The 239,436-nt window shown below is 37.0% G+C and overlaps 14 protein-coding genes across 37 annotated transcripts; 3 read left to right on the forward strand and 11 right to left on the reverse strand.

Annotated features, from left to right (window-relative positions):
• Nucleotides 1-1,118: 1,118 nt before the first annotated feature.
• LOC306887031 (sodium channel regulatory subunit beta-1-like) lies at nt 1,119-14,448 on the forward strand (the record flags this gene model as incomplete). The annotated part of the gene is made up of 5 exons (XM_079444493.1): nt 1,119-1,170; nt 9,410-9,576; nt 11,369-11,606; nt 12,972-13,113; nt 14,382-14,448. The coding sequence occupies 5 exons, from the start codon at nt 1,119-1,121 to the stop codon at nt 14,446-14,448; spliced, it is 666 nt and encodes a 221-aa protein (XP_079300619.1).
• Nucleotides 14,449-17,509: 3,061 nt separating this feature from the next.
• On the reverse strand, nt 17,510-44,858 carry LOC306887254 (protein Aster-A-like). Of its 2 annotated transcripts, none has more exons than XM_079444863.1 (19): nt 44,261-44,858; nt 34,192-34,390; nt 33,318-33,338; nt 33,142-33,226; nt 32,918-33,021; nt 30,612-30,707; nt 30,394-30,474; nt 29,396-29,514; nt 26,784-27,045; nt 25,994-26,156; nt 25,680-25,823; nt 24,929-25,050; nt 23,750-23,892; nt 23,559-23,662; nt 23,253-23,483; nt 22,159-22,249; nt 21,118-21,225; nt 20,901-21,021; nt 17,510-19,359 (listed from the first exon to the last, which is right to left on the reverse strand). In XM_079444863.1, the coding sequence occupies exons 1-19, from the start codon at nt 44,368-44,370 to the stop codon at nt 19,258-19,260; spliced, it is 2,406 nt and encodes an 801-aa protein (XP_079300989.1). In that variant the 5' UTR covers nt 44,371-44,858; the 3' UTR covers nt 17,510-19,257. The 2 variants fall into 2 exon arrangements, with proteins under 2 accessions (XP_079300989.1, XP_079300990.1); XM_079444864.1 differs by lacking the exon at nt 44,261-44,858 and adding an exon at nt 37,322-37,622.
• A 5,228-nt stretch (nt 44,859-50,086) lies between these two features.
• On the forward strand, nt 50,087-52,585 carry LOC306887608 (sodium channel regulatory subunit beta-1-like). The gene is made up of 4 exons (XM_079445476.1): nt 50,087-50,247; nt 50,828-51,065; nt 51,153-51,312; nt 51,434-52,585. Exons 1-4 carry the CDS (start codon nt 50,119-50,121, stop codon nt 51,477-51,479), a joined length of 573 nt encoding a protein of 190 aa, XP_079301602.1. The 5' UTR covers nt 50,087-50,118; the 3' UTR covers nt 51,480-52,585.
• LOC306887607 (apoptosis-associated speck-like protein containing a CARD) lies at nt 52,111-54,528 on the reverse strand. 5 transcript variants are annotated; one of them, XM_079445471.1, is made up of 6 exons: nt 54,076-54,528; nt 53,501-53,545; nt 53,354-53,377; nt 53,207-53,230; nt 53,054-53,077; nt 52,111-52,883 (listed from the first exon to the last, which is right to left on the reverse strand). In XM_079445471.1, the coding sequence occupies exons 1-6, from the start codon at nt 54,344-54,346 to the stop codon at nt 52,624-52,626; spliced, it is 648 nt and encodes a 215-aa protein (XP_079301597.1). In that variant the 5' UTR covers nt 54,347-54,528; the 3' UTR covers nt 52,111-52,623. The 5 variants fall into 5 exon arrangements, with proteins under 5 accessions (XP_079301597.1, XP_079301598.1, XP_079301599.1 ...); XM_079445472.1 differs by having other exon boundaries at nt 52,332-52,883; nt 53,054-53,074; nt 54,076-54,455; XM_079445473.1 differs by having other exon boundaries at nt 52,347-52,883; nt 53,501-53,542; nt 54,076-54,419.
• Nucleotides 54,529-60,989: 6,461 nt separating this feature from the next.
• On the reverse strand, nt 60,990-66,427 carry LOC306887609 (caspase a-like). 3 transcript variants are annotated; one of them, XM_079445478.1, is made up of 8 exons: nt 66,040-66,427; nt 65,666-65,756; nt 64,413-64,573; nt 64,091-64,267; nt 63,690-63,927; nt 63,445-63,555; nt 63,065-63,174; nt 62,586-62,930 (listed from the first exon to the last, which is right to left on the reverse strand). In XM_079445478.1, exons 1-8 carry the CDS (start codon nt 66,076-66,078, stop codon nt 62,823-62,825), a joined length of 1,035 nt encoding a protein of 344 aa, XP_079301604.1. In that variant the 5' UTR covers nt 66,079-66,427; the 3' UTR covers nt 62,586-62,822. The 3 variants fall into 3 exon arrangements, 2 of the variants coding, with proteins under 2 accessions (XP_079301603.1, XP_079301604.1); XM_079445477.1 differs by lacking the exon at nt 65,666-65,756 and having other exon boundaries at nt 60,990-62,930; XR_013785690.1 differs by lacking the exon at nt 65,666-65,756 and having other exon boundaries at nt 61,002-62,930; nt 63,065-63,351.
• On the reverse strand, nt 66,422-70,245 carry LOC306887610 (uncharacterized protein). 4 transcript variants are annotated; one of them, XM_079445479.1, is made up of 8 exons: nt 70,165-70,245; nt 69,855-69,938; nt 69,089-69,199; nt 68,895-68,984; nt 68,597-68,794; nt 67,966-68,205; nt 67,413-67,531; nt 66,422-67,249 (listed from the first exon to the last, which is right to left on the reverse strand). In XM_079445479.1, exons 2-8 carry the CDS (start codon nt 69,934-69,936, stop codon nt 66,974-66,976), a joined length of 1,116 nt encoding a protein of 371 aa, XP_079301605.1. In that variant the 5' UTR covers nt 69,937-69,938; nt 70,165-70,245; the 3' UTR covers nt 66,422-66,973. The 4 variants fall into 4 exon arrangements, with proteins under 4 accessions (XP_079301605.1, XP_079301608.1, XP_079301607.1 ...); XM_079445482.1 differs by having other exon boundaries at nt 66,428-67,249; nt 68,895-68,969; nt 69,089-69,166; nt 70,165-70,243; XM_079445481.1 differs by having other exon boundaries at nt 66,428-67,249; nt 69,089-69,166; nt 70,165-70,243.
• Nucleotides 70,246-72,482: 2,237 nt separating this feature from the next.
• LOC306887308 (retroviral integration site protein Fli-1 homolog) lies at nt 72,483-90,630 on the forward strand. 6 transcript variants are annotated; one of them, XM_079444945.1, is made up of 10 exons: nt 72,483-72,694; nt 78,826-79,031; nt 79,691-79,860; nt 86,844-87,047; nt 87,250-87,321; nt 88,413-88,481; nt 88,591-88,653; nt 88,747-88,794; nt 89,529-89,612; nt 89,747-90,630. In XM_079444945.1, exons 1-10 carry the CDS (start codon nt 72,677-72,679, stop codon nt 90,268-90,270), a joined length of 1,458 nt encoding a protein of 485 aa, XP_079301071.1. In that variant the 5' UTR covers nt 72,483-72,676; the 3' UTR covers nt 90,271-90,630. The 6 variants fall into 6 exon arrangements, with proteins under 6 accessions (XP_079301071.1, XP_079301073.1, XP_079301074.1 ...); XM_079444948.1 differs by lacking the exon at nt 72,483-72,694 and adding an exon at nt 72,756-72,945; XM_079444944.1 differs by lacking the exon at nt 72,483-72,694 and adding an exon at nt 72,847-73,200.
• On the reverse strand, nt 90,610-94,875 carry zp3d.2 (zona pellucida glycoprotein 3d tandem duplicate 2). The gene is made up of 8 exons (XM_079444950.1): nt 94,243-94,875; nt 93,603-93,718; nt 92,980-93,083; nt 92,724-92,898; nt 91,725-91,836; nt 91,481-91,569; nt 91,332-91,405; nt 90,610-91,108 (listed from the first exon to the last, which is right to left on the reverse strand). Exons 1-8 carry the CDS (start codon nt 94,744-94,746, stop codon nt 90,867-90,869), a joined length of 1,416 nt encoding a protein of 471 aa, XP_079301076.1. The 5' UTR covers nt 94,747-94,875; the 3' UTR covers nt 90,610-90,866.
• A 1,413-nt stretch (nt 94,876-96,288) lies between these two features.
• On the reverse strand, nt 96,289-100,188 carry zp3d.1 (zona pellucida glycoprotein 3d tandem duplicate 1). Its single transcript, XM_079444271.1, has 8 exons — nt 99,540-100,188; nt 98,519-98,634; nt 98,346-98,449; nt 98,073-98,247; nt 97,870-97,981; nt 97,254-97,342; nt 97,090-97,160; nt 96,289-97,009 (listed from the first exon to the last, which is right to left on the reverse strand). Exons 1-8 carry the CDS (start codon nt 100,092-100,094, stop codon nt 96,348-96,350), a joined length of 1,884 nt encoding a protein of 627 aa, XP_079300397.1. The 5' UTR covers nt 100,095-100,188; the 3' UTR covers nt 96,289-96,347.
• A 2,200-nt stretch (nt 100,189-102,388) lies between these two features.
• Nucleotides 102,389-144,980, reverse strand: dyrk1b (dual-specificity tyrosine-(Y)-phosphorylation regulated kinase 1B). 4 transcript variants are annotated; one of them, XM_079445632.1, is made up of 11 exons: nt 144,248-144,980; nt 113,858-114,003; nt 112,861-112,980; nt 112,553-112,741; nt 111,949-112,096; nt 111,387-111,673; nt 110,824-110,970; nt 109,521-109,661; nt 106,633-106,936; nt 105,687-105,790; nt 102,389-105,604 (listed from the first exon to the last, which is right to left on the reverse strand). In XM_079445632.1, exons 2-11 carry the CDS (start codon nt 113,918-113,920, stop codon nt 104,852-104,854), a joined length of 2,256 nt encoding a protein of 751 aa, XP_079301758.1. In that variant the 5' UTR covers nt 113,921-114,003; nt 144,248-144,980; the 3' UTR covers nt 102,389-104,851. The 4 variants fall into 4 exon arrangements, with proteins under 4 accessions (XP_079301758.1, XP_079301757.1, XP_079301756.1 ...); XM_079445631.1 differs by having other exon boundaries at nt 109,500-109,661; XM_079445630.1 differs by lacking the exon at nt 144,248-144,980 and adding an exon at nt 122,306-122,580.
• A 3,047-nt stretch (nt 144,981-148,027) lies between these two features.
• Nucleotides 148,028-157,566, reverse strand: LOC306886825 (tRNA (carboxymethyluridine(34)-5-O)-methyltransferase ALKBH8-like). Of its 2 annotated transcripts, XM_079444152.1 has the most exons (12): nt 157,425-157,564; nt 155,960-156,194; nt 155,743-155,874; nt 153,352-153,447; nt 152,756-152,860; nt 152,608-152,678; nt 152,208-152,314; nt 151,807-151,958; nt 150,357-150,613; nt 150,050-150,199; nt 148,532-148,859; nt 148,204-148,427 (listed from the first exon to the last, which is right to left on the reverse strand). In XM_079444152.1, the coding sequence occupies exons 1-12, from the start codon at nt 157,557-157,559 to the stop codon at nt 148,384-148,386; spliced, it is 1,812 nt and encodes a 603-aa protein (XP_079300278.1). In that variant the 5' UTR covers nt 157,560-157,564; the 3' UTR covers nt 148,204-148,383. The 2 variants fall into 2 exon arrangements, with proteins under 2 accessions (XP_079300277.1, XP_079300278.1); XM_079444151.1 differs by having other exon boundaries at nt 148,028-148,859; nt 157,425-157,566.
• A 483-nt stretch (nt 157,567-158,049) lies between these two features.
• Nucleotides 158,050-163,242, reverse strand: fbl (fibrillarin). Its single transcript, XM_079444176.1, has 9 exons — nt 163,107-163,242; nt 162,075-162,221; nt 160,532-160,663; nt 160,359-160,453; nt 160,096-160,266; nt 159,459-159,591; nt 159,260-159,372; nt 159,023-159,168; nt 158,050-158,855 (listed from the first exon to the last, which is right to left on the reverse strand). The coding sequence occupies exons 1-9, from the start codon at nt 163,114-163,116 to the stop codon at nt 158,831-158,833; spliced, it is 972 nt and encodes a 323-aa protein (XP_079300302.1). The 5' UTR covers nt 163,117-163,242; the 3' UTR covers nt 158,050-158,830.
• A 3,201-nt stretch (nt 163,243-166,443) lies between these two features.
• LOC306886844 (G protein-activated inward rectifier potassium channel 4-like) lies at nt 166,444-178,497 on the reverse strand (the record flags this gene model as incomplete). Its single annotated transcript, XM_079444175.1, has 3 exons — nt 166,444-166,787; nt 176,787-177,663; nt 178,426-178,497. 3 exons carry the CDS (start codon nt 178,495-178,497, stop codon nt 166,444-166,446), a joined length of 1,293 nt encoding a protein of 430 aa, XP_079300301.1.
• A 33,790-nt stretch (nt 178,498-212,287) lies between these two features.
• Nucleotides 212,288-234,461, reverse strand: LOC306887902 (protoporphyrinogen oxidase-like). 5 transcript variants are annotated; one of them, XM_079445923.1, is made up of 13 exons: nt 234,377-234,461; nt 233,619-233,738; nt 231,139-231,273; nt 229,729-229,844; nt 229,517-229,649; nt 229,212-229,356; nt 228,335-228,528; nt 228,176-228,239; nt 227,777-227,895; nt 227,446-227,559; nt 226,090-226,239; nt 214,833-214,875; nt 212,288-214,740 (listed from the first exon to the last, which is right to left on the reverse strand). In XM_079445923.1, exons 2-13 carry the CDS (start codon nt 233,703-233,705, stop codon nt 214,607-214,609), a joined length of 1,434 nt encoding a protein of 477 aa, XP_079302049.1. In that variant the 5' UTR covers nt 233,706-233,738; nt 234,377-234,461; the 3' UTR covers nt 212,288-214,606. The 5 variants fall into 5 exon arrangements, with proteins under 5 accessions (XP_079302049.1, XP_079302052.1, XP_079302051.1 ...); XM_079445926.1 differs by having other exon boundaries at nt 213,274-214,740; nt 233,619-233,727; nt 234,377-234,450; XM_079445925.1 differs by having other exon boundaries at nt 213,279-214,740; nt 233,619-233,748.
• Between the last annotated feature and the right edge of the window lie 4,975 nt (nt 234,462-239,436).

The following is a 239,436-nucleotide window of genomic DNA, read 5'->3' on the forward strand; positions in this document are numbered from 1 at the left end:
TAAACACTCGCTGCATATGTTAGCAACTTCATATGCATTTATTTAAATGAAACAAAGACAGAAACATTAAATCCAGTAATTAAGTTCATCATATGGGTAGCCTGCTAAATCTACAGTTGTTATTTTATGTGCAATGCAATGCAAAATTCCTCAAAGCATACATTTAGCATGCAATTCCTCTTCTTAATTGGCTATAAGCCTGTAACTTTGAGTTGAAATTGATTCTGAGAGACACATCTTCACGTTGACACCCTAACAAAAGCAATAACTCACAAAAAAACATATAGCAATAAATATCATTTAAAGTAGAAGGGAATGTATGTTTGCATGAAGCCAAAGAAACATAATCATTAAAATTCATTTTACATTTCCAACTCACTGTGGAAAACATTGCGTCACTTGAAATAGTTGTTTTTTTCTCAGGTTAAATCAACCAACCAATGTTTAACATAAATGTATAGCACAAAATCCTTAGTTAATGTCACTTGTCTTCCATTATCTGCATAAATTTCTCATTCTAAACTAATCACAAACCTCAGCTCAAAGTCTTCCACTGTCAAAAAACAAGAAACCGTTTAGTGAATATATCACTATATATATTTAAGAAATCAGATTAGATACTAATCAAAGTATTTTATCACTAAAAAGTGTATTAATATCCATTATTAAGAATGCACTTGCTAACATATAAATAGGTTAAGAAGAACAGTTACTGACTGAAACTTGAGTCTGGCATCTCAGCTCTTTTTACTTTCGTGGAGTAACTGAATACTCTGTGCCGGGACTTATTGAAGCGATCACTTGCACAGAGGGCGTCACATCTCTGATACTCCCTCACTGGACTCCTTTGCTCCTCATCACAACACTCATCTCCCACCAGACTAGAAGGACAGGAGGAAACATCATCAGGGTCTGAACTAAAAGTGAAGCCCACCATCATCAAGCTCATCTGTTCACAGATCCAGAAGACGTCTTTCCATCACAGAGCTCCTGTCTAGCTGTGTACTATTGTCCGAGACCTCCTGCTCTTCAGTTTGAGCCTGTGTTTTGTGTGCGTGTGTTTGTGTGTGTGAAAGACAGAGACACGACTCCGAAAGCGACGCCTATCATCTGTGAAGATGTCTGCACTGCGGCTTCAGTGGGTCCCGGTGCTGTTGTGTTTAACACACGGTGAGTGTCTTAAGCGCACCATGGAGCATTTGAGACACATTTCAAGCCTCACAGCCTTTATCTCTGTCTGTCTGTGTCAATCAGGCCATGACAATGCTGCAGATACCTGTATAGCAGAAATCAACTCGAGATAAATTGTGTTTTGGATAGATAGATAGATACAAATGTATATACATATTTATGATATATAAAAATCGGTGTGGTCCAGACAGTAATATAGCTCTTGCCAAAAGCTTGGTTGCTTCTGTAACAAGCTGTTATTATCTTCTAGTTGGTTGTGAATGCTTTGTTTTGTTTGGGATTTGTAGTGGGTGTCCAAAATATGTGGCTGTCAGCGCTCATGCATAGCCTGAATATCTTTCATCTGTGACTGTAAGAAGGCCAGTGATGGAAATAAATTGCTCTCTGGGGAACAGGTGTTGTCAGTTATGCCTCAGCGTTAGATGTCCTAGTTTACGCAGTGGGGATTTCTATCTCCCCTCATGTCGTGTGTTGGGACGCCCGTTATGAGGATATCTGTATTTCCTGTAATAGTGGCAGGTTATATAAACCACCAGCTATCAGCTGCTTAAATGTTGCACCTGTTTTCCGATGCAAGTCTTTATTTTGTATGCTAATTCTCCATAAGTACTGCAATCAAATGATACACACTTTGTAGAGGTACGAATCTGTTTGCTAAGAAACATGTACATTTCATCTGTTTGCATGATGAGCTGTGCTTTATTGTACTAATTTATTAATTTAGATTAATATTTAAAACATTAAGCAGACCCCTATATCCAAAGCAGCTCACAAAGGCGATCAAGCATATTTTATGCTAATAATAGTTGCATTCATGGTTGCATTGATAATATCAAATATGTAATATTCCTTCATATTTTCTTAATACATGATGTTAAATATGCCCTAAAGAAGGAGTAAAAAATGTTGGAGCAGAAGGTTAAAATGAGAAAATGTGAAAGCTCAAAAGGAGAACTGTTACACAACTCTACTTGTGTAACACCTTTTTGGTACAGTAAGTCATCTCTCAGGATCACTTTAAGGAACCGAGATGAAAGAGAGATGTGAGCAGATGGACAGAATGATAAACCATGTGTGAGAGAATGAGAGCGTGAGAGACAGAAATAAAGTCACCTGTGGTTGCTTGTGATCAGCTTGTATTATACAGTCTAAGAATGGCCAAACTACAGTATCTGAATAGAACTGTCAAACGATTAGGGCCGGTGTAAATTGTTTCTGGAATTTAACGGCAGTGTCACCATATAATGGCATCAAACTTATTACAGCTTCATTCCCCCTTGAGCATCCTGAGGTTAAATGGCTTTCAAGGGCACAACAGTGATGGCTTAGCATGACCTTCTGCCTGCCATCGCTGAGCCTTAAAGAAACAGTCAACCCAAAATGTAAAATTTAGTCGTTATTGTTATGAAGAATATTTCTAAGGGCTATTGAGGGACCATGCCTGTCAAGCTCCAAAAGGACAGAAAACACACACACAAAAAAAGCACAATAAAAACAAAAAAACAAAAACATTGCTGTTGTATAGACTAATATGTAGGATTTTATACACATGGCTTTATTATAAAGCTCAGACAGAAAAAAATACTAATAAATACACCATAACCTTTGGCTTGTTCCTTACAATTCCATTTCTCTTGGCCCCCTTCCTGATTTTTTTTTTTCTGCATGTTTGTCACACTTTAATGTTTCAGATCAAACAAATTTAAATATTAATCAAAGATAACACAAGTAAACACAACATGCAGTTTTTGAATGAAGTTTTTTATTATGAAGGGAAAACAAAATCCAAACCCACATGGCCCTGTGTGAAAAAGTGCTTGCCCCCTAAACCTAATAACTGGTTGGGCCACCCTTAGCAGCAACAACTGCAATCAAGCGTTTGCGATAACTTACAATGAGTCTGTTACAGCGCTGTGGAGGAATTTTGGCCCTCTCATCCTGGCAGAATTGTTGTAATTCAGCCACATTGGAGGGTTTTCGAGCATGAACCACCTTTTTAAGGTCATGCCACAGCATCTCAATAGGATTCAGGTCAGGACTTTGACTACGCCACTCCAAAGTCTTCATTTTATTTTTCTTCAGCCATTCAGAGGTGGATTTGCTGGTGTGTTTTGGATCATTGTCCTGCTGAAGAACCCAAGTTCGCTTCAGCTTGAGGTCACGAACAGATGGCCGGACATTGTCCTTCAGGATTGTTTGGTAGACAGCTGAATTCATGGATCCATTTATCACAGCAAGTCTTCCAGGTCCTGAAGCAGCAAAACAGCCCCAGACCATCACACTACCACCACCATATTTTACTGTTGGTATGATGTTCTTTTTCTGAAATGCTGTGTCACTTTTACGCCAGCTGTAATGGGACACAGACCTTATATATTATATTATATTATAAAATAATAATAAATGTATATTAATATTAAATATATATATATATATATATATATATATATATATATATATATATATATATATATATATATATACACACACATACATACATTTAATATACATTTATTATTATTTTTTAAAGAAATTAAAATTAATACTTTTACTCAGCAAGCATACATTAAATTAATCAAAAGTGACTTTAAAATTGTAAATAATTAATTAATTAAAATAATTAATATATTGCATTAACAATTATATTTTTTGTTCTAAGATTTCTTTTATTTATACAAAACAGCATAAACCTTTAATATAGGTAATTTATTGTTTATGAATTTATTTTTATATATTTTATATTTTTATATTTATATTGTTTTTAATTGACATAATTGCTACAAAATTTCTATTTCAAATAAATGCTGTTCTTTTGAACTTTCTATTCATTAAAAATCTATAACAAATATTAAACAGCACAACTGTATTCAACATTAATAATAATAAGAAATCATTCTTATAGGATCGTGTCACTGAAAACTGGAGTAATGCCTGCCAAAAATTCAGCTTTGCCATCACAGGAATAAATTACATTGAAAATGATATTTAAAATAGAAAACAGGTATTTTGAATATTAATAATATTTTACAATATCACTATTTTTACTGTATTTAATTAAATAAATGCAGCCTTGGTGAGCATAAGAGACTTTTGAATAACAGTGTATCACTTACATTATTAGAGTTGGTAAAGTGCCCGTGCACTTTAGCAACCTCACAAAGATGATGTCCATTTACTGACTTAGAGCAATTTATAGAGTATAGAGCATTGCTATCATCGACAAAGACGAGTAGTGCAGTCGCACAGTGGATATCTTATGCTGCAGTGGATTCCATTATTTAGTGTTGTACTGTGTTACAGTATCTGCTTGGTTTAAATGAAGACTAATAGAAATCAGGACCTGACATTATCACAGTCTTCTTGTGCTGCTCACACTGTGTGAGTCTCCACCAATCTCAGCAGACACCTGCTGTGATAACAGTTTCACCGACTGTTTAACAGCTGTATCATATCCTGCTCTAAACACTGTACTCCAGGAGCGCCATTAGACTGGATTGGTGATGGACGATGCTGTGGATGTTAATGTATGTTTGTTTGGTGTGGGCATGTTACTGGACGCTGATGATTAGCTGGCAGCGAGAGTTCAGTAGTTCTGAAGGAAACATGGAGTGAAGCTGTGGGAGCTGGATGCAGTTAAGAAATATTGGCAGAAATAGTCCTGATTGAAATACATAGAGCATGCAATGTTTTAGTCCTACAATATGATTTCTCATTGAACTGCATTACAAATTGAAGAAAAAACATGCAACATTTCAATAGTGGCGGATATCACCACTATGTTGTTATGGGTGGTTGCCAGAGCTTTGTGTTTAACTAATAGCTTATGTAGTTTTTAATAAGGACACACAACATTAATACCATACTTGCCCATATTTTTTTCATGTTGGATATTGAGTTGTTGAAAAGTTGGTTTTCCCTATTTTTACATTTAGATTACTTTGCCATCATCTAACACTCTCTTAAAGTTAAGTTTGACAATAGTCACTAATAATTTAATACAGACAAATGTCAAATTGAACAAATATCATATGTTATTTATAAAAGAATATATATTTATTATATTCAAACAAAACTATATATTATTTTAATACAGGTTATTTATTATTTAATAATTATTTCTTTTAAATGAAAATCCAAATGGACAAACTCCCTAAACTTAAAATAAATTAAAATATTTAAAATAAACACACATACATACATTTTTTATTGTATTTAGACAAAATAATATAGAATTATATTATAGGTCATTTTTAATTAAATTTAATATTTATCATACCAGCATTTTCATTTTAATATCAGTGGATTCCAATGAACAAACCACCTAACTTAAGCATGACAAATAGTGCTTCTAAGGCAAAAACATATGATTTAAAATGGCAAATGTGTTTTAATATATCATTTAATATATCTTGCTGATCAAGCAATCTATAATGGATACTGGCCAACTGTCAAGACAGCGCCGCTGAGCATTAGCAGACAGGATGGCTGTTTTGCTGATTAGACCTATTCGAACAGCCTAGAAAGGCTGGGGGGGCAGAAGGAAGATGGCTATTAATCATTTAACAGAGGTTAAAAACAGAGGCCCAGAAACAGGCAAACCAATGAGGAGCGAGTCTTTGTATTCTAAGCAGATTTTCAACAGAATCCAGCGCTGTCATACTCGCTCAGAAAGCAGTGACGCAGGTTTTATGCACACATGGGTCTGGCAGTGAAGTGCATGTGAGAAAAGGTGTGTCTGAATGCAGCGTGTGCCGTGTTGGAAAGCGGATGAGATGGTGGGGGAGGGCGCAGAGAACGTGAATGCTAAATCTGAGCAAGGGCACACAAGGACATAATGTATGAAGGACATCTCTCGCTGGTGAAATATTTAAAGCTCACACCAGTTAAATTGAGAAGCTGAGGAAATGGCAATTGCATGAGGAAAAGAGAAATTGTAGCGCAGCCCACCCGTCATCCCAGTTTCAAAAATGGATGTGAAAAAAACAGTTTCTTAGAACTTAAAAAGAACAGGGTTTGTCTTTAGATCTGGTCGCCTGGGGAAATATCACAACCGTTTGCCATTTACCCTTGACCAGTGGGTCTCCAACAGAATCGCTCGTTGTGGATTCATTTTAGAGATTAAAGACCGGAGTGGATAGAGATGCGAATGTAGATTCAACAGGACGATTGTTAGACCACAGTGACAAAAATACTGGCCAACTTGATATCACATATTTGGCGATGTATCAAATAGCCCTTGTTTCTATGGAAAGTCTCCACCCTGGAGCTCAGTGTTTGTCACAGATCTTTGCCATTTCCCATGAGGCCAGGCTGTATATGTTACTGCTATACAGTTTGAGAATGCTGGCTGGCATGGAAACGTTGTCCTCGGCTGCTTGTTTTCAAGCCTGAATCAGTTTTCAAAAGGGTTTTTCTTTTCTATCTTTGTATGTCTCATTGCACCACAGTAGAGCAAACATCACCAAGGTCATAGGTTCAATTTCCAGGAAATACATGAACTGATTAAATGTTTTCTTGAATGCAATGCAAGCTGCTTTGGGTAAAAGCATTTGTGAAATTGGTCACATTTTCGTCCAAAAACGTTAAAAAGCAGTTGTTAAAAGCGCTTAATTCAACTCTTTAATGTATTAATTCAGTCCTGGGATTAAGCAGCCGTTGTGCAGTCTAATCTGGAATAAATTGCATAATGTAATCTCTGTAAAAAAGGTTTATGTAACGATCCTGCCGCCGCAGTGACATTGACAGAAGTGTAGACAGGAATTTTTGACAGGTCTAAGCTCAGCTTATTGTGAATATACTGGCCCTCCTTTGCTTTTAAAGGGCAATGTCTCCTTCCAGCCCACTCTTTATAGTGTCCTTTGATGTATCTGCTTATTTCGATTCCTAAAAATCACCAGCTGTTTGTTGCTGTCATCTAAAGTTAACATGAAATCAAAATTCACCATTTATCTGTTTTGTCTCAAAATCCAATCAAAAATGATGCAAAGTCCTCATTCTACATTTTTTCTTTTCCATTACACTCAGATGTGCGTCAAAAGAAAGAAAACTTTGAAGTTAATCGTTAAAAAACGTTATATGCCCAGCTAACTGGGAACGTTCTCAGAACTTTGGCTCATGTTCCAGCAAGGTTCTCTCAAAGTTATGAACAAACATTCCTTTAGAGACATTAATTGAATGTTATCTGGTCTTTAATAACATTCTCAAAAAATTAGCACAAAAACATTATTTATACATTGTTTTTTTTCTGAAACATTTAAATTGGATTCATTTAACATTTTTTTAACGTTACTACTTGTCTTAGAATGCCCAGAGAACATTCAAAACTAACATTCTCATAATGTTTGCAATAAGATTAGTTCCTCACTGTTTTCTCTAGCAGCTGCATAGGCAAGAATACATGTTTTTTAAACATTTAAAGGATTAGTTTACTTCCAGAATAAAAATGTCCTTATAATTTACTCACCACGTCACCCAAGATGTCTTTCTTCCGTCAAAAAGAAATTCTAGGATTTTTCTCCATATAGTGGACTTCAGTGGGAGCCAATGGGTTGAAGGTCCAAAATGCAGTTTTAAAGCACTCTACACAATCCCAGCCGAGGAATAAGGGTCTTATCTAGCGGAACAATCTGCCATTTTTGGCAAGACAAGCATCTGTGGTTAAAAAGTATATGAATTCTTAATTTTATTTAAAGAAAATTACTGATTGTTTTGCTAGATAAGACCCTTATTCCTCAGCTGGGATCATGTAGAGCACTTTGAAGCTGCATTGAAACAGCAATTTGGACCTTCAACCCATTGGGTCCCTGTTGAAGTCCACTATATGGAGAACAATCCTGGAATTATTTCCTTTCGACCGAAGAAAGAAAGACATGAACATCTTGGGTGACATTGGGGTGAGTACATTATAATGATTTTTTTATTCTGGAAGCGAACTAATCCTTTAAAAAATAAGGATATATTTTCATTAAAAAGAGGGCATTTTTAAAACTTTATGGGAATATTTGCAAAACGTTCTTAGAATATATTTTTGTTAGCTGGTTGGAATCTTTAGCAAATCTCAAAATTGAAATCCATTGTCATAATGTAAATTACAAAGGTGTGATTGTAATTTTTAGTGTTTAACAAAAAGTATCAAATTTAGATTTCAGCCATTTATTGATTTGCTTGTTTTAGGAGTATGTCAGCATGTTTATACCCTACCCTTTCTTCTCAAACTGTAGTGTTTCTATGATGATAATTGCCTTTCCTTCCCAGTCTGCCCTTCTTTTTCCTCTCTGCAGCCAATCAGAGGCCAATAAATCAATTATCTGTCAATGATAATCAGTGATGTGATGGATGTAACACTGAAAACGTTTAACTCTCTGTCTCCCTCTTTCTCTCTCGTATGCTTCCTCTCTTGTCTTCCAGTTGATGTAGCACTAATTTTTACTCTTTCTCTCCTTCCTCTTTTCCTCTCAGCCATCAAAAGCCAATTGTAAATGTTGTTTTCCTGAGTATTACAGTAAAGAAATGCCCATAAAAAAAATATGTAAACAGTAGAACGTCCTGCGGGACGACTCTAGTTAATAATGTAAATCTGTAGCTGTGATTGATGTGTGTGCAATGTTTCCTGTCCCTCATCTCATTGCGCATATAAAAATACTTCTCCAGAGGTCAGAATTGCAAAAAGATCTTTGGTTGAGAGCGATGCAGATGTCTCTGTGGAAACTGCAGGGTGAAGTGTGAGAGAGAGAGATACTTGGAATATCAGGTGTGTTATTTTTTGCTAGTGTTTGCGACTTCCTGGCATATATAGAGACTTGCATCTATATATGAAAATAGATTAATGACTCGAAAAAGGATCACAGCTCACCACTAACCATTTATTTCCCCTCAAAGCTCTTTTTCTGCTAGGACAAAAAAAAACAAAAAACTGGCAAATACTGTGCTCTGAGCTCACAGTTAATTCGGACTATTTTAATGCACAGTTTTCATGAGTGGAAATAAAACTTGCAAGAAAACGCTATGCCTTGAACTAAAAAAGCCAGCATGCATAATTCCCCAAAAATGGGAACGCATGCTAAAAAATAAATAAATGAAAAAATGAAGGAGATTTTGACGCAGTAATGCCTGTCAGTTCTAAACAAAAATGTGGGCATCAGTACGACTTAATAGAGTGTTTTATGAAGTCAAGCAGCTGTGCCTGTTTCTGTCACTGAATGTTTTGTTCTTCCTGTAGCTTGGCTCTGCCATGGGGCTTGTGTGGAAGTGGACTCCGACACGGAGGCAGTGATGGGGAAAGGCTTCAAATTGGGCTGTATCTCTTGCAAGATGAGAGGGGAAGTACCGGCCTCTGCCACAGTGGACTGGTGGTTCATGGCCAAAGGCGAGAGTGAATTTGCACATGTGAGTATGAGACCAAAGACCAACCATTACAGTTAGACTTCACATTACTGAAGTCAAGCTGCACATGATGCATTACCTCAATTAATGTGCAGTTGCTTTTTCAAATTTTTATAGTACAGTACTATACTATAGTACAGCTGCATGCCTGCGTGAAATGCTCAAAACAATCAATGCACCTTAATTATTTTCATGGTTAAAAAAACAACAACATCATCTAAACCCCAAGGCAGATCTTAAAATGTTGCATTTTTAATGCAAAGCCAGGGTCATGCATTTTTTATGACTGTCTTTGTGGTCAGAAGTGAATTACTGCACATCATTTTCAGCAAGGAACATTCCCGAGCAGAGTCTGTGGACAATTTACAAGGAAGGCAGATTAAGTTCTTTGCCATTACAACAACTAGCTGCGACTTAAAAACTACAGTGCCAACAAATATGAATTACACACATGCATTTTTCAGTGTTATGCCATAGTCATTTGTGAGAGACAAATTACTAGATTTATATTTGTTATGCGATAATGAATGAGCATGAGAAACATTACATGCATGAGGAATATATTATATACACTTTATAATATTTTTGAATATTTAATATTTACAGTTCCATTAAAAATGTGAGATTATTGGAATATTAAAATAATAAAAGGGTGAAAGTACACACATCTGAAAATATCTTAGCCAGGTGCAAGATCAAAGGGTATCATCAAAAAGTAGAAAAAAGCAGCTTTTTTCCACTTTTTTCTGTTTGCCTGATGAAGATCTTTGGACCGAAACGTTGCTATTTTAAAAATGTTTGAATAAAGGGAATAACAGTGTGCAGATCTTTTTTTCCACTTTTTCCATATTAAAATAATGTAATGTCCTGCAGTTTTCAGGGTTTCTGCACATTTTAACCAATTCATTTCCATGGCCTTTCTAGAATACTGGATAAAGATTTATAAAATCATTTCATAGAGAAATATATATTTATTATATGTTTTAGTGTCCTATAGAAATGTTGATCTTTCTGTTGTTTTGTAAATATTTGTGGAATTTTTCTAGCAACTTATTGTTTGAATTTATTTATTTAAATTATTATTAATCATATAAGCAAATTTATTTCAGTGTAAGACCACCATCTAATATGAACTCTTTTAGAACAGACCAAAACTAAAAATTTTTATTAAATTTTTGTATTATGTTAATATACTGTTTTTATGATTTTTGTATTTTACTCTTTACATGACTTTGAAAAACTAAAATTGGAAATGACATTATATTTACAGCTTTTCCATGACTGTTAAAGGGATAGTTTACCCAAAATGCAAATTCTGTCATCATTTAATTCATCAAGTTGTTCTAAACCTGTGCGAGTTTCTTTATTCTGTTGAACACAAAAGAAGATATTTTGAAGAATGTAAAGCAAACAGCTGAAAAACAGTAGCCTTTGACTTCCATAGCATTTTTGTTCCATACTGTTTGGTTACCAGCATTCTTCAAAATGTCTTCTTTTGTGTTCCACAGAAGAAAGAAACTCGTACAGGTTTGGAACAACTTAAGGGTGAGTAAATGATGGCAGAATTTCAGTCGTCTCTTTAACCTGATAGTGCTCTTCTGTAGACAGAGGGCAGTGTAGAGCAAAACACAGACAATAACAAGTCAACCACTGACCTTGTGTCTTTATAACAGCGATTTTTAGCGACACGAAATACTGGAGAATTTAAAAAATGGCTGTTTTGGGTGCTGAATAAATGCTGTGTCCTTCACAGCAGTCTCGCAAGCTAATAAGAGCTCTTCTTTCTTACAATTAGATCTACAGTTATGCAGAAATGACAGGCTACATAATGGATGACCGCTTCAATGACCGCCTGGCCTGGAACGGCAGTAAAAAAACAGATGATGTGCAGGACGGCTCAATTTTCATCCTTAACGTCACCTTCAACGATACCGGCACCTATCGATGTTTCTTCGAACGCATTCTTGTCTTCCCCAATTACGAGTACCACACCAATGCCAGCAAGTTTATCAACATCAACGTAGTAGGCAAAGGTATGTTCATTAAAACAGACAGTGGGAATAAGGAAATTTACATAAAATGAAGCAAATGCAAACAGAGACAAATCAAAATAAAGAAGTGTCAACATCATTGGCCTGACAATATCCTCAATCCAACCTTGAAAGGAACTCAAGGGTGTGTCCATAAAGAAAGATGAGTCAACACTGAATAGAAATGGCTTTGAAATGTCAAAAACAAGGACACTGTCTTTGCCTTTACACAGCCCTGAAAGCAAAGTGTTGTCATGGCAGCAGCATCAAGGCTTTCATCATCATTGGTGTCAGTTGCGATTTTCTAGGCCGATATGAACTATACTCTCATTCCAGCGTAATAATAAAGGAGCTTTGCTGCCGTACCATGGGTGCAGCAGGCGCAATGATATTAAGCAGGGCCTGAAAATAACAACGACTATAGAAATAAAAAAAAATTTTTTTTTGTGAATGTCCTAATTGAGGTACAGGATGTGAAAATTTCAGATAAGTGTTCATGTTATATATTTTGGTTGCATTTGGGAGTTAAAATAGCATTTAAATAGGTATATAATATCATAATATCGATATACTCCTGAATCGAATCTAATTGGAATAGTATCGTAGAGTCTTTTGAGGTATCGCTGGGTCTGAGTATTGTGACGAACCATCCGATTTACCTAGCTGGGGACTATTTTCATTTTAGTATATAACTAACACTGGTAGTGCAAGGAGAGCAGGTTCTAATTGAAGCCTGTTCACACAAATACAAATAAAAAGGTCATTGTGACTTTTTTTTTTCTTGTAAAAATTTTGTATCACAATTTTAGTAAACAGGCTTCTATAAGGTTCAAATCCCATTCTAATGAACGATTTTAGACTGAGTTTGATAGCCAGTCATCACAAGGCAAGGCATTGATGTATTATTTTGTGTTTAGGGGGAAGTATGTGCAGAGTATTTTGGACAAACACTTTCCACCATTAATAATAATTGCATAATAAACAGCCAAATTATCAAATTGTAATTTTCTGTTGTTGATGCACTCAAAATCAGCTTCTGAGGAATCTGAGGGGTCACATGTCTGCTTTGATGATTCTGCTGACAACATGTCTGTCCACTTGGACACAAGTCATCATGTCATATTTGCTGACGGTGATAAATCAGTCAGACGCATCTTTACTTCCTGTCAGAGGCCCACATCAGCACTGATGTCACTACTGATCATTATGAGAGTTTGTGTCATAGTACTGTAATCTGCACAAATACTTCTATCATTGATCAAAATTCAAAGAGTAATCAGATAAGGTGCTATGGAGTATATGAAAGTCATAAAAGAGCCTAATATAGATTTCTGAACTGAATTTAAATTTGTTCTCACTCACCCCTAGCTACACGAGGCATGGCGTCCATCTTATCCGAGATCATGATGTACGTGTCCATCATCGGGCTGCAGTTGTGGCTGCTGGTGGAGATGGTCTACTGTTACAGGAAGATCGCAGCAGCTGGAGAGGAAGCACTGAGAGAGAGCGAGTGAGTGACGTCTTCACATTTGCCTTTTCCAATGCCTCATTAAGGACCCATAGGGATATCCTATTAAAACAGGAAATTTGGGATTAAACATATTAAAGGGCGTATTTCTGTACCACCATAAACAGATGTGAAAATCTATTTAGTTTATATGGTAAAATTTTATTTTGTGAATTGGAGTGCAATAGCATGTACACTTAAAAATATAGGTTCTTTATTTAACCTTTAACATCCATGGGACATTTCAATACCACAAAACATTCCTTAGTGGAGAAAGGTTCTTTAGTACCTTTATTTTTAAAAGAATAGTTCACCCAGAAATTAAAACTTGTGACCCTGGACCACAAAACCAGTCTTAAGTCGCTGGGGTATATTTGTAGCAATAGCCAAAAATACATAGTTTGGGTCAAAATTACAGAATTTTTTTAATGCCAAAAAACATTAGGATATTAAGTAAAGATCATGTTCCATGAAGATATTTTGTAAATTTCCTACTGTAAATATATCAAAACTTAATTTTTGATTAGTAATATGCATTGCTAAGAACTTCATTTGGACAACTTTAAAGGTGATTTTCTCTGCATTTTGATTTTTTTTTTTGCACCCTCAGATTCCAGATTTTCAAATAGTTGCATCTCGGCCAAATATTGTCTGATCATAACAAACCATACATCAATGGAAAGCTTATTTATTCAGTTTTCAGATGATGTATAAATCTAAATTTTGAAAAATTGACCCTTATGACTGGTTTTATGGTCCAGGGTCACATTTGCTGAAAATTTAACCATCATCAGGCCATACAAGATGAAGATGTAGATTTTATTTCTTCATCTGAGAAAGAAGCATTACATCGCTTGCTCACCAATGAATCCTCTGCAGTGAATGGGTGCCGTCAGAATGAGAATCCAAACATCTGATAAATACATCACAACAATCCACAAATAATCCAAGTGACTCCAGTCCATCAATTAACACTTTGTGAAGTGGAAAGCCGGTTTCAAAGCTAACAAACATGCAGTGAAAACTTTAAAACATCAATTTTATGAATGACAAAATATATAAAAAACGACCCCTACAATAAAAATTTTTTTTTTTACATTTCCACCCCTTAGTTTTCACTGCTTTTCTTCCTTCAAAACTATATTTCCCTTAATCCCAAACTGATCTATATTTTTCTGCAAGCTGCTGTGCTCAAAACCTTTCAAGCTCTTGTTGCTGTTCTTTTCTTCATTACCTTTTCTGTCCCTTCTGCCCTCCTTCCGTTCTCTTAGGGCGGAATATTTAGCTATAACCTCGGAGAGCAAAGATAATTGTGCAGGTGTAACGGTGGCAGAATAACACAGGTGGGTTAGTTAAATGTACCTGTGATGGTCACATCTGGACTTTTCTGTATTCCAAGTCAGTTAAACAATTTGCCTTTTGTTTCATTTCAGGTCCAAAAAAAGTCTCAATCTAAAAGCTTGATGCTCCGTCCAACACGGCCTCCTCCATCACCCTCACCGGCTCTCTGTGAAACCGCAGGGCTGCTGTTTGACCTTTGAGTACAACTGTGACAGAACCGCCATTCAAAACCATCAGGGAAACACACAGTCACACATTACATCAAAAGGATAACGAATGAATGATGCATTCATTGGTTCAAGCATGAATCTATAACACTGAACATGACTTGTACATACGTTTTTTAGCTTTTAACACCTCTTTGCTTTTTCCACATAACTTTACATGCAATAAAAATGAGTCACCACAGTATATCTACTGAGCCAGAGGACATCAAAAAGATTATAAAGTGTATAAAAAAAAAAAAAAAAAAAAAAAAAATCACTGGCATATTTAACTGAGCCAGAGACAAAAAAAAAATAAAAAAAGGACTTTCAAATGGAATGATATATGTGAAAACATATTTATACCATTATTTAAAGCTCAAACATATTAAGAAATAGAAAAAATAATAAAATAAAAATGTATATATTTGGGGTGTAACAGAACTGTAGGCTGGTTTGTTCAGTAAAGTATTATTAAGAGCAATTTTACGTCAAAAAAAAATTGAAGTACATACCGAACCGTCTTATTTGTGTACCGTTACACCTCTAATATATATATAGAGAAATCATAACATCTCATGTTTGGCTGCTATAGGGACATCATGTGATTAGCATTACATAGCTAATGCCAACGCACATTTACAAGAGCTTCCTATCAGAAAACTGCACCTGTCACGTACAGGGGATTTGAACCACAACTAACCTAACCACTGCTAAGATAACCACAAACTTTAAAAATTCTCACTGGTATGTAGTAATTCACTTAAATTGCCATTACATCACGACCATCACCCTGTATTAATCTTTAATATGCCTTGGTATTAAGATTTTTACACTATAAAGCAGACATTGTGAGTAGCATAAAGCTATATCATTCACTTAAAAGAAACTAATGAATGTCACGTATATGTTAATATCATAGATGTCAGGAAAGTGCATTGTTGTGTAAGATCCATATCCGAATTCAGCTACCGAAACTAATGTGATAAATATATTATTAACAATGTGCCGTTGAGGATCTGTGCTATTAATCATTCTCATGTTGGCCTCACAATTCCTCCTCTTTTCTTTTTGTCTTTGCTGACAAGATAATCAAGGGCTGCATGAAATGGATTGAGAATGACTCAAGAGTTGAAAGTGTGCCTCCTGTAGGAACGAGGTTTATGCCGCTGGCTCCTCATGCATGATGATGATTTCAAAAGAAAACGGAACGAGAAAGCAGGATTTAATTGTTTTTGTTCACAAGTGCAGTAAAGAAGCTTCCAGTCTCTCCTCTCCCTCTATAGTAGCCAATTTCTGGTAGTGACTTACAGAGGGCAGCACAACACTGCCAAAGTCTCACTGCCTTTATGCATGAATGAACGTTCTTGAGACTTCCCAGCTCTGGTTTTCTTACTTTTATATCTTTCAATCGGTGGTTGTTAAGTTGGTGGATTTCTACTGCATGATTTTAAATACGCTTTCATGAATACCGTCAGAAACACAGCCACAGTTGTAACGCCGGATCCGTTTCATCCTCGACTGAGCAAAACTAACTCCACAGCTGCTTTTAGTGCTGTGATTACTAAAGATACTAGATGGTATTGTACTAACACTTGGATGTCACAGAATATCATCTTTATCTGAGAATGTCTGCACCTCTGTAAAGTATATCAACACGACGACTTTACAGCCTCAACAATTCCAAGATGCATTTCATGTTGAAGTAAAAATATTGCTTGCCAAATAAATTATGGACAAGATAGATACAATAAAATACATTTACAAATACAGCTGTTTTTCTGCATCTTTTCTCTCTTGACCTTCATGCAAGATCATTACTCCAGTCTTTAGTGTCACATGATCCTTCGGAAATCATTCTAATATGCTGATTTGCTGGTGTTATAAAAATGTAATAAAATAAAGTATACTTTTATTTAGCAAGGACTAATTAAATTGGTCAAAAGTGACCGTACAGATTTCTATTTCTAGTTCAATGGATTTTAAGAATCCTTTAAAAAAATGATCATGGTTTAAAAACTGTTTTCAACATTAATGAGAATAATTAGTAAAAAATTAACACCAACAGCAATTGATGATAAATGAACATACAAAATCATAATCATACCAACTTCCTCACTGCTCAGGAAGTATTAAAGGGATAGTTCACCCAAAAATGAAAATTTGATGTTTATCTGCTTACCCCCAGGGCAAGATTTAGTGACTTTGTTTCTTCAGTAGAACACAAACCGTTGCAGTCTGTCAGTCATATAATGGCAGTCAATGGGACCCACGGCTTTGAGAGACAAAAAAACTTACACAGACAAAACCAAATTAAACCCTGCGGCTCGTGACGATACATTTAGGTCTTAAGACACGAAACAATCGGTCTGTGCAAGAAACTGAACAGTATTTATATCATTTTTTACCTCTGATCCACCGCAAAGTCCAACTGTCCTGAGCGCGTTCACAACATCCGGCGTGATGCGTCAACGGGCTCTGGCATAGTAGACGCATATGCGGAAGCAGTCTAAACAATGAGTGACTCAATGAGAGTTTCTTGCACAGACCAATTGTTTCGTGTTTAAAGACCTCTATGTATCGTCACGAGCCGCAGGGTTTAATTTGGTTTTGTCTGTGTATGTTTTTTTTTGTCTCTCAAAGCCGTGGGTCCCATTGACTGCCATTATATGACTGACAGACTGCAACGGTTTGAGTTAAAAATCTTCGTTTGTGTTCTACTGAAGAAACAAGTCACCTAAATCTTGGATGCCCTGGGGGTAAGCAGATAAACATCAAATTTAAATTTTTGGGTGAACTATCCCTTTAACCTGTGAAAAAAGGAAATTATCCAATCAGTAATAAACACACAATTTTACAATTTTTTGGCATTTTTTATTACACATTTGTGACCGTCACAAGTCATCTTTACAATCGTGTCTATACAATACATCCCACCTTCACTCTCTCCCTCCCTGACCCGAATAAATAGCACACACTTTTGTCACTCAGAGCAAGGGCTTTGCACAGCAGCGCCCGCAGACAGACAGACAGACACACACACACACACACACACACACACTCTGATAACACGCTCAGAGAAGGGAGAGATCACTGAGGCTGAAGGGCACGACAGAGTGAGACGACACATACAGGGACAGAAATTAAATGGCTGGACAGGGGACATCAGTAACAGACAGTCCAAATGAAACAAAGGACCAAAAAAATCCAACTCGCAGCCTCTAGGTGAATCTCACCAAGAACACGCACATCACATTTCCCATTAAAACCAATACTTTTTTTGCATTGTGACATTCTTTTGATTTCAATTCCCATACCTGAGGATAATTAATATATTATTTATACCATCTGACGGTATTTGTTTTACAGTTTCTAAATTATGCTTAATGTAAGCTAATTGTCTGCACAGGATGATTTTCATTATTGCATTAGAGTAGTAAAAATTTAAATAAAAATTATGAGCGGTGCTTTATTGTCATAAAAATGCCACAATACAAAAAAGAATTGAGGTGAAAGAGACATGTGTGAGAGACTGTGTGAGACTGACCTACAGTGTTAAGCGAAATGACAATGGTCCTGAGCTTGAGTTCTGGTTGGTCTCAAACGTCCAGCCTGAGGAACGACTGAAGTTCTTCAATCTGTGTGCACGTCAGCTGCTCAAGCTAATAGTAACCCTGAACAGTTCAAGTTTGATTCCAGTGAAACTCCACAAGTTTCTTGACACCTCAACTACACAACACAGCTCCTTTCACCCCTAAGTCATAAATACACAGGGATTTAAAACAAAAATGATAACTAAAACATTAGGGAGAAAGAAGAAATGGTTAAAATTGTAAAACAATCTTCACTCTGGTACTCTACCCTAAGTAAAAGTTTGACTTTTTACTTTTTGCATTCTGTCTTATAGATTAACTTTTAATTGTCCATTACAATTTTTCCACATGATTATTGCTAATATGGGAATTCATATTCCTACCACTCGTTCCACCCATTTCTACATTGGTCCTTGTTTTAGCAGAAACACAATGACGTTAGACTGTAATTCAAGTCTATTAAATAAATACTGCAATGGTCTGACACACTTTAAACGACTTTCAGTAACAGCACTGAAATCAGCAAAACAGTAACGCAAGAGAAAACTGAAATTTCTCTCCCATGAAGAAATAAAAATAACATTTGTGAAATTGAGAGGTCTCTTGGAGGCTGATTTCAGACATTTCCCTCTTTGAAATCTTTAGCGCATGCCTCCCAAGCTCTTTTTTGAAAGGTCCATGATGAAATTCACGCAGTACGGACCAAACGGCTCAAGATGCAGCACAGCTGTAAGTCACAGACGCTCCCGTAAATGTGTGTTATTGCTTCAGACCCAGAGTTCATAGTTTTCCGATTGATAAAAGAGTTGAATGTGTTTTATACAGCTAGTATAAAGTCCTGTAGCTGCTGCTGGGACACAAGGGTGATCTAGAAGATACTCACATCAATCCCAACATTAATGTCATTGAGTTGAGCACCGTCTCCCGTCCATGATTTGGCCCCTCGTGGACGGCTATGTTACGGGGTCCACAGTCTGTAAACGGTAGGGTGAGGGGGTTACCATATGCTCTCACTGATCCATCAGTGTTTCTGGTTCTGGTTCTGATTCAGACTCCTGCTGCGCCTCAGGTGTGATCATTCCTCTGTGGAGCTTCTCCAGAGACTGTTTCATCTACATGAGAGAGGACACGCCGCATTAAAAACAAGATAAAATCAAATCAATCATACCCTTTTTGTTTTCATAATAAATTAGTTTTGTCTTATTTGTACAAGATTTATCATAAAGAAACCCTTGCTGAAAGATATGAAAGCCAATATCCTAAGTCTAAGCTGATTGGTTGCTCCTGCCTGGTCATACAGGTCTGTTTTTGACAGGGGGTTTTGGCACTTTTCAGAGAGACAAACTGGCCTCCCGACTAAACCAGCTGATGACCAGCTTGGCCAGACTAGAAAACCATCTTAAACAAGTTTAAAAGTCCAGCAAATCAGCTTAAGTCTGGTTTATGCTTTTTTCAAGAGGAACTAGAGATTGTTTTTATGATATTCAATTAAAATGTAATATCTTTCTCTCTGTTACAAGCATGAAGTCAATAAACCTAATATTCTAAGTTGATTATAATACATGAAATTCTGAAATAGTATAAAACATATTATAATATTTTAATCAGAATATATTTATGCCACAGAAGCAATTGGATTTTTACAGTTCATTAAATAAATTCAAATATATCTCAACATTCTTCTTGAAATTAAAAAAGAAAGCATTTTCTTTGAAAATGGATATTTATGAATGTTAAATTGCAAGGAATAGTAAGAAAATTATTATAAATTTAACATGAGTCCCCAAAAACACAATTATGGATAAAAATTATTTGGATAATAATAATTAGAAAAGTAATTTCAAAACAATATTATTAATCTGTCATTATTTTTTTTATCAAGCGTATTAATTTAATGGGTAACAATCATGAATAATACTAAAAGAAACTTCAACATGGTTGGGCAGAAGAAATTTCTGTCAAAGAAGCCTCAATTGTTTTCATTCTGTCACTAAATTTTTCATTCCAAAGACAAATTAATCCTTTTATTTTTTACCTCTGAAATGTATTTTACTTCATGCAATAACAGCTCAAATCTGAATAAACTCAAATCACTCCCAACATTATTTCCTGCTTAATATTCCGTTTCATTTGGAAATATGCTAAAACTGTCACGTTACTCTGAAATGCTTTATTCTGATTGGTCAATCTTAGCATTCTGCAGTCAAATATTTGTATTTTCGACTCAAAAAACTTTGCTAGTTTGATGTTTCTCATCACTCGACGCTCTCTGTTGTCTAAAACAATACAGCAATTTCAACTTAAATCAATATAGCCATGAACAAAAATGACCAAAACTATCAAAATCAATTTTGTGTTGTCTTTAACTCCTAAAAAGTACCCAATACTGAGAAACATTGTAAAAGTGTTGGTGTGCTGGTCATGTTATCTATTCTGGTCATGTTTTCTAGTCATGTTGTTCTGATTCAATACAGAATTATAGAAAAAGCATGTGCTTCCAACTCAAAATGGACACAATCTCATGAAAAAGTAATAAAAAGACTAAATATTCACAGACTGATTGACAGACAGTTATTACTTCTAATTTGTTTTCAGCAAATGCAGCGTTTCAACTGCCTGATGAAGACATCTCAAGTTCAGCTCAAGCACACACCTGATCCAGAAGTGTGACAGAAGACTGTAGGATCTGCTGCCATTTGTTCATCTGGGCCTGGTGGAACTGCCTCTGGAGCTGCAGGACCTGCGCCCACTCTCCAGCTGTCTGCGGCAGAGGACTGCGCAGAGAAACAGTACAGAATGAGCATGCTGAAAAGCAGCATGTGTGTGTGTGTGTGTGTGTGTGTGTGTGGAGCCACTCAGTTTTACCATACCTGTCAGTTAACGAGTACGAGTGCCAGGTCTCCAGCGTGTGTGCGGCCCGTTCCAGCGCCCAGAGTTTGTAGAAGAGCATCATGTTCAGAGCCACCAGAACAACCAGACTGAAGGAAGAACAGAGAGGAGATTTCAATATAGAGATCTGTACTTGATGGTGCAATATCAATGATGAAAAAGTGTGTGCACGTTTTTCTTGAAGCTCAAAGACAGAGGCTCTACCTGACACAGATCCTATATGCAGGAGGAAGCGAGGAAAGCAAGAGGAGAGAGAGAAAGAGGATCGGCAAGGACATTAGTATGCAAAATAAGGGAGAAACAGAAAAAGTGACACTCCTTATATGTTGGTGTTATTTTAAACGGGATGCAATGTTACTATGCACAGAAGTATGTAGTTCACTTGTATTTATATTTATTATTTCTAATATCATATACTCAGCCTCATGTCGCATTGATTTTTTTCTTCAGTGGAACCTAAAAGATGAGATTTTGTAGCATGTCTCTTCGTATAATGAAAGTGGATGGGGACTGGAGATGTTAAGCTCTAAAAGGTAGTCTATATAACTTGGATGCTATATTCCAATTTTTCTGAAACTGTATGATAGCTTTCTGTGAGAAACAATATTGATTTTAAGTTGATATTTGCTCAATTTACTGAAAAAAATAAAATAAAATGTACCAGTCCCCATCTGCTTTCATTGTACAGAAAAACTTATCTTTTCGTAACACACAGAAGAAAAAAACCTGTACAGGTTTCAAATGACATGAGGACCAGTAAAAGATGACAATTTTTTTTTTGTGACCTTAAAAATAAACATTATCGAAACGTGTTATCCAATGAGGCAGTCATTATGGTAGGCTCTGCTCTTCAGATATCAGAAAAAGAAGCCACCACTGTAGTGATGACAACCTGGCGGTCTCAGACTGAATCTTGTTCATCTTGTGAGTCTGACCAGATGACACAGCGGTTTGTATTAACGCTGATATTACAAATGCACACAGAGTAATATTTACAGACTGCCAAAGGTGAAAACACTCACATGAAGCTCACAATGAGTAGGATGGTGGAGATGCTATTGTTGTTATTGCCGGCTCCACGCCACCTCTCCCCTAATTTGACATACTGAGCACCTGAAAAACAGGAAAATGACTCATTAGCAGGCACATGATCAGATAAGGACAAAAACAGAAAGAAAGCCTGAATTATATATTTTACCAAATTCTATAATTATTGAACACTTCAAAAACTTGTTACTATTGCAGTATGATCAATGTACTATAAAATTTGTTTTATTCCTTTACTTTATCAAAATTATTTAATAATATTAATAATCATATTTTTATTGTTTATTTTATAGGAAAACAAAGTTAATTAAGTTAAATTACAATCGTAATATTTATGGCTAAATAAATATTATTTAATAATCATTTAAAAAGGAGAATCTAAATTAATATTCAAAATATTAGTTTTACTTTATTAAATTATATAATTATTAATTATAAATCATTAAAAGACATACTATTACCGCAATAACTAATGTACTATAAAATAAAAGAGTAACAATAATAATAATAATAATTTATTTTATAGAACAACAGTTAAATTATGATACTACTATTTATGTTCTTCATATTACTAAGATATAATTTTTTTGTCAGATTTACACAGATCACGTAGGTCATACTTCTCAGGTCGAATAATACATATGTTTATTCAAGTAAAAGCATGACATTATTATTGTTATTATATATTTAAATAAAAAAAAATTTTATTACGTTTTTAAATTATATTACAAATCAAAGATACATTACTATTGCATACTGTACACCAAAATAATAATAATAATAATATAATTTATTTTACAGAGCAACAGTAAAATTACAATGCTAAAACTGATGGCTGTCTTAATTTCTTTTTTCCTCAGATTTATGTCATTCACGTGGGTCATACTTCTAAAGTCTTCTAAGGTCAGAAATGACAGAAATCTGCATAAATATGGAAAAATCACATCCCTGATTAGTTCAGTCAAAGCAATTCTGCATTCCGCCATTAGATGTCAACACATTCCACATGGTCGCTTAAATCAGACTTGATGAATTCAGTTCTGGTGCTCCCCTGCATCGACTGACTCACCAGCTTCCCTCCTTTCGTGCTCGTCTCCAATTCCTCGGTCGCCCCGCTCCCCGCCTCCTCCTCCCGCTCCGTCCCTTTCTCTCTCCCGCTCTCCTGCTCGTCTGGGACAGTTGCGTTTGCGTCTGCGCAGGCCGGGGGGAGTCTTGGCGGAGTCCGCGGAAGGCACTTCCCCGGTGCTCACTACAGAAACTTCCGACTGTAACAGCGTTTCCAGCTTACACACCTCCATCTCTGACGAGGAACATGGGATCGTTTTTAGCAACAAGGTCACAGTCAAGGTTTGCACTGAGACGAAAAACTACTCACCCATGTGTCTGTAATACTCTTCAATGCCGCTCCAAGTGTTCTTCTCTATCAGAGCTTTCACAAGACTCCACGGCTGCTTCCTGTAGCAGATATCAGACGAGACCCTGCAGACACACACACAATGGCTCCCTCAGTGGTGTTTGCATTTGAAGTATAACAATACGTGCATAACAATGGTCAGGAAGTTCTACCTGAGGCGGCTCTTGTGCTTGTTGACAGAGGTGAGGCAGTATCTGTGTACAGTGTAGAAGTAGTCCTGGTAGGGGATGCCTGAGGTTATGACCTCCGAGTCCACCACGTAACACTCCCCCCGGGTGCTGCTCTTATGGAGAGTCTGCGCAGCATTACAAAAATACACAAAACCATCATTAAAGAAGTTCGGAGTTCAGTACAAGCTTTATTAACAGCATGTTTGATATTCTGTTGATTATCAGAAAAAAAATCATTTATAATTTGTAAAAACAAAAATTGTTTAACATTAATGCACATATTAAGGAAGTCTTTGGCATTTGGGAATATGAAAAAGCAGAAACATGTAGCCTGTTTTTAAGCACTTTATGTTTATATGTATTATTTGAGCTGTAAAGGCAGATAAACTGTCATTTTAGTGGTGGAACTGCTGTTCTAGGTGGACGAACTTCTAGTTATACTTAAACCGTGTAAATAGGTTAACATTAACTCATATTAACTAGAGCTGAATGTTTAATCAAAATAAAAACGAAAGCACGATATGGCTTAGTGTGATTATCAAATCACCAACAGAGGCCGTGATTTAATAAAAAAAAGAGAGAAGATTTAAGGGCTCTCTGCCCTTTTCTACTATATTAAAAAACTTAGTGGTTTAATGTTTGAAAAAGAAGAAATTAAAGCAGCCAATCTCCAGTTGCACTGTTACATAACAACAACAATAATATTTTTCCTATTTTTTTTAGTGAAATAGTATTGAATGTATGAAGGATCAGGGATAACATTTTACTTATTAATTTTTGTGGCTGTGTTCTTCCAAATGTGATGCATTTATTATGTGTTATCAGAGAGGACAGTTCACCAAAAAAAATTAATGATCACCAGCACATCATTCCAAACCTTTATAACTTACTTCAGTGGGACACATAAACAGTTTGTACATGCAATGAAAGTCACTGTGGTCCAAAACTAAACAAAAACAAAAACAACAAAAAAATCTTCCTCCTTTTCTGTTTTCCAAAAAAAAAAAAAAGAAAAGAAATGCACACAGGTTTAGGACAACATGATGGTGAGTAAACAATGACAAAACTCTAATTTTACCATGAACAATCACTTTAATAAGAATGAAGGTGATTGAGGAACAGCTGAGATAAAAACAAAGCAAAAGATCTGTATGGACCCACCTGTGTTTCCACCACAGGAGCAGTTTTTGGGCCCAGCGGGTTGTTGATGGCGATGGTGTAACTCAAAACTCTACTGCTGTTCCCACTGCTGCTGTCCTGCTGCCACTCGTGCACAGAGAGATCTGAACCAATGACACACGAGAGAGAGAGAGCAGAAAGAGGAAAAGAACAGTTAGAGGACGGGGAAAAATAAGGGTGGATGATTACAGTCAGAGCACTTGCAGGGGCACAGGGAAAGGGGCAATTATCCATGCAGATAACAAAGACAAAGAGCTCAACATGAGAAAATAAACACTTCTCACACTGTGCTATCCACGCTACCATTCCTTGATCTCCCATGAATATTTTCAACATTTATTTGCTGTACAAAGCAGATAAAGTTACCAAGGAAAAAAAAGAATGAGGCTATGATATTTTATACTAAAGAACACAGCGAAACCAAATAGTCGAGTTCTCATTATCCGCCCAAAAGCCCCTATAGGACACCCAGCACGAAAAGAGCAAAAGGGAGGGGGAAAGAGGAAAGAGGACACGTGGGATCTGAAAGCTGCAGGAAAAGGCAATAACAACAGCAGAAAACAGCCATGCATAGAACAGTCAGCAACAATGATTCAGTCAATGATTAAATGCACTCCAGTCCACTAGGGGCAGTATTTTAATAAGTATGCTGAGGGGAATAAAAAAGTAAAATGCAACAATGTAGGAGTAGCAAACTCAAGTTACAAAACGGCAATTTTAAACCTGAACTGACCGGTGAAGTGACGCTGTGAGAAGAGGTGCTGTATGAAGTGAGTGTCTGAGAACAGAAGGTCGTGGAGCTTGTCCACGCTCATGCGAACAACTGTGTTGATATGCAGTCGGCCGCTGAGATCCGCACAGAAAGACTCCACCTCGCCTGTGGAGATTAAACGTGACTCCTTATCAAGGACATAGCTATTTGACACATATTTACCTACTCTAAAGAAAGAGTGGTTTCAAATCTCTAAAATCTTTTTGTTTTAAATTAAGGTTAATTAAGGTCAGGCAGTTTGCTGTGGGAAACAAGAAGGATATACAAGCACTCACTCTCTTCCTGAGTGTCAGAGGAATTGCTGGGGTCAGTTGGGAGCTCTTCATCATTGGTGATATCCAGTGACGAGAGGGTAACTAGGCTGTGTGGGACAGTGGGAGGAGACTGAAGTGACTGATTGGCAGATTCTGACTGGCTGTCCGCGCCTTCTTCCACGACCTATAAAAAGAATAAACACTCTCAAACTAGTGTTATCGTTAAAATGTCTAAATCACATAAAATGATTACAACAAACTATATAAAATAAAAGCTATTCAAATATTAGTAAAAATAAAAAGCTATTATAAAATATCAATAAATACTATATAATAGTACATAAATAAAATAAAAAAAAACACATTAAAGTCATAGACATACAAACAATACATCACAATAAAACATACATAATGCCATTTAAAAAGGATAAAAGACTAAAATACATGACCAGGAGTGTAAAATATTTGCTCTGATAATGTTTCAGTTTCATTATGATTATTCACTAAATTTTGATTGTTATTTACAAACAGATTCACTAATAAATCATTAAGACTGACTTGTATTCAGATTAATTCAAAAGAACTGATTCAAAAGAATAATTTTCATTGCAATCATACATCACAATGACTTGCAAGCAAGTTTTACTCTGTACACAAGTAGCATATTTCTAAAATAATTTATGTCAGAAAATAACCCAATAAATCAGGGTTTATAATGGTTTCTGCAACCTTTTGGTCTATGAATCTTCCATTGTAATGTTCTTTTAGCATAACCACTCTGGCAGGTATTTCACAGGTATTTCACGCTTACGGTTGAGGACGGGGCAGCTCCAGTGTTTGTGGTGGGTAGCAATGAGCTCTGGGAGCTGGTTGGACTGGGCTCAGGTTCGATGCTGGCCCGAGTAGATGGAACCTCCACAGGCTGGCAGGAAGAGGAAGAGGAGGATGGAGGTGAAGATCCTGAAGCGCAGGGAAGAACTGAGGCAGATGAGGGTGGAGAGGAGCCCACCGGAGCCACCGGCACTGAACCCAGATCCAGCAGGTCAGTGACGGAGACCGGCTCCTCACCTGGCCTACAAGACAGAAACAGACAGATGTAAGTGTCAGGGTTGTCATAAGCCCTTTTCCACCGAAATTACCTGGAACAATTTGTCCCAGGAACTTTTTTTCCCCCAGACCCCCAGAGTCTAGTGACGTAGGTCTGCACGCGTTTCTCAATACCAAGTACGCAAATTTCTGACTTGCATCCTTAGTAGTTTGGACTTTGCGAGTTCGAATCGGGAGCGTGAGGCCGCGGACGGAACGACGCAAGTCCGGTAAATAATCAGTGTACTTGATAACGTCAGTCAGCTAGCCTTGTTTACTGCAATTTTCCTTACAATAAGACGAAATATGATATCAAACACCACTGCCTCTTTTCGTTTTCATTTAAACACATTAATAGCCTCAGAAATGTAGTTCAGGGAACGTACATATTACAATGAAACGAAATATTATATCAAGCACTATTTCTTCTTTTCATTTTAACATATTAATAGAATAAAGACCAAAGATTACCTGTTAGATTTACCCAAAACGAATTATAGCTTAAGTTTAACTACAGAGACATCAGCGGCAAATGTCAGAAGGACTAGCCGAGTTGAGGCTGCTCTCGTTGGGAAACATGAGCACTGAGCACCTGCTGATCGTGTGGAGCTCACGTCTCTGAAATCGGCGAAGCACATTTTCAAATAGGCACTGTCTTTATTAATAAACCGCAGATTTGAGTTTCAAACAACTACATTCTCGCCTGAAATACTTTTAAAATTACATTTCATGACACAGTAACAGTAATATTTAAAAATTATGCAACTATATGGTGGTTGAAATACAATGCTGTGTAAACTAACTAAACCAATCAGCATGCTCAGTGCCCTAGTCCCGCACCCGAAAGTACTACCTTTGAAAAAGTACTACCTCACGAGCAGGGACTTTCTGAGGGGCAAATTTTTACCCGGAACTTTATTTAGATCCTGGTTCCTGCGGTGGAAATACACCAAGTACCGGCCCAAAGTCCCTAGTTCCTGGGGAAAGTTCCTGTGGTGGAAACGGGGCTATAGTCTAATGTACAGAACTCAGAACTCCCTGACCAAAGCAGCAAAAACGCTGACATATCAACAATGTTTACATATCAACCATTCAGTATTTATAAACTTGGCAGCAATGACAACAAATTATGCAGTAAACAAAGAAACTTATATAAGCCTGAAGATGCAGTAGCATAAACTGTATCTTCTAAATTTAATGCCAAGGATCAACAAGGAGGAGGAAAATTATCATGCAAAATGTAAAACTAAAATGCTTTCCTACTGGTATTCTAAGTGGACTTTTGAGGGAAATATTAAAATGAGATCATGCCCTTTTGAACTAAATTTTTTTATAAAATATACATAGAGACAGGTATACATTCAGCAAATTGAAATACTTGAAATGCAATACTTGAAATATAAAATACATGACAATCTTAAGCTAAAAAATAAAATGAATATAGCTAGATGGATAAGTACAGGGTACACTGAATATACACCTTCTGTCTCTCCTTGTGTTCTTAAGGTGCCATAGAATGGAAAACTGTATTTACTTTGGCATAGTTGAATAATAAGAGTTCTGTACATGGAAATGACATACAGTGAGTCTCAAACACCATTCTTTCCTCCCTCTTATGTAAATCTTGTGCGTGCAGAAGATTTTAAGATAAGATAAAGATATCGCTGATCCTAAACTGCAACGTCCTACTTTATTAACTTCTAAAGTGTCAAAAAAAAAGACAAGTCCAAAAACGAGTCCACCATCGGCTCACAGCGATCATGTTCATACCACGGATGCTAAAAATTCTTGCAAAATCTCTCAAAATCTGTACCTTCATCTGATACAGGCTCAAACATAAAAGGTTGGTTGCCTAATCTCTCCATCGTTCACTCTGGACAGTAGAGATCTGGTTGCTGTGTGAGCTACTGAAATGAGCCACGCTGTGAAACAGCCAATCAGAGCAGAGCTCAACATTATTATTCATGACCCTTCCAAATAAGGTAATAACAGACCATTTCATTTAGGGAGAAATCCTAGGGTTGTAAATGGACATGTAAAACTGTTTCTGGAGAATTTTTGCCCTTACCTAAGTCACATACCTTCTATGTAGATATCAGAGAACAATTTAAAATATTGTATCAATGCATTCTATGGCATCTTTAGGTAAATTTAAAAAAATACATAAAAAAAAATTATATTCTAATAGTGTATATAATATAGCCTATTTGAGCTCAAACCTAAAAATAAATAAAAAAATAGATACAGGTGCACTGTAAGCTTCTGTCTGTTCTTGTGTTCTAAGGTAAATTTAATAAATAAAATATCATAAACAGATTCCTCTCAGTGTGGACTCACAGCAGGCCGTTCATATGTTCAGCAGTAGGGGAGACGTAGTCATCATCTTCACTAGTGAGCCCCAGCTCAGTGCCGTAACACTGGTGAACGATGTGCCATAGCTCTTTAGGAGACAGAGTCTGTGAAGGAGAAACAGAAGAAACAGAAACCTCAGTGTGGGGCACTTCCAGGCTAAAGACTGCTTTAACTCCATTTCTGTGAGGCAGCAGAGGAAGTGATACAGCATTTATAACTTTAAAGTACCATTTTATGACATCAATTATTTTGTTAAGGCTATTAGTTATCAGCGCAATAAGGTCAAAAAATGCGTAACAAAATTGGTTGAAATAGAACACTGTAAAAAATATATATTTTAATTTTAACACACTACAAATTCTACAGTAAAAAAAAAAACTTTTAATTAAATGTTTTCTAACTTTTAAAGACTTTTAATTAATAATATTTAAGTACTATTAAATGTAAAAAAAACTGTAAAACATATAGGTTGCTTTGTAAAGATGTTTATATTTTTGCTGTATTTTTAGAGAATTATTCCTTCTGTAAAAACGACAGGATTTATTTATTAGTTATTTTCACTTCATTTTAATTGCAGATTGACAACATTCCCACTGACTTTGTTCAGCGTTTCATCCAAGTTCACTGCAATGCAACTATATTTTTAAAATATTTTTTTACTAAAACCACAAGAAAACGATTTAACAAAAGTAGCAGTTGTTTGCTGCAACAATATAAGCCGCAGTAGCTTTATATTAGTGTTCAGTTCTAACAGACAAGCTTGCAGAAGATGCAGTATCTGTGCATTGCAATGCATCTGTAGTCACCACCTGCATTTTGCCAAGTGCTAATTATTATGGACAATTGCCAAGCGATGTTGTTTGCCTGCCAAATGAAATTGCCTACACACCAACAAACATACAACACCGATTCTGACAGAAGACTTCAGATGGTTGTGTCTTTTATACAGATAAAATACGCACTGTCAATAGTGCGATTCTCACCTTATCCATCAGTGCATTCTGCCATAGTCTGAAGATCATCATGTAGCTGCGATCTCTTGCCCCAAATGACGTAAAGAAGTGCTGACGAATGCAAAACCGGATTTTAATCCAAGGCAGAGTATTTATTGTCTTGATTTAGGAGGTTCAAAATGCAGCTACCAAAAGAATTCCATTAATGGTAATTTTAGCATGCATATCCGATGTCTGCAGTGCGGTACCTTCTCGTGTTCAGTGCTAATTTGGATGGCATTGGGGATGAGCTTGGCCGTCTTCTCCTTGGTCAGACTGGTCACATCTTTCAGCAGTATGGTTATCTGGTGATATATAGAGATAGAAAGAATATGAAGGATTTATAAATAACGGACCACAGTAAAGGTTGCACAAATTAACATCTATGAACTACCATGAAAATGTTTTCGGTCAGTAAGAAATTAATACTTTTATTCAGCAATGGGTGTATTAAATTGATCAAAAAAAGATATTTCAATCATTTGTTACAATTTCGATTTCAAAAACATGCTGTTCTTTTGAACTTTTAAATCAAAGAATCCTGAAATAAAGAAAAAGAAAAGTACACAACTGTTTTCAACATTGATGACAATAAAAACATTTCTTGAGCAGATTTATGAGCATATTAGAAGGATTTCTTGAGTAATGGCTGCTGAAAATTCACAGGAATAAATTATATTTAAAAAAATATTAAATAGAAGTTATGCAGTAAAACTGTAATAATATTTCACAATATTACTGTTTTTACTGTATTTTTTAATAAATAAATGCCTTGGTGAGCTTAAGAGACTTTCAAAAAAAAAAAAAAATTAATTTAACTTTCCCAAATAAAATAAAGACGATAAATGTCAATCAAAAACATTTTCAATACACAAATATCAGCGAATATCAAGGAAAGAGTTTTATTTGACTATTTACAAGGTATCTGCAGAAATCTTAAAAATCTATTTAAGGCAATTTGGAAAATTCTTACTTATACCATTTAATGTATGTAATCCTGTCTAAGGCCTTAAAAACTCTTCAATTTAGTTATCAAATTTAAGGACCCGTGGGAGCAATGTTCCCTCTAATTTTTTTTCTTGCTGAGCAAAACCTTTCTCTATTGGCCGGACATTTCGGGCACCAATTTAATTTTTTTATATACTGTATTTTTTGGGACCAGTGGTATTTAAAAAAAAAAAAAAAAAAAGTTAAAAAGAACAGCGTTTAGTGTTTTCTTTCATTTTTAAAGATACTTATTCAGAAAGTTAAACTTTATTCAGCAAGGATGTGTTAAATGGATAAAATTGATAGTAAAGACTTGTTAGAAAATATTTATATTTTGAATAAATTCTGTTCTTTTAAACTTTTCATTAATCAAAGAATCAAAGAAAAACGTAACAGGTTCCAAAAAAATATTAAGCAGCACAACAGTTTCAACACTGATAATAAATCAGCATATTAGAATGATTTCTGAAGGATCATGGGTCACTGAAGACTGGAGTAATGATGCTGAAAATCCAGCTTTGATCACAGGAATAAATGCTATTTTAAAGTATAGGTATTAAAATAGGAAACCAATATTAGAAATTGCAATAATATTTCACTATATCACTGTTTTTTCTGTATTTTTGAAATGAATATAGCCTTGATGAGCAAGAGACTCAAAGTCAAAAACTCAAAAACAAGGTCAATTATTTATCAGGTTTATAATATAACCCTAAGATAATATATTATCAAAACAAACTATTTAAATTGATAGAACAGAATATAATAGAGTACAAACAGAAGCAAAACTTAAGCTGAGATCTGTTAAATATATAAAAAAACGTGAACATATGAATTCTTCTATAGCTGTCTAAACATCGTTATGAAGTACAGTTTGTACAATACACTTGTGTGTGACTGTACATGTTTCAGAGTTTTGTTACCGTTCTTTGCCCATCCTCCACTATTTCACTTAATCAAGGAACTCTTCTTTAATACATGAGGACGTTTTATTTCACATGTCATTGCGCTTGCGTTGTCTCTTGTGTTGAGCGCACCGCAACCATTGAAGTTTTCAGTTTCTACAGTGACTCATTTGGTGCATATCGTTCTCTTTCTATGAAACCTGTAAACCGCATTCACCGGCTCTAACTCTGTCGTGACATCAGCTCTATAGCGGTTTGCCCGAGCATTGCTATTCTTTCCCTTTTACTGGCGGCATTCAATTAAATGGCTTCCCAACTCATTTTTTGTGTGCGCGAGGCACATTATTTCTTTTGAGCGGCCGCGGTGGAAGAAGAGCACAGTCGCACGCGTGCTCAGCTTAGAGGGAACATTGCATGGGAGCCCTGTATTTAAGGTAGCCCGTCGAGCAGGGCAGTGATACATTTTGGTAGCCTGACTGGAAAACACAATAGCCCAGGGATGTCGGGCTAGCGATTTTGCGAGCCCTGCACCTAATAAATTATGAAATTCATTGCTGATTATTGTCAATATTGATCATTATCGATTAGTTGTTGCAGCAAAAGTCAATGTTTTCAGTAATTACCGTAGTCTCCCATCGGAAGATATTACTATAGAAGCAGAGCCAGTTCTCTGAAAGGTAGAGACGGCCCTGGAGCAGAATGTCCCTCTGCAGTGCACATGAGTAGTCTAAATAGAAAACAACATAAAATGAACACAACCAGAAGCCATGTGATCATCACACGGTGCTGCACTTAAAATTTCACTCATTATATTCACTGGCTTTACTCGTGAAGTAGTGACACTCACCCACTATGAGACGCTCTGTATCAGGCAGCTTTTTAAAGAGTTTACGGAAGTCTTCATTCCTCTGTTTGTATGTAGGGCTGAGAACCTGTACATCAGAGAGAGATGTGAGCGGAATAAAACAGCACTGTCAGCAAAAGCACTGAGGTGTGAACTTCCCAAGACCCCAGGATACTTACATTATACCAGCTCTGCATTTTCTGAAACAAAGAGGAGAGGATACAATGAATTACTACATAAACATGTCAACAAAACAATCAAAAATTGGTCCCATTTACTTTCGTAATACACATTCTTGGTATTGTGCAGAATTAATTAATTAAATAATTAACAGATTATTTAACCAGTGAATGCTGCCTGGTTTCAGGACTTTGACTACAAACTTGACTGAAAATATGCAATGTAGATTTTATGCCCAGTCAATCCCTGATGTACACTACTGGTCAAACCTAAAACTTTTGGAATCTTGAGTTTTTCGTGTTTTTGAGAAAAGTATCTTATGCTCACCAAGACTGCATTTAGTTGTTCAAAATACAGAACATAATTATAATATTGTGAAATATTATTACAATTCATGAAATAAAACTAATATAATAATTTATAAAATAACATTTCTATTGAAATATTTAAAAAAATCGATTTATGCCTGTGATGGCAAAGCTGAATTTTGAGCAACAAAACTCCTGTCTTCAGTGTCACTTGATCCTTCAAAAATCATTCTAATATTGCTTCTCAAGAAACATTTCCATTATTACCAATGCTGAAAACAGTTGTGCTGCTTAATATTTCTTAATATTCAGCTTTGCCATCACAGGAATAAATTACTAATTAAAATGTATTCAAATAGAAATAGTTTTTGTAATAATATTTCAGAATATTGCACCATATTATCTTTCATAACAATTTCTAAATAAATGTTTGCAACACTAGCATTCCTCCTGCCTTATTCATTCAGAAAAGAACAGCAACATAGTGCTCAGTATATGGGTGGAAGAGCAAGCGCTTGTCATATCAGACATTTAGATGATATTCAGACATTTGAACGTGGCTTACCTTGGCATTGCGGGAGAAGTGTCGGGCCGTGAGTGGGTAGGAGGAGGTGGATGAGGAGGGAATAGGAGGCAGGGGGCTCTCTGAACCTCCAGCACTTCTGTCCCCGCCCGTCTCCCCTTCGCTGGCTCTGCCTCCCAGCACACGGCGGCGCAGGGAGGGCGAGCTGCCGGGAGTACTGCGCGGAGAATTACTGGCTGTACTGCAGGCGGAGAAGAAGTAAGGTCAGAGAGGAGGCACAGACAGTCATCTGGCATTTCAGCACTGTGCTTCAACCGCCCTTAAAGGCCAACTGGGTCATGCACAAGGAAACGGCAGAAAGGACAAGATTTATCCACTATTTACCAAATAGCATGTATTGATTACAACTAACTGATTCTGGCTTACAACAAACAGTATGCAAGTTAAGTAGCAACTCTAGTTTCTAAGAGATTTTTAAACACAATCAAGCTGATATTCTGAAGAATTTCAGCTAGCATACTTATGAACAAACCGAAAGAACATCCAGGATGGGTCCTATATTAAGAGTTCAGGTCTGAGCCCAAGGATAAAGAGTGTATTTATATGAATAACAATCGTTTCCATAGTAGCGTTCCATTCCTGTTCCAGTAAAAAGGTGACAACACAGATAGAGGCTTCTGTACACAAACACAAAGCCTTATCTGTTCACCAGCATTTGATCAGTCTGATGAGACATTTAAATACCAGACATATGAGACCTGTTTCGTCAAAGGAGTGCTGATAGTGGCTTTAAGGCATGTGAAATCAATTCTTAATACCAGTTGTTCTTACTATGGTTGGATGATACAGCAAAAACAGATAAAAACTATATAGTTATATATATATATATATATATATATATATATATAGTATGAAATGACTCAAATGGATTGTTTGTCCATGTCATCATATGGATTCACAATGTTTAAGAACAAAAACAGTATTTAAAAATAATCAAGCTATATTTTACACTAAATGGCCATTAAATACCAGGAAAAATAATGATGCATCATTCACATGCATCAATATAACAATATATACTACTAAACAGCAATGCTTACCAACAGATATTTTACAAAAATATATGAAAACTGGCTGCCGTCTTTAAAAGGGAGCCTCAAAACAACAAAGGATCACAAAACTAATGATTTTAACATTTAGAGAATGTGATCAAGGTCAAATAACAAGCATTAAATTGTAAAGAATATATTGTGTATATTTAATAATTCCCCCAATAATACTTGCTACAACATAAGAGAGAATGCAAACCATCAAAGGCTACAACATCAATGGAAATCAACTAATGTCAGAACTACATTTGAAATATCAAAAAAATATTCTGCCTTTACCATGAGTTTTCCTGTATGTAATGCATTTGAGTGGATGAGTTCAGTCAGTTCAAACTGAATGTTCAGTGCAAGAAAGTTTTTGAAACTATCCTGCAAAATACCATAAAAATACATTAACGGACAGTCACACTTCAGGACATCGATTAGACACACCTGCTGGAAGATGAGAAGATGAAGAGTCACAGAAAACAATGGCGTAACAACCAACAACAGACCCTTACTAAAAATATCATTGTGGCATTTTGCAAGGAGGTAACCAAATACCCAGATTTGGGAGGGACCGAACGTAAAATTTAGAAATCCCAAATTGAAAAACCTATACTGATCAAGCATTAATATAAATATTGTGTCACAGAAATGATAATGAAAAGATACCTCTTGCTAGATAAATAATCAGAGTTTAATTCTACTTCTCTTCCGCTACACTTGATCAAATCATCAATAAGGTCTTACTGATTACTGTACTTTATCTTTAACAACTTTGGCCTCTGCCTGTTCATATCTGCTTGGATCCCAGTCTCACGTTGTCTTGGTAACAGAGGGAATGAGGGAGGGGGGCAAATATCGGAGTCTCCAAGGTAACACAGCAAGATCATGAGAACACACTTCTCACTTAACTTGTTGGTCTGGTGGCTTCAAATGTGAAATATAAGCAACCAAAAGGAATGAGCAAGTATAGTCGCTTTATGTGCCAGCAAATCCAGTCACACAGATCCTAGCAAAAGCGAAAGAGCAGTAAAACAGCATGCAATCCCAATAATATCCTAACAATAGCCAGAATAAATGCCACTCATTGGCTTTCTGACCTAATGTTTAAGAGTAACAACTTTTTAACAGTAAGACTCATTTCAAAGCAAATTACTGATGGAAAAATCAATTTAAGTTAACTGGTTCTTTCGTTTTGATGAACCGATTCAAAAAACGATTCAGTGATTCTATTGCGTCATTACTTAATCATAAATGTTATTTATTGACAGCCACTTCGTTTCTTAGGCGTGTGTTGATAACATTGTCATTTAATCAAATAAATCAGATTGATTACATTTCATCAGAACATTGAATTTGTTAATAAGTCATTGTTGGTATATTATTTAAATCCGCGCTTTACTCCAAATGCTCTTTCTATCTACTCACTCATCGATTCTCGACACATCACGAATCGGATATGTGTTCTTAGCTCAATGAATCAGTTGTTGTTGACTCGAGAACCGTTTGGGACGATTCAGTTAATATTGTGAACAAATCGTTCGGTCCGATTTGATGGACCGGTTCGAACGATTCATTCAAAAGATACGACTCAAACGAATCGGACATCGCTACAGCAAATGCCAACAGAATGAATGGGCGGTCTAATGCTGAAGCTAAAAAAATACTAATGCCGCGTGCTTCCGATGCTGACATCTACACTGCGTAAAACAATGCAAATGTGCAAAAAATGCATGCATTTTTGTAATTTAAATAAAGTAAAGGCATAACGAAGATGGGATCTGCATGCAGAACGTGCACAAAGTAAAAATACAGCACGGCGCCAATCTAAACCTCAGTGCTGAACGTGCATGTGCACACCGGGACAGATCACACACACAGAATGTCGATTTCATCAGTGCGGTTTAGGGATGCAATCGCAGTTGCACGCGTGTTAACGATTTAACAACCCACTACTGCACTGTGATGCAAGAACAACCGATAAAAGTGAACGGTTAAACAACATTAGCATACGCTTTTGTAGAAACAACATCAATATGCATGCATTGCATAAAATAACTAACCCATTTGCTACTTACTCGAACATGTCATTGGGTGTTTTCTCAGTTCAATGCGTGATGCCCACGTTTATTTTACTGTAGCCTCTCAATATGGCACTGTGCCGACACAACAGACGGTACGGTACATTCAGATTAACTAGCCGAATGCATTGAAGACACTGCGTCCTCTGTTCATCCGCAGCCCGTTCTAGTCCAACAGAACGCGATCGTTCAACATCACCATCCCAAAAGAGGTACCGGACCCCCTGTAAAACGTAACGACCACAGAGGTCTCCACCATGAGCGCTCCAGCTATCCTACAGCAACCTACACACTGGGTAAGAGAGGGAGGGGGAGGAGAAAAGAGGATGTACTGTGTGGAGGAGGGAATCAACACCGTTTGAGGCAGTGGCCCTCTCTTTACCACCCAGACCATAGGGGGTTATCCTTAGAGTTGATGTGAAAGCACTGGAGTCAGTAAAACTTGATTGAAATGCTTTGCTGATGGACTGAGCGCCTGGAGCTGGTAAGGAAACAAAGTTATTCAAATTAAGGGAATCAATCTCAGTATCAAAAACTGGAAACCTGGCTTCCCAGTCCCAGTTTGCATAGAGACAGTACAGTCCATAATAATCCTCAGAGGTCCGGCCATCTCCATAATCTGTTTTCCTGGGAGAGGCTGCCATAATCTCAGTAAGAAGGGTGACGGGAGGCCAAGACATATAGATAAACAAATACAGATTTGCATGTCAAAAAAACGCCAAGTTAGGATCCTAAATCATATGCAGCCATTATGGCAATTGATAAAAGTAAATAAATAAATGTAAAATGTACCAATTTTGCTCTAAACATCGTTATTAATATTTTAAAAAGGGTTGCGGCAATGGGGTCAGATTGAAAACATAATGCCGTATTTTCTGAAATATAAATTGTCTTTTTTTACATTTACATTTTACATTTACATTTATTAATTTAGCTGACGCTTTTATCCAAAGCGACTTACAATTGCTATATATGTCAGAGGTCACACGCCTCTGGAGCAACTAGGGGTTAAGTGTCTTGGTCAGGGACACATTGGTGTCTCACAGTGGATTCGAACCCGGGTCTCTCACACCAAAGGCATGTGTCTTATCCACTGCGCCATCACCACCACCATTTTTAATCATCTGAAATGTGCTGCGTCTCATTCCAAATAATATTCCAATACACTGGTAGTTTCAGTAAATTTAAAATGATTTGTTGTGAATGAGGGGAATTAAATCATACTGATTTTATATTATTTATGAATATAGTAAAAAAAAAAAAAAAAAAGATTGTAATAATGCAATTTTGACCCAGTGCAATTTATATTTAGATGCAACTTATTTTCTGGAAAATACAGTACATTACAGATGCAAGTCAATTATGTACAACAAGTGTTTTGTTAACCTCAGGAAATGGGGCGATCAATGTCACTCTACCTTTTACTTCTGAGGTTTTAGTGGCATTGATCAAACACAGAAAATGCTCTTCCTGTGCAATAATCCACTAGGATTGAGGTTTTGAAGCTCAAAGCAAGTCAATCTATTTTTGCAATCACATGTATCTGTAGGGAACAGAACTTAAAATGTGTGCGATCTGAGAAATGCAGCACTAATCAAGTCTCCTAAAAGGATCTCAAGTTTATATATTGACATATGGCACACAGGACCACAAGTACATCATGGTCAAAAAGGCCAAAGCACCCCAAAGAGGCTTAGACAAATGAAATCTTCAGACTTAAGAAGCAACTGATGTAAACAGGGTGAACTACAGGCAAAGTGCATGGGTTGAACAGAGGTTTAAACAGGCAATTATAATCCTCTATTCATGCTATATTAGGAGGTGATAGATAAAATTAAACAATTATAATATAGTTAATGTCATTCACATTACATTGGAGCCTGGAACTGGGCTCTTGCCATTCAGATGCTGTGCAAACTTGCATGTCAGGAAATTGCATTGATTTTGGACAGATAAACAACCTACAGATGCTGCTAAACAAACAAGGCCCATTCTACAGTCAGCAAAAACGATTAATGCAAGTGAGCAATAAACAGGCTTTACCCTTTTGAACTTTAGATTACACAGATCCGTCTACAAATAAAGGAAGGATGGATTCATCAGATGTAAATGATTCATACTGTAATACTCATTCGTGCATGTCTCTAAATCATTTCAAGGGTGATAATTCATAGCCATAAAAATGCATTTTGTTTGTTTTCAGACTAACAAGGATTGTGTTCAGAGCTGCTGCCTAATTGCAAGGTTTAAGGTTCTAGTAAGCTAATAAATAAATAAGCACTTGCTAAACAGTATCCAAAACTTTGTAAAACATCAGAATAGGCTAGTCTTTGAAATGGCTGAGCAACAAAACAGAAAGAACTAAGTCAAGCCGGTTGATAGATGAGAAGGACAAGGGCACAGCTGTTCATGTGGCGTGCATAAAACACCTTTCGCTCTCTAAGCTAGTCTTTTCACTGGCTGACAGTCTTCACTGCAGCATCAAAACAGCGGCTTCTAATTGGGCAGCAGTGACATCACCAGAAAAGGCGTAACACTCCCACTGGGTAATAGTGATGTCAAGTGTACGAGAGCCAGACGGCTCAGTTACAGCCCCGCCTCCATCTCTCCACTGCCAAGAGCACTCGTTCTCTGTGGTCTCTTTCTGTCACTCTATCATCTTTCTTGTTACTTAATGAAAAGGACTCAATAAACCTCACCTAATTACAGTGTTTCAGGACTCACTGTTTAATTTGGTCCCTGGAAATATTTCTGGACAAATTCACTGTAATTATAACAAGCAATAAAGCACAGTGTTTATATGCATGTATGTACTGTTACAGCAAGAGTTGGGCCATATTTCTAGTGTAGATTGAATAAAGCCAGTTTACTAGGGAACACTTGCATTTTCATTTACTTTGAAAGAATGTTCTGCATCATTTCAAAAACATCATCAATTTGTGGCATTACTGGTGGTTTTATCTTTATATAATATTAAATAAATACTATTAAACACACACACACACACATATATATATATATATATATATATATATATATATATATATGGTCACACATATGTATGTGTGTGGTGTGTTCAAGGATACAAAAACAGTTATTTTTAAACACTTAATTAAATTACCTGTATAATACTTCATACTTAAATAATTACTTATTTACTTGCACTGTGTGTGTGCCTTACTGTTACCATGTTTCTTACCATCTTTATAAATGCAACTAAGGAACAAGTCAAACCTATTTCCTGTGGTAAACGACAAATACTGTTGATAGAGCTTAACTGCATTGCACTCTGAACAAATTCTGAATTTGACTCTGAAGGGAAGTGAAACAAACACTTCTTTAAATCAAGAAATGAAAAATTAAATTAAATTAAATATTAAAAAAATACACAACATGCCAACGAAGAAAAATAAGATAACTTAATCTGTGGAAAAGATAATGCTAATAAGCATGGGTCTTAAAACCAAAAACATCTCATGCCTAACCAGAGTGTTTCTCCACCTCTTCTCACTGCACCTGCAGGAATAGCTCTCTGAGCATCTAGCATGGATGCACTTAAAAAAAAAAAAAAATACGCAGCATAAGGAAGTGCTGCAGACTGCACAAGCAAGAGGGGGAACACACTGACCTGCAGCTGTCACAATCTGAGTCCTTGCTGAGAAGGCTACGGATAGACCAGCGAGAGCGCCTGCCTGGTGAGGAGCTCCGTGACCATGAGTGGGATGGTGGTAGGAGAAGCACAGAAGGGCTGCCCTGCTCTTCCTCTTCTACATTAGAAACCATTGGAGGCGATGGAGATGCATGTGAGGGGCTTTGGCTCCTATCTCGCTTCCTTTGCACGTTATACCAACGGTTCTTTGATATGTCCTCTTGAGGCACTTTGGCTCTTCTCTTCTCCCGGTTTCGGCTGCGAGTGTGGTACCGGTGTGGCCGTGGGCTTGGGGAGCAGGACCACGACTCCGTATCGGACGACGGTGGGAGAACATTGAGGATTGGAATGGAAATGGGCTCAGCTATGGTGATTTCAGGAGGTGGTGTCACAGCCATATTCTACAGACTTTCGTATATTACCTAGAACCTCTCTGCATCAGGATTGTCCAAGACTGACAGTTTCATTGAGGGAAGTTTCATCACACGCAATCATGTGTTGAGAAATGCCAGATATTTCCTACTCTCTAATCTTCTACATGTGGTCTGGAAATTCCACTAGACTCCAAAATAAATATTCCATTATGGCAATACAATCTGATGACATTTGGAAAAGTCTGCATCCATTACAACTCACTGTCCTGAAAGGTTCCTTCACAGCTGTACAGCGTATATACTGCATAAACCCCTGCAGCAGGAACTCAAAAATGGGGTGGAGCCATCACTGAAATACAATTTACATAAAAGTGTGAAGCCATCTCTTGTGCAGGTCATTTTCAAAGGAAAGAAAAAGCCAGCATTTGAGCAGTCGAATTTGCTTGCAAATGTCAAATCCATCTTCTTCCTGTTTCTCTGCTGCTACTAAAGGCTTCCTTCAAAAAAGTCTCTGCCCCTTTTCTTCTACAAGCAGAGTTCACAAAAATGCAGTTTTGCAATCCATCTCATCATGATGATTCGCACATCAGGTATGATAAGATCATGTTGCTGAAGAGGGGAAAAACTGTATTTGTTTTTAACTTATTCAAGCCACAGACTAAAAAAAAAAGGTTACTTGAGCTCCTTTATATTGTAACCAAAACATACCTTTACAGATCAGTTATTTAATATTATGGTTTTTCAGGGATGTGCATACAGTATTACCATCATTTAACACTAATTTTTAACAGTGAGTCACAGTTTTATTTTAACAAAATGGCCAAATGTGGAAGAGATTCAAAACGAAATGCATATATATTTAGGAAATGTAAATAACAACTTATATCTACTGTATATGTACACTAACATTCAAACGTTTGAGGTTGGTAAGATTTTAGGATGTTTTTGAAAGAAGTTTCTCATGCTCACCAAGGCTGCATTATTGCTTGGTCAAAAATCCAAAAGAAAATTATTATTATGAAATCATTCTAATATGCTGATGTGGTGTTAATGAAACATTTGTTATTAACCAAAGAAAAAAAACTGTTAAAGCTGTTGAGCTGCTTTGTATTTTTGTGGAAACCGTGATTCTTTGATGAACAAAGTTCAAAAAGTTCATTTATTAAAAAAAAGAAATGTTTTGTGACATGAAATGTCTTGAAAAAAATTCTTACTGACCTCAAACTTTCAATGGTCATTGGGTTGCACCCCTAATATATTTCCACATAATTATAAAAAAAATTATAAGAAAATGTAAGAGCTGAAAAATGTTCCTACTAAATGAACAGTCTTGTTGGACAATATCCTCCCAGATTCTTATGGTATTACTCCTCTAAATGAGATCATGACTGACAAAGCAGATTCAGAGCAACACAAACATAAAATCATCCAACAACAACAACCTGCATACCCGGCTAAGTGGTGTTTAAAGCTGTTATTAATGTATGGGTGGAGTAACCGTTGCATGATTACAGTATAATGCAGCCGTCACTTGGTGATTGTTTATCATTTGTCCCCTGAAAGCTTTGAGAAACACCTCTAGATATAGATGAGAATATAAGCTAAAAGTACTTAATTAAACTACTAACATGAAGGTTACAAGCTCTATGAACCAAAACTTGCAGAGTTAGCGTGATTATAATCCAGAACAAAAAAAGCCACTGAACCTCAAGCTACTGCCTTTGATTTAAGGGAAGGGGAAGTGGTGACCCATATTCGGAATTTGTGCTCTGCATTTAACCCATCCAAGTGTACACACAGTAGTGAACACACACCCGGAGCAGTGGGCAGCCGGGGAGCAGTTGGGGGTTCGATGCCTTGCTCAAGGGTCTCACCTCAGTTGTGGTATTGAGGGTGGAGAGAGTGTTGGTTATTCACTCCCCCCACCTACAATCCCTGCCGGACCTGAGACTCGAACCCACGACCTTCGGGTTACAAGCCCAACTCTCTATCCATTAGGCCACGACTGAACAGCTGCTTTACCTATTATTGTGTTATTAGATTATCATGTTGCTGAACTTCCTCCAAAGGGAACATGACACATTTTGAAAAGCGATGGAAATGCACATGTAAATAGAAAATCTGTTTTCTTTTCTCACCTGACTATCAGCTTTGCATGTTTTACCTTGGAACATTTGTGCACATTGTGTAGTGTTTACTGTGGTTAAAGAAGACAAGGGTCCCACAACTAAGCAGTTTTTCCTGTCAGTGTTACCACAAGCTGGTGAGCCGTGCTGAAACAAGTCAACCACCACAATACTCAAGCTACACAGTGTGTCCTCTTTATTGTTCACTTTCTTTAAGAGTAAAGATGCCTTCCTGAACTCAAAGAAATTACCATAAGAGTCAAGCAAAAGAAAGAACTACTTTCCAAAATACAACTTAAAAAGCATGACCCAAAATAGTACTAACACACTCTTATCATACCAAGGGATAGACAAACATAGCCAAATCAGCAGTCATCAATCCTGACCTTTTAAACTGTTGAGAAATTATGCAGAACTTCCTGAATTTTTGGCAAATTAACAATTCCTGTGAAAACCTCCAACTGAACTGTTCACAAAGGCTTCAGAACAAGACTGACAGCCGTTTATCAAAGGCAGGGACAAGATCTTCCCCTTGTTTGAACAAGCTAAATCATGTCTTGGTTTTGTTTGAACAAATCAAACTAGGGCTATTAACACTTTCATTTGCACACACAATAGGTATAAAAACCACCAGTGTGATAAATAAAAACGTTTTTATGATCAAGTCATACTTCAGCTGAATGAAGGACATCAATGACTGATACTTTATGAACTTAACAAGCCTAATTTAATAATAAGATTAAAGAAAAATAATAAATAAACCAATAATAATAATAATAAATCCTACCTCCCATTGGACGAATTACCCCCATTGTTTTTTTCCTGTTCGGCCTCATACACCAAACGGGCGACAGTACGAGGAGTGATGTTAAAATCCACTTTCTCGCAGGAACACATCAGCACCCCAAATTTAGCCGGCAAGCTAACCAAAAAAGTAGCTTTCGTCGCCAGTTTTCAAATTTTAACCACTGTTTTCCAATTATTTATTAATGTTTAACTATTTCGAGTATACGTACGCTGGAAAATGCGTAAATGTCAAATCACACTTCAGTAAATAAACCATGTCAGGCGTTAGCAGTACTAAAGAACCGGTCAGCTGTAAGTTACTATTCAGACAGTTGAGGCGAATACTAGAAGCTAGTTGGCTAGCATGCTAATGATACCGGTGGGAGAGAAAACGGTCCTGTTTACTTTTTCTCATCCGTGATTTCGCCTTTGCACCGTTCCGAAACCCTAATCACATGACTAGCACTAGTCATAGTTTGCTCTATATAAATACTACGCCTCATTAAATTAAGTAGCTATTATATTATTATACGAACTTTTCACAAGTTTAAATGCTACGCGAGGAGATAAGTAAGATAGAGCTCGGTTTCCAATGCGACGGGCAAAACGTTGACAGGGTAGATTCAAACTCCAAGACAAACTACAGTGACACTTTGATGAATAACTAATTAAAGTCTGAACACATATGAGGAGAAACACAAATACGGACAACGTTGATATTAAAACGGAGCTCAAAGCGGAAAAATACATTAACGGAAATTATACTGAATTATTTACACCCCCGCCCGGTTTACATTATGGTACAGTCGAGCGAGAATCCATTAAAAGACTCTACAGCGTGCGCAGACAAAAATAACGGGTGTTGTGTACTAACATGCCTGTCCACAAACAATTCATCTTAAACAGCAATAAAGTGCTTAAAATTACAGAAATAAAAGAATAGTATATATGGAATATCGAAATATAGTATATGTTAATTTAACCAAGCAATAATAAAGCATGACAAGTCATTAAAAACCCAATACATATGTATAGGCTTAAATTATTATACACTGACGATACATATAGATATATAATCCTCAAATTTATTTCTACATGACTAAATTTCCCCAGACTGATTTACTTGCTTGCTGCGCCCTCTTCAGGATATTAAGTGTAGCGCGTTTAACCTAAACTCATAATAGAGGAGTAATACCTTAATAATATTGGAGTCCAACAATTAGAGTTTGAAACATTTAGATTTGATTAATAACAGAAATCCTAACAGAGTGAAGTGTGAGTAGGTATTACATGGAGCTGCTTACCTCGAATGCGTGCTTCAATGCTTTTAATAATCATTGTTCTATCAAGCAATGAGAGGTGCGTTTGGAATCAATATTTTCTTGAATAGGGTCACCTTGCTTTCAGAGGGATAAAGAAAAACACAGACACTTTATTATGACTATTATTGAGCCGACTTGTTGACCATTCATATGATTATAGTTCATTCGAAATTGCATACAAACAAAACAATCTCCTTTACAGCAGATTTACAGCAAACCACCGAGCTCTAAATGCATTAGGAAAGCATTAGGCTATAGATTATTTAATGCAATGTAAACAGACTGTAATATGTTGTACTGTCTCTACAGCTGTTCCTGTCAATCAGGTTTCGTTTATTAAAAATACGAAGTAGCCTTGACTCACCTCTTAAATCGATTCTGACAGGGTTTCAGCACGTGTTCTCTCTCTAGTGCCAGTGACTCGTCTGATTTTATGAGTTGTGTTGGAGTAGCGGAGAGATTGCATGGGGTTGTGTTGCTGTACGTCTGCTGGCACTGGATGGGCATCTGGAAACCCGAGTGGTGCTAAATATAAAAGCTCACCAGCTCGTCGTTAAGGAAATCAAGTGGGACGCTTTGCGTACGGGCTGATTGTTTTGGGAGGGTGGTCTGACGTTTGGGGGACCAAAACAACAACCTTCACTCCTTAGAAGTTTATCAGTTACTGAGTAAACCCCTGATGCAATCTGACATATGAGATGTCAGTGTAAATATACTTTACCTTAACACAGTCTACATGATCTGAAGGACAATGCTTTGACAAAAAAAAAAATGTTGTGTTTTATTTATTTTTTTAAACTCTATTAGTAATTAGTTAAGATAGTGGAATTATCATTCTCCATTTGGGAATATTTTGCTAACCTTGCTCTACAATGAAACGTCCTTGTGCTAAAGACTAAGTAAACTGACATTGAACATCAGTGCCATGAAAAGAAAACAGAGTGTGATAAACCATAGCAAAATAAAGCTGTTTCACCACATAAACTCTTCAGTGATGTCACACACTGAGAGGTGTTAGCAAAAGTATGTATAAAATGTATTAGGTATATACTGTACAAAAAAAATCATTATCAACATTATCAAATACTAGTAAATTTGTACAGGTTTCCTCTATAGAACAGACTTTAGCATCTTCGAAAGGCACCTGCCATTGTAATTTACTCTAAGCTCATTTGTCAGTAAAATTATGTGGAAATTCAAGCAGAACTCTTTTGCATGTCAGCTCTCTTTTGTGTTCCCTGTGATAGCACTGCATATTGGAAAATTATAAAAACTATTCACATTTTTAATGAATATCGACACTTATTCTTAATAAATGTGAGCAGAGCGCCTTTCCTTATCATTTCAAAGAAAAGCTATTGGAACACTGTGGCATCTGCTGCTGTCTAAGGAAGACGGAAAATGCAAATATTATTATAATTGAGTAAAAACAATCCCGTTTCCATAGCACTACATTTAGCTAACTTGTTTATTCATTTTCAGGAGCACTAACCACAACAACCATAAAGGATCAAGTCTGGATCTCAGTGATGTCCTTGACTATTGGCATATGGCCCTTGAAATTAACTCATTTAAGCCATTTTTAATGTATCATGTTCATTCCTTAAATCTAACTAAAAATATAAAGATGTTTTCTGAGAATGTTGAAAGCAGGCCTGTGCTCATTTGATATGGCAAGCCATTTCAACATGTATTCCTTAGTAACTGTTACTATAGTACTTATTTTTAAATCATTACTAAATTGTCTCTTTTTTTTACCAGTAACTATTCATGAGATACTACAAGATATTCAGTACTTATTTTAGGGCTTACTATTCCAATAGTTATAAACAGTTCTTAACGTGACCAGACTATAAAGTAGTCATTCTGAGTTGTCATTAAGTAAACAATAAACAATAAAGTAAGGTATAGTTGCTTCTCATTAACAGGTAGGCCTACTTATATCTACTAAATATGGTAAAACTGAAATAGGTCCCAGTATTAATTGGAATACATTCTAATCAAAAGTGAATATTTGATAGCCTATACCTGGACACAGCTCTCCATAGAATTCAATGGGGACAAAAGCAATTCATTAATAATAACCAATACAGTCACTGTTGGGATGGTGATTAGCAAGGCATTGAATTGACTGGAATTTAATAACTATTTGATTATTTCTGGGTATTTCTAGAGTGGTGGAAAACGCCCTCCTACCGTTTTCCCCAAAATAACCACAAGATAATATCAAAATATTTTTTTATTGTAACTATGTGTTGACAGATGTAGAAGTTTTCATCATGAAGCTTACACTGGTGATGTACCAGAGAGAAAACGGATTTCACAGTAAATGATTTCATTTTCAGCAGAAAAAAAAGTGTTTTAAAGCTTGTTGTTTTGTAGACACATCACAGTTTTATATGATACGAGAACAGTAGGGCTTGTAGATAGGGAGTATGTGTTATTTAATAAAAATATAATTATATTTTCAGAAATACATCATTTTTTTTTCCGCAAAACAGTGGGGTAAAACGCCCCAGGGGGCAATGGGCAATTACTGTAGTTATACAGTTATACATCAAATCCTTTGTTTTTCCAAATAGTTGGTTGACTAAAAATATTTGGACTATATATATAAAAATAAACTCAAATCAGCTAACAATTTTTTAGGCTAATATAATTTTGTAATTCATAATTATTGATTATATTCTTTTTTTATTTTGTACTCTGATTTTGCTGCAAATTGCTTTGTCAGACTAGGGGGCATTTTACTAAACCCATAGGGCGTTTTGACCCATAGGTGGGGTAAAACGCCCCCTTGGCACAAATTTAATGTTTGTTAAAAATCTAATAACATGAAATCTCTAGACATTTTTCATGCTTGGTTTGTAATTTATGTAAATGTCACTAAAACAATAGTAACTTTTCTGAACACATTTAACTTTTGTTTCACAGAAAAAAACTCCCACAATCCTAAAGGGGGGCGTTTTCCCCCACCCTACTCTACAAGTACTAAAAAACATAAAATAGGCAATAGTTTAAGGGAACGAATATTAAAACGGCATGCCACGTGATTATTATGTGATCTTATAGCAACTGGATGCCGCTGCTCTGAATCTGACTTCTCAAATTGCGCGTTGAGTTGCAAGCACAAGGATTCACACAATCTATACTTAGCTCTCCTAAACGTCAAAGTCTGCGGTAAGACACGAGCTGTTTTAGGGACCTGATATTATTTCAAAACTTTTAACGCATTCCTTTAAATCATTTAAACGCTGGAGGATTGTGTTTAAACGTATGCTTTGAGGAAAAATCAATTGAAGAGCGCAAATGCGATGTGTTTTGGATTTAAAATAAGAACTGAGACTGTTATGAAATTGTGATAATAAGAGAAACGTGGGACACTCTATTTCGAGGAAGCGATTTATTAATGCATCGGTTCATACAACTGTGTGAACTGTGAAAATGGCACTGGGAATGGTTTCATTTTTGTCTCTCTGCATCTTTTATATTCAAGGTACGTTATAACACGTTAATGGGAAATTATTTCAAAAGATAAAATGACTTAGAGGACATTATATGTTTAGAGTAAAATGATCGATAACGCACAGATTCTTATTTGTCATTTTATAAGCTATATTAACATAAAGTCTTCTGCTGCTGCAAGGCTATTATAAAATCCTGTGCATTTATCTTTAGTTTTATTGATCAGAAATGCAACATTTTTCAATATTTATATTGAAGATGCATGATAAGCAAAGAAGGAAAATCGTTTATAAAAACAATATTAGACTTTTGCACTTGTTTCTCAGCAGTCTTCATCTAAAAAGTGGGTAGCACTTTAGTTTAGCGAGCAATTCTTACTCTTAGATAGCTGCTTATTAGCATGCATATTACTAACATATATGGTGTTTATTAATACTTATGAAGCACATATTAATGCCTGATTCTGCATGACCTACCCCATACCTAAATTTAATAACTACTTTACTAACTATTCATATGCAGTTAATTATGCATTTATTGAGGCAAAAGACATAGTTGATAGTTAGTGAGATTTGGCCCCCAAACTTAAGTGTGACCAAAAAGGGACATACCAGTTCATTGCTTAATGCATCTGAATTATAATAATCTTGCATCTCTTTTAGTGCTGTCAAACGATTAATCACGACTAATCCAAATAATCCAAAATAAAAGTTTTTGTTTACATAATATATGTGTGTACTGTGTATATTTATTATGTATATATAAACACACACACATACAGCATCTATTTTGAAAATATTTACATGTATACATTTATATTCATATAAATTATATCATATGTAATATATTTAATATATAAACATAACATATTTTTCTTAAAGTTCTTTATACATAAATATATACAAAATACACACACATAGGCCTATATAAAGTAAGCAAAAACTTTTATTTTGGATGCGATTAATCGTTTGATTTGACAGCACTAATCTCTTTTTCTTGCATTCTGTACATCTATTTGTCTCAATATGTCTCAGTGCCACAGGGCCAAACTGGATGTGCAGAAGTAGACTCCATGACAGAAGCTGTGGCCGGCGAAGGCTTTCTGTTGGGTTGCATTTCTTGCAAAAGGAGAGAAGAAGTGCCTGGTTCTGCTATTGTTGACTGGCACTACAAAGCACCTGGAACTGAGGAGTTTATCCATGTTAGTAGGGTGATCCTTTGGATCAGAAAGCCTGTTGCCAGGTTGTTTGGTCAGCTTGATGCATATTTGTGACTCTGGACCACAAAACCAGTCACAAGTGTCAATTTTTTAAAAATTGAGTTTTATACATCACCTGAAAGCTGAGTAAATAAGCTTTCCATTGATGTATGGTTTGCTAGGATAGGACAATATTTGGACGAGATACAACTCTGAAAATCTGGAATCTGAGGGTGCAAACAAATCAAAATACTGAGAAAATCGCCTTTAAAGTTGTCCAAATGAAGTTCTTAGCAATGCATATTACTAATCAAAAATGAAGTTTTGATATATTTACAGTAGGAAATTCACAAAATATCTTCATGGAACATGATCTTTACTTAATATCCTAATGATTTTTGGCATAAAAGAAAAATCTATCATTTTGACCCATACAATGTATTTTTGGCTATTGCTACAAATATACCCCAGCGACTTAAGACTGGTTTTGTGGTCCAGGGTCACAAATGGCTTTTCACGCTTGAAATTGTTAAAAAGATTTTTAAAGATCGATTTAATTTAGCAATATCTCTATCCCTCTTAGATTTTTCAGTATGAATATAATAACCCCACCATTCTTGATGAAAACTTTGAGGGAAGATTAGAGTGGCAAGGAACTATGGGGACAAAGGATGTGCAAACTGGTTCCATCTTTATTCACAATGTCACATATAATGACACTGGGACTTACCTCTGTACCTTCCACCGTATGCTGTACCTTTCTCCGGATAAGGTATATTTGGTAATAAGTAAAGAGGTGGAACTCACAGTTGTGGAAAAAGGTGAGATCCATTTAAGACCCTTCTACAAATGATGAATTTGCATCATGTAACCTGAATATCTGATATTTGTTGTTGTTACTCCCCAAGCAAACCCTGAGCTGACGGCTGTGATCTCTGAGATCATGATGTACGTGTTGATCGTAGTTCTGCAGCTGTGGATGATTGGAGTTCTGATTTACTGCTATAGGAAGATCTACGCTGAGAACGAAGCTCGAGAGGCCAGAAAAGCTGCACGCTCTCAAAGCAAGTAAGGCTCACTTTCTTTGGACAAGGCTCACTTTTGTGTTGTTTGTGTCACACAACACACTAAACGTTACTTTATACCTTTTTGATTTGAAATGTCCTGTTTTCATCTTGTGTTTTTACAGGCTCGTTGAGTTGAAAGACCCTTGTGATGGCATTTATTTGGAATAACTCCAGTTTTGGTTAATAGTCTTATTATTTTCAGTCAATAGAGATTAGGATTACTAAATTATTGCCAATATATTTGATACATAGTCTTATAGGACTATTTCAAAAATGAAAATTTGCTGAAACTTACCCTCAGGCCATCAAAGATCATGTAGATAAATTAGTTTCTTCATCAAAACAGATTTGGAGAAACTTCACATTACAGTACATCATGATGAGCTCACCAATGGATCCTCTGCAGTGAATGGGTGCCGTCAGAATGAGAGTTCAAACAGCTGATAAAAACATCATAATACTCCATCAATTAACATCTTGTGAAGTGAAATCTGCATGTTTGTAAGAAACAAGTCCATCATTAAGACTTTAAACTATAAATTTAAGACTAAGTCTATAATCCATAATAACGCTTCCTACAGGCATGTGGATTATTGTTTTATACTCTCATTCCAACGGCACCCATTCACTGCAGAGGATCCATTGGTGAGCAGGTGATGTAATGCTAAATTTCTCTAAACCTGTTTTGATGAAGAAATAAATTCATCTACAACTTTGATGACCAGAGAGTGAGCAAATTTTCATTTTTTGGTAAGCTATGCCTTTAATAATGAGGATGAGGAGGAAGACTAGTCTTGCAGCCAATACAAACCTCTGTATATTTCTAGTGACATTTCTACAGTAGTATAGCATTGCATTGACTAAGCTAAAGCAGAATGATTAAGTGACATAGCAATAAAAACAAATTTGATATTCTATAATAAGACATTATATGCAAAGTTGAATCAGGAATATAAAGAGTCTGAATAAATAGACATTTTAACAGTGAATTACATCAGTCTGAAGAAACTAAAAAGGTTTGCAGGAAAAAAAACTGGTTTCTTGATTTGCTTGTTTATTGACTGGTGATAAAAAAGATACTGGACAAGTTTTTAATATTTTCAGTTAGCAAGCAAGATTTTGGATGCACCTGATTTTGTGACAGTTTCTCTGCTTGGAGAAAAAGTAGGGAAAACAACTTTCAAACGATGGCAAGTTAAAATATTTATTTGTTTGCTGTTATTAAAAAATGGAAGTTTCTTGATTTTGTTATCCTGTATACTAATTAGACAAGTAAATAAAAAACATTAAATGTAAAGATATCAAGGCTTTTTCACTGACTCTCTAGTTCTTCAGTCAACACAGGCTCAACCTCCTTGAGAGCTTTGTATAAGGCATCTTTCCCTTTAGTGCCAGCAGATTTAATCGGGCCCATAAATAACTTTCTCATCTTTTCTTGTGAGGTTCTCTCAACAATGATGGTACTGTAATTCTCATCTGTGATGACTCTCATCTGAAGAAGTTCATCTAGGATAGCATCTACATTATTCACTCGGCTTATCAGCTTTGTCCGATTCCTATCGATGAATTGCTCTATGAAAGAGATGAAAACAAGCATGTGGTTGGATTGTGAGTTCATATTGATCAGTGCTAATGTATTGCGATTATTGGGTTTTAAATGAACGCTCTCATACCAAACAGTGAAGTGATGTGAAACTTATTTTCTAAATAAATGCCATTTAAAAACAGTTACACATACTCACCCGCAGATGGAGCGCTTGCACCTGCTGAAGGAACATAATGTATTGTGATCTTTTTATAGGGATTGTAAATAAACACTCTCATACCAAACAGTGAAGTAATTTGAAACTTATTTTCTAAATAAATGCCATTTAAAAACAGTTACACATACTCACCAGCAGAAGGAGCGCTTGCACCTGCTGAAGGAACATAATGTATTGCCATTATTGGGTTTTAAATGAACGCTCTCATACCAAACAGTGAAGAGATGTGAACTTTATTTTCTAAATAAATGCCATTTAAAAACAGTTACACATACTCACCAGCAGAAGGAGCGCTTGCACCTGCTGAAGGAACATAATGTATTGCCATTATTGGGTTTTAAATGAACGCTCTCATACCAAACAGTGAAGAGATGTGAACTTTATTTTCTAAATAAATGCCATTTAAAAACAGTTACACATACTCACCCGCAGATGGAGCGCTTGCACCTGCTGAAGGAACAAGTGGAGCTGCTGAAAAACATATTAAAGTTAATGATTCTCTCTCAGTAAATCTCCACGTTGCATGTACATGGAGTAGAATTAATTATTATTACTGATTATGTAACTGGCATTTCCCTGTGCTTAATATTATTGTTAACCTCTTAAAACGATTGCAGTCAAGTGGCGAAGGAAGCTGAAAGTGAAATTGAGTTGAACTCAATAGTGTAATTAGAAATAGGAATCGAAAAAAAATTATGATTTTTCTACACGATTATTTCAATACTTTGAGGAATAATTATTTATTTATTTATTTTTTAAAAAGGGCAATTCACATTAAAATCCTGGTTTTTCTTTTAAATGGAACCGCTTGTAAATAAGATTCTCGGTTCTCAACTATAGGCTAATTATTAACGTTTTTGTTTTGTTTTGTTTTTTAAATGCAACAATTAACATAGCTAAACAGCGTTCACTAAAGTGAAAGAGGACGTCTACCTGGTAGGCTACTTTACACCTTGAGAATTCAGTTTTGTATTTGCCTTATTTTATAATAGTTTCCTTACATTTTCCTGCGTTCTCTTTGAGCTCCGTGGCTTGTTCATTGCAGCCAATAGCCTGTAAAATCTCGATCGTTACAGAAACAGCACCAGTCGTCGTGAAAGTGTTCACCATTATATCGGCGAGATCTATAGAATCTTCAACCTTTTCGATCTGAGCTCGTCGCACGCGCGGCTCTGTCCTCCGGTCGCACAATTTGCTTTTAAACTTCCTCTGTTCGTCCTTCCCCAGATCATCAAAAATATCTTGCAGGTAATCCTTAATAGATTTCGCCATAGTTCCTTAGTTCAATAAAGGCTGCTCAGGAGGAGGATAAACTGCTGACAAGCAGGTTCTCTACAGTTGGTGTGTCTTTAGACTTCCTGTGAACATTTCCAGCCCCAAATACAGGCCAGTTTCTTGTAAACGCTATAGGGTACTAGAAAGTCTAGCCTACTTTGGTGTTCAGCTGCTTTTCTGAAAGCATTAGAGGCAATCCGTGTTATTTTATGTTATGTTATCTACAGTTTTCTAGGTACAAGGTTCATTATTTAACAACATAATGTTTATTCATCTTAGTGAATGTTGATTTCAGCATTTACTAATGCATTATTAAAATCACAAATTGTGTTTGTTAACATTAGTTAATGCACTGTGAACTAACAATGAACAACTTTATTTTTAGCTAACTAACATTAACAAAAGACGAATCAGTAATAAATGTATTGTTCATGTTAGTTAATGCATTAAGGTTAACAAATGACACATTGTAAAGTGTTAGGCCTACCATTTTTCCAATCTAATACATTCACTAGCCTATTTGTAACATTTAATTATGTGATATAGAAAGTCTCAGTATAGAAAGCTGCAGCTGCAGTTGCTGTTCATTTAAAGGATGTCATCTATGGCACTTAGGCATCCTCAACCAAACAGTAGGATACCTCAGAGAAAGTCATGATACTTTGCAGGAATACAGGAGGCGCCCACGTCTCCTTTCCCACAGTGATCCTAAATAAATTAATAAACAAACAAACCTAGAAATATGATTAAATGAAACAACAAAAAATTACATGTACACACATGCATACACATCCCTATAAGTTCTTCTACAAGGTCCTGTGGAGCTCACGTGATCTCCTGAAATCGATTTTAGTTTCACACATTGTTAGTTGGAAAAATATGATTCGGCTTTACTTTCTCAATCCTGAATCAGTCAAACACTTCACATGCAGCATTTTTTGTAAGACGGTGCCTCATAAGGAAACTAGTTTTAGACTGGTTTTCAAGGTACTGTAATATCTAATAAAATGTTTTCCTTCAAAAGTGCACATGTGCTATCATTATTATTATTATCCAATGCAAAGGCTTCAGTATAGCTGTAGCTGTTATAAAAAGGAACATTAGGAGCTAGCTTTTTTCACTCAACACATTAGAGGGTGTGTTATAATTTATGCCAGTGGCATTTTAACGTCTTTGAGGTTTTGTATAACACACAACAAAAACTATGTTTCCAAATTAATTGGAACTGTTCAGGCGTCACTGAAAATTTTAAAGCAATGCGGATCTGTAAAATTTGCATAAAAGGATTCAAAGACATGCAGGCTAGAACTTGTATCAGAACAGGTAGAACAGCTTTGGCATCGACACTCTGTCTTTACATGCCATTTGTCTGTAGCCCCCCATCATATCTGAGCAGTCAAAGCGTTGCATAACCTGTAAAAAGAGAACATAATGAGCATCGTTGACAATAAACTAAAGTTCTGAAGGTTGTGAAAAATACTTCTGATCTTTTGAAAGTAACACTATTCGCATAGGTTGCTCTTGCATCAGTGTGGTTTACCTGTAGAGAAATTCCCATGAAGTTAGGTGCTTTTAAATCATAATAAAAAACAATAATCAAACTGATATTGAATAAGCTGCTTTGGAAAATATGTTTTGGTGGAACTTATTCATGAATTGTGAAACTGTCATGAAACTGTCCAACATTTTTTGGCGGGTTGGTTATGATTCCCTCCAATTAAAAAAAGTTATCTTCAATGAAAAACAAGTTCAGATGCTTACTAATACATACATATGAATGCACAGGAGATCTTTCCTAATGAGCTGATGATCTGAATCAGGTGTGTAAATTAGGGAGACATGCAAAATGTGCAGAGCTGTGGGTCCCCAGGAAGAAGTTTGAAAACCACTGCACTAGAGGACGTCGGACCCTCAAGCCACCCCTCAAGAAGTCTGTTTCTGATTGTTTGGTCAGAGACATTCACACCAGTGGCCTGAGAGAGGTAGGATACACGAGCACAAAGCTCCATTTCCATTGAGTGCACAAGCCTTTAAAGTATACTTCTTTGTCAGTCTATGTGAGAGTTAGCACATGGTCACTGTCTAGGGGGCTTTTTTTCAAATGTGCAACTCACGGCATTTGCTGTTCTTCTGCTGGCGGTTATCAAACAGTGTTGCATTGATGTGGGTACCTCCTTCTGGATTGGTGGTGATTGGTGGTTGTTTTTGTTCTAAGGCCTCAAGATGCCTGTACGGTGAAGGTTCGGTACGAATACATGTATCGTACCACCCCTATCAGAGACCATTACCCAGCAGGCACCGGACGTCTATATAATGTCAGGCTGACATTGGACATGACGTCCGATAGACATTGCATTTTGGTTGAAAATGAAAATCGGGTTGATATCAGTATTTGATGTCAATCTGACATGGACTTAATGTTGGATTTTGGTTACACAACCTAAAAACAAAATATCAATGTCAGCTGACGTCGGTATTGGACATCAATTTAACATTGACATTAGACGTTGAACTTACATTGAATTTTGGTTACCCGACGTTGCAGCCGAAATTTAACCAAATATCAACATCTTATGACATTGTGTGCCTGCTGGGAATTCCTTCAAACAGAATCTCTCCAGATCCTTCAGATTCACAGCTCCATGTTAGTGCTTCTTCTCCTTAGTTCACCCCACTCATTTTGTACAGGGTTCAGGTCAGAGGACTGGGACGGCCATGGAAAAAGCTTCATTTGCTCAGTGACCCATTTTTGTGCTGATTTTGATGTTTGTTTTGGATTATTGTCCTGATGGAAGATCCAATCACGGCCCATTATAAGATTTCTAACAGAGGGAGTAAGAGTTTAGATTTTTTTTTTCTGTTGGTATTTGATAGAATCCATGATGCCATGCATCTGAACAAGATGTTCAGGACCTCTTGCAGAAAAACAGGCCCACAACATTAAAGATCCAGCAGTATATTTAACCGGGAATGGGGTACATTTTATCCCTGTGTACTAAACCCATCTGGTGGGTTTGCTGCCAAAATTATTATTTTTTGTTTCATCTGACCATAGAAGCCAGTGCCATTTGAAGTGCCGGTTGTGTCAGACAACTGAATATGCTGCAGTTTGTTTTTGGATCAGCAAGGAGAATTTTTCTTGAAACCCTCCCGAACAATGATAGGGCCTTGTTTGATGTTTTTTTTTTTTTTTTTTTTTTTTTAGGCTTTCTGACCCCAAGACCCAACTAATCTCTGCAATTCTCCAGCTGTGATCTCCTCCTCACCATGCATTAGGATGATATAGACACACATCCTCTTCCAGGCAGATTTGTAAAATATTTAGTTGATTGGAACCTCTTAATTATTGCCCTGATGGCGGAAATCAGGATTTTCCGTTCTTTAGCTCTTTTCTTACAGCCACTTCCTATTTTGTGAAGCTCAACAATCTTGTTCTGCACATCAGAGCTATATTCTTTGGTTTTACTCTTTGTGATGGATGATTAAGGGAATTTGGCCTTTGTGTTTCTCATGTTTATAATCCTGTGGAACAGGACGTCGTGGCTGGACATTTTCATGCTCCTAGCCATCCTGGTGTGCTAAAAAACGGGAATATTCAGAGATATTTTACTCATAATAATTTCTAGGGGGTGCCAATAATTACATAACATGCAATGGAGGAAACTTTTATTTCATTATGAGATATTCTCCCCGCTTTCAATTGATTTACTTCAATGAAAGGTTAGAATTTTTGTGAATTTTTTTAATGAAAGATCAAAAGGATCAACAATGCAGATTTATTTTCACAGCCACCTTTGCTCATATTTACTAAGGGTGCCAATATTAGTGGAGGGCACTGTATATAATTAATCTTTATTGCATTTACAGTGTACATCAATGCAGTATACATCATACCTCAATACTGTGTATGTGTGTTTAAAAGAGATGTGCATGAGTACTAGAGGACTCAGACTTAACAGCGATGATCGTTCATTTTTTAAAGTCACTGCATTCATCGTTTTTATGATCAATTGTCGCAGTCAAGTCCAACCACTCAATGATCACCTTGACTTTATATATTTCTCTTTTTCTGATTGGTTATGGCAGCATTTTGGGTGGTACCTGAGCTCTGACTGGTTAGTGTTAGGACAGCATGCTGTCCAGACCCTCAATATAAAGACCAACTGTATCAGTAAAAAATGCCTATCCCTAGTGTGTAATACAGTAAATACAGCAGGTTAATTCAGTACCCCCAACATCCACTACTATGCCCTTTTTTCATCCCGTGGAAACTGCCAGTGGTGGTTCAAAGAGTTCACGCTTTCACAGTCTTTTTGCTGAATGGTTGAGGCTGGGTCCATAGGATCCAAAAGAAAAAGACACTTTGATTATTTTCTTAATTTTCATTGTTCTGAATTAGGTTTAATACTGGTTTGGAGTGAGCTAACCGCTACAGTGTTCCTATTAGAGAACCAGGAGTCATGCAGAGATGATATGTAGCTTTAATGATTGCTCTGATGGACATGTGCAAGGTTTCCCAGACAGCAACATAGTTTTGGCCCAGATCCGGCCCACATCTGGCCCGTGAGAAATCAGATGCGGGCCGGATCTGGGCCTACACTGCTTGCTGTCTGGGTTCTAAATCAATAAAGAATAAAAAATACAAACTGAATCACCGACAATAAGCACAACTCTGCCTCTTTTATGTCAGTTTTATGAACAATAATAGCCATTATAAAAGTATAAGAGGCTTATATAAGAGGAAACAAAGACAAAAGCAAACAATTCACAGTCAAACTTTTGCTACAAAGTCAGCGCTGCGGTAAAGTTCAAAATAAATATAAAGTTAAACTTTGCGCTCAGTCAAAATGATATGACCAGGAACAAATAATAGATTCATGAGACCACGAATGCCTGTTAAATATACACAAAACAAATTGATTCTCGTTTAATCACTACAGAGACATCAGAGCCAGTGGCGTCGTCAGGACTAGTCGTCGTGACGTATTGTCAAGTATGGTGACCCATACTCGAAATTGGTGCTCTGCGTTTAACCCATCCAAGTGCACACACACAGCAGTGAGTAGTGAACAAATGCACACACACACACACACACACACCGTGAACACACACCCGGAGCAGTGGGCAGCCATTTATGCTGCGGCGCCCGGGGAGCAGTTGTGGGTTCGGTGCCTTGCTCAAGGGCACCTCAGTCGTGGTATTGAGGGTGGAGAGAGCGCTGGACATTCACTCCCCCCACCTACAATTCCTGCCGGCCCGAGACTCGAACCCGCAACCTTTCGATTACGAGTCCGACTCTCTAACCATTAGTAACCATTAGTAATGCGTAAGGCTGCTCGAGCGTAAGGCTGCTCGAGGCGGATACATGAGCACGGAGCACCCAGTGATCGCCTGGAGCTTCGAAATCGGCATAGCAAATTTTCAAATAAGCGCTATATCTTTATAAATAAACCGCAGATTTGAGTTTTAAACAATTACATATTCGCCTGAAAAACTCTTAAAACTACATTTCATGACACGATAACAGTAATATTTTGAAAATTACGCGGGTTTCTGGGCAGTGACGTTTCACAAGTCCACAAGAACACATATTGAGAAACAGTTATTATCTGTGTGAAAGTATAAAATACACTTATATTTTTTTTTGTGTGTTTTTGTGTGTGCCGGGTTTCCATTCAAAGTTGCAAATTGGGGTGGAGATGAGTGGGTTTAGGGATCAGGGGGTGGAGATGGGTGGGTTTAGGGATCAGGGGGTGGAGATGGGTGGGTTTAGGGATCAGGGAGTGGAGATGGGTAGGTTTAGGGATCAGGGAGTGGAGATGGGTGGGTTTAGGTATATGTAAGGTGGGAGGAATTGGATCTGGATCCAACCACACCCCCTGGATCTTGTGGGCTGCAGCGAGACACTCCTCGAGGCGCCCGCATCTTCTTTCCCCCAGTTTTCATGATTTTATATGAATAAATAAATGAACAAACAAACAAACCCAGAAATATGATTCAATAAATTAATGAAAATGACATAAACACACATGCATACAGACATCCCTATCCCTGATTTCCTTTTCTACAATGGGCGTATCGATCCTCAAGTATCGATATATCGATACTGATGCGAGTATCAAAAGTATCGATACTAAGGAGTGTTTTATTTACCAGTGACTTTGTTTATTTAAAAAAAAAGATTCATGTCTACAATATGCATTAAATTGGACGAATAATCAATATAGCGAATAATTGTGTATGCAACATTTGCGTGTGTTCAGATGAGCAGGGAAATAGTTCTAAGACAAAACCAATCGTTCACTCACTTCTGACAGTGGTGCATTTCCTTAAACAGGGCTGTCCTAACTCGGTCCTGGAGTGCCGGTGTCCTGCAGAGTTTAGCTTCAGGCCTAATTAAACACACCTGAAGCAGCTAATCAAGGTCTTACTAGGCATACTGGAAACTTCTATGCAGGTGTGTTGAGGCAAGTTGGAGCTAAACTCTGCAGGACACCGGCCCTCCAGGACCGAGTTTGGACAGCCCTGTACTAAAAGTATCATAAAAAAGCATTGTTGCTTTTGGGAACGGCGACCCAGATATGCTTATCAGAGGACAGAAAAAAAGTTTGAGTTATTTCACAATAAACAAATTGAAATTGTAGCCTACATAGTTTATGCAATTAGCATAGCCTACATTTATTTAAAATGAACATTCAAATTTCATATTGATCATGCTCTATTCTGTAATGTTAATATATAAATCATACACGGTCAGAATAAAAAGGTTGCATTTTATGTGTGCAAGAGCCTGTCACTGGGAGTTCTCGATGAAAATGAACCATGGTTTTACTAAAGTGTTCGTAGTCAAAGTCCCTTTAAGGGTATTCTATAGTCTCTGTCTTCATTCAACTATAGTATTTGTAGATTTCCATGGTTACCACTACAGTAAACATATTTTACCATGTGTAAACAAAAATATAACCTAATAAGTTGCAATTAAGGCATACTGAATGTTAAAATGTGTTTCAAATAAATCGTTGCAAATAAAAAGGTAGGCCTAAGTGGGTATCATTACCCATTTTACTCTTAGTAATTTCATAATTTCATAATTTAAAAGTTCAGTTTAGAAGTAGTAGCCTATCTAAATATTGACAATACTGGCCTTTAAAAGTAGGCCTATCGGTATCGTATTGAAAACAAAATAAGTGGCATCGCCTATAAGGTTCTGTGGAGCTCACGTGATCTCCTGAAATCATTGTTGGTTTCACATGTTGTTAGTTGGGAAAAAATTTGTCAGCTTTACTTCCTCTATCCTGAGTCAAACTTACTTCCTCTTTACTTCCTCTATCCTGAGTCAAACTTACTTCCTCTATTCTGAGTCATCTTTTGTAACAGGGTTTCTGCAGGGTTTAGTCAGTCAAATTTAAGACTTTTTAAGACCTTTTTATGACCATTATGATTTAAATTTATGACCTACACGAATTACGAAAAATAACTTCAGACAATAACTCAATAACTCAAGAACACAGGAACAACACTTAACAATTGTAAATTGTAACATTATAAAGTAACAATTATTTTATGGTTTCAAGCCAGTGTTGCCAACTTCTTTCGATGGAAAGTAGCTGAAGCCAGTTTGAAAAGTCGATAAATGTCGCCAGATGACGTCTTGCGCTAAATAGCATATTCATGACATCATCGCTCATATTGCCTTTTACATTTGTTTGTCTCTCTGTGCTCATTTTAATGCAGCCAAATTCTCAATGCAACTGTTTTCCTTTATATATTTTACCGTTTATGTTGTCAGTCAACGGGATAAATATGAAATAGTGACTGAAACGCAGCCCTTTAAGAATACATAACCAGCTTTCCCTTCCAAGAAGTAGCACAAAAATCCTAATTTATAATTGAGCCGTCGTCTGATGAAATCAAATAATACACACAAGATAAGACAAGACAAGACCAGTCCTGTGCTGTGATTTTAAATGTTAAAAATACTTATTAAATTTAAGACGTTTTATGACTTTTTATGACTCCGTGGAAACCCTGTGTAAGATGGTGCCTCATAGTTTTAGACTGGTTTTTAAGGTAGTTTAATAGGCCTATCTAATAAAAATGTCTTCTTTCAAAAGTGTACACGCTATCATTATTATTATTATCCTATTCAAAGACTTCAGTATAGCTGTAGCTGTTATAAAAAGGAAGAACATTAGGAACTAGCTTTTTTCACACAACACATTATACACACATTTTTAGAGGATGTGTTAAGGTCTTTGTGGTTTTGTACAACACCACACAAACAATGTTTGTACAAGACAGGACTTTTATGGATCATAACAGGTTTCCTCTGCAGAGAAAATACTGTACATCCAAGCCATCAATTCATTTGGAAACAATTACTTAAACATTTCAATTACTTTTTTTTTTTCAGACATATATGGAGACTTGAAATTCATAGATGAGGAGTCAAAAACATGTAGGCAACAACTTGTCAGAGCCCGGGGAACAGGTAGAACAGCTTTGGCATCGACGCTCTGTCTTTACATGCCATTTGTCTGTAGCCCCCCATCATATCTGAGCAGTCAAAGCGTTGAATAACCTGTAAAAAGAAAACATAATGAACATCGGTGACAAGAAATGGTGATCAAGTTCTGAAGGTTATGAAATATACTTCTGATCTTTTGAAAGAAACGTTATTCACACAGGTTGCTTTTGCAGCAGCGTCTGATTTACCTTCCTGAACAGTTCCTCAATGTGATCCTCATGTGCATGCTTCATTAACACATCCACTACGTTTTGGACATAAAATGTTCCATTCTCAACATGCCTGTAAGATTTGGTATCTGTAGAGAAATTTCAATAATGGAATTAGGTACTTTTAAACTTTAAAAAAACAATAATCAAACTGATATTGAATAAGCTGCTTTGGAAAATATGTTTTGGTGGAACTTATTCATGACTAGGACTGTCCAAGAATTGTTTGGTTGGTTATGATTCCCTCCATTTTAGTACATCTTCAACTAATGAAAAACATAGTTCAGATGCTTACAATTTTTTCTTATATATAAAATAATCTAGCCTGAATGCACAGACAAATATAGGATTTTTTTTACCCGGGGTGCAGGACATCAGAGAAATGAAGTCTTTCTCTTTGTGCACAAAGTCATCACCCTCTATTGCCTCTTCAGGCTCGCCGTCGCTGGCCCACAAGCGTCCACTGTCCCCTGAATAGATATTTGGATAAGAATGTGTAAGCTTTGTTCAACAGGACAACAATCTACAATCACAGGTGAGATGTTACTAATGATATCCTGAGAACTCAAATAGAAAAAAAGAATGAACTGGATTTTATTCGTACCTCCCCTGCAGGCTTGGATAAGAATAACCTTTGGTTTATCTCGCAGACCTGGACAATTCTCAGTGTTCAGACAGCGGTAGACATGATCAACCGGGAAGGTATCAGAGGGATTGGATCCTGTATAATGGACACCCAATATGGCATCCCTTTTGCCGTGGGACATTAGAACCACAAAGGTGCTGTCTGAATGTGCATGTTCTTCACGTCGAGCAAAGTCCATGGCTGCTTTCTCCATGTCCTGCCAATCAAATAAATTCACTTAAAACAATCAAGACACTTAACATAAAAAGTACAAAAAGATAAAATTTTAGATGCATAATGAGTAAAGGTTTTCAATAAAAAGCTGTATGCATAATCTGAATACTTTTCTCCACTAGTTTCATAAAACCAGAATTACTCACCTTTGCAGAGAGATTTCTGTACTTGACAACTTGATAATCCAGCTCCTTTAACAGCCATTCCATGTTTTCTTCATCTCTGTCTGCCCCTCTCCTTGTCATAGACTTATCGTCAAAATCTATGTTGTTGATAAGCAGGGCAAGACGTTTTCTTACAGACTTGTCTTTTACTTCGTAAATCTAATTAAAACAACCAAGAGATATTAATGCAGAAACCAATTCAATAGCAGAGTAGAGCAACTGTCATTCATGCAACAGTAAAATGAGCTCTGTATCATTATTAGAAAGAATATTAACAAAAATGATGAATCTGATGAATACTTGCCTCGCGTCCTTTTTCTCTTATAATTGTGTTTTTAAATTGTTGGCTGCACTGAGTAAGATGCAATTCTTTGTACCAATCATCTGATAGAGCAAGCTCAACCTTCGGACCCTGCTGTCCTCCATAGTCTACTACATCCCCACGTGACTGGGCCACAGGTAAACCTAGAAAGCAGAACACAGGTCATAAGCATATCCCATTTTAATATATAATATTCTTCAGTCCTATGTTTTTAATTTTATTTGATTTTTATTTCATTCCAACCTGAAACCCGAGATTACAGGTCCCCAATATTCTAATAAATTTGTGAAACTTTTGTAGAGAACTCATCAATAACACACTACTACAAGTTGCTAATGCATTTTAATCTAGTTTAAATAAATACCAGAACGAAACGAATCTGGTGTTTTTTATTTAATCTGACTGAACCACAAATTCAAATCCGACTCGAAAGGTAGGAACTAGTTATACTGCTTTTATTAGCCCTAAACCTCGCCGACACTTAGAGCTTGCCGACAAAAGTACAAAATCAGAGGCAAATCGGAGATGATTGCTGAGAGATTTTCGAAGATTTAGCAGACAATATTTATATATAGGCCTTATTACTTATTATAGATAGGCCTATCTACTTTCCAGACATATTTAGCCTACTGTCTGTAATTCCAAACTAGATATTTGCAGACACTCTCTGCAACATGTCTATAGTCTGTTGTCTTGCAGTGCGAAATGTGTTTTAACCGATCTCATGGCAATTCGTACATATTTTACGAGGTGGCTAATTCGTACGAATTCGTACGACTTTTGCTTAATCGTACGTATTTTACGAGTTGCCAATTCGTATGAATTTGTACGAATGACCTACACCTAACCCCGCCCCTAAACCTACCCGTCACTGGGGTTTAGACGAATCGTACTGAATCGTACGAGTGAGGTCGTATGAATTCGTACGAATTAGCCACCTCGTAAAATACGTACGAATTGCCGTGAGATAGCGTTGATAAATGACATCATAGGCGACACAGCTGCAAAGAACAGTTTAGCTGGAAACCAGACGTGCCCAGACTTTTCACAATGAAGGGCCAAAAATTAAATGTTGCATTATATCCAAATACGTTACATTTATTAAAAAAATTAAAATTAAATAAAAATTCACTTCCAGTATATTCTCCAGATTTCAACGCAAAAATAGAACAAAAGTGTTAAAAAGCCACAATAATTTCGACATGAAGATATGCTCCAATAGCATGTTTTCCCACCTGTTTGTAGCCTATATATGATATGATATGGTAGGTCATTATTAGCCAACTTTGGTCCTCGGGCCCTGGTTTGGGCACCTCTGTTGTAAACCTGAACAGTGAATGATTTTTCATAAGTTATGCTTAAAGATAGCCTACAAAATGAGTTGATAAGAAGTGTTTTAAGTAGTGAAATTTTATAAATATAAATCATGTTACCATATTTGTATTAATATTACAACTTTTCTGTAATAATATTTTTCAATAAAAATTATTTGTTTTAAATGACTGATTTATGTTTGTTTTTGTTAAGACCTGAAACGATCGGCAACAGACAGCCGTCTTCCTTCTACATTCAGTTTCATATTTGTCATATTTTACAATAGTTTACTTACTGTGTCCTGGTTTCTCTTTGAGCTCCGTGGCTTGTTCATTAAAGCCAATAGCCTCTAAAATTTCGATCGTTACAGGAACTGCACCAGCCGATGTGAAAGCGCTCACCATTAAATCGGCGAGATCTAAAGAATCTTTAAGTTTTTCGATTTGAGCTCGTCGTACACGTGGCTCGGTCCTCCGATCACACAATTTGCTTTTAAACTTTCTTTGACCTCCCTCCCCCAGATCATCAAAAATATCTTGCAGATGATCCTTAGTAGTCTTCGCCATGATTGCTCAGACGTTTCGTTCCTCTTCCAGTGGCTGTTGAATGCTTTCACTGAGGCATAAAAAAAAAAAAAAACGCTTTCACTGAGGCTTATACAAGCATACGCCCCCTGTGATATCAGTGTGTTGCCTTCAGGTTCACCTTTTTATTTCCCTGAGCAACGAACAAGTCGATACATACTCACGCACACTACATCTGTAGGTGACTTGCGCCTTTTAGAATCCATATCATCTTCGCTGGTTCTCAGGGTAGCAAATTTTAGAACATTAAGCCATATGTAATAACAGTGTATAAATAAACTTGAAACCAAGTAACAACATTTTGTAAAAAGGTGTATACTGTTACATCATTTATTTACAAAAATGCACAATCTGATGTCAAAACATCAGGTTACTTGAAAATTTTTTTTTTTTTTTTTTACAAGTTTAGTGTTCCAACGTCAAAAGAGGTAGCTAACAATGTTTTCTAAAGGCACCTAACTGCATTTGATGGCTGATTTCAGATCCATTGTTGAAAATCAACCAACTCAGAAGTCCATATCAGTTTATAGTACATATCTTTGAATGGAACTTCAGTCTTTTCTCTGTCCTTACTATTTGCAGGGCATGACTTCTGATGTTTTACAGTTCATTTCGATAATTACGGGCATTTGAAAACATTCTTCTCTAATGTGCCCAGGACTCTGTGGTTTCCTCCGATCTGGCTGTGTTTACTACAGACTGTGGAGATGCGACATTTGATGGTGAGATGTTTAGACTTGCAAAGACCTCGTGTGCTGTTTTTCCAAGCATTCCTTGCACGTCACAAACAAAGCGGTAGACGTAACGCTTTCCCGCCGTTTTGTGAATTATGTTTTTGTGGTAGTAGTAGCGCAGGCCACGACTCAACTTCTCATAGTTCATTTTTGGCTTGTTCTTACACTGGCCCCACCGCTTCGCCACCTGGAGGATACAAGGGAAACGGTTAGGTATCTTAGACCAACCAGCAAGAGCACTTCAGAGCAACCGAGAGAATGTGAAAATGTCAGATGTAAAGATAACAAATGCGCTTTTGCTTACAATGTTTGTATGTATTTTTGTGTTTTAGTTGAACTATGAAACGTACCTCTGCAGGATCGGACATTTTAAACTCCCAACCATCTCCAGTCCAGCTAATAAATGTGTGGCAAGCAGAATCCAGCAGGAGTTCTAGAAGAAACTGCCAAAGCTGAATGGGTCCGGATCCTGATGGACAAACACAGTATTGAGTTATATATCTCGACAAGAACAAATGTGACCCTGGACCACAAAACCAGTCTTAAGTGTCAATTTTTCAAAATTGAGATTTATACATAATCTGAAAGATGAAAAAAAAATATTGAGAAAATCGCTTTTAAAGTTGTCCAAATTAAGTCCTTAGCAATGCATATTACTAATTAAAAATTAAGTTTTGATATATTTACGGTAAGAAATTTACAAAATATCTTGATGGAACATGATCTTTATTTAATATACTAACGATTTTTGGCATAAAAGAAAATTGACCCATACAATGTATTTTTGACTATTGCTACAAATATACCCCAGCAACTGGTTTTGTGGTCCAGGGTCACAAATGATTCTCACTCTCCGCTATGACAAATATTTATGCGTTAGGAGTTTCTATAACAATGCCTCACCTGGATAGGCAGACATGGGCGTCATTTCACCCTCTCGGTCTGATTTTTGAGATGGTGCATTACGCCTTTTGGCCAGACGGGGGCAGAACTGCTCAGATGATTTAGTAACAGGAGGTGATGAAGAGGATGCTGGCTGTCCAAGCATGGAAGTGCAGTAACTGGGTGAGGGATAATCAGACCAATATGAAGGCCTGCTCTGCTGTTCTGCCTCATACAAGGCATATGTTCTCTCAGTATCACCTACACAAGAAAGACATGAGTTAATATTGATTAAAACAATTATACATGTAAAAATTATAGGTTTTAGGACAAAAGTTTTGATCCACTTCAAATGCTGACAAGTGTATATATATATATATATGTATATGTGTGTGTGTGTGTGTGTATATATATATATACACATATATATATATATATGTGTATGTATATATATATATATATATATGTGTGTGTGTGTTTTAATGTAATTTATTTAAAAACATTTTTATGAATATCTATCTATCTATCTATCTATCTATCTATCTATCTATCTATCTATCTATCTATCTATCTATCTATCTATCTATCTATCTATCTATCTATCTATCATGCATATTATTTATTCACAAGCCTATGTCTCTCAAATGCCTACCCAGATGGTCCACATTGACGGTACCGGATGCTCCTCTGTGATTTGGACCTTTTCCAGGCTGGTAATGGCTGCTGGTGTCCATCCCTGGGCTGAATGGACTGCTTTGTGCTGGAGTGCATAGAGGGACGAGGTTCTGGTAGGTTTGATTTGTTTCCTGAAAGGCAACCTGTTGCCTGTCTGCTACCATTCCTTCTGGAACTTTGGAGAAATACATCGTATGAAGCCATGTCACTTAAAAAAAAGGATTTCTAACATTTTAAGAAGGGAAAAAAATTGAGTGGTGCCATTTGATACTTACTATTAGTATAGGATGCCCAACAGCTAAACTCTGGAAAGGAGTCCATATTAAAGAGTCCAGAATCAGTGGAGTTGACTGCAAGAGTATGACCTATTAATTAAAAACACACAAAAAATGTTTGTAATAATTAAAGTACTTGTCTGTATTGTGATTTAATATAATGAATAGGAATATGTACATCATAAGATAGCTACCTTTAGAACTGTGCAAATGGTCCTTCTGGGGCTCTGAATAGGATTCTGGATACTGCTGTTGGGCAGGTCCTTTGCTGTCTAATAAAAAGGACAGGTCTTCACCACTGCAGTCTGGAGGTACATTATCAAAAATGTAAAATGAAAGAGAGCCAGGAGAAATGGTGTATTACAATGGATCAATGTGACCTTCCATAAAGTTTTCTACACCTAATCTGAACTGTGCTAGAAATAAAAGGAAACACTAGTAAAGGGGCAGTGACAGAGTGATGAAGAAGGGTGCAGGAGAGGGGGTGCTAAATCTGTTTGAGGAGGAAGTCTGGAGGAAAGGATTAGGAAGAGAGGGAGGGAGCAGAAAAAAAAAAAACGGGTGTATCTTTAACCCAACCTCCCCTTTTTTTTCAACATCCCTGGTTTGGACATTCCTAAATCTCAGAGCATGCATAGCCTGACATCCCCTTTTCCTGATGAGCTTTGAATTAGTGCACACAAACAAGATGTCAAGGTCTGATTTTTAGGGGTTTGACAGGGGTGTTGCAATGCTGGCTTTGCAGCTCAAGGACAACGGAAATGTTTTGCACGGACATTCAGGAAACAAAGCTGGAGAAGTACTAAATCACAAAATCAACAGATTTTCCCCTTGAGGTCAAATTGAATGTGATAATTGCAAATATGGACTTCGATGTTATCATTTATATATTGAGAGATATCTGAAGATTGTAATTTTTAACTGCTGTGTGGAGAAAAACGTGTGGAAATAAGATATTACCGTATGAGCTGAAGTCAAATCCACCAGGAACCTCCTGAGTTCTGAAGTCTTCTGTATAAAATCCAGCTTGATACATTTCCATATCTGAAGAAAAACAACAATTTAGATAATTCCCCTAATATGGAATATTCTTTTTATTGGGCTAATTTTGTTGTGTCAGCCTAATTATTCCATTAAAAACAGTTTAATTCTCACACCCTGTAGTAGTATAATTTATTAACCATATCAGTGTGTGTAAAACAGTCCATTATTTTCAATGCCTCAAATACTGATAATACAGATTAAAATAGCAAATGACAGAAATCCTTACCTTAAAGTTCTCACAGAGTCCTTATTCCAGATATCAAGGATTTGCTACAGCTTCAATCTCTGCCTCAGCTCTGTTGACTGTTTCTGCTTGACTCAGGACCGTTATAAAAAGGCCGTGAGAGATGGGGCGTGTCCACGCGTCTCCTGAAGGAGTGAGTCGTGACTGCCGTTCCCTCCTATTACTCCTCATGACGTCAGACAGGAGTCACGACCACAGATTTGTTACCCTTCCATTCATAGAAAAGGTGTCCATGGGGAGTAGAAAAAAACATCACTAGACAGGTTTGACAGACGTCCCTTCAGATTTTTTTTTTCCTCGAACACGAGACCGTTTGACCTTAGTGTTGTGATTCGATGTAAGATTAAAAGGCTTAAACTATCTCCAAAGAGTTTTCGTAAATTAAATTACAATCCGTTCAATTGGGCCTACTGTTTACTTTCAAAAATAAATGTTGTCCAAATCTGTGTTCCATTAAGAACCTTTAATATCTGAAAAACGGTTCTTTAGATTATTCAAATGTTTTTCATGTGGGTTCTTTTTTAGAACGTTTGATTGAGCGATTTTTTGAAGAACAGAAGTGTTCTATGGCGTCACTGAGAAAACTCCCATTTGGAACCTTCACTTTTGCTGCTCTGAATATGTGTTGATCATTCAGCTTCTTGGTGACGAGAAACTGGAAATATCGAAAGATATACCGAAAAAACATCATTTGGTGACAAGTAACTCTTGAAATGTAACACTTGATAATCTTTACAAACAAACGCCTCGTTTTCATTCATAAATTAAAAATGGGACCCTGATTGAGAGGTCTATATTAGCCTACTAAAACTTGCTAGCTTTTCAAACTCCTAATAAATTTTAAAACCAATGCCCTGTTTTTTAATAGCTGGTCTATGGCTAGTTAACTTATAAAATCGGAAAATACAACGTTTTCGCTTTGTCTTGCGTTTAACTTTTTTTTTTTTTAGATCTTAGGAAACGAAATACTTATATAAATTATACACCTTAAGTCCATATTTGTGTGAAATATATTAATGAATTACATTAATAAATGTCTACACCTATAGGCCGAAACTAGAACAGTTATATGTAATATGTTGAGGTCTATATCACTTACCGATCTAAATACATTCTTATAAAGTGACGAGAGGAGAAATGTTCTAACTGGAAGTTAGAAATAAGATCAATCAGAACCAGCAACTTTGACTTTAATCAGCAGTTCGTATCTTTAAAAGCCATTCAAGAGAACAATGGCCTGTAAAATTCCGAGTCGAGGAGGCCTGAAATCACGGCGTGAGTGCTTTGGACAGATAAGACCAACCCAAGGGTCTTGTATAAACAAACACCTCAGGCCATTTTCCTCCGGCGCGCAGAAAAAATACATCTGGAAAAGTAAGTTGCCAAATCGTGCAAGGCTTGAGTCGTGATTGAAGGAGCCTGCTCACTGAAGAGGATACAATCAGTGTCAGATTCCCATGGCACCTCCACATGCGCACGCCCTGTCTCGAAATTCAACACGAAGAGATGTTAAAAAAATAGGCTGCTTATATTTTTGATGTATAAAAACTTTTAAACACTAACATCTCTTCGTGTTACTAAAATACGTTTTCAGAATAATTAAGTTTAATGTTTAAACTAGCAAGTAATGTTTACGGACTGGACAATCTATGAATCATCTGCTTTTATTCTTAAAGACACATGGTACACAAAATATATGCGCATAACGGAACGGATTCTCTTCAGTTCCGAGAGTTTTGAAGAGCTTTTACGCAGCTGTTGATTTAGGATACTGATACCGTGTTTATAGCTTGTGGTTTGAGAATTCTAACTTAAGGCACCATTTCCTGCATTTTGTTTTTATTTCATTTTGTATGTTTTAAAAATAAGGTAAAATGTCTATAATCAAGGTAAATAACATAAAACGGATGTATTAATGCCTGTTATGTTCATAGTCTTAAAAGCAATGAAAAGGGTGAAAAAATATATAAGACCACCATAGAAGTGGTAAAAACAAAGATTTAGTTAAAATGTTCGCATAGCTTACAAATTAAGGTTGCAGATCTTCTTTTAACAGATTTTCAACGCAAATAAAGAAAACAAATACAATTGTTCTATATTGTTCTTAAATGGAAATAGGTCAGATTTTAATAAATTAGTTAAATTACTTTTTAACTGATAGCAAAACCTAATTATAATCAGATAATTTTAAACATGAGGTTTTGGCTTAACAAATATTCAGAGGAGTTAGTGCAATAAGAGTTCACCAATAAGGAACAGAGCTAGATGCTTTTGTGTGACTTCACTTCCCAATTTTAGAAAGGAGAGCTCAAAAGAAAAAAAAAACCGTTGCCATCCGGTTATGGTCTAAGCGAAAATAGTATGGTTTGCGCCGATGACTAAATGCGCCTGTGCACAGAAGTCGATGCGTTCCAGCTGGGTAATCAAAGTACCTGGGTTTATATAGCTTAAGTTTACCAAAGTATTTTCTTCATGAACTCCACAGAAATCTGCAATGGACTGTACTATTAAGGTAGGCGTTTGATCTGGTTTATTGTCTGTTCTGAAAATGAGTAGCGAGTGCGCAACCACCCACACGGTTAGCGCGTCTACTGGTGAGAGAGGCAAGGCGGTGATGCAGGTCCCCACTCTTTCCTTCTTGTACAAAATTTCCTCTTCCTTCCCGTTCGTGGTTGAATGTCGGCTCTTTAATAACACAAGAAACCGCTACAACATTTAGACTCGTATAAAAAACGAAATGGTGTCCACAGCGCGCGCGAGAGGGTATGCACAAATTTGTTATTCCATTTGTTTGTCCAATTTTTTGACAGTTACGTTCTAGGATGCAAATTGGCATATTTGATGATCTATCCAAGTTAGCCAAGTACATGTAGTTAACCTACTTGATCTACCTATCATCTTAAGAACGACGAAAACTCACGCAAATGCAAAGTCGAGAACAATGTACCGAATTTCACATATGGCACAATTATGGCGGGGCGCTCTCGAGGCAGGTGGCTTTATGGCGCCAACAACAAGGTATACTGTGGAGACTTTAAAAATCACAAAACGAAAACGTCTATATTGTTTTGTATAATTTCGACTGGTTAAATCTGACATGGCACTTTGCAAGAACTAACAGGCTGTATTAATGCATATCAACTGTGATAAAAAAATTTCTTTAGATTTATTTGGATGGTAACATGTCATGGCAGAAAACGGTGGCAAGCAACAGTTAATATTATTATAAATACATCACGTGGTTAAGTGTTATTCGTGCTGAAACCTTTTCAGTAAAGCTACATAATGTTGATTAATATTAGCTAAGCGAGTGGTAGGTTAGTTAGTTATTCTAGAACCTCGATTCATTTAGGGAGCTTAAACTCTAGCTACATTCATTAAAAACGAAACGAAGCAAACCAAGAAACACAGGGGCTCATCATAACATAGCTAAAATCCCAATCATTATCTGCGTACTAAAATTCATTTCGATGTTATTTAAATACTGCTTACCGTTTGCTAGTTATCTTATAGGCTATTTGTATTATTTACATAAATATTGTCGGTAACACTTTATTTTAAGGTGTCCTTGTTACACGTTACATTTTCTTACTATTATAATAACAATAAATGATGCATAATTGCATGCAAGTAACCCTAAGCTAATCCTAACCCTAACCATATAGTAAGGACATGTAGTTAATTAGGCTAGCATTACTCAGTAGGCCTGCTTAAATGTGTAATTACACTGTAACAAGGACACCTTAAAATAAAGTCTTCTGTATCCAAATAACACTATGCTATATTTTGTTTTCAAGCAAGCGCTCTTTAAAGTGCCAGAATAATATTTCTCAAATATAGGCCTATTCTAATTTCTCACTTTTTTTTTTTTTTTTTTTTTAATTTGTGGAACAACTTGTGACGCACTGGGGTTGTTTTTATTGTTAATTCTGCAAAAACTGTGTTGTCCTTTCATGCAATGATCACTATACTTCCCCTCTGTAAACTAGAGCAGATGGGTAGCCACTTGCATTCTTGTGTTTCGTGTTTGTAGTTATTCCATGCCTGATTTGGTTCTTTAAGGAATAATTTATAGCAAAGTGCTGGGCGCTTGTCAGGTGTAGTTATCAGAGCTGAGCAGGCTTCCTGTCTCAAACCTCAGACTTTCCGCACACACTTCCGCAGTCCCTCCTCGAAAAAAAAAAAAAGGCAACAAAGACTGACAAAACAAAATTGATTCGATAGATGTGCGATGCCAATGCATTGTTCTACATTTCAATTCAGTTAGCCGGGCAATAAAGTGAAGCGAATTGGAACGCGGTGCGTCTCCATGCGCTGCTGCGTCTTGTATTAACGCAGGCTCTCCTCAGAGAAGCGCCCCCATCTCCACTTGCAAGATGTTGCTGATTAAAACTTGTGAAAACCACAAGTGTTTTTGCAGATCAGAGCGCAGCTGCGTGTCTCTTTGCAAAATCAGCATGCCTTAACGTCAACTTCTGCTTTCCTTCACTCTCGCAAACTGAACATGACTAACATCATAACTGTGAAAGTTCGAGCTCGAATGTGATTCATTAGCGAATTCTCGTGCGTTAAAGCTTTTAATATATCTTTAAAATTAACAATATATGACATTAGAAATTATAGCCTGATTATAAATATAATAATGCATCATAGAAATTGGCATTACTATTACTATTTATATTAACATGGTAATATTGATTCAATTATAGTAGCTACTAGATTAAATTACGGCACTTTATTATTTGTAATTTATTTTATTAAATTGACAAATTTGGGTAGTAACGAATAATTTAGCAACATATGAGTAACTAAACGAACAAACGAAAAAAAAAATTTAAAACGAATTTTTCCCTCAATCATGACAGTTCTGCGGTTAAGTAGGCCACTCAAAGCTGTATTTTGTTTCTTAGAATGCAGTGACTGCAGTTTTATCAGTCAATAAGCTACAAACAATACGAAAAATGACACATTATCTCAGTGATCGGTGAGACCGCGGGTGGTTGGCACATTTCTCATTCTTTTTTGGTTATCTTTGACAAAATAAGCAGTAGAATCACTCAAAGTGTGGAGAGGGGGAACACACTCTTGGGTTAAAAACAAACACTACAAAACATAAATGTAACAATATTTTTTTTTGACTGAATTCAAATGACTGAAGTTGTGTCCACCATCCCCAGGTTGTGGGGTTGGTTTGTAAACTGCTAAATGAGAAAAAGAAACAGAAACAGAAGAAGAAACAAACAGAAAACACAAAAATGGTGGCTTTAAAACCTAACATTATTTTGCAGGACATTTTTGTACTATTCTTTTCTCTTAGTTGACATTTTGATCATATAATAGGAGTACTATAGCCTATACGTGTCCACATTTATGAATTATTATTTTAATTCACACTCTTTTCATAAATTGTCAGAGGCGCATCATTTATCAGTCTTTAAAATAATACAATATAAATAGTTTCCATATTGAGATTTGAAATATATTTGTTAAATTGTTGTTTTTTTAAACAATGATTTAGTGCTAAATGTACAATTATAATAACCCTGTCTTCTCTTATAATGTATTATTTAATGGGTTTACATGTCAAATAGCCCAAATTAAACATTTTATAAAATATATTTATGCATAATAAATGAAATCATTGTCAAGCATGGCTACATGGTATACAGTGCGCAGTATTTGTGCAGTAACAGTATTTTTTGCATGTCTGAATTTTATTATGATTTTCACTCTTATACTTCAGATCAATAAATTAGACTTCACAGCAGCAAACCATCTAGAATATGCTAAAGCCAATTGCGATAGAGAACTATACAGATCAGACTATGTGTTCCATATTACCCAATGTCCCATTAATAAGCAAAGGGACATTTCATAACCTGATTTCATTAGCAATGATTGACCACATTGCTCCTCAGTGCTTCCTTTACTAGCATGCATCAGATTCAAACCTGTACACCTTTAAAAATTTGAATCTAATTTCTAGATTTACTAGTGGTAATCTAGTAAATCTGTTGGATTATCACAGAATCAGTTTGCAGTGAGCTCCGCCTTCTGAGGGTGATATACTGTGTGATTAGTTTTTTTGTGCAAAACCTCTGAAACCTAAAAGCACCAAGGTTTTGTTCTGTGCAGTGTTGCTCTACCACAAGTTCTGTTGTGACAAAATGAGAATTTCTTTCACAAGACCAAATGGAGGTCTGTTGCAATTGACTTGAAAACACTGCACGCATGTCACAGGCACCCAGCGGCTCCAAGGACGGCACAACAATAGCATGAATGTGTTTATGTGCATCTCTATGTTTTTGATGTGAGATGCACATTAATCTCACTGTCCTCGACTCTGACATTTTGCACACAGCGTGCAGTTTATGTTTGCTAAAATATTGCATTTGGTTTCTCAGCAACAGAGACCGATATGAAACTCATCGAACAGGAAGTCAGTTGTGGCATTGGTGGCCAGGGTAGAGTATGTTTATGTTCATCAGGAGGAGAGAAAGCAGTACTATGTTTGTAGGGTTGTGGTTTAAAAGGTGCATAGGTGCAGAATAATTTTAACTGCAGAATGAAATACCAACTGTTTCACTAGCTGCAGTTTAGCTTGCTGTAAAAGAGAAGATGCAGAATACATCATTTATCCAACTAGCACATTTGCTTTTTGTATACTGATCCAAATGAATTGTTTTAAATGGAGTTGGACAATGCAATGCGATCTTAGTGCAGGTCATCTCTTCTACATAGAGCAGCATCATGTTCAGTTTCATCTGTGCCATAAGTTAAGGCTGTGTATATGTGTGCTCAAGACACTGACGCACACAGACTAGGCAGTAAAAACGAGTTCTCTGCTTGGCCTTGTTTTGAGCTCGCTTTCACTTCTCTACTAACCTTTATTATAGTGTGAGAGATAGCTAGTGCTATTCACAGCTAGTTCAATAGGAGAGCTAGAAATGATTAAGATTTGTGGCAGTATATTTACAATGAATTATTACTAGCAGAAATGTAAGATATTTTAAGAGAAACCAGTAATATTGACTTGTCACTCGGTTTGGCGATTCACATTGCAACAACAAATCCATCCATCCATCCGCAAGCCCTATAAAACTGCAAAGCTTTTTAAACCTTCAAACAAAGCAGAGTGAGGCCAACATTCATCAATCGGTTTGTCGTGACTTAGCTTTTCCAGTTAAAAATTAGTCACATGAATTTCTTTGAATTTCACGTCACTGTAATTCTACTTCCTTGCATTCAAATTCTTATTCTGCTAGTTCAGTTCAAATCAGGCTTTCTTAATTCTGAACTGACAACAAAACCCAAAGTAGTTGGTGTTTGTTAGGGCTGAAAGAGAACATTCTTCCCTGGTAGTCTTGATCTGAAATCATGATATAAAATCCTCTGAACTTTATCTCATCAAAAAGCAATTTTATCTGTAAATGCCAGTCACTTCAACTAAACACCGAAACGGATTCTTGTAACAAATTCGCAAGACTTCAGGTCAGGTGAATGCACCCTACAATGCTGCCTCCTCCCTGTTTGGTGACCCTCAACAGCATTCAGAACAAATTTGTTTTTCAGCTTTAAATGACCCACATTTCTACCACTCCTCTGTTTCCTATCTCATGCCCCATGCCAAAAGGTTTCACTGCACATGGGGGCCAGATTTCCTGTGAGCCACCGAAAAAGCTCAGTGCTGACGTATTTCAGCTCTAAAGACAATACTAAAGCCCTCTAAACAAGCTCCCTGAATTCAGCTATAACACAAACATTTATTCATGCACAAACACTTACATACATTTGAATGTTTAAAACATATTTTTGAAGTTTCAAAGGGCCACACCTAGATCAGAGTGTTCGAGAGCAAATTACCAACACTAAACACAGGAAGAAAAGGCACAGATGATGTCTCAATTTCTAATTTGACTCTTGGGCCAAGTCATATCTACCTGGAAGTTGAAGAAAACGCCCTAAACTATTCCGATAAACGTATTTTTCAGTTTCAAAATTAAAATTCACTGTAGCTGAACAATAAGAGAGCATATAAGTCATTTTAGTGCTAATTTTATAGTTTCATAAGGTTTTGGACTCTAGCTAGTATAGCTTTTTGGAGTCAAAAGACTGAATTAAATGTCATTTCTATTAACTCTACACTGTTAAAAATAAAGGTTCCAAAATGAGGTTTTCGCAGTGATGCCATAGAAGCAGCATTTTTGGTTGTACAAAAAATCTTTTTACTGAACTGTTCTAAAAAGAACCGTATTTTCTTAATGTGAAGAACATTTTGATAACCTAAAGAACCTTTTTCCACCATCAAGGACTTTTGTAAAATGCAGAGGTTCCATGGTGTTAAAGGTTCTTTATGGAACAACAGACACCAATAAAGAACCTTTATTTTTTAGAGTGTAGTTCCTGCCTAGAGTTTTTTAAAGAACCTTAAGTTCATGCTCCAAATCAATTCTTATGACATCAGTTGCTGATTAGAAAATCATAGCATAGCGATAGTAGCGGAAACCCGTAACATCCCTGTTCTGGAATTACTGACTAAATTATTAAGTGTAATTTCTATTCTTACGCTATGATTTGTTGTTCAGCTAAATCAAGGACTTTAAGCGTTTTGTTTACATAACCTGTGTGTTGTATACTTCACAGGAAGCTCTATCGGTGGTGAGTGAAAACCAGTCCATATTCGAGTCGCCTTTCAGTGGCCCCCAGGCCATGCACATGAAGGGAGAGATCACCTCGCCTGCAGTGTTCAGACAGGGTTCTGAAGAGAGTGTAGAACCCACTGAGCCAGACTGGACCGGATCAGCCACACAGAACCCTGCGAAGAGAGCGGAACACATCAACGGAACCAGGTGGGACAACAAACCTTGATGTCAGAAGATCCAAGTCTCCATTTACTCTTAAAAATAAAGCTTCTGTACTGGTATTTATGGTTCCATGAAGAAACATTTCAACGCACAAAATATTCCAAGTTTCTAAAACGTTCTTCACATTAAGAAAAAATGGTTCTTTTGAGAAATGATCACTGGAAGGTTCTTTGAGGATCCAAAAATGGTTCACTGTGAAAAACTACGACTCTTTCCCTCAAAAGAAAAAAGAAAAGAAATTGTCCGTCATTTACTTGCCTTCATGTCATTTCAAATCCATAAGGCTTTCTTTCTTCTGTGGAACACAAATGGAGAAGTTTCACAGAATGTCCAAGCTGCTCTTTTCCACACAATAACAGCAGTGACCACATGCCGTTAAGCACCAAGAAAAGCATTATAAAATTAGTCAATACAGGGCATACGTGACAAGCATTGTGAAATATGATCTCATTCACAACTCACCATATTGCATTACATGTAAGAAACCAGTGCCATTTAGTATCACTGATCAAACCTGTCGATATGCATTTCCAGGAGATATCTGAATTTTGAGTTAAACTATTCCTTCAATATCATAACCGTAAGCATTTAGAACCAAAACATTTGAGCTCTCCATTTCTTATTTTCTCTTATGCATGCCGCAGCCGTGAGTCCCCAGTGGACTGCAGTGTGACTAAAAGGACCCGACACATGAGTAACAGTGATGGGGGACCGTTGGCCTACCAGGCCTCTTACCCAGAGCCACGGAGCAGCCCGCAGACTGCCACCCCACCCAGCAGCACCACAGAGGAGAAGAGGGTCATTGTACCAGCGGGTAAGATCTGTTGTGTTTCACTGTTGTTTATACAGAAATGTAGAGTCTGATTGTATTAACTTAACATGAAAATGCATTCACAAACCTTTTTACTTTTGTAATGAGATATATGCAACACACACTGAGAAATTACTCAGTTTATTCAGCAGATGCATTCATTTAATCAAAAGTGACAGTAAAGACATATAATATTACAAAAGATTTATATTTTAAATTATTTTCTTGTTTGTATTCATCAAAAAATCCTGAAAAAAAAGTGTGATCACATTTTTCAGTTCTCACAAAAAATAAGCAGTTTCAATATTCATATTTCTTTTCATTTTCTTGAGCACCAAATCAGTGTATTAGAATGATTTCTGAAGAATCATGTGACACTAAAGACTGAAATAATGGCTGGTGAAAATTCAGCTTTGCCATCAAAGGAAAGAAATACATTTTAAAATGTATTTTGAAATATCATGCCTCTTCTTAAAACGATTACTGTGTATTATGTATAATTTTTGATAAATTTTGATTTCATGTTGACTGTTTTTGTTAAGACTTAAAAATTAAGACAATTAAAAACTTAAATGGCAATGAGAAATGTTCCCTTGGCAACTATATATAAAATTAAAAGCCAATTCAATATATTAATAAATACACAACAGTATATAGATGATACTTAAATAACACCTGTCGACTAATGTTATCTTGTAAAAAGGGAAGCATTTTAGCAGCCATAGATTTAGTCTGCAGTTGACCAACTTCTAAAACTAGAGGATGTATGGATGTCTAAACAAAGATGTGGTAATTATGCAGTGGCCACAGGCTCTTGCATCACTTAGGAACTTGTGCTTTGTGGGAAAAAAGGCTAGTTTGCAATACAAGCATTGTAAAATAAAGAAAGAAAAAAAACAGTGATGTGCTTCCTTTTCTGGTAGATCCCAGTAACCCAGCAGACTAAACTACAAATGATTAGAGATAATAACTCTTTACTCCCAAACCAATTAGGAAGGTGAGTTATCTTCAGTGAGGCGTTTTGAAGGTCGTTGTAACACTATTAAAAGTGCAGAGCGGTGGAGTCTCGCTCCATGCATTGTGCGACAGTGAGTGTATGGGATACCTCCTCATGAGTCACCCAGACCAAACAATTATAATGCTCATAATTCTCGGATATGGCGTCATATTTCAAGGACAAATAAGAGAGTATGATGGCTTATAACAGAAGGTCTGTAATATGTGGAGAAACATTTCCGATAGCATTCCCATTCATCTCATTGGCAGCTGAGCTGCGACGTAAAAAAGGCAGAGAAAAATCCTCCAAAAAACAAAACAAAACAGGCAATGGTTAAAAAATTGTTTATTATATAATATATATAAAAATATTCAAATATCAAATGACAATGAATGAAAACATACATACATGTACACACATGTAATAAAAACACACATATATATTAGTGCTGTAAAACGATTAATCGTGATTAATCACATCCAAAATAAAAGTTTTTGTTTACGTGTGTGTACTATGTATATTTATATAAAATAAACACATACAGTATATATTTTGAAAATATTTATATTTATATTCTTATATTATATATAAATGTATTTAATATAAACAATTTTTTTCTTAAATATAGAAACACATATTCACACACACAAGACGTGATCAGCTAGAGACAAAAAAGAAGTCACACCCCAACACTTATTAAAAATATATATATTAGCACATTACAAGATACATCTTATACTGTAAGAATATATACTACTGTAAAAACTAAAAGCAGCAATTAATAATCATGATAACAATATAATATAATATATTATAATAAAGTATTATAATATATTAAAGTATATAGTATATAGAATTGTTATTATTAAAGGTACCTGCATTACAATTAATGAATCTGAAAGAAATATCTTCTGCTCATCAAGGGTGAATTTATTTGATTAAAATAAAAACAAACAACAAAACAGCAATATTGTGAAATACAATTACAAAAAAAAAAAGTTTTCAATTTTAATATATTATAAAATGTTATGTTATTCCTGTGATGCAAAGTGTTTTAAGTGTCACATGATCTTATAGAAATCATTACAATTTATTTGACTCAAGAAACTGATTATTTCTGATTATCAAAGCTGAAAACTATTTTGCTGCTTCATATTTTGTGTGGAAATGGTGATGCACTATTTTTCAGGATTTTTTGATAAATATAATGAACAGCATTTATCAAATATATTAATTAAATTTGTTAATGCATTTATTAAATAGAAATCATTTGTCTCGACTCACTCATGTCTTTACTCACTTTATCACTTTCATGCATGAAAATAAATTAATTTCTCTCTTTTTAAATCTTATACAAATGTTTGAGTCGTATCGTTTCCACAAAAATATTAAGCAGCAAAACAGTTTTTAACATTGATAATGAGAAATGTTTCTTGAGCAGCATATTAGAATGATTTCTGAAGGATTATGTGACACTGAAACTTCTCTTTGTAAACAACAACAGATTTATAAACGTTTCTATAAAAGGGGCTCAAACCAAGCGCAGCGCAGCTAGCACTAACAGTGAATTGAAACTAAAAACAGTAACTTACTGTAACAGCAGACATGTAGCTCATCAGACTACAGCCGGTTTTATAATACATCACAACCGTTGGGAGTTTTATGACAGCACTATCAATTTCAAATTCTCACCGCCATTCATAAAAAAAAAAAAAATCACCGGGTCGAGTTACAGTGGCGGTCAGTAACAAAGTAAAACTTATTCGTTACTGTACTTAAGTACTGGAGTAGTTTTATTTTGAGTAACTTTTACTTTAGCCTACTACATTCCAAAGCATAAAATCGTATGTTTTACTTCACTACATTTCATAAAACATATCGTTACTCCTTATAATACATCACGTGCTCCGAGACGCAGAAGCGGTGTCTATTTAAGCCCTCTGAAATCAGTGTCTTTATATTTTAGGTAAAAAAAACCGAAACATTAAAACAACAGATTAAATAAAATAACTCATGCACGTTCATATTCCCCACTGCTGTAACCTTAGCAGTATTATTAAAATGCTACGCATTTAGCCCTATGTGACGTCTGTTATTATATTATCAATAATATACATTTTTTATATTGTTTAGATCAACTAGCCGAGTAGACAGATATGAATCTTTATTCAGAACCATACTGAAAATAAGTAAATATTGTCTAGCTAACAAGCTTGCTGGTGCTAAATTGAGGAATTTTTTAGATATAAAGTCCACATATTTTTATTCAGCCACCGATAGATTACATCTGAGGAAAAAAAGGATGTGATGTTCAGAACATGGTAACTACAGTAATTATCAGAGTGATGCCCTCTGGGGGCATTTGGCCAGGGGGTTTTTACACCACAGACAGCGTTTGAGAAGAAAAAATCATTATGAAAATATAATTATTTAAAATGTTCTTCCTAACTTCAGGCCTAATTCTCATGTGATATATAACTGACGTTCTGCAAAACAACAAGTTTTAAAACACTTTTTCTTACTGGTGAAAATTAGATGGTCAGATCTGTTTTCTCTCAGGTACGGCGCAGGTTAAGCTTCACAGTGAACATTACTACATCACTCATGAACGTAGCCCATATCAACAAAACATATCTTGACTCCATATAGTGGTTATTTTGGGAAAATCACAGGTATTTTGGGCTGTAGGATTATAAAAATGTGCTAATATAAAATTAAAGTAGTCTACATAAAATTGCTAAATAAATCTATCAAGTACTTTTGTACTTTCACTCGAGTAAAATTGAAAAAGCAGTACTTTTACTGGAGTAATATTTTATTATACATATCTGTACTTTTACTCAAGTACTTGATCTGTGTACTTTGTCCACCGTCGAGTAACACGTTTCAGCACTGATTCTGGCGCTTTGAATCATTTGAACTGTCCTACACGCACATCTATGGTCCTGCAGATAGCGCCGCGAGCTCGTGCAGCGCTCTCAGGATCATTCCGTCCATGAGGTTTTAGAAAATCTTTTCACAGTTTATTTAGGTAATAGCTCAAGGCCATTTGCGTGATTTCAATCCTCATGCAGTAACCAACCAACCCCCCCCCCCCCCCCCCCACCTCCAAAAAATATAAGATGATATACATAATAAATATACACAGTACACACGCATATGTAAACAAAAAAACTTTTATTTTGGATGCGATAAATCGTGATTAATAGCTTGACAGCACTAATATAAGAAGAAGGATTTTTACAGGTTTTATGTACGTGTTTGGGTGTGTGTGTGTGTGTATTAAAGCCCTTCTTTATATATATGTTTTTATTACATGGGCTGTGTTTTATTTCGGATGTGTATCCGCATGCTTAGGGGGGTTTGTTAAAAGTCAATGGGAGCAGGGGAGAGAAGCGGATTTTGTAATATTGGCGGGTTATTTTTTTTTTTTACTACAACTTTTGTTTCTCATCCAATATTTTGAGGAGACACTGCCTGCCTTGCCTCCTCGGGAAAAATGTCCCCTATAATAAATATATATGGGTAGTTGACGTATCAATGTGTCCTATGGTGTGACGGAAAAATTTAAAAACAAACCTCAAACATTGAATATAAACCTCTCTCATGCTGTTTGTAACTAAAAAAGATGATATATTTTTCTCATGTTATTTGTATGTTAAGTTTTTTTTTTCTACAGTTTTGCTATGTCAGTCCAATTTTTATATGTCAACTATCCATATATCAGCCAAACCATGACCCCTTGGCAGAGATGGGCACAAATACATCAAAATGCATTTAAAATTAAAAATACAAAATACTGTGTGGGAAATTGTATTTAAATAAAAATACAGTATTTTGAAAATGCACAATACATTTGAAATTGGCCATCCGGTGAAGTAACACTATTAAGGCCCGTTTACACCAAGAACAATAATTATAAAAGGTAACTATATTAGTGTGTTCAATGTAGATAATGTAGTTGTGTCATCTGTCACTAAATGCTCAAGATCTTTAAACAGAAATGATTCCGATTGGCTGTCAATGTTTTATTATTCATAATTTGTGCTGTTATGGTTATAGTTGTGGTGTGCCATCTTCTATTCACTTAGATTTAGGATGTACTCACACTAGGAGATCTGATCTGTGCTTGAGCACGATTGGTCCCCAAAGTCCAGTTCATTTCAGAAGTGTGACTGCTCTTTACCGTGTCCAGTGCGGTTCGTTTAACCATGCCCTGGCCTGCTTGAAGAGGTGGCTCGTGTGCGGTACGCAAATAGTAGTGTGACCGCTAACCACGATAAATAGTAACGATACTATTTGTGTATGCGCTATTGTGTTACCGACAGTGGTTTCTGGAAGTATTCCTGGGCCCATTTAGTAATGTCAATGTCAGAATCATACCAATGAGTGATGCAGTGTCGTCTGAGGGCCCAAAGACCACGGGCATCCAACAAAGGTCTTTGGCCTTGTCCCTTACGCACAGAGATTTCTCCAGTTTCTCTGAATCTTTTGATGATGTTATGCACTGTAGATGATGAGATTTGCAAAGCCTTTGCAATATGACGTTGAGGAACGTTGTTTTTGAAGTATTACACAATCTTTTTATGCACTCTTTCACAGATTGGACAGCCTCTGCCCATCTTTACTTCTGAGAGACTCTGCCTCTCTAAGACATCCCTTTTATAGCTAATCATGTTACAGACCAGATGTCAATTAACTTAATTAGTTGCTAGCTAGTCTCCCAGATGAATCTTTTCAGAATTTCTTGCTTTTTCAGCCCTTTGTTGCCCCCGTGCCAACGTTGTTGAGACCTGTAGCAGGCATCAAATTTGAAATGAGCTTATTTAGTGGATAAGTGTATTCTCTACACTTTTTTTATATTCTCTATGTTCTATTGTGAATAAAATATTGGCTCATGTGATTTGAAAGTCTTAGTTTTAATTTGATTAAAATGTAAAAAAAACTTCCCAACATTTTCAGAATTCGGGTTGTAATCCTGTGATATCTGTCTGTTAGCGAAAGGACAATCGCGCTTGAGCTTTAGTACAAGGCAGCTGTGCCTAGTGTGAGTATGCCCAATTAAATTTTTATATTATTAACATTATAGTTATCGATTTACAGTTTCTCATCGCTGACATTTATATTGTCATATCACCATAGCAAGTAGTAATGATTAAAGTTTAATGAACACATTTGACTAGTTGATAAAACCAAAATCTAAAAAGGTATGCTTTTTTCCCACCAAAGCAAGATCATCTTGTTTTAATGTTGAAGTCATGCACATATTAGTGCGATAATCATTTCAAGCATTTTGTATGGTTTGTACACAGCATGTATTTAACTGAAAATCCAGAATCGTCAACAAGCTAACTGTAAAGTTAGCACTGTGAATGATGATATAGTTGTCAACAACTGGGATGCTACATTTTATTCAAAATGAAATATCTTAAATATTTTTCCCAGGAAACCTGGCGTCCTCCACAATTCCTATTCTTTCCAACAGCAAAGCACTTGAATGCGACATGATTGTAATCAGGACTTATGACATTGGAAATAGGACATTTTGATAGCACACGTAGGCAGTATTATTCCTCGTTTCCTTACAGGAATCCAGAAAATTTAATTACCCAATTCTAGATGGAGTCATACAGCTGCAGCTCACATGCATGAAAGTGGCATGTTTGAACTAGTTGATACAGGAAACCCACAGTCTAATAAAGAGATTCATTGGCAAAATTTTATGCATTTTGAAAAAACTAAATCCTAAAATGAAATGCATTTAAATACAAAATAGTATTTTGCATTTCAAATACGTATTTTAAATACTGCCCATCCCTGCCCCTTGGCCCAAAACCCTTACTGAAGTACAAAATGATGCATCAGCACTATCTTACTGAGATTAAGAGCAGTAACAGAGAGTGTACTGACTTTTTTACCTCATGTTTGAACTCTGATAAGTCCTGAAGCACTTGTTCCTCATTTTATTCTTGCTTCTGTCCTGTTTTAGACCCAGAAGTATGGACACAAGACCATGTGCGGCAGTGGGTAGAGTGGGCAATAAAGGAATACAGCCTATCTGATGTGGACGGGTCCCTCTTCCATACCCTGGATGGAAAAGCACTCTGCAAAATGACCAAAGAGGACATGATGCGTCTTACTACCGCATACAATACAGACATCCTGCTCTCCCATCTAAACTACCTCCGGGAGAGTAAGGAACTTCGCCTGTTATTCCATATGAATAATCCATTACTAATTGTTAATTTGGTCAAGAAAACATCAGGAAAAACTATAAAGCGACTTTAATCATTTCAATTTATAAATGCATTGTTAGTACATTGTGGGAAAGTTTGTGCCTATTTATATGTATAGTAAATTAAGAGGGCTTATTTTCTTTACTATTGTTTACTCAGGTAGCCCCACTTTTTCCTACCCCACAACCCCTACCAATACACAACCACAGCCTAGACTACAGGTTAAAGTTGGTAAGTCAAAATTTTACATCTATTTTTAAGATAAATTGTTTTATATATAGTTCTCCTAGTTCTGACTGTAAATTCTGATTGGATGAATTTGCAACCTCTGTCTGAACATACAGCACATTTTATATTAATGCACCAAAATGAGATGTTTCTTGTAACTGTAATGGATCCTAACGCTATTCCAGTGAACTATAAGAAATTGTGTGCCTAATAATATTCTTATTAATTTTAATTAATGCAACTAATTACTATACACATATTGCATCATAATGCGGTTTCCTCCCTATGATAAGTCACATGGCTATTTTTAGCTTTACTAAAATTCTTAAAGGGGTAGTTCACCCTAAAAGATGATATTTTTAAGAATATTGGTAACCAAACAGTTGTCTGTAGCCATAAACGTCTGTAGAATGGAAAAATACAAATGGAAGTCAATGACTACCGGCAACTGTTTGGTTACCAACATTCTTAAAAATATCTTTTGTACTCAACAGAAGAAAAACTCATTCAGGTTTGAAACAACTTGAGGGGGAGTAAATGACAATTTTTGGGGGTGAACTATTCCTTTAAATCTCCCATTATATAGCCATTGAATAAAAAATAAAAAAAAAAAGGGGGGGGGAATATTTTATTGTAAAACATACTCCATTAAGTTATTGTACTGATATAATACCAATGGCTAAGATGGAGTCTAGAGAGGTCCTATGAGGACTGTAGTTTGTTTCTTCAATGAATTTTGTCAATTTCAATGAAAAGTGTTGCAAAGTTTTTGAATCGTTGCACTTTCAGACAGGAAACAGCTGCATCAGGACAGGAAGTAAGGGGTGTAGAGCTCAGGTTAGGATACAATTGACCATTCTGTGGTAAAGAGAGTCAGTTAGAACAAAAGGACAATCGCCCTGAGGAATTGTGTGCCATCTTCAGGCCTTTTTACAGCTTTTACTGGTGGCTTTGTTCTGCCCTGCGTTTCTCCTTAGGGATCTTTAATGCAGTGCTTCCTTCCTTCTGCGGCTGCCCTTCTCCTTACTCTTTAAAGCTTTCCTGTAAAATCTCCCTTTTGTTAACTGCTCCTATCTGACTTTGCCTCGGCACAGAAAACAACTTTGAGGAGATCGGCAGAAGGAACAGTTGGTCTTCAAGCGCCTTACCGGCTGTCCCAAAAGGTTGACCTGCATTCACAAAAAAAAAAAAAATCATGTTACATAATTATATTGCATAAATGTTAAAAAAAAAAAAAAAAAAAAAAAACACTTGCCTCTTTAAAAATCACAGGTTCTCCAATCGAACATCAGCACAACCCCAGAATTACAGAGCCTCCACCAAGACTTCCACAAGGTCAACAAGTGTCCCCTTAATTTAATACTCTATGAAACTGCTTTTAATAACCTCAAAATATCTGATCAGTATTGTACATTTCCATCTTTGCAGACCCCTACCAAGCATTAGGTCCCATCAGCAGTCGTCTTGCAAATCCAGGTAAGAAGTGACCAATCAGAAAACTGTATAAGCATCATTGTCAAATTATCAACAAATGTGGCCTTTTTAGGGTATGTAATCTTTGGATGCACAGACTTTTATAATTAAATAATAAATGAGATTAGACCATATATGTGTTCAGTTTCATCAGTTATAGGATAACTGAATTAATATAATCTGGACACATTAAACATGCCTAAGGCAAAATAAAATTATATTTTCATTACAATTAATTTAAATAACATACATTTATCATTAAAAAGTTTGGGGTCAATTAGATTTTTTTTTTCTTAGAAATTAGTACTTTTATTCAGCAAAGACATTAAAGACCAAAAGTAACTTTTTTTAAAAACATTTGGGAAAAAAATAAATCTATTGCTGCACGGTTTCCACAATATATCAAATAATAATAATAATAATAATAATATTAACAAGCAGCAAATCATCCACTTCTGAAGTATCATGTGAGACTGGAGTAATGGCTGCTGAAAAATTCAGCTTTGCCATCACGGAAATAACATTACTTTTTAAAATGCATTTCAATAGAAAACCAATATTTTAAATTGTAATATTTCAAAATGTTACTTCATTTATTGTATTTTTAAACAAATACAGCCTTGGTGTGCATAAAACGTTTTAAAATCATAAAAAAAAAAATATCTTACTGACCCCAAACTTTATTTTATGATTAGTATGACTATTAGTATGATGTTTGCCCGACCTTCTTTACACAGAAACGAAACCATTCCACACCAAGATCCGACCGACCAAACACAATTCTAACAACCTGCCCGTCACCAGCACTGAAAGGACTGTGGGTAGGTGTCTGACCGACCCACATTCTGTTTCTGTGTACACCATACATTAAAAAGGTCACATTTAGAGAAAACAACCTGCCTTAAAAAGCCCTTCCATCAGCTGCTAAAAATCTGACACTTTATTTTCCACACAGGCTCTGGTCAGATCCAGCTGTGGCAGTTCTTGTTGGAGCTGCTGTCTGACAGCAACAATGCCGCCATCATCACCTGGGAGGGCACTAACGGGGAATTCAAGATGACCGACCCAGACGAGGTAGCCAAGCGCTGGGGGGAGCGAAAGAGCAAGCCTAACATGAACTATGACAAGCTCAGCCGGGCCCTCCGCTACTACTATGACAAGAACATCATGACCAAGGTGCACGGCAAACGCTATGCATACAAATTCGATTTCCAGGGTATCTCCCAAGCCCACCAAAACCATCCTCCAGAAGGGGGCGTGCTCAAATACCAGGCCGAAGTGCCGTATGTGCAAAGCTACCACAGCCACCAGCCAAAAATGAACTTCATGGGCACTCATTCAGCCCCTATGCCCGTTTCCACTGGGAATTTCTTTGGGCCTCCAACCACCTACTGGAACTCTGCAACAGGAGTGGTCTATCCCAGCTCACCCATGCCACGACATCCCAGCACTCACTCTCATTTGAACTCTTATTACTAAAGTCTAATTATAAAGCCCTGGATTTCATATGACAACAGAGTATAACAAAAACCTTTGTAGCAATACCAAACATCACATTTTTTGTACAGTATATATACACGCATATCAAACAAAGCTGTACGTCTTCTGAGCTAAATTGTAAATAGGTCTTGTATGTTTCCTATAAGGCATTGAAAAGACTGCTCTTACATTCCCCAAAAGCATGCATACTCATCTCTGTTTTAAAATATAATATTCCTTTGTAAGCATGTGCTTTGTACAGTCTTTTTTTTTATCAAATAACTTCACTCCCCTAAGTGTAACATTATATTTCAAACCAATAAAACATGTAGCTCACTTAATGCATCTGTGAATTTTATTACGGTTAAAAAAAAAAAAAATACACATTACCAATAATCAATTCATTACAAAGAATATCCCTTTCAAAAGGTTTGTGCTCAACCATTTTCATACCTTTTTTCACCACTAAAGACACTACAAAAAGCTAAAAAGTAAAAAGCAAATTTCGAAAGTTTGCATCATGCATTTATTAACAAATCAAGTGCAATTTAACTGAAAACTCTAAATCATAAATGTTTTTATTTAGTCCTTTTTGTTTAGTCCAATCCAAATACCTCTTCAAATATTCTGCGTGGCTCCACAAATTTGTCGACTTCCTTCACCATAGCTGGGTCTGGCACAAAATGACGAGGTCCAATCTCAGCTGTCTGTGTGGGTATTACTTCAACAAAACCTGTTCCCACCTCCTCTGTCATGAATGGAGATGTTTGCTTTTCCTCGTCAATTTCCAAATCAGACTCCATGATCCAGGGCTCACTGGTGATGACCTTACTGGCCACTGTAAATGAATTCAGAAAATAGGGCTTGACATAAATCTGAGATTCTGAAGTCAGAGAACAGGTTCACTAAAATCTTATAAAACCTCCACGTGGCATGACTCTCCTGACATCTTAGCAAGCATTATTGCATTTCCTCTCAATGCAGTGCTCTGAAAAGATCTATATTCAAACAACAACATACTCTGCCCTAAATTGTCCTAAAAATCACTTGACATTTCTTACCAGACAGGTCAGAAGACAAACATGTGGAGTCGCAGCAGAGGCAAGCATCATTTGAACCGTATAACTCTTCCCATCTGAAGAAATTAGCCAAATTAGTACTAGTTCAGTTCTGAAAATAACACTCACAGTACAACCAAAATGCCATATACCGTTTTATTGACTGGTTGTAAGTGCAGGACTTTGCACTTGATGTTGGCTTGAAACTTCCGATGGATATTTCACAATGCATGTAAAGATGCTGAGAATAAAATGAACAAGCAACCTCAATAAATTAACTCAACTGATAAGTCAATCTTTCATCAAATATCATGAGCCTGACCCCCTCACTGGAAAAAGATTTTTTTCCCCTGAAATCGTATGGCATCAGCATGCCATTTTAGCTTATTATTTCACCTCTCCCAACATCCCATGAAACAGAAATGCATCCAAGGAGAACCGCACAACATTTCTTTGTCCACTCTGGATGAATTTGGACCACCTACTGCTTTTGCTATCAGTCATGCACCTAAAATAAAGAGAGCATACATGGAAGCCTGGCTTGAAATAATAAATTATAGTTAGAAAGGAACTTTTTTCCCCTAATGGAACAGTTTATTGAACATTTAGACCAAATATAAAAAGAAACAAAAGTTTGCATGAGCATTGTGTGTTACATCAGGATTATATGGCTCATATAGTATAATATAGGAAAATATGATGAAGGATATGAGGAAAATATGAAAAATATGAAAATATGAGGAAAATATGAAAATCATACTCGGAGGAAAAAACACCTCATTTTTACTCAAAGACCCAAATTGAGCACGAATATATAATTTGGTGCAGCTGCTGTTATGTATATGGCCAATCAATAAAATCATTGTAACAGTATAGCAGACTACCTACATAAAATGCATATAAATATCAGTTGTCAATCTATATATCCAATAACAGGTCTTAATAAGATGATATTTCAGTGCTTTGGTATTTCATTAAGCTTTGTAGTTTATATTGTGGGAGTAAAATGATTAAGGTGTAAAATTAAATGTTCCTCAATCCTGATGCATAATATTTGATGTAATAAAATGTACTGAAAATTAAGTAAATCTAAGTTTATGTAAGCCCTGTAAGTGTTAATCTTTAAACATTAATACAATTAAAAATATTCTTGCATGCAAGATCTCACAACAAACAGACACATGTACTACAACCTGAAGCTGGACGTTTCTGCAATTATACTATAAGGCCTTTTATTTACTAGAAAAAGTATAAGCTATCATTCACACAACAGTGGATTAGTAGATTGCTGAACAGTCCACATTTTGATTATGTTGACAATTTGAAGGCCTTAGAAATTTGCTTATCAAAAATGACACAGTAGGCACAATAAGGGCTAAATGAACAAAGTATTACCCGTGGTTCTCAATGACTGCAAATCGTGGCATGGACAAATAAGAACTGCTGATAGTCACGTGACAGGAATCCACAAACAGCCTCTCGTCCTCAGCAAGAGGGGGTCCGTCTGCTTGGAAGTACATGGGGTGACCAATGGTATACTCTTCAGTGGGCGATAACCTTCTCCACAGCTCTAAAACACAGGATGGTGATGATTCATTGACTCATATAGAATGGAGCACTCATCTTATTAGTCAAGCCTAATATTTTTTACCATCACGGGGTGTGAGTACAAAACTGTCCACAGTTCTCAGGGGTTTGAAGTAGTTCTGATATCTGACTTGTGGTATGTAACCAATTTTGTACGAGTAATGATATCTGGAGAAAAAAAAAATGGGGGTTAGATTGTTAAAAAAGTAAAATCAGTGATTAACAGGCACAAAATAGACAAAAAGGTACTGCAAGTGGAACACAGACTCACACATACACTGAAAAAAAGGCTTATCTTAATATTTTTGTCTTGTTTCTAGTCAAAATATCTAAAAATTAATTAAATCAAGATGCATTTACTAGATAGCAAAATGGCATTAGATATTAACTCTTGTTTCCAGGGGAAACACTAAATTAAGTGCAGTCTGCCAGTGGGGTAAAATACTCATTTAAAGAATATTTTACTCCAATGGCAGATAATTTTACTTGTTTTAAGCAAAACGCACTTAGTTTTTTCCCCCTCTGGAACCGACTAAATATGTCTATAGTATGTAATTTACTATACTATTTAATAATGTAGTAAATTTTTTGATATTTCGACTAGAAACAAGACAAAAATACTAAGATAAGCCTTTTTTGCAGTGCAATCAACACATAATCGATATGTACATCCAAAGACAGATTTACCTATTAAAGTGACACTCTACAGGTAGTGAGAAAGGCATGGCACGGCGGATCGGCCCCAGGTCCGTCACTGGAGAGTAGTGCAGTATGTTGGAATATGTTACTCTATTGTTTACTAACTGCATTCAAAAAGACAAAGATCATTTCACAGCAAAGTTTATCAAGTCAAGCCCTGATTTGAACTGAGCAGAAATATTTTTTTTTTTAGCCTTAACGCTATCATGAGTCTCCTTCCTTTTATTTTCAGACATTTTTTTCATACCATTCTTGTTTTGTTATCTATATACAGATATGGATAACAATATATATCTATAGAGAGAAAGATAGAGCAATTTTTTCATGATGGTTTGCTGCAAGACCTATATAAAGGTTACAATGTTTGCAAAGCCTTATGAACGTAGTTTGAAATGATACAAATTAAAAAGTAATAGATAACAGACATAACCTACATTCTGGCTGAGCAGCCTAAATTATTAGTTACATTATTATTTAGCGTTATGCTGCTTAATAGCGCAGATAGATATTTCTTACAATATAATTTTCATTACAGTTTACTGCACTTTATGTCGAAAAAAAAAAGAAAAAAAAAAAGAAAAAAAAAAAAAGAGGAAACTAAAGAAAAAAATATATTAGCTAAGCACACCTTTCTCTCACTTCCACACTTGTCCATGTCGTAAATAAACACGTGATAGTGTTTTGTAGTCTTGCTGATGTCGCATGTTCCCAGTTTTAACTCTGAATGAAGGCCGTCGATGCCTAAAATGTGTTTGTGAACTTTAACGATCATTTTCTTCATTTGGCAAACGACGTTTACTCCGTGTGATCGCACGCGGCGACGCGACGCCTCAGGTAACGTTACCGCGGGGCGCGGGATGAGGATTTCTTTCGTCTCCTCGTGAAGTTTTTCACGGCCTGATCCATGCAACGGAGAGAACTGCTTTTTGTCCAAAAGAGGGGTTCTTGAATGCTGGAAAACGGGAAGCTGTAAATATGGCGAGCTGAGACTCTTGGCAGCAGATCCGTGGAAATCGTCCAGTGCTGAGCTCGCGTGCTTAGACGCAGATCGTAACGCGTGCACATATGTGGAAGAAAAGACCAGTAAAGTAAATATTACTAGGAAATAAAGCTTCATATCTCTAAACTGCATCAAAGAAATGGTAATAGTCGCTATTTTACTCAAACAGTGTTGGTAACCTTATATTTCACAGAGCTTAAATGGATAATTAATACACCTGTCGCCTGTTAGTGATGGAAGACTGATTCATTTCCACGAATCGGTTCTTTCGAGCAAAACAGATTCAGCGCATCTTACGTCATCACTGACGTAAATAGGTGACAAGTGATATTTATTAGGTTAACAACAGACATCTGTCCTCTGGCACTGTTTCATTATATTAATGTTGTTCATCTTTTTCTATGTTTCTTTTACACTTGAATGTTTCTCTTTGTATTGTTCTGATGTAAGGCATAAAAAAAGGGTTAACAACAGACATGAAAGTAAATTCCTGCAAGAAGGCGCCTTTTCCAAGAAATAATGTTTTTAGCTTCCCATGTTCTATAGCTGGGTCTATCATTATTTTATATCAATATTTTTTTTCACCTTTCTGATTATGCATTAAATAAAATCATCTAGTTGGTATTGAGATTTGTTGGCTTTAATAATAGCCATATTCACTCTGGTGAGGTCTAATCTCAGTTTTTTTATAACCTAGAAAGCATTTTGGTCTGCTGCAAACACATGGAGACATACCTAAAGCACAGTTGTCGAATCCGACAAGGAAGCATAGGTTAAACTAATCTGTTACCCTTTATTTAATAAAGAATGGCTTTAAAGCTTCTCAAAGATGTCTAAACTCCTGTTTTATACCTGCAACAGATATACAACAGCACAGTATTACAAAGTTATCTTTATTTTTACACAGAATGGCTTTAATTTGACCCAAATTCACTCCGTTGATGTCTGACCTCCTTGGGTTTTATATAAGCATTTTGGTTTTATGAGAACAGATGCAGATACAGAAGCTTCACCAAATTGGACAAGGCAGTGTAGGTTACCGAAATCTGTTACCCTAATGATGTCTAAACCTTTTATCTGTATTTTAAAATGCATTTTTGTCTGATGTGAGCAGCTACAGACATATACAGCATGGCCATCAAATCTGACAGTACATTAGAGATTGCGGAAATCTGGTATGGCTCTTTATTCTCAAATGTGTCTGTTCTCCATATTCATTCACATGTCTAATCACGTCAGGGTATTCTCTTGAGGTTTTATGAACAAATGTAGACAGATTATCATAATGCAAAAACAAAACAACTTAATTGTAATAAAAATCTGTTGAATTTTCTTTATGCATTTTTATTTTTTGATTTTGGGGTAAATTATGAACTGTGAGATTATCCCTTTAAGAATAAGTCACTGAGGCATCAAAGAGGTCAGAGGACATCAGAAAAAGAAAACTAATGATCAATCAAAAATGTTTTAATATTCTGATGACATACAGCTACAGAATATGCGGCTACTTGTATTTCGTTGAATTCATAAGAAAGTATGCAGAGATCTTTTTTGATCTTTACGCAACTCCAAAAATGGTCATTCAAGGAACCTAAAACAGAAATAAACACTTGAAAATATAAAGAATCTGTTATAAAGTGACGACTAAATTCATTATAAATTAAACTGTCATACCTTGGAGACCCTGGAATGACCGCAGAAGTCAGTCCTTCATTTTTCCCACACCAGGATAGTTAGTATGCATCTTGATTCCACTCCACTGGTTCATTTTTAGCATTTAAAAATCTCTCTTCATCCATCACTATTTGTGATGGATTTATTGTACTTTGTACTTGCATGTTCTTTTCAGAATCTTCAAGCTGTATTTGATCTTCGGACAGTTCTTCTCTGGTAATGTGAATCATTTCTTGTGCTCCACTCGTGCTGGATGCTTGGTCATTATTCACATCTTCCAAAAGCTCTTCTATCAACTGAACACCAGGCCATTTAACCATTTCAGTTCTACTTGCACTCTTGCGTCTCCCAGCATCCTCTCCAATCTTTACAACCCTGTTCTTCCACTCCCTAACAAGCCGATCACCCTTTTTATCCTTTAACTCTTTAGCAGTTGTTTCCACTGTCCCAACAATTACTTCTACATCCTCATCTAAATCATCCATGGGCATCTTTTTATATTTCTCTTTTGCTTCTTTTTGTTCTTCAGTATCAGTCACAATCTCCACAGTGTGACCGTCATCTTCCTCTTCATCGATTCCTTCTGCTCTCTTGAACTTCATCTCTTCTGTGTCCTCTTGATCTTTGACCCACCCTTCCATAGTCTGGATTAAAGATTGTTCGTTTTGGTCCAAAATCCAGGGTTTGCTTGTTATAGATTGTGTCACATGGGGCAAAGAAGCTGTTATGGAAGCAAGAACAAAACACTGATGTGTGACTTATAGTGTTTTCATTTGATAGACTCTGATGTTTTCTACTTACAATATGATTCAATTTCACACGTGGAATCACAACAAGCACAAACAGACGCATCGGTGTAGAGTTCCTCCCACCTGTTGGTACAGGATAAGAACTAAGAGTGAATGCATTCTCCGCATTTACACACTATGTTGCATAGCATATATGTGTGCAAAACAATGACTTACCTTCTCTCTACATTGTTATAGGTACATGACTTTGCAGTGGCACTTGTAGTGGCACTGTTAACCGATACAGTGCAATGCAAGTAAAAGTGCTGTAGAAATGCAGAAAGCAACACACATTCATTCATATGTTTAAATATAAACACACCTACATATTAGACGGGTAGGTTGTCACGTGTTTTATATACTGTAATTTCTACACAAAAACTATTTCTGCAGTGGTTCAATCATTCCTTGTTACTTTTTCCATTTTTTGCAGTTTCATACATTTTTAAAGACAAATTTCACTTTGCTGCATTATACAGCAAATATATAACCCCCCTCCCCCACCCCCACCCCCAAATTGTCTACAATTTGCAGAAAATGTCATTAAATCCTCTGATATGTTATGGAGGATGGCTTTTTATTTTTGATAATTAGAAAATTTTAGATAAATATTCTGGAAATTATTATTATTATTATAGAACGGTTCAATATTCCATCCAAAAATAATATATTCCTCAAGTTATGTGCAGTCAAGACTTTTTGTAAACCCAATATCAAATGCAACCTCACCCAATAGTGTGACAACTAGCCCCGTTCTCTCCTTTATATTGACATTTAAGAATGAAAACATTACCGTGCCAGTAACTTGGGGGAGTAAAAAGGCATCGACTGAAAACCTTATGATGTTAGACTGTCTTTGGTGAAAGCGTGAGAGACTTGCTTGTCTTCTGCTATCCTCCATACACCTGAAATTGCAGTGTTTGCTGTAAATATTCGTTCTTCTCCCATCAAAAGTGTATTCATGTTAATGAAAGCAGAGTCCTCCAAACCACGTACCCATAATTACAAATAACATCATGTTGTGGAATAGACTTTGGGTCTGTTGATGCTGTTACATAGCAGGAGTCGACAAAAATCCTTTCGTCCTCGGATATATAAGCAGCACTGATTTCAAAATACATGGGCTCGCCAAGCACAAAACTCCCATTTCCCTCGAGTCTTTCCCAGCGTTCTAGAGTTCACACACAATTTAATAGACCGATGGGCACCAACACCATATGAGAGGTCAAACAAAACAGGAAATTATACAGAAGGAGAGGAAAAGCTTACCATTACACACATAAAGACTAAACTTGGCCCTGCGTTCAAAAATCTTGTGAAACACATGCTCCCTCACCACAGGCAGGAAGCCCATTTTGTAGGAATAATGAAATCTGAAAAAAATGGATGATGAGGTGCATTTTATCTCCAAGTCCTGAACCCTGTCCAGATTGATGGCTTACCTATTGTATAGGCACTGGATGTTTAATGTAAGGGGCACAGCTCGGATGACTGTCCCTGGAGGCTCTGCTGGAGTATAGTGCAACGTGTTGGAATACATGATCTGGCTTTTCATCATCTGAGGAGGATCAAACGTTATATGGTAGTAAAATCAAAATGAACATGTTGAAAGTGCACCAACTTATTTTGTTCATGTTTCAGTGGATGGCCGAGAATAATGGTATCCAATAATTTGTGGATTATCGAGATGAACGACCCCTTTAAAGCCTACTGAATTATATTTGATACACGAGTTTCTAAGGCTTCTTTGCTGATAAACCTGTTGTACACAATCTACATGCCTTCTGTTGTGCGATTCATAATTTATACCTGGGATACATCTATAAGTGTATATATATATATATATATATATATATATATATATATATATATATATATATATATATATATATATATATATATATATATAAATAAATAATTTATTTTGTCTAAATGTTCAGTAAATGTTTCAATGTTTAAAAAAAATGAAGAGCTCAGATGCAAAGTGCAGTCTGAAATTTTCTTCTAAAATGAGCATTTTTCTCAGGCTCCTTTGTTTCTGTTCAGTTATTTCACTTTAATGAAATTGAAAAGAACCTATTCATTGCCATTAAAATGAAATGACTGAACCTACCACATAGAAATCTTAGAAAAATGCTAATTTTAGAAGAAATTTTCAAATGGCACTTTTGCATCTGAACTCTTCAAATAGATACTATATGACTATTATTTCATGTTAAACCTTACAGGGTTAACATTCACACAATGTAAAAAAAAAAAAAAAAAAAAAAAAAAGTGAAAAATGTAAATATCAAACTCTGACATCAAAATTCAGATTTTTACTCTCCTTTACCGAAAAGGTTCAAGAATCAATAATCAAAAATATTTGTCAATTTTAAATATTCTACAGTTTTATGCTTTTAATGTTATACATCTGACAGTATGGTGGGTTGAACATTTATAAACCCCTGACAAGCTACTTACCGTTAACGAGCTCTCGCAGTCATTGAGGTCGTAATGAAAATACAGAGAGTTCTCGTCTGAGCGAGAGACAGGACATGTTCCCAAGTGAAATGAAAACGGTGCACCTCTGAAGCCCAGCAGACTCTTATTCACGCGCACTGAGATCTTACTGTAGCCACACCACACCTCCACACCACGAGCATTACGCACTGGAGACACCTGGATGAGCTGAGGGGTCATTTGAGGAATTAGAAGGCTAGACAGACGGTTTGGTAACTGTCTCCTCCCGGACACAGGTCTGAACAGCTCCATGTCAGCGAGAGGAACAGGAGCATGCTGGAACATTGGGAAAACGTGGTATGGCCGCATAACCGCAGGGTTCCTTATAAACTCGCTGTCTCCTGTCCACGGCCTGACCGCGCCTGGCATGGCCTGCATGTCATGGACTTTCTGCTCCGCGGATAAGACATTGCTATATTCTAGATGAGCCCCGGTCCCATAAGTGTAAGCTCTGGTGATGTGCAGCATGCCAAGGAAGTACAAAGAACAACAAAAAAACAAACTCATTCGCTTCATGCTCACTATTAAGTCTTAAACGTTACATGGAGGAAGTAAATAAAGCGCAGCTGAGAAGAACGCAAGACGCGCGCGCCGCAGCCACCTGTTGATTGATGACGTAACGACTACTAATTAGGCTACTCGTTTAATGAGGACAGTCAGTTCTTTCGAATAGTTTTTCAATGAACCGGATAAAATAAAGTAAAACAAAATAAAATGCCGTCATCGCGTATTTCCGCCTCGGCGTCGTATATTTATATGTTTTCATCGATTACTTTTTAATATATATTTTTTATTTACGAATAATTAAATAGGCCTGTAAAAATAATAAACAAAAAAAAAGTGTACCTGCCATGATTTAGCTCATATATTGCCTATATAATATGGATTCACATTAAACAATACTGAAATTCGTTAACTTTATTTGGCTTCTGTTCTTGGTTTATTTAAAACGAGTTTATTTCCTATATGAGCGGATAAAACTGTTTTTATTTGTTACATGTTTGCTATTCAATTGTTAAATTAACTTATTTTTTGCCCGATTTATGATTCACTGAGTCGGTTCAATTCGACAGTCGCAAGATCCGATTCAGTAAATGATTCGACTCAATAAAAACAAAAACAAAAGAACGCTGTGAAAAGACGAGTATGTTCTCAAATTCATTTGATGTTTCTTTAAATACAGTCAGTGTCGGGTTCCTGCATTAGGCTAAAGTTTGCTATTGTTTTCAGGTTGAACACAACATTTGGTTTATAACTTTAGTTAGAAGTATGCACATTTAATGCTTAAACAGCATTGTGGGACTTTTGACTGACTTGAACTAAGAGTAGTTTTTGTTTTCCATACACAATGATTCTTGCTGTGAGACCCGGGGCCTGTACCATGAAGCCGGTTTAGCTGGCTAGCCAGGTAAGTTTCAGTTTAGTTTGTGCCAACTCTGGGTTTTAGGTACTATGAAAGTGGTTTGGCTTTTAGCAGTGTTCATTGCTATAGTAACTTATGCTCCACAGCTAACCTGCTCCAGGGCAACTTCAAGCAAAGTGACACAGTGAAGCCACTCCTCCAGTTTCTCTTTTTCCAAATTAAATGACGCTACATAGTGAAACATTTTTAAAGATAAACCAATCTTAATTTTAGAGACAATTATTTTTTTATTATTTAAATAATTATTTTACCCTTAATCCATTAAACAAGCCAGCTTAGTTTAATAGTAATTATTAAGCTTTTATTTTAAATGAATATAAACCTATAGATAATATGCAATATAAATAATTTTAGAATCAATAGATGTAAACATGACTACATATGAGTTTAGATTTTTAAGTACCTAAGTTGTTATACCTATAAATATTATAAACTCTATAAACTAACTTTACCACTTTTACTTGCACTTATATGGTAAGATGTTTTCCTCTTTCATGGATAGATTGTTTCATCTTGCTGTGTAAATTTGTTTAAATTCTTCATATTGTTCAGTCATTTAATCTTTGGTAATGAATCACACTACTTTTCGACTTCAAAAAGTGAATCACAGTTTCAAGACATGTGATTGGCTGCTCATTACTGATGTCACACATTCATGTGCACGCGCTCTATTAACTCAGGATCAAGCCTGAGTTGACAGAGAAAGTTGATGATCAGCTTCGTGGTACCAACAAAGCCGGATTGAACGGGTTTGGTTTTATCAACTCAAAACTAATCCTGTAACCCTGAGTTTGCTCAGCAACCATCATGGTACAGGCCCCAGAAATACACTTGTCTACTTCAACAAAATGTCTTACAGTAAGTCTAATGCATTCAAGTGATTCATAAAAGACCAGCAATAAACATTTTAGGTGCAACTTCCAGTAACTTCTGACTTGCAGTACAGCCATTAAAAATGGCATCAGCTAGCTATTATAGCTACCAAAAACATCCGAATTCCCTATGGAATGGAAGTAAAAGAATCTAGCTGATCTTGCGATTATTGCAATTAAAAAGATGGTGAAAAATATCCCTTTAGATGCTCCTCCACTTCAACAGAGGTGTTGGTTTGTGTGAGGGTCTTCAAGATTTATTGAGAGGTGACAGAGCAACAAGTTGTCCCGGATACTATCCCCTGCAACCCCTCCTTTTCTATATAGATATATTTCCTATACTCTTCAATAATGACTGAATAGACACAAAAATCTGTATTTGTGTTAGAAGCAGCTCAGAAACATCTGCATTTTAAAGTGTATCGGTGCTCAGACACTTTTCTGACGGAGCATGGTGAGTGTGTCATTTATATGGTGACCAAGGTCTGCTAAACATAACAAGATTGGAGGACCTACAGAGGCAACTCTCTCTTTAATAGAGAAACCAAAACCGATGATATCATAATACTTCAGACATTGTTTTCATGAAGGATGGTGTTGAAAAAAATGACAAAGTAAAGAAGCCAGTGAGGCCAATTACAAGTTTTAACTGGTTATTAAGAACATAAAGGACAGCAGTTATCATCACTGATCTGAGCAAGATAAGGTAGTTTGCAGGTCCTGACGCCTCAAAGGTGGCAGGTTCGAATCCCAGTCATTAGAATTAACCTCGAAAATGACATTTCACCCTAACATTGCTTTAACGTTAACTGGATGATGCATGGATGCTATGTACACAGATTACAATGGATGAAGATGCCATCAGTTAATTAAATATATGGTATTGGTCAGTCATGCTGAATGAAGCTCGCGTCCAATATGAAGTTCTCACATGATGTTTGAATTGTCGTGGATTTCTACACAGTTGCATGAGGCTTGAATTTTAGCTATACATATAATAAACTTTGATCAAACTCCTATAATCCTCTTCTGTTCAATTCTGTCCAGTGGCTGACCAATAAATCGAGGCACTTGTTTAATACCATGTTTCCGTTACATAATATAAATGTCAAGCTTTAACCTGTACCAAGAAAGAAAGCAAACAAAAAAACAGCAGAAAACAGATTTTTCCTTTTTTCCTTGTTAAATAGTAATAAATACATGAGATGCAGTGGTTTATTTTTCATTTTTCTGAAGCAGGAGGGTTAAAAAGTTCTCATTTTTATTTATTTATTTATTCATTTATTTATTTATCTGTCTGTTTTCTTTAGCAGCAATCCGAACATGGTTGAGAGTGGAGATAGCAGCCGAGAGAGAAGTAGTTCACTTTTTTGACTTGATGGCAAACAGCACTCACAGAGTGTTGTGAAGGAGGAAGGTGAGGAGGGGGAGAATGAAGACAGGAGAGAAAGCAAAATGAGAGGCAGGAAATGAAGTCAGAGTGGGAGGGGCCGCAGTCAGGAGGGCGTGACATTGTCCCTTCGTACCGAAGTATTCTGCCCTCCTGCTAAATCTCGCCCCAGACTCTTCCTTCCAACAGAAACATGGAGTAAGTACGAAAATAAAGAGAGAGAGAGAGAGAGAGCTACAGCAAGATTTGGCTTAGCATATCCAGAGTTAATACAAATGTGTTAACGCTTTCATAGTTTTCTGTCCAAAACAAAGAAGGTTAGAAAAAAGAGAGAGAGAGAGAGACAGAAACCAAAGTAAGAGAGGGATGAGAGTCTAGTGAGATGGTGAAGAAGAAGGCAGACTATTTTTTGAAACGAACAACAGGGAAGCATTTTGGTTTTCCTTCTGGCAAAATGTTTTGATGTTTTTCAAGACTTTCCTGTATCACTTCCTCCTTTATGTGAAGTCGAGTTACGTTCCCCCTCTCCTCGTGAAAGCGGCTCATGGTTCAGCCTCCTCCTCTAGTTGTTAGTTGGTGTTGCTCACTGTGTGGCGACTAAAAACAGTTTCTGTCATTTGCTTTATTTCATTCGTAGGATTTGTTTGATAGTTTCAGATATATAAGCCAGTGTGTCAAGCGAGATAAAGACTGGAAACATTAAAAAAAAGTAACAAAAATGTGTTTGAGTATGTCTTGCTTGTGTGTTTGTTTATATATGTGTGGGTTATGCTCAACTAGAAAAAAGCAACCAAAAACAACAAAATGAAGCCAAGAAAGAAAACAAAAAACCTCAAACCCAGTTTGTTTGTTTGCTTGTTGTTTTCTATGCATAAGTATCATGTCTGACCCCCCCCAAAAAAACTGTATAAATAAAACATTGAATAAATAACCCCCCCCCCCCCCCCCCCCCAAATACCCACCTCTCAATTTAGATCTCTTTCTAACCCCTCTCGTATCTCTCCTTATGTAGTGATTCTTAATAAATTAAAAATATACAATTACGGCAAAACCTCAGGAAAAAAACAAAGCAAACCAAAAATAAAAAAAGCATAAGGTACTCTCTCCCGCTGCTGTCATGTTGACAAAAACATTCAATTTTTTCAACCCAAAACTCTCCTCTCCTCAATAAAAATCTCTCGCTGCAAACCTGTCCTGAAATCACATAAAATCAAATAACAATATAAGAATGGTAAAAACAAACGTTCTGAAACCTTCTGTTGCGACTACTTCGCCTGCCGCCCTTCTCCTTCGATAAAAGAAAAACAAACAAACAGAAAAATAACTATAAAAATAGTTTCAAATCCCTCCCTTGACCTTCTCCCCATGCAAAACCAAAACAACGAAACGAAAAAACAAAACCGACTGTCTGATATTTCACAAGTTTTTCTCTGCGATTCTGTTATGTGTGGCTGCGCGTGTGTGTATGTGTGTCGTACGTTTACTACGTGTCACACGCGTGTGTGTGTGTGTGTACGTGTGGCGCTTTTGTCACTGTTATGTTGTCGTTAAAATTTTCGTATGGCTTTTGGAATTTGTTCAAGATTTATCAAGAGTTGGCTGCACTCTGACCGCTCCCACTCCCACTGCCGCACACTGCCATCATGGCGGACTCCTCGGAGTCCGGCCGCCCCCCAGCTCCCCCGACTCCTCTGGGCGGAGGCCCCCCGGTGAGCATCCCCCCCACTCCGACGCTTCCCTGCGGCGGGTTGTTATTGTTGTTGCTGCCGGCGTAGCACGGTGGGATGTATCCCAAACCGGAGGCAGCGACCATGCTGTCCTGGGAGGCTGGGGCCTGGGGCAACTGTTGCTGGGAAGCGGAAGGGGGCTGCTGGGGGGCCATAACTGTCCTAGTCCGAAAAGCAGAGAGGCCCAGGTGGAGGTTGGAGGAGCCGTACTGACTGGAGTCCAAGCTCGACGGGGGCGGCTGCATGATGGAAGACTGACCCAGGTGGTGGTGGTGGGTGAGGCTGAGCTCGATGCTGTCCTGCATCTGCGGGGAGGAGACGGGCATCAGCGCTTGGCCCTGCTGGCCCTGCGAGGCCTGGCCCTGCGGCTGGTTCTGCTGCTGTTGCTGTTGCCGGAGCTGTCTGCCGTTGCTGTGGTGGCTGCCGTAGATGGGGTGGGGATGGTGTGGCTCCATCATGCCCCCCATGTTGCCCAAGAAGTGGCGCGAGTGCTGCGTGGCCGCCGGCTTGTGCAACAGCAGCTGCGGGTAGGAGGAGTCGCTGCCGCTGTTGGACAGCTGACCCATGCTGCTGTCCCCACCTGGCCAGATGCGCAACTGCTGTTGAGACGGAGCCTGGAGAGAGAAGAGGCAATCAACATGAGTCCTTTCGACATGTTAACGAAGAGCTGTGTGGTGCTCTGCAATGATTTCTTACTTGTGGGCTCTGCATCTCGTAGTCCGTGTGAGAGACTGCGCTGTTGTAGTACCGGTTACTGTACCGGTAGTTTCGGTTGTCATTGGAAGAACCGCTAGATCCACCTGGATTGGGAGCAAGGACAAGGAACTGATGTAAAACGAGTCCTTTTCTTGTTTTACTATCCCTAAGTAACAGGTTTAAGGTGTGATCACACTACACTTATTAATATTATATGAATTTGCGTTCCAAAGTTCAAGTTTGGTGAATTTGTATCACATGAAGAAGTGTGACCAATAGACGATTGATACATCATGGCGTGACCTCTTAGCTGAATTTAAAGAACGTGAACTTTAAATCTGCAGCTTTGTGGCAAACTGGAGTAGACAGTATATTTTTACATTTCGGATGCTTTAGGGGTGTAACAATACACTTATGTCACGATCCAGTTTGATCCATGGTATTTTAAAATATATTCTAACACATATGGTATATTCACATTATATATACACGTCTACAACGGTTAGTAAAAAGTACTGCTTATAAAAATGCTAAATTTGGTTTTATAACAGAAATTGACATGAATAGTCCTTTCTCCCCCATGCACAGAAAAATGCACTAAATATTTAAACATACTTTGTCCAAGATTAGATACATTTACAAAATTGGAAATTATGTATTTTAATTCATTAATAATAATTACTAAACATTGTAGCTCAATGTCCCATTACTATATCTGATGCAAAATGAAATATTTCTACATGATTTTAACTGAACCACACGCAATACATATCATCGCTATCCACAATAGATAGTTGCATTTTTGTATTGCAATATATTGTGACAATTAATTGTTATACCCTTATCATATTTTTTATAATAGATGCCACAGAGTGTGACATTGCAGCGTTTGTAGAAATTTTGCATGCTCAAACTCTAGTGTGACTGCCGCATTACACACACTTACCAGAGCTGGAGACAGAGCTAGTGGTGGAGGTGGAGTGGCTGTGGTCCATGGCAGGGCTGGTGGAGGTGGAGCTGCTGGTGTTGGTGCCCTCATCTGTCGTCTTCTTGAAGAAGTTGTGCTGCAGCGCGTAAAAGGGTGTGATGCGCGTCTTGGGATCGTAGTCCAGCATGCGCAGGATCAGGTCCTTGAACTTCAGGTAGTCGCAGGGTGCGTGACCCTGTTCTCCAGCTCGCCTCCCCCCTGGACCTCCCGTCTCCACCCCCAGGATCTCGTGCAGTCGTCGCGTGGCAGGTGGTTTATATTCCTGGAGGGACAAATCAACACAGAGGAAGGGAAGAGAATGAGGCACAAATGTGTAGCATTTAGTGCAGATAACAGTTCACATTTGATCATTTTTAAACATTTAAAGACAAAGGGTGATAAACTACCAGTCTATAGAAACATATTACATTAGTAACAACCAATTTAAGGATTAATAAATGCATAAATCTACTAATATTATTACTTTAAAACTATAAAGTCAACATGAAATGGCATTTGCAACACGTCTGAGTAAAACTTTTATAGAATATTTTTGTAAAAAGTAGTGTTCAGTTTGATTTTCATCCATTGGGAAATGACTAGAACATGAAAAGTGGGTTCCAAATTTTTAATGAAAGTTACATACCGAAATGGAATATGATTTGAATACAAGTTTGTTCACGTTAACATTAACCAGCATTAGATTACCATGCTAGCTAGAAGAAAGTTGTAGTAGTACATACTTAAAACATTCCTGAAATTAGGAAAACAAACATTTTTCCTCTCTGTGCATTAATACACTGAGCACACGCGTGTATTGCAATTTTGATTTCATGTTGACTTTAATAGGAAACTAATCAGCCTCAGAAATCATTACTGAATGCAGGTGAAGAGGGGCTGAAAGTGAGAGATGTTTGTGGTTTTGTGGGAATAACGACGGTTGCAAAGCAGCTCACAGTGTCATAAAGGGTTCAACAATGAGATTTTTCGAAAGAACTTCAGTTGAAAGAACTACACACAATCACACATCTCCATAATTTCCAGATATTACTGCAAAATTACAGCATAGAATGTTTAATAACTAATGTATTATTGTAGTAAACTCATTTTCTTTTTGTTCCTGAAATATTAATATAAACATTTTTGTGAGACAAAATGTTTGTGCAGAATCCATTGAGATTGTTGTCCTGGTGACCAGAAAAAAGAAACACCTTATTGTTGAACCCTGTCATATACACAGTGCAGACCCTTTAACACTGATCCTCATCTGTGCCATTTTACACTGTATCATGGTCCATAAATACTATAAAAAGACTTAAATGTACCAGCACCTCCACCGTAAAAGTGTACAAAGCTTTCAAATGTTTTAACCTTTTTCTCTATTGTACACAAGGAAGCACAAAATGCATGCTGGAGCATTTGAGGTGAGTCTCTGGATGAGTTGGCAGTAAGTGCCAGACATTAATCCTGTAAAACAAAGTGTATTAGGACCTCATCCAGACTTTTACCCTCCACCTGGTATCACCTTTGCATCTTAATCTGCGGCCACATAACCACACACACACTTTCTACAGTCTTAACCTGAAGCTACTTTAACTTATCTTCACTGGAAACAGGGTCATTCTAGCTATTGGCTGCACTCACTTAACGTGTGACCTAATGCGTGTCACTGACTAGACTCAGAGCTGCTAACAGGTAGGGCTCTATACATATCTATACATAGCGATTCTTTTCATGCAACATTACATCTATATTTTAAATCTTCATTGTTATTTTAGCAGCACTTTACAATTAGTCTCCATTTGTTAACATGCAAGGTGATGCTCTATTAACTAACACAAATTAACTTTATTAACATTAACAAAGATGAATAAATGTAAAAAAATGTTCACTATTAAATCATATTAGCCAATTGCTTTAACAAATTATTATTAACAAATGGGACCTCATTATAAAGCCTTACTTTTTTATTTAAACTATCGTTCAGTCATTTTGGGTCAGCAAGATTTTATATTGATATTGATTTCTTTTAATGTATTTTATGTGCACTAAGGCTGCATTTATATTATCAAAACAGTATTACAATTTTAAATGACTGTTTTCTATTTTAATATATTTTAAAATGCAATTTAGTATTAATTTTCAGCAGCCATTACGCCAGTCTTCAGTGTCACATGATCCTTCAGAAATGATTACTTATTTGGTGCTCAAGAAACAATTCTATTATCAATGTTGAAAATGATGAATAAAAAGCTCAATAAAACAGCATTTTTGTACTTCCACTCTCACTTTAATGTATTAATATTGCATTGTATTATTAAAGTATTATTTTTCTTTTTTCGACCCCAAAGTTTTAAACGGTAGTGTATGGCCAAAAGTCTCTGGACACCCAATCCACTTAATGTGGATTTAATTTCAAAACCACTATGTGGTCCAGTTTTACTTTTTTATGTATACTGTACTATAAGCACAACTAACATGCCTGTTTCTACCTAGCATCTTAAAGACAGAATGAGGATGGTTGTGAAAATGATTGTGATGATGGCAATGATGAGGAGAACAGATGCTGTAGGTTGGGATTTTGATTGACCTTGTGCCTCTGTAAGCAGAGGCGGGTCAGCGGAGAGAGGAGAGAGGAGGAGGTTCACTAGCACACATTAGCCTTGCTTCAATTCCATCCCCAACATTTTTCTCCACCCACTCCATCCTCCTCCATTTTAGCCCCAGTTTTCTCTCTTCCCCTCTCCCTGAGGATAAGGTGAGTGGCGGTGCGGAGCAGGTGACGGTGAGGGAGGGGGGTCTTTGGAAGGAGGGCGAAGGTTAAGTAGAAGCAGAGTTTTACTCACGGAGGCTGAAGGATAAAGTACCTTCTTAATGTCCTTGTTCTTCTTGACGGTCCACAGGCCGTCGGACAGCTTGTCGAAGTACTTGCGTGCTTTAGGGGCCTGATCCAGCATATGGTTGGGCGGGACCCCCAGCACCTCCACTATTTTATTCATCTGGTCCACCTGAGAAAGATACAGTACAACGTTAGAACAAGATCCATATGGACTTTGTTGTAACTGACATTTTGGCAAGTATGCGTCTGATTCATTAGGTATCATACATATAACAGATCAATACATTTTGAAATGCATTAAACGGATAGTTCTCCCAAAAATGAAAATTCTGTCATTAATTGCTCACGCTCAAGTTGTTCTAAACCTGTAAGACCTTCATTCATCTTCAGAATGCAAATTTAGATATTTTTAATGAAATTGCGGAAGAGAAGAAATTGTTGAATAAAGTCATTATTTTGTTTCTTAGCGCACAAAAAGTATTCTCGTAGCTTCATAACATTAAGTTAGAACCACTGATGTCACATGGACTATTTTAATGATGTCCTTACTACCTTTCTGGGCCTTGAATGTTTCAGTTGTGTTGTTGTCTATGATGGGTTAGAAAGCTCTCGGATTTCATCAACGACGATAAAAGATGAACGAAGGTCTTACAGGTTTGGAACAAAATGAGGTTGAGTAATTAATGACAGATTTTCATTTTTGGGTGAACTATCCCTTTAAGGAGTTAAAGCGCGTATACACAGGATCTTTTGTTCATTTATTATTATTTATATACTTTTGTATTATGTGTTCAAATTTTGAATTAGCATTTATTTGCATATTTTCATTTTACATTTTAATTCCAGTTTATTATTCTCGAATAACTAAACCTGGCTCTCGCCATAAACAGCCACAGAATCTGTCATGGCGTTAAAAAAGGAAGAAAAAAAATTCAGTTTAAGTTTTAGTAATTTTTTAAAACACTATTTAGCTTGAATTAATTTTTTAGTGATTTTTGTACTTCAACTTATGTTTTTTTAGGTTATTCATATTTAATTTAAGCTTTAGTTCAAATACCGAAAACAAAATGATGGACCAATCAGAATAAGTTGGAGCATCTCCCATTTGGAATATTTAAAGTAGCAACTGTATCTGCTAATTTCTTTAAAATAATTATAATAAATAGTGCATAAATGCGGACAAGGCGGAGAATAATAAAATCTCTTATATCCTGTTTGTATGCCTGTTAAAGCAATTTAATTCTTACAAGTGGATGAACGTCAAAAAAAGACATACATAGGACGTCACAAAGCTTTGCACAGTCACTGTGTGACTAATCCCTGAGTCGTACCTCATTGGAGCCACTGAAGAGCGGTTCGCCCGTGTGCATCTCCACCAGGATACAGCCCAGGGACCACATGTCTATAGCCAGGTCATATGGCATGCCCAGCAACACCTCAGGAGAGCGGTAAAAGCGACTCTGGATGTACTGGTAAATCTAATACAGAAAGAAGACAGTAATGAACGACATGCACAAACAAAGCATGCACAAGTTTCTACCAAGCAGACTGAGCTCTCATAGTGACTATTGAGTACATTTACACTTTTCTCCACTAGGAGGCAGCAAAATCTACAAGTTAAGAAGGGTGCAGCACTGCTACTAGGAATCTCAAGCAGTAAAATCCATTTCAGCTGTGGGAAAGTCCTCTAGAATGTGCTCTGAATGCACATCCCATCAACTAAGACCACTGCGTTTTCTTCTCGCTTACAGATGCATTTAACCATTAAATGTTCACCACTGCATGTCAATTTTGTTCATTTAAATGCAAGTTCACTAATTACTACTGAGAGTGACCTCATATCAGCCTGCCGTTAACAAACAACGATGCCAATGGGCCTGAGATGCCATCTCACCCTCTGTCCTAGCTGGCAGGAACTGCCAAAATCCACAATTTTGATAGCACTGCGCTTGGGATTGCAAAGGAGGATGTTCTCAGGCTTGAGGTCGCAGTGGATGATGCTGAGCTCGGGCGTGGCCAGGAAGAGCAGTGCCGTGCACAGCTGCTGAGCGAACTTGCGCGTCAGGTTGAGCGAGACGCCGCGGAAGTTGGTGTTACGCAGGAGGTCGTACAGGTTGTAGGAGAGAAGCTCGAACACCAGGCACAGGTGGTTACGGAACATGAAGTGCCTCTTTAAGTGGACTGAGGAAACAAGAGTAAGATAGAGAAGATGTATTATTGTAGCAGTTGGCAAAAGGCAGTTAATTGTAAGTCAACTTGATATCCATGAGATCCAGATCATTCATTATACTTTGATTTCGATCTGTGAAATAACCTCATGTACTACTTTTAGTCTTGTTTACTTGTTGCTTTGTGGTGGGAGGAAATTTTCTTGCCATTAGGTCAGGGTTTTACTACAGAAGACTAAAGGTAGAGTAACAGCTGCTTATATTCATACTCTTGTGTCTGGTTTTTACCTATGTAGTACTTCATCTCAGTGTCGTGTTTGTTCATGAGCTCAAGAAGCCGCAGCTCAATCTGGGCCTGGTTCAGGAAGGCTTTCTTGTTCTTGATGATCTTGATGGCCACCCACTCCTGCTCATGGTGGTCATAGGCTTTCACCACCTACACACATAAAACGATCTTATAGTTTTACAACAGTAAATGAGAGTGTCAAAATATTTCATGTATAAAACTTGACATTTCAAAAATGCATCTGAGTTTCTGTACAGAGAGCTTTAATTTCTTCACATTCACTGTAAAGAAAAAAGCCTTATTAGATCTTTATGTCTGTAGTGTGGTTTGCTTATAAAAATGCAGTAAACGAGAACACAAAGCAGCTTACATTATTTTCATAATTTCATTATTCTAACATACTTTTCTATTCAAATCTAATGTAACGAAACATCCCTTGCTAGTTTGCAGTTTTAAATGCCCCCTATTGAACATGAGCACCATTGTCTTGGTTTGATTTTATGCCTGTATTCTTTTAGACTCGATATCTAAGTAGCAGCAATGAGATGTTTGACCAAATCGTGCACCCTTAGCCAATTCTCTTCTCATCTTCAGAGTTATGCTAACCTGTCCGAAGGAGCCCTTGCCAATAAGCGAGTCGATCTCGTAGCGGTCCAGCCACTTCTCCCCGTTCTTCACAATGTAGTCATAGTTGTCGTCGTCGTAGCCATCGTTGTACACCTTGCGCTCTTTTTTGGTGCTAGAGTCCTCGGGGGGAACCTGCTGGGCTCGCCGTTTCTTCTTTGTGTAATACACCTGGAAGGCAAGCAAAGATTTAATATTTGCACGTCTGTTGCTACTTCGCTAATCACTGGAGAGTTTGTATGACTGGACTTATTGTGAGTATAAATATGAAAAGGCCTGTGCTGGCTCACCTCATTGATGTGCTTGTATGTCTTGATGAGATCGACTGAGAGTTTTCGTAGCGGGGCGCTGGCGGGATCTCGAAAACTCGGGGGAATCCTCCTCTGCAGGATGGTCATATCTGACAGCACCTGGGAAAAAAAGTGACAAACATACAACTGTAAGAAAAAGGAGGGGCAACTGAGGAACCACCATAAGAAAAACCACAAGGTTAAAGGAATTATTTATATTTATATATATATATATATATATATATATATATATATATATATATATATATATATATATATATATATATATATATGAATGAATGAAAACTACATTCTAAAGATTTTATGAATTTTCTTATTTTCATTAAAATTCAAGTATGCAAAGTTAACTAATAAATGCATTCATTTAGTGTGATTAAGTATAAATAAAATATTGCAATAAAAAGCTGATTATTTATCTTCCCCCTGAACTGTACATGTAAACTGTAACCAGGGATTCACCAACCTACATGCAATAGTGATGCAATAGCTAATGACATCATTATGGATGTATACATAGACCAATAATGAAACACTGCAGAATATAAGAACCTGTCCTGGGCAAACAATTCATTACTCTACCTCAGGCAGATAGATCAACTCAAATGCATAATGTAACTGTAGACTGCAGGCCAGTAACAGGCAATTTTATTGAAATAAACCCATATACTGCTTTCTGTAGTCACTTGTTGTAATGTCTATGCAATGATTTAGTAGTCAAACACACTAATGTCATCTTCATTTGAGGCCTTTCTCAGCAGGTTTTTAAACACAGTGTATGCAATTGCAATTAATTTATTAATCACCATGTAATTGTGTTTATTCGACTGCAATGTTTAAATAAAATATGGTGAAGAGAAGTCACAAAAACATATTTTTCGTAACTATGACTATTGATATCCAACCACACAATAACAATGATGCTTTACACATGGGTTATATCATAGAATTTAATTGCAAGGAAGCATGTTTCTGGTACCTGCTGCTGGTCGGCCATGGAGTGGATGTTACCGAAGGAGGGGTGGCTGTGCTGGCTCGACATGGTTGGCTCAGCGGGGGAGAAGCCCAAGGCGGCAGGCTGGCAGAGGGTAGAGGAGGGGGGCTTGCATCCTGAGCTGCTTCCACCTTCATAGAGAAAAGGGAAAAAAGACGAGAGAGGTTTCAGAGGACACATTGCTAAAGTGCATCACACACGCCAAGCAAATACTGACATGGGTGTGGGGAGAAACACTGCACTGCAGGGGGAAGTAGAAATATGAACACACATCCTCACACACACACACACCATATTGGAAGTCAAACTGAAGGCATTTTCAGAGCCTCCAGCTAAGAGATCTTTGAAATCTCCTACAATCAGATGGAATAGTGATAAGAATGATCGGTTATCCTCTCAAGAAGCTCCATTTCATTTTGGCTGAGAAATTACAGCACCGTTTCTCAGGTCAGCATGACAAGTGTGCGTTGGAGGTGGGAATACACTGCTATACACCTTCAAAGACCTGAGAATGGTTTCCAAATCTGAATAATTCTCTCAACTTTCTGAGCAGCATGTGTTTTTCCAACAGCTACGGGCGGACAATATGCAAACGCCAGAAAATCACTGTACTGTATGTCACTGCCAAACCGGTGAAACAAAGAAAATCTGCCGTATGACATTGCAAACCAAAATCTCTGTGGATGATGGGAGTGACTGGGAGGCAAGCAGAGCTATCCATGGTCCTGTGCTGCCCCTCGTTGGCCAAGAATATGCTGCAGCTTTTACTTTCAAATAAAGGCTGCACATAAGACTGCCTGCTATAGTGCTGACCTCAAATTACAGGTGAATCACGGCGAAAACATGTCATATTTCAACTCAAAAGCCAAAAAAAAAAAAGAAAATATATTTGCATATTTTATATTTATTTTGTAGGTCCATAATGCCATTTCAACTTTGTTTTAAACATTATTTTCATAATAATTAACCACAATTTCCCCTTTTGTATTCCCATCACTTACAGTGGTGACTGTTATTTAATTAGTGTAATACTGCGTGTATATGCGTGTGTATATGTGTGTGTATATATATACACACACACACACACAAACAAAATTGTGGAGTAATATATAAATATCTACATTGTATTATATTTAATAATTTTAATTTAAATGCCAATACAATGAATCTTATAATAATACATCAATACTTTAAGTCATATTATATAGCAATTTATGTAACGAGAATGTTGTAACGAGTTGTTTGCATGAAATAAATTAGATATGGGGCGGGTGGGGGGGGGTAATATCACATCTTAAACATCTTAAAAACAGGCTCAATTGTCTATTTGCAAAATACGGTTTCCAATTGTTATAGCATTTTCTAGACCGGTTTTGTGTGATTCACCCTTATAAATTAATATTGAGCCGCCAACCAAGAAATCTGAGACCAGAGTATAAAACCTGTGTATATGAACCTCATATATTAATATTAAACCTTTCACAATGTAGGCCAGAGACGTTTTTGGAGCTAGTTATGTGTACAAAAGACCAAGGGACTCACGGAGCACTAAACTACAGGCTTATAAAGAATTAATGCTGTCCCAAATTTGATGGACTGAAATTTTAACTGCAGGATACGATTTTTTTGCACACAATAATCCACTAGCACATTGAACATTCATAATGCACAAAGGAAGTAACGGACATCCCTGGAAAGAGGCGAGAACGTGCTGAGAGTACAGTAATTAAGTACGATTCCTGATTGCGGAAGCAGGGACGTGAATGTCTAACGGGGGGATATGAAATGGATGCGATATTCCACAGTGAATGCTTTTATTACTGCTTTCAGGGGCTGACAGGTGAGGAGTAATGGGGGTGAAATTTATCAATGACACATTACAACTTGAAATAGCCAGCCGATCAATGGCCGTAGCTTAAACAAAGTGCAAAACGACACATCTGACCACCATCAATCCCAGGGAGTGACGGCAAGCACTGCTGTTACATGCCCATAGGAGGAGTCCCAGCACCAGCCCACTGACAGGAAACCTGCCTGGATATACATATGTGACTCATCTCCAACTGCTTTCTATTTGCTCAGACCCCGTTGCAAGTGACAAGATAACTCAATCAAAGCCCAGCATTGCAAAACATTTACAATTCATCTAACAAAACAACTTGTGCAACAAAAACCCACACAAAGATTTCTCTTTTTAAAAATCACTTTTATAACATCCTGAAAAACATGCTCTTATTAATTTCAATTAATTTCCTCCTCCTCGTTTTAAGAGGGAAACGATGACTAAAAGAACGCGATCTGCTGAGCACCAGGAAAAATGTCACACTGTGCCTTTAAATGCTGAAATGAACACATTGAGAACTTCCTGAGTGTGACACCCCCCTTCCTCCGCTCTGATTGGCAGAGGCCCCCTCCCTCTCTCCTTCCTGATTGGCTGCTGGTATCCAAGGGCTGGGCGGCGAGGTCTCTATAAATAAACCTGGTAGCTTGTGCTGTATCAGCAACCCTTCCCACAATGCCGCTCTCGCCCTCCCTTTCCCTGCCTGTTACCTCTCTTCTTTTTCCCCCCTTCTCGCTCTCAATCTACACTGATCTGGCCGTAGCGCTCGCATAAACGCCATCCCCAAAGGGAGTGAATATTAATAAAACATAACAGGACACATGCTCCTCTATAGACACACAGGTGCCTGGGTAGAATTTATTGTCACATACGCAAGAGTCACATCGCAGCAGTTAAATATATCAGGTGGTGTATGAAGTAATCATCCACTGCAATTAACTATGCAAAGACCCCCCCCCCCCCTTCACCAACTCATTCCACATCCCCACAGCTGACCAAACACAGCTGCCAGCTGCCAATCACAGTGTCGCCATAGCAACAGACCAGCCTACTCACTGTCTCTAAGGCACAGGAAGAGGATGGTTGTGTGTGCATGCGAACAGCTGAACAGCCCTCCCTATCACTCACACCTCACCCTTCCCATGTCCGTACTGACCCCCTATCTTATTCCCTGTTAGGGTAATGGGAGCGCTGGTGCTACTGAGCCAAAGTTGGACACACCATGATTGGCATGAAGTGAAAAGAGGACAGGGAGGAAACTCAGGGTATTATACACAACTTATCAGAAAAAAGAAAAACGTGTTAAATGACCACCGTAAACAGTGACTCGAGAGGCTCCGTAATTCCTGTGCATCATAAAATCAAGTATCCAGTGCAGGAGGGAAAACTTGACCTTAGTATGAAGCAACAAGTTTGTGTTGCTTGGGCGCGTTTCAGAAAAAGGACATTGTAAACATACAGTGCATAGAGGTGAATAAGGCAAGGATGTGTGCGTCACATCATGGCCCCTGTCTAACGTGCGCTTGCGTGCCCGCAGATGGCAGGGTTACATGGATGTCATGCCCCACATTAGAGGACTTCAGGTTTCAGAAGCTCTGAAACTCTGCCCAACAGAGGTTGCTGGTAGTTGAGAGCAGGTATGGGATCTCCCATCTCACAGAACCTTAAAGAATTAATGTGCGGTCACATTTTGCGAGCAATTTTTTTATTTTCTTTTGTCAATATTGCAGAACTCGCATAAGTCACTTTTTTTGCGATATCTTTCGCCCTCAAATAAGGTTTACAATCGAGTGGGTTCCTATTGAAATGACTGGATTTCACTGACAAACATTTGCCAAACAATGGTAAATGTGACTGCAACTTTAGAAAATTAGGCAGACATTACTGACTGGGCCATATCTCCCAACATTCAATGGGATAGTTTGCAATCTTGTTCATTTGTGCAAACAACAGTCATTTAAAGATACTTATCACTTCCCACCACTACATTTAACTAGGAAAAAACATGGGAGGAAGGAACACGCATGCATCGATTGCACTGGGGGGGGGGGGGGGGGGGGGGTCATACTTAAGTCTTCCCAAATTCAAGTTTGTCGAAAGATTATTTATTTAAGGACTGATGATCATGATAATGTGCCGCCGCCTCCCAGAAGCTCCCACTGGTCATCTCCACTTCTGATTCTCAGAACTCCCTCATTTGCAAGAGGACACCATCCTTAGTGGGGCTTCTGCAAAACTTTCAACCTTTCCACTAAGTTCAGCACCTCTCACCGTGTTATGCGATATAACCCCATCCAATCTTTCCTTGACGGCCAAATCCCAAACAGTACCACGGAGTACTTTAAACAGTCAGGTCCCCATAGCTGAGTCAGACTCCACACTATTAATAAAAAGCCATCTGGGTGGACCCCTCATACAGTGACACTGGTAAATTGAGAGCTCACACAGGGCATTAAAAAAATAAAATAAAATAAATCCCCCACCTCAAAATACATCATTAGCTATAGATGTACGACGACTGTCCACAGCAACAGCCAACACTAAAACAAGCACATTAGTGTCTGAACGTTGGTATCCGACCAATGCTGACATGGGTTTTTCAATTGCTAAATTAAATACCAAATTCACTAAAAACATTTGGCCGACAAAATTTTTGGCCAATCAGAGATGGTTATCATCTAAATGTGATTTGAAAATAGCCAAAAAAATCAATAATGATAATATAGGAAAGGCTATTATATCAGTCAACCACTAAAAAAAGTTGCAATTCATCAGCGCCAATAGCCTCATGGGCAGCGCGCCGACATATAGTGCTACGGGCGTCCTGAGTTCGAATCCCGACTCGAGGACCTTTCCCGATTCCCCCCCTCTCTCCCACTTCGCTTCCTGTCATCGCTACACTGTCCTGTCATAAAAGGCAAAAGCACCAAAAAAAAAAAAAAAAAAACCATTTTGTGGTCACCATTAAGTTTTAAGTCCACTTGTCGTAAACAGATGCACGCTGACTGCTGTCATGAACAATGCTGAATCTCCACCCCTCTTTATCCTTGAGTTTTAAACACGAGCCGCGGGACTCTAAGGAGCTTACGTGCTGATCTCTCGGTGAGACTGCACCTTCACAGCTCAAGGCGACTGCGAGCTCACGTTAACACCAGACTGGCTAATCTAAAGTGACCAGCACTAATCAAGCACCCCTTGAGTAAAGAGCTACTTGCTCCAGTGGAGGTGGATGTTGACACAGAGCGAGGAGTGTAGGCCTATTCGCATTGTTTACTTTCTTGGAAAGAGCACAGCAAGGATGATGTGAGAGTGAGTCAGGAGACACAAATACAGACAGAACGAGAAATGTGAATACCTGAACAAAAGTGTATGTGAGCATCGAGAAACAGGGATATTGGGAAATATCAGTAGGAATAGTTGCTTCAATGTTTAATGTGTTGCCTTTGATGAAGCTGAGCTGGTGGTGGTGTGTGTGTGTGTGTTTGGGTGGGGGGTAGATCGTGGATGGATGAGGTAGGATTGCCGCTCTGGACGTGCAGGTACACTCTGTGTGCATCTGGTGAACAATAACATGTTTTTGTTCTGATTCAGACCCACTGCTAATCCAGCAGGAGGCGGGGAGATGAAGAGCCAATGAGCATGAAGGGCATTTGTTACTTTTTCCTCTGAATATGTGAAACAACAGATTTTATCGGCACACAAAGATGAAAACTATAGGCAGACATTTTTCCACACTGGCTCATGCACTAGTATAGAGTTTACTAAGACTAGAATAATAGGAGCATTGAAGATAATTATTTGTGGTTATAATTAAGCCACAAAAAAGTAAGTTTGTATTGCAAACTAAATAAACGGCTTTAAATGCTCAGAGGATGTCTGGAAAAGTAACTTCACTGATCTGAATCAAGAGCTAAACATCTAAATGTTTTCATCAAATACATACAGTTAGAACCAAAAGAAATCAATTTATCATTTAACTTAAAAAGAAAATTTTTCTTTATTGGCATCTTTGGTTCCATGAAAGACCTTTGAGATGCACAGAACCTTTCCATTCCGCAAAAGGTTCTTTATAGTGGAAAAAGATTCTTTAGATTTGTAATTGTATTCAAACTACAAAAAATTTTTCTTTTAAGGACTGTTCACAAAAATTCTTTGGGGAACCCAAAGTGGTTGTTCTATGACATCGCCTTTTAGGCAAAAACCCCTTTAAGCAACCTTTATTTTTAAGAAAAAAAACATATCCATATGCTATATCATCAGCAACATCCTGTATTATGTGTTATTTACTCAAAAAACATAATTCTGGATTTCAATGGATTTCACCTTTAGACTGAAAACCGGCGAGCAAACAAACATGAAAGCCAGCGTGAGGGAAAGGGGCAAAGGGCAAGGAGTGGACGCGTTGTTTGTGTGAACGCTGTGACTGTCGTTCTCTCTTTCACAGTCCAAACTCCATGCACCTTGATTCTGGGCTGTGATTCTCTGCTGATATGATGTCTTCAGATGCCCTATCAGCACATTTCTTTGTCTCATATAGGTGGATCCACAGAACAGAATTATTCCTGCAGCTTTCCCTGAACCCAATGGGTTACTTGCAGTTATATCTATCTTTAAAAGAGTTACTCAGGCTTCTGAAAGACAGTTATACACACAGTGCTTGACACACCAGACTGGGGTGGGGGGACAGGAATAGCAACAGGAGAAAAGTCAGCTGGATACACAGATAAAAATAAAAATTTAAAACAGAAAATGCAAAAACACTCTAAACATTCAAACGATTCTGTTACTGCTCATCCCAAAATCTTTTAACCATTGCATCAACAATAACACAAATAAACAATCATCCAATTGGAAGGAGGTTGAGGTAAAAGTCGAGGCAGCAAAACACCTGACAGTCTACGACTCTTCATCTTTAGTCTCTATCAAGCCCACTGTGCAACAAGTGTATGAATTTTCATTGCAAACTTTGGATTTTTGGACTCTTGTTTTGAGTCATTTAGTGGAAACCGGTTTATCACTATCATAACAGGACTCAAAAGCTGTCAAACGACCAGTTTATAGATGTTCATGACATCAACTTTGTGCCCAAATTTAAAATGGACATTGGAGTTTGAAGCTAATTCCAGATTTGTGTGGTGTGGGGTTAGTTTGGAAACTTTCTTGAAATTGGCCAATTAAGCAATTATATCGTAACTGCATTAAGCAGATAATTGAGTCCTTTAATTCCAATCCTGAACTGACAGAGAATGGGAGGGATGACAAATAATGAAGGTTGGGCTAAACAAATCTATGTCTAACAAACCAACCACCACCGTACATTGGCATATAACCAAACAATGAGCTGATGATCACTGCACCTTCCTCCAAAAATATTCAGAACCACTGTACCACTGACATCTTGTTTCATCAACCAATTATCACTTACAGTGAGGTCTTTTATTTTCAATATGGTTTGCTTTCATGTGAGCAAAATAGTATACCAGACGATAAATTAAGCCCTTGTTCTACAAAATCATCAAATGCAACAATAGACTGACATAATGTTCTGAAATACTGAATCCATGTAAAGAAAGAAACAAAAAATTACAGGACAGCAAACTGATACCACCACCAGTGGAATAATCTGCCATGACAACAGACTTTTCCTGTGTCATAAGTCAGAGTCACACTTATCTTTATCATAAAGTCTTAAAATATGACTAACAAACCAAGAAAAGCTATTTTGTTACGTACGTTGTGCACAATACAGTACATGCTGGTCTACAGAGCAGTGTTCTGCTGCAGCTCTAAGATTCCCAGCAACAGAGCGATCACTGTGAGCTCACACCTCACGTAGAGCTCCCATAGCACACAGCACAAATTACCACGCAGAAGTGACGCAAAGATCAAGCAGCCTCTGAAACCCTTTGAGAATGCGCCTATTCCTATGATTGTTTGAACAAGTTATGTTAAAACAATGATGGGAAAAGGAGTGCAGTTCTGTAGGGGTATCTGAAGTGTGTGAAACGTTTGACTAATTTATGTCCAGCCTAAAAGGGAAATGTCTCTGGGTGGGCTAATTTTCTACCTTGGATAACTCAAAATTCATAAATAAACATAGCATTGTACTGATTTTTAGCACTGGTGGCTTCCAATGTACCAGACAATGTTTTGACCAAACTGTATTTACATTCTCAAAACTCAACTAAAAGCTAATGTACTTCCTCAAATTCCAAAGCCCTGTCATCACCACAATTCGCTTGCTTTTCCCTCAACATTCCAAGCAGTTTTTGGTGTTGTTGACTGGATTCATGCTGTCAAGGACAAACTGTATTTAAACTAGGATTTCTAATGTTTAACATTGGTTAAAGGTAAATATGAACTTCAACAGCAACTAATGTTTGACAAATAACTGGATATGACTACATTACCCAATAGACCTTACTTGAATGAACGCCTTTCCTTTTTACTTCCTTTAACAGAACATTATTGCTATGGGATGAAATCATGTATGAGCGGACACAGATTTCCCAACATCCATGCATGTTCACTCTCTTGCGCAGCACATGAACTGTGGTAAATTTGTTATAGATGCAAAGAGAGGTTGTACTAACTTCTTGCAGGCTTCCGTAGCAGGTGTGACTGGGGTAAGAAGCGATTCTGATCTGGGCTGCCAATCCAGGATTCGGTCGGCAAGTTTGCGACCATTCTGTTAGAAGGCTGCGGCTTCTCCTCCACAGACGAAGTGATCACCATCTGAAATGCTTATGCGTTGGCCCGTGATATCCAAAGAATGACTCTAATCAAGTTTGTTGGGGATCCCAAAAAGTACTGAAAAAGTCGCTGACATCAAGTATAGAATAATCCTTCGCACATGCCTATAACTTCAGTAAATAATCCAGTAGGGTACATCCAATGGTAACTAAACTCAAGTTTGAACCGTGAAGGCAAGTTATAAAGATTAGGATTTAAATTTAAGCACAAAAATATCTTTCAATTACTTGCGAAATCCTGAAGTGACAGACAGAAGAAACTGATGAACGAAAAAGGCACCATTAAGTTATTTCAAACACCGTTTCAGTTCTGTCCTTGCTATTCCCTTTATTACTATAATATTCTAAGGCAATGGATTGGGTTTCAGGCAACAATGCTCACTTTTGGCATAAAAATATACATATTCAAACTATGTATGTCTTATATACTTTATAGAGCTATATATATATATATATAAATATACATATGTATATATATATATATATACTCTGCAACACACACACATAGATATATTTCTCTGTTTATACAGGGATGAGCTTATTTGGTTACTAAAGTTTGTTTTACTTGTACTCTATCTAGATTCATTGTCCCACAATATTGAGTGGATTCCATTGGACAAAATAGCAATAGCTTTTGGTGAAACAGTTCACAATAGTGGGATAAGACTGAGTTCCTTGTTGAGACAGGACCCCCCACTTAAATTTTCCATGCCAGATAATTCAGCAGCTGACAAGGAAACCAGAGCTAAACCTGGAAGTGTTGGTAGCCTTGAGGGTGGGGGTGGGGGTCTCAATTTTCAACACCATTTACCCCATCACTCTTTCTAAAAATAGCAGGCGTTTCTTATATTCTGTCTAGGTATCCTACAGTAGCTTAAATTAGTCAAAGAAGGCAGGTGCGCTCGGCAACAACGGCTGTGCTGCCACTTTTCTCAGTTATAATCTGAATCCTGATAAGCGAAAAAATGCAGGTCCAGGTAAGAAAGGTATCAGTGAATTCCTTCTGGGGAAAAACGAGTTACCCTTCCCCCTTGAAAGCAACTGGCAAAGTCTGCAGGTGTACAGGCGACCTTATTCGCAGGCAAGTCAAAAAAAGGAGGGGAGGAGGGAGCCAGAAGCTCAAGACACGGGTGACAACAATCTATAGCCTGTGATAAATGTTTTCATGGGCTGCAGGATCAAAACAAACACATGCATGCACAAACAACTACGACGAGTCAAAGTGCTGAAGTGCAAGTTACAGGCACAAAAAATGCACAACCACTGGAGAGGGGAATAAAAACTTGCCGCTTTCACTATGATACTTTTTCACAACACAATGAGGGTGAGAATAGAATTTAGTCTCAATTATAGCGCGAGAGCGTCAAACGAATGGACGGCGCTTCCAATCGCACAACCTCTTCAGTTCTGTAAAGAGACGTTTTGGTGGCGTGAATGTGCTTGGCATTTAAAAAGAAAACGAAAAAGATATCCAGAAATAAGTCCAATCAATCCAAGCGTCTGGTCCAGCAGTCAAAAGTTAGGATTATAATGGTCAAGTCGCCGTTTAGTTCGCGACTGACAATTTTCAACTTTCAGTCGACCATAAAAATAGATCTCAAAGCGTCAGCAAGTGTTTTCGTGAAAAACATCAGCTGGAGAACAATTTGACGTTATTTCCATCCTGAGCTGTCACCGCGATCGCAATTGCGTGCAGTTTAGTTGGGCTTCCGCGTCCACTTTCACAGATTCATTTGCCGTCGTAACTCCCGCTTTTGGATATCGACCCTCAACCGTAACGCTCCTTTCGTTTTAAAGCTTCTCCACGATATTTTATTTTCCTCCGAAAAGTCGTTCTTTTCCAGCCAGTCTTAAGTCATGCTCTCTGCTTGCCCGTTATTACTCCTTGTTGTCGAGCCTCTGTGGCCGGCGCTGGATCCACACCCTGCAATCAGGACTGTTCCATCCGCATTCAAGTGTAGGGGGGTGTAGAAGAGCCGCTCTGTGGAGGAGCTCAGTTGACGCAGCTCCCCACGCTTCAATGTTTAAACACCAAAAGCGGAGAGCTGCCATGAGAACCACGAAACACGTTTCAAAGGAGTGACGCATGTGCTTATTTACCCAGATTTCATCAGATCAAACAAGGCTGCACCACAAAACACATACTCACAAGCATTTAAAAGACCTAGCATCCCCCTTTTCAACTTAGTAGCGCCACCAAGCCGCTTCTCTCCATTTATAGTAGCTCCGCAGATATAGAAATTCACAGCGCATATATATATATATATTATATTATATATATAGACCCCTGGAATCATTAGAAGCAAACCACTAAACACAATTACAATGCTCTTATTTTCACTATCAATTGTAGGCTATATCAAACAAAAACAGCTGTAACATAGGCCTAGCATAACGCTCTAACCAAAGTTATTGGAGGTTGAGCCCTCACACGAAGGTCAAAGTCTTAAAAGTATGTCTAATCTTTCTACATATAGGTTTCAGTAATCACAAAACATACTAAAAGCTTGCCAAAAGAAATAGCATAGTAACAGCAGGTTTATCTATCTATCTGAAGAGTTGAGATGCAAAAGCCTCAAAGTGCCGACTGAAAATTTCTTCTAAAATTAGTATTTTTCTCAGGCTCCTACGTTTATGTTCAGTTATTTTAGTTTAATGGGAAAGAAAAGGACCTATTCGTTGCCACTGAAGTGAAATGACTGAACCTACACATAGGTTAATATAGATAAAAATACTCCAAACGGCACTTAAAGGCTTTTGCATCTCAACTCTTCATATTTATATTTAGATATATATATATCCATCCTAAAAGTGTTTACAACATCACTAACATAGTTGAAAGAAAAAAAAACTTATTGCACCCATTAAATTCCTGACAAAGCAGTAGCTGACTCCTTAAAAGTAATTTAATAATACATTCACGAACTGCAACGTTTTGCGCTGAGAACATTTACAAACAAGACAAGGTCGGCCCTGGTTTAAAAAAAATCCTACCTAGAATTCATAGACTGACGTCACTGACATAATTTGAAACATTTAATTATATATTTGTAACAAAGCTTTGGCAACACTGTGTGCACATGATAAAGAAGTTATTTTTCTGTGCCCTTTAAGTTTCTTTAAACTTTTCTGTGCTAAAGCGCGCGCACACGCAGATGTTCCTTTCCATAGAGCTGCTCCTCAAATCTCCCTCCCCTGCTCGCGCGCGCTCTCCACCCCCTGTGTGCGCGTGCGTATGGTCTGTTGCTATCCGACGCCGCGGCAGCTTACACGCGATTGGTCAGAAGTGATCCCCGTGGCTGTTTTAATTGGTCAGCTTGGTATGTGGGCGGAGAAGAGACGAGAGACTGCCCTTTCCCCTCCAAAATACGCCGCGGAAACAGGATGACGTGCCCGCGGAAATAACACAAGACTTCAGGTAGATGGATATGGAGAGAGAGAGAGAGAGAGAGAGAGAGAGAGAGAGAGAGAGAGAGAGAGAGAGAGAGAACGTGTGTATTACGTCTGACCTCAGTGTGTTTCCCTACTGTCCACCACAGTTACCCTCAGCCTGTGTGTTTATGTTAAACACTGTGGTATGAAATGTTCACAAGTTCTTATTTGTTAAAATGTTTATTTAAGTTTATACTGTTATAATGTTTTTATTCTGTTATTTTGATATTTTCATTGTTATTATATTTCAAGCTTTGGCAATATTGTATTTTTTACAGTCATGCCAATAAAGCAATATTGAATTGAATTGAGAGAGAGAGACAACAGCGAGAAGTTGAGAGAGAGAGAGAGAGAGAGAGTATTTAGCTTAAACTACTTCAAACTTTTCTCCATGTCATTTCTCATTGTATATAAGCTTTAATAACAATTGGAATAACTTCTGAATAGTCTTAAAATCCTTAAACTAATAACGGGTTCGTTATTTAAACATGAAAACTTTTTATGTAAAAAAATGTCCTCACAGAGTTTAAGCTAAACAGTCTCAGTTTGCCTGCATTTGTACTAAATTGTGAGGATATAAGAATAATCATGCTTGATTAAAACATGTAAATGCTATATTGAATGTTTGATTTTTTTACTGTGGTTAGGAATCATTGCGTGCGGGTTGGTAATTCCTCTCTGTTCTCCCCTAAAAAGAGTATAAGGGAGGAGGGGGTCGATGGTGGTGCAAAACGAGGTTAACCATGCCGTCATTCATCCTCCATGACTCCACAGAAGCCCGTTTATATGCATCTTTTCACCTATTATCTCTCGCCAAGAGAAAATGATGGATATCACTATTTTAATGAGTGATATGTAAGTGTATAATCTTTTTAGATATAAAATTATGTATTAAAATAAATGTTCTCGCTTAAATTGCAATATACATTTTCGTTAAAAAAAGAATTAAGCTAATTAACTGATAAAACATAAATGACAAATTTATATCCAGTAGCCCTTAATGAATTAAATGCATAATTTCTGTGGAAACAAAAGTATGTTTTAATATTATTTCTTAACGTTATTAGCTTGCTAAATTCATACAAAACTGCAATACTTTTGAAAAAAATAATTAAATACGTTTTAGGATTTTATTATAGTTTGCTGTCTTCATTTAAACTTGAAGAAAATTCAGCTTTCCTCTTTTCTCTCCCCCGCTACAGCAGTGCGCACGCCTGACAGCTGCGGCAGCCCCTTATGTCACATTATTATTTTGGTTTGTAAAGCATAAAATGTACAGATAAACGTCTACGTGTATAAGTGAGCTGGTTCTTGAGAGGAAATGTGACTCGGTTCCAATAAATCACCTTTGCAAAGCTCCCAGACGCCCGAGATTAAAAACGCAAGGCGAAGATTCCGGGACTCACGTGCCTTGCAGCAAAATTCCACCCGGCAACTACACATTGTACCATGGTAACAGCCCTGCCATTGGTCCCGGGTGCGTTTTGAAATGACCAATGGGAGGGCCGGCAGCGGGTGATGCGTGTTGCTAGGTAAACATGATGCAGTGGGAAGATACGGTAGTCGAACTTCACTGAAGAAGCTAGCAAGCGCAAAAGGAACGGCGGGGTAACACAGCAGCGAATTACAATTACACTGCGGGGAGGTTGCCGGGGTTGTGTTTCAGCTCTGCTCACGCCAGAGATGGGGTTTTTCTCCATTTTAAAGTGTGCATTACAGAGTTACATTTGTCTGTTTGGACACATGCAAGTTAAATAAGGCAACAAAAATGTGCTTTCCACTATAGGAGCAGAAGATGAGGACAGCATGCTGACCAAAACAAATCATATACTCTTCAGTGCTTTATTTCCAACCTCCTTATTGACAGGCAGAACGGCCAGATATACATCACAGCACTCCCAGCAAACACTTCCACTGGCTTGTCCACCAACAGTGAGATATTTACAACTAAGTAAAGCTGACCTCCTAGTCCCTAAATATTTAAAATAGCCACCTAAAGTGTGTGCTTTCTTTGGATTCTGTATATCCAAGAGCAGTATAACAAAACTTGCCAATTATGGAACGAACACTTAAACCGGTCGGGAACAGAACATCTAGCTAGCATTCAAATGGCGAAGACGTGACCATTAACAATAAATAAACATTTAATTCAGGATCCTTATGTTAACAGTAAACTAAGTTTTAGTGCTTTTACTTGCATTATTTAGTTGTGAGCTAGACCACTCTGTTGTCCTCAATAATTAGATATCCTACAAGTGGTTTAGTGATGCCACTCTATAGCAGGGTATGAAAGCACATGTGCAAGCTGTAAAAAACTTGTTTCCAAACAGAACAGTTGTCCTCATTACACTAAAGTTACCTGCGACAAAAATGGCCCAATGTTGCTAGTGCCATGGAAGTTCTGCCAAGAAACCTAAGATGGGGTAGGGTCAAGTTTACCATTACAGAAGTTTGAAGTTTCATCATAAATAGGTTGCATGAGGTGCCATGCTTGAACAGTTATGGATACAAACGCTAAAGATGTCCAACACTTAGGACATGGTACCAGCATTTTTAAAACACTCTTTGAAGTCACAGCAAGTGCTTTAAGAATTAAAATACTTCTGTAACTACAAAAACAATATCTTAAATTTCTTTTTATTTTACAGACATTAATAAAAAACAGAGCATCATGTATAAGTCATAATTTTGGATAATATTACACAGCTCTAATTCTAATTGGCCGATCGCAGAATTTCAGTCAAATAATGGCCTCCAACCATGGCATCACTGTAAATGACTGGTCATCCGAGAAAACCATTTCCTACAAATTTGTAATGTACTGACTCTCTGCACTCTTCACAAATAAGATAAAATAATTTACCTCAAATTAATATTTTCCGTTCATACATTTATTTGTTGAGTACACTGAAAAAACTATTTTTCGAAGTTGTAAATAAAACAGATTACTGGAATATGTTTTACATGAAAACATTTAAATTTTTCTACTTAAAAATTTCAAGTTTAATTCAATGTGTCATTTGGTGTTTTTTTGTAATTCATTTTGAAATTTCTGAGAGACAATTTCACCAACTTTTCCCAAATTTTCAATGTAGCTATGTAATAAGTGAGAATGTAAATATCAACCAGCCATTACTGCAAAAAAATCATATATACTGAAGTTAAAAAAAGTTTGTTGCAACTTCAGTATAGTATTCTAACACAATTACCGTAAGAATAGCGGAGGAAAAAAGTTTTTTCTTTTATTCTGTTTGTCTGATGAAGAGCCACACGGCTCGAAACGTAACCTGTGGTGAGAACATGAAATAAACGTTTTCACATTTTTGGACCTGTGGTGTACCAACCTTTCTTTTTTCCTATTGTTTACAATAATTGAGCACCCTCATTGAGGTTTTCTTGCCTATTAGATGTGCACATTTTTCATTTTTTTTGTAGAAAAAAGTTTATTTCAGTGGATTTACAGACATAATGATGAAGTGATTACTACAGGCACATCATGATAAATTAAATATGTTCTGTATTAATACACCCATGTACATGATGATCAGGAAGAGACAAAGCTTGACAGTATCTGTCCACACGTGTCAGTGCACTTACACCTGACCCTTTCGTGGAGCGAGACGCAGGAGAATCCCCACTGTTAATCCCTGATGAGACTTCCCCCCCCACCCTGTCCACCCTTCCGCAGCATGACCTTTCACCTGAAAACCACATATCTAACACTTACACAGACAGTCAATGAGAGAAACAGCGAGGGCGCTGTCATCCAGGCCACACCTCTTTTAAATGCAATTGATCTACAATTATTTATCCGGGGTGATTTTATTTCTACAGTGATTAATGTATGCATTAGAGTTTCTAGATATAATGGCACGGGCAAGAATAGAGAGATTAGGGCTTATTTCCTCTCTTAAGAGGTCAGGGAGAGTTTATAAGAGAGATCCGGTTGCTCATGGGTCATTCCTACAGGTGCCACTGGAAGCCTTGGGGTGACATAACAATAAGCAGCAAGACATAAATATTACATAATTTTATACACAGAAATAAAATATAAAATAACAAACCAAAAATCAAGTTACATAAACTATACTAAAACAAACAAAAAAACAATTTAACACTATATAATTGATGATATTAATGCTTTACCTGGGATTAACAGAAAAAAAAGCATGCATAGAGCTCTGATAATTGAGAAGGTACTGGTGGTCCCTCCTCTACTGCCTCTAGTGGCCAAGCCAAATCACTGCAGGAATGGAGAAGAAGCTCTGTCAGTGGGAGAGAAAAAGCCTTTTTACATCAGCACTTGGCGAATCTAGTGAATCAAGGACAGGTTTTTTTTTTTTCCCCCAACTAGCTACCTGTTTTTTTTTGTTGTTGTTTTTTCACTAGCTACCTTGTTTCTAAAAAAAAAAAAAAAAAAAAAATGGATATATATATATATATATATAATATTCCATGTTTTCAATGCAGCATTATAAAGCAGATTTTTACAACTAGCTATAGCAGCCTCAATACATACATAACTTTTAGTAAACTTACATTTTTTGGATTTCCAAAAGTCTTTAAAGAAAAAAAACTAAGAATTAGCCGTAAAAAAGTGGGTCTTGATGTATTATATCTTATGGCAACAAAATTAAAACTGTAATAAAAATATATTAAAGCTAAATAGAAATACTAACATAAAAATATAGAAATGACAAAAGCACCTAACGGAATTAATCAAATAAATTAAAACTGAAAAAAAAAAAAATCTGAATATGAATAAATACTATAATATTATATAAATAATAAAGTTTAGGATGGAGAATGCAAGACAAGCTTTGAATCACCTGAAAACAAATGTACACCGAACTATCATTAACTTTATAAAAAGTTATGGCAGTAATCTAGCCATGCAAACTAGTAGTCATTTTTTTATCTCACATTTTTTCAAGACGTGGTACGTAGTATCAAGGTTTACAAAACCAAAAATACCAGCTTTGCACTTTACATAGACACAGGAGTTGTTGAAGGTGATCTAATGGCAGGACTGGAATAAACTAAGGCCACTGCACTTGCCAAAGGACAAACCATTAAAACAAATCAATGTAAAACACATGTCAAATATATCTCCCCATTACAAGGCATGAGTGCTATAGACAATCTATTTGAGGGGAAATGATGTCCAACGTGAACATTTCCGAAAAAACCTATAAAAGTTCAACTGCTTTGTCTTTTACCTCTGTTTAGATGTCAGCAGCCAAATCTTTGGGAGTTTCGACAAATTTATTCAATGTAATTTGCAAAGCAAATCAAATTGCTAGAGTTACGAAAGAAATGATTGATGTGTCTAACTGACATGTTTCAGGGTGGCATCCATATACGTTATATTCTTTGATCAGCTAAACAATAACAGATGTCAGGGTCAACATCACCCTCCGTAACAAAGACATCACTGTTCATTTAGCCAGTTATGTAATTGATGAAAAAGCTAACACTCAGTAGCTTCAAATATTATTGCTCACATCACCGTAAAGTCTAGGGTGATTTCTGGGACTTCTTACTCTTCCAAGTTCTCTTGCCCAATTGAGTCAATACTTTTTCAGTCACACTAGTTAAAAGGACAATGTTGGCTATTTGTCTGTCTTGTTTCATAGATGTAGCTGCTAAGCAGAAGGACAGCACATGGTAAAATAAGGAGCAGTCCATGCATGCTGCAGGTATCTTTTCATTTTAAAGGAATAGTTCACTCAAAAATGAAAAGTTGCTTGAAATGTACTCATACTTAGGCCATCCAAGATGTAGATTAGTTTATTTCTGTATTGGAACAGATCTGGAGAAATGTAGCATTACATCACTTGCTCATTGATGGATCCTCTGCAGTGAATGGGTGCCTTCAGAATGAGAGCTGATAAAAACATCACAATAACCCACAAGTAATCCACACGACTCCACTCCATCAGTTAACGTCTTATGAAGTGAAAAGCTGTGTGTTTGTAAGTATCAAATCATTAAGGCATTTTAATGTTAAATTTCACTTTTGACCAAAATATGAGTCCACAATGCATAATAACGCTTCCTTCAGCGTTACGTTAAAAAATTCCATGTCCTGTTCTCCTCCCAATCCAAATTCCCCAATATAATTGTGTAGAACTGGACTGGTTTTGCTCGTAAATGGTGCTTCATCTGTGCATATTTCTCTCCTGAGATTCTCTCCTGAACTTTTGCAACGGAGAAAGCAATATTATGGGTTATTACAAAAGGCTTTTCACTTCAGAATTTATTAACTGATGGACTGGAGTCACTTGAGGATTATTGTGATGTTTTTATGAGATGTTTGGACTCTCATTTTGACGGCACCCATTCACTGCAGCATTGGCGAGCAAGTGATGCAATGTTAAACTTCTCCAAATCTTTTCTGATTAGGACTCATCTACATCTTGGAGAGCCTGAGGGCAAGTAAATAATCAGCAAACTTTTATTTTGGGGGGTACTATTCCTTTAATACAGCTAAACCCCACATTCAAGGAATCCAAATACCTTGTGATTTTTCTTTCCATACCTCATATATAATTTAAAAAACATTTAGGCTAAAATATTAGCAAAAATATTATCATAAAAAATTTAAACTAACCCTAGATATTTTCTTAAAATGAATAATAAACATAAACACACACACATATATATACATATATATATAAAACATTTTCAAACTTTTGTTTTAAAAGTCTCAATCTTGCTCGTCATTTAAGCAGCATTTTATCATACTTACATTCATGTCTGATATACATTCACATTGTACAAGTAAACTTGTTCGCAAATGCTGAGTTATACTTGGGTATGATGTCTGGATATGGCTTATTTTGGGTAATATCCATCTAAACATAATATATGTATTACTAATTTAGACAAAGTCGAATAGTCATTGGTAGCTGAAGATTTAAAGCATCAAGTTCAAAGATTTCTAAAGTTATCATACAGGTTTTTTCAAAAGTAGTGCTACTGAACATAACCATGAACAAGGACCATAAGGTTGACAGCTGATTTCCACCATGCTCCTTTTTGAATCAAATATACCCTTGACATTTGAACTGTTAAAACAGCAATCCTCAGACCTTGGTCCACATGAACACCTAATGCCCCTCTGCCACCTCTTCTTCCTCTTCCCTCTGTCTGTCCCATCCCTCCTATACTGCACATACGATGTGATTAAGCTTCTGTTAAGCCAGGCATAATCTCTAGAAGCTCTGGCTATTTAATTCTTGCTGTGCCAGCTTAGAGCAGTCATGGAGCCTGGCAAGGGGTGTGTGCAGGCGTGCAGGCACACAGACAGGCACTTTGGCTGTCACAGTCAGTGCATGAAGCAGTCTCGCACTCCCATGGTGACAACAGGGCCTTTTACATGGACACATGCAGTTTACTAACCATGGGCTTTGAAACAGGCATGTTTCAAATATGGGCTACCCATACGAACATACAGATGTTTAAGGATGGGCACAAGCACACATCTAGAGATGCATGCATGTGCATAGCCTGCCAGCCTCTTGCAGTCAAGTGATGAAGCAGACTGACAAGCTTGTTAGTATTCATTTTGACAATTTGTGGAACTCATGTATGCAGTACGGGTTATCTAGGGCAATCCGGATGGATGCTGGATGTCTATAGGTGGGACTACGATCGCCTCAACTCTACGTCCATTGCCTTGGGGTTAGGGTTTCCAACTACAGCTTTCCTGAAATATTAAATAAACAGTTTCTGAATTGCTGAATCACCTACATGTTTGCAACATTTAAACATTTTTTATTTTTGGCAAAAGTAGCCCCAAAAGACAGCTGGAGATTTGCATAAGATGGTGTTCAACCTGATGGCAAACGTTAGACTGATTGTATGCATGAGTTGTCTTTGGACAAGACCAGTGTTGTTATTGTTAACTAACCACTAAAACGGTTTAAAAAGTTTTGTTACCTGAAATAAAGCTGAAATAAAATAAAACCTAAAAATTAGATAACAAAAATCACCTCAATTTATTAAAAAAATAATAATAAAAAATGTATTATTCCCCCGCATGTTGTTCCAAACGCATAAGACATTTGATCATCTTCAAAACTCAAATATTTTTGATGAAATCTGAGAGCTTTCTGACCCTTCATAGACAGCAACTGAAATGTTCAAGGCCCAGAAAGTTAGTAAGGACATCCTTAAAATAGTTCAGTGGTTCAACCATAATGTTATGAAGCTACTAAAACGCTTTCTGTGCACAAAGAAAACAAAAATAACTTTATTTAAACAATTTCTTCTCTTCCATGTCTGTCTCTGACACATGTTAATGAGAGTACCACGGCACGTGTGTGGCACTGCTGACCTGGAGAAGGTGTTCTGATGTAAAACCCGGATGCGCTGCAGTTAGTTTTCAACGTACAGTGGGGAAAAATTATTTGATCCCCTGCTGATTTTGTACGTTTGCCAACTGACAAAGAAATTAGTCTATAATTTTAATGGTAGGTTTATTTGAACAATGAGAGACAGAATAACAAAACGCATTTCAAAAAAGAAAAATGCATTTCAAAAAAGTTATAAATTGATTTTGTGCAGAAACCCTTGTTGGCAATCACAGAGGTCAGACGTTTCTTGTAGTTGGCCACCAGGTTTGCACACATCTCAGGAGGGATTTTGTCCCACTCCTCTTTGCAGATCCTCTCCAAGTCATTAAGGTTTCGAGGCTGACGTTTGGCAACTCGAAACTTCAGCTCCCTCCACATATTTTCTATGGGATTTTCAATGCCCTGGCCAGCTTCAATGCCCTGGCCCTGACGGTACATGGCCCCGTCCATCATCCCTTTGATGCAGTGCAGTTGTCCTGTCCCCTTGGCAGAAAAACACCCCCAAAGCATCATGTTTCCACCTCCATGTTTGACGGTGGAGATGGTGTTCTTGGGGTCATGGTCTCATCTGACCACAACACTTTCACTCAGTTCTCCTCTGAATCATTGGCAAACTTCAGACGGGCCTGTACATGTGCTTTCTTGAGCAGGGGGACCTTGCGGCCGCTGCAGAATTTCAGTCCTTCACGGCGTAGTGTGTTACCAATTGTTTTCTTGGTGAATATGGTCCCAGCTGTATAGAGATCATTGACAAGATCCTCCCGTGTAATTCTGGGCTGATTCCTCACCGTTCTCATGACCATTGAAACTCCACGAGGTGAGATCTTGCATGGAGCCCCAGACCGAGGGAGATTGACAGTTATTTTGTGTTTCTTCCATTTGCGAATTATCGCACCAACTGTTGTCACCTTCTCACCAAGATGCTTGGTCTTGTAGTCCATTCCAGCCTTGTGTAGGTCTACAATCTTGTCCCTGACATCCTTGGACAGCTCTTTGGTCTTGGCCATGGTGGAGAGTTTGGAATCTGATTGATTGATTGCTTCTGTGGACAGGTGTCTTTTATACAGGTAACAAACTGAGATTAGGAGCACTCCCTTTAAGAGAGTGCTCCTAATCTCAGCTCCTTACCTGTATAAAAGACCCCTGTGAGCCAGAAATCTTGCTGATTGACAGGGGATCAAATACTTATTTCACTCATTAAAATGCAAATCAATTTGTAACTTTTTTGAAATGCGTTTTTCTGGATTTTTAGTTTTTTGTTGTTCTGTCTCTCACTGTTCAAATAAACCTACCATTAAAATTATGGACTGATAATTTCTTTGTCAGTGGGGGATCAAATAATTTTTTTCCCCACTGTATGTGTCATGGTACTCTCTTGAATGCATAACGGAGATTCACATGTAAGAGAAGAAATTGTTGAATAAAGTCATTGTTTTTGTGCACAAAAAAGTATTCTAGCTTTGTAACATTCCGGTTTAACCACTGATGTCACAGACTATTTTATGGTTGTCGTTACTACCTTTCTGGGCCTTGAATATTTCCATTGCATTGCTGTCTATGAAGGGTCAGAAAGCTCTAAGATTTCATCAAAAATATCTTAAATTGTGTTCTGAAGATGAACAAAGGTCTTACAGGTTTGGAACGGCATGAGGGAGAGTAATTAATGACAGAATTTTCATTTTTAGTTGAACTATCTTTTTATATGAAAATTAGAACTGTTGGACTTGGTAACTAACAGAAATAAAATAAGTTCAAGTTGAAATACTTAAATTACTAAAACTGGAAAAAAATTCATGCTAAATATTAATTTTTTTTCAAATAATAAAAATGACAAAAGCATATAACAAAATTACAAAACTTCAACTATAATAAAAACTGAAAAAAAAAAAAAAAAAAAATACTATTACAGCATATAAACTCCAAAATATCACTGACCACAACATGCCTTAAAGGTTTCTCCATTTACAAGGCTGTAAGAGTATTCAAGTGCTAGTTCACCCAAAAATAAAAATCGTGTCATGATTGAAGGCCCACTCACACTAAGGATGTTAACTATAATGACGATAAAGCTATCATTTTAAAAAGAGTTCTAAAACGAAATGAATAGCAGTCCATACCACGACAATAACAATAACGGCACAAAGGAATGATAATGTCACTTTCAAAACATTTTTTTCCATGTTAATGAATGATTGAAAACTCATCTCTCATAGAGAGCCAATCAGAATCCATTCTGCTTTAAAGAGCTCAAGCATTTAAAGTGGCAGGTGACATATTTGCAATGTGTGCTGATTATAAACAGAACGTTATATCATGTGTTGATGTGGACGGTAATTTAATTATCTTTCTAGGTGTAAACGGGCCTTTACTCACCATGATGATAGGGTCCAATGGTTTTTGGACCCCATTGACTTAAGTATCTTCTTTTGTGTTCCACAAAAGAAAGTAAATCAAATGAGTTTAGAAGGACATAAAGAAAATTTTAATTTTCGTTGAACTATCCCTTTAAGCTGTGGTTCAACTGTGTTGCCCAGGACTACCGTAACCCCATCACGTGATACCAACTGATGCTACATCCTGACATAATTACAGAATAAGCGCTAAACAAGTTTGACTAATCAACACTGGTGCAACAGACTAAAATAAAACTGTGTGGCATGTTCTCAGTTGCTCCTGATTTCCTTCCTTCTCCTCCTTTCTCCTCTCATGTCTTCCCCCAGTCCTGACCCACTTTCATCTCCCTTTGAAGAGAGAGTGACCCAGCAATGTCCCTGATGAGGATCCTATACTGTTCTGCCCCGCACTACCCCCCCGTCACCGTATCCATAGAGACATGGGCCTCTAAATACAAATCCCATATTCCACGACAAACAAGACTATTGAGTGCTGCCATGCCATTCCTAAAGCCTGTGTATACGATCGAGGAAGAGCAAGTGAGATTTACAACTTATTCACAAAACTCTGGCCATAATAAATGCAATTTTCTCTCATTAGTTCACAGATAGTGAGGTAAACCATGTCACACACAAGTATAAAACAAAGTATCTAAATGTAAAAACAAGCATTTTGACAACGCCCTACAGTGACAGCTGTTGGACCATCATAGAGCTGGTCAAGAAAGCTTAGCTTCTAGTCTGCAGTACTAGTAAACCTGATACCATGGTGAATTAAATCATAGCACCAGGGTGTGGCAGTATGAAACATGGACGTCATCACAAAAATAACTATTATTACTAAACCATAGCTACATATACCCTAGCTCAAATTACCAAGTTCATCTCCAATCCAAACTGGCTTTTTGCATTCAACTAGTATCTGCCTAGAGATACAGGATAAATAACGTGACGAAGTTGAACTGGGGAAATTCAGGTGTAGGACTGCATGCACCTCTCACAAATACTCAAAATAAACAGCAAGATTCTTCAACATACACTAAGACGCCTCGTGTTCAGTAATGCTGCATTACATCAAAAAATTGTGTAAATTATAATATTGTGAAAGAATATTACAATTTATTACTGTGATGGCAAAGTTGAAGTTTCAGCCATTATTCCAGTCTTCAGGGTCACATGATCTTTAAGAAATCATTCTAATATGCTCATTTGGTGCCCAAGAAACATTATTTTTACATCTGAAATAGAAATCTTGTGTAACAATATAAAAGTCTTTACGGTTACTTTAAAAAAAATAATCAATGTAATGCATCATTGTCGTATAATATATGAATTTCTTAAAAAAAAAAAACTAAATGGTAGCGTACTTATGTTAATTGCCCTATGAATTAGAGGTCAATTTATATGTAATGGCCAGTGGCTGATAAATTATAATGCAATTTAATAACGGCAGATAAGATGTGTATAAAATTAGTTATTTATTTTACAACAAATTTTCAAAATTCAATAAAAACTTTTGAATACAATGTTTGATTTTGAGGCGATACTAAGCTACATTAATTGGCCAATCAGTCACAGTTATTGGCTGATCATTTTGAATATAATCCAAATAACCTCACTAGCAGATTGTACATCAGTCTATCAACACCGTGAGTTTCGGCTAGTATGTTGTCTCCTTTCTAAACTAGATGACAGCAAAGGTGGTTATGAAAATTTAAGATTTATTTTGACCTGTTACTGACTTGATAGGCATGGACAGGTTGTAATATACAGAAGCTGGAGATGAGGCCTAACAAATGCTATATCTTAAGCAATGGTGCTGCTCATGCAGAGGATGCTGGTTCAAATCATACATCCGGTTCTATAATATATAGACATAGAATCATATAGTATATAATTCAACTCACAATAGCAGACTAGAAATTGTAGTACATCCCAACAGTTATAATAGTTTGTTTACATTCAGTTTTAATATATACAATAACAATAAAACAATGCCTTTTTTCACCTTGGGAACTAACAAATGCTGTGGTCATGTCATGCACTTGACTTTAAATGACTATTCTCTCATGGTGCAGGGATTTGCACGGGATGGATAAAGATTACTAAAATGATGAAGAAAAGTCTATTTTGGGAGCAGCTCATAACATCTTTATCCCATCCGGCTCCACCAATGACTTTCTTGCTCTCTCTCTCTCTGACACACATCCATCTCTACACCTTTCCTTTTAGTCTTTCGACTGAATAGGAGATCCATTTATCTTGATTTATCGAGATCTCTTCTCTCCCAGTTTAGAGATCTCTTCCAGACTCACTTCTCCATGCGTTTAAACTCATTCACCCTCACTCTCTCTCCATCTCAGAGCTGTGTTAAGCAGGTCAGCAAGGCAGGGATGCTGAGAAGGAAAAAAGATCACCACGAAGATGAGCAGCTCTTTCTTATCGCACACATGCACAGAGGATGCTGAAACACACATGCATTCTGACCAAACTCACACATGCATCACAATAACTTTATATCTCCACAAAAAGCAAACTGAAGGCTTAGATTACAGCAAAAAGGTCTAGATTTTTACAGGTTTGCTTCCACGACTACTGTGCTTGGATGGTTCTCTTCTGAACAATATAGTATGAAGGGACCCACGTATGTTGTCGGAAAACTTTTGTGGATGTCTACTCAGATCATCTGAATGCAAAATGTGTGTGCAAAACTTGCCAGGGAGTTGCTAGGGCATTATAAACCATTTTTAGCATGTTGCCATGCAGTTGCTAAGGTGCTCTGAGTTGTTTCTATTGCACTGCTAGGTGCATACTTGCAGGCCCGAGTCAAAAGAGTCCCCACAAGTCTCTATGGCTTTGTTCATACAATGCAGGGGAAATCTGATTTTATTTATCTTAAACCTGATTTTTTTTTTAAATGACAATTGAAATTGCATGCCATACATGGCCATATGTGATATTTTTTGTATAGACTGCAGTTTTTCTTTTGGAAATTGTGTAGACAGATCATTTATGAAGGTGAATCAGAAAATCATATTTCACCAGATTTTTTTGTCCCATTCACAATTAGGGCTGGGCGATATATTGCATGCGGATCTCGTCAGTAAAGCCGCTTTTTACAACATTTCAAATTACATGACAAATCTGATTTTTTTTTCCTGTTCAGGGGTGCGTTTCCCAAAAGCAACTATGGTTACAAGTTACGTCGTTACCAATAGAGTTCAATGGGACTTACCACCATAGTTATCTAACGATGCTTTTGGGAAACGCACCCCAGACTAGTTGTTTTTCCTAGCACATCCACAATGATTTTCTTACGAACAAGACAAAGTTGTGTAGATTTACCATTTCCAAGCGTAAATTGAAAAATTAAATTAGATTTTTGTTCTATTCAGACTACAAAAAAAAAAGGATTAGTTGGATGTATATTTTTCGACAGTTCTGCATCCTATATACGACCAAAACTGAGTTCTTCTGTTCAAACTGCTAGCAGGCCTGGCCTTACTGACTAAACTAAATAGATTCACTACGTATTTACAAAGGTGAATGGGAAAGTCCAGTTTCATGTTAATTTCTTGTCCTGTAAAGGTTACAAAAAATGGATATGAGTCACATAGGGAATATATAAATAATATATTAAATATATATATATTTTTGCTGCATGTGTGGATAAGGCCTACTGCATTCTGGTTTCTAGATAAGCTTGAGAACATCAGTGTTAGTGTAAAAATCTAAAGTTAAATCACTTAGAAAATATAGTAGTATACATCTCATTAAGTCAAATAATGTGAGGTATAATAATTTATGTCCATGGCACATACAATACTGTAATACTTACTATTAGGGGTTGTGCTTTAGCAAGCACCATTAATTATGTTCTACAAATAATTAGCTTAACTCCACAGTACCTTGAATGTCTAGATGGAAAACACATCATCTGGTCATTGAAGTGCATTGCTGAAACTTACAGGGTTTCTGGGCTCAAACACTGACCAAGACTGCATCGTGTAGAGGTGGGGACTAGACCAGAATGACTCACTCACACACACACACACACACACACACACACACATTACTGCTGCTAAGGGGTGCACCTCAGCAAGGCAGGCTACTCTTTGATATGGGCATGCAGTGGTCAAGAAAGAGCGGACAGACAGTAAAGGACATAAACACTGAAACTCTCCCAACAGGAAAAAATGTCCTCATCACAACCTGCACCATGCTAGACTGAGAAAATGTATCATCCATACTGTTGCAAAAGAGATTATAAGTTGGTCTGGATACAAGAGATGTCCTGTGTGATTTCCGTAAGAGTACCATCTGTGCTTTTATGATCTAACTTTCCATTTCTCCCTACCTCCATCAAGTCACAAACACCTGGCTAAATTACAGCTACTAGCCTCTCTCGTACCCTAGGTATCCACCAAGCCAGTTCAACATCTACAAAGCCACTGTGTGCTTTTCATTACCAATTTATGAGCCAATGGGAAGCTGGAAGAAAACTACATTAGGAAGGCACAGGCAGCAACAGCTTATGGAAGAAAGCTGGGAGAAAGCCAGCTAAGATGCTTTTGACCAGAAGTCTGCTCTTTGTGTGCCCTTGTGAACTTTACTTTTTTGCTAAAATGCAAAGTCACAAAGACCTGAATTAACTTATGGTCCTGCAATGTGACTATGAACTGTAGGGTTGAATCTAAAAACATGAAAAAAATCAATCCATCCCTCATGTGGTTAGCAAATGACACCATGAGAGATCCATTTAACTTATGCTGACAACTCATGAATCAGGTTAAAGAGTCTATATAATTCCCAAAAACTGTCCAATTAAACTTGTACACACACTGGTTTTGCAGCCTATGTAGGACTGGCTCATGTCTGTGTGTTTTTTTTTTCTTTTCTAAATTCAATAATGAATATACCTCAAAGTGACCTTTACTACCAAATGGATAGGTCACCAAACTGACAACACTTAGAGGTTGAATGAGTTTGCTGAAACGGTAGGAAATGGCTTTAACGACGATCCCTTACAAGACAAAGCAATTAACGTTTAAGATGGAGGCTGTAAACGCTGCTCCATTTCCCGATGCAATTTCCCTGTAATGCCTCAATTTGATATGTAAATGAATGACATTTCTGTGGATCTCCTCAAATGAACCTACTTCTGGTCTTCGATTCAAGTCAATGAAAAAACTTGACCCAGGTCACCAAACCCTTTGCATGGCTGGCAGTTTAGATGGTGACAATTCAAGATGTGAAGAACTTACAAAACAGCCTCGACAATCTCAGTGGAGAACGAACTTCAGTATAAACTGTTTTCAACCACAGAGCCACATGTTGACCCCACACGCAAGGCACGCTTTAGAGGAAAAGCTTGTTAGGAGCCACATCCAAATCGATGTGTTAGGCTATATGCCATCTGATGAGTGAAGGGATTTGTCCTGAAAGAGTAAGGGCAAAATCACAGACGGACTGAAATACCGATAGGGAGGTGGGCTATGGGGAAAAACAGCACTTTTCTACTCTAGCTTTCATCATGAGTTTACAGAAAGAGGAGCAAGAAGGGCCTAAATGCAGGTTAATATGCTCAAACAAGTCTAGATAAACTGTGTATTTGTAAGAGCATGTATGTCCTCTCCTTCCAGTGCTATCAAATTTAGTAGTAGGCCTATGTTGCGAGATGAATGGGGAATACTGCCTCAGGTGGTCTTCGAAAAGACTAACAAGCTTGTGTCCATCCCAGGTTGATTTATGTCAGCTACAATAAATGAATGGCAACTACAATCCTGTCTAGGATGTTCTCGCAGAATACACATCTGAAAGTTGTTTGTTATAGAAAGTACAGTACTGTGTTCATTTGAGGCAACATGGTAAAATTTGAGTTTGAGATTTGATGTAGTTCTAAAGTTAAAAAGTTAAGAGAACGAGCCCTGCACGACCTTGCAAAATACCTAATATTACCAGTAAAATCACTGGCTATAGCTTTAAATGGAATGAGTTTAATACAAATGTTTTTTGGCTAAAATAACCCCGATTACAGTCGTTGCAAGATTTCGTACAATGAAGTTAGTTAGTCTATTCAAAGCCTCGTGTCACTGCCTCAGACACCAAAAGAAATCCAAAAACAGAGCTTGTCACACATTAAAAATAAATAATGTGGCAAAAACACAAAAAGAAACTAGTGAGGGTTGATTAATTCATTCTCAAGAGCACAAAAAAGCATGTAAAAGTTTAAATGATTCGGGAAAGGGAGATAAAAAAGTCATTATTTTAAGGGACAGGTGGCTCCTGCATTGCAACTTAAAGAACTGTGCATCAAAAGAGACAATCTCCTATCATGCATCTCTTTTTCCCCCACCTCAAAGCAGCCTAAATGATTCCACCCATTTTGGTTCTGAAAAATAACTAAAGCATGAATCCTGACTACCACAGTGACAATAAGATGCACGTTTAAACCATCCCTAAAGGTGACAACGTCTAAGGATGCAGTATAAATGCTGATCGAGATGGCAACATGCAAAAGAAGAGCAGAAGTGTGTCCATTTTGAACCGGCATTGCTACTTCAGCACCACAGCAGAAGCCTTGCAGAAAACGCTATGGAGATGAGGGGTGTAGGCATAGCTAGATCTATCCACACACTGGGCTAAATAGAGACCTGGGTAAATGTGCCACATCTAAATCTATTACAGAAGTGGATTGTAATAAGAATCGGCCATATATTTCCAACACGCTTGTGCACGTATGCACATTATAAGGAAAATTGTAACGTCACCCTATATACCAAGATCACTGGAATAAAGTCGCGTTTTTATTCACAAAAAAATGACCTAGCACGGTCATATGTTTTGTTAAACCGTGAATACGTTAACCAGTGCGTTAAAACCAACCAGATATCTGTCAAATTTCGATAGCTTTCAGCCATTCTGTGCACAAGATTTGCATCCCATGCAACACCGCAGTTTTGCATTAATGTAATTGTGGCCGAGCTGATGCTCTGGGATTTTTTTATATATCTCTCTTTTTTAAAAAAAAAAAACAACCATTACATGACGACTGGGTGTCTAAAACAAACGTGATGGGCTAACCTGACTCATCAATCTGAGTAATGAAAAGCGATCATCGAAAGATGCATTGAAGGTCTCGTAATCGAACATGTTCATGGGTGCATGGCTGCAAACGCGAGTCATGCAATGGATTTGATTGATGCTTATTTTGTACATATCGCACAGAATGAGCAGTTTTATACTCGAAATGGTTGAAAAGAGATCGGGGAACATATATTGCACGGTTTTAATCATTGCAAATCACATCCACTGACAAGCGAGCAGCCAGGCTGCCGTGAGTTGAGCCGCTGCTCTCTGGACTGCACAGGAGGATAACGTTTAAATACCTGCTCGTGGTCTTTTGCATCTGACCCAGTTTACATGAAGTAACAAACCGAATATGTTCCCACTCCCTCCCCAAAGCCCTGGCCTGTGCATCAGGCATCTTTGGGAACACGGTGTCTTGCGAGGAATAAGGAGGGAAAAGGCTAAGAGCATCCGCGGAAAACAGACGCTAGTAGTGTTTTTGCGTATTAAGAAACCAACTGTAGTCTTACCTCAGCTTCGTGTCCAGCTTCCCGAAGCAGCCATTACCAGGATTCCCCCTCTACCGTCCGAACCTCCGCCACACAGGTAACGTTACCGGGGCGGACCGAAAAACCGGCAAAACGACCCCCTCCCCCCGAACCGCCACCCCTTCGGACGGGTTTCTGCGACCGTCTCCCGAAAAAAAGACGAAACGCGCAGGCTATCGTCTTGTCGTCACTCTACAATCCCTCTTCAGCACATTTGTCTTTCTTTTCACAGTCCCCCAAAAGCACAAATGAGCGCGGCAGGAGCGTCTTCAAACCCCCGGCGCGGCCAACCGCCAATCCGGTGAGCAGCGGCACATGCAACCGTGACAACCGCCTCTCGGTGCTCCGCGTTAGTCCACCTCGACGTGGGAAATAAATCGCTGGTAGTAGCGGTGGTGGTGTGTGGGTCTCGGCGGCTAGCGCTCAGGCTAACCGCGATCACATCGCCCAGCAGCGGCAGTGAAGTAGCGCGTCGCTCGCGGTGGTTTGCAGCAGCAGCGAGGGGTGGAGGGGTGAGAAGAGTGATTAAATGAAAAAAAAAAAAGGAAAAAGAAAGAAAAACGGATGAACTAAAACCGGGGTTTCTTCGTCGCACCGCTACAATTAGCGATGTGCATTCGCCAGGGACCCCCCCTCACTGCCGTTAATCTCGGATCGGCTCCGCGGCTGCTTGTCGCTTAGAGAGGGTCTGCACGGTAAAGCGCGTCCCCGCTACAAAGCGCGCTCGCCTCGGTGTGTGTGCAGTGTTCACAAAATGGCCGCCTAAACAAACCCTACAACGGGCTGCGCCCAGCAGCTGTTAGCGCGATTTGTCTCGGCATTTGCCTGTGCAAGGAAGGAAAACGATGCTTTTACGAGAACGATGATTTAGAAAAGGCACGCTGGAGTGCCCTTTTGCCCGTTTCAAGCGATTTGAAAGTGATAGGTAGCTTGGAGCCCAGGCAAACGAACAATGCCGAGGCTGTGGAGATGTGAAGCAGCTTACTTCGAGAGCTAATCTGCAGCCATAAATGGTTATGACTAAAGCCCGATTCGGACGGTAATTGTTTCTCAGGGGGACATAAGTGATTTTCACTATATACAGGGGGTAGCTGGTGATTTAATTGCCGTCCGAATCCACATCTCTCAGTTTACGAGAAGAAATCGATTCAAAATTCAGCGTTTAAACTTTGAACACTCCCGAACACCACACGGTAACTGTTGTACTTCGGTGTAATTTACATACATATTTATTTCTGAAATGCTGGAAAATATTTAAAAGAGCAATACTTCATAACTGCTCCAGCACAGCGAGTGAGAGCAGAAAGAGAAGAAAAGCACGTAAACATTCGAAATGGGTCTTTATTATGGCAGCAGCAGGTATGCAATACAATGTGTATTATAAACATATAGCGCGTATTTTCCTATTTTTAAACAGGAGATTTAAATAATCAAATAATAAATAGGATTATACATTATAAAATATGCTTGGAATAATAACACATTTTCCACAATAAGAATACATTTGTAAATAAAATAAATGTTAATATTAATTTTATTTACAGCAGACAATCATGTGACTGGCCACGTGAGCAGCGATCACTGAACTTCTACTGTGAATAAATCTCTATCCGAGGCCATGAGTTTTATCACTGAGGTGATATGTACATTTATTTGTACAGACGTCCATATTAGAAACAATTACCGTCCGAATCGGGCTTTAGAGAACTTTTTATCTTAATTGAGTTCATCGTTTATATTTCAGCACAAGCGATGAGGGGCAAGACAATGGTGTGATTAATTCCCCAAATGTTGTTTTCGTAGGTTATAACGTTAACAAGTTACATTCCCCGCTCAAAAACAGTTTACATTCAAGTCATTTTGCTTGATTCATCTTCAAGTTTAAGACGGTTTGCTGGTTTCAATGGTTTTTGGGGCTTTTTTAACTGGGCAGAAAAGCTTGAGACCAGTTTAACACCAACAAACTATTAAGTTAAGCTATTATTTTTCTGCTGAATAGTGCCCATGTGTCTCAATAACTTGAATATTATTATTTTTTGATACTGTCTCAAGATTTTGGGCTTTACAAAACACAACTTAATGCAAAGTTAGGGTAAAGGCTTCACGGGATTATATACCACCGCAAATATATCGCATGCATTTCTTGCATGAAACCATTGTCTTTTTGCCATACACTTCGTTCGATTTGGTTAATTTATAGTGATTCAAGTCACTAATTACACTACAGTTGTCTCATCAGAACAATGGTGTACTTCTTCAAGAAAGTTTGATTGAGGTCTTCATATACATCCTCTTTCATCACCATTACATGAATTCCTCATTGTTCCAGGCCGAGGGCACCATTTAATGTGTCATGTGCCAATGGGACAAAAAAGACAAGGTCACAAATGTGACCAACTCCCCCCACGCAAGACATTCACACCAAACATATTTTTAGGTGTCTTTGTTCATAACCTTTTAGGCGCATTGTAGGCTAACATTCACACGTTTTTGTGGAGAATGTTAAGACTGAAGAGAAGTCTGTCATGAATTGACCCTTACGTCCCCTCTCTCTATTCTTTCTTCATGTGTGAGACCTACCGTAGTTAATACCAAAACGCAAAAGCATATTTTCAAATCGGATATAAATGAATTGGGCCGCCAGGTCAAACTAGGTTACTAAAATTTAAACATGCAGGAAGTTCATCATCAAATTCAAGGTGAAAGTTCATACCTTTAGTGGTGTGCAAAAACACTAGTGAGTTCAACAGCGTTCAAAACCAAAAACAATCTTTTCAGGACAAGTAAACTGCTCTGTTCAAACGGTCAGTAAACATGTTATTTTTTAAGAAATTAATACTTATATTAAGCAAGGATGCGTTCAATTGATCAAAAGTGACATTTAAAGGCATTTATAATGTTCTTTTTAACATTCTATTCATTAAAGAATCCTGAAAAAAATGATTGCAAACAAAAATATTAAGCAGAAAATCTGTTTTCATCGATAATAATAAGTTATTTATAACTTATAACCGTTATTTATAATTTATAACCGTTTCTTGAGGGTAAATTACTATACGTGACCCTGGACCACAAAACCAGTCATAAGGGTCAATTTATCGAAACTGAGATTTATTATATAAATAAATAAGCTTTCCATTGATGTATGGTTTGTTATGATCAGACAATATTTGGCCGAGATGCAACTATTTGAAAATCTGGAATCTGAGGGTGCAAAAAAATCTAAATATTGAGAAAATCGCCTTTAAAGTTGTCCAAATGAAGTTCTTAGCAATGCATATTAATAATCAAAAATGAAGTTTTGATATATCTACAGTAGGAAATTTACAAAATATCTTCATGGAACATGAACTTTACTTGATGTCCTAATGATTTTTGGCATAAAAGAAAAATCAATAATTTTGACCCATTTTTTTGGGCTATTGCTACAAATATACCCCAGCGACTTAAGACTGGTTTTGTGGTCCAGGGTCACATATCAGAATAATTTCTGAGGATCATGTGACACTGAAGACTGGAGTAATGATGCTGAAAATTCAGCTTTGCCATCAGAAATAACTTACACTTTAAAATATATTAAAAGTTATTTTAAATTGAAATAATTTCACTGTATTTATTTTATTTTTAAAAATGCAACCGTACTGTAGAGAGACGGAGCTGGGAGCCCCTGTATACATTTAGCAGAAAATCATAAAGTTGCATTTTAAGCCTGGGCACTAATAACATGCACAAAGTACTATATTAATGTACTGACATACTTATGGTGCTTACAGTGCTTTACTGTAGAGGTTGTTAAGTGATCAAATCAGCAGAAGTCAGGACATTGTTAACACAGTTTTTCATTGCAGAAGAGAAATTAATTGAGGTAGGTTTTGTACCAGAAATAATACAAAGCAACATTTTGCACAGCTTTGCAAAAACACATCAACATATTCAGTGACAATTCTTCAGTGTTTTATTAGCTGTGACTGCATGCATGAAAATGTTATTTTAAAATTGCATTTATTCAATAAACTAGAATTAATTTTTCCTATGGAATATTATTCTATGAAGAGTTACCAAGTGTCTTCTCCAGTTCCACACAGCAGTTACCCTGATCATGGTAGCTCCTAAGCACTTTAACACCTGTCACACCACAACACATCTCCTCCAGCTCTCCCTGCTGGAAGACATGATAATAGCGGTGAAATACAGGCCCCTGACTCGTGTTCTCCAAGGGGCCGTTTGTGCCTCCACTCCGTGCTCCCTTGTTCTTATCTGCATTACCTTTTAAGTGCCATGGCACCAAGAGATCTTGGTAAAGGAAAGCTGTGCGGTTAGTATGGATGTGGATTCTGGGCTGTGTCACATTCTGCTCCTCTGTGCATTTCATGTCTGAAGTAATTTTACTATCATGCTCCTCCTGTTGGTTGAACATGTTTTCTTCTGTTGTAAGCTCATCGCTGCTCTCCACACTAGCTCCAGTTGTTCTTTCTTTCAGATATTTTGATTTCTGGTTGTTGTATTCCTGCTCCATGGCCCAAACGTAGATCAGAGCTCTTCCTCCCACCTTTAATAACCGGACCAGTTCTCTGACTGCAGCCTGTCTTCTCTCCTAAGAACACATGCACTTTGTTCAGCATCATGTACAGATTTGCTGAATAATGTAAAAGTTGTAAAGTTTGTTAAACACACACTAAAGTTTTTTTGTGTGTTTTTGAAAGAAGTCTTACTGCATTTATTTGATAAAAAATATTACAATTTAAAATAACTCTTCTATTTGAATACATTTTAAAATGTAAAATTTATTTCTGTGATGGCAAAGCTGAATTTTTAGCAGCCATTATTCCAATGTTCTTTTAGAAATAATTTTCTGATTTGCTGCTCAAGAAACTTTTCTTATAATCAATGTTGAAAACAATTATGAAGATTAATATTTTTGTGGAAACCATGATACATTGTTTTGTTTTTGTTTTTTCAAAAAAAGTTCAAAAGAACAATTTATTTGAAATTGAAATCTTTTGTAACAGATGTCTTTACTGTCACATTTGATCAATTTAATGCTGAATCCTTGCTGAAAAAAGTAGGAATTGGTTTTAAAAATAAACAAATAAAAAAATAAACACTTTTGAGCTATAGCCTTTGGACCAGAAAGCCAAACTTTATGTTAGTGGACCAAAGGACTGCTGCTAAATGCACAAATAAAGGGGTTATTTCAAATTATTTTTGGTTATTTAAAAGGCATGTTTCATGTCACAAAGTAGGTGGAAAATGGTTGTGAAAACTAAATTATGACAGTTCTTGGACAAATAAAATTATTACAGTGCAAGTGGACTTCAGAGAAAGTTCAAATGTGACCCTGGACCACAAAACCAGTCATAAGGGTCAATTTTTCTAAATTTAGATTTATACATCATCTGAAAGCATAATAAATAAGCTTCCATTGATGTATGGTTTGTTAGGACAATATTTGGCTGAGATCCAACTATTTGAAAATCTGGAATCTGAGGGTGCTAAATATTGAGAAAATCAACTTTAAAGCTGTCCAAATTAAGTCCTTAGCACAAAAATGAAGTTTTTATATATTTATGGTAGGACATTTACAAAATATCTTCATGGAACATGATCTTTACTTAATATCCTAATGATTTTTGGGATAAAAGAAAAAATTGTTAATTTTGACCCATACAATGTATTTTTGGCTATTGCTACAAATATACCCCAGCGACTTAAGACCAGCCTGGTCCAGGCTCACAAATAATATTAAAATAAGTTTTTTTCCCTTTAATTACATAGTATGCTCACCTGTGTGGAGAAATGATGTATGACTGCAATAGAGATGCAGGCATCACAGCTGTCACTGCACAGGGGGACAGACAGAGCATCTGACACAAATGCCTCATAACCCCGCTCAACACAGATCTGCACCAGATTAGCACTGCGGTCGCAGCCCACCTACAAATGGGCAGAAAATAGAGGTTACATCTGAGTTCTCCATTAGTGAAAGACTTAAAGTAATGGAAATCATCATAATTGTAACTAATAACCATGACATGTCCGACCAAGTCCATCTTACTTCTGGGTAAACTCTGCTGTGGTTACTATTACTTACTGATATAACTTCAGGGTTGATCCCCAGGTATTTGCCATTACCGCATCCGATGTCTGCCAGAATACTTCCAGGTGGCAGCGACAGTAGGAAATCTCGTACATGGGGCCACGGTGAGTGTCGTGTGCTGCTGAAGTGGGAGGAAATCTCTTCATAGATCTGATGAACATACTGCTCCTCCAAACGACACGCATCGCCTTCAGCAACAGGCACAGTAGGTGGAGAAGGCGGCTGCTGGCTGTCACATACAGACGGATAAGCTACAACAGGAAATAAAATTATTCTTGTCATGAATGTTCATCATTTTTATATCTACAAAAATACACAAATGCTGAGTGACCTTCATATATGTGATTTTTATGTTTGTACACTACTATTCAAAGATTGGGGTTGGTATGATTTTTAAAAAATGTTTTAAAGTCTCTTATGTTTTTACCAAGGCTCTATATATTTGATCAGAAATAAGTAAGTAATAAGAAATAAGTAAAAAAACAGTAATACTGTGAAATATAATTACAACTTAAAATAACCGTGAACTGTGATGGTAAAGCAGAATTTACCGCAGCCATCCCTTCAGTCTTCAGTGTCACATGATCCATTCAGAAATCATTCCAGTATGCTTATTTGTTGCTCATGAAAAATTCTTATTAATATCACTGTTAAAAATAGTTGTGCTGCTTTGGTATATTTTGTCAGGATCCTTAAAGGAATAGTTCACCCAAAAATGTAAATTCTGTCATTAATTACTCACCCTCATGTTGTTCCCAACCTGTAAGACCACCGTTCATCTTCGGAACACAAATTAAAATATTTTTGATGAAATCCGAGAGCGCTCTGACCCTGCATAGACAGCAAAGGAACTACCACGTTCAAGGCCCAGAAAGGTAACATCGGAAAGAATAGTCACAATCACACATGCATTGTGGTACTCTTGTGAATACGCAGCAGAGAGTGACACAGAAGAGAAGAATTGTTAAATAAAGTTATTTTTTGTTTTCTTTGCACACAAAAAGTATTCTTGTAGCTTCATAAAATTACGGTTGAACCACTGATGTCACATGGACTATTTTAATGATGACTACCTTTCTGGGCCTTGAACCTGGTAGTTGCGTTGCCGTCTATGCAGGGTCTGAGAGCTCTCGGATTTCATCAAAAATATCTTAATTTGTGATCGGAAGATGAATGAAGGTTTTATGGGTTTGGAACGTCATGAGGGTGAGCAATTAATGACAGAATTTTCATTTTTGGGTGAACTATAAAATAACAGCAATTATTTAAAATAGAAATCTTTAGTAGAACATTTTTCTGCTGTCATATGTAATGCATCCTTCTTGAATAAAAGTACTAATTAAAAAAAAAAAAAATCTTCCTCAGCACAAACTTTTAAGTGGCACTGTACTTAGAAATGAAAAAAAAGCATTTGCTTGCCTAAGCAAATAGTTCACATACTCACCACAGTTGCAGGGTGTATGCCTGATTTTGCGGAACGTCAGCGATGTCCTGGTACCACGCCGGCTCAGGGTCAGATTACTCATGTCAGAGGTCATGACCCCTGAACCTTCAACCTCCGTCACTGGTACCACATCAAATTTCCGAGGTGTTATGCTGACATGAAACATACACAAAACATGTTCATCCCTCCCTAGAACAAAGGATTTATAATAGAATAGAATACAATTGACTTTTTGTACATATTGAATGATAATATTCATTAAATAATATTTATAATGATGCAACACAAAATCAAGCAAAAATCCAAAGAACATATAGGTGTTTAGTGTTTGGCTGTTTGCATATATTTGGGCATATATTGTATTTAATGTATATGTACAAAAAAATAATGCAGTTTCTCACCCGTGAGCCCACAGATAACGGCTCTCTCCTGTCATCACTAGCAAACTTCGCTCTGGCAGCACCACAGCGACAGAATGTCCGTCAGGATGTTTAAAGTCCATTACTGTCTACAGATAAATAGCAAGATGTTTATATTTATCCATATAAGAAAATCATGAGGTTCATTTTCCTTCTCCATCTTTGTTTTGACCAAGGAAAATCAAATAATCAATAATGTTGCTGCACCATAACCAATCAATAAAGCTACAAACAGGTCTGATGAAACAGAACACCCTGATCCACTAATTATACTGATATATGAAAATGCAAACAGAAACATATCCTTACAAACATATCCCAAAAATAAACACATTCTTATAATCCATAATTATCGAGATTTTAGTGCTTAATTTATTCATACCTTTGCTCCGAGACTCAAGGAAAGGATGGTATCCTCAAACGCAGAGTGAGTGTCCACATGAGGGGGAATCCCTGTACCACACAATAACATTTAGTCCTATAAGCAGACATAAATCTCCCCTCAGCTGCACAAATACATGATGTACTACCTTGTCCACTTTGGTATTGGTTTACAGTGAGCTGGTCTGGAAGGACACTTATGTGGCCATCAGCCAAACATCTTTGTAATAAAGCATCACATTCTGCAGGGAGGCCTGAAATGACAGGTGTCTACTCAATTTTAGAATTAATTAGACATATAATACTTAGATTATGAGTAAATACATACACTTCCATTCAAATATTTGGAGAAAATTACTACTTTTATTCGGCAATGATGCATTATATTGATCAAAAAGAAACATTTAAATCTTAAAAATGTTATTTAAATATATTATTTTAAATAAATGCAGGGTTTTTTGTTTTACTTTTTATTAATCAAAGACTCCTAAAAAAATTTATAATGTTTTCCATTAAAATATTAAGCAGCAGAAATGTTTTCAACATTGATAATTAAAAAATTTTAGTAAATGGCAGCTAAAAATTCAGACATTACATGAAGAAATTAAATTTTAAAACATTAAAATAGATGTTGTTTTACATGTTATATTTTTCAATATTACTATTTTTTACTGTGTTTTTGTTAAGTAATAAGTGGGTATTAGAGACTTCTTAAAAACATTTCAAAAAACATTTTCATACTTACCACCTGCTAAGGGCTTGTCTTTGTCAACGTTATTATTATCGTATCGAAACTCATACCCATAATGCTTCACTCTTCTGTGTTTTAAAGCTTTCTGCACTGCAACACAAAAATAAACATTATTATTATTACTATTAAATAAATGTATTAGTTTGCGGTAGTGTTGTCAAAAATATCGATATTTCGATAAATATCGATATTGAAATATCTGAACGGTACCAATATTAATTTCCCGAAGTATCGATACACCGATACTAGCCGAGCTGTCACTTTCTCTTCTCTCCAAAGGCGCGAGGACAAGCACCACACGTGACCGCACTCGTCTCCTTTGCTCTGGTTAATTAGCAAAAGTGAAGTGAATAGAAAGATGACTGCTCTGGTTGTTAAAGAACACAGCAGGAGCGCTATCTGTAGGGATCTATGATCTCCGCGATGCAGAGAACGCGCACAGAATCCAGTCATAAAAACGGAATTGACAGTTTAACGCGGAATGTCACGGAATTTGTCAAAGTTTGGATGAATTAATCAAAAGTAGGTCATTACACTTAAATCAAATCGCGATATGGACTAGTATCTGTAAATATTAAGCTGCAAAAGTCGATTTAAATATAAATCCTGCATGTTCTGCGCGTCTCTGTGTGAATGTGCTGCACCTGCGGTTGTGTTTACTAATGTGGCGCTCGCGGTGATTTCAGCGTCTGCCGTCTCAATGAGGACAAATACATCAACAATATCTCCAGAACTGATCTGAAAGGCACTTTACGAGCATTTTAACATTTAATTTGAGTAAAACTAGCGTCGTCATATACACACAGAACTTTAGAAGTATTCACGGCAACCCGTCAAAATAAAAGTTCGGTTTAACTTAGCCTATTAAAGACCGTGTGCCAGAAATAGGCTATATTACTATTATTTAGTAGAATGTACATAATACTACTACTTACTACTACTGTTAATTTTTTAAAAAGAAATAATCACAAAATATTTTTATTTTAATAGTAAATCCCCTTCATTTGCCAAAAATGTAAATGTTTAATTTTCATTAATTCAAATATAAATTAATTAAAATTGTTTTATGCCTTCATCTGATATCCAGTAAAATTTAAATACACAACACATAATTTCTGAGGGGGAAAACACATTTCATAAGGCTACTGTAAGAATAAATAAAAATTGTTTGTATGCATTCAAATAATAGATATGCTAAAACACAGAATTTGGTAACAATAAAACATAAGGTGAGAAAAAAATAAAACATTTCATACGGCCCTAAACGTGTCATTTTTGTTACACTTTTAATAAATTAAATGTTAAATTGTATAATTTTCATGATTTTAATGAATTAGACATGCTTTTAGATTAATAGCATTTAATTTGACCATTAAAAAAAAAGTCCAGAAAAATTAAAACCGAAAAAAAAACGGAATCCAGAAAAATACAAAATTTAATGTAGCAAAAAATTAAACAGAATTTGGGGAAAAATAAAACGGATTTCATAGGGGCCTATATCTGGAAATATTTTGGTTATGAAGCAAATGAGAATATCAACAAATAGAACTTTGGATTTTAATTAGTACATGTATTAGTAAACGTTAGTTTCAATTAACATTTAACTAAGATTAATAAAAGATTAATAAATAAATCAACAAATGCAGTACCTCAAGACATTTTTTTGTTCATGTAAAATATACCGCATGTTCTTGACTTGTTACATTTATCTTTAAATTAAAAAAATTACCCCCTTAATATTGTGGCAGTTTTTTTCACCGTGGTATCGAAAATGGTATCGAGTATCGATATTTTTCAAGGTATCGTATCGAAGTTAGAAATTCCAGTATCGTGACAACACTAGTTTGCGGAAAGCAAATCTATAAAAGTCACAATATAATATAAGTTCCGCAAATATTAATATAACTCTGGACCACAAAACCAGTCATAAGTGTCAATTTTAATCTGACAGCTGAATAAATAAGCTTTCCATTGATGTATGGTTTGTTATGATCGGACAATATTTGGGCGAGATACAACTATTTGAAAATCTGGAATCTGAGGGTGCAAAAAAACCAAAATATTGAGAAAATTGCCTTTAAAGTTGTCCAAATGACGTTCTTAGCGATGCATTTCACCAACAAAAAATTAAGTTTTAATATATTTACGGTAGGAAATGTACAAAATATCTTCATGGAACATGATCTTTACTTAATATCCTAATGATTTTTGGCATAAAAGAAAAATCGATCATTTTGACCCATACAATGTATTTTTGGCTATTGCTACAAATATACCCCAGCGACTTAAGACTGGTTTTGTGGTCCATGGTCACATATATGAATTTTTTTTATTTTATTTGCTGATTTACAATAATTCAAACTGAGGCTGTCAAGTATCTCTTACCTGTGACATCTTCAGTATCTGGCATCCAATCAACAGCCTGCAGCAGCTGCAGCTCCTCCTCTGGAGACACAAAATCCTCCAACACAGACAGACCAGGAGGCAAAGCACAGGACACACTCCTGTCACTCTCCACTGACAAACAAAGTCGAGATCCATTAGAAACACTTTGCTTTAAGGCTCATTGAAAAGGATTATAAATATGACTCATGTGACACACCTTTCTCAACATAACTGAAATAAAGCGTCACACTTTGATCGTGACACTGCAGTGCTCGTCCATTGAGGAGTGTATATGCGTTCTGGCCTGCCTCAGTTGAAGAATATGTTACAAACGCATATGGTTTCGCTGGAGGAGTGAGGAGAGACTCGACAGAACCTCCCTCTTTAAGAACCTCCAGCAGCGACTCTCTGCTCACTCCATTCCCCAAACCTCCATTAGACACCACCAGATGCTACATAACAGACAACCATGAATATACACATTACTGACTGCTTTTATGAGCTATTTATGCAAAGCAATGAACTGCATGTTTCACCATTTGAAAGAATGGGGCATTTATACATTTGACAAACTTCACCAAGAGACTTGTTACTGTATGAGATATGCATAAACAAGCAACTTTTATCCAATATTAATTCACAATTACTGATGGTGGGACTGTCAAAACCACAAATCATTTATATATTTCATAACTGTTTACCATCAATTTTATTGCATTCATTTACAAAAGAGTAAGTAGATTCAGTAAGTATTTAGTATTCAGATACCAGTGTTGGGCAGTAACTAGTTACTATAACTTACTGTAATAATATTACTTTTTGCAGTAACTAGTAGTGTAACTAATTACTAATAAGATTTCAGTTACCATCAATAAAACAGCTTAATTACTTTTGATGCCTCAACCCCGCTGATTTAAAATCCAACAATCAAATAATTTCTAGATTTATTTTCACGACTTACTCATGCATGTGATGTCCCCGGTGCAGCAGGGAAAAGCTTACATTCAGCAGATAGAAATATTGTATTATATTGATTTTGTCCGGAAAAAAGATGAACTGAACACTGTTGTGTAAATTGTGGCTTCACTATACTCTGGCATTACATCCCACCCACATTCCTCTGATCAGCATTATATTACTACAATTAAAAATGTTTTTGGAAAATTAAACAGTTTCTTACAAACTTGATAAAATACATAATGAAATATAATCGTATATGGGTAACGGAGAAATTAGAAGCAGCTTCAAGCTACACATGACAATTAATGAGATTAATTACACTTCTACTTGAATGTCACTATCAATCACTATTGAGTGTTTGGAATAACTTCTGGCTGTGATCCAATGTGGATTTTGGTCAAATGACGAGGAAGAAATATGTTATTAGTAACATTCTAGAAGAATTTTATGTGGAAGATACACAGTTACAACTTCTGTGGGGCGTGAAGAAACAGTAATGTATCTAGCAATGTAAATAATTACTGTTGCCAGAAAGCAATAAGTAACAATATTACTTTTATATTAAGGAGTAACTAGTAATGAGTAATATATATGCATAACTAGCCCAACACTGTCAGATACACAAACATAACAAACAGCAGTACTGGCTATTCAAACTCAATCATGTCATTTGGTCAATCCATATTCTACTGATAATTAATCAAAAGAAGCTTCGTAAGTACCTTTGTGGGACGTGAAACTGTGCTTATGCCCTCGTGTTTCAATAATGTGTGACTGGCTTTAATCTGCCTTCGAAGCAGTTTTTTCGCCTCTTTAGCTCTTCTGACACTTCTTGTGCTGTCCATGCTGCTCTCCATTGTGCAACCGCATATTTGTCCCCCTCTCGCCAGATCTTTATACTTGGTTCCTAGAGGCGTAGGTTCCTATCGTTTTTCTGAAATTTTAGATTTCTACACAAAATAAACACGTATCTTTTAAAAAGAACGTGACAGAAAATCAGTCTTTCTTTACGTTGCAAGACGTGAGGAATAATTAGGTGATTTTGATACGATAGCAATAACCAATTATTAAATGTTTAGAGATTAGATTAAACCATATCTATCATTTCATACACAGGTATTTTTCAAATCTAAATGCAGCATTCTCAGTATGCAGACAATTATTTAAGGCCTTTGTTCGACAGAGGTGCAGAAATAGCTAGATTTCAGATGTGGCCATCAACAGGCATATAAATGTGCATGAGAATTAAGATTATACTCTGTTTGAGATTATGATGATTAACTTCCTATATATATATATATATATATATATATTTCAAACTTAATTAAGCAATGAACTGAAACGTATTGATTTTGAATATTTATTTACAAAAATGTTGATTTTAAATGACCTACTTGTTATACCAGAACTTCTGGACAAAGAAGCATCTGAACCTTTTATTCAGATTACTAACAATATCCCTAACAAAGACATGCCTCACACAGTGGCTTGCAAGAAAAAAGCAATTTAACTCAAACTAGTTTACTGGAGTATTTCAGAAGGGGGTTCTGGGTACTTGTCAGATGATCAGGCTGAGAAAACCAGAAAAAAAAGAAACAGCAAACAAGCTTAGACTGGTTTAACAAGTATTAGTATGAAAAGCCTTTTTAAGAGTTGGTGATATGGGTTTATACTAATACTTCTGAAACCGCTTCACAAGAAGTCTTGAATTAACATTCTTTTAGAGGTACACACAAAATTCAGAAAAAGAATGAAAAATGATTAATTTTTTACTAAAAATATTCAAAAGAAACAATAACAAATGTATGCTTTGGAAAACTGTTGATTTAGTTAACATAACACATCTAGCTTCCAATAATTCTTACAAGCAAAACAAAATTCATCTCAGTACGGTAATATTACTACATGACAGAGGATGATCATACAAAGGAAAAAACGGGAGCAGAGTTACTCTCAATAAAGAATATGTTGCCTGTGCCAATCAGGTATAAAGGGATACACTCCCAACCCCGTGGACACAAGAAAATGGTTCACTTATATCAGTCTTTTGTCATCTGCAAACTGTGGGTCCATCTAGTGGCAGCTGCAGTTATTCCAGGAGAAAGGAGGATGTGAATTGTGATAAACCTCACTTCTTCTGCTTGGGTGGTGGTCTGCAAAAAAATAAAGAAACTTTTAGCACAACACAATTATAAAAGAAACATTTCAGACCAGAAAATGAAGCTGCACAAACCAGCGGCCATATGATTGGGCAAAACATGCTTTCTATTATTATGAAAGTTCCTGCATAGTTCTTGGAAGTTTATGGATCAAGATTCACCTGTAGATTCCCACAACAACTGCGTGATCTCTCTCATACGGCTCGAGTGTCAGCTGCTCCTGAGGTTTCATGTTCTCAGAGCTCATCTTCTTGACCTCTGATGCAAACACTGCCTCTGGAGCGGCTGTTGAATCAATGCAGTTAGCCTGAGGAAGAAAAGATGACAAAGTTAACAACTGAAGACTGATGAATACTTGCAGAAATAATGTGTAAACAGCAGTATTATACTTATTTTACCTTGATGGAAATAACAAAATGTCCTCCATTCCTCAGGAAATTGTGTGCATTGAGGGCAACGATTCTTGTTTGGTCAGGCTGGGCAACATCGGCAAAGATGACATCCACCATACCTGAAAGAAAGCAGTGTAATGCTTCACCAAACCGCCTTGTAATGTGCATTCTTTACCTTTCGTATGTTCACATCACAGGAACTTACCAACAAGCATGCGGTATTTGTGCGGGTGTCGTGCATCTTCGATGATGGGAATAATGTTGGTTCTCTTTTTCGCCACATTCAGTAAGTCTCTGCCTGATCTGTGAGAGAACTCGACAGCATACACCAATCCCTCCTACGAGGAGAAAATGAATAAAAAACATAAAATGTCCATCAATGCTTCCAGAAATTAAACTTAAATTCATATTAATACTTTATTAAACAGCACAGTTAAATAAACTAAATTCAAAATATTTCAGTAACTGAAAAAGCACAGATTAAAAACTTAAATTAAATAAGTGTCAAAGTATACAAATTACTAAAACTATAACTGAAAAAAAGCCAAATAACAGCTGCAAAAAAAAAAAAAAAAGACCAAATCTTCAACTGAATTAAAATGAACTGAAAATATAATAAAGCTAAATATTATGAAAATATTTTGAAATGCTATAGTAGCATATAAAAAACTGCTATTGGAATAACTGTAAATTGCTTCTATTGTTTGAGATAAATTTATGTAAAATGCCACCCCAGCTTTAAATTTAGACAACTAAATTACTACAATACACAAAAAAAATCCACACTTTAATGTTTCAGTGCAGACGTGGACTTTAACAATTATAAAAAGATATACACATACCGGTCCAACAATGTCAGAAACATGAGATACAGTAGTTCCTGATGCGGCTCCTAAGTACATGACCTTCGATCCTGGCTTAATGTGGATCTGGTCAACACCTCCTAAAATGGCTGCGGCCAGCTTCGACCGGAAAGGATTCCATGCTCTGTACTCAATTTTAGTTTCTCCTTCCTTACATTAGAAAAAATGAACACGTAATGAATGATGTGCTTTCTAGAAGAAGTATTCTAGTGAACATTAAAGACATGCTTCAATAGGCTCACCTCAACATTTATTCTCTTCTCTCCATACACAGATTCTCCAACCACCATGTTCTTTGTGACCAGGGCGTCCTCTCTACCACGGCAGATAAAAACTCCTGAATTTAACAGAACATGGTTATTCAACACATTCTCAGAAACAACAGCAACTCAAAAATGTAACGTTGATGACCCACCTTCATGTCTATGGGGCTCTACAGTCACCTGTCTGCCCCCTCTGAACCCTCCTCGTCCTCCCCTGCCTCTAGGAGTGCCACGTCCACCCCCTCGTCCACGGAAGCCACCATCACCTCCAGGGGACCTGAATCCTAGATACAGAAACGAAAAAAAAAAAAAATGGAAATGCAATTGCAAGAAAATTTGATATCTAAACTAGAAAACAAAGTTTATTTAAAGCACTGAAATATTGACTATACACGATATTTAAATATTTAGCATTAATGAAAAGCATTATACCTAAAAATATATATCTTAAAATACCAGTTTTCTATTTTAATGAACTTTAAAGTGTAATTTATTCCTGTGATGCAAAGCTGAAGTTTCAGCATCATTACTCCAGTCTTCAGTGTTATTCTAATATGCTGATTTATTATCAATGTTGGAAACAGTTGTGATGCTTCATATTTTTTGGAACCTGTGATACTTTTCAGGATTTTTTTTTTTGATGATGAATAAAAAATGAAAACGAAACGCATGTTCAAAATAGAAATCTTTTCTAACAATAGAAGTCTTTACTTTATATCAATTTAACAAATCCTTGCTGAATTAAAGTATTTTATTATTTCTTTAAAAAAAAAATACTGACCCCAAAGTTTTGAACAGTATTGTAAATTGTTACAAAAGATTTCTATTTTAAATAAATGCTGTTCTTTTGACTATTTATTCAAAGAATCCTGAAAAAGTATCACAACTGTTTCCAACACTGAAAATAAATCAACATATAAAGATTTCTGAAGGATCGTGTGACACTGAAGACTGGAGTAATGATGAAAATTCAGCTTTGCATCACGCGAATACATTATATTTTAAAGTAAATTAAAGTAAAAACAGTATTTTAAATTCCAATAATATTTCACAATATTACTGTTTTTTGATCAAATGAATGCAGATGAGACTTCTATAGAAAACCTTACAAATCATACTGATCCCAAACGTTTCAATGGCAGTGTGCATGTATGTATTTGCACATGTGACCCTGCACCAAAGTGTCAAAAGTAGCACGGGTATATTTATAGCAATAGCCAACAATAAATTGCATGGTTCGAAATTACACATTTTTCTTTTAGGCCAAAAATCATTAAGATATTAAGAGAAGATCATGTTCCATTTAGATATTTTGTTAAAGTTCCTACCATAAATATATTAAAACTTAATTTTTGATTAGTAATATGCATTGCTAAGGACATCATTTGTACAACTTTAAAGGCAATTTTTTCAATATTTTGATTTTTTTGCAGCCTCAGATTCCAGATTTTCAAATAGTTGTATCTCAGCCTAACACTGTTCTATAACAAACCATACACCAATGGAAAGCCTATTTATTCAGCTTTCAGAAGACGTATACTGATCAATTTCTAAAAAATTACGCATATGACTCATTTTGTGGTCCAGGGTCACATATTTGTGTGTGTGTGTATACATAAATATATACACACCAACCAAGTCATTACATGTATAAAGCAAATAAAATGAAAGAAAAAAATAAACAAACTTGCTTACCACCACCACCACCTCTACCCCCTCGAAATCCTCCTCTTCCTCCAAATCCTCCTCCTCTACCTCCTCTTTCTCCAAATCCTCCTCTTCCACCCCGGTCTCCTCCTCTTCCTCCAAAACCTCCTCGTCCACCTCCTCTTGGGCTGAATCCTGTCAAAAGAGTCAAATATATCAATTCACTGAATAGACCACAGTAAAACTTTATGGCAAAACAAAGTATATTGTAATCAGACGCCCCACCATTAAACAGCTTCAAACCGTAGTCAGCTTCAACTAACACCTTATATTAGAAAAATCTTTAGATATGATTGCTCTCACAAAAAAATGCCATTAGAGACCATATATTTAGAAGCAAGGATAGCAACAGATCCCTTGTGTTCAAGTGTCCTCAACTAACTGCATTAAAATCCATTCCCTGGTAACTTAGTCTGTGTGTAACATGTCTTTGATACAGGTTGTCGACTAAACCAAAACTATTGGTTTTTACCAGGTTTTCCACATGAACATGGTCTGTCAGACAAGTTCATTTCCTAAACCCATGTGGTCCTCAATAATGTGTGGAAGCTCGACTATGAATACAATCCTGTGCACAATGTCCAGACAAAATCAGATGTACGAAGCTTACAAAATCTAATTTTTAATTTCAAATATATATATATATATATATATATATATATATATATATATATACACCTTAGTAAACTAGTCTGATTTAAGAAACAATAGCTTATCTAGTGAAGAGGCATGTGGAGCTTCCGCGTGCGCAGCATGGCTCGGTTTATGCGCAGCAAGAACTATTGTAGCCGAAATTAAAACAACGCTTTCATAAGACCACACTAATATGCTTAAAGATATTAATAAAATAACAAACAACGCCATTACATCTCAAAGAAAGAGCGTCTCGTGCACTAAATTTAAGCGCGTGGCTAACGCATGGCATGCGTACACGCGAGCAAACACTTCTAAACATTAAAATTGTATCGCCCGACAATGAAAACAACCTTATATGCATCAAAAAGGCTATTAATAACTTACCTGGTCTCATTTTACTTTATGTATGGCTAATCCTGTTTTAATTAGACAAATAACAGCCGCTAACACAACCCCGCTGCTTTTGCTCCAAACACGTTCTGATCAGACGGATACATGTGCGTCGAACGTTTTTTCCCATAATGCACCTCCAAAAAAACGTGGCTCTTGCTCCTTTATTCCGCCATCTAGTGGGAGACTCCGCAACTTCATGGCAGTGTTTCAAGGAATACAACTTTATTACAGCGTGGTCAAGACTACACATACACTATCATTCAAAAACAGTCAGATTTTTTATGTTTTTTTCTTCTGCTCACAAAGCCTGCATTTATTTCATCCAAAGAACAGCAAAAGCAGTACAATATATATTTAAATATATTTAAAAATGTAATTTATTCCTGCGATTTCAAAGCTGAAATTTAGCACCATTACTCCAGTCAAACGATCCTTTAGAAATCATTCTAATATTCTCATTTGCTGAATAAAAAACATTTATTAGTATTATTACGTTGAAAACAGCCGAGAAGAACTTTTTCAGATTACTTTGAGGAATATAAAGTTCAGAAGAACAGCATTTATCTGAAATAGAACTCTTTTGTAACATTATAAATGTCTTTATTATCACCATTGATCAATTTAAAGCATTGCTAAATTGCAAAAAAATATACTGACTCCAAGTTTTTGAATTGTATAGGCCTATTGAATAATATTACAAAAGCTTTTTTATTTCAGATAAATGCTGATCTTTGGATCTTTTTATACATCAAATAATCCTGAATAAATGGACTCACATATATATATATATATATATATATATATATATATATATATATATATATATATATATATAATAATGAATGATAATAATAATAATTCATGTTTCTTCAACAGCAAATCGGCATATTAGAATGATTTCTGAAGGATAATGTGACAGTCTGGAGAAATGATGCTGAAAAATTTGCTTTAATCACAGAAATAAATTACACTTAAAAATATATTCCAATAGAAAGCAGTTATTTTAAATGGTAAAAATATTTCACAATATTACTGCTTTTGCTATATTTTGGATCAAATAAATGCAGGTTTGGTGCGCAGAAGCAAAAACATTAAAAATCTTACTGTTCAAAACCTTGACTGTTTCAATTTCAATTCTCTGTATGTACGTGCTGTACATGTGGAATAATTGACAATAAAGCAGACTTGACTTGACTTGACTTGACTGGTAGTGTATGTTTTGTACATATTACAACTGAAATGATACTTTGTTTTTGGACAGACAAATAGTACAAGTCAGCTAGGTCTCCACAGACTTTAAACCAAAACTCAAAGGACTCATTTGTTTCAATATTATGGCTGTGTGCGCAGTTGCTTATTAGCTAATTTTTCAGGAAACATGCATCAGGGACCTTCTGCATCAAGATCACTGGGAAATTCTTTGAGGGAGAAACTATAAAGGCGAGTGTACTTTGCATTATTCACTATTCCTTAAAAAATCAGTTCTAGAAGTCTAGAGGCCATAGAAGTCATAGGGGATGTGATTATAACATTGTTTATACTCTGTCATGCATTAAACATTAAAAATTAATTGCTTATGCCATTGCATATGATAATATTAGGTAACAGTTGACAAAACAGTTGACAAAATACATTGTAGATAGAGCTGGATTAAGACTGGTTTAAATCTTTTTTTTCAAAGGGGTTGTAGATGCTGTTTCACATTATAATTCATATTTCATATTCTCATAGAAACTCACAGCATTGTGTCTGAGAAGGATAATCTTTTATTTTACTCACTTTATTATTCATTTATTGTAAAATAAAACAGAAACATTTTATTAAATCTGGTGTTAAAAAACTAACAAAACAAACAAAAAACTAAAGCAGAGCTATAAATAACAGTGAGGGTGTTTCTCAAGCAGAAATATTAATGATAGACAGAAGATGTGGAATATGACTAAATTAACCAAATAGCCTATAGAAAAAGTAGGCTATTTCATACATTTCAAATCAAATGAACAAGCAACAATTACATTGTGCATTCTGTTTGTTGGGTGTTAATATCCAACTTTTAGTGTTTGTGTTACATATCTGTCATTCGAAGTAATTAAATAATTATTTCCCACCATTAACCCTTTGGCAAAACTCAGTTATTCTGTCTGGTCGTTTGAGAGGTCCGCTGTTGGCTAACACAGAAAATCTACTTGTTAGAGAAATTATATTCTATACAGCATGTGTGTATAGTTTCATACATGATGTGCAATTTTAAGCGTATATTCTATGCATATTCAACACGGCCTTTATAGTTGAATGCAATGTCCTTCATTAATGAAATGAAAAACGTGTGTTTGTTTTTTTAACCAGCAGTTTCACACAGAAAATATCAGGGAAGCTTGTTTCTGCAATGAGATAAAATATGCTAAATAGATAAATAAATACAGGAACTTGCAGCTTTGATCTCACAATTCAGACTTCTCTTCTTGGAATTCTGAGAAAAAAGAGGTCATAATTGTGAGACAAATAAATAAATATATATTTTTTTATTAATTTATTTATTTATCACAATTATGACCAGAATTCCAAGAAGAGAAGTCTGAATTGTGAGATCAAAGCTGCAAGTTCCTGCATATATATACATCTAAATCTCTATAAACTGGATTCAGAAATACTTATAACCCTCAAAAGCAATAATGCAAGCTCAGTAGCATGTTAAGCAATCACAGTACAAAGCTGCGAATATAGCTATACATCTTATTTGAATAAATTCAAGCTGAAAGAGGTTTTAAGCATTTTTGTGCCTAAAGTTAAAAAACTTAGTAACACTTTACAAAGGTGTCATTTGTTAACATTAGTTAATGTATTAACATGAACGAACAATGAACACTACATTCCACCCTTTTAATCTTTGTTAATGTTAGTTAATATAAATGCAGTCGTTCATTGTTTGTTCGTGTAAGTTCACAGTGCATTAACTAATGTTAACAAACAAAACTTGTGATTTTAATAATGCATTAGTAAATGCTGAAATTAACTAAGATTAATAAATGCTGTAGACGTATTGTTCATTCTTAGTTCATGTTAACTAATGTAGTTAACTAATATTAACTAATGAACCTTATTGTAAAGTGTTATCAAAAACTTTACCATATGCACTTTTTTTCTGTTCTTGAAAACAGTTAATAACAAACAGTACCAGTGTGGGGTCAATGACAAAATGTAGACCTATAGATTTGTAACAATTCCTCAGTTTATGGCGTTTATACGGCTGAAGTGAGTTTTTGTATCTCCGTATATTTCCCTCTGCCACACAGGGGCAGCAAAAGACTGGAGTTTGCAATGCATGAACTCATTCTTGCACACACTCCATTCTGTTCACATCACCATTGCTAACAGTCTCTTCTGCTTCTTCTTGTTCTGCCTTGTTCTCCTCTTCAGGCATCTCCTCTGGGCTTGGGGGCTCTCCCAGGGTTGCTGGAGGAGAAATAGGGGGCAAAGGGATAGCTTCCCCTTTCTTTGCCAGTTCTGCAAGCTCCCGAGCGGAGCAGGAAGGGGTCGGTGTGGGGTAGGTGTGGTGGAATGTGTCATAATCCACCTCGTAAAATCCCTCCTCCAGTGAGAGCACAGGGGTGAAACGTTCTCCCCAAAGCACCTCTGAGTTCAGGTATGAGCTGCGGGCTTGACATGTCATTCCTGCGGGAAAAGACAGAGGAAAACGGTTGTGAGCACAGAAAAGTCAGCAAAAATAGCAGTGAAAAGAGAGGAGGCTGATTCCAAATGACTATGGTGTGGACAATCATGAATAGTTTATGCATGACACAAAAAATGAGAGACATGAAGGAGCGAGACTCTTGATGAATTCAATCCAAAGTAGGACAAAGAGCATAATTTGTAATGTTCATTATTTAGAGCAATACTTGGATATATAGTGGTCCCAAATGAATTGAGACACTTAAGGCATAGGCCTACGTATAAATGTATGTATAATGTACAAATAGCTTTGCATTAGATTTAAAAAATTATTAATTTCAAAGAGCTACTGCTTTTTCTTCATTTCCCCCTTTCATTTTAAACACCAAATCTATTGTTTACAACTTAACAAACCTTTTTTAGTAAAATTTATTGCTTGAAAAATGTGCTTGTGACATATTTCTTTAACATTTATGAACCTGGACCCAAAAAACAGTCATAGGTAGCACAGATACATTTGTAGCAATAGCCAACAATACATTGTATGGGTGAAAATGATTGATTTCCCTTTTATGCCAAAAATCATTGGGATATTAAGTAAAGATCATGTTCCATGAAGATATTTTGTAAATTTCCTACCGTAAATGTCAAAACCGACTAATTTTTTATTAGTAATATGCATTGCTAAGAGCTTCATTTGGACAACTTTAAAGGGCAATTTTCTCAATATTTAGATTTTTTGCATCCTCAGATTCCAGATTTTCAAATAGTTGTATCTCAGCCAAATATTGTCCTGACAGACCATACATCAATTGAAAGATTATTTATTCAGCTTTCAGATTATGTATAAATCTAAATTTAAAAAAATTGACCCTTATGACTGGTTTTGTGGTCCAGGGTCACAATTAATATAATACAGGAAATACTAGAGATATATAAATGTTAGGTAAATATTAGATATTATTAGATATAGATTTCTTTCATCATTTGTTATCTAATGCAATGACATGTATGTTTGATGTTACTTATGTTAATTATGTAATAATTATTATAATATATAGTACGGGGCAGTTGTGGCCTAATGGAAAATTGGTGGACTTGTAACCAGAAGGTCGTGGGTTTGAGTCTCAGGTCCGGCAGGGATTGTAGGTGGGGGAGTGAATAACCAACACTCTCTCCACCCTCAATACCACGACTGAGGTGAGACCCTTGAGCAAGGCACCGAACCCCCAACTGCTCCCTGGGCGCCGCAGCAATGGCTGCCCACTGCTCCGGGTGTATGTTCACTACTGTGTGTACACTTGGATGGGTTAAATGAATATATTTTTTTTATGTAAAAGAGATAAACATTATAGATACAGTTGGGCAAAAAAGTATTTAGTCAGCCACCAATTGTGCAAGTTCTGAGAGAAAAAGATGAGAGAGGCCTGTAATTTTCATCATAGGTACACTTTAACTATGAGAGACAGAATGGGGGGAAAGAATCCAGGAAATCACATTGTCTGATTTTTAAAGAATTTATTTGCAAATTATGGTGGAAAATAAGTATTTGGTCAATAACAAAAGTTCATCTCAATACTTTGCTATAAACCCTTTGTTGGCAATAACAGAGGTCAAACGTTTTCTGTAAGTCTTCACAAGGTTTTTCACACACTGTTGCTGGTATTTTGGTCCATTCCTCCATGCAGATCTCTAGAGCAGTGATGTTTTGGGGCTGTCGCTGGGCAACACAGACTTTCAACTCCCTCCAAAGATTTTCTATGGGGTTGAGATCTGGAGACTGGCTAGGCCAATCCAGGACCTTGAAATGCTTCTTACGAAGCCACTCCTTTGTTGCCCAGGCGGTGTGTTTGGGATCATTGTCATGCTGAAAGACCCAGCCACATTTCATCTTCAATGCCCTTGCTGATGGAAGGAGGTTTTCACTCAAAATCTCACGATACATGGCCCCATTCATTCTTTCCTTTACACGGATCAGTCGTCCTGGTCCCTTTGCAGAAAAACAGCCCCAAAGCATGATGTTTCCACCCCCATGCTTCACAGTAGGTATGGTGTTCTTTGGATGCAACTCAGCATTCTTTCTCCTCCAAACACGACGAGTTGAGTTTTTACCAAAAAGTTCTATTTTGGTTTCATCTGACCATATGACATTCTCCCAATCCTCTTCTGGATCATCCAAATGCTCTCTAGCAAACTTCAGACGGGCCCGGACATGTACTGGCTTAAGCAGGGGGACACGTCTGGCACTGCAGGATTTGAGTCCCTGGTGGCGTAGTGCGTTACTGATGGTAGCCTTTGTTACTTTGGTCCCAGCTCTCTGCAGGTCATTCACTAGGTCCCCCTGTGTGGACACTTGGATGGGTTAAATGAATATATTTTTTTTATGTAAGAGAGATAAACAGTATAGATACAGTAGATAGATATAGTTCTGTACAAAATACTTGAGTTTCTAATTACTTTTTGGGGCTGTTGTATGAGCTAATAATATAGAGATAAGACTGTAGTGCATAGTTTTTATCTTGATTAGTTCAGTATTGGTTACATATTAAAACCACTTTTATAACATTTGCTGAAGAACTGTTCCATTATGTCTTTTTCAAATATCTAAAGGTCACTGTTTAATTGTGCTTTAGACCTTTTAAAGTTAGTAATGATCCTTTTAATATGCCAATAGGAATGTACTTAAGCTTAATTAATTAAGCATATCATGTTTCCCATGAAACGCACAGAAATGCATGCACATGCACCGCTGAATATTTATGGGCACAGCGCCTAAAAATAGAATACAAGCTTTCTCATCATCTGCTTAAGTGAACCTCGAATAACTGCATCAATTACTCCAGGGACGTGCAGTGACAAACAGAGCAACAAAACACACTTTCAACAAGCATCTCTTTTACGACCACTTTCAAACACACACAAGTAAACACACACAGAGTGATATATAGAGGCTGTCATAATGAATATAAATGACATCTAGGAAACTCAGCAGATATCATTCATCAAACACATCAAAATTCATGAGATTCCCATTGTAAAGTAGTTCAATATCCACACAGGGTATGCATCGAACTATATAATCAATGAAAGCTACTGCAAGAGAAGCTTCTCTTTCACTGATAACGCTCTGCAATTGACTTAAACACCTCCATACAGACATTTTAAACTGTACATTTAAAACCATTTCACAAAATGCTTTGTTAGCCACCCAGGGAAAATCTAAAACATTAGAGTATTCTAGAATCCAAGCAGAAGAACAACCAAAGCCTCACTGGTACTGAAGCCTTACTTTATTAAAGGAAAGAGGTTTTAAAACACCTGAACGCCTCTGAGGGCCGCACCAAGCAGGTTCTGCTAAGTTTAAATGGCTTTATTTAAGGGTCTGTTCCAGGTTTAACACATGTTAAGCTCTCTCAAAAGCATCTGTGCTATGATATTCACTACCACAGACAATCATGTTTCCTGCAAGTTTATGAAAAAAACATGTTTAAAATAATTGAAGTCTACGGTGCAATTAATTCCAGAGGGGTTAAAAGCCAAAATGTGCAGCTTGAATTTTTTTGTTAAAGCACTTACATTAATTCTTCCATACAGGTTATTAAAGCTGTAAAGTTGTCTGAATCATCTTTTTAGTGGTGACACTATTGTTCTAGGTGGATGAACCTCTGGTTACGCAAGTCGTTTCTTCTGTTTGGTCATGACAGGAACTTTGCACAGACAAGATTAATAAGCACTTTTATCACACTTAATAGATACAATGTTGAATTTTTTTGTTTTACTTAGGAAACAGAGTGTATTTTAGCCTTTTTGTCCCAGTGCAATTGTGATGACATATTTTTGTAGGCCAAACCAGAAGTTTTGTAGGCCAAACCAGAAGCATCACCCTGGTTCCTTTGTGAGTAGATGATTTTTCTGTATAGCGTGACGTTGCCTAAATGTCCCCGACAACCTCTGTAGTCCCGTTCAGCCACTTGTTAGAAACATCTATATCCCTAATCCTACCCAGTACCTAAACTTAATAACTACTTTGCTAACTATTGATAAGCAGTTAATTAGGAGTTTTTTCAGGCAAAAGTCATAGTTAATGTTTGTTAATAGCGAGAATTGGAGTATAAAGGGTGACCTTTTTTCTTGTCTGTGGTAATTGACAATATGTTCAAAGCCGTTATGACATTCTTCCTTAAGTGTAATACAAAATAAGCTATTTAGAAAAGTGTCTCATTTTATCCATATAATTAAAGTCAAGAGCATCCAATGTTGCTTTGGACCCAACTGATGCTCATTATACGGTCAAGAAAAGTAAAAAAAAAAAAAATATATATATATATTTTGTGTTCCACAGAATAACTTCATACAGGTTTGAAACAACATAAGGGTGAGTAAATGAGGACAACATTTTCATTCAAAGGGATAGTTCAAAGAAAAATGAAAATTCTGTCAAGATTTACTCATGTTCTAGTTGTTTGAAACCTGTATGAGTTTCTTCAGCACAAAAGAAGGCGTTTTGACATTGACAGTAGCCATTGACTTAGCATTGTAAGGCAAAAATACTATGGAAGTCAATGGCTACCATTAACTGTTTGGTTATCAACATTCTTCAAAGTGTCATCTTTTATGCTCAGCAAAAGAAGGAAACTCATACAGGTTTGGAACAACTTGAGAGTGAGTAAATAATGACAGAATTCTCATCTCTTTAAAGGGGTCATCGGATGCAAAAAGTTGTTTGAACATATTTGTGTGTTGGAAGTGAGTGTACACATCCATCCAACAATGATAAAATTCCACAGTGTTTTTTTAAAATCCCTATTTTAAAATCCCCTTTCTCAAATCAGGCTGTTCTGAGGTTCCTGTCAGAATGACGTAGTTCTGTACAGGCCCCTCCCACGATAGTTGATTGACAAGACCGACTGAGAGCTGTCAGCCTCTGTTGCAAGGGAAGACAAGATGTCTCAGATTAAGCGATTGAAGTGTTTAGTTGTTGCATGTAATAATGAATAAAGCAGTCGTCCTTTACCCCCGACATCTGAGCCGCTGAAGACGCAGAGGATTAACATTACTTTCGCTTTGAAGTGAATGCGCCGACCCCCGATCTGCCTAAATGCGTCTATGTTCGCGCGAATCATTCGTGATCCATTAAGTTTTTTTTATGAATCTTTGCAAATCGGCTTTCCTAATAATGTGCTAGTTAGCCAGTTTTGCAGCTAAAGTAAACATTACTGTTCGTCACCCCACGGAAGAGAGGGGTGGGGACAGCAGAGCTCATTAGCATTTAAAGCAACGTGGACTAAAAAACGGCTTGATGAAAACAGAGCTGATTTTGACAGGATAAAGAAGGTGTTTTTTACACTACCATTGAGAAATTTTAACCAAAGTATGTTATAGACTTTTCATTAAGACCCTAAAGAATCATATGAACTTGTGGAGAATGGGCATCCGGTGACCCCTTTATTAAGAGTGAGTTGTCGCTCAGGATGAGACTCAAACTATAAATGCTATGAGAACAATTATATTTGTTATTAGACTTGGACTCTTTGTTCATTACTCTGGTCTCCCTGATGGTTTTACCCTGATTGGCCATGAGCTACCAATCCTAAACCTCCATTACTTATCACTTGAAAGGTCGAAAAAGGACTTTATTTAGGAAATCAATAATTATTCTTTATAATTTTCCAATTTCGTTAGGCCTTGAGGTAAAATCCTGACCTGAATAGTTTGGTATCATTTTCTGATACTGATTCTTTTACTGTTATCCTGCTTTTTTGTCTAATAATAGATTGGTTAAACCTACATCGACTGAAAGTGGGATGCTCTTGAATGTCAGATGTGAGATTAAAACAGTATAACTGCACTGAACAAGTGATGATTGTGGACTGAATCAAGCTACTCACTGCATCCCACTCCTGAGCAATGATTCATTATTTTAGATGTAGGAGAAAGTGTGTTTGTGAGTGTGTGTGTATTTATGTGTGCGTGAAAGGGAGTGCGTGAAAGTGAATTGCATTATAGTTCTTTCAATTGTCTTCTGCTCGCTAATTTCCCTGAGGCGGTCCTATTGACAGGCCATGAGCTTGTCTTACTGAGAGACATCTCAAGAGTCCTCCATCCTTCTGCTCCATGCAGGCAGCAATATCTGTCTATACTGACACAGAGCACAATGCAAAAGCTCATTAGCATAGTGTAATTGCAACTGCTGTCACATGAATTCACTGTCAATATAATTAGTGAATCCCATGAAAATACCACATCACGCCCTGCTGTCAGCATTCAGTTACCAGGGGAACTGTGGTAAATCTGTTCACTTTTCATGTTTGACTTGCAGGCAACACCCATTTAAATACTCCTGACTCATCCAAAGAGCTCTGATATACCTGGAGAGAGCCATCCATTCCCATTCCCATTCATCTCAATGGCAGTAACTTGGCCTGTGCATCCAGCATCACTTCAAAAAACATTTACTCACAGTCATGTTGTTCCAAACTCTATGACCTTTTTTTCTACCATGGAATACAAAATGAGAATTTTTAAAGAAGATTCTGGGAAACCCTTTCAGTATAATGAAAGTAAATGTGGACTAGGGCTGTCAAGCTGTTTGAAGGACCCAAAAGCACTGTAATAGTATCATAAAAGTGACTTGTGTGCATCTGAGTTTATGTGATAGCATTTAACCTTTGCAACCAGATCAGTGAGTCGGAGAGTTAAACTGAATCACTCCCATTTTTTAACAAATCATTCAATTTTGTGAACTGGATCAACAGATTCATTAAAAGATTCAACTGCCTTCTCATCATAAAAAGTTATCATTTAGCTTCTTCATACATTCACATATATATACACATATATATACATATATATATATATATATATATATACACACACTCACCTAAAGGATTATTAGGAACACCTGTTCAATTTCTCATTAATGCAATTATCTAATCAACCAATCACATGGCAGTTGCTTCAATACATTTAGGGGTGTGGTCCTGGTCAAGACAGTCTCCTGAACTCCAAACTGAATGTCAGAATGGGAAAGAAAGGTGATTTAAGCAATTTTGAGCGTGGCATGGTTGTTGGTGCCAGACGGGCCGGTCTGAATATTTCACAATCTGCTCAGTTACTGGGATTTTCACGCACAACCATTTCTAGGGTTTACAAAGAATGGTGTGAAAAGGGAAAAACATCCAGTATGCGGCAGTCCTGTGGGCGAAAATGCCTTGTTGATGCTAGCGGTCAGAGGAGAATGGGCCGACTGATTCAAGCTGATAGAAGATTAACTTTGACTGAAATAACCACTCGTTACAACCGAGGTATGCAGCAAAGCATTTGTGAAGCCACAACACGCACAACCTTGAGGCGGATGGGCTACAACTGCAGAAGACCCCACCGGGTACCACTCATCTCCACTACAAATAGGAAAAAGAGGCTACAATTTGCACGAGCTCACCAAAATTTGACGGTTGAAGACTGGAAAAATGTTGCCTGGTCTGATGAGTCTCGATTTCTGTTGAGACATTCAGATGGTAGAGTCAGAATTTGGCGTAAACAGAATGAGAACATGGATCCATCATGCCTTGTTACCACTGTACAGGCTGGTGGTGGTGGTGTAATGGTGTGGGGGATGTTTTCTTGGCACACTTTAGGCCCCTTAGTGCCAATTGGGCATCGTTTAAATGCCACGGCCTACCTGAGCATTATTTCTGACCATGTCCATCCCTTTATGACCACCATGTACCCATCCTCTGATGGCTACTTCCAGCAGGATAATGCACCATGTCACAAAGCTCGAATCATTTCAAATTGGTTTCTTGAACATGATAATGAGTTCACTGTACTAAAATGGCCCCCACAGTCACCAGATCTCAACCCAATAGAGCATCTTTGGGATGTGGTGGAACGGGAGCTTCGTGCCCTGGATGTGCATCCCACAAATCTCCATCAACTGCAAGATGCTATCCTATCAATATGGGCCAACATTTCTAAAGAATGCTTTCAGCACCTTGTTGAATCAATGCCACGTAGAATTAAGGCAGTTCTGAAGGCGAAAGGGGGTCAAACACAGTATTAGTATGGTGTTCCTAATAATCCTTTAGGTGAGTGTATATATATATATATATATATATATATATATATATATGCCTGTTTTTTTTTCTATATTTGTCACGCTTAAAAGATTCAGATCATCAAACAAATTTTAATATTACACAAAGATAATGCAAATAAATAAAAAATGCAGTTTTTAAATGACGATTTCATTTATTAAGGGAAAAAAGCTGTTCAAACCTACCTAGCCCTACGTGAAAAATTAATTGCCCCCTAAATCTAATAACTGGTTTTGCCTTTGCAGTAACAACTGCAATCAAGCGTTTGCAATAACTGGCAATGAGTCTTTCACATTGCTGTGGAGGAATTTTGGCCCACTCTTCTTTGAAGAATTGTTTTAATTCAGCTACATTAGAGGGTAATAACTGTGATTAACCACATTATTTTAGAAAGCCGAGTTAAATTTCACTAGCCAGACCCAGGCCTGATTACTGCCAGACCTGTTGAATCAGGAAATCACTTAAATAGAACCTGTCTGACAACATGAAGCATGTTTAAAGAGCAACACATCATGGTGCGATCTAAAGAAATTCAAGATCAGATGAGAAACAAAATAGCTGACATGTATCAGTCTGGAAAGAGACATTTCTAAGGTTTTGGGACTCCAGCGAACCACGGTGAGAGCCGTGTGATGGTCTGGGGCTGCTTTGCAGCTTCAGGACCTGGACGACTTGCCATAATTGATGGAAGCAAGAATTCTGCACTCTATCAGAAAATCCTGAAGGAGAATGTCCGGCCATCAGTTTGTGACCTCAAGCTCAAGCACACTTGGGTTATACAGCAGGACAACGATCCCAAACCCACCAGCAAGTCCACCTCTGAATGGCTCAAGAAAAACAAAATTAAGGTTTTGGAGTGGCCAAGTTAAAGATGCTGTGGAATGACCTTAAACAGTCCATTCATGCTCGAAAAACCCTACAATGAGGCTGAATTAAAACAATTCTGCAAAGAAGAGTGGGCCAAAATTCCTCCACAACAACATGAAAGACTCATTGCCAGTTATCGCAAACGCTTGATTGCAGTTGTTGCTGCAAAAGCTGGCACAACCAGTTATTAGATTTAGGGGGCAATTACTTTTTCGCGTAGTGCCAGGGAGGTTTGGGCAGCTTTTTTCCCTTAATAAATGAAATCACTATTTCAAAACTGCATTTTGTATTTACTCGGATTATCTTTGTGTAATATTAAAATCAGTTTGATGATCTGAATCAATCAAGTGTGACAAATATGCAAAAAACCAAACAAACAAAAAAAAGTTTTTACAGACAGACAGACAGACAGATAGATAGCAAATATCAGTTTTGTTTTCTAACTAAAATACATGTCTACTTTTGAATGGCAGCAGTGTTGTTTTAGTATCACTGAGATCCTATTACAATTTTAGCCAATATTTTGAATTAGATTTTATTTCCTGCTTTCATGTAAATTTTAGTTAAAGTTTTAATAATTTTGTTGCGTGTTTTTGTGATTTTTATTAGTTTTTGTTGCTTTTAAATATGCCTATATAGTTTTTGTTAATTTTTATTTCAGTTTTAAGTTTTGTTATTTTAGTACATCAAGTTAAACTATATGAAAACTAGAAATGTTGTACCTTGGAAAGTAGGTGAAATACGTTTTTTATTGTATTGTTCTTCAGTTAACATCTCTTTTATTTAACTAAATATACATACATAAATATATAAGTACATGGATATAAACATATACATTTGGTAACTATAATATCCCGTAATGGCAGTCAAGGGAGAAGTTTATGTTTACATTTTTAAACTGAGCATTGGTTAAAGATATATTTTAATAATCAATTATTATTATTTTACCAAAATATATGTCACCTGCTGAATGGCAGTCAATGGAGAAATGTTTTTTATGCTCCCCCTCGCTCTCTCATTCTCCATGATCTACTCTCACCTGTAGCCTCCACCATTCCTTCCAGAATGACCACTATTTCAAACTCTTCTCGCGCCAGTTGCTTCTCCGAGATGTCCCAGAAGGGGCTATTCTTGTTGATCTCATGGCAAATGATCAGCGGTGACACCAGGAACAGTCGATCGTCCCCCGTGTCAAAGCCCACATTGATGTCCGTCTGGTTTAGAGGGATGAACTCTCCTTCCTTGGTCTGCTTAGAGCGGATGAGCTTTGCCCTGATCGAGGCCTCAACTATGTGTGAGTTACGCAAGTCACCAACGCGGAACATCAAACACAACTTGCTGTCCCGTATGGATATCACAGCTGTGTTTGAAAACATGAGCGTTTCGGCGCGTTTCTTTGGTTGTGAGATTTTCACAAACATGCAGCCCACCATGAAGGCATTGACGATGGAGCCCAAGATGGCCTGCACCAGAAGCAAGATGATGCCCTCTGGGCATTTGTCCGTTATGACACGGTACCCATAACCAATGGTGGTCTCGGTCTCGATGGAAAAAAGAAAGGCTGAGACGAAGCCATTGAGGTTATTGACACACGGCGTCCACTCGTTGTCATCAGTGTGGTCCAGGTCTCCACGGGTGTAGGCGATGAGCCACCAAATGAAGCCAAAAAACACCCAGGTGGTGGTGTAGACCAGCGTGAAGACCAGCAGATTGAAGCGCCACTTTAAGTCCACAAGCGTGGTGAAGATGTCCGTCAGGTAACGATAGGTTTCACGCACGTTTCCGTGGTGGACGTTACACTTGCCGTCCTTTTCCACATAACGTTGGCGCCGTTTTCTCAACTGACCTCCTGGGCGATCAGAAGCGCCTCCTCCTCCCACGACTCCCCTGACAACCATCGTACGGTCTGTGGGGATCTACCGACAAGAATGGAAAAAGAAGTCAGAAAAGAAACATTTCAAGTTTGGCTAAAAGAAAAGATTAAACAATAGCAGTTAATATCATCACTATTGTAAACAAAACTTTCTAAAAGAAGGAGAATCGATATCAGTTTTGGAAAGTAACTAAAAGTAGTGACACTACTGTTTTTGGTATAATCTATTGTTTCTTTTGAAGTAGAGTAGCTTTTCAGTAACAAGCTTTCCAGCAGCTGAAGCAATAATCCTTTCACTAAACACTAAATTTATATTTCCAAGTTTGCCATTAAAGACGTTTATAATGTTACAAAAGATTTATATTTAAAATAAATTCTATTCATCAAAGAATCCTGAAAAAAAGATCATTGTTTCCACAAAAATATTAAGCAGCACAACTGTTTTCAACATTCATATTAATCAGCACATTAGAGTGATTTCTGAAGGATCATGTGACACTGAAGACTAGAGCGAAGATTCTGAAAATCCAGCTTTGCATCACAAGAATAAATTACATTTAAAAATATAATAAACTGTAATACTATTTCACAATATTACTGTTTTTACTTTTTTTTATTAAATAAATGCAGCCTTGGTGAGCATAAGAGACTTCTTTCAAAATCTTACTGACCCCAAACCTTTCATTGTATTTAGCTACTTTTGAGTAGTTGCTTAACAAGTTACAGTTGCAAAGTAGCTTCCCCAAAATTCATACATGCATAAAAAAAAATCATAAAAGAACAGTAAATGTGAAACTGAACTTACTTTTTCATTGGAATCGATCCATTTTTTTGGCAGCTTGATGCCTTGTTTTTCCACATCCTTAAAACTACTCATGGCCCGGAAGCCGTAGACGTCGTCTCTGATCCAACACAGTAGCTGGAGCTCTCCAACTATTAGAAGAAAACACATGAAAGCTAGTAGGTGAAACTCATAATGGAGAGCAAAGCTTAGAGAGTAATTTACCACAAAGAGTGAGATAAATGTGCCTGCAAGCGGTCTTGATTAAAATCAGAGTGTTAAATTATGTTGCTCTACAGTGTTTACTTACCTGCACACCACATTTACACAATTAGTTTTACAAATCAGTGCAGTTGTTACAGCACTGAATACATAATGAATTAAAAGGCAAGCGTCATCACTAAAAAAGTTTGTTTTCCCCTAGTCAGCTCTGATATTTGTATAAATTCACAGAAACTTGAATTAATACATTAAAACTTGATCAAAATTATTATATTGGTTTGCTATAATTTTAATAGGCCAAATAAACCAAAAGCCCTTGACTTAAAAATGTTAATCAAACATTTCACTTCAAAAACTAGATATTTATAAAATAAATATATGGATTTTATTTACATTTGTATAAAAGACCAGCACACTAAAAAGATTACTTTCTGAAAAAAAAAATCAGAAATTGCTAATAAATTTGAAAGACTGAAATAGTATTTACTTCTAAAACATGCTCCAATAGTCTGTTTTATTTAAAAAACAAAACTTAAAAATTATTTTTACTGTGCACTTTTTACATTGTTATTTGTATGTTGTACCACAGCATGGGATACTGGTGACCCACATCAGGCTTCTTAAAGGAAAAATACACTCAAAAATGAAAATTCTGTCATCATTTACTCACCCTCCACTTGTTCCAAACCTGAATGAGTTTCTTTCTACTGTTGAACACAAAAGAAGATGTTTTGAAGAATATTGGTAACCAAAAAGTTGACGGTAGCCATTGATTTCCATACTATTTTTTCCATATGGAAGTCAATGGCTACCATCAACATCATCTTTTGTGCTCAACAGAAGAAATGAGGAGAACAACTTGAGGGCGAGTAAATGATGACAGGATTGCCATTTTTGGTGAACTGTCTAGCTTAAATTAAATGCCATGCTTCATTGTTTGCTGGTAAACACAACTATGCTGGTCCATCAGCCATGACTAAACGAGCTGTCTTTTCAGCAGAGGTTTTACTATGAGTATTTTGCATGCAAAAACAATGATCACCACAACCAATGACTTTATTAGCCAAAATTGAAAGAAAACCCTGCAAACGATTCAGCCTCATCTCCTCTCGTATACCTAAAATGCTTTATTTCCACATAATTGATCATGTTCACTGAATGTTGAAGTCCACATCTGTTTCAACATGTTATCCATTAGCTCAAAGTCTCTAAAGACATTGCGTCTCTCCCTCTCTGCCCAAGCATCACCCAACAGCACCGACAGCAGGTGCAGGTGAGTACCAGTGGGGTTTTTTCAAAGCAATATTAATGATGGTAAGCTCTATGGGGAACAAGGAGCGAGGCATTCTGAGGCAGATGGGGGCAGACGGCACCCACTAGGAGATCTGAACAGATATGGTCCAGAGAGAGAGAGAGAGAAAGTGAGAGATGATAGAGTGAGAGAAAGAGACAGATTGAAAAAGTGACAGATAACAACTCAAACGCAGATAAACCAAAGTTACATAAAATGATTTACTGTGTGAACTGATGAATTATTTATACAGTGCTGATATCGGGAATAGTTTGTTTTGTTGACAGATTAGCTGTGAAAGATTATAAGGGTGTGCAACAAATATCTTTCTGAGCCAAGAAAACAATCTGTCCCTATTTAGCAAGACCATAAACAAGCTAAAATGAACTTTATGTAGGTAGCTGAATACTTTCTTCAATGCTTCCTAACCAGGTGCGATAAAGCGGCAAGAAATTAAAAGTTCTTTCATTTTAATTTTGCTAGCTACTTAGTAGTGGTGTTTTTGAATGAATCAACGTTTATAAAAGAATCATTTAAATGAATGATATAATGACTTTTAATAAAGCAGTTCCTGAATAAAAAAATAGCTGAATACAAAGATATGTTTAAAAAAAAAAAAAAATAAGAGCAGTATGTGATTCTGAATTCATGAACTGTTTTTGAGTTAATGATTCAGTGACTCATATAAAAAAGAGAGTCACTTATCCCATTTCTGAATGTAACTAACTGTTGTATGATAAATATAGATGTTCAACAAGCTACTGTATTAAATATGAATTCAGAAATCATTCTAATATGCTGATTTGGTGCTCAAGAAACCTTTCTTATTATTCTTATTTTATTTATTTATTTTTATGCGGAATTGTGTGTATTTTGTGTGAATTATGTGTATTGTTTTGGAACAATGTCTTTACTGTGTTACGTTGTTAATTTGAATTTAAATTACACTCAGGAACTAAATTGGAACTTCAAAACATCCTCAAATGGTGCAAAAAACCCTGGTGTCCCACCTGTTTAGGACTCTGGTTTAGTGTTGTGATTTGCAGGATTGTATGAATAGGCTTTATCTGAACTCCGTATACCAGAACACTGAGTCCAAATTGGAGGAGATGCCATTAAACAGTCACAACTTCAGAATGCTGAACTAGCAGAGGAGAGAATGGTAACTTTGGTCATTAGCCTTTGCCATATCATTGGATAAGTGCTGTGGGCGGACACTAGAGATGACCACACTGCAGACACAGCAGCGATGCTTTTCATGTCTGTGGCTTATCCTCAGGTCCAAACAAAGCTCTGCAGATCTCCTCAGAATTGGAATGCCTTGCATATTTACTGATTTAATATTTTGGCTATTTTCATCATGCTTTCATGCATTGAGAGTGCAGTATTTTTCCCTCAAACCAGTGCAGAAAATGAAAAACTTTGCCTGGTTTGAATCAGGATCCCAGGAGGCTGAATCAACCAGGACATTGTCGTCTCTGTCCCAGACACATTTCACAGTCAAACACCCTGCAGCTCGGCCACAACTGTGCCACTGTCACTCTGCCTGAACTGTTGCGTCATCACAAACCAGAACACTGGATAGCACCAGGGGTCAGTGTAAAATGTCACCAACTGGAGTGAGCAGCAGGAGAGCGTTCTTGCTCCTCTGCGCCTCTCACCGAGACGGAGCAGAGCACACAACCACCACAAGCCACGAGGGATTAAAGCACTTTGCCTATTTTTAATCATGGTTTCATTATCTCCTAAATCTCTATTAAGCTCTAAAATTCTATTTAAGGTCAACATAAAACATAAATAAATGTTTACATTATCTTAAGAAATGTAAGTTGTACATATGCAAAACTCACTGTCATGGTGCTTTTCTTTTTTTTATGAAACAAAAACATTTCCATATCTCAAATTATATCTTGTGTTTAATAACATTCTGTGTTGGAACTGGCAAACTTTTGAATATATAAAATAATGAATAATCTTTTTGCAATTTTTGCATAATTTGACAAATTGGAAATAGCACAGAGAAAGATAATAAAACTATTCTAGATATGATCAAAATTGACCTTAATTTCGTCTTGTATCTAATCTCATGTCTAATATATTTTTGTACACTAACACACTATGGGGGAAAAATAGGGCAAAAAATTGTCGTAGTGAAAATGACACTGCAGCTAGCATACGTTATGTTTGAAAAATGTATAGAAATAATTTTCACACAATAAATATTGAAATGGTATACTTAATTCTTTGTTTTGATTATTTTTAAACAATATATACTATATATAATTATGAAAATGATGAAAAGTTTCCAGGACCTTTAAGAATAGATCAAAGGTAAGACATTTATAATGCTATGAAATATTTCTGTTTCAAATAAACACTGTTCTTTTGAACTTTCTGTTCATCAAAGAAACATTCAAAATATATCACTTTTTTCACAAAAATATTAAGCAGCAGAACGGTTTTCAACTTTGATAATAATAAAAAATGTTTCTTGAGCAGCTGAAGGAATTCAGCTTTGCCATCACAGGTAATAATTCTTCCTTTTGATTATCTTTTTAATAATATATAATTATTAATTATAAATGTTTCATTATTATTTATATCCTATTCATATTCATGATGGATTTTCATAGTATATGATTGGAATGTCTCATGTCTGGGTTTGTGTCAAGATTAAAACAATAAAATACATCCAGAAAAATTATAATCATGGTAAAAATCTCCATTTAACAAAAAGACAAAGAAAAACACAAAATCTGTTAATTTGAATAAAAATCAACCCCTTGATCATAAAAATATAGCAAGCACCACTAATTAGACGTCTCTTTATATGAGGTCACCTTTAAAAGAAGAAATGGCATATAACTTTGGCGCCGAACATGACTATTATTTCAGTCAGCCTTCTATTAGCTGAATGCTAGACTCCACACAGCACTGTGACAGATGGAGAAGACATAAAAATGACTACAATGCTGAAATGCATTATACAGCGTTCAAGGAAAGACCCATTGAGATGGCTTAGACTGATCTTCGTCACAGGATCTGACCTTCACGCAACCTTTATCCACCGTGGTTTACATGTGCAATGTCTTACTTCATCTGCTTTATGATCTAGCCTATAATCAGTGGTGAGAAAAGCCTATGACTACCTCAAGAGCAAAAACAGGCTTTTCTATTGCAGACCCATCCAGTAGTGGGGAACTGGAGAGCGCTGACATAGAACACGAACTCACCGCTCCCACGATTTGCATAATTACCTTTTCAACAATTTTTACAAAATCCCTCTGTTTCAGAGATAGACCGGATCATCATAGCCAATGACGCCTGGAGAGTTCACCTTAAGTAAAAAAAAAAGTCCTTTTAGCTGTGGTCTAATTGCATCATGGATGTCCTGTGTGTATTCAAATATTTCCTATTTGTACTACATGCTACATGCATCCACTGATGCGACTCTTCAACCTTTGCTAATGCTGACATAAGCAAAGGTCTGATGCTCTGGAAGCTTGTCTGGTCATTAAATTGTATTTAATAAGCTTTGTCACACCACCTCACAAGAGGGAGACTCTAATGGTTCAACTTACTTGTGATGTGTCCTTAAAAGCCGATAGCAGTTTGCACAGATTTTCAGAGTAGCACAACATGCATCAAAGTAGATGCTTTATATAATTTCACAATAATCAAAACAGCGCTGCGAGGGATAAACATACGTCTGTTCAATATGTTGCATATTCTGATATTGATGCTGATAAACATGGATCATAATAATCGAAATGTAAAAGTCCCTTCTTATCTCAGATTAATAAGAATAAACAAATACATGCTACACGGTCACAAAAACGTATCGCTTGCACGCATTTTTAAGCATTGCAGTTTAAAAACAAGTGATTTTAAGCTGTTCAAACGCAATTAGCAGCAAAAGAGAACTCAATTCTCTATATGCATGTACTGTCAGAGAGGCAGGAGTTATCTTTGCCACTTTATAGGCCTTGAACGGTTAGCTAAATGCACACACTTGTATGTGTCAAAATGTCTGTCTTTGCAAGTATCCTTATAAACACAGTAATTTAGGTCTTAAGTGAAAGCAAACAGCTGAGAAAGAAAGCATGTGTAACAGTATATTGGATCTAGGCAGCTCTTAAAGTGACAGCAGTCTAATATTCCTGCTGTCTGTCATTCATGTTAATCAAACAACAAATGAGAGAAAATCTCTCACTATTCTTGACAATATCACTTTTGTAACTTTAATAAGAAGAAATGTATATATAATTTACACAGTGAAGAATATGCAGGTTTTTTTTACACTTGATTACTTTGCATTTCTAATTTATTTGTTCTACTGTAGTTTTTTTTTTTACCACAAGTAATATTAAAAAACATTAAATTGATCAAAAGACACAGTAAAGACATTTATACATTAAAAGCAATTTATATTTCAAATAAATGAAAAATGTACTTTCTATTCAGCAAAGTATCCTGAAAAATGCATCACGGTATCAACAAAAATATTAAACAGCACAGCTGTTTTCAACAGTGATAATAATAAGAAATATTTCTTGAGCACTAAATCATCATATTAGAATGATTTCTGAAAGATCATGTGACACTGAAGACTAAAGTAATGACGCTGAAAATTCAGCTTTAACATCACAGTAATAAATTACATTTTAAAATATATTAATATTGTCAGTCCTCTGTCGTGTGTGTCTTGTGTTCCCACCTCTTGTTTCCATATTTGGTTTGTTTCCTGTCCTCGTTTAGTGTGATTATTAGTTAATTCTTGTCCAGCTGTGTTTGTCTCATTATCTATGATTACCCTGTGTATTAATAGTCCTGTCTATTCAGTTTGATGTCGTCTGGTCTATTCGTTACTCGTTCCTGTCTGTGTCAGCCTTGCCTTGTCTTGCACTGCCTTGTTTGGATTTGATTAAAGACTGTTATTTTTGAGTTTACTCCTTGTCTGCGTGTTCCTATATCCTCCTCGTGTGTGCACCGTGACAAATATAAACAAGAGTTATTTTAAACTGTAATAATATTTCCCAATATTACTGTTTTTACTGTAGACTTAAGATAGAAAAAATCCTACCAACCCCAAACAGTAGTGTATATCCTATGTAATATCTATATACAGCAAACATATTAATAACAATTTGTACATACACTCAGTATGACAAGACTTGAATGGTGAAAAAGCAGGAGGGAAAATTTCCATCATTTAGGCTGTCAGAATTAGATGGCCTCTCATTATGCACTTGTGTATTTACAAAGCCCTTTTATCAGCAGCGAAGGGCATCTTCATCTCAAGCTGTCTATTCTCTGTGCAAACAACACACAGGTGAGTGGAAAGGAAAGAGCCATCTGACATGGGCCAAAAATAGAACTGCATTTCCAAGGCTTTTGGTTCAGTGGTGCCACTCCATTATGGTGCACGTGGAGAGCAGGTAAGGGTTTGGACATCATAGTTTCATAGATACCATCTCGTGCATCTTTCAATAAACAAGGAGAAAGAGAAATCAAAGTCTTTAAAGGTTTAAAGTTCGACCAAAAATTCTGTCATCATTTAATCACCCTAATGTCATTCCAAACCTGTATGACTGTATTTCTTCTGCTGAACACAATAGAAGATATTTTGAAGAATTTTGATAACCAAACAGTTTCCGTTCCCATTGACTTCCATTTTTTGTCCAAACCAAATACCAATTGGAGCCAAAACTGTTTGGTTACCAACCTTCTTCAAAATATCTTCTAATCATACAGGTTTGGAATGACATGAAGGTGAGTAAATGACGACAATATTTTCATTTTTATGTGAACTATTCATTAAAACTCTATTTTTCCCTCACTTTTTTTCCCTAACACTCTTCTAAGACCCATTTGAAAAAGTTTGAGTCTTAGGTTTCCCTTGGGAAAGCGGCTGTCCATTGGGAAAATTGTGTGTCCTGTTTCATTTTGAGTTTAATTACAGCCTTGGGTTACATCCTATGTCTCCATTTCATCTCAAATGAACCAAAGTGCACTTAAGAGGACCTGGACCAGGCCTTACCATTTCCTCATTAATCTATAGAGCCGGAAGGTAATCCATTACATTTATGAAACACTATGGATGTCTTTTAGCCTGAGGTGAACTTGTCTCCATATAAATGGTAATAAACTGGGACTATGATGGGATATAAACATATATTGCTCATTACTTCTTTGACAAGTTCAATATACCAATTTATGGCAGATGCATGGGTGCAATTTTGAACATATTACTAAATAAGGATGAACAAATTTGTGTCATGAATTCTAGAGCTAACACTATTAGATTAGAGAAAATAACGACTTGAATTTTGAATCTTCCACCTCATAAAACACACAACAGTCCCTCTGTTCTTCCCAACCACAGTTCACACTAAGAGTGTAACCATGTTTCAGTTAAGTTCACAGCTGCCTGGGGGTTTGGGCTACATCATAATGGATTGTAAGCTGTGATCTCCATAAGTGAGAAACTCCACACGCACCAGAGGAAATGGGCAGCGCTCATCACCCTGAGTCAACCTTGAGACAGGCAAAAAAAACAACATCAATGTGAGCCGGGATGCCGAGGCAACGAAAGCCACAGTGCTTGAGCCAATCTGCACTGCTGATGTTAAAGATGTTCGTGGTTGCATGTGAAAACTACTGCAACTTTGGCTGAGTTAATATGCAGTTATGGACCTCATTGTTTTGCGGATCCAATCTCTGCTGTGTTTCATGTATGATGCAAGTCCTTGTTACAGTATGTGATTGTCTCCGAAGTGCTGTATACAATCATGGTGTTTAAAAAAGAAAAACATGTGGAAAAGAACTTTGGTTCTTGTGGAAAAAAATACTAAGTGTACAAATTCAAGAGATCAGGATAATTTACAAGAGTTAATTTATGATCAGAGAGAATTGGCCAACAATATCCAATATCCAATCCAACAATATCCTATAATATTCCAATGATGGCATAGATTAAATCATTAAGAGCCTGATGAACTGTTAAGGAGTAAGAAATAAACAATATCAATAAAAGAAAATGTTAAGTTAGACTGACTTCCCATGGTGTGCTGAATTTGAACATTCTGTCAAACTATAGCCTAAGTGTCTAAATAATATAAAATACATTATATAGCCTATGTAAACAAGTAATTGTTAACTAGCCTATTACTTTATTGAAGTTATGCAATCAACCAACTTTACATGTGGTGGATAGCACAAAAGACCATTTTACAAAAATAAACATTTAAGAAAACAAACAAACAAACAAATAAATAAACCTTAACAGGGAGCATGACCCAGGGTCCACTTCAACCCCCCCAAGGTTCAAACCAAAACTACGCCCTTGCATCTAAGCATCCTCATACACCTCACAGAGGCTGGATGTTGTTCACCTTTGGAATAATGTTCCCTGAACCACCCAAACATATGCCACTGTACTGGCTAGAAAAAAAATACTAAATTTGCCTTTAGGTCTGGTGAGACTTTGCCTTTTTAAAAACATTAATATGAATAACAGGCGTGATGAGCTCACAGTGCCTGAGGCTCACTCCCTGTCAGTTCTAGAACGATGATTTATTCAGTAGCCTTCTAGAAGCACGAGCAACAAACGGCCAGCTCCTGTACTCCTATGAAAACCATGCTCAGGTTTATGTCTGAATTAATCATTCATGCATGGCAATTATTTAAGCATGCATGTAATTCGGACAGCGAAAGCCTCTTCATTTTTCAAAAGACAGCTGTAAACCACGTGTAGAAAAGTGGAAAAATGGTCTTGCATACTGGTATGGAAAAACGCAATGAAGAAGAATCTTAAATAAGTACTTTAAATCATATATAAATGACTGAAACAATGTATAACAGGATGATAAACCAAAGGTCAAGGTTTAGCTCGTTAACATTGGCTCCATAATAACCCTTTCTGGAAGATTATGTAACTACACCATATTTCTCCATTAAAGAAATACATTGGAATACATTCTCAATTATGTTAGATGATAGATATTTCACATGTGCCTGATCCTTTTAGAAGGCTCTAAAAAAAAGTGTGAAATTGACATAATTTTCCCTGTCTGCTGCCTTTAACGTTATAGCTCATTAGCGAAGGGTTTGGGACTGTACATTTTCTTGTAGTGTCATCATTGTCATGATGTAATTTTCATGCAGTAAAAAAAAAAAACAGGCAGCATAACTGAACACTCATGAGCTAAGATGGGATCCTCCACCAGCTGTGGTGGAAGGGAAGTGCCATTGACATAAATGAACTCACTAATGTCTAGTTAGTCAGTTACCAGCTCAGCCAATCAAAAATGAGCTACAGGGGTGAAATCACTACTATACATGATCACTACCCTCCTGAGGTGACAATGTGTACAGAAATGTACAGGACGGAAAAAAACAAACAATTTCAGTGTAAGAAAGTCACATTTCTAGCCTGATTTATAATGTGATTTAAGACCATTCATCAGTGTCTCATCTGAATCTGCAGGTTCTTGCGTTCAATTTAATATACAACATCTAACCACAGTTTTCATCAACATTGGCTGACCAGACCGAGAAGGGTTGTAACACTTTCCAAATACTTTGTTATACCCACAAAAATGGGACAGTGTAAGGCCTACATATCTGCCACACACAAACATTTAGCAGTATGATAGGCTATCTATTTGTTCTATATCTGCTTCCAAACTTAATTTGCTGATTAGATTAAAATGTTTCCTTTTCATTTACCTTTATAAATTAAAATAGTTCAAATGAAGTGAGGGTGGTGGAATGATAGCCTATAATAATTAAGTAAATTTGTATAGCCTACCACAATAAAAAAAAAAAAAAAAAAAAAAAAAAAAAAAAAATGTACAAATGACCATGTTTTCTATCAGTTCCAACACACCTTGGTAGTGAGGTGACTTGACACTAACTTACACAGTTAAGGGACAAATACCAGGTTTCTAAACTACTTTAATCTGAAGCAGACCGATATTGGAATATTATACAAAAACATAGTGCAAAAAAATTACACTGACAACCGATTATCTTTCAAAATCGCGTCATGAATTGTAAGTCTTGACATATCAACAAAACAATCACGAAACAAGTAAAGCAGTCGATAAAAATAAAGCGTAATACTCACTTTCGTAGTTCAAGTTAGTTCCTTGCTTGGGTTCCCAGTGGCTCTCCAATCTGAGCTCATTTAAAGCGAAGCGCGCACGCCAGTGTTTGCTTTAAAACATTGTCTCCAAGCGCAGAAAGAAACGCTCTCCGAACGCGAGCAGATCCACAGAAGATGAAGGTGTGCTGGAGGGATGCTGGATGATCGAAGTGTCCAGCGCGCTCGTTCAGTTCGCGGGAACAATGTACATGATGAGCTGGAATTGGTAGGCGACACACAGAAGCATGAGCGAAAGCGTGATACACATGTCTCCTCCCCCAGGTCCTGCCTCAACTCCAAGCGCGTACGGCTCGCGGATGCATTATATCACTCATTTCATCAATGCATTTTGACACGGAGTGCTGCTAAAGATATCATGCAGTTGTAAATCGATTCAGGATAATTCAATAATGGCATATGTGATGCAACCGCACGGTAAGATCAATGACAACCTCTTTTGTCTCAAGGCAAGGGTCACATGCATGTGTAACATTAGCAATTATTTTGAAGGTTATTTATTTTTATTTTTTTTGCATTATGTAAACTACACAAAAAAAAAAAAAAAACAAACAAGCAAACAACACTGGACTTCGGATACTCTTATTACTTATTTATATATAATTTAAAAGTTACATAATTTTTATTTTTTTATTTTACTGACACATTTACATATAGGCTATATATATATATATATATATATTTTTTTTTTTTTTTGCATTATGCATTACAATCTACATAAAAAAATAAATACACAAATTAGATAGATAGATAGATAGATAGATAGATAGATAGATAGATAGATAGATAGATAGATAGATATAACCAAGAAAGTGCAAAATGTTGATTATATATACACTCATCTTTATCCTAAGTCCAGTGTTATTTGGATACCAGTGTTTCTTAAAATATATTTTGTGTTCTGGAGAATAAAGACACGAGAATGAGTAAATCATGACAAAATTTTAATTTTAGGTGAACTCCCCCTTTAAGAATAACAAATCAAGTGTCAGTTGGTTGAATTCAGTTATGTTACCTCTGTACTTAGTTTCCACATGTATTTCTAAGAGAATATTATTTTTCATGAGCCACCACCACATACTGGTTGTTCTATGGTAGAATATTAATCATCATTGAAGTTCAACAAGTATGACATGTTACCTGTGAATGAAACATGTTAATGAGAATACCTGTGGTGAACAACTGCAGGCTATGGGAGAAAGAAAATATTTATTATTCAGAAAATGAGGGCACTACATTTGGAAAGAAAAAATATAAATCAATCACCTTAATACCATAAACTTTATTTGTTTTAATACTATTATAAATGAATTAATTGACAGATATTCCAAAAAAAGTATATCTGCTTTCATACTCTGTATGTGGGATGTGTTTGGTCAACACAACAACACATATGGGTCATTACCAAAAGTTTGGTGGATTTTGGATTGAGCAGATTTGTTGAAAAAACATACAAATCTTTATCTTTAACAATTATGAATAACTTTTATACATAAATAATAAAACATATTTTCATGTTTAGTATAAATTGACAGAACAGGATGGACATGTACTGTTTTAAGCTATTTAAAAAAGTCTTAAAGTTTATGAATAATACTTTCCCATGAAGGAAATTATGTTACATTTAGGAAGTCATTTGATTTTGGGAATATTCTTAAATTAATAGTTCACCCAAAAATGAAGCTTTGCTGAAAATGTATTCACCCTCGGGACATCCAAGATGTAGAGAAGTTTGTTTCCTCATCAAAACAGATTTTATATCTTAGATTTGTCTCACTGAAATAAGCATTATGATGGATTATTGACTTGTAGTTTGGCCAGAAGCAATGGATTAAAGTCACTATTCACTTCAGAAGACATTAATCGATAAACTAGAGAGGTCTGGATTACAAGTGGATTATTGTCATGTTTTTATCAGCAGTTTGGACTCTCATTCTGACGGCACCCATTCACTGCAGAGGATCCATTGGTTAGCAAGTGATGTAATGCTACATTTCTCTAAATCTGCTCTGATGAAGAAAGAAACTCATCTACATCTTGGATAGTCCGAGGGTGAGTACAATTTTATGCACAGAAAACCATGTAACATTAAATTGATTAACTATGTACAATATGCATTATTGTTTCATTGGGGCATAAAATCCCCCAAACTGTAGGAATGACCCAAATGCATGTCTAAAAAAAGTAAACACACTTTTCAGTCAAAGATATTCCATCTTCAGATAAAAGCAACCGCTGACACCAGCACTGGCACAAGTTTTCCTGCACCATGGTGCACATATTAAAGTTATAAGAGCAAACAGAGGAGACACCATGGGGCTGAACTCTGCAGGGGCCCAGATAGGGCTCTTTGATGAGGTGTGGATGATCAGAGAGGGATGGACATGATGCTCTATAGCACCGGGAAGCCACTGAAGCTATAATGATCTATGATTACTTGTGTCAGTTTTTGATCTAGGCTTTTCCACCATATTAGCCTCCTCTGCAGAGATGGCAGAACAGGTGATTTGTGGAAATAGCTTCTATTGTTATTAACTCAACCCTCATTACCCAGGGGAAGATAGTTGTGAAAAGAAAATCACGAAACAGCAAAAAAACAAAAAAACCTAACAAACCTGGCACCATCATTGAAAATACACTGTCAAGTTATCAGTTCTCTTTTATCATATTCTCTTTTACTCGTTGACCTTCAGCTATTGTGTATGCAGCTTCAATCAGAAACAAACCATCTTAAAAGGGCAAAAGCATCCAGGGACTTTTACTGTGATGAATACTACACCATTGTGTTGCGCTCAGAGCTTTATGTGGTATTTTTCACTTTTCCATTACAGCTCAGGGGTAAGGTAATTCCTCCTGTATCTGACATCACAGGCCCGTTTTATTGCATACCGCAAGCGTGAAACATGAGGACAATGTCTGAAGCACTAATATGTGAACTATATATGCGTTTTAAAAGCTTATGTTTTATGTTCACACATAATTTATACTTTATATAGGATCACAAGTCATTTATCTGACAAAAGTAAAGCCTAGAGTGCTTGTGAGTCTTACCATATAGGCAGTTTTGCCTTTATTAGGGAAAGTGTGTTCTTTACAACTCACTTAAAAACTGCATCAGCAAACACAGCAAGAGGTTAATGTTTAACTTGTAAGAATGTAAGCAAATAATGATCATTTTTAGCCTTTGGTCTGCTCAAAGCTTTTATATGGTAATTTGGTACCTTGGTAAAAATAGTAAAAACTAAATATTAGAATTATTTCCATTTGACATTGAAGGAAATTCAGCATTGCCATTACAAGAATAAATTTAATATATATTCTTTATTTTACATTGTAATAATATTTCACAATAGTACAGTTTTAATACATTTTTGATCAAATTAACAGTCTTGGTATAAGAATTATAGACCTCTTTTTAAAACATTAATAAATCTTACGACCCTAAATGGACAGATAGTGTGCCTATTGCATATATTATTTATACAGTAATTATTATATTTTATCTCATACCTTAAAAACATTTTTTCAAATATTTAGAGATCAGGATCTTCATATTTCAGACTCAAATGCTTCCTTCCAGCAACGAGTCCATAGATGAAAGTTAGTTAAGATTAAATTACTGAGGATGAATGAAAAAAAAAACAGCCTGAAAACTAAAACAGAAACAATTAATACACATGGAGACAAATTTAATATAAATGGTAAATGAGGTTGTACATCACAGCTTTTGTATTAGATTCAGTGCTACCTGATTATGTTTTAAATTTGGGAAATAAAGTCACTCTATTTCACAGTCTTTGCTTTATTGGACTCTTCACAGAAAACTGTGGCCTCAATAATAATTAAAAATTATTACTTTTTCTTTACTGCAAGCCCAATAAACAATAGCTTAGTTTTTCAACCTAATGGCATGCTCTGGCTATAGAAATTTTTTTAAAGGAAAAATGTTCAGTCTTCCAAAGGATATGAGGGTCATTTATTGAATATGTAGAAAGTTATCATTTTGCATGGATTGACCGACCTTTTTGACATGGACCAGACAGTTCATGTAGTAAGTAGCAATCAGCGTCTTTGTCCCAGTGTGCCACTGAGCGTTTGTGTGAGACACAAATGAGAATTTATCAGCTTTGTGTGAAATGTTCATTTAATATCCACTAAAACGTTTATAAAATCATTTGAAGACAGTTCAATATTGCCTTTTCAAAACGAAAATCAAAGATATCCAGGTCACAAAAGGAATTTGGTTTAAAAAAAGGACTTTGTATATGAACACTGTATGATTTGAACTGGGAAAACAAATCCTGCCTCCCAGGAAGTTGGTCTAACCCTGCAATTACTGTGCCTTTTAAAATTCAGAGAGACACGATGTTCATTCAACAACACAGCAAGACACACAGGCTTTCCAAATCTCTTCATCAGTGAAATGTGGCCCCCCTGCGGCTTCATGTCCGTCTCAATCATTCCTAAATAGCACATCGCAATGACCGTACATGCCTAAATGCTGGAAATGAGTCTATTATAGTCTCTGGCTTCAAGGGTTCCTTTGAACGATGCATAAATGCTTCTTCCTTCTGTGGCCAGAGACGTATTAGGAATGAATAAGCAAAAGAGAGTTTGAAAGAGAGAGAGAGAGAGAGGCATTGAGGTGAGGGCAGATAGCTATCAGAACCAGAAAGATGATTTGTATGTTGATGAGCTGCTACCATCCCTATAATTAAATGGATGACCTGGTGGACACTTCAGTGGCTTAATCGCACTGCAAAATTACATATTACAGGGAATTATTTTGAGATAAGCGACACAAAGAGAAATCCCCCGTGTACAAGCTCTGTGACTCTGATGAGGCGGCTGTTTTAAAGGCATTTCGTCCGATTAGTGTATCTCAAGAAGACTGCGCCGCATGCATTGATGGGTGTTAATAACTACTGACCACATTAAAGCAACAAATTAAAATTTGTGCAGAAGGATAATGCTTATAAATGCAATTTTCTGGAATGTTTTAGAAATTTAACCATCATGCTCTCTCCAGAGACTCCAAGGCCATTTTAATAACTCTAAAAACATACTTGACATTTAAAGGAATGGTTCACCTCAAAATGAAAATTTGCTGAAAGTTTACTGACCCTCAGGCCATTCAAGATGTACATGAGAGCATGAGAAACATGCACATGATCTTTATCAGAACAGATTTGGAGAAATGTAGCATTACATCATTTGCACAACAACAGATACTTTGCAGTGAATGGCTGCCGTCAGAATGAGAGTCCAAACAGAGGATAAAAATATCACAATAATCCACAAGTAATCAACATGACTCCAGTCCATAAATGAACATTTTGTAAAGTGAAAAGCTGTGTATTTGCAAAAAAACAAAAAAACAAATCAACTTTAAAGGGATTGTTCGCTCAAAACTGAAAATTCTGTCATTAATTACTCACCCTCATGTTGTTCCAACGATTTCCCTTCCGTCTCAATCTCCATGTGCGTTCACGAGAGCTTCATCCTTGAGAACACTACGACACATGCGTGTCGTGTTGAAGCGAGAGCACGACTCAATACAACTCGTACCGGAGGTGCTGTCTTTATATTCTGGTTTGAATAAGTAAGACTCAGCAAAAAAATGCAAGTCCTCCTCAATTTGAATCCTTAAGACATATTTTACAGTAGTGTTCCTCTTGTTCTGCTTGCAAACAGAAGCGCTGATGTCAACACAACATGCATGAGTCATGGTGATCTCGAGGACGGGAGAAGAAGAAGAAGCTCTTGTGAACGTGTTAAAGATTGAAGCAGAAGTGAAAAAAAATTGTGAATATAATTATTTTTTGGGTGCTCAAAAAGCATTCACATTGCTTCAGAAAATTACAGTTGAACCACTGGAGTAACATGGACTATTTCCAGAATGATTTTACTACTTTTCTGGGCCTTCTAAGTGTCAGTTACTTAGGCTGTCTATGGAGGAACAGAAACCTCTTTGATTTCATTGAAAATATCTTCAGTTGGTTTCCAAGGATGAACAAAAGTCTTAGGGGATTGGAACAAAACATTAGGGTGAGTAATTAATGACAGAAGTTTCGTTTTTGGGTGAACTATCCCTTTAAACCCTCACTTCTGACCAAAATAGGAGTCAATAATAACCCTTCCTCCAGTGAGAAAGTCCATCTGCTTATAAATGGTGCTTGATCTGTGCATATTTCTCTCCTGATTTAGATATTTTCTAATGGAGAAATCAATATTATGGATAGAGGACTCTCCATTTTTAGCCAGAAGCAACGATTTAAAGTTAAGATGCCTTAATGATAGATTTGTTTCTTACAAAAGATAAAATGAAATGTTCATTTAATTTACTATTATGTTTACACATGCAACTTTAGAGTCTTAAGATTAATAATAATATTGAAGTCAATCTCAAAACAACATGAAGGTTAAAAGGATAGGTCTGCCAAAAATGAAAATTCTGTCATGATGTACCATCATGTCATTTCAAACCTGTCCGGTGTGACTCTGCTTCCTCGGTGGAACACAAACAAATATATATTATGAAGAACATAGGGATCTAAACAATAATTTGACTTTCACTGTATGGAAAAAAACACTCAACAGAAAATCAGTCATACATGTTTAGAACAACGTGACATTTTTGGCTGAACTACCTTAAAGGGATAGTTCATCCAAAAATGAAAATTTGATGTTTATCTGCTTACCCTCAGGGCATCCAAGATGTAGGTGACTTTGTTTCTTCAGTAGAACACAAACAAAGATTTTTAACTCAAACCGTTGCAGTCTGTCAGTCATATAATGGCAGTCAATGGGACCCACGGCTTTGTGAGTCCAAAAAAACTTACAGAGACAAAACCAAATTAAACCCTGCGGCTCGTGACGATACATTGAGGTCTTTAAACACGAAACAATTGGTCTGTGCAAGAAACTGAACAGTATTTATATCATTTTTTACCATATTTATCATTTTATCTTTCACAATAGCCGGCGTGTGATGCGTCAACGTGCTCTGGCATAGTAGACGCATGCGTGGAAGTGATCTGTCGTGCGTATACGTCACTCATTGTTTAGATCGCTTCTGCATTTATTTAGTTTCCTGAGGGACACTGGTATAGCAAATAGGATACAGAATACAGTTTTGGAAATCATTATTGTTAATTAAAGGGGAAGGGGAAGAAGAGAGATGGAAGTCTCCCTACTAGTTATAGGTTATCTCTGTCTAGCTCCGGTTCACACTCCAGTACAGTAGGTGGCGATAATGCACCATTGAATTTGGATGCCAACCGCCGTTAAACATCAAGGAAGGAGAAGAAGAAGAAGATCTCCAGAGATTATGATGAGAGGACCTGGATTACTTACTATTGGAGAAGCGTAACTCGGATCACGTGTCCCATTCACATTACAGTCTTGACATCACTGAATTTCAGTCAGAATTGTGCGACACTCAATCGCCGTTTACGGATAGCATAGGAATGAATGAGAAGAAGACTTCTCTTATAAAACAGCATTTTTGTTTCGTGGTAAACTCTAAAAATAAATGTAAATAATAAATAATAAATTAAATAAGCCATTTCCTCTAGAAAGAAGCTGTTTATTCAGCGCAGTGAAGCCTTTCCTCCACTGACATCCATTAAAAAATAAAAAAATCGGCCTCTGGTTTCCTTTCCACGTACTGCCAGACCGGAAGCTTTAGCCATTACGCTTTTTCGGCTAATGGTTGCAGGCTTGCCTTCTAGTGGCTTTGAGATCGCTTCCGTGCATGCGTCTACTATGCAAGAGCACGTTGACGCGTCACGCGCCAACTGTTGTGAATTGCGGTGGAGCAGAGGTAAAAAAAAATTATATAAATACTGTTCAGTTTCTTGCACAGACCGATTTTTTTCGTGTCTTAAGGCCTCAATGTATCGACACAAGCTGCAGGGTTTAATTTGGTTTTGTCTGTGTATGTTTTTTTTGTCTTTCAAAGCCGTGGGTCCCATTGACTGCCATTATATGACTGACAGACTGCAACGGTTTGAGTTAAAAATCTTTGTTTGTGTTCTACTGAAGAAACAAAGTCACCTAAATCTTGGATTCCCTAGGGGTAAGCAGATAAACATCAAATTTTCATTTTTGGGTGAACTATCCCTTTAAATGTCTAAATGGTAGTTAATTTTTCATAATATTTAATAGGCTTTTTAGAATCACTAAAATGTGACTGCATATTTGAAATGAAATTGACGATAAATGTATTCAATGCAAAAGCTGATTGGTATAATTTTGTTGCTGCTTAATTAAACCTTGACACAAACAGTGTTTGTTCGGTCTCTAACCCCCTTTACACTTCACATTAAGATGTCCTAATTCTAACGTGGCTAAAAGAAAGGCTGCTTTCTTGTCAAAATACCTCATGCATTAATGATTCAAGTTCTTTTGCAAATGGAACACACTTTAGGCAGTGAAAGTTAATGAAAGAGAACAAATCTTGTCAGCGCCATTGCTTCAGTATATGCGCGTGTCTGTGCGCTTTCAAAAAAAACTCTAGTGAAAAGGGCAGGCCGAGAAAAAGAGAGATAAAAACCATGATCTGAAGGCCAAACATAAATCTGATTAAACAAAATTTTCTGATAGGCTTCAATGATGAGAATACATACAAATATTCAATAAGCATGTCACATCATTGAAACCAGGTCCCTGCACTTCATTAATTGAGCACCAAATGACAATATAATAATCACTCTATTATTGCAGAGCAATTTCAACCCCCGTAGAGATCAAACAGGAAGTATGAGATTATTGCCCAGATATATTACATTAGCCTCTTGCTCACTGGATCACCTCCATCTCTCTTCTTAATCATTCACCTCCATCTGACTCAGACATGCTGACCTCTCCATTTGCCTGACATTTTCTCTCAAGAGTCTCCTTATTATATATGTGCAAATGTCTTTAAAGGAACAGGTCCCCCAAAAATGAACCATTTTTTTTCATCCAGATTTTCATGGTGTTATTTTTTTCTGTAGAATACAAAAGGAGCCGGCAGAATACATAAATCTAAACATACTACATCTGATCTACGCTAAACAAATTGTACTAGCCATCAAAATGCTGCAACACCCGCCCTCAAACTTGAGCATATAAAATGATTGACAGGCAGAGAGTGAAGAGAGTTGTGATGCTCTGCCTATTCATTTTTGCTGTTTACAGAGTCAAGCGCTGTCACAGAGACAGGTCTGATATCTTAAAGTCCACGTAAACCGGAAGTTGCTACCGACTGTATTTCAGTATTTCCAACTGAAAAGGAATATTGAGTAAAGGGTGGGGTTTTATTTTTGCGCTCCTCCTCTCATCTCTCGCAGCAACCTAATGGTTGGAGGGGCGTGGTTAAGCAAATTCTGCCCAAGCCATCAAACTGACGTCATCAGAGAAGGAGTGCCACTCCGGAGCAGAAGCAAATGATCAGATTTTCATTAAAGTTTACCAAAACAAACTATTTTTTCTTGCACAGATTAATTGTACACCTTAAGACTAAAAATGTGCACTAACAAAAATGATTTCATGCGGACTTTAAGACAACCATTTCATTGATATCTGTCATGTAGTAACATTTATCTATAATTAAATTTAAATATATATAAAATTATATTTATGCATTATACTTTTATTTAAAACAATAACTTACATTGCTTCTTAACAGTTCATGCATTCTATGGACTAGCCTTAACCTGCAGGAAACCTGATGAAAGTCTTGCACACAGATGCCTGTCAAGGCGTAATGTGACATCCAGAGCAATTGCTTCAAAAAAATGAAAGCTTTCACTGCCTTTTCAACCAACTCTGCTCAAGGTCTCATCCTGAGAATGACGCCAAGACTGTGACTTAAACCATTATTTAGTCTTTCGAATTTAGTCATTCGATGGCACACACACACACAAACACACACAGAACACACTGACATTCTGGTTTAGTCTGAATCTGTTCCGCTAAATGACTCACTTCAATGGTTCGGCCTCAGAATATCGATAGACTTCTCTCGTTCACATTCTCTCTCGCCTCTCACTTTCTAAACACAAAGCCGCTAAATGTTATCCTTTCAAAAGCAAGCCAACCCCGACGAGCCTAATGAGAACATCGGTGCAAAATTGGCATTCCATTTACGCAAAGGAATAATTAAAATCGCTGACAGAACAAGGCACATAAAGGCTATAACAAGAAACTGCAGCCAATCTGCGCAAATCAAGATCTCGTTTCAAAGTCCACCATTTGCTCTGCTGGATTCACAGACAAGGACACAGATCTGTCATTGTGTGGCATGAAATGAAAATATCAGACACTTTAAATCGTGTCAGCCACTTTGACGGACGGCCACAGAGCATCCGAAAGCCTGATGCTGCCGAGATCACCACCTTTGAGAATTCAGCCGATGTCTTTCAGGTATTACAAGCAGGAGCGACTGAAGCCACAGTATCCTAAAACACCATCAGGACAGCAACTGAAGCCATTTCAGTCGTTTAGCTAACTTCCCTCAGACTGAGAATTAGGCCGTTCCAATCCCTTCATCCATCTTTGCACAAGTTTTTCCTTTCATATTTCTCTATATCTATTAATACAGATAAAATAATCATAAGTGACAGTAAAATACATTTAAAATTATATACAAGATTCAAATAAATGCTGTTATTTTGAACTTTTCTATTCTGTGTTTCCACCAAAACATAAACAGCAAAAACTGTTTTCAACATCGATAATAATTAGACATTTTTCTTGAGCAGCAAATCAGCATATTAGAATGATTTCTGAAGGATCATGCTGAAGACTGGAATAATGATGCTTAAAATTCAGCTTTGATATCACAGGAATAAATGACATTTTTAAATATATTAAAATACAAAAAAGTTGTAATAATATTTCACAATATTAGTGTTTTTACTGTATTTTTGACCAAATAAATACAGCCTTAGTGAGAATAAGATACTTCTTTCAAGAACATAACAAATCTTATTGACCCCATACATTCCAACATTATTGTATTTTTGTGAAATTTACTGACCTACTGTTTACTTCAATTACTGAATGAGTTTCAAAATGATTTTCAGCTCAATGTTTAATGGCGTAAAAAAAAACACATTTTACATATCAAATATGTTTTTTTGCAAGAACTATTTACTTAAAATGAGGGAAATCTATAAAACAACTGCTTTGTGTTGTATTGTATATTGTGTTGTGTTTACTGTTGGGCAAGAAAATCTTTTGTGTGTGCACTTCACATATTCAGCTCATTTAAAGATTAACATCTATGTTCTTTCAGTCTCATATATGCAAACCAATTCTAACAAGTCATTTCCATTTCATTTAACCAATTCCATCTGGCCTCAAAGGCATTGGCGCCCCTCCGTCCGAACAATTTTCATTTGGGTCAATCAATGTTCAAAGAGGCAATTAAGGGAACGACAAGCCAGACTGAAACTGATATAGAGAAGAAACAACACACAGCAGGAAGATACGACTGATGCTGATTTAGCATTTATTCCTAAGATAACAGAAAGTTGCAGACCTGCTTAACGAACGCAGTGGAAATCGAAAGCATTCGGGCAGCGCCAGCTTGAGTGCCCCTGCAGATGTTAAGTGACAGAATGAGCTTGGAATGTAACCGGTGCCAGATTGATTCAGTGTAGCCGAAGTAAAGATGACATCTGTCTGCTCATATAAGTTTCATGTTTTATAGCACTATACAAGGAAATATAAAACTTTTGCATTTCAACCTCCCTCTGAATTATATAAGACGGTCAGGAGGCTCAGTTCAGTATTTGTATTCATTTCTTTTTTTTTTTTTACTATGAATTACCCATAAGCTGTTAAATATACCAAATATGGGGTGTTTCCAGAAGAATTTGATAATTGTATGATAATTTGATAAAAGTTCAGGACACAATGTGGCAGACATTTTATGCTGCTCTAAATTAACATATTCTGATGTGCCTTCATAATCAGTCTAATCAGTTGGGTAAAAAAATACATATTCATAAACTTAATTATTCAAAATTAAAGTGACACAAAACTGATGACTGTTTTGAATATCTTTCAATTAAAATTGAGTTTTACTGTCACTCAATGCAATTCATATTTGCTCTAAAGAACTGAAAGAGAGCAAGTTCTCAAATTTATTTGAACCAGAATGTATTATTCTAGTTAGTAGATCGACATTGATAATTCATATGTAGCCAGAATTTGCATTCTTTGTGCGAGTCAAGAGAACTGAGAACAAGATTTGAACAAAGCTTAAAAATGCAAAACTTGCTTTGTTATGCCAGTTAAACATGATCCACTAACTTAAGTCACCACGTTTAATCACTTATGAATAATCAGCGGCGTATCAAGTCAAAAACCCCATTTGCATGAATGAATTTTGTAAGTATGAATGTCAAACCCAACAGATTTTCCAGGACACGCTAATGAACCTCTCTTGCTGTTACAACCTTGAGGATAGAAAGAGAGAAGCATCCAGCCAGATGCAAATGGTACTGAAATATACATATACAATGCCAACCAAATTAATCCGAGCAGACAATCCATTATTTTGCTGAAAGCTGAAAAAAATATCTCATTGCCAATATATGAAGTAATAGCGGAGCTAAAATCACACCGCCAGCATAAAGACTATTTCTCCCTAAAACCAAACTGGGCCTCGACTTCCAGATAGATGTGTGTGTCTGTGTGTGTGCATGTTTATGAGGACACAAATTTGTATAATGACATGGGTATGACAGAGGTATTACAATATGAAGGTGGTTTATGAGGACACTGCCTATGTCCCCGTAATTCAAAAGGCTTAAAAAACATACTAAATGGTGTTTTTTTGAAAATCTAAAAATGCACAAAGTCTCCTGTGAGGGCTAAGTTTAGGTGTAGGGTTGGTGTAGGGCAGGGTTGGTGTAGGGCAATAGCACGCACAGTTTGTTCAGTATTTAAACAATTACGCCTATGGAGAGTCCCCATAAACCACAAAAACCAACGTGTGTGTGTGTGGAAGTCAATTGGAAGAAATTTTAATTTTCCTCACATCCTGTCTCCCCCCTCCTGACCTCCTCGATGGTCTTGCAATGTAACCAGCGAGCTGCAAGCATATCAGGCTTTGGTGTTTAATGCCAGGCACATCTCAGTAACAAGAGGGAGCATCGGTTAAGTACAAATGCCAGTGCCCAGTGATTGTGGCCGCAATTACAGGGTGGAGAGATCTGCTATTTATTCCTGTCATCTCCAAATGTTAAATCATGCAAATGCATGGGCACAGACCTACAGCGGAATAAGAAGAGATGTGTATGTTTGGAGCGTAAGGCTAATTGCAGCATCTCTGATTCAACCCAGAACAATGACCACAGTGCTCAAATGAAAGCTCCTGTGATTCTGGTAGCATTGATTGATTTTCAATGAGAGGATTCAGATACCATTACAAAATAGTATCACCATCACCTGTAAGAAACCGGCAGCTGCTGTTGCCAGATTGAGTGTAAAAAAAAACATAAAACGTGATGTTCAATTAACTGTTTAACTGACTGATATAATGTAAATATTTTAACCTACCTCAACTACTAAATATTATTAAAAATATAATGTGCATAAATGAAATAAGATACATTTAACTAAATAAAAAAAATCAAATGTGATGTGTCGCATGGACTTATTTTTCCACTGGAAATGTAGTGAATACTTTTATCAAATATATATTATCACTGTAAATTAGTATAATTTTTACTTTTAGAAAGACATTATCTGTAACTTTGACATAATTTACAGTAATCTATAAGTATATAAATACATACAATTACAAAGATATAATATATAATAATTACATATTTAATAATTTGGCAGATTCTTTTATAAAAATAAGGAACAATTTATCATAATTTACAGTGAAACTATCATGCAAAATTGAATATTATATTTTATAATTTTACAGTTAACAAATGATGTTTTTTGTTACTATTTACACATTCATTTTCCATTTAAAGAACACATTTTTTCACTGTTTTCCCATTTTTTCCAAATGATTAGGTAATTCATATTTTCGACTTACAAAAAAACACGTTTTAACAACTGTAATAATTATAAAGGTTTGTTTTTAAAAACAAAACATATATTATCTCTGTAAATTAGAATGGATTTTTACTTTCAGAAAACATGATCTGTAATTTAGACAGAGTTATTTATAGATATATACATATATAAATATGATATAATATTACAAAGGTAGAAGGAGTAATATATTTAATATTTTACAGTTAACAAATGAATAGGTTTTTAAACAAATCCTTTTTTTTAAGTAATAAAAAAAGATTATTGGAGTACATACAAGAAACTGCTATTTCAGTTTTTCTAGTTTTTAATTCCACGTGTTATTTGCTGATTATTTGCAAATGTTTGTGAAATTTACAAGCAATTTTCTAAGAATCAAATGTTTTAATCAACATAAATTACCATGGAGTATATTAAAGCACAATGATTTACCATCTGATAGAATCTGTGTACCATGGTACTATACGACGAATGAAAAAAACAAGCGGCATTAGAACAATAGCTCGAAAAGCACACCTGTACCTTGAGGACCGTTGGTTCAGTTCCATGTTTTGACCAAGGCCAGCTCACTAGAGGACTGAATGCACAACGACAGGACTATAGCTAGCTGCGAGAGCCTTACCTTCCCATGAAACACTGGCCGGCGCTCACGTCCTTCACCTGCACATGGCTGCTCACTGACCCTGCTATTCTTCAATATACAGCTTCAGCGTGCAATTCCAAATCCTGATATTGAAGGTTTATTGAAATGTTTAAAATAGCTATACTATATACTGTAAGAAAGTAGAGCTTTTTAAGACTATACCTTTAAGACGATATAGTTGTGTAAGACACATTTGAACTTATTCTTCCACAGCTGTGTGAAGACTTCCACAGGCTGTGAGCTTTCACCGTGCGAATGCTGAATCGGGTAGTTACACAACACTAGATCTCAAAGGACGCTGAGTCTACTGTTATTGCAGAGGACACATTTCAAGCATTAAGAGTTCTGCAAGTGGGCTTAAAACCTTTCTGGCTCACAGGGAGGAATTTTCTCCCTCTGGATTTGATTTAATTTTTTATTTGAGGTTGAGATTTAATTCAAAGGCATGCAAGGTCGACTGACCCACTAACCTTGAAGAAGAAGTTCTTAGATAAAAGAGTCAGCTCAGGAAAGCCCATAATATAAGGTAGACACAGTTCATTCTGCATTGCACTTTACAAAATAAAAATAAAAACTGAAAATATAAAAATAAAAGCAAAATTAAAATTAGTAAATGATATAAAAGAATATAAATAAACTAAAATTTCAATGACTGCAGCAATGTAGTGTGCAGTATTAAATGAATGAATCAATCAATCAATCACATCAGTAACACTTTACAATAAGGTTAACATTTAGTTAATGCATTAGTTAAAATGAACTAACAATAAACAACACTAATACAGCATTTATTAATGTTAGTTCATGTTAATTTTAGGATTAACTAATACATTATTAAAATCAAACGCTCACTGTTAACATTAGTTAATGCACCATGAGCTAACATGAATAACTGTATTGACATGAACTAACATTAACAAGAATGAATAAATGCTGAAAAACAACATTTTTCATTGTTAGCTAATGCATTTACTACTGTTAACAAATAGCACTTTATTGTAGTGTTACCAATCAATCAATCAATCAATCAATGAACAAATGAATGAATAAGTAAATGATACCAAAAAATATATAATAACATAGCATGTATATCCACACTATGGCCTAAAGTGAACACCCAAAATAAAATAAAATAAAACAAAAAAACAAACAAAAATAAGATGCATGTATGAATAAATCAATAAATAAATGATATATCACATTGCATTTCTATCCACACTATGGCCAAAACTATGTGGACATCCAAAATAAAATAAAATAATACCAAAAATATATTATATATCACATTATATTCCCATGACCAAAACAATGTGGATACCCAAAATAAACTCAAATTCAAAAGAAATAAAAATAAATACAATAAAATACAAAATACATACAAAAAAGGACAGCATTATTTTTGCTTCCCATCTAACCCCTCTTGTTAATGATAGTCATCAGCACCTCCTGGAGTTCCCTGCAGGAGTGCAGTGGTAATGTGAGGTTGTATTATCCACAGTAGTGGATAGAGGAGTGTGCAACACAACACAATCTCTATCAGTAACACAGAGCAGACCTGATCTGGGGAATCTGATTAGATGCAGGTAAAGCCAGCAGGCTGCACATCAGATAACACAGCAGTGTCTCGCCTTCCTGCACGGCCATCCCTACCAGCACAGCCTTCAAGCATGAGAGATCAGTGATTAAATGGCTATTTTTTATTGCACTGTTAACGTGTGCCTGTGTGCACGGTGGAAACAAGATCATCAGTTTGTTTTCCTGAAATTGTTTGCTGTGGTTGAGATGCACACTCTCCTCAGGTTTGTGCGGATTGGTGTGTGTCAGAAAAACAGAGTGAATATATATGCATTCATTTTGTGATCTCGTATACATACTGTGTTCTTAAATCAATCCTTGCCAGCACAAACAAACACGATAAAACATGCATTCTCAGATACAGATAGTCAGACAGAAAGACCAGAGATAGATAGATAGATAGATAGATAGATAGATAGATAGATAGATAGATAGATAGATAGATAGATAGATAGATAGATAGATAGATAGATAGATAGATAGATAGATAGATAGATAGATAGATAGATAGATAGATTCAGAAAGCTCTTTGCTGAATACAATCATACATTTATGGTTCTCTAATTAGAGATGATTTTGGGATAGTTTACCTTCATTTCTGTGGTTTTCTAAGGAATCAATCCAACTTGCTGGCTCCTTCAATGTTGAAAGGTCACTCAAAATCGCTTTCCAATACATACATTATTTAGCTGAATGTGTACAGAATGTGCCAGTCCTCCCTTCTGTCCGCCAGAGACCTGACAGTGATGAGAAGCATTTAATAATGGAGAACTGAAGTGGGTCTATATTAGGTTTCATTACTTGATAAATGTTGAATTTCAATCATAATGAATCTCTCCTGAGGCTGAGCAAACAAATATCTACTATATATCTATAAAATATATTAAGTTTTTAATATATTAAATTAAAGGTGACATATCATGAAAATCAGATTATTCCGCATTTAAGTGCTATAATCAGGTCACCAGCATATCTACCAACCCAGAAAACGTGAAAAAAAAAGTTTTTTCTCTGCAAGTTTGTGAAAAAAACGAGCCGCTCAGATTTCGCTCCCCCCTTGACGTAGATAGGGGAATTTATTATAATATTACTGCCCCTTAATCTGCAAGTTTCCACCAAGTACCCGACTGTGTTTGTGTGTTTCGGGTAGTTGGTGGAAAGAGTTTAAGCGCAATAAGACATGAAAGGGAAGTTTAGTACTCGCATGCCCTGTGACAGCCGCTTTGTCTGTGCATGCTTCGATGTGTGTGCTCAGAAAACACTGTATCAGAAGTTTCAACTATAACTTTCAGAAGTTTGTGAAGTTTCAGCGCGATAGACATGATAATCAAAACCAAACATGTTTTTAGCAGAGCATCTGAGTTACCAGCTGTAAAGGCACAGCCCAAAAGGGGGCAGGGAGCAGCTAATTTGCATCTGAAAACGGTTTCTGCTTCCACTTAAAATAGGCATTTTCAAAATGATATGTGACCCTTGACCACAAAACCAGTCATAAGAATCTATTTGTATTTGCTGAATAAATAAGCTTTCCATTGATGTATGGTTTGTTATGATCAGACAATATTTGGCTGAGATACAACTATTTGAAAATCTGGAATCTGAGGGTGCAGAAAAATCTAAATATTGAGAAAAATCACCTTTAAAGTTGTTCAAATGAAGTTCTTAGCAATGCATATAACAAATCAAAAATTAAGTTTTGATATATTTACGGTAGAAAATTTTAAATGTCTTCATGGAACATGATCTTTAATTAATATACTAATGATTTTTGGCATAAAAGAAAAATGGATAATTTTGACCCATACAATGTATTTTTGGCTATTGCTACAAATTCACCCCAGCGACTTAAGACTGCTTTTGTGGTCCAGGGTCACATATAATAAATGATCTGTGGGGTATTTTGAGATGAAACGTCACAGACATATTCTGGGGACACCTGAGACTTATATTACATATTGTTAAAAGGGGCATAATAGGTCTCCTTTAATATAACTTTTTTGGTATATTAAAATAATTAACAAAAAATTATTACAAAGCACATATAACATTAAAATCTTACGCATAAGATAAAATATTAAAGATATTTAATAAAAATAATAATAATGTAACGTAAATGGCGTAAATGGGCAGGTGGCAAGTTAAAATAACAATGTTTATTAATATAGCACAGAGGAGTTAGTGAAGGATGGTGAAGTGAATATAAGAATTATATGAGTATATGAATATAAGAATATAAAATATACAAAATAATGCTTACATATTTTATATTATATTTTTTTAATATATTATTTAAATAAGCAAATAAAATATATCTTTAAAATATATATTAAAGATGAAAGATTTTTACAGATATTAGATATAAACACATCTCTACCAAAAGCTTGACTTCCTATCGAGATAAAGCAGAATTTGAATCCAGCCTCAACTGGAAAGGACCATCATACGATCTCGAGGAATGAATCTACCTTGAGTTTGCAGGACAGGTGATGAGTGACAGGACTTCATGGGCCAAGCGCTGCTTCTTCCTCACCTATCCACACAGCTCCGCTCCACCATTGCAATTAATATCCACGTCTATCAGTCACAACTCAGACAGGAGATGAGAACGGAAGGGGGAAATATAGCAATTATTACAGACCAATCAGTTTCAGGGATTGAAAAATTCAGTCCCTGTCGGGAAAAATGGAGCGAGGGGCCGGGGACAGTCACCAACGATCATGTATTCATTATGGGAGATGTTCCAGCGCCTATGAGCTCCATTAATATTTTAGCTAGTCCACCGCACAAGAGCGTAGGCAAGAGAGAGAGAGATTTATCCGCTGTCATAATCTGATCTGAAGCACAACCCCCCACTCTGCAAAACAGTATAACTTTCTGATTAATTAAACTCCTGTGGATTACGAGTATGGCGAGCTTGACTATGCTGCTTACCGAAGTGTGGGGTTTAATGTCCTCCGCAGCTTTGCAGATAATTGCATTCTCAGGCAATAAGTCTTTGTTAATATGATGGGGAACATGGAACAAAACACTGGGAGAATAAGATACAGGTCCATTATTGCACAAAGCCGAGGAGTGGCGAGTTGTGGGAGGTGAGCAGCAGTTCATGAACGACGGCAGACCCGAGGGCTTTCCTTCCTGAATTCGCCGTGCTGACTGAACCGGCACCTCAATACCGAACGAAAACTAAAGCTCCTCCTGAGATCCCATCGTGCCGTATGAATTTCAAACAGGCGTAGCTATGCCTCCTGCTTTAATTACGGAACAAGTTGGAGGCCTTTTAGCGTTCGACGCTCTGCGCAATCAAGCCTGCTGTCATTTTTCTCCTATATTTTTCATCATCTTCTTGTAATGAGGCATCGGGGGAGGACCGTCTCGTGTTTCTGTCTATTCGCCTCATTGGTCGACCGCACTCCTGCTGACCGGAGGTCACACTCAGATGCTCCGTTCTGGTGCAAGGAAGTACGCGTTGTGACAAGCAATAGGGGCAACAGGAGACCACAGAGACCGCTGATGGACAGCTCGGCCTCCAGAGGAACTCCCTCAAGTGTAATGAACCTGCAATGGCACAATGACAGTTGCCAGATTAAATCACTTCGTATCATGGGAGGAAAAGGACAACTTAAACGAAAGCAACACCTTGAGAGTAGGCTATTATCCTGAAATATTTTCAAGCACTGTAAAAATAGTAGGCCTATCTGGGGCTGTGTTTCAGAAACTTATGTTAATTCTTGATTTAAGATTTGAACATTTCTATTTCCTAAATTAAACTAAGTGAAAAATAAAGAGATTTTCTGAGGATGTTTCTTCAATGTGGCCTCTTCTAAATAACTTCAAAACCTGATAAGTATAATTATTATAATTTTTTGGTTTGTATACTCTTCTTAAATTCTAAAAACATTCCAGAATAAATAATGCACCGCACACCATAGGTGGTCCCATGAAGAACCTTGAACATCAATGGAACCTTTCCATTTTGAAAAGGTTGAATAGTGGGAAAAAGGTTCTTTATGATTATAATTTGTTCTTCACACTAAGAAAAAATAGTTCTTATGGACCGTTCACTGAATGGTGAACAAAAAAAGTTTCTTCAACCCAGCTTTTCTGTTAGTCAAACCAAAAGATCATACACTGAAAGAATAATTGTAAATTAGATTTTAAATTATAGCAGCTTGACATTTACAAGTACAGTGAAGACATTTACTAAAATAATGTATTTATTTGTATTTTTTAAATCTCAGTGTTCTCAATGCATATGTTGCAAGGCCTCAACCAGCAATATGAGATGGCATAAAGTAAATCACAAATGGCTCAGTTTCAAAATCTAGTGAGCTAAACCTATATAGGTGCCTGTCTTTTAAGGTGAAATACTCAGGTTGAAATTTTGTTTAAATATTTTAGCATTCATTTTAGCTTTTGAATGAAATTAGCATATTTATAATCAACAATTTGGCCAGCCTGCCGTTCAGCTGGTTCTCTCAACTGGTCCAAGCTGACAAGAGCCCAAAACCGCTCTAAAACCAGCAAACCAGATGAGCCGGACTTAGAACCCTCTTCTGAGGCTCATCTGAGAATCTATCCAACAATGAATGCTGCTGAGCACATAGCAATCAATCCTGGAGAAAAACTTGTCACTAGATTATAAACAAGAAGGCAACAGTTCAGAAGCTGACATCTATTTGTTTGGTAATGAAAGATGATTTTCTCTCTCTAAATCACATGGGGAAGAGAATCATTTTATCATCTTTGTATGTAGCTCCTGATGCGTGAATGTATTATAAAGGTAAATCATTTCCGTTTGTCAAACGCTCTTCGGTGCAGCAGCGGCAATAAATCAGTACATTTGCTCTGTTGATGTGGGGTGAAGTGTAAATGAATAGCTCACAAAAGCATGTCAATTCACAGTTAAAATAAAACAGTAAAGGAATATAGACACTTTATACAATGCAGAAAGATGTGCATTTTGCATTTTAGCATGATCAAGCCTGAGCTGGCCTGCAGATAGTTTATGATTTCTGTGATATTTAAAGTCAACACAAATGGAGAGAATGGGTTGCAAGGTGGAATTGATTAGTCGAAAAGTATTCATTATTTTATTAAAGAAAAAAGCATTGAAATAACATGCATGTGTATTAAGTAACATGAATTAATAAGTAAATAGGGTCATTTCATGTTGGCATTTTGAGTGTTGATAAATGTCAAACATGTAAAAGGGACCTTTTAGAAATGGAATAAGTTGTGGATTTGAAAAAAAGCATTTTAACTGACTACAGATTTAGTGACAAACATACCAGATATTCCTTTTTTAAAATAATTTTTAAAAAGTATGTGTTGGTAGCAAACAGAACGGATGTGGTGGAGTGAAAAAGAGAAACAAGGACACATGGGATGCATAGACATTTCTAAAAAAAGGAAAAGAAAGGGCACCAGAGGGAAGAATAATAAACAACAGAGATGAATGAAACTCTCTGGTGCACAGACAGGTGAAAATAACAGAGGATTGAGCTGAAACGAGGATAAAGAAAATCATGCGTCTTAAGATATCACACCTATTTGCCAAACACTCGGACTGTGGCGCTTTATAAATCAAGAGATGCAGAGCAGTTTGTTTGTTTTCCTTAAGGTGAGCCAGAGATAATGGGATTTCATAATATTAAGAATCAGAAACGTACAGAGATTTGGCAACGCACATATTCAGATGCGGCTCGTTAATAGTTCAGGTTTGCATTATGACATCATTGTTTACCTTCTTGCAGAAAAACAAGATGCAACTTTATTTAGGACAGTATTCAAAATCAGGCCTGGATGTGCTTTTATAAGCTTAAAAAGAAGCCAGGGATGATCTAATTGGCTGTTCCAGTGGATTTGTCATTATTATGCAAAGCGCTGCGTGCTATTGACTTAAAAGAGCATGTCAAAACACAAACAAATCTTAATTATGATATTTTATTCAGAGAATGTGAAACTGAAGCCAAATGGTATCTTAGAGACGTGGGGGTATTTAGTGACCCAGATTGAGCATGAGCATGAGTCCACCAAACAGCTTTTATTATCATAATTATATGCCATTTGGTTTGTGATTTTCATACATTAGGAGCTTTTCACGAGTCGTTCTGTCTACAGAGGGATCGTGCTGTGGCCTCACGGCATAATATTAAAGGAAAAAAAGACAACTGACCCCATTTCTTAACAGTGCTGCCCCACGACTCCGCTCATGTGAGAGTAACAGTGATCCTGCATATGGAGAACATGGAGGTGGAGAGCTGAAGATACTCACAGGCAGAGGCAGACAGCGTGAAGTGGACTATTGCTGTCCAGATTATTCCATATATCAGAAAGCTCCTCAGATTTCCACAGACAGATATGTCTGTAGTCCTAAAACCTGGAAGAGAATTAGCTTATTCCAGCCATGGATTCCCTTGGGAAATTCCCATGGCGGTTATGGATTTATGAGGAAATTAAATGGATACTATAGTGAAAATAAATTTGAATAGGTTTTCAAAAGTTACACACAGTCAAACCTCAAATGTGAATTTTTGAAGCCATTGTTTTTTAAAAAGACAGTTGATACATAAACACAACTACAAGTACATTACCTTTCAAAAGTTAGGGTTTGGAGAGATTTTTCTGTGTGTGAACAAAATTTCTTATGTTTACCAAATCTGCATTTATTTGATCAAAAATGCAATAATCATGTGATCTGATTACAATTTTAAACAGCTGTTTTCTATTTTTAATACATTTTACATTACTCCAATTTTAAGTGTCACAATTTTCAGAAATCATTTAAATATTATGATTTGGTGCATGGTTTCTCAGTAATATTGAACATTTAGAACAGCATTTTATGCAGTTGATGAACTGGTCAACCGTTGTGGTCCTTATATAGCAACATGCTAAAGTACACAGCTATTTACCAAATAAACAAATAGGCACAATATATGGATTTGAGTTGAAATTTAATTATTTCACAAGAATGAGACAGATATGGAAGCCAATTTCTGCCTCAAAATAAAGTTTACATTAAGAAATGAACTCGTTCTGAAATATATCAAGAAATATAGCTATGGCAAATAAAGTCAAATTTGTTAGATTTAAAGGAACACTCCACTTTCTTTGAAAATATGCTCATTTTCCAACTCAACACAGTTGAGCTTTACCAATTTTGAATCCATTCAGCCGATCTCCGTGTCTGGTGGTAGCACTTTTAGCTTAGCTTAGCATAGATCATTGAATCTGATTAGACCGTTAGCATCTCGCTCAAAAATGACCAATGAGTTTCGATATTTTTCCTGTTTAAAACTTGACTTTTCTGTAGTTACATCGTGTACTAAGAGTGACGGAAAATGAAGTTGCGATTTTCTAGGCCGATATGGCTAGGAACTATACTCTCATTCCGGCGTAATAATCAAGGAACTTTGCTGCCGTACCACGGATGCTGGTGCTGTGCAATATCACTGCGCCTGCTGCATCCATGGTACGGATGCATCCATGGTACAACATTTGAAAGTATTGACTTTCAAAATTGTGGCGCTGTGAGCCAGACAGGACAGGAAATCACTTAAAATGTACGAATTATGAAACCAATGAAGAACAATACATTTCAAGGTTGCTGGCAGGCACAGCTTTCTTTGTCTGTGTTTGACGGTGTGCCTTCTGTCAAATAACAGACCCAGAGGTGAAAACAACAGAAGCATGTCATTGCAAACAATAATTTTTCAAGGTGAACTTGCCATTTGTCAGATAATGGTTTCAGGGGGTGGGCTTGTGTAATTTGCACTTTAAATATTTCATTTATGTTCTGTTTTATTAATGTTAACTCCTGTTTAGCTGCAGGCTTCTTTGGTTTAAACTGTACTGACACACTTAGTTGAATTTACTGTCTGTTCATTAATGGAGAAGTTATTAAAGAATTTAACCACATTACACACAACAAACCAAACACATCTCATTTATTTATCATACTCAAAGAGCCATTGCTCTGAGACAATCACGCAAAAACACTATCACTTAAGCGGTTGTCAGAAAAAAAAATCTTTCATTAGAATTACTGCGGAGTTATATAGTACACAAAATGTCACATTCACCATAAGCACCTAAACCTGAAATCAACACAATCAGTCTCCATTGCATGTGGATCCATAATGTAACAATGCAATAAAATTGCATTCACTGATGTCTCCCAATTACTGCATGTAAAAGGCACACCTGTGCATTTCTGTGTAAAGCATTATCACAAATTGATGCTGCGTGACACATTAAGAGAGATGCTTTGCAAAGCATCTGTGTGTGAAACAAATGGCTCTCAAGCACCCATTAAAGGTCTGGTTCTCGGAGTAATAGTATACTTTGAATTTTTTGCCCTTTGAAAGTCAATGACAATGCACCAATCTGCAGCTTGGCTCAAATGCAAAATATAAGTGGTAAATTTGCCACTGAAGCCACTTCAGTGTAATGGTGTAAAATTTTCAGCGTAAAATGTTTTTAAGTGCAGCCTGATCTAATGGCACTTAATCTCAGCCAAGTCAAAATACCTGAAAACCACCATCTTCTTTCAGACAAATGGAGGAAACGGGTGAAATATACTACTTCAAAAATCTGAGTCTACCCCTAGCCATTTTTGACAGGTGCTGAGGTAATGTGAATGAAGGTCAGAGTAACCTTTCCTAATGCAAGAGTGAGTTCTGGTGAGATAACAGTAGCAATTGGCAATTTCACAGCCCAATATGTCAAACTTTGATGAAAATGACTGATGAAAATATATAATATTCCTCATCCAAAGTTCAATTTCACCACAGACAAACATAAAAAAAAAATTAATTCATGCACCACATGGGCACAGTCAAATTCTACAATCATTTGGTTGCAATTAACTGATAACACTGGTAAAGTAAATTGTTTGGTGACTCATTTTTCACTGAAAAAAGAGAAACATTAAAATGTAGGGATGTTTAAGAAAATATCAAGCCAATGAATTACAAAATATTTTCACTCTTATTACCTTTCACAGTTTTATTTCTCAAGTCAATGTATCTTCTTTGAAGGACATTTAGATTTTACTTTAGATTTATAACAAAACATGATATCAAATTACACTAATAATGATAAATCTAGTGCATCACCAAACAATTGGATGTACTCTTCTTGATTTCCAAAGCATCTGTGTGTGAAACATGTTGTTCATATCTTCTCAGGAATCACAAAATGCATATCACAAAACCCTAAATCTTCAATAAAATCAGACAAAATTAAGTTGTGTAAGTCATGTTTTCCCAACGAGACCCTCAGCTGCAGTCCGCCCACTAAATATAACATCATTGACAGAGACACCATCGTAGGAAGCTCCCGCCAGTGTAAGGGGCAGATTGTGGTTGCTGATGTATTTCCTCATCTTTTCTGAAAATAAGAAACAGCACACACAACTGTCCCTCATTTACATGACTCGGGGAAAGAATAGTGGAATGAGTTTGGGTGATTAATAAACTCACCAAGTCGTTTCCAGTGTCCTAAATGATACTGTGGAATGCAATTCTGAAAAGAGAATTGCATAGATAAAATTATTTAATAACATGAATGACAGAGCAGAGAAAAACACAAAAGAAATGACATTCATTAATAAAAAAAAAAAATCTTTCAGATACGAGATTCCAGATAAAGTAGCAGCCCGAATATCTATTCTCTTTGTGAGAGTGTATAAGGGTAATTAAACTGTTCAAAAGACAATGAGACAATGTAGCATGAAAAGATGTAAGAGTATGTGTGTGGGCGCACTAAGGTGGAAATTTTCTTCTTGCTCTATGACCATATAATTAAGAATAAGTCAGTCAGAAATGAAGTAGAGCAGCTTGTTTCTCCTCTCGCCCCCCCAATGACAGTCTGTCATCTCCGGCCTGAAACGAGTGACCCTTCCGGAGCCCTCCTGCCACAGCGGCGCTCACTTCTGTTCTGCTCACTGAACTCCCAGAACCACAGAGATGGAGGGCAGGGGTAATGTTTAAAGAAATGGACCATCTGCCTTGATTTATGTCAGAACAGAACCCCAGAGAGACAACTGAGGGCATCTGGTGGCTGAGAGCTCCATAAAGCTGATGCTATGCATGGCTGACTCAAGCCAGAGCTTGGACAGTAATGATTTTTTGGCCTTTCTTCAAATGAATGTGAATTAATGGGGCCATATTCTAGACTTTTATAGCAATTTAATTTTTCTTCACAGGTCCACCAAAGTTCAACAAAAAAACTGTCTAATTTAGTTTTACACAAATGTTTTACACCCTTTCTCTGACCCAGAGAAAGGGTATCTTTTTAGTATCTTTAAGACTTACATGCATAAATGTTTTGAAATGATCACAGATAATAATTTTGATGTACTCTGCCTGACTGAAACCTGGCTGAAACCAAATGAATATTTTGGTCTAAATGAGTCTACTCCACCAAGCTACTGTTATAAACATGAGCCCCGTCAGACTGGTTGTGGCGGCGGTGTTGCAACAATATATAGTGATATTCTCAATGTTACTCAGAAAACAGGATACAGGAGGTTTAACTCATTTGAAATACTTCTGCTTAATGTTACACTGTTAGATATGCAAAAGAAATCTCTCTTATCTCTTGCTCTGGCTACTGTGTAGACCGCCAGGGCCATATACAGATTTCCTAAAAGAATTTGCAGATTTCCTCTCAGATCTATTGGTTAATGTTGATAAAGTGCTAATTGTCGGAGATTTTAACATTCATGTTGATAATACAAATGATGCGTTAGGACTTGCGTTTACTGACCTAATAAACTCTTTTGGAGTCAAGCAAAACGTCACCGGGCCCACTCATCGTTTTAATCACACGCTAGATTTAATTATATCGCATGGAATTGATCTTACCGATATAGATATCGTACCTCAAAGTGATGATGTTACTGATCATTTCCTTGTATCGTGCATGCTGCGTGTTACTGATATTAATTATATGGCTCCGCGTTCTCGTCCAGGCAGAACTATTGTTCCAGCCACCAAAGACAGATTCACAAATAACCTGCCTGATTTATCTCAACTGCTCTGTATACCCATAAATACACATGAACTAGACGAAATGACTAGCAACATTGGCACTATCTTCTCTAACACATTAGAAGCTGTTGCCCCCCTCAAATTGAAAAAGGTTAGAGAAAAACGTACTGCGCCATGGTACAACAGTTATACCCATTCTCTCAAGAAAGAAACTCGTAATCTTGAGCACAAATGGAGAAAAACTAACTTGGAAGTTTTTAAAATTGCGTGGAAAAACAGTATGTCCAGCTATAGACAGGCTCTAAAAGCTGCCAGGGCAGAGCATATCCGCAAACTCATAGATAATAACCAAAACAATCCAAGGTTCTTATTTAGCACAGTGGCTAGATTAACAAATAAAGAGACGCCACCCGATCTAAATATTCCCTCACAGTTAAATAGTAATGACTTTATGAATTTCTTTACTGATAAAATAGATAACATCAGAAATACAATATCAAATGTAGATTCTACTCCGTCTAGTATTTCAGCTTCATTCATCGCACCCAAAGAAAAACTGCAGTGCTTTACAACTATAGGACAGGAAGAGCTAAATAAACTTATCAGTGCATCTAAACCAACAACGTGTTTATTAGATCCTGTACCCACTAAACTACTGAAAGAGTTGTAACCTGTAGCAGAAGAACCGCTTCTCAATATTATTAACTCATCGTTATCTTTAGGTCACGTCCCAAAACCATTCAAGCTGGCGGTTATTAAGCCTCTTATTAAGAAACCACAAGTAGATTCTAATGAACTGACAAATTACAGACCCATTTCAAATCTTCCGTTTATGTCTAAAATTTTAGAAAAAGTTGTGTCTGCTCAATTGTGCTCCTTCTTCAAAAAAATTATCTCTATGAAGAATTTCAGTCAGGTTTCAGGCCTCACCATAATACAGAAACTGCACTTATTAAAATTACAAATGACTTGCTTCTTGCTTCAGACCAAGGCTGCATCTCATTGCTAGTATTACTTGGTCTTGGTGCTGCGTTTGACACTATAGACCATGATATACTCATAGATTGATTACAAAACTATACTGGTATTCAAGGGCAGGCTTTACGGTGGTTTAAATCATACCTGTCCGATCGCTACCACTTTGTTCATTTAAAAGGAGAGTCATCACAATTATCACCAGTAAAGTATGGAGTACCACAAGGATCTGTCCTAGGTCCTCTGCTATTTTCAATATACATGTTGCCTCTTGGTAATATTATTAGAAAATACGGGATTAGTTTTCATTGTTATGCTGATGATACTAAACTATATATCTCAACAAGACCAGATGAAACTTCTAAACTATCTAAGCTAATAGATTGTGTAAAAAATGTAAAAGATTGGATGACCAATAATTTCCTCCTATTAAATTCAGATAAGACAGAGATATTACTTATTGGACCAAAAAACAGTACACAGAATCTCTTGGATTACAATTTGCAACTAGACGGATGGCACTGTCACGTCCTCTAAAGTAAAAAATCTGGGTGTTATATTAGACAGCAACTTGTCCTTTGAAAATCATATTTCCCATGTTACAAAAACTGTCAGGGAATAGGCTGGATTCAGATGCGGGTACAACAGAGGCTTTATTGAACAGAAAATAACGAGCGTGGAGCGCTCCCGGAGACAGCTTGCGTGGATCAGGAATTCCTACCGCACCGAAGGGTGGATAGCGGCGGCTGGAGCGTGCCTCAACTGAGCTGGCAGAGACCCGGGTACGGCGGCAGCCGGAGAGAGTCCACGGATAACTTGAATGCACACAGATAGAAGCAGGATAACACACTAGCAGCTACGAGCACTGGAGCCTGAACGGGACAAGACAAGACAGGTAAGCGATACACAATCAAGACAGTCAGAGCAGTGGGAAATACCATAACAGTCTGACAAAAGACAGAGTAACAAGGGGAGCTATAAAGGGGAAGCTAATGAGATGACTAGAACCTGGTGTGAATGCAAGATGAGCTAACGAGCAGAGAAACAAGGAGGGCGGGGAAACAATCACGCTGACAATGCGCACGTGGCGAGCTGTCAAAACAATGCCACGTGCACAACACATGAACACAGAGACAGCAAAGAACAGGTGATCAGACCCGAGACCCGACAGTACCCCCCCTCCCAGGAGCGCCACCAGGCGCCCCAGGAGGAGGCCTACCTCGTCGCCGACGGAAGTCCTCGATCAACGAACGGTCCAAAACGTCCCGGGACGGCACCCAGCATCTCTCCTCTGGACCATAACCCTCCCAGTCCACGAGATACTGAAACCCTCTTCCGCGGCGCCGCTCGTCTAGTAATCTCCTAACCGTATAGGTAGGGGAGCCATCCACAAGACGAGGGGGCGGGGGGGTGGGGCGATCGCCATCAGGGTTAAGGGGTGAAGAAAACACAGGTTTAACCCTAGAGACATGAAACACAGGGTGAACCCGACCAAGTGCGGGAGGGAGCTTGAGCCTGATAGCCACCGGATTAACCACCTTGGTGATTCGGTACGGCCCAATGAATCTGGGTGCCAGCTTGCGAGAAGGCGCCCGGAGAGGCAGATCCTTGGTAGAAAGCCATACCCGTTGACCGCACACATAGGTAGGAGGAGAGGACCGGCGGCGATCGGCTGCTGCCTTGGTTCGTCCAGAGGTTCGGACCAAAACCCTTCTGACTTTCTCCCAGGTGCGGCGGCAGCGCTGAACGAAAGCCAGAGCGGACGGAACCGCAGCATCGGGTTCCTGTGATGGGAACAGAGGCGGTTTATAACCCACAGAGCACTCAAAAGGGGACATACCTGAAGCCGCCACTGGAAGGGAGTTACGAGCATATTCTATCCAGGAGAGCTGTTGGCACCAGGAACTCGGATTGTTGGATGTCAGACAGCGGAGCATTCTTTCGAGATCCTGGTTGGCCCGCTCGCATTGCCCATTGGTCTGAGGATGGAAACCAGAAGACAGACTCGCAGAGGCCCCGATCTGTCTACAAAACTCTCTCCAAAACCGGGAGGCGAACTGAGGACCCCTATCTGAGACCACGTCAACCGGCAATCCGTGGAGCCGGAAGACGTGGTCCACGATCAGTTGGGCGGTCTCCCGGGCGGAGGGCAATTTGGGCAGGGGAATAAAATGAACCGCCTTGGAAAAGCGATCCACCACAGTGAGAATCACAGTGTTACCCTTCGATGGGGGAAGCCCAGAGACAAAATCAAGGGCTATGTGTGACCATGGGCGGGAAGGGACGGGAAGGGGATGGAGCAGACCATCAGGAGGGCGATTCACCGGCTTACATTGGGCGCATGTGGGGCAGGCCAACACAAACTGTCTGACATCTGCGGCCAGTGTGGGCCACCAGAAGCGTTGACGGATGGCAAACAACGTTCTCCGAATCCCTGGATGGCAGACCAGCCTGGACGTATGACCCCACTGAAGGACCTCAGGGCGCAGCGCAGCCGGCACCGGCAACCTACCCGCCGGGCACCCTCCTGGCACTTGCACCCCTCGACCAGCCTCCTCTACTCGCCGCTCGATACCCCAAGAAAGAGCCCCGACCACCACCCCATCAGGAAGGATGGCTTCGGCCGTAAGCTCCCCCTCTGGGGGCCCGAACAGGCGCGACAGAGCGTCGGGCTTGACATTTTTGGACCCCGGCCGGTATGAGAGGGTGAAGTTAAATCGGCCAAAGAAGAGCGCCCAGCGGGCCTGACGCGAGCTCAGCCTCTTGGCCGAACGGATGTATTCAAGATTCTTATGATCCGTCCAGACCAAGAAGGGCTGCGCCGACCCCTCCAACCAGTGACGCCACTCACCCAAGGCCAATCGCACCGCCAGCAGTTCTCTATTGCCGATGTCGTAGTTACGTTCTGCAGGGCTGAGGCGGCGAGAGAAAAATGCACACGGGTGCACCTTCCCGTCACGGAGGGAGCGCTGAGATAGAACTGCGCCAACCCCGACATCCGACGCGTCAACCTCGACAATGAACTGGGATTCAGGATCTGGAACCAACAGAACAGGTGCAGAGACAAAACGGGACTTCAACGTGTCAAAGGCTACCTGCGCATCCTGGTTCCACCTGAAGGAAGTCTTGGTGGAGGTCAAGGCCGTGAGAGGTGAAGCAATCTGCCCAAAGTTCCTGATGTAGCGCCGATAGAAGTTGGCAAAACCCAAGAACCGCTGCAGAGCCTTACGGGAGTCGGGGACTGGCCACTTGGCGACAGCCTCTATCTTAGCAGGGTCAGGTTTGATCCCCCTGGTAGAAATGATATGGCCAAGGAACGTAACTGACTCGGCGTGGAATTCGCACTTCTCCGCCTTGACGAGCAACTGGTTTTCTAACAGACGCTGGAGGACCCGTCTAACGTGCTGAGTGTGTAATTGGAGAGAAGGGGAGAAAATCAGAATATCATCCAAATACACAAAGACGAACTGATTAATCATGTCACCCAGAACGCTATTGACGAGACCCTGGAAAACGGCTGGAGCATTGGTAAGACCGAACGGAAGAACCAAATACTCGTAGTGCCCCGAGGGGGTGTTGAATGCCGTCTTCCACTCATCCCCCTCCCGAATGCGCACCAGATGGTAGGCATTGCGGAGGTCTAATTTGGTGAAGACCCGGGCTCCCTGCAACAATTCAAAGGCAGAAGACATAAGGGGTAGGGGGTACCTATTCTTTACCGTAATGTCATTCAAACCTCTGTAATCGATACAAGGGCGTAGGGAGCCGTCCTTCTTCTGAACGAAGAAAAATCCAGCACCGGCGGGAGAGGAGGAATGGCGGATGAGCCCAGCCTGGAGTGATTCATGAATATACCTGTCCATGGCCTCTCTTTCAGGGCCAGAAAGGGAATATAGACGACCCTTGGGCGGAGAAGTACCCGGGAGAAGGTCTATGGCGCAGTCGTAGGGACGATGCGGAGGTAGCGAGGTGGCCCGGGACCTACTGAAAACCGCACGCAGATCGCCATACTCCGCCGGGACACCGGTCAAGTCAGAGGGATCCACCTGTGAAACACAAGACACAGAAACAGCAGGAAAAGCAGCACCCAAACATGACACATGACAAGACTGACTCCAGGCTAAAATAGAGCTATTGACCCAATCAATATGTGGGTTGTGTTTCAGCAACCATGGATGTCCTAAAATTAACGGGGCCTTGGGGGAGTCAATAATTAACAGTTCAATCTGTTCATAATGGTTGCCAGAGAGGGAAAGGCTTACGCATGGTGTGACGTGGGTGATCGTGGTGAGGGGACTGCCTGCTAATGACCACGCCGTAATGGGCTTGGCCAGGGGAATGGTCGGGATGTTCCACTTCAGAGCCGAGGCAGAATCCAGGAAATTCCCCTCAGCCCCTGAATCCAGAAGGGCGTGGCCGGAGTGAGAACCTCCCTGGAATGAGAGTAGAAATGGAAGCTGAGTGTGTGTAGTGGGAGAGTTTGAACAGGGAAAGGCGCCCACCAGGACTCTCCGCTTCACTGGTGGGCCTTGGCTTTTAACGGGCATTGAAGTACGAAGTGGCCACCCTTGCCGCAGTACAGGCATAATCCTTGAGCAAGACGCTCCTGTCTCTGCTGCGGCGTAAGCCGTAGGCGACCTAGTTGCATGGGCTCAACCTCAGCTGACTGAGGACTCGCTGCATCGAACGAAGAGGACTCCAGGTGGCGCCACGGTGTGGTGGGTAGACGACGTTGGCGGCGACGGTCGAGACGGGACTCCACCCGGAGCGCGAGATTAATCACGTTATCCAGCCCTCGAGGGAGATCCACAGCAGCTAGTTCGTCGGCGATGGCAAAATTCAGACCCTCGAGAAAACGCGCGCGCAGCGCGCCCTCATTCCAGCCGCACGCTGCCGCTAGAGTCTGAAACTGTATGGCATAGTCGGTGACAGAGCATTTCCTCTGGGACAATGAAGATAGCTGAGCCGCCGCCTCATCTCCCTGGGCTGATCGGTCAAACAGCTTCGCCATCTCCTGACGAAACTCCGCAAAAGAAGCACAGCAGGAAGCCCGCGATCTCCACACGGCAATTCCCCATTCGCGGGCGCGACCCGAGAGAAGAGTGAGGACGTAAGCGACCTTCGCCTCTTCAGTGGCGTAACGGCGAGGCTGCAGTGAAAATACCAGTGAACACTGGGAGAGAAAGGCTTGACAGGCGTTGGGATCGCCATCGTAAACCGGTGGATTATTGGCATGGGGTTCAGGCTCCAGAGGAGTAACAGCGCGGAGTACGGGACCCCGGTCAGCCGCCTCTCGCTGAAGATCATCGACCCGCGTGAGGAGCTCAGCGACTCGGGCATTGAGAGCGTCAACCTCCTGCGCTGTGGCGTTGAGCTGTGTATCATGTTGCCCCAGTAAAACCCCTTGCTGCACGAGGGCGGAACGAAGCGGATCCGATCCCGCTGAATCCATCGTTGGTCAGACTGTTCTGTCAGGGAATAGGCTGGATTCAGATGCGGGTACAACAGAGGCTTTATTGAACAGAAAATAACGAGCGTGGAGCGCTCCCGGAGACAGCTTGCGTGGATCAGGAATTCCTACCGCACCGAAGGGTGGATAGCGGCGGCTGGAGCGTGCCTCAACTGAGCTGGCAGAGACCCGGGTACGGCGGCAGCCGGAGAGAGTCCACGGATAACTTGAATGCACACAGATAGAAGCAGGATAACACACTAGCAGCTACGAGCACTGGAGCCTGAACGGGACAAGACAAGACAGGTAAGCGATACACAATCAAGACAGTCAGAGCAGTGGGAAATACCATAACAGTCTGACAAAAGACAGAGTAACAAGGGGAGCTATAAAGGGGAAGCTAATGAGATGACTAGAACCTGGTGTGAATGCAAGATGAGCTAACGAGCAGAGAAACAAGGAGGGCGGGGAAACAATCACGCTGACAATGCGCACGTGGCGAGCTGTCAAAACAATGCCACGTGCACAACACATGAACACAGAGACAGCAAAGAACAGGTGATCAGACCCGAGACCCGACAAAAACAGCATACTTCCATCTCAGAAACATTGCCAAGCTTCGAAACATGCTACCTGTTTCTGATGCAGAAAAGCTAGTTCATGCATTCATGACCTCTAGACTGGACTATTGTAATGCACTGCTAGGTGGTTGTCCTGCATGTTCAATAAACAAGCTACAGATACAGCAGCGGCTAGAGTTCTTACCAGGTCAAGAAAATATGATCATATTACCCTAATTTTACAGTCTCTGCACTGGCTACCTATTCAGTTCCGTATCATTTACAAAATATTATTACTTGCCTATAAGGCCCTAAATGGTTTAGCTCCTGCGTACCTAACTCGTCTTCTACCACGCTACAATCCAACCCGCTCCCTAAGGTCACAAAACTCTGGACTTTTGGTAGTACCTAGGATAGCAAAGTCCACTAAAGGAGGTAGAGATTTTTCACATTTGGCTCCCAACCTCTGGAATAGCCTTCCTGATAACGTTCGGGGTTCAGACACACTCTCTCTGTTTAAATCTAGCTTAAAGACACATCTCTTTAGCCAAGCATTCACATAATGCATCTTATAATCTTGTACTGCAGTTATATCTGATCAAATGTACATTATTATTACTCTTTAGCTTGGGTTGAACAAATCATTTTTGCTTAGATGGAACAGCAGCTACGTTAATTATGTCTCTATTTGTTTCTCTGTTTCTGATTAACATCCTGTGGTAACTAGGAATTACAGAAGCTTCAGTCTGGATCCAACCCTTAAATGATCTGAGATGACCGAACACCTGAGAAAAGATAATGCCAACCCCTCAGAGGATGCCAATGCTCAGACAACATACAGAATTACCAAATTTTGCCATAAGTCAAACATATTAAGGTCCTGCAATATATAAATATATTGTGGAAACTTAAATTCCTGTAGAGCTGCTTTGCAACGATTTGTATCGTAAAAAGCGCTATACAAATAAACTTGAATTGAATTGATTGACTCAACACCTTTATGTAATGAACAGACTCTTATTTCAAAGGAGCAAGAAAAGTTTTCCATAATACGTGCTCCTTCAGCAAAACATTTTTATATAAAACATACATATAAATACATTTAAAAAGATATAAATATATAGTTTTATATTGTTAAATAGTATAAAATATATCTAAAATGTATAGTATTCAAAAAATATATTATCATTATAAATATATTATCATTATAGATAAAGATGTTTTATAGATAAATATATTCACATATCTATATCTATTAAAGAAACAAAAACACATATTATTGTTAGTGTTATTATTTTTGTAATTATCCTAAATGAAAATGTAAATTGTTACAAATTTATTATTATTATTACTTATATTAATATATAATATCACATATCTTTCTATAAAAATAACACGATTTTACAATCTTTATTGTTTCTATATATTTTACATATAAAATATATAGAAACATTATAAACTAAATGTATTATTATTATTACTATTATTACTACTATTATTTATAGAAAATGTATATCTTCCAATTTGCCAACATTTCATAATAGCAACAACCACTTATATATTTACAGATTACATTACATTATACATACATTCATGTTTACACAATTTTTCTTCTTTTTCTAAATTACACTTTAAGAAGATGTTAAACCATGAATATGTATATGAATATGTATATGAAACAATTTATTAACAGTGGTTCCCTAGTAGAAAGATAATATATTTCAAATAAATTTATTTCATGCTAAGTATAGTTTGAATATATTAACATATTTACTGACATATCGCTCGAGACTTACTGATATAAACATTATAACTAAACTTTATTTGGGGTACTACTTATCCACAATGCACATTTCTTGATATTAAGTCTAAAATGTGTTTTAATGTCACTACTGATGAGGATTGTATGATTTTGAATAATATCAGTATTTAAATGCCAAATATTTAAAGTGCACCATAAGTATACTTGCAATAGTTCCACTTTAGCACAATCAAATACACTTCAGTAAATCTTTATCCTTTTATTTCAACCCAGGCTCATTCGAAATACATGTCTCTAAATACATTTCTGCAGCACCGTTATTAAGTACCTTACTGCACGTTTCACGGCAGTTTCAAAGTGAAATATCCAGTGAGTGGCGCTAAAATGCGGGTTCAATACATGACCCTGCCACGCTTTTGTTACATTGATATAGGCACGTATTGCTGTGTTTGTATTGCTTCAGGTACGTATTGCGGTGGTTCATAATTCAAATATCTGAGGAGCGTCGCTAAAAATTAATGCTGAATCGTGTTGGAAATATCCCCTACAGCAAACCCAACCCTAAACCTACTCGATAGTGTTAACAAACGCAAAAGTGATATAAAAATGCATTTGTTGATGCATGTCAAAATTGTTTTTAATTCATAACATAATATTCCTCAAGTAATTATGCTTTATGAATGGAAACTGTAGACCTGCAAATCATACTTTGTGTGAAAAGAAATAAAAGTTGTGGGAGTTTTACTGCCTCTAGTGTTCATTTCAACAGGAAATTGCGCTTTTTTTTGCTAAGTTTTGCAGAAATGTAGGTATAGGCACGTACTTCCAATGAGCCTATGTTGTTTTATTTTATACTTGCATACATTTTCTAATAGCAATAAGCTACTCAGGGCCATGTTTATTCAGGGCTTTAGGCACTCTGCTTTGCATAGAACATGCCTCACCTGTTGTACAATCACTGTAATGCACAGCCTCAATGACTTACTCACACAGTCTCACCTTGAGTATAGCGATGCAGCTCCATACAGGTTGAGAGTTTACACCCAGGTGAGAGGTCACAGCCCAGGTGGCTCGATCTAACAGCGTCTGCTCCGTCACTGCATCAGGATGACCAAACGTCTGCTCAAACCACATTCCCCCCATCATCACCTTCACACACACACACACACAGCTAGTAATTACACAAAAAAAAACACCATTCACAGAAATGGCTACTGATGATAACAGCTGGAATCATCCTCATAACATCCATTCACAGGACTGATTCCCCAGCTGGAGGGAGTTGTATTATGTTATTCAGGTTGCTAACACTGCTCAAAGCATATTTCGGCTGCTGTAATGGCACTCTGAATCTAGAAGTTCCTGGCCTCTCGACTATATGGATGTTTTCAAGGAGGGGAAAACAACATGTTCTAAGCATTAAATTAATAATGATTTAAGTGGGGGAGAAATGAATAATGCAATGGCAATTTTTGCTGTTGTGTGGACCACAGAGTACCGAAGGCTATTTTTATTACCACATGCAATATGTTCCTGATAGGGGAAGGGAGAAGAATTCATGTCAGAGATTCACAATTTGCTGATGGGGCTATTGGTTTAGAGACACATTCCTCCAGAGACCTTTGAAAGCATCAGGTTCATTTCCTAAACCGGCTAGTATTCACCACTGTGTTTTTAATTTTGTTTCTTTGTTTTTAAAAGTGTTACTTTGCCAGATTTCCTATTTTTAGCCTTGTCCCACCTAAATGATTTAACTTCTATTTTATAATAAAAGTAATTAAATATTTTATAATATTTCACAATAATATCCTGTGAAAAAACCTACAAAATCATTTTCAATACATTTTATATTTGTGGATAATGTACAATAAACTGTACACTACTTTTCAAAGGTTTGGGGGTTGGTAAGATTTTAAAAAAGAAAAAAAAAAGAAAAAGAAAGAAAGTCTCATGCTCACAAAGGTTATATTTATTTGATCAAAAAAATGCTAAATAAATAAATAAAAATAAAAAAGTGAAATAAGACTGCAATTTAAAATAGCTGTTTTCTATTTTAATATATTTAAAAATGTGATGACAAAGCTGAATTTTCAGTATTCAGTGTCACATGATCCCTCAGAAATCATCCTGATTTGATGCTCAGAAAAACATTATTATTATCATCATTGTTGAAAACAGTTGTGCTGCTTGACTTTTAGTTTTTGACTGTTTTGTAACAATATAAAACCATTTTACTGTCACTTTTGGCAAATTTAAGGCGTCTTTGCAGACTAAAATTACTAATTTCTTTAAAAAAAACCTACTGAATGTAGAAGGTAGAAAAAAACCTTAGCATATATGAGAGCTCAGTCTCACCGTCAGTCTAGTGGTCGGTCCTCCACTCCGATTGTGTTGTGGAAAGGGAACAGAGTCGTACACCACCCCCAACAAACCAGGATCTTCAGAAGAAGGCACCAAATGTCCAAAGCCCTGAAATATTTAGAGCATGTGCACATATACAAACACACTCAATATTAAAAATGCCTACACATACATAAAGTACTTTGATGCATGTACAGTTAGGAAAGATCTTCCAGGAAATGAGAATATGAACTGAACAAAACAACCGGACTTGAGCATTTAATGGTTTAGGTGTCTAAATTTTTTTTTATCTCATGTATTTAAAAATCACTGAGTGAAGTCTTACAGTAACAGGAAGGATGAAGCCTTCATATTCCAAATTCACCACAGCAACATTTACTGAAGCGATGGATCGCAGCAGTTCTGACAGGGGTTGAGCCGCAGGGGGCAGCACAGAGGCTAATTCTGGTTAAAATGCATAAATAAAAATACAGAAATAAATGAATGTAAAAATCTACTTTCTATTAATAGGCATGTTGTCTGGTAGAATCTACAGCGCCACAGCAATAGGTGATCACATTTAACTTCGCTATGAATTGGACATGAGAAAACAAGCAGTAAATGTAAATGCATTTCTATTGGACTTTTTTTCAGCTTGTATCAATCATTAAATAAACTCACTAAATTAGCAAAAAATGTTGTGTACCAGAATAGGAGTACACCACTGTAAAATTAGAGAATTTACCTGATGCAGGTAGTGTAGAAATCACATGATCAGCTTTCAAAGAGGTGCCATCATCTAGTTTGATCTATTTAAGATATATATTTAAAAACTAGATTAACAGCACTCTGTTTCTTCATCGTAACTGATATGTTATGTCTTCCTGCTGGGCAATCATCTTACCTCCCAGCCTCCACCGTTCATATTCAGACTCTTTACTTTGGCATGATGATGAAGCTCCACTCGTTCTCGTCTCTTCAGCATGTCTTCCAAGGCCTCTGGGAATGCCTGCATGCCTCTTTTAAGAGACCACTGAGTCCAGGACTCTTTAGATGCTCTCTTTGCCAAGTCAGAAGGGACCACTTTAGGACCACCTCCTTACATAATATGAATACAAACAACCATTAATGAGTAACACTTTTTATAAAATCTAAACACCAAAATCTATTAAATAAATAATTATAAAATTTAATTATCCATAGGTAATTGCAATCATGGTTAAAATACATTATAAAACCTTAATAAATAATTACCTATTCATGGTAAACAAATATGAAATTATGTTCCCAACATTTTTCAATAAAAAAAAAAAAAAAACATATGCATTATGGTTTTTAAAGGTGTAACCATGAATATATAAATATAATGCAATGTCATCATTACATGCAAATTGTGAATACAATATTAACAGTTGCTATAGTGGATTTATATATTTCCATTAAATTGATAATACATTATATAGCACTATATTAAATTGATCAAAAGTGACAAAGACTTTTTTTTGTTATTATTATTATTATTTTCATTCATTTTTTTCAGTATCATTGTTAATATATTATTATTAATTATCTTTATAATTATCATTGTTAATATACAGTATATAGGCCAAAAGGATTCATATTTGCCTTAAACATTTAGCTGAAATGCTCCTTAATAGAAGCAAATATAAATTCAAAGTCATATTAATGCATTGCATGGTGGCACACCGACAAAAAAGGAAGTACAAAAACAGATTAGTTGAATACTAGGTTTACATCTACAGGCCCTTCTGCACCCTCACCTGAACCCATCAGCATGCCCAGCACGATGGAGCCCCGAGACTGCTCTGCTTTATAAAGAGGTGGAAAGCAGGACCGTACACTCAACTGTCTGCTGTCTCCAGCAAAAACTCCTCTACACAGGCTGTCTATGGCTATATTAGCCAGCTGCAAGGAGAGAGACAATCAGGTGGCCTGAATCAGTTTCAGAATCTCTCCTGTCGCTACACATTTGAGACTGATTTGTCATGGCAGCAAAGCACGTCGTACAGGACAAGGACAGCATGGATCTTTTAGCAGGTCATTGAGTCTCCATGCTAGTTCTCACCTCAGAACCCAGTCTTCTGGACACAAACGCATGCACAGATTCATCTTCCTCTGTCCCTTTCCTGATCAGTATCTCCTTCAGAACGCTATGAATTATGGGTCGAGAGAAAGGAGGGATGGTGCAAACTACCCCACTAGAGGAAAGGAGAACAAAATAAGGAATATTTATGACTTCAAACAGGTAAATGCACACAGAGTGGAGTTTCTTCTCACCCAGGTCCAGATGGCATCTTGTGCAGCTGTCCCTTCACATACAGGAAGCGGTTCTTAGATGCCACATGATCCTTTGTAACAGGCAGGATTTCAGACTCAAGACCCAACTCAGAGACCTGCACAAGAAAACAATAACTAGAATAGTCCTTCATAAATATTGATGCATTGAAGCCTGAGGAAAGGTACATTGTAAATACAGTCTTTTCTGTCTCATGTAATGCAGTTTGCACGCTTTCTCGCTACTTCAGGTAAATAAGAGAAAATAATGCAAATATAAGGAGATTCAAATAATGTTAGGAATAAACAGAGGCTTTAGCAAGGACACATTAAATTGGTCCAACGTGACAGTAAAGACATTTATAATGTTACAAAAGATTATTATTTCAAATGAATCTGTTCTTTTGAACATCCTATTCATTAAAGGATCCTGGAAAATGTATTTAGCAGCACAACACTCTTGAAAATTTATAATAATACTGTTAAGACTTTAAGAACCTCAGACACTTTGATCTTCTGAGATATGGATAATACACACACAGTGTATTAAGATATAGACATCTGTTTCGACATCTCACTGAGAGAAGATGCGAGAAAAGTCCCTTCTCACCTATCCTTTTCATCCACTTCCTTCCCCTCACTAATCTCCCTTCACTCAGCTCACTCAGAATGGTCAGAAGTATGATATGATGTTCTACATGAATGCAACTGATATTCACAGTCAGGTTTGGTGGTATCATTTGAATTGTCTCTATGCGACTGGTACAACAGTTTCAATCTTACAAGAAGTAGACTAGTTGGTCAACTTGGTTCTATGGTAATGGTCATGACCTCTGGTTAGATATAGTCTTACCTTAATTAAGTGTGTACAGATCTACGGAGACTAAAGTAGGCTATGGTACATACAGTATCGATACAGTATTTTTAATTTTTCATTTCAGTCACTTAGGACAACAGTATCTGCTAAGTGACTATAAATGTATGGAGGCCCTCTTGTGGCCATGCCAAGGAACAAAAATAACAATGAACAAAACTAACATTATCTCAAACTGGTGATGAATATTAATAGACTGTTATAAAGAGACTAACTCAATTCTAGTATGAAGTTGACTGACAATTAATGTTACTATTAAATTCAATTTTACTTATCAAATTAATACTTAATTATGTTTATTATTATTGTAAATAATCTTAACTATTTACTGAACATATTGCTGTTGTCTCCCTATTTTATCAAAGCAATAAGCCATAAGAGTTGCAGTCATTGTTTTAGGTACAACCCACTTTTTTTTTTTGGTGGTAACTGATTTTCCAAACCAATTATAATATCAGAGATTATACGAATGTGATCATGTGAATTAAAATGCACACAGATTACTCCATAACCATGCACATAAATTCACGTATGCATACCATATTCAAAGTGTTCTGGCCGACAGCACCTGCAGGTCGCACCCCTCGTGGTCCCTGTTCAAACACGGCCCCGTCATCTCTCCGTATGGAGCTCAACCAACCCCCACATCTCCCTGATTTCTCCAGCAGCACAACCTGCATTAGCAGAGGTGGAGTGTGATGTACAGTCTTAGAGGACATTTGTTATTATTTTGACTTAAAATGTGTGCTGACCTTCATGATTAATGTAGCAATGAAGTCTACTGAATCAAAATTTCACATTAAAAACTGCAACAGCTTCAGCAGCAATGACCTTCATTGCTTCATCAATGATTACAAGCTGTCTAGATCTGTCTAGAGGCTTCAAAGCAGCTCTGAACCATGAGAAATGCAGCAGGGAAAGCTTTTTAGGAAAGTTGAGTCTGTGGCAGTAAATGAACTGTTTTTTAATTTTGACCCCAAAATTATTCTTGTGTACAAATAAAAATATGAAAATGAAATAAAAATTAACTATTATCTCTGCGACAAGGGGCTCTTGGCATGAGAAGACCACTGATCTAAATGATAAAAACACTAGACACAGTAACAAGTGGACTACATTTTTCAATGGAAGAGCCTTTTATCTTAACATTTATATCTACCCCACTGTTTAAAAGTTTGGAGAGAGTACGTTTTTTTTTTTTACAAAAATAATAATTTTTTTTATTATTAAAAAAATGCTTTCATTCAGCAATAATATGTTTAGACACTTATAATGTTACAAAATATTAGAATAATATTTAAATGATTTCTGACACCGAAGACTGGAGTAACAGCAGCTTTACCATCAAAATAATAAATTCTATTTTAAAATACATTAACATAGAAAATAGTTATTTTAAATTATAATAATATTTCCCAATATTGCTGTTTGGTGTATTTTTGATCAAATAAATGCAGCCTTTTAGTGAGCATAATATACATCTTTCAAAAACAATAAACTTACCAATTTCAGACTTTTAAAATGGTAGTATATATGTGACCCTGGACCACAAAACCAGTCTTAAGTCGCTGGGGTGAATTTGTAGCAACAGCCAAAAATACATTGTATGGGTCAAAATGATTGATTTTTCTTTTATGCCAAAAAACATTATGATATTAAGTAAAGATCATGTTCCATGAAGATATTTTCGTAAATTTCCTACTGTAAATATTTAAAAACTTCATTTTTGATTAGTAATATGCATTGCTAAGAACTTAATTTGGACAACTTTAAAGGCAATTTTCTCAATATTTGGATTTTTTTGCACCCTCAGATTCCAGATTTTCAAATAGTTGTATCTCGGCCTATCCTAACAAATCAATGGAAAGCTTATTTATTCAGCTTTCAGATGATGTATAAATCTCAATTTCGAAAAATTGACCCTTATGACTGGTTTTGTGGTTTTATGGAAATTATAAGTGGATACTGTATGGAGTGATATCACTCACACAAATGCACGTGAGAGATCCACACTCGCGCACACAATCCACAAATGCATGTGAGATCCACACTCGTGCACACAATCCACAAATGCATGTGAGATCCACACTCGTGCACACAATCCACAAATGCATGTGAGATCCACACTCGTGCACACAATCCACAAATGCACGCGAAGGATCCACACACACGCGCACACAATCCACAAATGCACGCCAGAGATCTACACACAGGGCGATCCAGAAATGCACGAGAGAGATCCACACGCGCGCACATGCAATCCAAGCAAAGGCAAGTGCATTATTGTTTCTTTGCTCACAGAATGATCCTCAAATACTGTTATACCCGTTATTTCATTCACAAAAAAATCGCGAGTCCTTTGAATTAGTGTTCTGCCTTAAGAATGTCTATAAATACGTGGTTTTGTATTTGTGGATTCTTTTGAGACTGTCATTCCGCGGCCTTAACTCACAAATGAGCACAAGCCTATCTGTAGGAGTTTTAGTGACAGGAGTTCGAGTCCCATGTCCGATCATATTCCTTTCTCTTCTTTTCGTTTGTTGTGTATTAGTCTATGTCTTTTAAATGTTGGAGAAACTACCATTTCTGCAAATAACACAAATAACAGGAAATGCTTTATTTATAGTGATTCATTAACCAGTGAACTGGTGTAAGCCGCATCAGCTGAACTGAGCAGTGGCTGTACCACTGATTTCCCATATGAACGCGCTTGTTTTGCTTCTTTACATATAGGCTATACTTGCTGTATGCCTTGAAAACAATATAGGTAAGTTTCTGACGAATAATCATAATAATTTTAAAAAAGGTAAATACTGGCCTTTTCCTGTACTGTTACATTTCCTCTGCTTTGTTATTATCCTAACATGCATGCACGTAGCTTATATAAACAATATAATTATGTCGATGTTCCAATCGTTTTTTTTTTTTGCGTGCATTTGTGGATTGTGTCCGCCAGTGTGGATCCTTCGCGTGCATTTGTGGGAGGATTTGATACCGTTTTCACTCCATAATACTGTACCTTGGAAACATTAGGACTCTTGCTCAGATGATGACAGGCAGACAGACCTCCAATCCCCCCACCAAGCACTGCTACGACCTTCTGCATTCAGCTCCAAACACTTCCTCACCTGCAACAAGACTGACCAAATCTAAAATGACTAAGATCGATCAGCAAGTTCATGAGTAAATAATATAACATGCATTCTTATACTAAAGCTACTGAGAAAACATGTAATAACCTGTCCTTTCCTGATCCAAGAAAGAAAATAAACATTAAAGCTGAGCCACATTCAGCCACATGGTCATACTGGATATTGAATGCATCTCTGACAGTTAACTAGACTTGAAAGATAATGATTAGGGGCCCTATGGGCTCAGATGGGAGTGACAGGGTGGTGGCCCCTGATAAGGTGACTCTGCTGTCATTTATCATATTCAAACAAAAGAGGAATTTTTTTTCTGGCCATTATCTGTTAACTGGACAAAGTTAAAATCGAATCTTAAAATATAAATATATATTAAACCTACAGAATGACAAATAGTTGTCTGACAGCATTTTTTACATGATGTTAACATCAGAGTCTCATTATAAAACAGAAACACGACAATATATCCTGAAAATAACACGTACTCCTTGTAGCTACTCAGAAGGAAAAGACATAAAAAGAAAGGTTTATACTGACATACAGTATAAACTGGAAGACAAAACGTGAAAACGTTTGCCAAAAACCCAGAACGACTGCTGACTTCATAAATATAAGTAAAAACATTTGTTACCTGCATATAATTGGGTAATTTTGACAGCGCGGCTTATGCCGTTACACAAGTATCTTGTGCAGTAGTGAAGCGACAAGCGAGCAGCAATAGTGACGAGTGATTCAAAATAAAAGTCCCATACTCAGCATGTAATTAAATACTCAACCACTAGATGACAGGACAGTCAATGCCAATTTAACAGTTTTCTTGCCTTTTACTAAATCGTTGTCTTTTCCAGTCCAAATGACTAATGTGTTGCATCTTTATTATGTCTAAACACAAAGCGCAAATATATAACGTAATATTTACATATGACATATATATACATTTTGTCTCATATTTGGAGTCTTGTATTAAAAATATACCCCGTTTGAATTATTGCATTTTTTTAAATAATATTTTAATCAAATTTGAACACATCTTTGCTGCTTTTTACTCATGGTGGACTGTGGGTGATTTTCACCTTGACAGTTGAATAATTAGATGCCCAATAGTTGCAGTAATTGCAGAGAATATTAACGTTTTTCTGTGATTTATGAAATGCAAATATGCATACAAATATGTAAAAAGAGAACATGTGAGAAACTCTGACACAGTGTGTGTGTGTATTAGGTTTCACTAGTGTCTTTGTGTCACTGAGAAGCTAATGGACCGTGCTAATTTAATCCCATGTGACACAAAGAGGCCCTGGAGCTCCCTGCGGTTCAAGAGACGGCCTGGTTGCTTTTGGTATTGCGGAGGCCCCTCTGACCACACGTCGTTGTTCACACTCACACATACCTCGGCTCTGGGGGTTGTAGGAGTACTTACCATAAGAAAGAACTTGAACCGTGTAAGAACTTCATAGATGTTGTTACCCAAAACACATCACTTCATATTTCGTAAGCATGTAGAAAGTAGCTTGTCAAATGAAGTCCTCATGCAGTGGACCTACTTTGAATTTTAATTCAATAACGTAAAGCTCTTTTAAGATTCATAAACAAATTTGTCATGGATTGTCTTCTGCGTTTTCTTGCAGGCTTTTAGTGTGTCACATACTTCGCAGTGGAACATGTGGTAGCGTTCATTCATTTTCTCAACCTGTTTACCACGCTATAAATTACAAAAAGTGCATGTGTGCAAAAACAAGAGGTGATCTGTTTAAAAGTCTGATTTATTGTTTGCAGAAAAAGGTTTTCTAAACAATCTGCCGGTGATAAATTCCCAAGAGATGTTAATTCGTCTTAGCTCAGCGAACATCTTATTTGGAGAAACATTCGCTGTGCATTTCATGCATTATGGTACAGTGCTTTTAATTAGTATTTAGAGAATGGCTTCTCCAAGGAACCACCTTACTTTATTACATTCAACTGATACTACATATTTACTATCTGAGCACAATTTTATTAAGATAGTATAAAAGTCTAAATTTTTACAGTGTTGATCAAGCACCATGAGGACAACTAAAGCATGACTCTTATGCTGGTCATAGTCTCTGCTCAGAGTGCATGGCATGTCCTTGCGATGTCCTCCTGTGGATGATTGCAGGCAGTGAGCGTGTGCTGATGGGCCTGTAGAGGGGAGACTCATACACACAGTATTTACAGTCTTCCCATCTCACCCTGTGCTTTACCCTGCTGTGCACTGGCGATTTGGCCACTTTATAGAGGAACACGTCATAGTGGACTAACGGGTTGGACTTGGGTAGGATTTGGGCATTTTTGGGAAGGTGAAGCTCCATGTCAATTGTCTTTCGTCCCTGAAAAGAGAACACATGCAAAGACAGGTGCACAAAGCACATTTCCATTGGTACACAATATCAGCAATAAATGATCATCTTTCCCCCAATCAAATTAGTGTATACTTTATAAAGCTGTTAAAACATCACATTTCATGCCAAAACAACAGCAACAACAACAAAAACTACATAGAAATGATAGAAATTTGAGGTTATATTTTGCTTTAGGAAAATTCAATTAAAAAAAAGAAAAATCTGTTTTATGACAAGATTTTTTTGTGACATGCTGTGACATTTTTTTTAGACATTTATATATTTATTTGATCATATTTCAATATATATAATCTTATTTCAATGTATATATGCATTATATATAAATTATTAATTTACCTCATTTAAATATATTCACAATGTATACATAAATTATTTTCATGACAGTTCTCATTATATGCAGTAACTTTTAATATGCAGTAATATATATATATATACATATATAAATGACCTAGACGTGTTTCTGTGAGATTTACTCTGCTGCAACTGCACCTGCTACTTTAGACCTAACGTGCTGTTCAACATCAAAAGGACGTGCCAAACTCAGCAGGACAAACCGCACTTGGAGAAAAGGGGGGTGTGGGAGTGTTTTTAGCTTTTGGGCCATAATCTATCAGGCCCATTTCCATTATAAAGGCTTCCCAGCCCACATTCCAAAGGCCTCATTAATAATCTTAAGCATTTCTTATTAGTTCAGCATGTTCTAATGAACCCACACAATCTCCTAAACCAATACGCTGAGTGTGTGTGTGTGCGCACGCACGTGTCCTCGTATTTCTAATGGCCAATGGCTGAACTCTATCTGAGATCTGTATGTCATCGTTCCACTGTCTCTGTAGCCAATGGGGAAGCGGGGATAATGCATCCATGTACCCATGTTGGTGGAGGCGGATGTTGCCACACCTCAGTATGAAATGCTCTCTCTCATACAGCACTTGACGCAGAGGATAAAACTGACTCATTTATAATATACATACTGAGTTAAATATGTGTCAGCTGGAAAACTGCTTTTTGTCACATTCAAGTCAAGCGTTCTGGGTGTAAAGAAGCAAAGAGAACTGAAAGGAAATTTTGGAATAACAGCATATGATGTAGTGCACTTCTGATTCTACAGTACAGTCTATAGCTTGTTTAGTGGCCCCAAAAGCACTTAGGCCTTATTTTAATGTATCGATGCCATTGCATTAGATATAACAAACCAAATTCATGTGAAAACAAATAATATCTGACATTTTGCACTGAACTATTTGTAGTTTTTCTTAAACAGCTGGTCCAAAGGTCATTTTTATTAGACGTATGAAGTCAGTTACCCTCAGGTTCACACAGGTGTAATTCATTGCATGAATAATGTGCATGATAAAACTAATGTATGACAACCCGGAAAAAAAAATAAATAAATATATATATATGGCAAAACAATGACAATTTTGTGTGTATATATATATATATATATATATATATATATATATATATATAAATATATATAACCTAGCAATTGTTTTATTTAGTATCTTTTGAAGTTCACATGCACACACAATGTAAATTACATTAAATAAAAGAGTTGACTAATCACTCAAAATTCAATAAAATACAATATTATATCAATAATATACAATATAAAAATATGTATAACTATGTGTAAGGCAAGTGTTTTATTACAAATCTATAATATAGATAGATAGATATACATGTAATAATAGAAAACAATAGAATATAATACACAAATTTTTAATTTGAATGGTAAGTCAAGGTGATATATTTTGAATAATTACAATTTTATAGTATATATTACAGTTTGGCTTAAGTGTCCAAATTTTTGAGGCTACTTTATGTAAATGATAGTTTTGTCTGCAAAAGAGCATTTTTTCGTGTAAATGCAGAATCTTTTTTGTATTTCACTGTACGCTGTTCCACTTGAGTGACAGAAAATGAAAGCAGAGAAAGACCAGCCTTTCCTCAGTCTAGCAATGGCCCATACTATCAGAATGTGTTTCTATGATGATTATACCCCCAGAATTTCATTTGCATGAGGATCAACACGGCAGAAAAATTAAGGGGAGGGAGAGAAAGCAGTGAAAAATGAGAGAGAAGAAGAGAGAGAGCTGGTGAGATCAAGCTGGTTTTGGTTCAACAAAAACTTGAGACAGGAGCGCCTGGGGACATTACGGTGTCCTTCTTCACAGTGTCAGAGAATTACAGCCACCTCAGGGCACTGAGGATTTTTATTTTTAGTGTGTGTAGCACATGTTGTGAACCCTCCCATGTTTTTGATACTTGTGTATGTTCTGTTGTCATGGCAGCGGGTGGGAATTAGATTAGGAAAAAGGCTGTAACAAGCAGAGCTGCCACTAACTCAGATTTGGCCAAAACTAAGCAAAGTGCTCTTGAGAACTGAAGTAGAAACAAGTTTCACATACTGAGCTTCACAGACAATACAACCACAGACTCACGTGATTATGAAGGTCTATATGTTCCCGGATCTGATTTCATTGGCATCTGTGGTGCACTGAAAAGGCACTTATGTCGCTCTGTGTATATGAGAGGATGAAGTGCTCCCTATTATTCATTATAATACAGATTCACACAAAGAGACCAACCAGAGGCCCTTGAGGTACTGAAAACACGGGATTGGAAAAGAGGAAAATAAAATACTTTAATATTACATTAATAATAAATAAAAAGAATGGCATGACTTGCACTGCTAAATGACAAAATTGTCTCAGCGGTGTGTCTGCTCCCTATTTGCTGGCGGTCTCAAGTGAACTTGTTCTCTATTAGTGCGGTTGGGGGAAGGAGTCTTTGCTCTAGGGCTGAAACAAACCTCATCGTCAAAAACTCATAAAAGGAAACCACAATAAAGAACCTGTGATTCATTTATAAGAGAAAGGAATCTTGGAGTGTCAGTTTGACAGATGCACCGATTGCAGAGAGACTCTTATGAGGGACATCATTCAGTATGTGAACAGGCCCATAGCCCATTCAACAAAATAGCCAATTTTTTCCAAACCTCAGATTTTGGCTTTTTAAATTAGGAAACAGGACTGGACTGATAGTTAATTTTAGAACAAATTCTTGGCTGGAATACACTACATGGTTTTTGCCCCAATTTTCCACCAATTTAATGTCTTGAAAAGTTGACATTCAGATTTTAAAATCCAATCAATGACACGGGCACCGCAAATATGCAAATAAGAACGCTAAACCTGGGTTTAGGAGTGAACAGTATGAAACATCAGCTTATGAACACCTAGGACCACCTTATTAACCCTGTGTAAATTATGAGCAGTGTGAAACGTGAGGCAGGATCACCCAG

This window comes from Barbus barbus (genome assembly GCF_936440315.1).
Source record: "Barbus barbus genome assembly, chromosome: 21".
In the NCBI taxonomy this organism is placed as follows: domain Eukaryota; kingdom Metazoa; phylum Chordata; class Actinopteri; order Cypriniformes; family Cyprinidae; genus Barbus; species Barbus barbus.

Coding starts and splice junctions, on each gene's coding strand:
- LOC306887254 (XM_079444863.1), bottom strand. CDS start 44,370: ATGTGTTCCTGCGAGAAAGTGGATTTTAACATCACTCCTCGTACTGTC. Junction 23,484..23,558: donor AGAGTATTACAGACACATGG/GTGAGTAGTTTT, acceptor GTTCCTCGTCAG/AGATGGAGGTGTGTAAGCTG. Junction 22,250..23,252: donor GCACGAAAGGAGGGAAGCTG/GTGAGTCAGTCG, acceptor CCTGTTTTTCAG/GTGCTCAGTATGTCAAATTA.
- LOC306887608 (XM_079445476.1), top strand. CDS start 50,119: ATGACAGAAGCTGTGGCCGGCGAAGGCTTTCTGTTGGGTTGCATTTCT. Junction 50,248..50,827: donor GAACTGAGGAGTTTATCCAT/GTTAGTAGGGTG, acceptor TATCCCTCTTAG/ATTTTTCAGTATGAATATAA. Junction 51,066..51,152: donor ACTCACAGTTGTGGAAAAAG/GTGAGATCCATT, acceptor TTACTCCCCAAG/CAAACCCTGAGCTGACGGCT.
- LOC306887607 (XM_079445471.1), bottom strand. CDS start 54,346: ATGGCGAAATCTATTAAGGATTACCTGCAAGATATTTTTGATGATCTG. Junction 53,078..53,206: donor TGCAAGCGCTCCTTCTGCTG/GTGAGTATGTGT, acceptor ATGTTCCTTCAG/CAGGTGCAAGCGCTCCATCT. Junction 52,884..53,053: donor TGCAAGCGCTCCATCTGCGG/GTGAGTATGTGT, acceptor TCTCTTTCATAG/AGCAATTCATCGATAGGAAT.
- LOC306887609 (XM_079445477.1), bottom strand. CDS start 66,310: ATGGCGAAGACTACTAAGGATCATCTGCAAGATATTTTTGATGATCTG. Junction 64,268..64,412: donor TAAGAGAAAAAGGACGCGAG/GCAAGTATTCAT, acceptor TGTTTTAATTAG/ATTTACGAAGTAAAAGACAA. Junction 63,175..63,444: donor TCTGATGTCCTGCACCCCGG/GTAAAAAAAATC, acceptor ATTTCTCTACAG/ATACCAAATCTTACAGGCAT.
- LOC306887610 (XM_079445479.1), bottom strand. CDS start 69,936: ATGGAAATGTATCAAGCTGGATTTTATACAGAAGACTTCAGAACTCAG. Junction 68,985..69,088: donor CCATTTGCACAGTTCTAAAG/GTAGCTATCTTA, acceptor TTTAATTAATAG/GTCATACTCTTGCAGTCAAC. Junction 68,206..68,596: donor CGTCAATGTGGACCATCTGG/GTAGGCATTTGA, acceptor TTTCTTGTGTAG/GTGATACTGAGAGAACATAT.
- LOC306887308 (XM_079444944.1), top strand. CDS start 73,153: ATGGCGGGGCGCTCTCGAGGCAGGTGGCTTTATGGCGCCAACAACAAG. Junction 88,654..88,746: donor TCCACCAAGACTTCCACAAG/GTCAACAAGTGT, acceptor CCATCTTTGCAG/ACCCCTACCAAGCATTAGGT. Junction 89,613..89,746: donor CAGCACTGAAAGGACTGTGG/GTAGGTGTCTGA, acceptor TTTTCCACACAG/GCTCTGGTCAGATCCAGCTG.
- zp3d.2 (XM_079444950.1), bottom strand. CDS start 94,746: ATGCAGTTTAGAGATATGAAGCTTTATTTCCTAGTAATATTTACTTTA. Junction 92,899..92,979: donor TGTACTCACACCCCGTGATG/GTAAAAAATATT, acceptor CCTGTGTTTTAG/AGCTGTGGAGAAGGTTATCG. Junction 91,109..91,331: donor TTTGTCTTCTGACCTGTCTG/GTAAGAAATGTC, acceptor ATTCATTTACAG/TGGCCAGTAAGGTCATCACC.
- zp3d.1 (XM_079444271.1), bottom strand. CDS start 100,094: ATGAAGCGAATGAGTTTGTTTTTTTGTTGTTCTTTGTACTTCCTTGGC. Junction 98,248..98,345: donor TAGTCTTTATGTGTGTAATG/GTAAGCTTTTCC, acceptor TGTGAACTCTAG/AACGCTGGGAAAGACTCGAG. Junction 97,343..97,869: donor TCCCCCAAGTTACTGGCACG/GTAATGTTTTCA, acceptor GCATTTCTACAG/CACTTTTACTTGCATTGCAC.
- dyrk1b (XM_079445629.1), bottom strand. CDS start 122,447: ATGGTGATCACTTCGTCTGTGGAGGAGAAGCCGCAGCCTTCTAACAGA. Junction 112,742..112,860: donor CATACAAGCACATCAATGAG/GTGAGCCAGCAC, acceptor CTTGCCTTCCAG/GTGTATTACACAAAGAAGAA. Junction 110,971..111,386: donor CCTGCCAGCTAGGACAGAGG/GTGAGATGGCAT, acceptor TTTCTGTATTAG/ATTTACCAGTACATCCAGAG.
- LOC306886825 (XM_079444151.1), bottom strand. CDS start 157,559: ATGGAGAGCAGCATGGACAGCACAAGAAGTGTCAGAAGAGCTAAAGAG. Junction 152,861..153,351: donor AGACAAGCCCTTAGCAGGTG/GTAAGTATGAAA, acceptor CTGTCATTTCAG/GCCTCCCTGCAGAATGTGAT. Junction 152,679..152,755: donor CCAATACCAAAGTGGACAAG/GTAGTACATCAT, acceptor TGTGTGGTACAG/GGATTCCCCCTCATGTGGAC.
- fbl (XM_079444176.1), bottom strand. Junction 160,664..162,074: donor GGGTAGAGGTGGTGGTGGTG/GTAAGCAAGTTT, acceptor TTCTGTATCTAG/GATTCAGGTCCCCTGGAGGT. Junction 160,267..160,358: donor AGAAGAGAATAAATGTTGAG/GTGAGCCTATTG, acceptor TTCTAATGTAAG/GAAGGAGAAACTAAAATTGA.
- LOC306887902 (XM_079445923.1), bottom strand. CDS start 233,705: ATGCAGAAGGTCGTAGCAGTGCTTGGTGGGGGGATTGGAGGTCTGTCT. Junction 226,240..227,445: donor GACCGACCACTAGACTGACG/GTGAGACTGAGC, acceptor GTGTGTGTGAAG/GTGATGATGGGGGGAATGTG. Junction 214,741..214,832: donor AGGACACTGGAAACGACTTG/GTGAGTTTATTA, acceptor TCTTATTTTCAG/AAAAGATGAGGAAATACATC.